Source organism: Polypterus senegalus, chromosome 10 (genome assembly GCF_016835505.1).
Source record: "Polypterus senegalus isolate Bchr_013 chromosome 10, ASM1683550v1, whole genome shotgun sequence".
NCBI classification, from domain to species: domain Eukaryota; kingdom Metazoa; phylum Chordata; class Cladistia; order Polypteriformes; family Polypteridae; genus Polypterus; species Polypterus senegalus.
The window spans coordinates 116,213,909-116,492,558 of record NC_053163.1 but is presented as its reverse complement, the minus strand read 5'-3'; the positions used below and the strand labels follow the sequence as shown (position 1 = coordinate 116,492,558).

Below are 278,650 nucleotides of genomic sequence, written 5' to 3'. Positions count from 1 at the left end.
TGCTACGTGCCCTCCGGGCTGATGTGCAGGTACTGGAGAGGAAGGCACTCGTGGCGCTAAAGGCATTTGGGATAATGAGACGGCGCGATGGTGGAATCTCCAGCTGGAGCGGTACGGCGGAGACAGTGAGTACAGCCAACTCCGTACAGCATGCAGGAGGGTCTGCTGAACATGGCTGTGATGCCAAAGATCAGCTTCGAGTAAGCAGCCCTCCGACAGGAGGTGCGGCGCCACAGGCTGAATGTTCGGCGAGGGGGGAGTCCGTGAGGACGCTGAGTGGACACGTCCGGGTGCTGGCCGCCCTCTGCGGGGGCAGAGGGAATCCCTGAGGCTGGCGGAGAGAGCACAGGCGGTGCCGGGCGGTTCCACCATCAAGAGGGACACAGAAGCCACGGAGAGGGTGCCGAACAGGCAAGTGCCGGGGTGCCGAATGGAGGGGGGAATGCTGCCAGTGCGTGGCACAGAAAGGGTGCCTAGGCAGCGGTTCTGCCCCATTGTGTTTCTCTATTGCAGGGACGGACCCCGGGCGAGCAGTAGGACCCCCTTCGTTGGGGACCTGCCCTCAGATGTCAGACCGTCTGTTGAGTGATCTCTCTGCTGGTGTGCGGGTGCCACCACGGCTGGAGGAGGCTGCAAGGGAGCAAACGACTCCGACCAAAGGGGCGCGGAGGCCTCGGAGGGGGCCCTGGGGTGCCAGTAAGAGGGGGGAGCGCAACCTGTGTGAGGCACAGGGGAGCACCCAGTGGTGGTGGTGCTTAGGCCGCGTCTCCGCCCCTATCCCTGCTTGGGGTGCGGGACTGGATCCCGGCTGTCCTGGAGTAGGACCCACTTCGGGGCTGTGCTGCCCTCATGGGACGGGTCGCTGTTCACCCCGAGTGGTCTTCGCTGGCTGTGGGGCACTGTCAGGGATGCCAGGGGCAACGACCCAGCCGGGACGCCGTGAGGGACCGGAAGAGGGTCAAAGCCCGCCCTGGATCACGTGGGGGCCACCTTCCTGGTTGCTCTGGGGGCCACGGGTACAGGGCATGGAAGCTCCACCCTGTAGGGGCCCATGGTCACCGCCAGGAGGCGCCCCAATGCCTTGGGGACCTGTTACCCCAGCACTTCCGCCACACCAGGAAGTGCTGGGGGGAAGATTTAGGACGGCACCCGGAGACCTGCCGGGAGGACAGCCGGCACTTCCGCCACACTGGGGCGTGTCCAAGGGAGGAATGCCGGGAACACCTAGGGCCTCATGTATAAACGGTGCGTACACACAGAAATGTTGCGTAAGAACTTTTCCACGTTCGAATCGCGATGTATAAAACCTACACTTGGCGTAAAGCCACACACTTTTCCACGGTACCTCATGCCTTGTCGTACGCAAGTTCTCCGCTCGGTTTTGCAAACTGGCGGCACCCAGCGTCAAAGCAGTGCTACTGTTCTTGTGTGATTACTCATTATTTTCATGACGCGGCTTTATAAATACACAGAAACTAACTGCATATTGTTTATTAGTGTAATGCATCTGATTGTTATTAACTCGTAACAATATAATGGTCCAGGGAACAGCCATAGTATTCCAAATGCCATTACTGCTTTAGCGTTGTTACTCTCACTTCTTCTTCTTCTTCTTTCAGCTCCTCCCGTTAGGAGTTGCCACAGTGGATCATCTTTTTCCATATTACTCTCACTGCACGACTCAGAGTATTTATATCACTGTATCTGAGTGTGAATCACAGCAGCAGCTGATCGGAAAGAGAATTATCGGTATACAGCTTTAAGGACACGCTGTCTCAGCCACTGCAAAACGTTTTAAAGCCTTTCCTGTACAGACCTCGCGGTTCAGAAACAGTTTCATCCCAAGAACTTTAAATGCACTCAATCAATTGCTCCTTGTAGAACGGTTTGTACTTATAAGTACAATCACCCCACTGTAAACTTGCACTACAGTTATAATATCTCACAACCTGAGCCACTTTATAAAGCGCGTATTTACATATGATGACGATATTTTTAAGGTGAAATGCAGCAAAATATGTTTGTTAAATTATACACATAAAACTTTAACTTCATTTAAATAATCTATATTCTTCACTGGGAGTGTCGTGAAGGATAGAATAATTAAACATGTACTACGAAGATATTTCAATGTTCTTTAAACGCTTTGAAGAATCGGCGCTAAGCTTACAGATGGCTTAACGCCTATTACAGAGCTGATTGTGTGGCGATCGGTTACTTGGGGAAAGAAAAGCACTGACTGCAGTGACGGCTACGCCAATATATATTGAATATAAAACAGAAAGAGAAAATAACAACACAGCTAAAAACGCAGCGACAAATTTCGACAATAAATTATTTCATCGAAGTGAAACACATGTTTAATAATGTGCTTTAACTCCTATCATCATAAAAATGATATCACGTATACATCTCAGTATTTTAGTTATTCAGAGAGCTGTAATATCACAAATGTAATGGATTCTGTGTCCAGTTGGAGGAAGAGAGCCAGTTTAAGAAGCAAGTAGTGATTCACACACATAGAGCACATACGAGTAGAAGATCAAATACAAAACAAAGCATTTAACGTGCTACTTTAATTACGATGTGATTTGAGAAACTGGTTAATTAAACGATTTTAAGATGAAGTTTATAATGTTCTACTAAATGACAAAATAAACTACGTGATTAAAGTGGAAATGTCGAGATTGAAGTTGACATTTCGTGCTTTTTCCCCACCTGTGCCTTTTTTCTCTGTACCCTAATAAACTTTCATATGACACTCAGACAGTGGGCTTACAACTCTTCTTTTCACGGCAACTTTGATATGTGACTTCTTTTTTATTTCCGGCACTGTGCGATTTTGTGAATGTGAGCTTTCAAGTTTCTCCAACACGCTATGTCACTCGATCAACTTCATTTTGTTGATTATACCACGGTTTATTTGAACAAATAGTATGTTTTTCCTTTGCCTCCACTTGGTATTCGCTGAAATTCTTATATTTTCCCCGTGCTTTTCCCATTGTCTTTTCACAGAAGGCTGCGCTTAAGGGCGATTTATATTGATTTGCATATTCAAATAGGCATAATTCTGGGAGGATTTGGGGCATTACATAATGCGCGTGCACGAGCGTAGTTTTCACGCTGATCGGGATTTATGTAACGGAAGAACGTGGAAGTTGGAGTACGCACAGATTCCTGCATCTGGATTTTTCTGTGCGTAAGCACATTTCGGCTTTTGTGCTTACGCCATGTTATAGTGTGAGTTCTACGCACGGCGTTATACATGAGGCCCCTGGTGCTCATCCGGGGATTGCATAAAAGGGGCCGTCTCCATTCATTCAGCACTGGAGTCGGGTGAAAGCAGGACGAGGCAAGAGAGGAGAGTGGAGGCGGCCTGAGAAGAAGGCATTGAGTGGCCAGGACTGTGTGTATTGGGGTTAGTTTGTGCACTTTTGGACTTTGATTTGTAAATATTGTAAATAACTACGTGTGGTGGTGATTCAACAACATGTCCGCCTATCTGTGTCCGAGTCGGCTCCACAATATATATATATATATATATATATATATATATATATATATTATAATATATGAAGATATGTACAGTATGTGTATATATATGTATATGTTACCGGCAAAGTTTGAAATCCGGCATTCTGTAGAATGCCTAGGCATTGTATATAATTCCCAAAACTAACCGGCAATGTATGAAACGATTCATATTTCACACATTTCCTAGGTACTCTATAGAATGCCGAATGAGAAACCGGCAAAGTATGAAATACATCTCCGATTCGTTTCGAATATCAAGTGGCAAGGCACGTGACTTTTAACACACGTCCTCAGGCTTAGAATTTGTCAGTTGCACTTTGCGTTTTGTTCGGGAGTGTCAAAATACGCAATTTTACTTAAATTTGTTCCACCAAAAATTAGTTTTTTTTACTGTGCTCCATGAAGGTGATTCGCGCAATATATTGGCAGTTGTAATGAGTGTGACAGAGGATGGTTTCTACCGACTTGAAACTTCTGAAGGAATTTTAAAACAAATATATGCGAGATCACAATTCACTTTATGCCCTAAGAACTTGCTTAGAATTGAAGATATTCCTGACCATGAAATCCCTCTCCGGTCAGTTGCAATTGCTCAGTCTAGTGGAAGTGGCAAAGGATTCGTCAAATGTATGTGTAAAACAAAGTGCCAAAATATGAAATGTCTTTGCGTGAAAAATGTAATTCAAAATGTCATTCAAGCCTATCATGTTGCAACAAGTAGGTTAATTTTAATTTCTTATTTTTTATATGAAAATTTTGTTTCCCTTAATAAGAAAGGCATAAATTTTGTTTTGTACAACTTTCATTTTTCTTTACGTATTTTGAATACATTTTTTTTAATGGCACTCATTCTTTCAGAATAACATTTGCATTTTTGAGGAATGCACGTCATTTATATAATAGCCTTATCAGGACCTTTTATCATACTTTGTCTAAATAGCATTTGGCATTCTATAGAATGCCTAGGTATTATATACAATTCCTAGGGAAAGTGTGTAAAAATTCTCATATTTCATACATTGCCTAAAAACACTGGGCATTATATACAATGCCTAGGTATTCTATAGAATGCCGGCTTTTCATACTTTGCCGGTAACATTATATATAGATATATTACTAATAATATAATATATAATATAATACTAAAATAGATATTGCAGGTTCATAAAAGATAAAAGAATGGAATTTCCAGGACTGGTGCTCACAATGCAGAGCAAGTCCTTCACCCTGAAAGTCTGAAACCAGATTCTTACACAGTAAAATATAGCAAAGCCTTTTGATAGGAGAATGTAATGATCCTGGCTAGGTTAAGGGCAGTAGGTAATGACTGAAATCAGAACGATGTTCCCGTGGTTTCTCTCTATTTAAAGTGGGAATTAAGGGCCCTGCCTTTTTTCTATATGTTGTTTTGGGCGGTTCATAATTATATAGAGAACAGGGCTTGTGGGATGTATTGTATGTTTTAAAGATGACAGAAAACAAAAGGACAAAGATGAACAGTATACTTCAAACTGGTCACTTCACCATAATGATAATCAAAACATTGGAGACGTTGAAAGATTTCCATATGCTTTCTGTAAGCTAAGTGGATGTTTTATAAAGTAATAGCAATATTTACACTCTATGGATTTGTGTTCAGGTGTCAGCAAGATCAGTATACTTTGGGGCTGGGAAGCATACTGATATGCCTGCATTATCCATTATGATAAAGAGATGCATGTTGGGTTAAGTTTTGGCACTACATGAATGAATGTGCCCTATTGTGTGTATGACCCTCCGAGAATTCCATCTGGGAGATTGTGACATGGTTTTGGTTCCAATCTCCCATTCTAAATTACTTGCAGCATTGGCAAGGACCTTATGAAATTAAGGAGAGGAAAGGGCTCTTCGATTATTTGGTGAAACAACCCAATTTTCGACCAAGCGAGTGGATTTATCAAGTGAATTTGCTGAAGCCATGGAAGGAGAAGGATCCTGATCCCACCTTCGCTCAACCCTGCTCATTCTTTGCTCGTACAGACCTTAATTTCAGTGGAGATTTAAATTAAATTCCCAACAGAGACGGAAGCTTGAAACAGGTTTCCTGTCTATCCTGGAGGTGGTGAGTGAAAAACCCTGAAGGACCTCTCCAATTGCACATGATATAGTGAAAGTGCCCGGGGTTATCATTAGAGAGCATCCCTATCGACTTCCTGAGGCAAAGAAAATAGAAGTGGAGTTTGAAATCAAGTTTATGCTTTAACTAGGAGTGATAGAGGAAAGTTATAGTCCCTGGTCCAGTCCGATTGTCTTGGTTAGTAAGCCTGACAGAAGTTGGAGGTTTTGCAATGACTTCCATAAACTTAAACTTCCAATTTGACGTTTATCCAATGCCTCAAGTGGATGACCTACTCAAAAGGCTTGTCCAAACAAAGTTTTTGACAACACTTGACATGACTAAAGGGTACTGGCAGATTCCTTTAACAGCCTCCGCTAAGGTCAAGACAACGTTTAGCACCTCTAGCGGACATTGGCAGTATCGTGTCCTTCCATTCGGGTTACACGGGGCTCCTGCGTCTTTCCAATGTCTGGTGGACAAAGTGCTCTGAACCTATAATGTGTATAGTGCTGCCTATCTAGATGACGTTGTCATCTATTCCAGCACGTGGAAGGATCACAAACAGCACGTGAAAGCGGTATTGCAGACGCTAGCAAAAGCTGGGCTTCGAATAATGAAAAAAGGGTTGAGGTACCGTCAAACCACAATGTTCAAAGGTAGAAGCCATTCTGAAATGGCCCCGTCTGCAAACCAAGTGGCAGGTCCAAGCATTTCTCAGATTGGTCTGGTACTACTGCCAGTTTGTACCTTGCTTTTCAGAGAGCGGCACCCTTGACTGATCTGACAAAGAAGAGGTCTCCCAACAATGTGATATGGACTGATAAGATGGATGCTGCATTCTGTGACTTGAAGCAGGCCCTTACTTCAACATCTATTTTGAAAGCACCCAATTTTTCTCTACCTTTCATTCTCCAGACAGACGCTTCAGACACAGGCCTGGGTGCGGTGCTGAGCCAGAGTGTCGATGGTGTTGAGCACCCCATTATGTTCCTGAGCCGGAAACTGCTGGATCTGGAGACTAGGTATGCAGTGGTGGAAAGAGAGACTCTGTCGATTAAATGGGCGATTACGCAGTTGAGGTACTACCTCCTGGGTTGTGAATTCACTCTGGTGACGGACCTTGCGCCACTACAGTGGATGGCCCTCCACAAGGAGTCGAATCCACGGGTCACTAGGTGGTTTCTTGATCTTCAACCATACAAGTTTTCGCTAGTTCATCATCTCTCAATGCCAACACCAAAGCTCTCTCTCGAGTGCCTTTGATGACGCCACTTCTGATTCCGACGGTTTTGATGATGTCACTTCTGGTTCCGGGCCTTTAAAGCCGGCATCTTACCTCCAGTCTGGCAGTTCTGTGTTGGACTCAGACTTTGGAAACATTTCTGTTCAATTATTTTAAAACGTTTGCAGCCCGGATATAATATACAGGTGGCTGCCTCAAACCTTTATAATGTCTGGAGTGTATTCCTTGTCACTGAGTCTTTTGAGAGCACATGTGTTGTAAAAGTGCATATCTCTAGGAAGCTAAAAAAGCAACTTTTTTATGAAATCCAGATATTTTAAAAGAAGCTCAGATATACCTCACCACACTACTCGTCTCCCTCTGTGGTTTACTCTAATATAGTGTATAAAGTGGATTTAAAAAGTATTCAGATTTCAGTTTCTGCACACTTTGTGTTGTAGATGTAATTTTAAATGGTTAAATGTGTAACTTCTGCCCATTAATCTGCACTGAATAACTTGACTGGTTTTCAAATGTATTAAAATTCAAACACTAAAATATCTCATTCATGTAAATACTCAAACCCTTTTCCTGTGGCGCTCCAGATTGTGGCCAGATGCATTTATTTGCTTTAATTATTCTCAAGATGTGTCCAGAATGTGATTGGAATCCACCTATGGCAAACTGAATTGAATGAACATTTAGAAAGACACACAACTGTATATTTAAGGTCCCACAATTCACACTACGTCAGGACCAAAATTAAAACAAGTGACCTTAGCTTTTTAAATATCTAAGGCATTGATTTTTATTGTGTACAGTGGAACTCTAGTGTGCACTCTTCACCAATACACACCAAGCCACCACTCGCCGTTATTTTATTTTACAATGCCACAGAAGAACTAAAACCGAATGTAATTGGGGATGACATGGTGGTGCAGTACTGGCACTGCTGCCTCATGGTTATGGGAACACGTCTCACTTTCCAGGTTCTCTTGCCAGTTCAAAGATGTGCAGGTTAGGTGAATTACAGTTGCTAAACTGGCCGTAGTGTGTGTATTCGCCCTGCAATAGACTGGGCACACTGTCTAGGTATTATTCCTGCCTTGTGCCTGCTGACTGCTAGGATAAGCTCCAGCTGCCACACAATCCACACCTGAATAAGTGGGTTAGAAAAATGTGGTAGGTGAAAAGTGTCACAGCCATGCTACGCTGTGGGTTAGCCATATGTAAAATCAGTGGCAAAGGTAATTGCAAATTTTTTCATTTAACTTGAGAATAAATAGTACACAGCCCACATCTGTTTCTATGTGGTGAAAACAGCAAATAGTAGAATCATTAAACTATAGCTGAGGAGTACAATGATGGAAGGCGTCAGACTAATGTTAGACCTAAGAATGTATGAAAATGTGACAATAAATGCACAGTTGTCTTTTGCTCAATGTTGACATGCTTCTGAGTTTTCATCAGAGCTTTAGGTGAATCAGAAGAATCCATGTAGCACTGAACTTGACTGTACATCTCTTGTCAGACTGTTGTTTCTGTGTGTGATTCAGTAAGTATGCTAGCACTGTATAGTAAAAATATTTTGAGTATGCATAAGAAATGCATGTGATGGGGGCTGGCGCACACTTCGAATCACATCTAGCCATACCTGTCTGATGGCAGATGCATACTCAAAGCATACGATTTCATGGCATACTCACTGCCTTACCACTGTATCAGACACCTGGCATATTTTTGTGGAGACCACCATTTGTTACAAGCCTTGGCAGTATCTAGCCTTTGATGAAGAAGAACTGGACATATTAGAGGAGGAAAATATGCAGACTGAACATATGGTGAGTGAGGCATATGACAAGTGCCAATTGGTAATGCACCTGTGGAAAACGTCAAAAACTCAAAAGCATTTAGTTTACTTTTATCATGAGTATGCCTCATAAATGCATAGGGCACATTTTCCTTAAATCAAAATCTTCCCAATTCAAAGTAGATGTCTTTGGTAAGTTTTGAGGAATTTTTCCTCGCATTCGGATCCCTATTTCTTCAACTAAATTTTATATTTTAAAATACAAGAACATGCTTTTTATAATAAAAATAATTCATTTACCAACTAATATATACCATGATTATAAAGAAAGGACTTTGATTTGAAATGTACTGATTTTATCCTTTATGCTGCAGGTCTCCAGGAAATCCAAGAGCACACACGTGGAACATGTAAAATCCACACAGTTGCAGGATCAGTGCATGCAGTTTTAAAAATTGTCATATCATGATTTAGCTTTTTTTTTTTTTAAATCAGGATATGGTAGGATTTAAAATGAATGTGTATATACCTTAAATCACAATTTATAAATGGGGTTGCTTGCTCTAAAAACCTCACAGTATCCATCCAGGTTGCAACCCGTGTATATAGTTCAGGGTTACTGACAGCTGGTTGTTTTCTTGGCAGCACTGAATTTAAGACAAGAACGAACTCTGGCTAGGGCACCAGTCCTTTCCCCTTGCTTATACTGGGTCAGGTTCCAGTAAACCTAATCTCTAAAGTCTTTTGAATATGGGAAAAAAAAGTGGATACACAACGTGTAGAGGCAGTGTCCTGCATGTAAATTCATGACACTAAAGCTGTGAAGCAGCAACAGAATCACTGCTTGAACAAAATTGTATCACTTTCAAAGAAGTAGATATTCTAACATTTTTGTCAACAGAAGTAAACACAGTTGTCAAAGTTGTAAAAGATGAAACTGAACATAAACATTTTAAAAGCCTCACTTTCCTCAGAAAAAAAAGTCCTACATGTAAAACAATATTCAGCTTAAAATAGATTTTTTTAAATAAATGAAATACACTTCAATACAATTTATTTTTAAGACAATTTCTTTTAAACAAGTTTTTTGGTTTCTTTTCTACACAAAACTTAAAAAAATGGGTCTTAATATAGTATTAAATGTAAAAAGACAACTAACATAACTGGGCATCACAGAGTGGTATACAGAGTTTCTCTTCTATTTGACAAAGGATTTACTGTACATAGCATTAATTAATAAGAGACACATAAAACACACACACACACGATACACACTGTACCACACTGAAGAGTCTATACATGGATATTCACAGCAACACTATAAGAGCCATGTTAGCTTTTCAGTCTATATATTTTTTGTTTTCTCTCAAGTATATTGCAGTCATTATTTCTTGTCAGTAATGGTAATGCAGGTAGTTTTTTTATATATACTGATAAAATGAAATACACCTGCTCAGTCAAGAAGTGGGTGATACCTATCATACAAAGAACAAACTTTAAAAGTAAAAAAAAATTTAAAATTAAAATTTTTAACATAATGTTATATATAAATATAATTATTTACATCTCGATTTTACAAGAAGGCCAACATTGCTAGCATTCTAACATTTGATGGAGATCCAACATGTCAAGTGGTTTAATCTTCGCCACTTCAAAAAACACCCTGTAAAACAAAAGCAAAAAAACACACACATATTAGCTAGAGGTAGTGATCGACAGTGGTTACATCAATTGCATCTTTTTCTCTTCACATTTTTCAGTGACCCACCAGATCATAAGACATCGATACATTTCACGATAATGGTGTCATAGAGATAGGTGAAATGTACCAGATGTATCATCCTTCTCATATTTTTACCCTTTTCCACTTGAAACAAAATTTGAAAACTAAACACACACTGTTGAAACCTTTTTAGTGTCATCGGCCTTAAATTCAGTGAAACACCATTTTGGGGGCGCAGACAAGTCATGATGATGGCATAATTTACATCAGGTTGGGAAGTACGGCACATTTGATTTCACTAAGATGAGATCTCCTCTGAGTCACCGGAGTCATGTGTTTAACACTAGAATTACCAGAGCCTTTGAAAAAACTTGTAGATCTGTCCCACCTTAAAATCGCTTCACACCTCTCCATCAGTGTCTTTTGTCCTTTAAATGCATTGATAAGCAGCAAGAAGCCTGCTATCACATCCCCCACCGGCGCACAGTTTTCTCAGCTCAAGTTGTTTAGAGTCAGAAGTCAAGCAAAATCACACTTTTTATAATACTATATCGTTATTTGGAACACATGCATTTCATGTGTGTTCCGTGTCTACAAGAATCTATGTGCAGTAAACGTATCGTTAAAACAGAAACGTTTATGCTTTAGTAATAATTGACAAAATGTAAACATGAAGTGTAAAATATGTTAAGCCTGATTTCCAAATATCAAATAAACAATTTCACAAAAGGTACAAACAACAAAACAAGTGCGCTTCTATTCAAGAATATAACTGCAGAAAAAGAACCCGCATTAGGGTGTGACATTGACACGCATTTACTACAACCACTTCAGTGGTGCAATGGTAATCAGCTGTTGACTGCTAATCAAAACTTCACGGGTTCGATCCCGGATGAGTCCGTTTTGAGAAGTGAACTGCTCTTATTCTCACTATTTTAGAATAAGAACATACATTTGATTTCAGTCTGTAACAACCGGTGTAAATGTATGATACTTGTAAAGGTTAGCTTTGTGTTTTTTTTTTTTTTTAAATTCAGTTTTATTCTCTCAGTTGCGTTCACGATCCTACCAACCGTCACTGTACTTTGTATAAAAGAGCCAGAACGAATTTTATTTACCTTGGTTTATTTACTTACTTCCAACAACGTAAAGTCACAAGTAGAGTGCAGAGCTATAGTGCATCTTTATGTGAAAACAGCAGTGTCAGATTGGGGGGTAAGATTGTGTACACAACACAGAATAAAACTGAACAAAAAAAAAACAAAAAACACACACAAAGCTAACCTTTACGAGCATCATACATTTACACTGGCTGTTACAGACTTAAATATAATGTATGGTTTTATTTTAAAATAGTAAGAATAAGACCAGTTCACTTCTCTAAATGGACTTGTCCAGGATCGAACCCGTGAAATTTTGATTACCAGTCAACAGCTGATTACCATTGCGCCACTGAAGTGGTTGTAGTAAATGCGTGTCAATGTCGCACCCTAATGCGGGTTCTTTTTCTGTAGTTATATTCTTGAACTAGCAGAATACCCGCGCTTCGCAGTGGATAAGTAGTGTGTTAAAGAAGGTACGAAAAAGAAAAGGAAAAATTTTAAAAATTATGTAACATGATTGTTAATGTAATTGTTTTGTCATTGATATGAGTGTTGTTCTCATATCTATATATCTATATATCTATATATATATATCTATATATCTATAATAATAAAAGGCAAAGCCCTCACTCACTCACTCACTCACTCATCACTAATTCTCCAACTTCCCGTGTGGGTGGAAGGCTGAAATTTGGCAGGTTCATTCCTTACAGCTTCCTTACAAAAGTTGGGCAGGTTTTATATCGAAATTCTACGCGTAATGGTCATAACTGGAAGCTGTTTTCTCCATTTACTGTAATGGAGATGAGCTTGAACGCCGTGGGCGGAGTTTCGTGTGACATCATCACGCCTCCCACGTAATCACGCAGTACGTAGAAAATCAGGAAGACTTCCAAAAAGCGCTGAAGAAAACATGCATTATATAATTGAGAAGGTAGCGAAACAATAAGAAGCGAGCGACATATACAACTATATTGATGAGTTCTGCTACTTCGGAAACAAAGCACGATGTAAACCTACACTTTAAATTAAGTTCATAGACAGGCTGCTGCTGGCGTTTGTAATTTAGTGCCTGCCCATATAAGGCCGTCCGTCAGCCAATAAAAATCCAATAGCAAACTCCCACTAAATATTCACGGGTTAAGGACTGTGCTTATGGAGAGGAAGATGAGATGGTCAGGGTGGTGTTTGACACAAACTCAGCTAAACTGCGAGAGAAAGTTTTAAGTGCCAGGACTAAGGTAACATTAAATACAGCCATGGACATAGCACGAGATGGCACCAGCACAACTGGGGAACTTCGCTGCATGTACACCGAGCGGCTCACGTGAACTGACGCAGTGCACAGATAAAAGGCAACAGTTCCAAAGAGCTGAACAAAACACAATTACACAATTGAAAAGGCAGCAAAAATATGAAGCGCCTGATACATACAGCATATTCATAAATGCTGCTACTGTGGAAACAAAGCACACGGTGGAAAAAGTCAATGTCCCGCTAAAGGAAGACAGTGTAAAAAAAAACCCGTGCATGCAGTGTGTCAGGTCTCAGATAAAGAAGAAGACGAGCTGTTTATTGATGCAGTAAGAAACTAATCGATGAATGAAACCTGTCATCTTTACAACGATTGACAAACACGGAATGTAACTTGAACACAACACATCTACAAATACAAACCTGATTGAAAGAAATAATGATAATCAAATCCTTGATGACAGCAACACTCAGTAACACTCACAAAACAAATACTGTATATTGACAGTCATGTTACGTTATTTTTAAAATGTTCCCTTTTCTTTTTCATAACTTCTACTTCTCCACTGCGATACGCTGGTATATATTTAAATGTATATATATACCCGATCTACAGTACATACTCGCATAGACAAGCCACACGCTGTGGCGAATTGTAGAGTCTTCGCCTCTAATGTGACATTCGAGGTTCGATTCCCGAGAGGGATGCACTACTGACTATGTACGCTATCTGATTCATTTTACCTTCGATCTCCTTGGTTTGGGACGTATGAAAAATATTCGTTAACGCAGAATCATGTTACGCTATTTTTAAAATGTTTCCCTTTATTAGCACAAGCACAGCTGAGAAGCTTCGATGCATGTCTCCATAACGCGTTAAAAATAACGCATTTAATCACACTTTCAATTCCAAGCAAACGGGAACTTTTGTCAATGCATGATTTCCTGGTACATCCATTACACTGATGCACACATCACAGCTACAAAAATGTTAGAGTCGGAATAAAGCGCGTTCCTACGACTGATCATTTCGACTTCCGAGCGAAGCCTTGATAAAAGCATGGTTTTGTGCACACTGAAAAGCAAGCAAAATTAGATGCATTACAGAAAGCAGACTTTGTGGCTCTTACTGGGGATCATTGGACTTCCGTGACCGTTAGTAATTCTAATTACATCTAATTACAAAATGTTCAATGATCACACTGTTTTAGCCTAATGTACAAAATAATTTTGGCTAAGGTTACTCAGAGTTTAAAGATTAAGTTGGTCAAATTACCTTTTATGTTTCTGACTTATTTTTTAAGAAGAAAACTGTACTTTATGTTGAAATTTTGGTTATTATTATTTAAAGACAATACTATTCTGAAAATCTACTTAAAGTACTTAAACTACCACTTTATTTTTAAGTCTGCCCAATTTTAACCAGGGATGATATTTTTGTTTCTGTTTTGAATTCAAATGCAGTTTAAAGGCTTTTTTTCAGAAATTAAAACAGCTTCAGTTTACAATATTCATGTACATGTCTATTATTTGATTCTGTCGCCCACTAAAACACTTTTAAATTAAAAAAAAAAACATTTGCGATTTGGGGCAAATTTACGTGTGCGATTACATACGATTAATCCTCTAATTAATTGGATTAATTTTTTTAATCGAGTCCCACCCCTAATATATATATATGTGGATATATATATATGTAGATTTGTATATATATGTGTATATACAGTATATATGTAGATATGTATATGTGTATATACAGTATGTATATATGTGTGTGTGTATATATATATATATATATATATATATGTATATATATGTGTATATATGTGTGTGTATATATATATATATATATATATATATATATATGCCAGCAACACTCATGACAATGACAAAACAATTACATTGTCAATCATGTTACGTTATTATTAAAATGTTTCCTTTTCTTTTACTTCTCGCTGCCAATCACAGGTATTTTGCTATATATATATATATATATATATATATATATATATATATATATATATATATATATATATACATATATATATATATACAGATATATATATATATATATATATATAAATGGATAGATATGACAACAACACTCAATATCAATGACAAAACAATTACATTAACAATCATCTTACGTTATTTTTAAAATGTTTGGTTTTCTTTTCATAACTTCTTTAACACACTACTTCTCTAAGCCGGTATTTTGCTAGTATACATATATACATAGATATATATATATATATATATATATATATATATATATATATATATATATATATATATATATATATATATATATATATATATATATATATACATATATCTCTATCTATCTATATATAGCAAAATACCCGCGCTTGGCAGCGGAGAAGTAGTGTGTTAAAGAAGGAAAGAGAAAGAAAAGGAAACATTTTGAAAATAACGTAACATGATTGTCAATGTAATTGTTTTGTGTATTTGGTGGCAGTGTCACAAAGTTATTTTCGCCTAGCTGCATCAGAAAATGTACCACCACGCCTGACACGCCTCCTTTTACTGTTTTCTCACAGCTTGGATTGCTGCTGTCATATATATACACACAGACACACAAATTATATATATGTGTGTGTGTGTATATATATATATATATATATATATATATATATATATAACACACACATACATACATATATATACACATACATATACTTGTGTGTATGTTTGTATGTGTCTATATGTGTGTGTATAGCTTTGGTCACTCAGTGCAAGGGAAAAATAATAAAATATAGTCTAAGTTATTAAACAGTAAAACATTAACGTTTTAAGGTACATTGAGCACTACTGGAGTGGTTGCGGGTAAACTACATTTTAAAGACTGTGTAACACAACAGGTAAGTAACTAACAGCAGCTAAAATGTATATGGATCATCTCTCGGTAGTAGATCCCTTTTGAAAGGCGCTACACGACGGCTGTGGTATAGAAATTACATTTTCTATGTGAACTTTCAAATTTGTGCCTCTGGTAATGTGCCTTACCGGCAATTAAAGAAAATTATTTTTGTGTCCTTTGCAATGTTGAGAGAAAGGCTTTGGTTTGGGATAAAAGGAAAAAAGGTGTAAAGAAAGGAAAGTTGCCTTTCCTTTTATATAGTATAGAGTGATGTGTTCGCTGACGTTATGATCGTCTTTTGGGGACAGTCGCGGTGGGTCTTGTGTAGACTGGTGAGACGTCACCGTCATTACAGTTTTTTTTACAGTTTATTTTTGTATAGCCCAAAATCACACAGGAAGTGCCGCAATGGGCTTTAACAGGCCCTGCCTTTTGACAGCCCCCCAGCCTTGACTCTCTGAGAAGACAAGGAAAAACTCCCAATAAAACCTTGTAGGAAAAATGGAAGAAACCTCGGGAAAGGCAGTTCAAAGAGAGACCCCTTTCCAGGTAGGTTGGGCGTGCAGTGGGTGTCAAAAGTAGGGGGTCAATACAATACAATATACACAACAGAACAATTCCTTAAGACAGCATAATAATAAAAATTATTATCATTAATCGGCTGTGATGGCACTGTCAGTCTTCCACTCCTGTGCGTATCTTCATAATCCGAGCTGAGGACCTCATAATCGTATACGTGCAAAAGAAAGTGTGAATCGCCTTAATATTATTTTGCTGTGGTGTAGAAAAGGGGTCCCATGTTTGCACTTGTCTGGGCTATAGCGCAGGGGGAGGAAGAAAAAAATTAAAAAGTGCTCACTTTGACTTAAGGGAGAAGCGCAGTCAGCGTCTCAAAGGCCAGCACAGCTATGCACGCGTGCTGGCTGCTCGACTTTTGCTGGGCAGGAGACCCCTTTTGTACACACGTTCATGATATCAAAAGTCTCAGCGTTCTTTGGAGGTAATTCATATATTATATATATAGCAAAATACCCGCTACCAGCGGAGAAGTAGTGTGTTAAAGAAGTAATGAAAAAGAAAAGGAAACCTTTTAATAATAACGTAACATGATTGACATTGTCATGAGTGTTGCTGTCATATATATGCCTGCCTAAATAAGTCACCCTCGCTTCGCTATTACTTTTTTACCGTTCATTTAATCATGGCTAGTGGCGGAAAACTTATAAAATGGAAGGAGGATGGCTTTACCAAAACAATTATTGATGGCGAATCGATTATTCATAAATCTTGAATTGGTGATGTTTTTCTGTGTTAACCTCATATTTTTTCATACTTCTTCTCAAACTAAGGTGGTGCGAAGGTAAAATGAATCGGGATGCGCTGATCAATGTAATCGGTGTACCAGGAATTCATGCATTGACAAAAGCTCCCTTTGCTTGTAATGCAAAGTGTGAATATATGCATTATTTTTTAACGCGTTATGGAGCACATGCATCGAAGCTTCTCAGCTGTGCTTGTGCTAAGAAAAGGAAAGATTTTAAAAATAACGTAACACGATTGTCAATGTAACCTTTTGTAAGTAGTGCCTGGAGGATTCAGTGTGGAGAAACTCTAGAGACAGAGTGTATATTAACTTGTGGATTTTTCAGTGAGTATTTGGTGGCAGTGTGACGGTTGCTTCGAAGACGGCGTTAGCCATGAGCTCAGCTCAGAACGAAATGAGATGAATGGGAGGGGTGATGATGACGTGACTCCCCCCGCCTTAACTGTCAATCCCCCACAAACACAGTCTCACGGAATTTGCATAAGCACACCCCTTCACCTACAATTTTAACTTAGTTACAAAGTGATCAAAACTCTCGTTTATATCCTGCGTCCTCTCATTAAACTTGTATCCCGCATTCCTGTGGGCATGTGAAACGCCAGCGTAGCCTGTCTATGAACTTAATTTAAAGTTTAGGTTTGCACCTTACTTTCTTTCCGAGGTAGCAGGACTCATGAATATGGTAGTATATGTCACTCGCTCGCTTATTGTTTTTCGCTGCCTTCTCAATTATATAATGCATGTTTTCTTAAGCGCTTTTTGGAGGTCTTCCTGGTTTTCTACGCACTGTGTTGACAGTCAGTTCACGCGATTACGTGGAAGGCGTGATGATGTCACACTAAACTCCCCCCATGTCTTTCCAGCTAAACTCTATTACAGTTAATGGAGAAAAATACCTTCCAGTTATGACCATTAAGTGTAGAATTTCGAAATGAAACCTGCCCAACTTTTGTAAGTAAGCTGTAAGGAATGAGCCTGCCAAATTTCAGCCTTCTACCTACACGGAAAGTTGGAGAATTAGTGATGAGTGAGTGAGTGAGTGAGTGAGGGCTTTGCCTTTTATTAGTATAGATAGAAGCGCACTTGTTCTGTTTGTACCTTTTGTGAAATTGTTTATTTGATATTTGGAAATCATGCGTAACATATTTTACACTTCATGTCTACATTTTGTCAATTATTACTAAAACATGAAAAACGTTTGTTTTAAACGATGCATTTACTGCACATAGATTCTTGTACACACGGAACACACATGAAATGCATGTGTTCCAAATAATGATACAGTATTTATAAAATGTGTGATTTTGCTTGACCTCTCACTCTAAACAACTCCAAGCAACTGACACGCAGGTAAACAGACTTGAGCTGAGAAAACAGCTTATCAACACATTTGAAGGACAAAAGACGCTGACGGAGAGGTGCGAAACGATTTAAGGTGGGACAGATCTACAAATTTTTTTGAAGGCTCTGGTAATTCTAGTGTTAAAATGCTGTGCCTGCTTTACCTTTCAGACCACTACATTATTTCTCATCAATTTGAGCCCTTTTTATATTCATCAGTTTCCTGTCTGGGATACCTTTAATTCACTTCTTAATACTCATTCAGAAACTGAAGATGAATTTGGATAGTAGTATGGGATTTTATAAGAATTTGGATGGTGACAGTGAACTCCATATTTCATCATTGTTACATACAGCAAACTGCTTGGACTTTTGCGGCATTTGTCACTTTAATTTTTTGATATACCTAAAATGATAAGTATGAGTTTGTTTAATCCATTTACCTCTATTGTTTTATACTGTAACTTTTTACCTACAAACAAAAATAACCCTAGAATGCTGGTTTAAACCTGCTTAATTCTTCAGGCACGAGTGTAAAGGGGGTATGAGGTTAACCAGTTATCATATCTTGTCAAGTTTCTAATAAGTATGTTTATTACATACGATATCCCTTGTATAAATGTGATAAAAGTGACCATCATAGTCCAGGCAACATTAATCCATAAGCTATTATCTCACATAGTTCATTGTCTTACAAAAGAAACTTTATTCTTTAGTAAAGCAAACAATTGTATTAAATGAAATGACAGAGGGCGGCACAGGTAGTGCTGCTGCCTCTCAGTTAGGAGACCTAGGTTCATTTCCCCGAGTCCTCCCTGCATGGAGTTTGCATGTTCTCCCTGTGTCTACGTGGGTTTCCTCCGGGTTCTCCGGTTTTCTCCCACAGTCCAAAGACATGCAGGTTAGGTGCATTGGCGAGTCTAAATTGTCCCTAGTGTGTTGCTTGTGCGCCTGGCACCCTGCCCGGGGTTTGTTTCCTGCCTTGCGTCCTATGTTGGCTGGGATTGGCTCCAGCAGACTCCCGTGACCCTGTAGTCAGGATATAGTGGGTTAGATGATAGATGGATGGATGAATGAAATGACAGAAGAGGCTTGAAGAAAGGAGGCAAACTTGTCAATTTTGTGAATGAAAAATGGTGCAACCATTACAATTAAACCACAGGTATGCAACCCAAATGCTGAACTGCTTACACCCAGAATTCTACACACAACACCCCATAATGACAACATGAAAAAAGTTTACTTGAGGTTTTTGCAAATTTATTAAAAGTAAAAAAATTGAGAAAGCACATGTGCATAAGTATTCACAGCCTTTGCCATGAAGCTCAAAATTGAGCTCAGGTGCATCCTGTTTCCCCTGATCATCCTTGAGATGTTTCTGCAGGTTAATTGGAAACCACCTGTGGTAAATTCAGTTGATTGGACATGATTTGGAAAAACACACACCTGTCTATATAAGGTCCCACAGTTGACAGTTCATGTCAGAGCACAAACCAAGCATGAAGTCAAAGGAATTGTCTGTAGACCTCCGAGACAGGATTGTCTCGAGGCACAAATCTTGGGAAGGTTACAGAAAAATTTCTGCTGCTTTGAAGGTCCCAATGAGCACAGTGGCCTCCATCATCTGTAAGTGGAAGAAGTTCGAAACCACCAGGACTCTTCCTAGAGCCGGCCATCTAAACTGAGCGATCGGGGGAGAAGGGCCTTAGTCAGGGAGGTGACCAAGAACCCAATTGTCACTCTGTCAGAGCTCCAGAGGTCCTCTGTGGAGAGAGGAGAACCTTCCAGAAGGACAACCATCTCTCCAGCAATCCACCAATCAGGCCTCTATGGTAGAGTGGCCAGACGGAAGCCACTCCTTAGTAAAAGGCACATGGCAGCCCGCCTGGAGTTTGCCAAAAGGCACCTGAAGGACTCCCAGACCATGAGAAACAAAATTCTCTGGTCTGATGAGACAAAGATTGAACTCTTTGGTGTGAATGCCAGCCGTCACGTTTGGAGGAAACCAGTCACTGCTCATCACCAGGCCAATACCATCCCTACAGTGAAGCATGGTGGTGGCAGCATCATGCTGTGGGGATGTTTTTCAGTGGCAGGAACTGGGAGACTAGCCAGGATAAAGGGAAATATGACTGCAGCAATGTACAGAGACATCCTGGATGAAAACCTGCCCCAGAGCGCTCTTGACCTCAGACTGGGGCGATGGTTCATCTTTCAGCAGGACAACGACCCTAAGCACACAGCCAAGATATCAAAGGAGTGGCTTCAGGACAACTCTGTGAATGTCCTTGAGTGGCCCAGCCAGAGCCCAGACTTGAATCCGATTGAACATCTCTGGAGAGATCTTAAAATGGCTGTGCACCGACGCTTCCCATCCAACCTGATGGAGCTTGAGACGTGCTGCAAAGAGGAATGGGTGAAACTGGCCAAGGATAGGTGTGCCAAGCTTATGGCATTATATTCAAAAAGACTTGAGGCTATAATTGCTGCCAAAAGGTTCATCGACAAACTTGCTGCCAAAAGGTTCATCGACAAACTATTGAGCAAAGGCTGTGAATACTTATTATGTAAATGTGATTTCTGTTTTTTTTAAATAAATTTGCAAAAACCTCAAGTGAACTTTTTTCACAATGTCATTATGGGGTGTTGTGTGTAGAATTCTGAGGAAAAAAATGAATGTAATCCATTTTGGAATATGGCTGTAACACAACAAAATGTGGAAAAAGTGAAGCGCTGTGAATACTTTCCGGATGCACTGTGCGTCAGTGGAGTTTTCACATATCATTGTCTTGGTGGTTTTTATTTTACCAGTGCCTTCAACACCATTCTGTTTCATTGACTGGGGAAAAAAATCTCATTTTTGAATCTTTATGCCCCATGCCCTCCTGGATTATGGACTACCTGACCAACAAACTGTAGTTTGTGAGGCCGAGGGACTGTGTGTCAGAAATGGTGGTGTGCAATACTGGAGCACCTTGGGAAACTGTCCTGTTATCCCTCCTGTTCAAATGACTACACAACATGCTTCAAGCACAATACCAGTGCTTGCCATCTACAGAAATTTTTAGATGACTTCTCCATCATTATAATGTAGACAGGTTGTGAAGGATTTCATCTTGTGGTGTAGGGACAACAACCTGCAACTCAAAAATCAACAAGACAGAAAGAGCTGTTGGTGGGTTTTAGGTGTGTCAAGGAGCCTCCGAGGCCAGTCACCATTCATGGGGAGGATGTAGAAGTGGTGCAGAGCTACAGGCACCTGGAGTTCACTTAAACCAACAAACTGGACTGGTGTGACAACACATTGGCACTGTATAAGAAGGGCCAGAGCAGACTGTACTTCCTTAGGAGACTCTGGTGTTTTGGTGAATGCAACAAGCTGGTGGAAATATTCTACTATTCCATAGTAGCCAGTGAGTTGCTTTATGTTACAGTCTCCTGAGGAAGCAACTTGAGCTCAAAAGAAGCAAAATGCTCGGCTAAACTTGTCAAGAGCTCGATCAAAGAGCAAATCCTGGACACAGTGGAAACCGTTTTGGAAAAAGGGATCATGGCAAAATTGGACGCCATCATGAAAAATTCCCTCCAGAAGGTGCTTTCTTGGAGAATTTTAGACATTGGATCATTCTACCACAATGTGCTAAGAAGTGCATCTGGGTTCTTTTCTGACAACTGCTATCAGGGAATCCAGTGCTTATTCCTGATGCATGTGTTAAGTTAATTTTGAAATATCCACACAATATACATTTATTTATCTATTGATTGACTGTATTATTTGTTCAGCGAGTATGTATCCTTGTTTCTTATGTTTCTGCAGTTGTATGCATCTGAATCTTCCTGTGGGATTATTAATCTAATCTTAATACGTATATATTTAACTCAGCAAATAATTAAAATTGAAGGACAACACAACAGGAATTGAACAAAAGAAATAGTAATAATGTATGGTTTACCATCATTATCATAATTATAACTAAATACATCTAAAGTATCTTTTCACAATAAAACAGTAAAGTTATAATCCAGGTCTAGTTGTGACCCTCACACCAAAGTCTATGAAGGATCATTAACTCCTTACTGGACACAAAGTATACAAATCTCAAGACATTTAACTACCCTCTTACAGTAAATATATAATACATGTGTGTTAATAACAATAGATTTTTTTCTCTCTTTAACTAAAACTTAACATAGCAAACAGATAATTAAATAATTAAATGAGCCATCGAGTGTTAAGCAGTGGTTTAGCCACAGCATTGTTTTGGATAACATGATCTTTTAAAATATAGTTAATCCTCAAAATTTCTGAGGGATTTGGTTTCTTAGATCTGCATGACTTACTACAAAACATGAAAATGTGAACTTTAAAGATATCAATTGCAAACATTCTTCACTAACTTCCACTCTTATACAAAAAAATGTACTTAAGTAAAAGTATAAGTATTACTGCATAGGTGAAAAATATTTCGATAAAGGTATCTTACATTGAAACTACTCAAGTAAAAAAACAATGTAATTTAAATATCCTTTAATATCCATGCCGTACATTGGAAAGTATATACAGAATATGCCTAGCAATAGAAAAGATTTATCAAAAGATACATATGATTAAGTACACAGTAAATGGAGTACCATACTTTATACGGCAATTACATTTCAAATGATTTTAGCCTGTCTGTGAAATACAATAAAACATTTGTTAGAAAATCTAAAAGCACACAGCAGCCTTACTGATTTCAACTTATAATTCTTATTGAACATTTTTAGCAAAAGGGGTCCATTATCAATTGCAAAGCTCATTGCACTCTCCTCCTGCATATCATTTTATCTTTGCGACTGCACACTTATCAGGAGTTGTGTGTATCCATATTATTTTAGCAAAAATACAATTTACTTAGGTGAGTTTCACTTTTGTTTTTTTAAATTACCAACTCCCTGTACAGTTCATTTTTTTACAGATGTGCTAATATTTTACATTCAAAGGCATAGTTACTTGGTAGCTATATTTTAGAATGCTGAGGTTGAAGTTCTCAGAAAATTAAAATTGATATTTAATGTTAACATTCAATTTATGGATTTTTCTACATGAAGAATCCACTGCATCCACTGAACAATTTTTTTCAGATAAAGGTAATATGACACTCCCCCTTCCAGATTATTTGTGATACCCTACCCCTGACCATTCCCAATTGCCTCTGGAGCATAGGCTGTTTATATAAAAACTCTTTTCATGACTCTCACTGTCAACAGATAAGAGAACACCTTAGAAAAGGCAGTACCAAAAATCTGAAATAAACATTACCTCTAAATTAATTTTGCTCTATTCAGTATACACACATACCCACCAAGAAGTTTCTAAAACAGGAACATTTATTGGTTTCATGTTTATTAGGGTGTCATTTGTGAGCACCAATAACAGTGAAAGTGAACCCTTCAAAACAAAGGATCTACTATACTAATGTTATCTTAAAACATTAAAGCGTGAATCCTTTTTTGCCACCTTAAAATCACGTACCAGTCAGTATTCAGATGGTAAACCTACACCATTAGCGAAGTATGACGTGTCCGATATAAACAGGGGAAAACATCCCAACACCCTGGTGGCAGACAGTCAAAACCAGCTTGAATTGATGTGCTAGAGATAAAGCACTCAGCTATAAATCAGTTACCTGTGTGAGTATTTGCTTCGGACAGCCTTTAACTTTTCATCTGTTGAATACGTGACCAAAAAATTTAGCCTCTTCACTAGAGCAAGAAGGTCAGACACAGTGTACCCCGTATGATACTGCAGAGTGGGCGTCTGAAACAAAAAATAAAATATTAATTTAAACTTTCCTCCTTTTTCACTGTAAAAAAATAGCTTCTGTTTGATAGAGACACATTGCTTTAAACATCTAATAAAATCATGTGTGTCATTTATTTCTTCTGGATAAAGCAATCAGGTCAGAAGGAAAAAAATCCATGTATGTGCTTATCATTAAGAAAAAATATCATTAACATATTTTGTCCATCCATCCATCCATTTTCTAACCCGCTGAATCCGAATACAGGGTCACGGGGGTCTGCCGGAGCCAATCCCAGCTAACACAGGGCACAAGGCAGGAACCAATCCTGGGCAAGGTGCCAACCCACCACAGGACACACAAACACACCCACACACCAAGCACACACTAGGGCCAATTTAGAATCGCCAATCCACCTAACCTGCATGTCTTTGGATTGTGGGAGGAAACCGAGCACCCGGAGGAAACCCACGCAGACACGGGAGAACATGCAAACTCCACGCAGGGAGGACCCGGGAAGCGAACCCGGGTCTCCTAACTGCGAGGCAGCAGCGCTACCACTGCGCCACCGTGCCGCCCTCATTAATATATTTTGTGTACAGTATAATTCTGTTAAGCTGCAGAGCAGGTAGAGTAACAATGATAGCAGAGTCATTCAAGCTGAACCTTTGTTCACGAGTGTAAAGGGTAAGAGGAACACAGTTGGACTACTTAAATGTTTTGTATAGATACTCATTATAAACTTTAACGCATTACTTTTGCTTTTCTTTGTTTGGAAAAACTGCATATCACTGACCAGCATTTGTCATTAAAGCCCATATATATATATAAACATCAATGAAACTGACCAGAAACACACCAAATCTGAACATTTTTTGTTCTATAAATATGCTTAGTCCTTCACAGGTTGTGAAGTAAATAACGTCCATCTCTAACATAAGGCCCTGATGTCCCACTGTATGTATGTGTGGAAGATGTAGGAATTCCCCCCAGTGTAACAAAGGATGTAATCATGGGGGGATATCAGCATATGGTTTATAATGAATGGTATCATCAACTATCCGATTTATCTTTGTATGTGCGCATTCTGACATTTGCTGTCCAGAAAATGAAAAATACTGCTTAAAACCAAGATAATTCAGAATATTTCCATTTACACAAACTCTTTAAAAGTGTGTTATCACAAAAACAGCTTCTAACGTCTGACTTGTCAGTGGACCACTCTCTTAATTTTGTAATATTTATTATTGTAAGATTTTATATTTGCATTAGCTAAAAACTATTACTGAAGAGTAATATTTTAACAGATGTATTATATAATAATACAAGGGAAATCAGAAATAAGGCAATTATTTCCCATTTATTTTGTTTACTATGATGAATGCAACAGGATATCAAGGATCTCAGGTTCAAGAGTAAAAGAGAAAAGGATCAGGAACAAAACAATACTTTCTGGCCCCTTTAGAAGTGTTCAAAAACTGTTATTAGTGCACCTGCTGATTGAAAAAAAATCTTTTTTCAACATAAACAGATAAAACTATGATCAGTTGTTAAACAAGCATACATCTAAAGTGAAAATTTAAATTCTGATTGCTTGGTGCATCTCTTTTTTTTTTTGGAAAAAATAAGGAGTGTGTTCAGCATCTCACCCAGCCTCCAATCTTCTTCATTGCCATAGCTAAGAGCAAGCAGGCGGCAGCCAATTGGGAAGCTCTCTCAGAGACAAAATCCAGCTCTTGGAGAGTCAGCTCACATATATAGCGGGCCAAGGTTAAGGTTTCCATGGAGGTCTGTGCACACTAGAAACAGTACAAAAAAAAATCAGAAAAAATGAAAAATTGAATCTCTATTATTAACATTTTTTTCTAGACAATGGTAATACAATCAATAATAATTTTTGAGCGTAACTTTTTCAGGCTGGCGCCCTGCCCGGGATTTGTTTCCTGCCTTGTGCCCTGTGTTGGCTGGGACTGGCTCCAGCAGACACCAGCCCCCGTGACCCTGTAGTTAGGATAGAACGGATTGGATAATGGATGGATGGATGGACCATTTCAAGATGCGATTGCCAGGAATAAGCTACAAGTTAAGAGGAACTAGTTTCTTTGAGCCAACGAATATAGAGTTTTAATATATGTTTAGAGACAACCATGAGTGAAATTTGCTTAAAATGGGTTACACTTCTAAACCAATTCATTGCCTTATGAAGGTGGTGCTCACAGTAGGGGTGGTGATTTTGAACTGCAAAGAATAATAGTAATGTGACCTGATTCGACAAAGTGCAACTTTTGAATATGGTGAACAGTCTACTGCTGAAGTCTCCTAAATATAACCCTATTAAACATATAAATGTTTGTTGGACGTGCAGAGAGCACATTACACATGTTGTAAGTGCCAACCAGGATTAGCTGGCATCCCGGCCATGATGAATAGGAGACCCTTACCCAGACAGGAGGACAAGATATGGGAACTTTGGAGGGGTTGGGATTCTCCTAAAACTGGATATTTTCATCCTTAATTCTCTTGATCACAGCATTCCTGGACCACGGTAGCCGTGGGACTAAGCGGGCATGATGGGAATTGTAGTGCTGAGAGTCAGCCCTGCTGGGTCCAATGCAAGTCACTAAGGTGTGCTGCAGGGATTTGAGATCCCTACTTTTCAGAACTTCCGCCAAACCTGGAAATGCTTCCTTTGGGCTATGCCCTGGCACAGAAGTACTCTTGAATATGACAGAAAAGGAAGCCACCCAGCCTCCTTCAGCGAATCAGAGCTAGGAGGAAGAAGGGCAACACTCGCTGGAGACAATACTGAAGTAGGAATGAGAAAAAAGAAGACCATTGTGTTTATTGGCTGCTTGTGGGACTTGTAAAAAAAACCTGTTGTGAGGTATTTTGTAATAAACACCTCTAACTTGAACCTGTGATCGTCTGTGTGTTAGTTGTTTCCGAGGTTGGAGCCTCAGTGGCGTCTCTATCCGTCACAGTGTTAAAAATAAAACAACCTGTTACGAGGGAAACGAGGGACCGTCAAAACTTTAGTACACAAAGAATTACGAGCTGTGCTGGGCTAAATGGCTAGTTTGCATTAAATCTTTTTATGCTCTAATGCAATTCCAGAAGATGGAACTCTACAGTACCTTGGCATATCTCCGTAGGAAACGGTACGCAATTGGAATGTTGATATCAAATTTAAGTATACGTAAAATGTTCATTTCCATGTTGATTAGCTCCTCTCTTTTATATGCATCATCACAGATGTACAGGAAGTCATCCACGCACGGTGGGCAGCGTTCCTACAATAATGAGGAAAGAGAATTGGTCAGGCTTCCTATCTGTTATAAACTCTTTTCTTTCAACAGTCAGTTAGCATTCATTTATAAGTTTACATACAAAGGGCCTTATGTATAAACAGTGCGTATGCACAAAAATGTTGTGTACACCCGTTTCCCATCCTCACTTCGAGATGTATAAAAACTAAACTTGGCTTAAAGTCATGCACACTTTCATGGCAGCCTCACACCTGTCATATGCACTTTTCTGCACGGTTTTGCAAATGGGTGGCATCCAGAGACAAAGAAGTACTACTGTTTGTGTTTTTTTCTCCCATTTTTTCCATTTGCATCTATTGTTAAAATTTTTGAAATACACCAAAATTAATTGCATATCATTTATAAATTTAATTCACTTGATTGTAATCATTCTGTAATAGTATAATGGTGCACGGAATGGCCAATTTATTCCATCTCCTATTGCTGCTTTAACATTATTAGAAGACATCACAAACAGAAGGTACAAGTAGTATAAACAGATGTACTACTTGGGAGGGAAGTTAATGAAAAGGGCCTTACCTCGAACTTTGAAGCAAGCAGCATTGAAGTTGAGCCAATCAGCTGCAAACTTTCTCGCATGCAGATAACTTCTGATAAATAGTGATCAACAAGCTTCACAGAGAGATACAGAGTTTCATGGTTCAGCTCAAAATTCTCCTAAAGGAAAAAAGCACACCATCCATATTAATGGTCATTACACAGAATATTTCATGGCATAAGCTTAAAATACAAGGCTACATATAAATAATATTTAATTTGCTAACCCAGAAAAAAATACTCTGCCATGACTAAAACTTAAAATTGCTTACAACAGTGTTTCTTAAAATGGGGGCTACGGCTGTGATACATGGCAGGCCACCTTATATGATGATGATAATCAGTGTTGTACAAGTTCACAAGAACTAGCTCAAAGTTCAGTTCACACAGATTAAAATGAATAAATTCACGTTCATAGTTCATTTCAATTTCGAACTAGTTCATGTTCAGTTCATTTTGTATAATTTAAGGAGAATAAATGACCCATGAGTTTACTTTTTTCAATTTTGCATGCCTTATATTAGGATATTACAGTATTTTTGAATGAAATACAATTATGAAGACTATTTAAATACACTTTATTGAGTTATACCCAGCAACAAATACGTAAAACCATATATGCCGATATACACCCGGTTAAAAAAGAAATTAAATTGATGCAAGTATACATATAAATTACCACTCTATTTCCAGCTGTGTGGCACAAATGGTGACTGTGGAACCAGTGTGTAGGTGAACTAACCTATTACTCTGCCAATCAAAATCACTTGACATATTGCATGTCCAACGGGGAAAAATATAAAGTGGCCTTGCAAAGTACAAGGTTTTCCTAAAAGCGAAAGCGGAGTTTCACCGCATCCTCGTGCCAGCAGGGGTGCAGCGTAAACACAAGCAGGCAGACATAGACAGTGCCTATTTGATTTTCCATTATTTTTTCCCAAATACAGTGGGACCTTGAGATACGAGTGCCCCAAAATATGAGTTTTTTGAGATACAAGCCGTCACTAGGTCGATTTTTTTCCTTGAGTTATGAGCCAAAATTCGAAGTACCAGCCATCAAAGAGCTTGTCACCGCACATTCCAAGGAACTGACAACAATGAGTTGATGGAACTACAGACACAGCAACATACAAAGGTTCTGCAGGAGATCAGTATCGCAGAGGAGGTTATCTCTTCAAGTGAGATAAAGGAAGTGTTGGCAATGTGGGAAAAAGTTTCGAAATTTATTGAAAAGAAACACCCTAAAAAAGTGGCAACTGGTCATGCAGCAGTGCTATCTAATAACACTCGCCTAACTCATTTCAGAAACATTCTAAAGGGGAGGAAGAAACAAAGCTCCTTGGACAGGTTTCTATTGAAAACGAATGAATGAAAGTGACGAAAGCGTGGCAAAAAAGAAAAAAAAAAAAAACTAGTGAAGAAGAAAATTAAGTTAAGCAAAAGTGAAATGAAAGAAAAAACATTACAATACGCTAATCGGCTTCACCAACATCTGTTTATTTCTTTAGATTCTCTTTTATGTATTAGCTTTTATTTTGATTGTATTCAATATTTGTTCATTATAAATACATTTTTCTTATGTTGAAAACTTAACAAAAAATTGAGGTGTCTTTTGGGGGCTTGCACAAATTAATCTCATTTCAATTGATTTGATACACGAGCATTATGACTTACGAGCTCGGTCACGGAATGAATTAAACTCGTATCTCAAGGTACCACTGTACAAATAAACGGCAAAAAAATCATATGAAATAAATATTCATAAAAATCCACTGTTTGTACTTATCTGAATACCGTATTCAGATTCAGCTCCACCCCTACATTACAGGGTGAGGACCTAAACCAGATCCAGAATATCACATAAAACTGAACTGGCTCATGTTCAGATTCTTCTGCTTGCAAATACATTATGTTAAGTTAACCGTTCTTAGAAAAATGAGATGTTCAATTAACGCACTTTTGTGAACTAGTTCATGCACAACACTGATGATAATTATATATAGTTTGGCTTTGCGAGTACTCATTCTCTGCACTGATTGCTATAAAGACGTAATTTAGGGAATGTTTGCATGTGAAGGATGATCTCAGAGTCTGCCTATCATCCATCACCTCCAGAATTGAGAAACTTTGCAGTCAGAGACAAGTACACCAATCTCACTAATGTACCAGGTACGTGATCATTGAAAGTATAAGCAAATATGTGATGTAATGCAGTTCTAAATCTCAACAATCTGAAAAGGTGTTTCATTTTCAAGAGTTTTATGCATTTTGGTGAAAATAAATTTGTCTGTTGTTTCCCTGTAGTGGGGGGTCCATAATTGTTTTTTCTTCCTTTAAAGGGGTCCCTGGTCTGAAAAAAATTTGATAACTTCTGGCTAAGAATGCCATATATCAAACAGGAGTCACCTTCCTGTCAATTTTGTGTAAAATGTCTTTATTACATTTTTACGTTACTAGCTACTTCACAACTACTCCAAAGCAGTCTCTGAAAAGCTCAGTTGCACATGTGTAAACACGAAGGGTTAAAAGGCCTTTCTAAGCAACTCAAAAAGAGGCTAGTACCACCAGGCACAAATAAAACTTTCACAAATGCCAAAAAGAAAGATTTTCTAAAGAAGAAATAGCAATAATCATATTATGGAAAAATTGTATTATGACTGCTAAAGCCAAACTAAGACTTCTCCAGTGATTTTCCATAGTATTCTTCATTTACACTATCTGTGTGAGTTGGGGGCAAGTGTAGTACACGCCTGTGAACACTAGAGCTATTGGAATGAACTTCACTAAACAAATATAATTTGAATTTACAAAAGGGTTTGTTAAAACAGAAAGATGAAATTTGAATGTCACAGAACAATTATTCATTTTACCTGCACTCATTTTAGAATCACACTGCTATAGATGCGCTATGCAAAGCTGCAGTATTTTACTGATCTGTTTTTGGACTTCATATCCACGATCAGCCTCTTCGTAATTTTGAGTGGTTAGCTTGTCATCTTTATTAGTACAACGCACAGCTAGACCCCTTTACACTGTTTTTTTCCTGTCCTACTGCTCTGCACTTTGATACACAGAACAGTTTTCCTAAACTTGTCTCCTGTGCTCTAAAAGTATTGTTTTGCCTTTGATCCTGTTCCAGCCGCTCTTAACCTCGAAATCCCTAGCTGTTCTTTAATGCTAAGACCTTCTCATTAAAGCAATTGACAAATAACTCGTAATTCAAATTTTCATTACAACACATTAAAATCCCCAGCTTAAAAAAAAAACACACAACTTGTTACCCAACATGCCTTGTACCACAATTATTTTCCATCTTATGTAGCAGCTGCCTTGAATGCCTAAAACAATGAGGTGTAATAAATAAAAGTGGCTTGAAAATTTTTAAAGCATTGTTGTATTTGTCATGGAGAAAAAAAAGTAGACAAATTGTTCAGACACTGACTTGTTACTGCAACAATCCCGTTTTTCTGGGCGAGTCCAGAGGTGTGGACTTGCTTGTTATTTTGAATATCAAAATATTAACTGTAACTTGCCACTGCCCATTGGACACAACCAAAAATAAACTAGTCCACATTCAATCTGCCTACCTTTTGCCAGCCTTTTTATTTTGCTCGCTGTTCTCACCGTGAGCCTCATGTATACTGTGTGTAAGCACAAAATTGTTGCATTCTCTTTTTCCCCACGCACACTTCGAGATGTATAAAAACTAAGCTCTGTTTAAAGTCGACCACATTTTCACAGTATCCTTGGACCATGGTTATGCACTTTTCTATTCGATTTTGTAAACTGGCTGGACCTGGCGTCAAAATAGTGCCACAGTTTCTGTATCATTTCCCTTCTTTTTCATATTCGCATCCATGACGTAGGATTTATCAAATAAACTGAAATTAAATCACATATCATTTACAAATTTAAGGCACTACTGTTTGTGTTTTTCCCTTTTTTCCATTTGCATCAATGATTCAGATTTTATGAAATACATAAAAATTAATTTCACATCGTTTACAAATTTAATTCACTTGATTGTAATCATTCTGTAACAATATAATGGTGAATGGAATGGCCAAACTATTCTATATACCATAGCTGCTCTAGCTGTTAGAAGAAATGGATGAATTAGAGGAGAGCGTGAATTTATAGATGATGATTTTCAAGAGCTATCCTCTTAGAGCAGTGTGCTGAATTGGCACCAGCTTTATAAAGGCAGACTTTGAGAAATTCTGCTCTACCTCCTGCTTTGCAAGTTCAGTCCACTCTCAGGTTTTTAGCCACAGGAGCTTTTTCAGGTTGAACTTGCTGACCAATTTGGTATTTCAAAATCATCATGTCATGCCAGCTGTATGAATGGAATTACCCGCTTGTCATCCTGAAATACAAGATTTCCTTACGCTGTGGTTGAACTGCAAAACATGAACCACCAAAAGAGTGAGCTGGCACTACATCATCTATAGCAGGAGAGCCTATAAAAAAGGCAACTCTGCACTGTCACACATGCTTTTTTTCCCCCTCCCAAATAGTGTGACAAAGGCAAATCTTAAAGATAGCGAGTCACCTCAAAGAGCCATGTAAAGAGCAGAGAACCTATCCATTGTGGCACTCAGCCACAGAAAATGAATTTGCTTATGTAATTAGAAAGCATTTCCACTCTATTAATGTGCTGCACTATAGTCCGCAGAAAGTGTGTCACATTGTGCAAGCATGTAACTTGCTACATAATGTGACACACAACTGTGGCTTGCCTGTAACTGAAGAGATGCAGTATGATGAACCTGATCGACCAAATGAGACAACGTTACAACTTAGTTTGAATGAATGGACTCACATTACCTAGAAAACAGTCACCAGAGTTGCTGGGCTGGGCTGGTAGATTGGCCTGTCAAAATACTATGAGCTGAGCTCATAATAGTTTTGAAACTGTGTTGAGAAATCATGAGGCAGTTGTTTAATTCTACTCATGTAACCTGAAATTCCTCAAGGTGATGAGATCCAGAAACTGCAGTCATTATGCTGGACATACCCCAGTGCAGAGGCACCACTTAAAAGAGAATACTGTACTATTTGATGCATACATTTTTCTCAAATCTGCTTGATACAAAGAAGAAGATGCAATTTGACAAATTAAAGAGTTTCCAACACACGTGGCTTTTTGTAGGGCATAAGGAAAATAGTGATCAAAGCAGATTTACTAAAACAGCAACATCTGCTCATTTACATGCAAATTTAAGTAAAAAAAAAAATGCAAAAATGAGTAACTAAAGCTCACCTGAACCTCCACCATCCAGTCCACCAAGATGGCTCTCATCTCTTTGTTCAGATCTTGTTGTTTATTTATGTAGCTCTCAATGCCAAACTTCAACTGGAGAGGAAAAAAAAAAAATCCATCCACTTTCTTAACCAGCTTATCTGGGTTTGGGGGATGAATCTAGAGACAATTCCAAACATAGGGCACAAGGCAGCTATAATCCCCAGACATGTTGCCAGTACATCAGTAAAAACACACATACACACACACACACGCTAGGGCCAATCTTAACAGTGCCACTTGACTTGAGCTACATGTGACTAGACTGTGAGAGGAAACCACAGCACCCTCATGGTGACAGGGAGAACATGCAAACTCATGCAGGGTTCACTCAGGACATACGGTATATACAGTGCATCCAGAAAGTATTCACAGCGCATCACTTTTTCCACATTTTGTTATGTTACAGCCTTATTCCAAAATGGATTAAATTAATTTTTTTCCTCAGAATTCTACACACAACACCCCATAATGACAACGAGAAAAAAGTTTGCTTGAAGTTTTTGAAAATGTATTAAAAATAAAAAAATAAAAACTGAGAAATCACACGTACATAAGTATTCACAGTCTTTGCTCAATACTTTGTCGATGCACCTTTGGCAGCAATTACAGCCTCAAGTCTTTTTGAATATGATGCCACAAGCTTGGCACATCTATCCTTGGCCAGTTTCGCTTATTCCTCTTTGCAGTACCTCTCAAACTCCATCAGGTTGGATGGGAAGCATCGGTGCACAGCCATTTTAAGATCTCTCCAGAGATGTTCAAATCAGATTCAAGTCTGGGCCACTCAAGGACATTCACAGAGCTGTCCTGAAGCCACTCCTTTGATATCTTGGCTGTGTGCTTAGGGTCGTTGTCCTGCTGAAAGATGAACCGTCACCCCAGTCTGAGGTCAAGAGCGCTCTGGAGCAGGTTTTCATTCAGGATGTGTCTGTACATTGCTGCATTCATCCTTATCCTGACTAGTCTCCCAGTTCCTGCCACTAAAAAACATCCCCACAGCATGATGCTGCCACCACCATGCTTCACTGTAGGGATGGTATTGGCCTGGTGATGAGCGGTGCCTGGTTTCCTCCAAACGGGACGTCTGGCATTCACACCAAAGAGTTCAATCTTTGTCTCATCAGACTAGAGAATTTTGTTTCTCATGGTCTGAGAGTCCTTCAGGTGCCTTTTGGCAAACTCCAGGCAGGCTGCCATGTGCCTTTTACTAAGGAGTGGCTTCCATCTGGCCACTCTACCATACAGGCCTGATTGGTGGATTGCTGCAGAGATGGTTGTCCTTCTGGAAGGTTCTCCTCTCTCCACAGAGGACCTCTGGAACTCTGACAGAGTGACCATCGGGCTCTTGCTAACCTCCTTGACTAAGGCCCTCCTCCCCCGATCGCTCAGTTTAGATGGCCGGCCAGCTCTAGGAAGAGTCCTGGGGCCTCATGTATAAACGGTGCATACGCACAGAAATGTTGCGTAAGAACTTTTCCACGCTCAAATCGCGATGTATAAAACCTACACTTGGCATAAAGCCACGCACTTTTCCACGGTACCTCATACCTTGTCGTACGCAAGTTCTCCGCTCGGTTTTGCAGACTGGCGGCACCCAGCGTCAAAGCAGTGCTACCGTTCCTGTGTGGTTACACCTTATTTTCCTGATGCGGCTTTATAAATACAGTAATCCCTCGCTATATCGCGCTTCGACTTTTGCGGCTTCACTCTATCGCGGATTTTAAATGTAAGCACATCTAAATATATATCACGGATTTTTCGCTGGTTCGCCGCTTTCTGTGGACAATGGGACTTTTAATTTAGGTTACATGCTTCCTCAGTTTGATTGCCCAGTTGATTTCATACAAGGGACGCTATTGGCGGATGGCTTAGAAGCTACCCAATCAGAGCATGTATTACATATTACACAACTAAAACTCCTCAATTCTATAAGATATGCTTCCCGTGTGGCACTTGTTTTGTTTGCTTCTCTCTGTCTCTCTCACTCTCTCTGCCTGACGGAGGGGGTGTGAGCAGAGGGGGCTGTTTACACAGTGGCTGTTTGCCTAGAAGATAGGACGCTCCTCTACAAAATGCCGCTTTATCGCGGTGCTTCTGTATACTTAAAGCACGTATTTTTTGATTTTTTGCTTTTCTTAGCGAGCGCTCTCTCTGACATTATCTGCTCTTCACGGTGCTCCTTTGAAGATAAGATATGTTTGCATTCTTTTAATTGTGAGAAAGAACTGCCATCTCTGTCTTGTAATGAAGCACAGTTTAAACGTTTGACTAAAGGGTGTTATTTCATGTCTAGAGGGCTCTAATAATGTTAACAGTGTGGGAGAGTTTATAAGGGCTTAAAATATATAAAAATAACAATACAAACATATGGTTTCTACTTTGCGGATTTTTCACCTATCGCGGGGGGGTCTGGAACGCAACCCCCGCGATCGAGGAGGGATTACTGTATTTAGAAGGTCGTAAACAGGTTTTCTATGCTCTAACTGCGAAAATATTCGATTTATAAATAAAGAATCCTACTTCGCGGAAATTCATTTATCGCGGCAGAGTCTGGAACGGATTAACCGCGATAAACGAGGGTTGACTGTACACTAATAAACAATATGCGGTTAGTTTCAGTGTAACGCATCTGATTGTAATTAACTTGTAACATATAATGGTCCAGGGAATAGCCATAGTATTCCAAATACCATAACTGCTTTAGCGTTGTTACCCTCACTGCACCTTCTTCTTTTAGCTCCTCCCGTTAGGAGTTGCCACAGCGGATCATCTTTTTCCATATTACTCTCACTGCACCACTCAGAGTATTTATATCACTATATCTGAGTGTGAATCACAGCAGCAGCTGATCGGAACGAGAATTATCGGTATACAGCTTCAAGGACACGCTGTCTCAGCCACAGCAAAACGTTTCAAATCCTTTCCTGTACGGACCTCGCGGTTCAGAAACAGTTACATCCCAAGAACTTTAAATGCACTTAATCAATTGCTCCTTGTAGAACTGTTTGTACTTATAAGTACAACACCCCACTTTAAACTTGCACTACAGTTATAATATCGCACAACCTGAGCCACTTTATTAAGCGCATATTTACATATGATGACGATATCATTTTTAAGGTGAAATGCAGTAAAATATGTTTATTATATTATACAGATAAAACTTTAACTTCATTTAAATAATCTATATTCTTCACTGGGACTGTCAAGGATAGAATAATTAAACATGTACTAAGAAGATATTTCAATGTTCCTTAAACATTTTGAAGAATCGGCGCTCTAAGCTTACAGATGGCTTAACGTCTATTACAGAGCTGATTGCGTGGTGATTGGGTATTTGGGGAAAGAAAAGCAAGGACTGCAGTGGCAGCTACGCCAATATATATTGAATATAAAGCAGAAAGAGAAAATAACACAGCTAAAAATGCAGCGACAAATTTCGGCAAAAGTTAAATGCTTGTGTCATGAGCACGAGGCGGCTATGCAGTGTCTGCAACAGATGTGGCCATCCACCGTGCATAAGCTACCTTACTGACATTGGCGGGCGAAGGAGCCACCGATTCTTCCTCTGCCCAGTGCCACCACAAGCCTAGAGCCGCCCCTGAGTACTACTGCAATAAATTATTTCATCGAAGGTCGCACACAATCACTGCGCCGTGAAACTCATGTTTAATAACGTGCTTTAACTCCTATCATCATAAAAATGATATCATGATACATCTCAGTATTTTAGTTATTCAGAGAGCTGTAATATCACGAATGTAATGAATTCTGTGTCCAGTTGGAGGAAGAGAGCCAGTTTAAGAAGCAAGTAGTGATTCACACACATAGAAGATCAAATACAAAACAAAGCTACTTTAATTACGAATTGATTTGAGAAACTGGTTAATTAAACAATTTTAAGATGAAGTTTATGATGTTCTACTTTAATGACAAAATAAACTACGTGATTAAAGTGGAAATGTCGAGATTGAAGTTGACATTTTGTGCTTTTTTCCCCCCACTGTGTGCCTTTTTTTCTGTGTACCCTAATAAGCTTTCATATGACACTCAGGCAGTGGGCTACAACTCGCCTTTTCACGGCGACTTTGATATGTGACTTCTTTTTTATTTCCGGCACTGTGCGATTTTGTGAACGTGAGCTTTCAAGATTCTCCAACACGCTATGTCTCTCGATCAACTTCCTTTTGTTGATTATACCACGGTTTATTTGAACAAATAGTATGTTTTTCCTTTGCCTCCACTTGGTATTCGCTGAAATTCTTATATTTCCCCCGTGCTTTTCCCATTGTCTTTTCACAGAAGGCTGAGCATATGGGCGATTTATATTCATTTGCATATTCAAAGAGGCATAATTCTGGGAGGAGTTGGGGCGTTACATAAAGCGCGTGCACAAGCGTTACTTTTCACGCTGATCGGGATTTATGTAGCAGAAGAACGTGGAAGTTGGAGTACGCACAGATTCCTGCATCTGGATTTTTCTGTGCGCAAGCACATTTCGGCTTTTGTGCTTACGCCATGTTATAGTGCGAGTTCTACGCACGGCGTTATACATGAGGCCCCTGGTGATTTCAAACTTCTTCCACTTATGGATGATGGAGGCCACTGTGCTCATTGGGACCTTCAAAGCAGCAGAAATTCTGTAACCTTCCCCAGATTTGTGCCTCAAGACAATCCTGTCTCAGAGGTCTACAGACAAGTCCTTTGACTTCATGCTTGGTTTGTGCTCTGACATGAACTGTCAACTGTGGGACCTTATATAGACAGGTGTGTGCCTTTCCAAATCATGTCCAATCAACTGAATTTACCACAGGTGGACTCCAATTACAGGGGAAACAGGATGCACCTGAGCTCAGTTTTGAGCTTCATGGCAAAGGCTGTGAATACTCATGTACATGCTTTCTCAATTTTTTTTTTATTTTTAATAAATTTGCAAAAACCTCAAGTAAACTTTTTTCACATTCTCATTATGGGGTGTTGTGCATAGAATTTTGAGGAAAAAAATTAATTTAATCCATTTTGAAATTAAGCTGTAACAACAAAATGTGGAAAAAGTGATGCGCTGTGAATACTTTCCGGATGCACTGTACATACACAATATATAGAATGCAAAAAATGCACATTTCCATATTGTTATGTGAATTAAAGGAATTACTCCAATCAGTTACTCAGTTGTACTCTTAAAAAAAGCAAAAAACACATATATTTTTTTGCTAAAAATCTAAGAGTTACTTCCAAATAAGTCAGTATACAACATAAACAAGAATGGCATTTCCATAGAACCTTTGAATTGAAACTTTTTTTTTTTTTTCTTTTCTGCCCATGGACATTTTTTTTCAAATCTTTTGCAGTTATACAGCACTGGTCACCATTGCATTCTATTCTAGATGTCTATTATGTACACAGTTTTTTCCCTCTTGTTCTGCATGAAAACATGATTCAAAAGGTTTCTTAATCCTCAGTTACAAACTACATAGAGGAAGTAACAAAAGAATTTTGGGGTAGAACGTGCCTTTAAAGTGGATGTAGCTTTTTATTATCTGAAGTTCACCATGTACTAAAGTTCACTTCCAAATGTCCAATTCTACCACTGGGTGGGGCAATGTATACAAATGTAAGTGATTTTATTTATTTATTTATTTTTTTTTAAGTTCCATAAGTTTCTTCAAGTAACCACATACAGTACGTTTGAAAAAGCATTTGCCATTCATGTGAAAAAGTTGACAAAAAGGTTCCGAGAACAGAAAAAGTCCATCTATTGCTTTACCAAGCCTTGTCAATTATATTTCAAAACCAACCAAGTAACCAAGTTAGGGCCATAGGGATGTGGAGACCATAGAAAAAGTGTCAGATCCAAAGTGGGAAACAATATGAAATACAGAGAGAAAATTAGTTTATATATTTGTTTTAGGTGTCAGAAGGAATCATGCAATCAGCAGTCATACAATTCTGAAGCACATAATGATAAAAACAAATTGTTGTAGTACAGTAGGCATGTGTGAGACATAATTTACAGCATAAAGCAGAACATGTTTTGAAATACCCAATCAGGTGATGATTAAATTAACATTAGAAAACAATGTAAACATTACACATAGTACTGCTGTATTATTTTACCTCTCTCTCCTTGAGATAGTCAAAGATATCTTTTGCATACTCTGAACTCATGAATGGGTCACCACTACTTTCTTTATCAACATCATAGGGATCTGAAACCTGCAAAAAAGAAAACATTTAGGTAATGCTGGGTTTTGGTTTGGAGCATGCACTGATACAGCATGTTACTGCACCCACCACATGACAAACCATCTCAGGATCCATGAGCACATGCAACAGGTGACACCTCAGGACCACACAGTTTCGAAGTGAAGAGTGGACTTCAAGATACACAACTGGATTCTATAGAATGTTATGTTTAGCAGATTGGAGATTCACTCTTAACACTGACCGAAATGCACAATTTTATTAAATGTAAATATATATGCTTTAAAATCAGACTGTGAGGGGTCTAATTTTTTAAAGGTACCCCCTACAACCCTGTTGCAACTTTAGATTTTGAAATGAAGATCTACCTCTCACCCTCGTTCATTTGTGAAAAGTCCCATCTTCAATTCAGAAGCACTGTACTGTAGGAATATATTTCCTGTTGATGTACACTGATTTTTCAGAAGTTACTATTAAATAATACTTTAGCAAAAATGCATGTGTTTTGCACATTTTGAGCATACACTGGATGACAGACATGTGGATTATGCGACACAGGTAACGAAGACTTTTCTTTTTCTCATGGACGTTTTTCACAATTTTTGCCACTACATAGCACTGGTCACCCCATTGAGTTTTATTATATGATACACTTTTTCCTCCCATTCAGCATGAGAATATGTGATTAAAAATGTTTCATTCCTATCACTACAATCTACAAGGGGTGCAAAACAAAACAAACAAAAAAAAAAACTTCTGGGTGGAATATTCCTTTAAGCAGACAAACATGGTCACAGAGTTTTGACTCTGATATTGTAACACAAAGACAAAACATACTGCAGAAAAATGGTGTTGAAAGGAATACTTAATAAAAGCAAAGCATACAAATGGTCTTCACATGATAGTCACTCCCCACTGCAGTGAAGCCTAATGTTTTAGAAGCTTACCAATTCAAATCCTTCTCCTGTGACCTGCGCAGGAGACCTAATCTGCCCGATTTCTGTACTTATTTTAAGGACAAGTAAAGAAACCATATAAAATAAACATTTGTAATTAGAAATAAATGTAATGGATTTGGTACTGTTATTGATGCTTATGGAGCCCTATTATGTCAAGATGATAGCTATAACTCATCAAATCAAAAGAACTGGCATAATAAGATGAAAAAGGGAAAAGCTACAAACAGACACAGCTCAGTTGATATCCACTTACACATACAATTGATCTTATTTTTTGCTACCGTGTTAAGCCAGAGGTGTCAAACTTCTGCACAGGTGCAGTGGCAACAGGTTTCAATGTAATTAAAAGCCAGTCATTGTTGCTAATAAGGTTTAACTCTATTTCACTCAGAACTCTTAACTAATTTGTTTTAAAGATTCACAATGAAGCCCTGTCCACACTACTATGTTTTCATTTAAAAATACAAATGATAGTATACATTTTAGCCTTTCATTCACAATACACTGGTGTTTTTAACACAGGAAAATGAATGGAAAACGAATACTTTTGCAATTGCTTTTCAGAGCTGCATACTTCTAAAAACTGCTGCTCAGCGTTTCAGTGTGGAGAGGCGAGAACATAGACTTTACTTGTGCTCTGATGTTTATTACATTGCCCTACCTTAATTGTCTCATTATTCAACTAGTTTTCTTCTGTGAAGAGCAACCATATTCCAGCATAGCGAGGATAGAAGAGTTGTTTTCCATGATGCATGTTGTATTGCTTTCCTGTATGCATCTGAATTGCATTTTGTACGGTTTAAATGACACATACTTGAACAAAAGGCAAATAATTTAATTAAAATAAAAAATGTATGGAAAAAAAAATCAAGAGGTGGTTTAATGATAACAATCCAAAGCAAGTATGGAAGGGACTAAAAACAATTATAGGACTGGGCCCTAAAAAGAGTGTGAGTTTTCCAGCTGACAAAGACCACAAGCTTTTAGCAGATGAACTGAATAACTTTTTTGCCAGATTTGAAACAAGTGATTTCAGCACCCAAAATACAGAAATAAAGGAGATACTTTAGAAAAAGACCAGAAATTCTGCTGTGATGGGGTTCAGGTTAACTGAAGTGGAGAAAGGCTTGTGGCAGTTTAAAACAAACAGTGTAGTGGGACCAGACAGCATATCAGGTGGGCTCTTAAAGCCTTGCTTTAAGCAGCTCTCTCCAGTTTTTCATTTGCTTTACAACTGGTCTCTGACCTGTGGTATTGTACCTAATCTGTGGAAACAATCAATCATTACCCCTTGTAAGAGCCATTTCCTGGTTATAGAAATTCATAAATATTTCACAAGATGACAATGCGTAATCTATGGGAGGTTCCTAAAACCCCTATAAGTAGAATTCTATGGGTATATTCTTGCCATTTCTAATAGTTCTGACTAAACATTATTCTTTAGTTAGTTAGTGACCAGCCTTGCCATGTGTAAGGTGTAGAGGGCATATGGTTTTACTGTGCCTCTTGTGTCCGGGCCTACGGGCCTTTTGAGCGTGTGAATTAACTTGTAAAACAACACTTATTTAAGTGCATAGCCGTATGTTTAAAGCATACAGAAGAAGCTAAGAATCTTTAAGTATATAAGAAGAAGTAAAGAACTTTTAAATACAGCAATAACTAAAGTTTCTCAAGAAGAGCTAAGTTTAGAGAAGATATATTTACCTTTTTTTTGCCTTTTATTCTACATGTGACTGAGAGATTTCTTTCGGCACGCGTTTTACCCATGTTCGATCTCACCTTATACTTCGGCAACTACACCCCTGTATCCAAGGTTTCTAGGCCAAGCTGTTTAAATGATTACAGACCAGTGGAACTTAACTCTATCCCGATGAAATGCTTTGAACATCTGATGCAAAACCTTGCAATGATAGAGACAAAGTCTTTTCAAGAAAACAATCACTTTGCTTACTGTGCAAACAAAAGTGTGGAAGATGCTCTGCTTGTTATCTTATATCAAAGCTGTAACACCTTTCTTGATCAGCCTGGTTCATATGTCAGAGCAGTATTTTTGGATTTTTCTTCATTGTTCAATACCTTACAGCCTCATATACTGATTGAGAAATTGAACAGTATGAATGTAAACTCATTTATTACACTATGGATTCAGGGCTTTCTTTTAAATCGTTCACAGACAGTTAAAGTACAGGACACTTTTTCAATAGTCATTCATTCAAACACATGATCGGTCGAGCCCTGGGTTAACAATGACCACCACCAGTACTGTTAGCGAACAGGGTGCTGTCGGAAATTGGGCTACTGTTGGCCAAAGAAGAAGAATGCTGGCAGTACGACTGTCAAGGGGAGAGAGTTAGCAGATATGATGGAGAGAAGGAGGGTTGATATATTGTGTGTGCAAGAGACTAAATGGAAGGGGAGTAATGCCAGGTGGATTGGAGGAGGATTTAAATTGTTCTAGCATGGTGTGGATAGGAGGAGAAATGGGGTAGGGGTTATTCTGAAGGAATAGCATGTCAAGAGTGTTTTGTAGGTGAAAAGAATGTCAAGATAGGGCTGCAACTAATGATTACTTTGGTAGTCGACTAATCGTTCAATTTATTTTTCAATTAGTCACAATTATTTCATGCCTGACTATTTTGATGTCTGTGACCTGTAGTTGCACATCCTGTTCTAGGCTCCAGTGCATGTCTTACCTCATCTGCTCATGTCTGTCAACCTGTGAATGTCACCCTGATGTCTCTGCATTAAACACGATAAAAATTTAATAATGATCAAATTAAAATAACCAGTGAAACATATGAATTTGAAAATAATCAGATGTTTTTATATTAGCGTGACCATCACAATAAAAAAGAAATACATTAAACAATACAAACTAAAGTGCACATAGTCTTTAAACAAAAAAAGTGTATTTAACTTAACCAAAAAATACATTGTTAAAACTGAAACGTTTTTCATATTTTAGTAATAAAGGCAAAAATGTAAACATAAACTATATAATGTGTAAAGCCTGAAGTGCAAAGATCAAATAAACACTTTCACAAAAGTTTCAAGGACGATACAATACCTTCTGTGGTGCAGCGGTAGGAATTGCTGACTTATAATAAAGAGTCCCCCTGTTCGATCCTCACTGCCTTGTATATTTACCGTTTTGAGTAGTGAGTTGCTGTTATTGTTAATATTATATAACAAACATATATATTTGATTTGCTTCTGTAGTACTTGTAAAAGTTACCTTTTTTTCCCACTTTTATTCTCTCAGTCATGATCATGATACATACTGCCGCCCCCCAGTGATCTGACGCTGTTACTTTTTATCTGAAACTGGGAATAACTGTAGATGTGAGTGGTGTTTTCATACAATCCAACTGGAAATTCTTTGATCAGGATGGATAAAAGCTGACACACAAAAGCTGGCGAATCTGCCTTATTCGTATCTCATTGTCACTTGATTTTTTTTTTTATGCAGTTTTATTGCGTGTTCCTGCTTACACTAAAATAGTATGCGCCTTATGGCCTGTGATGTCAAAGCCACACTGACAAAAAGGCAGAGGCATAGGTAAATATGATATTTGGAATTATTCATTTTATGACCTTATAGTACATTTCAGAAAACACTGTGGCATGGATGCAACATTATTCATATTCATTTGTGTACCTTCTTGCGGTTGTAATCATTGACCGCATTTCCCCCCCACCCCCACCCGATCTTGCCCAGTCTGCACAGGACTCCAGGACATGCTGAGGAAAGAACGTTCCTCTGCAAGGTTCTCAGTGGACCCCGTACATGCCTTGCACAGTATATGTGCTTTGATTGCCGCCAGGTTAAGCTTGATATAGCACAAGCAACTGGCCACCATACAGATTAGCAATGATGAATACATTTAGTATTTTGCACTCCAGCGGCAAACTATTCCAACAGTACATCGTAGATGCGCATGTTAAAACAGAGGGCGTGCGTCTCAACTATCTCAGATTAGATCAACAAGATTTGCGTGTGGAACAAAACAAAGGACTGTCAGATGCACTGCAAGCAATCGCTGAAAATAACAACGTATGTGTAGGCAAAATGATCATATTACCTTCCACATTTCCAGGAAGTCCAAGATACATGCAACAAAACTAGCAGGATGCCATGGCCATAGTACGTAAATTCAGACAGCCTCATTTATTTATCACTTTCACATGTAATCCTGCTTGGCCGAAAATTCTACATGCACTGTCGGATACCCAAAGACCGGAGCACAGACCTGATATTGTAGTACAAGTCTTTTGGATTAAGCTGCAGGAATTACTTAAGAGACATTCTACAACAACATCTTTTTGAGGTTGGTATTGATTATATTTACATAATCGGATTTCAGAAGTGCATCCTTCCTCATACCCACATGCTGTTTACTCTTCACAATAATTCTAACAACTAGTCTTCTGCCACGGTCAGTTGTACGTGGCTTTTTCTAGGGTTAGATCTTTCGACTCATTATCTGTCGTCACCACCAAAACACCTATTCACAACTGCGTCTTTCAAGAAGTATTTATTTCTTCTTGATTTCTGAATTCCTTTCTCACCGTTTTTCCGTTCCTATTCTTACACCACGGTGGGCTTCAGCTAGTCCTTAATTCATTCCATTAATTTTCCTGTGATGCATGTTAAGCTTACTGGCCTATAGTTGCTTGGATCTGCCTTATCACCCTTTTTATATAATAGGATAATATTTGCCATTTTCCAGTCCTTCAGAATGTATCCAGTGCACAGTGACTTCCTAAAAATGTGTCAAGGGTTTATATATGTACTCACTAGCCTCCTTAAGAACTCAAGGGTAAATACTATCTGGTCCTGGTGATTTGTTTGATTTCAGTTTATTTAATCTGAGCAGTACTTTTCCCTCTACAATTTCCAAATCCCTCAGTACCTCCTTAGTAGTCGCGTTTACCTCTGGGAGGTTTATCCACTTGCTCACTTGTGAACACCTCAGATAAATGTAAGTTTAGGGCATCCACTATTTCATTGTCTGCATCTTATAATTCCCCTTTACTATTTCCGGTGCACTTGACCTACTCCTTGACTGTTCTTTTACTACTAAAATACTGAAAGAATCTCTTGGGGTCCTCTTTTGCCTCATCTGCTATATTCCTCTCCAACAGTCTTTTAGTCTCTCCAATATCCTTCTTAATGGTTGCTCTTATGTTATCATATGCTCTATGATTCACTTTGCAGTTATTATAATGTATTATATGCCTTATAAAGCAGTTTTTTCCTTTGCAACTTCTTTTTTAAAATCTTTATTAATCCACTGTGGAGTTTTTTAAAAAAAAATCAATTAATTCCAAATTTAGGTATGTATGTATGTATGTATGTAAGTAAGTCAACCAGATAAGCAGAACAGATAAAAGGGATAAACAGGAAAGAGTTTGCTTATTAGAGAGAAAACCCATAGCTAATACTGCCCCAACCTCCACCACAACTTAATGTATTATGCACTCTGAGACAATAATTTGAACCTTACTTCAGTAAAGATCACTTTTTCAACTTACCTGCTCTACATTGCACTGCACGTCTTCCACGATGGGTTCTTTCACTGGCAATTTCTCAACAGCTTCAGTGAGTTTTTGCTCAGGTGGGTCACTTGGTGGAATCGCTTTGCTTGATGCTTTATTCAAAGACCTAAAACACAAACATATACTTTATTGAAATATTAGATTCCACTAGTCTTGTGACATTAGGGCTACAGGGCAGATTCCCAGCTTGAACTCATTGCTCTGATGTTTCTTGGGAACAGAAAAAAATAGTTTTGAAAATTGTACATATAGTTATAAAACTATGCTAGTCTGTAATAAAAGAAAATTAGCCCTACGTGGATCAATTGTGGCATCATGATGTGCTCAATCACAAACAGTGATCTGCTAGACAAATTACCCATTGTTCATACACAATACAAGTGTATATATAAAAGTTTATCATGTTTAGTCCATTTGTCTGGCTCTCAGTGAAAGCAAACAAGTAGGTCTTCTCTATGACCCCTGATGCATGGATAAAGATGCACAGTAAGACAGGATGCACTCAGCAGCCCCTGGTATTGAATCCTGTGTGAAGTTAAGAAATATTTAGATTGAACATTTGCTAATCTGTAAATGAACTATGCAATTATTAGGGTTATAATGAAATAACAAACCACACATTAATTGGATCAGACTTCTGTACTTCTATAAGTGCATCAGTTTGGATGCTATTTTGAAGAGAAAATAACGGTAGACTTGTCTGATTACCAGGTAGCAGGTCCTAGTGATATCTTTTTAAAAGTAATATTTTCATTACTTGTGGTATTACCCCTAGTAAATAGTGTACACAATTTTATTCACAAAATTAAATTAATAAAACACAGTGTTTCATGTAAGAGTTATATATTTATTTAATGAAATAAAATATTGCTGACACTTAATATTTTATTCATTATCCACTCAATGTTTTTAACATATGCCATTAGTACTGATTAAATCTAAAACCTTCCAAGACATGAAATTAAACACTTGAATGAATAAATCTGCACTATAATTATTGTGCATTCTGCACTAACAACAGAAGTTAGAACTACTACAAATATTTTACATGCAACACATATATTTGGAAATGCAGATTTTGTGTCTTTGTTAACCAAATATTGTAATGTTTTAAAAGGAGTGATGATGTCATTGGGGAAGCAGGTGAGACAGAAACTTTAATTCAGTTGCAAACTCTCTGCCATGAATGTCCTCTTACAAAAACTCAACAAGTTTGTTGCAGGTTTGAGTCATATTATCTCCACTGTTTATGTCTAAGAAAATACCTAAAAGATGGTTGAATTTACACAAAAGAACAACATTCTTCTGTGTCTGAGATGAGGTTTCTACTTTGGAGACAAAGAACAAAAGCCCTCCCTGCAAGAAACGTTCACTCACACATAAGAACAAACACAACTGCACCAGGAACAAACGCGAAAGATTGCACCGTTTGGATGCAGCAACAGATTGGCCGTCATCCTGTCAGTGAATCTGCAACAAGCATGACCTTCAATGAAACAGAGCTTACAGAGGTCTTTTACACACGAAACAACATTAAGTGTGTCACCCACATTAATTTTTGGTGACTGTTGAGCTAAACTTGTATGGTAAATTGCCTTTAACATAGTGTTACAAATAAAATAAATGTCTTGATTGTTTTAACAAAGTTTGTTTACTTTGGACAGAGTTTCAGCATAACATGTAAGCTCTTCGATAACATCAAACATTGCATCCCTAAGCTCCAGTAGTTGCTTCAGCACTAATTTTGTGGCATTGGTGCACATACTTCACCTTGTCCCATACCGCGATTTCAAAGTAAATGTTTAGTTTTGCTTTACTGAAAGACAAATAGCCCACTAAGACCAGAAAAGACTTTAATGAAAAATCAGGAGGAAGTTAGTGGTACTTCTTTCATGACAATGAGTTTGGTCATACAAATACCTTACATAATCACTTGGAGGAAGACTCACCTGAAAATCTAATGCTAACAGACTGGTCCTCCTCAATCCCCCTTTAAATTAAAACACCACTAAACACTACTAAAGAGTTATTAGTTACTTAGTCAGTGTGCCATCTTGTGGTGGCTATGTCTATTACATACAGTAAGCACACAGACATTTTTTTTTTTAATATGTGCAAAAGCCAGTACATAAATCCCTCGCTATATCGCGCTTTGACTTTCGCGGCTTCACTCTATCGCGGATTTTATATGAAAGCATAACTAAATATATAACGCGGATTTTTTGCTGCTTCGCGGGTTCTGCGGACAATGTGTCTTTTTACTTCCTGTACATGCTTCCTCAGTTGGTTTGCCCAGTTGATTTCATACAAGGGACGCTATTGGCGGATGACTGAGAAGCTAACCAATCAGAGCAGCTGAATGCAGTGTTAACCAGGAAGTCTTGTCGCGCTCATTCAGCATCAACGTGTTTCGCTGTGAAAGATTTGTGCTCTTTTGTGTTTATCTTTGTGCATAGTCAAGCCCTTCATTATGGCTCCAAAACGATCTGCTACTGCTTCAGGGGCCGTGCCTAAGCGCCAACGGAAGATTTTAACGATTGCCGAAAAGGTAAACGTTTTGGATTTGTTGAAGGCTACGATTCTTTTTATTTAAAAAGGAGGAAAGGAATATAAGATCTACGGCCGCAGTGTCTTTTTAACCAGGGTGCAAAACGAGTTGTAAGTGGATGTAATAAGGCAGTAGTCTGGATGGAATCTGCTTTAGGGATTTGGATTGAAGACTGCCAGAAGAAGAACAACGGCAGTGCTACACAATCGCCTGAAGTGGCTCCTTTAGAAAAGCTGTAACGCTCTCGTTTGTTGTGCAATAAAATTAAACTCATTGTTATCGGACAAGTCATCGTGTCATTGTTGGTGAGTAACCATAATTAATTTTCTACTTACACTACTTAGTACATGTACGTACGTTTAGTGTCACTGTACACACATTTACTGTATACTATTTTTCTTGCATTGTACGTATTTATTGCTGGTGGCCTGTCTATCGTAATGGCTGTAACATATGTGATATCGGAGTCACTTAATATCTTAAAAATAATATTTAGGTTTTACTGTATATAAACAGTGTGTTTATATACATAATTTCAATGAATCTTACCTAATATCTAAGAGAATACAAAGGGATTATGCTGTATAACTCTCGGGAATATTTATAAACAGTGTGGGAGAGTTTATAAGGGCTTAAAATATATAAAAACTAGCCAAATACCGAGAAGTAGTGTGTTAAAGAAGTTACGAAAAACAAAAGGAAACATTTTAAAAATAATGTTAGATGATTGTTGATGTAATTGTTTTGTCACTGATATGAGTGTTGCTGTCATATATATATATATATATATATATATATATATATATATATATATATATATATATATATATATATATATATATATATATATATATATATATATATATATATATATATATATATATATATATATATATATATATATATATATATATATATATATATATATATATATATATATATATATATATATATATATATATATATATTATATGTGTATATATATATATATGTGTGTGGGTGGAAGGCTGAAATTTGGCAGGTTGATTCCTTACAGCTTCCTTACAAAAGTTGGACAGGTTTTATATCGAAATTCTACGCGTAATGGTCATAACTGGAAGCAGTTTTTCTCCATTTACTGTAATGGAGATGAGCTTCAACGCCGTGGGCGGAGTTTCGTGTGACATCATCACGCCTCCCACGTAATCACGCAGTACATAGAAAACCAGGAAGACCTCAACAAAGCGCTCACGAAAACATGCATTATATAATTGAGAAGGCAGCGAAACAATAAGAAGCGAGTTCTGCTACTTGAAACAAAGCACGATGTAAACCTACACTTTAAATTAAGTTCATAGACAGGCTGCGCTGGCGTTTGTAATTTAGTGCCTGCCCATATAAGGCCATCCGTCAGCGGCAATCCAATAGCAAACTGCCACGGGTAAATATTCACGGGTGAAGGACTGTGCTTATGGAGAGGAAGATGAGATGGTCAGGGTGGTGTTTGACACAAACTCAGCGAAACTGCCAGAGAAAGTTTTAAGTGCCAGGACTAAGGTAACATTAAATAAAGCTATGGACATAGCACGAGATGGCACCAGCACAGCTGGGAACCTTCGATGCAAGTACACCGAGTGGCTCACGTGAACTGATGCAGTGCACAGATAAAAGCAACAGTTCCAAAGAGCTGAACAAAACCGAATTACACAATTGAAAAGGCAGCAAAAAATATGAAGCGTCTGATAAGCATATTCATAAATGCAGCTACTGTGGAAACAAAGCACACGGTGGAAAAAGTCAATGTCCGCTAAAGGAAGACAGCGTAAAAAAAACCCGTGCATGCAGTTTGTCACATCACAGATAAAAAGGAAGACGAGCTGTTTATTGATGCAGTAAGGAACTAATCGATGAATGAAACCTCTTATCTTTACAGCGATTGACAAACACGGAATGTAACTTGAACACATCGCACAAATACGAGCCTGATTGAAAGAAATAATGATAATCAAATCCTTGATGACAGCAACATTCAATAACACTCACAAAACAATTACTGTATATTGACAATCATGTTACGTTATTTTTAAAATGTTCCCTTTTCTTTTTCATAACTTCTACTTCTCCACTGCGATACACGGGTATATATATATAAATGTATATCTATAGCCCGATCTACAATACATACTTTAGCATAGACAAGCGGTGGCAATTGTAGAGTCTTAAGCCTCTAACCGACATTGAGGTTCGATTCCCGAGAGGGATGTACTGACTATGTACGCGCTACCGATTCATTTTACCTTCCCATCTCCTTGGTTTGGGACGTATGAAAAATATTAGGTTAACGCAGAATCATGTTACGTTATTTTTAAAATTTTCCCTTTCTTAGCACAAGCACAGTTGAGAAGCTTCGATGCATGTACTCCATAACGCGTTAAAAAATAACGCATTTAATCACACTTTCAATTCCAAGCAAGCGGGAACTTTTGTCAATGCATGATTTCCTGGTACATCCATTACACTGATGCACACATCACAGCTACAAAAATGTTAGAGTCGGAATAAAGCGCGTCCTACGACTGATCATTTCGACTACCCGAGTAAGCCTTGATAAAAGCATGGTTTTGTGCACACTGAAAAGCAAGCAAAATTAGATGCATTACAGAAAGCGGACTTTGTGGCTCTTACTGGGGATCATTGGACTTCCGTGACCGTTAGTAATTCTAAATACATCTAATTACAAAATGTTCAATGATCACACTGTTTTAGCCTAATGTACAAAATAATTTTGGCTAATGTTACTCAGAGTTTAAAGAGTAAGCTGGTCAAATTACCTTTTATGTTTCTGACTTATTTTTTAAGAAGAAAAACTGCACTTTATGGTGAAATTTTGGTTATTATTATTTAAAGACAATACTATTCTGAAAATGTACTTAAAGTACTTAAACTACCACTTTATTTTTAAGTCTGCCCAATTTTAACCAGGGATGATATTTTTGTTTCTGTTTTGAATTCAAATGCAGTTTAAAAGCTTTTTTTCAGAAATTAAAACAGCTTCAGTTTACAATATTCATGTCCATGTCTATTATTTGATTCTGTAAGCCCACTAAAACCGTTTTAAATAAAAAAAAAACATTTGCGATTTGGGGCAAATTTACGTGTCGATTACATACGATTAATCAAGATTAATTCTTACACAGCCTCTAATTAATTGGATTAATTTTTTAATCGAGTCCCACCTAATATATATATGTAGATATATATATGTAGATTTGTATATATATGTGTATATACAGTATATATGTAGATATGTATATGTTGTATATACAGTATGTATATATATGTGTGTGTATATATACAGTATGTGTATATATATGTATATGTATATATATGTATGTGTGTATATGTATATATATATATATGTATATATATATATATATATATATATATATATATATATATATGCCAGCAACACTCATGACAATTACAAAACAATTACATTGTCAATCATGTTACGCTATTATTAAAATGTTTCCTTTTCTTTTTACTTCTCGCTGCAATCGTAGCTTTTTTATATATATATATATATATATATATATATATATATATATATATATATATATATATATACATATATATATATATATATATATAGATATGACAACAACACTCATATCAATGACAAAACAATTACATTAACAATCATCTTACGTTATTTTTAAAATGTTTGCTTTTCTTTTTCATAACTTCTTTAACACACTACTTCTCCGCTGCGAAGCGCGGGTATTCTGCTAGTATATATATATACATACACACACACACACACACACAATGCCGCTGAATTGTTCGGTTGTCGCTTTCAAGTGTACCGAAATGGCCAAATATTTTACACCTTTCGACAACCGCCAATGCCTCTTAAACATCTTAGATTCACAGGTGACGATTTCAGTAGTGGACACTTTGATGTTTATGAATGTTTAAACCCTCAAAAGCTGGATGTGGTTTTATCGCTGAAACCGGTTGTGTGCTTACAACGCTTGACAGATGCCGAATGTCACTTCAATACAACAAATCCTGCAAATACTGTCATAATTGAAACAAACCATGAAACTCAAACCGATTATGACAGCAGCACTTCAAGCTGTGAGATTTGAGACAAGATTACTGTTCACATGGCCAACTTTAAGTTGCATGCTCAAGAGTAAGCCCAGCGCACAGCTTGGTCATTTTACAACCGGAGGGCCGAACTGACAACATGGTATACAAAGAGATCCTTAAATAATTATTGGCATATTTTCAGTTTAAAAAGGTTAAATTTTCTTCTTAATAAAAATTTTAATGCAGTACTTCACCGCTGCAAAGCGCGGGTATTTTGCTAGTATATATATATATCTATCCTTTGGGGTGTGAGCAGCTGTTGCTGGGGGTGCCAGAATCCATTAAGGAAGAAAAATTAAAAACATTATTTGTACAAAATCTTAATTTATCTATCCATTCCTAAATAATTAAATGGGCAGGATATTTCGTATCAGTGCAATACGCTGCTTGTTAAAACGGATGACTCCTAATCTTACGTGCACTTAGTGCTGCGTGGGTATTGTGAACTATTGTATTTGTTCAAGTTCTAGTTAAATTTTAAATATAAGTAATTTTTATTTGGTCGACAGAAATATGTTTAGTAGGAATGAAAGTTAAATATAATCATCATTGCCTAAATTTTTCTTCACCATAGAAATTTAAAAACTAAATCCAACTGCCTGATGGGCTCATCAGGCAGTACACACTCACTGCACCCACTCTCGCAAATCGAACATCAAACGTCAGCGCTAAAGGCGAAGCCTCTCATGTTGCGCTAGGCTGTGTGGTTCGTTTATTTGACAGTATGTAGATCGGGGTGTGTGTATATATATATATATATATATAGGAAAGCAATGTTGCCTCAAATCAATGGCAACCTTTTGTAGGGTGTGTCCCTGAGACTTATTAATTGTCATCGCGAAGCAGAGCCTTACTGGAAATTTGAGGCATTTCAATTGAAATGGGAGATCAGATGGTATAATGGTGATGCCAGGAATACATTCAGAGTGTGGCGCTCTGCTGTGTTTTTGTGTAGTTGCCTTCACACAGCCTCTTCGCTGCTTTATAAACGAACGCCATATAAAGCCATCACCTTGTCAATTGTGTAATGCGTTTTTTGAACAGGTTTGATGCATGGAAGTGATCACTCGTACTGCGTTCAGTAAGTTCACGTGAGCTGCTCTCTTGTGTGATGTTGCGATGTCCACGGCTTAATTTAATGTTAAGTAAGACCCGGCACTTAAAAGTTTCTGGCTGCACTCGTTGTAATATGACGAAGCTGCTGAGGTTACTTTTGAGAATGCAAGTATAGTTGTCCAGGAGAAAAGCAATCTTGCCTGAAATCAATGGCATCGTTTTGTAGGGTCTGTCCCTGAGACTTATTACTTGTCATCGCGCAGCAGAGCCTTACTGGAAATTGGAGGCATCTGAATTGAAATGTGAGATCAGAGGGGATTAAGGGGACGCGAGGAATACATTGAGTGTGGAGAAACTCTAGAGACAGGGTGTGTATTAACTTGTGGATTTTTCTGTGAGTATTTGGTGGCAGTGTGACGAAGTTGCTTCGGAAGACGGCGTTAACCGTGGAGCTCAGCTCAGAGCGAAATGAGGTGAATGGGAGGGGAGTTGATGACGTGACTCCCCCACCCGCCTTAACTGTCAATCCCCACAAACACAGTCTCGGAATTTGCATAAGCACAGCCCTTCACCTGCAATTTTAACTTAGTTACAAAGTGATCAAAACTCTCGTTTATATCCTGCGTCCTCTGGTTAAACTTGTATCCCGCATTACCGTGGGCATGACAAACACCAGCGGCAGCCTGTCTATGAACTTAATTTAAACTTTAAGTTTACACCGTGCTTTGTTTCTGAAGTAGCAGCACTCATGAATATGGTTGTAAATGTCAGTCGCTCGCTTCTTATTGTTTCGCTGCCTTCTCGATTATTTAATGCATGTTTTCTTTAGCGCTTTTTGGAGCTCTTCCTGGTTTTCTACGTACTGCGTTGATAGTCAGTTCACGTGATTACGTGGGAGGCGTGATGTCACACGAAACTCTGCCCCCCACAGCCATCCAGCTCAACCTCATTACAGTAAATGGAGAAAAGTAGCTTCTAGTTATGACCATTACGCGTAGAATTTCGAAATGAAATCTGCCCAACTTTTGTAAGTAAGCTGTAAGGAATGAGCCTGCCAAATTTCAGCCTTCTACCCACATGGGAACTTGGAGAATTAGTGATGAGTCAGTCAGTCAGTGAGTCAGTCAGGGCTTTGCCTTTTATTAGTATAGATAACCATACAAACATATGGTTTCTACTTCGCAGATTTTCACCTATTGCGGGGGGGTCTGGAACGCAACCCCCACGATCGAGGAGGGATTACCGTTAATCTCATTTTCAATCGTTTTTCAATTAGTCAGTGAAAACAGGCTGTATTGGTCAGAATCAGCACTGTTTTGGTAAATTCCTGGATAATGTGAAATACCTAAGAGATTTAACTTTTCTGTTTCATCCTGAATCACCTTGCAGTGGGTATTGTCTTTAAATAACTTTACAAGTTAAGGGTTTAGTGCAAATTCTATCTTGACACCAGGTTTGCAGTTACATAGAACGTCCTTACTTTCACCAAAATAACTAATCTAAATAAGTATACAATTACTTGATATCATCATAAGTTTTCATACTGGTCTGCAATCTGTCCCCTCAGTCATAACAGCTTTTATGAACCCACTTCCAGTCTCATCTGCACTGAACAAGAATCCTCCCAACAGCTTTACTACACAAGAAACCCAGCTAAGATGCCTACCTCTTTTATGCCTCTTCTCCCTTCCCCTCCAAACATTAACTTATTCATTCCAGCATTCTCTTCACCTTTCCTTCACCCTAATCAATATGATCTGAAAGTTTGAGGGAGTACACTAATGTAGTTCCAGATGAGAAGTTTAAGCTAATAGCGAGTGTAGATGGGTGCTTTAATTAAAGAGATGACTTACTTTTTCTGTACAACCACTTTATTTTCAGGCACAGGCTGTGGTGCGGCTTCCACCTTTTGTGCCTTTTTGGGCTGCTTCACTGCATTCTTCTTCACCTGAAGAAACTGTGCTTTGCTGGCCTGGTAAAATAAAGAAAGTTACAAGGATGACATTTGATATATGAAAGTTCATCCCAACATTTTTAGCCAATCAGAGATAAAAACCCAAATTGTCTTCCTTTATATTGACTATTCTACTATATGTAATAAGTCCCATCAGACCACAAAGGCATTCCTTTTACATGATGGATTGCAGTTTTCTCTTTATTCACAGACAGTACCTGCAGGTTATTTTATTTCATTAATCACACTATTAGATGTCATTAACACCTTGTAAAACACCCACTACACAACTTGTAAACTGGACAAATGAAGTATATTTCTTTTTTTCTTAACTTTTCTTTCATATCTCTTGAATAGCATATAAACTTATAGTTCTATTATTCAGTGTTACAGTCATTATGGATTATCTTTCTAGACAATTGAAAAGGACTACATTTGAGTATAGTTCAGTGATTACATGCAGCCTCGTTGCTTACATTGGTGATGTCTCCAAATGCGGATCTTTTCTTGGGTGCTCCTTGAGGAGAGGTTGATGAACGCTTTGTTTGACTGTTCTCTTCCTTTAAAATAAAAAGAATGTTTTGAAAACGCAAGAAGAAACAATAACTAGTTTGGCAAATGAAAATATTGCATCATAAGGTTGGTGTAGTGGATGTGCTACTACATACCAGTTCCAGCCTGGTCATTGTGTTGTGCTTGCATCTTTTCCCCATGTGTCTGTGAGTTTTCCTTTCACATCCCAATTATGTACAAGTTGGGTTAATTAGTGGCTCTATATTGTCAAAGGGTGAGTGTGGGCATTTGTGATAATGGGCCTTGTGGTGGAACGAACGGTGCCCTGTATAAGAAGAGTGTGCACAAGCATGCCTAACAAGACAAGGGATTCCCATAAATTGGATTAAGCAATGTTGGAAAATGGTTGGATGGATGATTTAAGTAAGGACAGTGTTTAAATGTGTCAACCATTCATCTGTTTTAAGTATTGTCACTGGGAGCCGGTATACCTTAATGCTGTGTTAAGATACCAGCCAAGGGGGGAAAAAAAAAAAAAAAACCTGCACAGGTTGCCTGTTAAAGTGAAAATGCCAGTGAAAATAAGAGTCATATTAATCCAGTTCCACAGACTGTCCTGGTAGGTGCTATTCATGGAACACATGGAAAATTAGGGTGTAGTTGGAAACAGAATCAATGCGGAGTGGGTCACCTAAAAGAAATGACTATCAGGAGAGTCATGTACTTTCGTACCCTTTGAACAAAATTTGACTTTCAAATAAACATAAGGCAGTATCACTTAACAAAACCAACTGTGAAATACACATTAGAAGTAGCTAATGACCTCTTTTTAACAGGGGATTGGGGAGAGAGATGTCTACAATTCTAAACACTTGCAGTGACTAAGCAGCAATTGTCAGGGAAAAGAGAACAAGAAAACACTGACTGTCAAGTAATGGCCAATAGATACCTTGTCAGCCTTGAGATTTTCCACATTTGTGGTGTTACAACTTATCTTGGGTATCTTGCTGGTTACTGCTCTTGGATTTCTAGACACTGGCATCTTCTGGGAGAAAAGAAAAGAAAAAAAGCAAGTGCTCAACAGAAATAATCATTTTTTGTTTAATACCGTACCTTTCCGTAATAATCACAATATATACATATGACACGGCAAGAAAGTTAATGAAAACTTTCCAATTATGCTCTAAAAATAGAAATAGAAAGAAACTAAACTTTTCTTTAGCTAGACCAGGGGTGGGCAATGTCAGTCCTGGAGAGTCATAGTGGCTGCAGGTTTTTGCTCCAACCCAGTTTCTTAATGAGAAGTCAATTATTACTGTTGAAGCACTTATTAAGTGACATTTTGATGCTTCATTTTAGTGGTCTCGTTTGTTAAGGTCCCCCTCCCTCTTAATTGCTTATTTCAATCATAAAACAGCTGCATTCAGTGTTTTAATGGCTCCTTATTTGCAAGAAGACGTAAATGACAAAGGAGCCAGCAGTTCTTCATCTAGCTTTTTTCCCCCATTTACATCTATGTGTGTTCATCATGCTCTGTTTGATTTAATAAAACACTTAATAGAAAAATATGACAGACTGAAAATGATCTGTTTTAGGCTTCAAATTATTTTGATGGTAACCTTGGAAAGGAAAAAAAAATCTATGATAAGAACTTTACATTGGGCAGACTAATGAGCCATAAGATTAAATATGGTCTGAGATGGACAAGGATTGGTTTCTAATTAAACAATTTGGTTGGAATGAAAACCTGTAGCAACTGTGGCTCTCCAAGACAGACATTGCCCACCCCTGACCATCTTCCAGAAGAATTCACAAAATATTCGTAGAAGTGGCATGGAGTGTAAGCTGTTCCCAGGAAATGGTAACAAGAAAGAGAGAGTTTGACAAAGACAATGATTAATAATGAAACGATAGTAAATCTTTAACTTCACACCTTACTGTGCTCAGAATACTGTATAAATGACCTAAAATGAGGCCCGACCATACTTTTTAGTGGCAATTTTAAAGTTGCATACTAAGGAAACTATTATGATGTATCTTACAGATATACTGTTGATTAAAAAAAAAAAAATAATCACTCATGTGCCATGGACTTTTAAGTTTTCAATGTCAGCATGTCAGGAAGGAAAAAAAAACAAGTAAACAATGCATCACTTTATAAGAAACAAAATGGAAAACAAATAATTTCTAAACACAATGCACTTGAATGAAAATGTAACAACTGTACAATTAAAGTTTTAAATTAATGCATACCAATCAATACAGCTAGGTTTTAACATTAGAGGTCTGTAATATTGCTATAAAATCCAGGGCTTAACATAAAATAATAATAATAGAAAATCATTTATTTCCATCAGACATTTACTCCTTCTCCTTTTCTAATTTGCAGAACTACTTTAAATTATTGCTCCCATGATTGAATGATTATTCATAAATAATTGGCTTGAACAAATCTGTCCTCCTCTTTCATGGAGTTTCCTCTTCTGAAAATTATGGCAAATTATACTCACCCCAATTTATGCCGACCTACCAGGCATCTTTAGTTTCCCCAAGTGAAGCAGCACTTTTACAGTTAATAGTGGGTGAACAAGAGTTTCCCACTAAAGTGTAAACATAAAAGCATAACATGCCCGAGCAGTGTGGATAGTACATGTGATCAAATTGAATGGGGCAAAGTTCTGCCACTTCCTTGTTTTACTTTGTGTGACTGTCAGTTCTACTCCCAGCCAATGTTTGTCTAGTGGTATCTTTAGGAGGCAGAGTTAAGCATTACTGCAAAATTCACAGTTGAAAGTGGCTCAGCAGCTCCCCATTAAAGTAAGCAACAGTAGTGGGATGGATGCCAAACCACAAACAGCGTTTTAATTCATTAAATGGTTTGCATATTCCAAGTTTATATTAAGTACTAATACAATTTAAATCAGATGTATATTTTGGGATATAACAAATCTGAAGTGAATTTTCAATAAAAAGATAACAGAAAAGACATATTTAATGTCCAGTCAGGTTAAATAAACTACAGTCTCTGGTGGGCAATGCACTGGAGGAAAAGGGGAGCCCTTAAAATAAAGAGGTCAACAGAACAAAAATACTTTTTGTTTCCTGCCAGAAGTGAAAAATATGCATCCTACACAGAATGCACAAAGGTCTCCTGGGGTCAGCAAATTTAATTATGATTTATTCATCAGTGGTGATCCGAGGAAAATATTTTTCACACTGAACATGAAGCAAAAATAAAACATCTATTTTGTGTGGTGTATTTTGAGGGCGTCTCAATGCTTGTAAGAATGATGGCCTAGTGACTTAAGAGTTGAGCTTAAAATGACAGGGGTGAAATTGGCAATAATCACATTTCTGACTTATCTAGGAGGTACATAATTGTCTATTATTAATTTTATGATTGCAATAACTTAACTATACAATAAAATATGCACCTAGTCCTGCCAACTGCACATACAGTATTCTGTTGACACACACTACTGTACAACCTCCATGTTGCAAAGAACTACTTAAAACATTGTTAATATGAAAATGTTAAGTGCTGGAGTAGATGAAAATTTAAAAACGTAGTGTTTAGTAATGTTTTACAATGAGGATAAGAAACATTTGTATGACTGTTTAATACAGTAAATAACTAATATACGTAAACTTTACAAATATTAATACAACATTCATCCTATTTTTAAAAATGTTAATCTGTGAAAAAAGCAGACATCATTCAAAAATGCAAAATATGGGAATAATATTAAACATGGAAATGTTTGTTTGGGGTTCTGCTGTATTAGAAATCAACTATAGTGCGTGTATGCAAAATTAAAGCAATAAAATCTAAAAGTAATGCAAGATTAAGACATTTACTTAAACACAGCCTAGCAGTTCTGTTGTACATGTAACATCATGACTATATAGCAAGCTCAAGTTCATTGTCATGTGTTGCTACCAGAGCCAGTCCTTGAGCAGTTGCATTCCTTTTGTTGGGAAAAAAAAAGTTATTTTAATAAAAGGTGCACTAATTTAAAGAGGCAGCATTGTAAGCATATGCGTTTCAGAATATATTCCTCATCGATATAATGAACTATTATGATAGGGTATGCTTCCATATTTCTACTCAATCACAAATCAGTTGTGGTTGCATAAATCACCATTTCTTTTCAGATCTGTTTTAATTTTTGGCCAATATTTTGAATAAAGTAAAAGCAGTGTAACTTCAGAAAACTAATTACAAGAATTAATTGGAGACTTGTCTTTTGATGAATCAAATGTAATGACTACCGTTATCTGATTTAACTGTGGACAGTCTGATGGAGATGGAACAGCATTATAGCATAAACAGTACCGTTAATAACTAGTACTAACTGTAGAATAGGAGCAGAGCATACAGAGATGTTTTCTTGTTCCACTGTAAAACAAAGCAGGTGAAGATCAATGGACTTCTGCCAGTTTCCTCTATTTCTCTGTCTTAGCAGCTCATTACCATTAGAACACCTGATTCGTTGGAATGCCTTTGCGTTCCATTCATATGCTAGTTAATGATGATGTCAACTTCACAGAAAGAACACTCCTGGGTAAGTATTGCTTTGTACAGGTCAATACTGGCAAAACGGTATTGCTTCCAATAGCATCTTCTGTTCAGATTAAAATTGCTCCTTTTTATTGACCCAGGCAAATTACCCCAATTGCATCAGTGACAACCGTGAAGTTGAAAGACAACAAGCTATACATTCAGTGTCACAGTTTACACCCAATAACATTTCCACAAGCCATATCTACAACTCCTCTAACTATATGAAAATAATAGTCGTGTCACATTGTCCTTACAATCATGCTGGTCTTTAGATCACAATGATTTAAAAAATAACACTGCTGGATTACTGGCTATGATCAAAAAGACAAAACGCTAATTTAATAAACAAAGGCTTATCACCATTCAGGATAAGAACATTAGAATTCTGGAACAGTGATCCCCATGGATAGTCTTTATTATGGAATAGTGCGATATAAAGAATACTTTTAATGGAAAACACTATATAAAGCCTGCAAGGCTTGAAGGATGTGGGAGTAAAACTGGAGTACATGGAAGTAAACCCAAGAAAATACTGCAAGGATGTGCTAACACCACAAGGACAAGTACAGGGATATATACCTCTGAAGCATCATTGCTATTCACAGTGTCAGTTTGCAGCACGTATAATATATACAGGTTGCCTTGACCAGTATGCCATGCTTCTACCATCTGCAGCAGTTATAGCGTCTAACAGTAATATTTCAAAATGCTTCACAACCAAAACAGTGTAGCAAGTATGCTGAAACAGCTTTCCACTTATACCTTGATAAGACTCTTTGGTGAAGCCCCCCAAAATGATGCACAATACCCAAGAAACGTGAAATAGGCACAATAACCTCTTTGAATTCCAGCATTTGGAAATGAAAATGTAATGTTGTTAAGCGTATTTAATTCTTGTTTAAATAATGGTCGGTCTATATTTGAGAAAGTTATAGCGTCACTGGCAAATTCCTTCAACAACAGACAATAGATTCATACTCAGCGTTTAGTTTCTTTGTGTTGGGTTCATTCAATGGGATGCGACCGCACGTCGCTAAAAATGCCGACAATACGGGGAGGCGTGGGTCTTCCAACACTGAATTTTTCAAACCCAAGACGAATCGTCCTCACTATATGATTACTCATTATGCTTTTATATCAACATTTGAACAGTTCACTCCGGCAACTAAGATGAAGCCATTATGAGCCGTTCACTCCGGTTCTTGCATAAGAAGAAATAAATGCCCCCTTCTTCTTAGGCGTCAGCCCCCCGGTGTTTATTTAAAGAGCCAATCTTTCAGCACTAGCGCACAGACAATTAAAAACTTATGCACATAAAATTTATTTAAAGAGCTAATCTTTCAGCACTAGCGGATAGAGAATTAAAAACTTATGCACACAAAAAACAATGTGCAAATTGAAACTTTTGTGAAATCTGGAACGAAATAATAGCAACTTTAATCCAACGATACTACGAGCACAAACGGAACATCCAAGAAGTTGTTAAAATAATATCTTCCTAATTTAGGTGCAGATTTAAAAGAGACTTAGAAGTAGACTTCTAGTGAGAAGGTATGGTATATACTACAAGGAGCAGAAATAACGTTCTTACCTTGAGTCTCAGATAGCGTTCACCCAAACAATATTCTTGACCGAACGTTTAGCTCTTTCGCATCGACTATAATAAGGTAAATATCCCTTTAAACACTTTCTTAGCACAGAATATAGAAGTACCAAACCCTTCTACGATTCGAATATTGCAGCCGTAGTACTGGATTGTGTTGCTTCATTGTAATTGGTCAACAACCGCTAGCTGTGATCCAATCAGGGAGTTGCTAGAATGCCGTTGCTATGGGCGTGACTCTTTGAAATTTCAAAATGTTGCATTAACCAATAAGACCGAGATCAGGATCACAACAGAAATGGCTACAAATGACACTGCCGGCGTGTAAACATGCTACCCGATGAGGTGGATGGAGTTAGGGCGTTAGTGACGTCGAATAATGGTGAACTTTAGGTATAGTCGCGCAGCAGTTGTCAAACTTGTGGGATTTTTTTTGCGAAGTAAAAGCGTGGGCGAACAGTCAGTAAAATATAGATTTGTACAAAGATACATTCTTGTTTAAAAGAACTTGAAAACGTCACTGTTTTGTTTACATATTTTCGATAAGGAGATCATATTCAGCCCCTACCATCCCCGCCGATCTTTCTTAAAATTAGTTGAGACTTAAAGTGATTTTTAACACCATTTCATAATATTAACCATTTACAAATTGCCCTGACGAGGCATTTCGGGGGTTATGCTTCAGCTCGCTCACTCCGTGATTCATTTAGACTTAAAATAAATAGGTAGATCCTAGAATGAACCTGAATTAATAGCTGTGTCTTTGGACTAACATCGTTCTCTAATGTGATGGACCAGTCCCCTAGTCCAAGGCTAGTTAATGCGCAGCAGATAGGACCCACCCCCGCAATCGGAACGGTATTGCGCGTGTTCAGTACTGTTGAATGGAGAGATTAAATGATACAGAGCACTGTTGTTCAGGTCCTTGTACTGTACAGTATTAAAAAAAGAGTTGTCCATGAAATTAAATCTTACATGCAACATATAGTTGAATTATAAATCAGGACTGCCAACACATGAAAGAACACTTTTATTTTTAATTTTTCACTTTGATGTAGAGCTATTCATTCCTGGTTATTGTTGCTCTGCTTTCCTGGATTTGAATCATGGCCTAATCACAGATTGCACAGAGGTCATATGCTGTGCTGTACTTGTTTCATTGAGTGTTTTTAACTGAAACACAGATTTACATCACAACCCAAAAATATGCACATTAGTGACACATCAGTGACTCTAAACTGGACTAGTACGGATATTTCTACATACCCTCGAATTGATTAGCACTTGTCCCATTCAGGGATGTTTCCTTCCATGCATACATAGGTGTAAATGGGCTATAAACCAGTGTTTTAAAGAAAAGTCAGAATTCCTGGAAAGTTCTGATACAGGTTATTGTTGATGGCTATCTACAGGACATACATATTTACCTGTCTTGCTAAAGAGTCACCTGCTTTGAATAGTCAGACTGCTTTGATTTAGTATCTCATCCAAATGTCATGAGAACCAATGTCTTTTCATTAATTTCTGCCAGCTGGCCAATCAACAATGAGGTTAATTTTGGAAAGAGACCGTTTTAGATAGTCTGAAGTTAACCTACAATTCTCATAGTTATAAATTGAGCATCCTTCATTGAGTATGTGACGTGAAAAATTCTGAAATTCTTTCTAGATTGTTCTTCACTACGAACGATGAGCTTATTTACTCTTCTTTGCATTTGCCCTTTTTGATAATTTTCTATATGAGTGAGCATTTATCTGAGTATTTGAGCTTGTCTTTTAAAAAAAAAAAAATTTATTTTCCTTCTTATGGTGCTGTAAAGTTGTAATGTGTTTCATGTTGGTAGGACATGTAGGTGAAAATTTTACTGCAAATTGTGATTGCATTCACTACACTTTTGGCACGCAGACTTATTCTCATAAACTGGACAAACCCAAACTCTCCTCTTTTAAGTCAGCGGGAAACCGATGTGTTATATTATTTGAAGTTGGAAAAAATAAAATACTCAGTTAGAGGATCCGTACAGACTTATTTCAAAACATGGCAGAATCTAATCAGTAATATTTTAAAATAAGTTCATAAAGCACAGAGAATTTATTAATTTAGGTATGTTTACAAGCCCTTAAATTTAATCTGTTCTGATCTGTTCTTCACTTAATTTTTCTCTTTGTAAAAACTTGATTGCTTTGTATGGATTGTAATAAAATTAATAAAAAAATAAAAAAAATTACTGCATTCTGTACATGTAACAATACTACTACTGCTACCCAAATTTCCTTTGAAACGTCTTTGTAGTCTCTCAAGGAAACAGTCTTATTAACAGTCTTTGGGAGATATATGAAAGGTTTATCTTGGGTGAAGTGTTAACACTCACTTTATTTCTACTGTCAAATTTGAACTAGATTTCCTCCCTTTATTTTAGACTGGGCACACAAAACCACCCTCTAATGATTTTCTAACTAATTGTACACGATTTGATAAACCTGAGGCAAACTGCAGCTGCATGCATCAGTTCCTTTAATCATAAGTTAATGAATGAATATGTGCTGTTTCTTTGAGAAAAGTAATGAGTTTTGTGAAAATTAAAACTAATTCCAATTCAGTAATAAACACATTTAGAATCTTCTTTCGGCTGCTCCTGTTAGGGGTTGCCACAGCAGATTATCTTCTTCCATATCTTTCTGTCCTCTGCATCTTGTTCTGTTACACCCATCACCTGCATGTCCTCTCTCACCACATCCATAAACCTTCGCTTAGGCCTTCCTCTTTTCCTCTTCCCTGGCAGCTGTATCCTTAGCACCTTTCTCCCAATATACCCAGCATCTCTCCTCTGCACATGCCCAAACCAACGCAATATCGCCTCTCTGACTTTGTCTCCCAACCATCTAACTTGAGCTGACCCTCTAATGTACTCATGTCTAATCCTATCCATCCTCGCACACCCAATGCAAATCTTATCATCTTTAACTCTACCACCTCCAGCTCTGTCTCATGCTTTCTGGTTAGTGCCATCATCTCCAACCCATATAACATAGCTGGTCTCACTACAGTCCTGTAGACCTTCCCTTTCACTCTTGCTAATACCCGTCTGTCACAAATTACTCCTGACAATCTTCTCCACCCATTCCACACTGCCTACACTCTCTTTTTCACCTGTCTTCCACAATCCCCATTACTCTGTACTGATGATCCCAAGTATTTAAACTCATCCACCTTCATCAACTCTACTCCCTGCATTCTCACCATTCCACTGACCTCCCTCTCATTTACACACATGTACACTGTATTCTGTCTTGTTCCTACTGACCTTCATTCCTCTCCTCTCTACAGCATATCTCCAACTTTCCAGGGTCTCCTCAACCGGCTCCCTAATATTGCTACAGATCACAATGTCATCAGCAAACATCATAGTCCATGGGGACTCCTCTCTAATCTCGTCTGTCAACCTGTCCATCACCATTGCAAATAAGAAAGGGCTCAGAGTCAATCCCTGATGTAATCCTGCCTCCAACTTGAATGCATCCGTCACTACTACCGCAGACCTCACCACTGTCACAATTCCCTCGTACATATCTTGTACAACACTTAGGTATCTTCTCTGCCAGTCCTGACTACCTCGTAGAATACCACTCGAGGCACCCTGTTATATGCTTTCTCCAGGTGCAATGTAACTCCTTCTGGCCTTCTCTGAACTTCTCCATCAACATCCTCAGAGCAAACATTGCATCTGTGGTGCTCTTTCTTGGCATGAAACCATACTGCTGCTCACTAATCATCACCTCACTTCTTAACCTAGCTTCCACTACTCTTTCCCATAATGTCATGCTGTGGCTCATCAATTTTATCCTCCTGTAATTACTGCAGTCCTGTACATCCCCCCTATTCTTAAATATCGGCACCAGTACACTTCTTCTCCACTCCTCAGACATCCTCTCACTTTCCAAGATTCCATTAAACAATCTGGTTAAAAACTCCACTACTATCTCTCCTAAACACCTCCATGCTTCCATAGGTATGTCATCTGGACCAACGGCCTTTCCATTTTTCATCCTCTTCAAAGCTGTCCTTACTTTCTCCTTGCTAATCCGTTGCGCTTCCTGATTCACTATCTCCACATCATCCAACCTCTTTTCTCTCTTGTTCTCTTCCTTCATCAGCCTCTCAAAGTACTCTTTCCATCTGCTCAACACACTCTCCTCGCTTGTGAGTACGTTTCCATCTTTATCCTTCATCACCCTAACCTGCTACACATCTTTTCCAGCTCGGTCCCTCAGTCTAGCCAGTCAGTACAGGTCCTTTTCTCCCTCCTTATTGCCCAACCTCTCATATAACTAATTCATCATACGCCTTTTCTTTAGCTTTCACCACCTCTCTCTTCACCTTGGGCCTTATCTCCTTGTACTCTTGTCTACTTTCTGCATCTCTCTGATTATCCCACTTCTTCTTTGCCATCCTCTTCCTCTGTATACTCTCCTGCATTTCCTCATTCCACCACCAGGTTTCCTTTTCCTCCTTCCTTTTTCCAGATGTCACGCCAAGCACCCTTCTTGCTGTCACCGTTACTACATCTGCTGTTGTTTCCCAGCTGTCTGGTAACTGTTCACTGCCACCCAGTGCCTGTCTCACCTCCTCTCTAAACTCCACTTTGCAGTCTTCCTTTTTTAACTTCCACCATTTGATCCTTGGCTCTGCCCGCACTCTTTTCCTCTTCCTGATCTCCAACATCATCCTACAGACCACCATCCTATGCTGCTTAACTACACTTTCCCCTGCCACCACTTTGCAGTCTTCAATCTTCTTCAGATGAACTCTTCTGCATAGGATGTAATCTACCTGTGCGCAGCTTCCTCCACTCTTGTACGTAACCCTATGTTCCTCCCTCTTCTTAAAATATGTATTCACTACAGCCATGTCTATCCTTTTGGCAAAATCCACTATCCTCTCCTTGACACCGTACCTACCCATCATCTCCTCGTCTCCACTGTTCCCTTCACCAACATGCTCATTGAAATCCGCTCCAATCACCATTTTCTGTCCCTTGGAAACGCTGTTCTTCACTTCATCCAACTCACTCCAAAAATCTTCTTTCTCACCCATTGCACAGCCAATATGCACTGACAACATTCATCATCATACCTCCAATATCCAGCTTCATAATCATTAATCTGCCTGACACTCTTTTCTCCTCCAAAACACTCTTGACATACTGTTCCTTCAGAATAACTCTTACCCCATTTCTCCACCCATCCACACCATGATAGAACAATTTGAATCCATCTCCAATCTACCTGGCCTTACTCCCCTTCCATTTAGTCTCTTGCACACACAATATATCAACCCTCCTTCTCTCCATCATATCTGCTAACTCTCTCCCCTTGCCAGTCATACTGACAGCATTCAAAGTTCCTACCCTCAGTTCCACTCCCTTTACTTTCCTCCCCTCCTCCTGTCTCTGGACATGTTTCCTTCCTCTTCTTCTCCTTCATCTTCAGCCAACAGTAGCCCAATTTCCAACAGCACCCTGTTGGCTAACAGTACTGGTGGCGGTCATTGTTTAAAAAATTTTACACCGGATGCCCTTCTTGACGTAAGCCTCCCCATTTATCTGGGCTTGGGACTGGCACAAAGAAACAAACTTCTTTGTGCATCTCCTGTGGCTGGGCTAATTAAACACATTTAGAATATCTCATAAAAATAAAAAAATTATATGAGTAGTTTCCATTTCACAATACAGCGATTTCCAGAATCAGTAAAGCCACATTATGTTTTCTTTAATAAAGGATACTAGTATGGTGCTTGCTGTGAAATGTGCTATGCAGTATGAAATATATGATTGCTTGACATCTAATTATTATTCAACCAGTAACGGCACACTGCACAATAACATGCAGTAAATACACTTGACTTGAGCATTCATAGTTCAGAGGATGATGCGCTTGCTGCTTCCTGAGCAGCTCTTCTTTTTTCTACCCTAGTGGCCTGCTTCTTCTCTTCTTTCGTCTGTATCTTTTCACAATTAAACAGATTAAGTCAGTGTTTGTGTTGCAATTGCTTAGTGATTTAAGATATGAAGAGGTAGGGGAAGTGACAGTGAAGGTGGTAAGGATGAGAACAACAATGATTCTACAATAAAATAAAATAAAATAAAAAGAGGAATAACCTTGGAGGTCAATCATTACCCTGAAAGCTGATAGTAGACTTCACGTAGTAGATTTGTACCAAATTTCAGGTCAATAGGTCAAACAGTTTGCAAGCTACAGGTGATTTAAAATCCTGGACAGACAAACGAACAGCCACAGTAGCATATTATATATGAAGACTGGCTTTCTAAGTCTTTACTCATTGAAGGAATTCCAGAGAGAAATGTACTCTTTGCTGATGGGTACCCAAGATTATTTTTCAACTTGTGGAAAAATGAGTCAAGATGATCATTATTATCCTGTAATAGCAAATTCATTTAATTATGTAGGTTACAAGTAAATATATACAGTAAGCCACAGAACAACTCCTCATCTATATACGTTATTCATGAAAATAACATTAATGGAATGGGATATTTGGCAAATCCAATTTGCTGGTGTGAGTGAAAGCATGTGGGGTGCTATAAAGGGCAGACATTCCTTCTAGTTTAGTTTTCCACCTTATGGTCAATACTGCCACAGTAGGCACTGGTAACTCTTGACACTAAACTGGATAACTGAGTTAGAAAAATTATAGATTCTGTTAATTCTTTTTACTTCTGGTAGATATAGTTAAATAAAATAAAAATTAATATGTATGTTAATACCATATGTAAATAACATTTCTCTGTTTAACATATTGGTTCATTGCATTTGTCTGTAATGAACCTGCATACCCCCAGGACTCGGTCCTGCCTTGCTCCAGTTCCCGGTGAGACAATCACCTAGTAATTGGACCTGTACTAGGAATGTCCTTTTCAAAATTTGGATGTGTGATTTACACATTTAAATGTAGTTTTAAAATTGTTAATAAACAGTGTATGAAACAAAGTAACAATCTTAATTTTAGTGAAATTATTAGTCCTGTATAGAGAAGATCACGCCTGTTCTGGCAGGATCAGGTACAGGCAAGGAGGAACTCTGTGCAGAGCCTAAGCCCATCACAGGACATACTTACTCATCCTCCTACACTGGAACTCATAAAGCCACCCATTTCAACCTTTGCACCACAGGTTATCTGCACAGCCACTTTTAAATGATATGTTTAGTAAGGAACCATCAAGCAGCATTGAAATAACTATTGGTTGAAAACAACATTCAGTCATTTGCAGCAGTCTGAAATAGAGACTGCAGTTTATGGCTCACTGCTGTTTATACTTTTCAGCCATTACTACAGTCCACTGTAATTCTATTCTTTTATTTGTGTTTTGTTTCTTCTGTACACTGCAACATATTTTGTCTGACGTCCTTGTAATGTTAAAAGCAGCTCTGGACCTACTGATATGGACTAAATTATGGCTTCTAAATTATGTAAGTAACAATTTGTTTTGATCTTGTTTCTCAATCATATTAATCCATGTTTAGGGTTGAAAGAGACTGGAGTCCATCCTGGCACCACAGGGTACAAAGCTAGAAATCAGCTCTGTTCAGGTCATCAGGTGCACATCCACAGCTATGCACACACTGTGCCATTTTGGAGTGACCAAGGAGTCTCATTTCCATATTTTAAGATGTAGGAAGAAAACCTACATTACATAGGGCTGTTCCAACAGGATTAAACTGATATAACTGCCACAGGTGTATCACCCTGGTGGCTTTTTAATTCCAGCATTTTATTGTAACCAATAGTGTGCAGGCAGGGAGATTCTTACGGTTGTGCAAGATGCTCCATCTCAAGTCAGCTGCCAGACTGACCATTGTTTAAAATGGAGTTCCCTGTTTAGATTAGACATACAGCTCTTCGCTTGTAATCTTCGCAACCTGACTGTACATTCTGACCCTGTTGTTTCCGAAAGGACAGCTACCTTTTGGAGCAATTCCTGAGCAATGGCACCCTCACACCGATCAATGTCTCTGCGCCCACATGTCTATTTTAAAAGATGTCCCCACCAGAAAATAATGAAAAATATAGTATTTCACATTTAAAAACTGTCATGTTAAAAGTCAACTTGAAGACAGCAATAACTACATGCTAATATATGCTAATTCCCTGCACAGTCCATTATAACTCTGCATATATTTGTTGGCATTTATATCCCAATGAAAGACAAAGGAGCATTCCTACCATCTTCATCATTGTTCAGTTGCAGACACCTTGGACTGCACTACGACTACTGGAACCTGCAGTTCTATGTCATGTATCCTTCTCAGCTTGGTTCCTCACTCTTTATTAGCACTGGTTAATGAAACATTACATAACTTATTGCACTGTTTATACTGTAATTGCACATTTTTCTTTAGACTTAAGGGAGTTAAACGTGGCAATAATAAGGGCAGTGTACCTGTGCTGCTCTGGCAAAATGATGAAAGGTTTCTCACACTCTTCCTTACAACCTTCTCTCATCAAATTCCTTCTTACTGCATCACCACGAAGCCAACTAAGGCTGCTTTTATACTAACAATTCTATGTGTGGCTGCCAACTTTTTTTTTTTCACATCACCTGGTTACACATTATTTAAATACAGACAATTACAAAGATGTTAAAACAGTAATTGAATATACAGTACAAAATAAATATCTGTGTGATCAACAGACCATAACAATACAGACATAGCGAGTACAAAGAAACTCCACACAGTCACTGATTGAGGTCTGAATGAAGTTTGCAGGTACTGCAAAAGGCAGCAAACTAATCACTGAGCCATAATGCTGGGCTTTTTATTACACATATTTACCCATTTCTAATGTCTTTGTCCATATGACCACTAGGGGGAATAACACTGCCCCAAATCCCAGACACAACCTCACAGTCACATGTCCCAGTTTGAATAAAAGATTTATTAAGCACCAATACCTCAACAAATGATTCTTTATATTGTTGCAGAAAAGCACCAAAACAATTTCTCTTGGTCTCTTTTCTCCTCTACTCCTCACAGGAAAGCCTTGTCCATCTTCCGCCCAACTCTAAATCACCTAGGTTAGGCAGAGTAACTCCTTTTATCTCAGACATCAGAATACTTCTGATGCTGGAGCCTAGCCCCACTGGAAGCATTTCTGGGTCAAATGGAAGTCCCTAAAAGCAAGGATTGCGAATCTCAGCAGCTCCCTCTGGCGGCCCCATGGAACCAAACGGGACTGCCTCTGGTCTGACTACAGGTCCCAGCATGCCCTGCAGATGTCCCTGTGGGAATCTTAACCCAGGGACGCTGCCATCCATTGTATCAGGGGAGACCAAAACCAAGTTGCATTGTCTCCCCTGCCCTTCCATTATATTGGCCTTCTGGTTGGGCATTTACCTGCCCCACACCAGCTGAGATATCATCACACTTTATATTATTGGCATTTTATGCTAACTTCCTGAAAAGAACATAAAATGTCTTGTTTTTTCTTTATCCTCCCTTTCCGGCCAGGTAATGGACTAGCACCCATCCTGGACAGAGTGCCAACTCATGGGTGTTGTCCATCACATCCAGTTCAGAATTGTTTGCTTAAACATAGGCTTTCTCAACAGTATCAGGCACATGGCAGGTTCCAAACCTAAGGTACCAGTACTTGCAGATTGGGAGTTCTGGTTTTAAATTCTTTCTCTCTCATTATCTTTATTGGTTTTGCAGGTTCTACCCATGTCCATGTGGGGTTTTCCCTCCAAACACTCCAGTTATTTTCCACCATTCAAATGACATATAGGATCAGTTACTTGGTAATTCAGGATTGGTCCGGAAATGAGTGTGTGTAGGTGTGTGAGATCCTAATGTAATGGAATGGGAATCTAGCATGGACCTTACCTCCCCACTTCCATCTTGAAAATGAACAGGTAACTCATAAACGAACAGTGTAAAATGACATGCCTCAAAAGAAGTGGCATTCTCTTGAAAGGTACCAGACAAGCCAGATGGACTCGTTAATTCAAAACTTTGTCAGAATTAACAAACACATCCCTCCATGTATTATAAAAAACTGAAGTGCAGGAGGAGGGAAGCATCATATAATCCGACAATAACATTAATGGCCTCCATTCCAATGTTCATTGCTTTTTTTGCTTTTAGTTGCTTTTATGACAACTGTGGTTGTAGAAGAGGAAATAAGCTCAAAAGAGAAAACCACAGACATCACTTCCGTCACCATTTTCAGAATCTCGCAAAGAAGTGGAGCTTTGTCTTGTTTTTATCCATTTTATGTTTTAAAAGGTAAGTAAAAACTGAAATAAATTTTTGAGGAATTATATGTATTATATCATGAAGCAAGAGTATTGTAAAAACTTTGATAAGAAACTGAGTTTGTCCAGATCTATGTTTGTGTGCACCGAAGGAGTACGTTTTTCACTCTAATTTTATGCCTGCGCTTGTCTTTCATACTCTTAAGTAAGATAACAGAGAATCACTGTTGGTTTCAATTGCTGTTGCACACAGATATTTTTTTTATGTAAATATTAATAAAATGTACAGATGTGTATATTCATATATCAAATGAAGTGGGCCTGTGATCACAGAGACAGATTGTAAACTAAGTACAATATATATTCTCTGACTGATGTCCTGAATCCTCCACCCTTCTGGTCTGATTTAATTTGACAGTCAGCTAGCTGATGATTGTAGCTTCCATCTTCTTGATTTCTAATTTAAAGTACAAAATCAATTCAGTGGCAAGCTAAATGCCAGAGGAAAAAATGAAAATATATCTTTAGCCTTTTAGGACCTATTTTAAATATTAATGATACTAATATTTCTTATACTACCACTACTACTACTTCTAATAATAATACTAATATAAGAACCTTTCAAGGTACCAAAGGGCACTGTACAACAGAAAAAAAACCAAAATAAAGCCATTTGAGTAAGAAAAAAGTATATTAGAAAAACATACATAAATACTTTATATGTATCAATATTTACAAACATACATACTGTATACCACTGATGTAACCATAAAATGTGTTTTAAAAAACGGCAGGAAGCTATCATATGAAATTACAGCTGTTAAGGCAATGCAAAAGCTTGCTTAAAAAGACATGTTTTTAGTTGTACCTCAAAAGATGTTAAAGTTGTAGATGTAAAAAGTAAAGTACTGTGCGAAGCTTTGAGAAAGGAACAGAGTAAAGATTAAGACTCAGAGGAACACTGAGAATGTGATGGCTTATATAAATGAAGGAGACTGCTGAGCTATTTAGAGATTAAGCAATGGAGAGACTTGAAAATAAGCAGAATAATAAGGTTGTGGACTGAAGATTGTGAGGACCAGAATATGACTTTCTGGACCAGTTAACTTAATCTGCGTACTTTTTGTAGATATGGGAGAAAACCAGTTTAACACAAGAAGACCTCACATGGATTACTGGGAGAAATTGCAGATTTACACAGTGACTAGTCAACAGAGCTAGCCATTGTGCCACTTTCCTGCAAATGGTTATTATTATTATTATTATAGGTGGATGCACATTTTTAATTTTTCTGTGCAATTTTCTCCTAGGTGTAATTGATGATTGTTTGTTGGCCTGTTGTGAGAGTGGATGGATCTGTAAGTGTGTTTTGTGATTTTCTGGAGACATGTTTAGGGTTGGCCTCCGTATTGTGCCCAGTGGTGCTCTGACCCTGAACTGGATATTTGGTCTAGAATGACTAATATTGTCCACCCAGTACTTTACAAAGCTGGTATAGAAAATAAATTAATAAATAATTTATTTGGGAGACAGTTTTAACCAAGGTGTTTTGCAAAATAAGTGAATTTGTAATATTTAGGATTATTTGTTCAATGCAGGGCGGCTTCCCGGGTCCTCCCTGCGTGGAGTTTGCATGTTCTCCCAATGTCTGCGCGGGTTTCCTCCGGGTGCTTCAGTTTTCTCCCACAGTCCAAAGACAAGCAGGTTAGTTGCATTGGCGATTCTAAATTGTCCCTGGAACGCGTGTGTGTGTGTGCGCACGCCCAGCAGTGGACTGGCGCCCTGGGGTTTGTTTCCTGCCTTGCGCCCTGTGTTGGCTGGGATTGGCTCCAGCAGACCCCTGTGACCCTGTTGTTAGGATATAGCGGGTTGGATGATGGATGTTTACATTTCACAGGGAGCAAGTGTTTCATTTTTTTTAAATAACTTTTTTTTATTTTCCACTGTTTTCAAGTAGTATTATGTAGATAAAAAAAAGTTGAAACCAAAAATGTCCTTAAACCCCAGCACTGCCAACCTCCATGAAAGCTAACTCCTTGAACTAACACCTAGGAAAGAGTGGATCTCCAATATTGCTCCTCTAACCCCGCTTTAAATCAAACAGTTTTAATCTTCAGAATGGCATGGTGGGATAAAGGACATATTTACTGTTGAAGCCCCAGTTCAATTCTCAAACACTGAACTGAAATGCCAGATTGAATGGCACCTCTAAAGTGGTTTGGTGTGACTAAGTCTGTGTGTACTGAACTGGCATCTCATCCAGGCCTGATTTCAGACTTACAGCTCATATTACACATTTATCAATACTTGTTTTAATAGGGATGGGAATGGAGTAGACATAATTATACCGTATTATTTAACTAAAGGGGGTATTATGCAAACTATTTATGCAGGGGTGAAATTATGTATGCAAGTGCATCACATTGTGCATTTTCACAGTTAATGTCACTGTTACAGCCATAGTGCCAACCCTTTCTAGTAGTATATGATACATGCATGGATACAATCAGATATTTATGAGTATCTTACTGAATCAAAGGTAAGTTGTTGAAAAGTTGGTGAAGAACAAGTCAAATTAAGCAAGTATCTCCAAAGTTTTCTAAAATAGTGACCTACAGAAGCATGTTCCATGAGCTTTACTAGTATGAGTGAATCCTTTGGAAGCCTGGCAAACTCAGGCAATAGGGGGCAGCAAAAGGTCATACATGTGTGTGTGCCAGATATTGCTTTAGAATAGTAAATTATTTATTATATGCTGCAATGAATGTATACTCAGGCAATACAGAGTTAAGATGAATACTGAAGATAAAGAAAAATATAGAATTATCTTTTTATTTCTACAATATACTCTTGTGGGCAAAAGTAGGTTTACACTTATATGTGTATGGGAAAAGACAGGCAGATTATGATTATTACAATAGCTTTATTAACTTGATAGCTTTTATAACTTTATTAACTCAAAAGAATATCACAATGACACAGTGCAGTTAGCTACAATCTTGTAATTGCTCAAATTGCTGGCCTTGCATACTCACAACTGTAAACCTACTTTGGTCCACTCTTAACATATTAGAATATTTTCATTGTTTGTGTTCTATTTTCATCTTAGCACTGGGATATCTGGCTGCCAAATGTTTATTGATAAGGTTTTTCCTATTACAGTATTGCATTGGCATACTTGAACTATAAATTTGTAGCAATACATTTTTTTCTTTCTATATTTACAGTATATGACATTGTAAGTGCTAAATCACACTTTGCACACTAGTAGACAGGGCAGAAGGTATAACTAAAAAACAGACCTACCAGTTGTGTTCGTTTATAAAGATTGAGATTTAACCAAAGATTAAGAGTTTGGTTTAATGTCCATACATGTGTTTGTGATTCTCAGAAGAATTGTGCAGGCAGAATTCATGTCAGCTGTAGTACAAATTAAACTGTTCTCCTTACCTCTCTTTACACCCTTTTATAACCCTGAAAGGGCTGACTCTGTAAGGGATAGTCTATTACGCCCCGGACTGTTTTTCCCCACTTGGGAGCAAACTCATCAGATGTCCTGAAATTCTAGTTTTCTGGTTCCTTCACGAGAAGAGACAAAGACTCTGAGTCATCTAGATGTCATTTTCTCTTTCCCAGGGTTTAATTTCCTGTGTAGCTAGAGCAAGCAGAGTGAACATTGACTATAGTTGAGTCTTTCTTGGCTAGAAACAGTGTTCAGAACTTATTTGTAGTATAATTTAGTTATTAATTTTTGAGGTTGAAAATGTGAGTTGCTTTGGCTTACACAGTCAACCACCTGTTTTTACAAGGTCTCAGAGAACTCAATTCAAGAACCAATGCTGCTTAAGAGACAACCATGTATATGAAAACACATTTTACTGATAATAAGTCAATAGAGAGTAGCCAATCAGACTACACAGTGTGTATTTGGACTGTGGAAGGAAACTCATACAATCACAGGGTGTTAAATTTACACAGAAGACATTCCATATTGGATTCAAGATGGGGTTCTAATTCCATAAGGTAACAGTTCTACCTCCTGCATTGCCAAAGTTATGTAGGTGGCATGTGAAATATTTATTTTGTGTTACGTTAATTTGCAATTTTATATTGGCATTGTAAAAGTCCACAATTGGCGCCACATGTAATACTATTTTACTTGCCTTTAGCTCTGTTTGGTCCTATAATGAAATAAACTGTTTTACAGATGAATGAATGAGAAAAAGTGAAATAAGGTTTGATTTAATAAATATATATATCTTTTTTTAAAACTAGATGTCCTTGCAGATTGATTGGCAAAACAGCCAAGTAAAACTTGGTAATTTAATAATCAGCCTTGAAGATTCCACCCCAGACTTTGAGCAGGTAAGATTTTATGGCATGTAATTATGGTCACAATTCAGAAAGTTTATATTAAACTAGACACAGAACAAGAAGTGTCATAAGAGAAGAAGTTAACTGCAGAATATAAAGACATCAGGTCATTGATCTCAAAGTTGCTTATGAGTTTTTGATTCAGTATGCAAAAACTGTGCTGAGGTTTCAGTACCTGCTGAGGTTGTTTTATACCATAATATGAGATGGCTTGTTTCACATACAGTATTACCAGCAAAAAAAACATTGTGTAACATTTCTGTTTGTTCAAACTTGTTAAGAAATTAACGCGCCACTACGTGCAGTGTTCTTTATAATTTTGAGAACTGTGATTAAGCCTCTCATGCACTGACATTTACTAAGGCTGGAAGGATGCCACAACTTAGGGCGTCTCACGTATTTCTTTCAGCTTTGGAATTGGTCAGGGAATTTTAATATGATTTTTAAACTATAGGAAGCACAGATGCATTTGCTTCTACAAAATGTTATTCATCAAAGATAAGAATTTTAGGATCCCAAAATCTCCTTCAGATGCTGGGTACTGTCTAAGTTTTTGAACCAGCCTTTATTTATTGTGCTGGGTAGCCAAGTGAACATAGAAGAGTACAAGAAGAAAACAGCCCAACTCGGCCCTAAGAAAAAGAGAAAAATGTGGTGTTTGACATTGCCAGATAACAGTGAAAGATGCTAACAGGGATGGTAAGCCCTGTTGTTGTACTGAATGCCCAAAAGTTCTATATACCATAGCATCCTGGAACAAGACAGTGAGATGTGGACTGAGTATGGGATGTTCTCTCAGAAAGTTAGAGAACAGACAACCCTGCAGCACTAGGATACTCTACCCTTCTGAAATAGGAAGAATGAAATCATGGAAACCAGGAACAAGAATAAAACAAGTTGACTTTCTGGCTATCACAGAGCAGTACCTAATTTGATGGGATGTGATCAAGGACTATGCTACTCTTTGAAGAGGAGCAGCAGCAGAAAGGTTATTCAAAATCATGTTTGTGTAAAGACAAGAAGATCCTCAAGTGTACTGGAAATGTAGAGGCTACTGGAATGAGCGAAAACCATCTCTAACTGTGGAGCTAATTCTGGAGCTTTCCTGAAATTGACCGGAGGTCAGTTTTTAAAGCTGATTTGGCCCAAAGATATATAGAGAGAGATAAATAAATAAATAGAGAGAGAGGGGCTATTTGTGGAGCTAAACAACACATTAGGTGAACCGAACAGTAAACTTGAGAGGAACAGAAAGAGATGGAAAGAGCAGGTGGTACAGAAAGTTAAAGCATGTTTTATGATAGAACAGTGCAGCAAACTAGATATTAGACAACTGCAAAAAAGTAAGCGTAAAAAATAAAAACTCAAACTAAAGTGCAAGGAAAAATAACAGGAAACAGGTTTTCTCAATCTATTATAGGTCAAAAGGCAAATAATAATTTCACATACATCTGTACCTGACATATATTGTTCAGTCTTTTTTAATGGTGCCATTCATTAATTCACTTCACTTATCTATGGTTTCTTAGATCAACCCTATCACTAAGTGAGGACTATCTCTAGGTGCTATTCATCTCTGGTTTTCATCTCCATACAAAGAGGAGAAACACATGCTTATGCAGCAGTGCAAAGTGGAACTCTCCTTCAGCTGAACAGGTGGACCTTTGAAATTCAGCATTGCATCTAGCGAATGTCATAGGCTCTTTATTTCAGTCTTGCTTAGTTCTAACCACCTTTTACCCTCTTCTGAACAATTGTGGACAAGTCCAGAAATGTCACTGACAAGAAATCGCATAGGTTCTCATCCCTCACCTTTGTACAGTACATATCTACAAGCAGAAGCTAGCTGTGAACGCCTGGTCCCCAAGTCAGTCATCTAGTTGAAGTAAAAACAATTTCATTTGCTCAGGCAAGCAAGTGGGCATCTTCTAAAGTAAAAAGAGGGAAATTAATTTATCAGATCATCTTTTTATTTTCATTAGTCAGGTAGTCCAGGTTTTGTGTGCTTTACATTTATTCATTTTTGTCTAGTGGTGTTGGATGCAAGTGGTTTTTGAATCCCAACAATGACTATGAAGTGTGCTTCTAGCCCTTTCAATGTGATCCCTATTGCAACCACTGATTTTTCTTTTCTGATGCAGTTTGTGCATGTTTAGCATGTGCTGTCATTAGTTTTTAGACTGTACCCCTGGAGACAGTCTTTGTGAGCATAGGAAAGTGCTAATTGTCAGACCTTTTTTATAGTTGACATACTGCTAATTGTCAATCAGCTCATTAATATGACTCACCAATCTCTATATATAATCTTCATTTGGATCTTGATCTTTGTTTGCCCACAAATGAATTAGAAGAAGAAGCACTAGATGGCAGTAGAGAGACAGCTAAAACTTAGGCATTGCATTAAGAATCTCCTCCAGGCTTATACTACTGAAGACTGTAATACACCAGTCACACCTCAAAACAGACATTCAAACTAAATAAATTGTTGTGCTTTAAATTAACTAATCTTTATATATAATCTTCATTTAGATCTTGATCTTTGTTTGTCCGCAAATTCCACGCATGCGTAGACCACCTTCCTGTTTAGTACGTTGTTATTACTCATGGATGTCAACAATGTGCCGGAATAACGAAAGGGTTGGTGGACAGTGTTACGCTGGTTAGCTCCTGAGGCCTGGTTAGAGAATGAGATTGCCGAAGATAAAAGGTACGTGTCTACGTAACATATGAATGAAAGAAAGACAGTGGGTAAAATGAATGACAACGTAACAGCACGTTCTGGAAATTATTATTGTTACGTTGTAGGTGGCGAGTGCTGCGCATCTCACAATTGTACCGTGCCTTGCTCACATGTCAGTGAAGTGATCCCTATTTATGCTTTAAAGAGCCTGGATACCTATGTGTCCCTCTTTTATAACCATTGCTCCGTGTATATTGCCTTACTCTTTGGATTGCCACAAAGCAACCTGCGAGATTGGAGAAAGATTGAGAAGACATCGTGAGAGGAAACGATAGCGTCATGAAAACGAGATGGACTGAAGCAGAAATGCTCCTACACCACCACATAATTACGATTCGGACAGTGATTCCGAGTAGGCCGTTCCTATCGAATCAATATCCAAGGGTTTTCTTTTGTAATTTTGTTTTCCTTATAAAAAATCATAATGCTGTGCAACGAAGGGCCCAGTTCTCGACTGGCAGCCGCATTTAAACAGGGAGCCCTTCACAGACAACTTTAACACGCGCAACGTAGTTGGACGCACATGGCTAGTTCAAGTTATATTTGTTATTGTAATTTAGTTCCTTGAAAGTTTAACTCCTTTCTTATGTGGTGTTTTCTTTGTTTTGTCCACCTATGTAAATATAATTTATTTGCATTAAATAAATTCCCATGCAGTGGCTTAAGGAGAAAAGCTTCAGGAGCCTTAATTATTATTGTATAAACTGTTGGAAGAATTAACTAAATTGACAATAGTTTCTGGTTTATTTGGTAAATCGTAAAATGTAAGTCTTTTTTAAACATGGCGTTCCTTGCAGCTAGTGTAAAATATGATGAAAATCATAACTGAAAGAATTTTATTCATCTTTTTATAAATATCAACTATTTTAGATACATTAATAACTAATTGTATTCAAACTTGATTATCCCTTATACATCCATTGAAGGGCCAACTCTTATTCATATGGGAACAATTTTGATTCTTCAAATAACTAACACACATAGTTTTGGAATGTGAAAGCAAAACAGCAGTAACCGGAGGTCAGTACATGCAGACAGAGGGAGAACATGGCAGTTCCTTATAGACAGTGCTTGAGCTGAGATTCAAATCCAAGACTTTATAGGTCTGCAAAGTAATGCTGTGCCACTTAACAATTCATATTGTAATAAGTTAAATGGCTTTCAGTTTCTCATCTCTGCCTGTATTGTCCTGCTCAGGGTTACAGGGAGTCTGTTTGTATGCTAGGAGAAAGAGTGAAAGAAGTAAAATGTCTGAACCATAAAAGCTTATTTACTTCCATAATAAACAAATCAGCATATTTAAATGTATTCTTGCTCTATTTTTTACAGAAACAGCTTATTTACTTCCATAATAAACAAATCAGCATATTTAAATGTATTCTTCCTCTATTTTTTACAGAATCTGGGAGTTCTGAGTCTAAACACACAATCATACTTCATTCCCAGCTGTACCAGGGCACAGGTTTTCATCTTCCTTGAGAACTACACAAAAGAATTGAGCAATGTCATTCATATGGCAATGAAAAGCAAAGCTACAGCATCCCAGACATATTCTGAGGAGTCAACTCCTAGTTATGTTCACAAAAGAACAATTTTCAGCTATGCAATGTGCCTTGTGAAGAAAATAATAACAGAAGTTAAACAAGAATTTAAATCAAAAGAAGGGGATAGCATATTACATGGGAGTAGTAGGCAGCCATTAATGCAGTGCCAGCCTGTTTCTACAGGTAAGACAGATGGAATCCACACAGCAATGAGTTTTCACAAACAACCGTTGAAATTGTTTGTGGATAGTCTTCACAAATACTGTGATCCAGGCCTGCTGGACTTCGCTACACAGCTTATATCTGTTGCACTTCAGGAGGCAAAGGAAGAAGTTAGAGCTTCCAAAAGTGAGAGCAGAAGATTTTCATCACTACACACAGCTGTACCACCTTTACACCATCCTGATTTCCTCTGCAAGAATGGCTTCCATTCTAGTCCTAACTGTACACTTCTCAGTAAGTCTGAGATTAAAAACTGCATGGCCTCTGGCACAAGTCAAAATAAAAGTTCAAGTATCTCTGAAGTTGTCTTTGATCACAAGAGTTCAGGTGACTATTTTGAAGGGTCCCACTTTACCCCACTTGAACATGAGGCAGGCAGTGCATGTAGCAGTTTTCCCAGTGAACTTGTGCAGGATTTCCACCCTTCTCCTCCTCCACCAACACCCAAAGATGACACAGAAGAGGGGCCCACTAGATGTGAAGCACCAAATGAGTTTATGGAAAAACTGGTTCAGTCTTTAATTGGTAAATATTCTGAAAGTGTGGCATCAATCAATGCCCGAAACAGAGAAGCAATGAAGAATCACTCAAGTGGCCAAGTGGATAGTATAGAACTCTATGCAGATCAACTGGTGAAGGAGCAGCTTAAATTGGTTTTGTGTAGTGGCACAGCTGAAGCAACAGAAGGTGCACACTGCCACAAGACAGGCTGCAAACATAATTTTCTGTCACAAACAAATAGAGCTGTGAAAGTGAAGTCTGCTGCTGCACCAAAAATGAATCACGCACCCCAAAGCTCTTCACTGAGCCTTCCCAGCACGATGAGTCAGGGTTCAGAAAAAAAGAAAGATCAATTGTCTGAAAAGAAAGCCTCAAGCAAAGACATAATGTATCATCACAAATATTTTATTAAAAACTTTGCTGCTTTTGCAGACAAGTGGGTGGAAGAATTAATCCAATCCTCATTTCAGATATTAAAGACATCATTGCCTTTCAGGCAGTGTCCAGAGTCAGCAAAGGTAGGAGGGAAAGCAGAGCCTTTCAGAGACTGTGGGCCATGCAAAGAGTTGCAAAGAGAGACACTGAAATCCAATAGAAATATGGAAAAAAGGAGCAGTTCTACTACCACACCAACTGTGGTCACCAAAACTGTTCCTGAATGCCAGACTTCACCACACCATGTCTGTCACACATATGGCAAAATGCTGACACAAAACATTCTGCGTGAAGCTTTCAGAGCACAGATGGTAGCTACTCCTTGTGATAATCAAAATGAGGTCATGCAAGATCTGTTTACCAAAGTCAATGATAAAGCTGAGAAAATGAGTGAGCAAATTTTGCAGGATGCTATTGTATCACTGGGGAAGCAAGAAAGTCAAAAACATTCAAGTGAAATGGAAGTTCAAATGTTAGAAGGCACAGACTCCAGCAGCCTCAGAGAGAAAAATGATGGAGGTACACAGTCTGTGCAGACATCATTAGAAGGAATTGGAAGATGTAAACTGGACAGTGCAATTAGACAGACTCAAGACTGTGTTAAGCTATTACCTAAAAAATTACCTGGACAATGCCATTCAGAGAATGGCCAAAGTGTTATTTACCAGTCATCTGTGTTCAAAGCACAGGAGTACAGAACTGACTCTTCCAGAATGTCCATTGTACCCTTGTCTATCATGGAAGACAAAGAATTTACAGAATCTGACACCAATAGAAGTGTCAAACCAGTGTTAATAAAGATGGACGTTAAGCATGACATTTTCACTCAAGAGCTCCAGGTTTTACTTCTCTGGGCATCTGCCTCACATCTGAATATACCAGCTGTATACTGCATCCTGTCAACTAAAGAATCTCAAAAACAGGTAAAGATGAGCTGGTGTTTCAATATGAACATTGTTTGAATAGTTGCTGTTGCATTTAGATTGATAGCATGAACACATTTACACCAAAAAGGTGTAATGGTTAAAATTTACTCTGTGCCAACTGCTTTACTTAATGCATCCAGCATACACTGAGATTAACATTGGGGATTTATTAATGTGACAAAAAGAAAGTATCCAAAAGATGACTAGCATTTCTGGACCACTGTGTATGGCTTTAGGATAAAGGAGTTGGGGATTTTTGCCCCAGCTCCCATCCACTGTGTGATGGTCTTAATTTCACCTCCTTATCTCTCTGAAGTTCTCTCTCTTTCTGTCTTGGTCTCATTTGCCAATGAGCCTATGACCTAATTTAATCTACCAACTCCAGGGTCACTCTGGCACTGGGAAGAATAGGTCTTTGAAACACTATTGTAGGGTGATGTCTAGACCAGCACTGGACTCAATCCTCCAAGGCTGGATTCTCCTGTAAAACTCTAGGGCCTCTTTTCCAAACTTGTTACACTAGGCAATGTTTAGGAACTATACCCTACTCTTTTGGTTAAATGAACCTGTACCAATTGTAACTTGGCATGAACATAATTCTACTAGTCCTTTGCTGCGATTGTCTGCTGACCCTATATTGTGTTTGAGAATTTTACTTGTCCTCTGTCTATGTCTCTCTCTCTTTCACTCTGTTAAATTTTCTTCTGGGACACCATTTGCATCTAGAGGATCAACGCCCTAATCTAACCACCCCAGAATAATGAAAAGTCTCATGTGTCCAATATCTTCTCCACACTCTTTTCTCTTGATATTGTATTGGCAACCATACAGTGTTTATTGGTATACTAGGGGGCTCCACCCCATGCTCGCTTCACTCGCCCACCTCAGGTTTGGTTTACTGGATATACAGGGTGGTCCAGATCTAATTACGCAGATCCAGATCATCTGGATGACTTTGATTTATGCGGGGACAATTCCAGTTCGGTGTGAAGATGATTATTCATTTCGTCAGTTTGCACACTTCTTGATGGTCCGGGATTTTCTATGTAATAAACTTAATAAGTTATAGCGTAATGAAAATTGCATAATTAGATCTGGACCACCCTATACAATTTAAAGAGATTGTTATTTTCATGGGAATTGTTACATATGCATTATTTTCACTTTTGCTTTAAAACTTTAGTAAAAACAGTACTTGTCCTTTAATTCCGACCCCGGGCATGGTTAAATCTTTCTCGCAGGATGTATAATGCTGCTTGTGTTGTGAAGGGGGGTGGCTGAACGCACACTAAGGAGATGCAGTTGGATCATCTGCTGGCTTGTTGCTGCTGGCGAGCTGCTTGATGCACTTTAGATCGATCATTTCAAAGCCAGTACAGTAGCTGTCCTTTGCCACTTTGGGTCTCTGCCGCTCACATTGTGAAGGGGGTGGGGGGCTGAACACAAGCTAAGGGAATTGGTTGGATCATCTGCTGGCTTCCTGCTGCTTCTGGCAAGCTGCGTGTTCTGCTTGTCGGTTGTTGTTGTTTTAAGAGCTGGGAGCACATGATGTCTGTCTGCCAAAAGCATTCCAACAACTGCTTGGTTAAATGTCCGTGAACTTGTTTTAAATGTTGTCTCACTGCCTTGTCTCGCGTGATGTTAAAGTGTTTCTCGTGGGACGTCAAATTCTCTTCTGAGAAGATCATATCTTGTCTCCTTAGTCTCCCTCCCAGGATTTTTTTTTATAATAAAGATAAGCCATTATGTGTGACTTCAAGCTGACCATTTGGGATCAGAGTAAGATTTAGAAAACCTATACCGATTAAATTAAGCCATGTTTAATCACATAGAAAATACATTGGGTAGAGTAGGACAAGTACTAACAGAAACACATTAAAATAGTCACTTCACACCCACATATAGGTCTACGTCATAGTGCTGGATCACTGCCCATACAAATGATCAAATGCCTTTCTCTCTCTCTTTAGGTTCATTTTATGTCTCACCTTCCAATTTTTTTAATAAATTCACTGATTTTTTAACTTTTCAACCCATTCTCATTTTTGTTATTTGTGAGCAAATACCCTGTTCATCCCAGCTCCAAGCTAAATGTGGATTGGAGTAGGCCATCTAGTGTTCTTCTCTTGGAAAACCCCTATGGAGGCTTTTGCTTCTACATAAAGCCTTGACACCACCAGATCACAGTATTCACTGGTGTCTCTGGTGATCTCCTTAGCTTTGAGCCCTAATAAAGCATTTTAAAATGACACCTGCTTCTGTGCCACCTGCTCTAACCAACACACAACAGGGCACTAGAGTCAGAGGTAGGGTGGACTTCAAACAGGTTTACAAGTTGAATAGATGTGGTCTGGCCTCCCTCGACAATCCCAATGCTACCTCCTATCGTCAGTGCCTCTTTGAGTGGAAACTCCAGTGTGATGCCTTCTTTGCTGATCTGAGGCAAACCAAAATACATTACACCTCTTCAATATGCACAATTATAGAGGATTTAAAATTTTTGTTTGGCCTGATTTTGGTGTTTTTCCTCAAATACATTCAACATTCACATAACTTGGATGATGTATTTCATGAAAGTGTATATTGTAATATTGACTAAGCCTATTAGAATGTTAGGGTGGCATCTCTATCAGTGATAACAGGAAGACAATCTGCACAAGTGATTGAGTTACTTGTATTTTTCTGGTCATGGCAAAGCTGTAAGTGCAAGGGATGGAATTTTATTCTCAGTATTCGAGATGTAGAAAGTGTATAACACTAGTTTCCCCTATGAGCTCTAATACACTTAACTTTCAGAAACCTTTTCTTATGTTGTTTGTTAAACAACTCTTCTGTGGCTAGCTTGTGATAACAAGTCCATGGTGGTATCTCTTCAGATTGGGGAATAGCTGGTAGTAACACAGAGGTGTCTGGAAAATAGGGTGGGTAAGACATCTCTTTGAATTTGATTTCACCTGTGTGCGAGGGACGATATATGATCTGCTTTTACAAAATAATACAAAAACTAAATCTTACTATATTGCATATAACTATATTGAATAAAATATGGAGACATCATACCTTCAACTAAATGCACCTAGTGTCCTTGAGTCATTTGTAGTGTTATTGCCCATATACTATATATTTGGTGGGCTTCTTAGGAAGTATATTTAGCTGATAACTTTATTTAAGGTATAAATTGCTATAACTGTTTACAGGTATTATTCACACTTGGAGAGCTAGGAGGCTTAAGTGACTTGTTTAGGGTCACACAATGAGACAAAGACAAGAACTGAACTGGCAGCCTTGTGGTTTAAGGGCCAATGTGTTAATTGCTACAGCATACAGTCTACACAACTGAGTGTAAGAAGAATCCATCTTTTTGATTGTTTCCAGCTTAATGCTTTACTCAGCCTCTGATTGTGACTGAAGTGAAAACACCACAGTAGTAGCTCAGGCTCAAGTTTAGGAAATCCTGCCTTAGACCCTGGGGTTTGGATTACTTTTTTTAATGAAAATTATGATTTTTTTTATTCTGCGCACCGAAGGAAGATGATTTCCCCCAGGATGTTCCCAAATGACCGAATGATCCCTGAATTTGACTATTGTAACATTCAGCCTGTTGTACTTTTACATCACTCGCTAGTAGCAACCATGTTGAGGTTTTTAGCAAAGCAGGTTAGGTCCCATATGTATCCCGCCTGTAGTATAATACTAAACACTTACTGGTATGGGCTATGGTGGGTTTTATGAGTAAAGTGAATCTCAGTTACTGATGAACATACCAGTGAGTGTGCTATTGACAATCTGCTTTAGGTAAAACCTCATGGCTGCTTTGTGATAAACCCATCCTTAGTTCATTCATTTAACTGACTTGAGCATTCACCATCTTGCTAACTGGCACAGTAATTTCTTCCAAGCCTAATAGTGAGTGAGGGATCACACAAATTACCTAAAATGTCCAGCACTACTTTTGACATAGTGTCAGTAACTCCTGTCATCTGCAATTTAATTTGATGTATAATTTCCATTTGTGGGAACTGGTTACATGTGTTAACAATTAGATCCTGCCTTGTTATCAGCTTTTATTATTATTATTATTATTATTATTATTATTATTATTATTATTATAGTTGTTGTTGTTATTACTAGCATGTAGGTGACTTGTAGTACAAGAATGCATAAAAGTTATGTCCTGATATTTTGTACAGTTGTCACACAGTCAGCTTAAATGGCCTGCTAAGGGTTACACAGTGAAGTCCAAGATTGAAACGTCAACCTTATGGTTTAAATTAAGTGAATTAGCCAGTACATTTGGGATATTAGTGCCATTCCCAGTATTCTGTATTGGACTACAGGGGTTAAAAAAATGGTTTCACCACTGGGTATTGACTTACACTGAAAAAAGATAGAGCTTCATAAAAGGAAGCCGGAAGAGTACACAAGAATGGTGACAACAAACAGCAAGTCATTGTCATTCCCATACTTACTATATCGCAGCTCACAGACAGGGTTACTTACAAGTGACCACAATTCTCAGTGCCTGTTGACTCATCTAGGGAAAAGAGTCTGCTATTTTCCTGCAAATATGTAGATCTAAATTTGGTGACTGTTCATTATTGGTGACTCTGAAAGACTGTGAACTGGGCAAGCTGCAAGTGTACAACTCAAGCCAAACTTAATGTCTTTATATCAGATTTTTTTAATATGTACGTTACAGTGCATCTCATAGTGAAGAGATAAACCTACCATAAAAATAAAAGAAGCGAAACAACCAATATGAAAAACCTGGGTTCAACAAAAAAGCATTATTGAATTGCTTGACCCACTTTCTTTGTATAAAATGCACACTCTTCCATTTTTTTTTTTAAGGCTGTTGCAGAAATAAATCACATGGAAGTTTAAATGTATGAGTAAGTGGCTCTTATCAAACAATGCTTTGCAAATGTTGAAGTCTTTTAAAAACTTTCAAATGATGCAGGATTACAAATTATTCTTACACATCATGTGACAGTACTGTATATTTATTGCTTGAGAGAGAGAATTATAAGGAAAATTAACTGGATAGTTTAGTAAGTTTTCAGACCCCATATACTGTATAGCCGTAAGGTGGTGTAATATTTAACACTGAGGCTTCATATGTCCAGTCTTAGACTGTGTGGGGTTTGAATGTTCTCCACTTGTCTGTATGATAATGTCCCTGGGTACTCCAATTTTTCTCCCATATCCCAAAGATATTCATGTCATTTTAATTGGCATCTCTAAACTGACTCCTGTTTGATTGTTGAGAGTGGATTAGCAGGGTCTGATAAAGAATAAATGGAGAAATCTGATCAAGTATAATTGGTTTCAGAGTCAAATGGATTATTAGGCACAAGATAAGAACCAACCCAGGACAGGATGCCCACACACACATACACACACCACTCTGCATTAACAATAATGTATGGGGTGTTCATAATTTTTGTGCATGTGTAATTAATGCATTGTTTTTCTGCTTCTCGTTTACTTCCAGATTTCATATGTTGTAAAGAATGTGCTGAAGAAGTCCTGGACTGTGAGTGACCTGCTGAAAAAAGTGCTCTCCTACTGTGACCTGAAGAAAGAGGCTTCCATCAAGGGTCAGCCTTTGACAGTGCATTTGTTTGAATGGATGCTTCATGACACAGAACTTCAAGAATCATGAAGATGTTTTTACCTTCTTCTTCAATCTTATAACTTTTCCACTCATCAGTAATTAATATTCAGTGAAGATTTTGTGGCCTTTTTAATGGAACCTGTCATCCATTGATTTTCTTATTCCCCTTTCTTGGGAGTGATTCATGAGAGCTGGAACCTATATAGACAACATCACACCTAAGAATCATCCATCTAGTTTGGGATCTGTTCAGTAGGATGGTGTAAAATGAACTGGTCCTCTTCTGGGTCAGCTGTACAACAGAAGACTATCAAGAAGGATATTTACTCCAATATGTAATTGTACAAACTCTAAATTCTAGATGAAAGACTTGGAAAACATTCATTCATAACCAGTTGGGTTAGTTAATTCTGAATGAAAAACGTGGAAACCTTCACAATGCCTTAGGAACCTCTCATCTAACTTTGAAGTAATAACATGTTGGAAACTAGACTGCTATTTAATAATTTCCACATGGTCCATGTCCATGGATGACAGTTCCACCTCAATTCACAGACCTATTTGTGTTTTGTATTAACCTTCTCCACAGAACACATGGAGTCTTCTTAAAGTCAGTTTAGTAATCTCAAGAATAACTTCGTTTTCCTATTCCTAGAAGAAGACACACTTAAAGTTCCCTATTTTCTTCAGTTCCCTGAAAAATATTTGCATACTGGACTTGTTTTGTTTCTTTTCTACCTGAAGATGCCGTGTGCAGGGTTTTCATATGTGTGGTTTCTCATGTCAAGTTGGGTCATTTTTGAAAGCTTTCTGCAGAAAAAAAAATAATTTGGCTTTATGAGGGTTTTTATTTGTGCCTTTTTCAAAGGAACCACCATTGACATGGACAGTGTCAAACTCCAAGAGTGGTGGGACTTCGATATCAGCAAAACAATCCCCAGACCAACAGTGTCATTCATTGGGCTGGTTTTCAGGTGTCATTGGGCTGGAAATATTTTCAGGAACTGGCTACCCTGGCTGTGTGATGATTTTGCTGGTTCAGTGGGACACAGTGGCTTATATCTATCTATAAGGCATTGGCTATAGCATAAGCTGGGAATATATATGAATCTGAAGAAGCAGGTCATTGAAGTATGGATTGTATTCAGCATGACCAAAGAATAGGGGTTTGACTCCATTTCAAAGTGTCGACAATGCAAATGTTAACTGCTTGGAAATTCTTTCCTGTTTAAATGTAAATGTTTATTCACGTATTATGCACAAGGATTCATTAATGACCCACTGGTTCATGCATTTTAACCTGGAGACAGGCATACTGCCAAGAACTTTGGTGGTCTGCAAGATGCAGTCATCTGGTGAAAGACATCTGGTTAAACAGATCTTGTAGTCTTTTAGCATAACTGGGAGCGTATGGTCATTAGTAACTTTAGGTCAGCCGCCACATTTTTTTTTTCTTAAAGAGCATGTCTTGTCAAGCATAACATGTCCATCCGTTACCAAATCAGCTCAGTTTATTATGTCAGGTCTGAGGAGATTGGAACCTATTCTGACAGCTTCAGAATGAGGGCAGATCAACATTTGAACAGAAGGAGTGCTGATGTACTGGAGATGCGTAAGAATAGGTTAGTCAAGAATTGTTTTAACTAGAGAATGGAGCAGCAGGGAGTTTTGGACAGGACAAGTTTAGAATTTCACATGAAAGGACAAATAGTAGTTTAATATTAAATACACAGAATAACTTAATTTCTAGTCCAAAGTTAAAGTGTCATTAAAGAATAAGTACAGTAATGTTGCATTGACGCTGGACAAGTGACATCATGACATGAGTCACCAAAAGAATGAACTGCATTACATCATCTATAGCAGAAGAGCCTATAAAAACAGCAACTCTGCCCTGTCTCACACACTTTTTCCAACTAGTACAGCAAAAGGCAAGTAGTCCTTTTAAAGATAGCGAGTCACCTTAAAGAGCCAAGTAAAGAGCAGCAAATCCATCCATTGTGTCACTCAGTCCTGACACTATAATATATTCATATTTGTTTGCCTTAATGTATGGAGTATTAAGAATAAAACCAATCAGCTGGAATTATTTGCTTAGCTGCACATAACTTTTATATAATAGGAATAACAGTAATGGGCATGAGTAATGCATAGAGGGGTACACATTATTTAGGAAAGACAGGCAATAAAAGCAAACTGTGGAAAAGATTTAAAGGTTTACAGTAAAAAAAAACATTCTCACCTCCAGGCAGTGCTGAGAATGAATTCAAAAAAGTGGATGAAATACAGTATTAGAATATGTCGTAAACAAATTAAACATACATTTGATAAAACATTTGAATATAAATCAAATGAAATTTTGCTCAGAGTCTACAATAGACTAGTTAAACCATATTTGGAACATCATGTAGAAATAAAGAGAAATTATTCAAAAAAGAGTCACAAAACATATTTCACACAGTCTCCTGGAAATTGGAACAAACTACTGTTCCATGCATTTGAAATGGAGAGCTTGAGGAGTTAAAAGCCATTATGTACAAACAGAAGAGCACCCAATGATGCTTCTCCACTAGTCTCAGTGAGCTGGCTAAGATGGCCTCCTCATTTATTTCCACAGGCATGTTTGCAAAGTTCTCTTTCTTCCTACACAGAACCCTTCAATGAGACTGTAATGACACCACTTCCGCTTTTATCATTACGTTGCAGATAAAAAGACTGTTGTAAATGTATTATTTTCTTGGACCACTTTTAAAGACGTGTTTAAATTTTTTGAATCAGTAAGGTGTTGTGCACCGGACTGTAGCCAAAGTAAAAACATTTAGCTAATTGGGGAACATGAGAGGTCTTCAGCATGACTTTATGATCTTTCATTTCTAACAAGAAAGTAGCCACAATTAAATAAACTGTAAAATGTCAACTGTGTGCAGAATTACAGTAATAGTACTGTGAAAAAAGGAAAAAAAATTAAGAATAGAAATGTTTAGATTTGATGGGATTAATGTAGAGGTTACATGACTATTTGCATCATTGCTTATAATAAAATAACAATAACTGGAACTGGGCAGTCAGCCTCATTCATTTCCCTAGTTTTAGGTCATGCTGGCTTCCATGAGGCTTCAATGACCTACTTAATTCAGAGCAGCTATTAATACACAACAGCTTTAAGGTAACTTCAGGAAAAGCCTGGGGTTAAAAATGTATATATTGATTTGTACTGTTAGACCAGTTCAGAGATTTGGAAGCAAAATGCTGCAACTGTACTGACAAATGGCATCAGCCTGGGAACAAGTAACCACCACTATAAGCAGACATTCCATTGTATAAATAAGTCGCTTCAGAGCCAGCTGCATGAAAGCCAATAAAACCATCAAGCCTGCAAAGTCTTAAAAGAATTTCAACAGCGAGTGGTCTTGGATAGCAAGTGACTTAAAAGAGTGATGTAAAGAATGAGAATCCACTATCACTCAGCACTGATGCTACATTGGTTTCAGCGGCGAGATAAGTAGAATACCTACAGACCAACTTAGCAAAACACCTAGTGCTGCAGAGAGGTAAAATGGACTTGTTAGGGTCTTTTGAGGAGTTGCCTCAATGCTGAGATCTGGGGTCAGAAATGTCATTTGCAGCATCAGTACAGGAAGAAAGACAGCTGAGTGACTACTACTCTGCAGTGTTACCACTGCTTCTCTATCTCCTAAAAGAGTGGTAGATTGAGTTGTCGCTGACTCCAGGGGCTTCATGTATAAACGGTGCGTACGCACAGAAATGTTGCGTAAGAACTTTTCCACGTTCAAATCGCGATGCATAAAACCTACACTTGGCGTAAAGCCACGCACTTTTCCACGGTACCTCATACCTTGTCGTATGCAAGTTCTCCGCTCAGTTTTGCAGACTGGCGGCACACAGCGTCAAAGCAATGCTACTGTTCCTGTGTGGTTACACCTTATTTTCCTGACGCGGCTTTATAAATACACGGAAACTAACCGCATATTGTTTATTAGTGTAATGCATCTGATTGTAATTAACTGGTAACAATATAATGGTCCAGGGAACAGCCATAGTATTCCAAATACGATAACTGCTTTAGAGTTGTTACTCTCACTGCACCTTCTTCTTCTTTCAGCTCCTCCCGTTAGGAGTTGCCCCAGCGAATCATCTTTTTCCATATTACTCTCACTGCACCACTCGGAGTAGTTATATCACTGTATCTGAGTGTGAATCACAGCAGCAGCTGATCGGAAAGAGAATGATCGGTATACAGCTTCAAGGACACGCTGTCTCAGCCACTGCAAAACGTTTCAAAGCCTTTCCTGTACGGACCTCCCGGTTCAGAAACAGTTTCATCCCAAGAACTATAAACGCACTCAATCAATTGCACCTTGTAGAACTGTTTGTACTTATAAGTACAATCACCCCACTGTAAACTTGCACTACAGTTATAATATCGCACAACCTGAGCCACTTTATAAAGCGCGTATTTACATATGATGACGATATCATTTTAAGGTGAAATGCAGCAAAATATGTTTATTATATTATACAGATAAAACTTTAACTTCATTTAAATAATCTATATTCTTCACTGGGAGTGTCGTGAAGGATAGAATAATTAAACATGTACTATGGAGATATTTCAATGTTCCTTAAACGTTTTGAAGAATCAGTGCTCCAAGCTTACAGATGGCTTAACTTCTATTACAGAGCTGATTATGTGGTAATTGGGTATTTGGGGAAAGAAAAGCAAGGACTGCAGTGGCGGCTACGCCAATATATATTGAATATAAAACAGAAAGAGAAAATAACAACACAGCTAAAAACGCAGCGACAAATTTCGTCAAAAGTTAAATGCTTGTGTCATGAGCACGAGGCGGCTATGCAGTGTCTGCAACGGACATGGCCATCCACCGTGCATAAGCTACCTTACTGATATTGGCGGGCAAGGAGCCACCGATTTTTCCTCTGCCCAGTACCACCACAAGCCTAGAGCCGCCCCAGAGTACTACTGCAATATATTATTTCATCGAAGGTCGCACACAATCACTGCGCCGTGAAACTCATGTTTAATAACGTGCTTTAACTCCTATCATCATGAAAATGATATCACGTATACATCTCAGTATTTTAGTTATTCAGATAGCTGTAATATCACGAATGTAATGGATTCTGTGTCCAGTTGGAGGAAGAGAGCCGGTTTAAGAAGCAAGTAGTGATTCACACACATAGAGCACATAGAAGATCAAATACAAAACAAAGCATTTAACATGCTAATTTAATTACGAATTGATTTGAGAAACTGATTAATTAAACGATTTTAAGATGAAGTTTATGATGTTCTACTTTAATGACAAAATAAACTACGTGATTAAAGTGGAAATGTCGAGATTGAAGTTGACATTTCGTGCTTTTTCTCCACTGTGTACCTTTTTTTCTCTGTACCCTAATAAGCTTTCATATGACACTCAGACAGTGGGCTACAACTCGGCTTTTCACGGCGACCTTGATATGTGACTTCTTTTTATTTCCGGCACTGTGCGATTTTGTGAGCGTGAGCTTTCAAGTTTCTCCAAACGCTATGTCACTCGATCAACTTCATTTTGTTGATTATACCACGGTTTATTTGACCAAATAGTATGTTTTTCCTTTGCCTCCACTTGGTATTCGCTGAATTTCTTATATTTTCCCCCGTGCTTTTCCCATTGTCTTTTCACAGAAGGCTGTGCTTAAGGGCGATTTATATTGATTTGCATTTTCAAAGAGGCGTAATTCTGGGAGGAGTTGGGGCGTTACATAAAGCGCGTGGACGAGCGTTACTTTTCACGCTGATCTGGATTTATGTAGCGGAAGAACGTGGAAGTTGGAGTACGCACAGATTCCTGCATCTGGATTTTTTTGTGCGTAAGCACATTTCGGCTTTTGTGCTTACGCCATGTTATAGTGCGAGTTCTACGCACGGTGTTATACATGAGGCCCCAGGAAAGTATTAGATTATCTCAGGCTTTAATCAATAAGTGCTTCAACAGCAATGATTGACTTCTTATTAAGAAACTCGGTTGAAGCAAAAACCTGCAGCCACTGCAGCTCTCCAGGACCGACATTGCCTACCCCTGCCCTATAGCATCGCTCTGTAGAACCACTCTGGCATCTTTAGTTTTAATAAGCGTAGTTAATGAATATTAGTTAAGGCAATGTGCTGGTTGAAGAGGTGGGCTCCTGTCATTTATACAAATTTCTTTTTATTCTGGGTCAGCCCAGTAGCCGAGTGGGGTTATCACGTCGCCTGTTTTCATTCGTCGCTTACCTTGACGCAATTATCCCCTTAGCTGAGTCAGGTGGAAGTCAACTTGTTCCCCGTAACATTAGCTGCAGTTAAGACCGGAACATGGCATGGAAGAAATACAAGTAGCTACAATCAGCACTGGAACGTTAAAACACTTGTGGGAATGACAGGCCATTATTTCAATTACAAACTCAAAAAATAACATCAAGGCGAGTTTTGGGGTCCCCAAAGTTCTACTCTCCCCCACGAGTTAATTGCCTCTGGTTCTTTGCGTAAAGAAAAAACGTTCTAATATTTATGCGAAGTGTGCTCTAAACGAGTTTTCAGCCGTGTCATTTTGTTCTTGTTGATTTTCCAACCGTGTCGTCCTGTTCTTGCTGAGATTACTTATTTTAATTTTAGTCGTTAGGCCACTCGTTAAGCGCTTTAACAGAGAACCAAAATTCTTGCATCCACTGCTTAACTCGTCATATTCACAATCGCCAGTAAATGATGTTGTATCAAAGTACCCACGCATGGATATACTTATCAATACACATATGTATGCCAATTTAACAATGGGGTTTTCCTGTCCTCCTAAACTTCCTCCCCCTGCCGATTCCCACTCCTCTAGGAGGCTAAAGGGTTAACAATTGACGAAGCTGAAACCTGGCGCTTTGAATGACTGCTTGGCAAGTTGGCCTGCATAGTCACAAAACACTGAGAGCCCTCCCCCACTCAACACTCGGTTCAGGGAAAAAAAGATTTCCAAGTAATCTGCGTCCTCCAAGTGAGAGAATCGGACACGCGAAGATCTGATGCTTGTGACTTCGGCAGCCCCATGGCTAATCGCGGGGATCAGGAGTATTTTAGATCTGCCAGCAACGACTCTACCACGTACATGATCATTCCGGCAGAGCAGCGTGCAGAGAAACCCACAAAGCTCTGGATTGCTATGGTGGTGACCGTGGTGATCGTATTGCAAATCGTGTCCACAGCCGGTCTCTTCGTTTACTTCACTACGACGATTTCGCAGGTATGGCAGAGACGGGCACAACGCGGGAGTTTGCTGGGGAACAAGCGGAGAGATTGGCTTCCCAACAGGCGCTTCACTTGGTAGTGTGCAGCAGTAGCGCCGTTAGGGGAAAAGCGCCAGGAAAATTAAAAACTCTGCATGCTGGGTTCGGGTTTCGTTCTGGCAGCATTAGCGGCTCATGCCAACCTCACGTCCGCGCAGGGCAGCAGGCACAGCCTGGAACCACAAACAAGTTGTAATTTAGTTTGGAGGACCTCTTGTGTTTCCTTTGGATGCCGATGAAAGATTCTCGTTTTCTTTTCCAAAAGCAACTGCTTAGTTAGCGAGACCCAAAAGCGAAAGGCTGGAATACTTTTAAGATACATAAAGTCAGTCTGAACGAGGTAATATTTTATGGCATCGAAATGTCCTACAAATAAATAAAATATATTAGTATTATGTACGCTAACGTAGCTGGTTGTTTGTAGTCTGGCGCGCCGAGTACGAGCGAAGTGCGTGATGTTTGTCTGCATCGCTAAGACTTGTAAAGTAGGCGATGGCGATGGACAGGTGCCTGCAGCTATCAGGGTCATATACTGGACATAGTGTGTAAATACTGGTGAAAGAATGAGACAGGCATTGAATGTTTTAATGTGTGTGTGTCCGAGTATATACCATATGTGTTGATTAAACAAATGTATAAATGAGCTAATTAAAACTTACAGTATATCAAAGACAAACTCAGGTATTCATACATACACACGCACATACAGAGGCATCTGGTTTATCTTAATTCTCTGTTTATATATGTTGAAGTTTCTGTAGCTTTTATATGTTCACTTTTGCGAATATATTTAATTGTATGGAATTACATTAGTACATGTTATTTATATTGTGCCTTTTGGGGCAGCTTAGCCATTAGCTAAACCAACAAGCTTGATGGACTGAATGGTCCTGTCTAGTCTGTTGAATTTTCTTTATCTTCTGATGTTCTAATGTTGCCATCCACAAAACAATTCACAAATATTCAGGAGAATCTAATAGGAATAAATTCATGATAAGCATTAAGGACCAAAAAAAAGAGGAAAGCCATGGACAAATAGCTACATTTGTGTATGCTTATATGTAGAAATATATTTTATATGTATAAGTAATAATTATTCTTTACATTTCTGTATTGCTTTTCACATTACTCAAATCACTTTTCATAGTGAGTGGGAAGCCACGTCAACCACCACTAATGTGTATTATCCGCCTGGATGATGTGATGGAAGCCATTTTATTTGTGCCAGTACACTCACCATGCATTAGCTATGACTTGGTGATGGTGTGAGAGGGATAGCCAGATAGAAACAGGAGATAATTGGGGGCCAGAATGACCAGGACATGGTGGGCAGTTTAGCCAGGATGTCGGGTTATACCCAGCAATTTACAAAGGAAGGATCTTTTATGACTACAGAGAGTCAGGACCTCAGTTTTACATCTCATCTGAGGGGCAGCACCATTTTTGACTGCACTGGGGCATTGGGGTCCACACACAGAGCACCGGGTAAGTGCCCTCTGCTGCTCTCACCAACACCTCTTCCTGCAGCAACTTAAGCTTTTCCTAGATGGCCTCCCATCCAAGTACTGGCTGGGCCTGAACAAGCTTAGCTTCAGGTGGATGACTTGGGCACGTGGTGTGGCTACTGGCATATAGATGATATATAAAAGTGCATTTTATTTATATCATACAAAATACAAAGTAACTTTCATCTTCAAAGCTCACACCAATTATATTTTCACTCACACGTGACTTGCAATTGCTATTATTTCATATCCTGTTTCATTTCACAATATAACAAAAACATACTTGTTGAAAAGCACTACTGTCCCCGTATTTTCTTTCCATAGCTGAAATCATCATCTTTCTAAAATATTGGACCAATTTCCATACATTGATCTTTGATCAAAGAGCAATTCCCAGTAAATGCCTTACTTCCTGTTCTCAAATATCCACAAAGCCTTCCATCTCTCCCAAGCAGCTGTAAATCTCCAATTCTCCGTATCTCTCTTCACTTTTCCAGACTCGTTTGTACCCAATGCACATCTCTGGTCACATTTCGCTTTATCAGAATACACGTGGTATCCCATAATCCTCTTCTTTGCCAGACTAACAATAAGCCGTATCAAAACGCTTCCACTGAATATGAATGCAGATGTTACAATATCTGTGTCTTAATGCTGCTTCTTCATGGATCGTGTGCCACGTGTGTGGATTTTTCGTATTCTCACCTCACTCCAGGTACTCCAGTTTTCCTCCCATATCAAAAAGATGTGTGTATTACACTGGTGCCAGTGGGAGTGGGCATGTAGGTGACGGACTGGCACCACCAGTTCAGGGTGATCTGCTTCCTTGTGTCCAGTGCTGGTGGGGTAGGCTCTGGAATTGGATTTACCAGGCCTAAGGATGTTTATTTGTATCTTTTTGCTTTATTTTCATAATTGAGGTTCATTCAGGGTGTGTTTAAATAATAGTTTACAGCAGAATCTTCAGCATAGTTTTTGAACTGCTAGAAAAGCCTGAAGGAGTCGTCTCATAACAAATTCAAGAATCTGAGGGGGTTGTGGTTAAGACATGACTCCATTTCTAGTGATGACTGGTTCAGCGGATTAGGACTGTGGAGTTAACTGGAAAAACGACTTTGAAAGTAACTTTTTTTATTTTAAAATGCGCTTGCAGGCTCTTAAGTTACTAAATTGCCTTTGTGCACATACATACTAAATGGATTAAGAGAAGCTGCCAACTTTGTAAGTAAACAGCGCTCTTCTCTTAAAGCAGATGGGGTCTGTAAGGAAGATTCTGCTGAGCCTCTGTGGGGTCTTTTCGGCAAGTAATCAAATGTCTTTGTGAATGGCGACATTGTCATCTTTATATTTAATGCAACAGCTGTAAAGAAATGCACATCTGTTCATGCTGATTTGAGTGAAAGCCACATAACTTTATATACATGGCAATGTGCGTGTGCCCCTTTTATCTCTTCAAATGCAATATCCTGCAAGAACGTTCAACATTTTTAAAATAATGTTTTTTGGTTACCAGCAAAACACGAGGCAGGGGTGAAAAAAGAGACAATAGAAAGACAGACAAAGTGAGTGCAGTGCTGCCTTTCCTAGACAGGCTTCATCGCGGATTGTCCCCACTGCTCCTGGTCCTTGTCATCTGCTCTCCATCCAACTCTTATTTTTTCTCACTCTCCAGACCCTGACCTCACTTTCTCCTTTTGGTGATCCTCCTCCTCCTCCTGACTCCATACTGCTTCATGCAGTGGCTGTGTGCAGCCTTTACATCCCATTCCTCATTCCAGGGTCACAATGGGATTTACTTGTGCGCTTAGATGTGCCCTTACAATTCCAGGGTTGCTATCATTCAGTGGCTCCTGGGCAGTCTACACACGGGGCCCTGAGGGGCTGCAGGACTGCTAGGCTTTGCCTGCTCTCCACAACCGAGCAGAAGGCTCTCACTTGACAGCCTTCCTCCCAGCAGGCCTCCATAGCCTCATTCTGTCGGACAGAGAGGGTGCACGACTTGGGTGTTGTGGCTCCACTTTCTTCTCACCTCTCATCCATCCATCTCTTTCTTCCTCTCACCAGCCCCTGGTCTCACTTCCTCCTTTAGGTGATCTATTTCCTGACTCCATACTCCTTCATACGGTGGTAATGTGTAGCCTTTAAACCTCATTCCTCATTCTAGGATCACAACAGGAATTACTTTTGGGCTCAGATGTGCCCTTACAATACTAGGGGTGCTTGCACTTCATACAGACATGACGGTCTTTGGCTGCTCTCTGGGCTGCGCAGAAGGCTCCCTCTTGGCAGCCTTGAGGGGGCGTGCTGGCCTCCTAGAAGTCCTCCATAGCCTCACTCTGTCGGGCAGAGAGTCAGACAGATGTTTTCCTGGGTTATGTGTTTTCTAGCATTCTGGCTTCTTTCCAGCGACCACAACCTCCTTCACTCCAATTCCACTGGGGGCACTACACACAAACCCTCCTGCCTATCCTGTGCTGGCTCTGTCCAGTCTTTCAGTGGCTCTTCTGTATTCTACCAACTTAGTGCCACCTGTGCCTCTGGCATCAATCCCCTACAACATACAGTATCTGGAGTAATTATCCATCCATCCATCCATTATCCAACCCTCTATATCCTAACTACAGGGTCACAGGGGTCTGCTGGAGCCAATCCTGGAGTAATTATATTCTTCTTATTATTACATTATAATTTAAAATAATGCATTCATTATACTTTTTATATTAGTTTACCTTATCATTTGATATTAAATCCCAGATCTTTGGCTCTTTGATCACACAGATCTAACACACATAAAGGATGACGTGTCATATTGACCTGTGAAGTGTTTTCCTGCTATCTCGTTGCATGTGGTCACTTGCTTTTTCTATCATGTTAACTGCTTTACATGTCTAAGAGTTTATTTATTGCCATTTCCCCCTTCCTTGTTCAGAAATTTACTGTAATTCATGTCATTCAGATTTTCTTTCACTTGAAGGAGGTTCTTCCTTATAATTGTGAATGCACTGCTGTTCATCAAAAATGGAGCTCACCTACTGGTATGTGGGAAAACACAACATACAGGGGTGGGCAAAAGTCGGTTTACAGTTGTTCATACGGAAAAAGACACTCGGGTTCTGATTACTACACTGAAGCTCACTTTAATAATAAGAAGATGACAGATAATACAATAATTAATAAATACGTAATAATGCAAGAATAAACTCTGTGAATCACGTGCGCACAACAGTAAACCTACGTTTGCGCACCCCTGTATATAAATGTAATGAAAAAAGAAATGCATCTTGAATGAAAAAGCTATAGTTATAGATTGTGTATGTTTAAGGAAGTCATTTGTTTCAGTTAAACAGCTTGTGTGGTTTAACTTCACAAATACATGAAAGTCAGGTACACTTTAACCCACCAAAGTGAGTGGTCAAGTCACCTGTGAAAGACCTTCTTTCAAAGAATAGGACACAGCAAGGTAAAGACCACACTTTGCCAGTTTTCTGTCCATTCTGTAATGCCTTGAACCTTTGGCCTGCTGCAGTACCAGACATAATGGATTAGGCCAAACCACCAGGCCTCAGCTGCGGATGAGAATCAAGTAGCTTGGCAGCACAGACAACCATTCAACTGTCTGGTAGCCTTTGAGTGACCATACCAGAGCAGGACTGACACATCTGAGATCATCTGTCAATACTGTTGCTGAAACTGCTGGCAATGGTGATAGGATAACAATGGGTGGGCTCCATGTTGCTGCCCTTAGAGTTGCAACCCCCGCTCAGAAATCCTAAACATTTGACTATACAGCAGAATACAGCGAGGCCACACACAGTGCTGTGGTCACAACTGTCCTGAAGAACAATGGTGTGCTGGTGATGTTTCAGCCAGCCCAATCCTCTGACCTTAACCCAACAGAGCACCTTCAGGATGCCCTGGATCATAACATCCAGATGTGACCTTCTGCCAATGGCCATCAATTTCATCAGGCCCTTCTGTAGGCATTGGACAACATCCCACAGCCTCCAGACCTATTGGCTTTGTGTAGCAGTAGTTGAGTTGTCACACGTACAGAGTAAAGGAAAATATTAGTTACTTATACATTCAACCAACACACAACACTCTCTCATGTGCCAGAGGCATCAAACAGTGGTGACTGCAAGAGGTGGTCGGTCACACAAGGTACTTTCTGTGACTTGTATTCACCTTTAATTTATTATGGAAATATGATTGTGTTTTACTGCTGAGCTTTGAATCCAATTAAAGTTTTGAATAGTGGCAAATTCATTTTGTCATTGGTTGTGGCAACTGACAGTTATTTGAATTATTTAAAATTACTTTTGTGGAAGCTGGCCCAGACACAGACAGGCAGACACGTTCATGTCACTCACAACACGTTTATTATACAATATTTACAAGTCAAAGTGCCACACACAACCCCAAAGTCCCCAAAAGTCCTGGCCACAACACAGTGCCTCTTTCCTTCTTCAGGCCGCCTCCTCCAGAGACCTCGTCCACCACACTCTCGACTCCAGCCATTCAATGAAGGGAGGCGGCCCCTTTTATAGCACCCGGGTGTGCTCCAGGTGGGTTCTGGCAACCTCCCACCGACACGCCCCAGTGTGGCAGAAGTGCCGGCTGCATCCCCAGAAGCACTCTGGGTGTCCCCTCTCTTCTCCCCCCCAGCACTTCCGGGTGTGGCAGAAGTGCTGAGGTTCAGGGCTCCAAAGGGATAGGGGCGCCCCCTGGCAGTGACCACGGGCCCCTACAGGGTGGAGCCTCAAAGCTCTGTACCCGTGGCCCCCAAAGGTACCAGGGTGGTCGCCCCCACATGGTCTGGGGAAGGCGCAAGCCCTCCTCCGGTCCACCTGGGTGTCCCCCATCCGGGTACCACACTTTGCAATGTCTTTAATGCCACGTGTATTTTTTAATTGGCATTGCCATTTGATGTGTTGTCATCCTGGTAACAATCTGGCCGTGCTGACATGTAACATCACCTATGCAGCTCCAGAAAAGGGTCGCCATTACATTTCCACACTATTGAAGGCTGCCGAGATATTAAAGTCGTTACTTTTCTGATTCTTTGCGTAAAGAACTCTGGACTGCATTCTGACTCTGATTTTTGGTTCTGAAGAGGGTTAAGTTACTTCTGGTTTGGATCTTTGTTTTTCTTTTGCCTTTTGTCTTGTCTTCTGATCCCTTATGCCGTTTCCTGTGCCTTTACCTTGTGAAGCACCACAGTACTGCAAGGCAATTGTTATTAATGTGCACAGGTATTGTTTTTCCTTATTGTTTCTGCTGTTATACTGTTTTGTATTCTGATTATTCTCATTTTGTATTGTTATATCAGCAACGAAGGAGGAAATGGTGATCCAAAAACAATTATGTTGTCTTTCCCATTAGTAAGTGTTACCTGGTAGGTGACCACCTAATAATCAGATTGCGATTCAAACTTAAAAAAGAATGTAATAGTGCAGTCTTCACTCTGCCAAACAAGTGAACCAGCTGCTGTGGCGCAGCATTGGGGGCATCGCCATGGGTGCTGACATCCAAGGTTCAATCTGCGTGAGGGGATGCAAAAGTACGTACACCTGACGAGCCCCAGTAAGGGCGAAATATGTGTTGTGTACTCTTTGTATTGTTTGGCAGGTGTTCTATCAAATATCTATGAGCCGCTTTTTGCAACGGAGAGTACGTAGTGGATGTTTGGTGACTGGCTGACCACTTAATAATCAGATTGCGATTCAGAATTAAAAAAATAATATATATATATATATATTCTATATCTATATTTATAAAATATAAAGCTGCATTTTCTTTATAAAAAAAAGAAATTGTTTTGTTGAATCTGCCCAATCATTCATTCATAGGCTCATATGGAAGGTCAATCTAGCCAAGGTCAGCTGTCCCAAAGTGGAGATCACAGCAGACAAGGGTCACTCTCTAATCATAGAACTGTGTTCATTTATTTCCCTTGGAGGTACGATGTAGCTGCACTAATCCTTCTGCCAAAGTGCCATCTTAAAACAAAAGCTACATTGTATGTGAAATGTGGCCACGTTTTAAGGTTGCTTCATACTACGCGGCTTTTCGAGTGACTTTAAGTCGCAGACTTTATTTATATAATTTTAGCAATTTAGAGGCAGTCATAGCACATCGCTGTGACTCAGTCCAACCAGTCTGTGACTCATCCTGACAAAATCAAACAGGCATGTTCGGTGTGTGCAAGAGTTGAGAACCATTAAGGAATCGCTTAGAAGTGCAATGCATATAATGCAGCTACGCAGAATGAGGAATTGTGGGTGTTTTGGAGCAAGCAGATGAAAGGAAGTCTCTTCTATCTCATGTCTTGAGTTTGTCGTACCATGAAGGGAATAGATAAAAGGTCTGGGATTGTTGGCTCACTGTACCATAAAAGCTTCTGTAAAGCAGCATCGCTGTTAGACAGCACGTTCCTGATATCAGAATGCAATGGGCTTGCAGTACTTTGAGAACTGTGCTGGAGAGTCATCACAGAGTTGTGTAATTTGTCATCCCTTGCAATTTCTAGTTGTGTAATCTGACATCCTCAGGTGATGAGATCAGCAACTGCAGTCGTTAACTTTGACTTCCCCTTCAACTAGAAATGATATAATGTGTCGCTGGATTTATTCTTTAGACTAAAGCCCCTGTCGCACTGTATGACTTTTCCAAACATGATTGATGTTGTCTTAAGTCATATATGCAGGCTTGTGTGGGTGTTAGACTTGACAACCATTGAGAACCCAGCCAGAGGCACAATACATATGATGCGGTTTAGAGGAAAGCAGGAACACAGGTATTCTGGATCTCACAAACAGAACAGTGGCTCAACTGTCGGATATTTCATATTTGTTGTACCACAACAGAAATGAAAAAAGAAAATATCGGACAAAGGTTGGTGTGGAAGATGCAATCATCTATCTGCCTAATACCTTTCCTTCCCACCTGGACAAAGCTGGCAGCACCATAATGATCATGTTTTTTGATTGCTCCAGAGCCTCCAATACCATCCAGCCATCATTGTTAAGGGGTGAGTTCTGGGGTATGCAGGTGAAGGTGCCTGAGGTGTGCCAGACACTGGACTGTCTGTCAGGCAGACTGCAGTTTGTGAGACTCAAGGATTGTGTGAGCAACACTGGCGTACCACAAGGAACAGTTCTGTCTCCTTTTCTCTTCACTGTGTACGCCTCTGATTATAAATATAACACCAAGTCTTGTAACTTGCAGAATTTCTCAGAGGATTCCGCCCTAATGGTGTATATATATATATATATATATATATATATATGTGGTGTTAGACAGATTATTGAAGCCAGTTTGAAGGCCGTGTTTCTTGGTGCAGAAATATTTGTCCACTCAGTGACTCTGCTCCGCTGGGCCCCCAAGCAAGGCCCATAGCCTGCAATTGCTCCATCCTGAGTATGACGTTAATCTGCATCCAGCCCTGCAAGTAGGCCCTCCAACCTGCAGGGAAAAACCTTGGGGTTGGTAGCAGAATTGGCACTCCAGCCTCCATAAAAAACCTCACATTGTTCTACTCCATCTGAACTAGTGTGGTGCTGAGGTGTCACCCATTGCATGGCTGCTCTTGGGTCCTAATCTGGGATCCTAACCTCTCCTCTCCTCTCTCTCTCAGCAACTTAACAGCAAAAGCAAGGAACCGCTTATTGACTTTCATCTCACCAAACAGCCTCCAATGTAAGCAGCTACTCAAGGAGTAGTCCTGGAGGTGGTGCACTGCTACAGATACTTGGGTTCCACATTGGTGACCGGCTCGACTGGTCTAATAACACAGAGGACATTGCATTCCTTTAATGTGGGAAGTGGCATCCTCCACATCTTCTATAACTCTGTGATGGCCAGTATGATTTTCTGCACTGTGGTGTGCTGGGCTGCTAGCGTCACTTCAAGAGTAGCACATCCAATCGACACGCATATTAAGAAGGCAGGCTCAATTATGGGATGCACTCTGGACCCATTGGAGGTAGCAGTGGTGGAGAGAATGAAAACAAAACTAAAGGCCATTATGAACGGTTCTGCACATCCTCTCTAAGACACTTGCATGGAGACTCCTAGCAATTGAATTATTCAGCATGTCAAGAAACGCTACTGGTGTTCCTTCATACCTACGACAATATGCCTAAAAAATGTCTCTCTGTGACTGATTTGTATCTTTAGCAAGGACGTAAAGTAATAATATGCTAAAAAATGAAGTGAGAGGACAGTAACCAAACAGTCACATAGCCAGAGCTAAAATGTAAGGGAAAATGAAAGTCAGAACCAAAAAAGAATTCTAACAAACAATGAAAAGCTTGAATTTTAGGTTGAGCCAACAAATTGGATAAACCAAGAAAACTAAGAGTTTGATCTTTAAACTGTTGTAATGAAGCAGCACACAAAATGGCAAAATGGTCTGTAGCTTCATAAAACAACCATAAAACAGGTCAGGGCCCTTCCAAACATGCCCACAAAAAGCTTTGCCAAATGCAGCCTGACCTGCCAACTTCAATGGCAGGCTTCAGGCCTGCCTAGGCCCCAAAAGTGAGGAACAGGCTTTTGAAGTTCAGTTTACTTTAAATATCCCAAAATGTATCAAAAAGCCTCTGAAGGGAAAGAAATACCATAAAAAAATACTTTGATTTGAGAATCAAGCCCAAAAAGAATTTTATAAAATATGAATTTAATTACGTAAACTAGTGTTTCCCAATCATTTTTCTGGAGTGGCACACTTTTTATAACCAAAAACATCCCAAGGCACAGCAGTGTTTTACTAGCCACAAACACATTTTATCTCATACACGTGTTCATCTGTCTGGAGGGGCAAGTCTATCGAAGAAGCTAGTTAAAAAGCAGCTCCAGGATCAGCGATCGCAGACACAGCACTTAGTGAGCACTTGGCTGGCACCTCCCAGCTGCTTCGTCCCTTTGCCCATCCCTCTCTGCCTCAGAGGCAACTCATACGCCCACTATTCAACAGCCCTGCGAGACTCGCTGGCCACCACACCGTCAAACAGATGGACTGTAGCCAGGAGACGTGTCCGAAGTGCTCTAACATAGCAATTGCACAGCTGCTTTTATGCCAGCTTCTCCTGGTAGTCCTGTCCTCCTCAGACAGGTCTCGACCACCTGCGGAGCTTTTCCCTCTCAGATTCAGAGCCAAGTGCGCTACACTATTATTTCCATGGCACACCTGGATAATTTTCATGGCACACTGGTTGAAACATTCTGATATAAACAAAAGAAGAACAAAAATAGCAAAATAAGGCAAAGGTATTTACCTAAAAGGCAATCCAAGGTGAACAAGTCAAATCTGTAAATCAAGAGCTAAACCCAATGACCACTGAAGGATCTGCACTTAGCTTACAAAGATAAAGGCTGGGGGCGGATCTTCAGTAGTGACATCATGGTGGCCCCGCCTCTTGGGGGCCACATACACAAAACAAATGGAAGATAAGAGAACATAGCACAGTACATAATAAAAATTATAGAACAATATTAAAAAAGCACATAAGTACTATAAACATATGGAATATATCATTTAAGTTAAACAAAGAATGTACAAAAAAGAAAGATAAGCCAGGGAACAAACACCAGCTGTAACATGACATACACTGCTTGATCTATGACAGCATGCCGTCCGTGTTCTTGATGTCACCACTAACAACTGCATAGCAACTATCAACACTAAAGTCCCAAAATGGCAGTGCCCATAATAAAATAAGACGGTGCTGTGGGCTTACACGGAAGTAATATACAGTATCTAAATATATTCATTGATGCTAATATAAATCTGACTACTAGATTCCTGGATTTCATAAACCTCAGAAAAGATGTCTAAATGGTTTTTAGAGCTCCATCAGCTTTACACTGAGAGCCAAATCATGACATCTACTAGTCTTTTTAAGTCGTCTTCTTGTCTCCTTATTTGAAAGTCCATCGTTTAAAGACCTTTTATTCCTGCCTTCTTCCTAACATCCAGTCATAACAGCTGCAGCTTGAGGACCATCTGAATGGTTTCCTGTCAGTTGCACACTAACCAGTGTTTAAGTTTTGTGTAATAGCCACACAATGAAAAGGGGCAGAACAGCAACTTGAATGTCAACTGTCTAGTACACTAAGCTCTTTTGGTTAGTTTACCGCCGAGTGATCATGTATCCCTTAAAGAAGTGATTTTAAACATGGCCTGGTTCTGTTTTAGTCAGTAGATTCTTCCAAATTCTTAAGACTTTCCATATAAAGAAGTGTGAAAAAGAATAAGAGGCCTCAGGACATGGCACTGCCGACTGTCCTTTTTCTCCACTGGTACCCCCCAGATCTGAACCCCTACTGCCATCACAATGTTCAGGAGTGCTGACCCTAAAGTCAAACCAGTCTGGCAGAAGACACACTCGTTAAGAACAATTAGCCTAATGTTGGTGGACTATGACAGGGAGACCAAATGAACATGTAGCGTCCATGCAGACTCCACACAGAAGGAGTCCCAGTGTGCATATTGTGAGGGAGCAGAATTGTAAGGTTGGATATGAGTTTGGAGTGTTGAGAGTATTTTGAAAAGATTAATAGTAGCTGATGAGTCCAAACGGCTTGTAATGAGTCAGTGATGCAGAAATAAAGAGCTCATGGGCTGCAGGTCACAAGCGGCTCTGCTTGAGCCACACAAAATACTTCTGAGGTCACATCTGCTGTGCTGTGTTCAGGTTTGGTCTCTATATTGTAAAAAGTATATAAAAGTGTGGGAGACTCTCAAGAGAAGAACAGCTAGACAACACAAGGACCATTCCTCCTGAGTTAGCCGAGTCACGCCCGGTGTGAGTCGTCATCTGACTTGTTTGGCATTCCTCTCACATCACAATCCACTTCTGTGCTGATTACTCTGATTACTCACACTCTGTTTGTGTGGTCAATTTAGGCCTCATCCACACTAATACATTTTCGTTTAAAAATAAAAAAGAATTTTTGACCACAAAGTAAGTAAAAACAGAGACTAATGAGACGTTGGTCTCTGTTTTCACCTTTTGTTAACACTACCCCAGCGTTTTCAACCTCCTAAAACAAAGACTTCTCAAAAAGTTCTCTCCAGAGCCGTATACTTTTGAAGACATCGTGTTTCAGTGTGCCGATTCTGCAGGTTAGGTGCATTGGCGATTCTAAATTGTCCCTAGTGTGTGCTTGGTGTGTTATTGTGTGTATGTATGTGCCCTGCGGTGGGTTGGCGCCCTGCCCGGGGTTTGTTTCCTGTCTTGCGCCCTGTGCTGGCTGGGATTGGCTCCAGCAGACCCCCGTGACCCTGTAGTTAGGATATAGCGGGTTGGATAATGGATGGATTCTAACTGCTCTCTGATTTGTTTGTGCTTATCACCTGACCCTTCTCTGTTTGGATATTGCTCATTACAATGTCTCATTCCATGATTGGTCATTTTCAATGGAGGAAAACCATATTCAAACACGGCAGAGTTACTTTCCGTGGTGTTTTTTATGCTGATTACTTGAATTCATCTAAATTGCGTTTTTGTACGATTTGAATGCTGCATACATGTGCAAAATGCATAGATCAGTTTTGTGACTTACCCCATTTCTAGCAGCGTTACCATTCTAGTGAAAAATTCAGAGCCCCGTGAAAATCAGTTGACAGCCTCAAACCAATGTTCACGCAGTCATTCATGTTCCACCGCTTATCTGAAGCCGGGTTGCGGGGGCAACAATCTTAGCAGTGAGGCCCAACCGTCCTTTTCCCCAGTCACACTTGCCAACTCATACGGTGGGATCCCAAGGCATTCCCAGGCCATCTGAGAGATCCTATATGATCCTTCCAGCGAGCCTTGGGTCTTCCCGGGGGTCTCCTCCCAGCTGGTCGTGCCTGTAAATCTTCCACAGGGAGGCATGTGTATCAGATGTCCGAAGCACCTCAATTGGCTCCTCTCGATGCGGAGGGTCAGCGGCTCTACTCCGATCTTCTCCCAGATGTCGGCACTTCTCACCCTGCCTCTAAGGGAGAGCCCAGGCACTCTTGAGGGGAAAGCTATAATTATCATTTATTACTTAAACTTCATCCATTCAGTAAGCAGGAGAGATTGATGCCGTAAAACTACTAATAAGGTGTTTAACGACATGGAGGGCTGTGGAATGCAGCCGAGCTCACAAGACTACAGGACAGAGACGCCATGGCACAATGCAGTCAGACGATGATAAAGCCACATGCACATTTATTTGTTTATTTAATTTTCTTTATTGAGTTAGTTTTACAAATGCTGTTTGGTTCAAGATGTGCTGATTTGTGTACTGCTTATAATCCGTCTTCTCACGAATGAACACAGGGATGATCACTTCTCATGCCCAGTGTAGGTGAAGGTCTCCGTCATATGCGTTTTCAATGATTTTAGTGTGGAGGAAGATAAAATGGTGTGGCACAATAGCATGGGAGAATCTTTATGCAATCCTTATTGAAAATAACATAACATTGTCAAACCTATTTAATCTAATTTGGGAGCATATGGCAGGTCTGATGGTTACGGTGCAAAGTTTGAACTGATCAGAGCAACAGTCCATTGATGGGCCAACTCATTTATAGAGGGGCCAAGATGGAATTGATAAATGGATTTATCTAACATTTGTTTTTGGAGATGGGGAAGAAAAACTAACATGGACACAGGAAGAACATGCAGACTTCACACTGGCAATGTCAGGGTGCGGCCTGTGTGAGGTGGCACCTCTACTCCCTGTGCCATCCATCCATCCATTTTCTAACCCGCTGAATCCGAATACAGGGTCACGGGGGTCTGCTGGAGCCAATCCCAGCCAACACAGGGCACAAGGCAGGAACCAATCCTGGGCAGGGTGCCAACGCACCGCAGACTCCCTGTGCCGCTCCTGTTTATTATTCTCTTTATATTTTACTTTAAAGTTTACCGTCATGCCATGCAAGAGGAAAGTGTGTGCTCAGGTGCTTTATACATTCAGTGTAGAATTCCATTTTAAATAACATTCTTTATCTATGCAGAGCCTGAAATCCTTGAGTCTGATCATGAAGGGTTGATGCAAACGCATCAGTGCACTGAGTGAGCGCAGCGCAGGCACAGAAAATGCCGTGTGGCAGCTGAAGCCCAAGAGTGTCCATTTTGGCACGCAGTAGACGCAGCCCACTCATTCAGAGAGAATGCCAGCCGAGTTTGGTTTCCTCTTTGGCACACAGGTTGATCCTTTTTACATTTCTTTTTTTCTAAACACATTGGCGGAGGGCTCGACAGGCCAATCTGATAGAGTGACAAATGTAAACAGGGCGTGGGGCCTGCTCTTTTATTTGTGATTTAATGAGTTCCAGCACTCCTCTGTGTTTCTCCGATTGGTTATGTCAGCAGACCTTTGTGTCCTCTGTTTCTTATTAGCTGCGCCATTCTAACAATTAGCTGAATTTCTTGTGGTGTTGTGTCATCAGGGCCAGTTTCTGCTTATTGTAGGTTACAGTTACCTCTTCTGAGTTTGCAAAATAAATCTCAGTGGTTTTCTTGTTACTGGCTGAGACTTTGCACTCGTTTTCGGTATTAAACTTGTCGTGTGTGTTCATGTGTAAGGCAATGCTGGCTTTAAGGCCCACCATGTTATGTTCACTTTAGCCCCGGGCAGAAGAAGTGTCTCAGCTTTAGTCGACTTCTAGTCGTGGGGTATGTCAAATTTGCTGACTTTGCTCGCTGATCTCAGCGCTGGACCACGTCAGTTTAAACCGTGTTCACCCCTTCTTGAGGGTCTCTGACTCGCTAAGATTAGGTAAATGAACACTACAACTGAAAAGTCACATGATGTGACGTAGCCTTCAGGGCACTGGTTCACAAACTCCGTCCTGGGGACCCCCTGGGGCTGCAAGTTTTTGAACCCCCCCCCCATTTCACAATAAGTGATAATAATTCATCTCATTTAGTATGGTGGTCTTTTTTTCTCTTCTCTTATTCTGCATTCAGAGAAGCACAGCAGTATGATTTTTACCTTATAAGACATTTAGAATATTTCTATTTTTTACTATAGCTTTAAATGTTTCAATCTTTTTTGTTTTCCTATTATTGTTCCTATTGTAGTTTGCGCCCTTCATTGTATCCTAATAGTCACAACTAAAAACAAGCAAAGCAGACACCCAGGAAGAACAACACTAGATGATGAAAGGCTGCAACTGTTAATTAGTCAATAACAGAAAGGCAGGATGAACATAAATAAAAGGTAACAAAAACCAAAATTATCCACATATAACTGCTTAACTTTTATTAAAACATATTATATATTTTTCACTGACCCACAACAAGCTTGTAGTCCATTTAAAAACAAACATTGGTTGGAACAAAAACCTGCAGACCCAGGGGGTCCCCAGGACTGAGTTTGGGAACCACTGCTTTATGGAAACATGAAGAAGGAGAAGTGGGACAAAGTGAATGTCAATTATAAATACAAGATGGGAGACACTTTGCTACAGGAAGCAACCTCTGAAAAGGATTTTAAGGGTTTGTTGACTCAGCATTTTCATCATCTAAGGAATGTACAGAAGCAAATAAAACGACAAATAAAATGGTTGGCTGTTTGATAAAAAGCATTGCATATAAATCAAGGGAAGTTATGCTCAAACAATATGATACACTATTGAGATCAACATCTGGAGTATTGTATGCAGTTCTGTTCATCACAGTACAAGAAAGACATAGCAGCACATGAAGCTGTGCAGAGGAAAACAACCAAGTGCATCCCAGGACTTAAGGACATGGCCTACTCTGACAGATTCAGAGAATTAAACCTGTTGAGTCTCGAGCAGAGGAGGCAGCATGGAGACCTCATCCAGGTATTGAAAATCTTCAGAAGCATTGATAAAGTAGATCCAGCAACATTCTTTTGGCTTAATGGTGAATCACATACTTTGAGGACATCACTAGAAATTAAGGGGAAGTGCATTTAAGACTGAAGACAGGAAGTACTTCTTTACGCAAAGAGTTGTGGGACTATTGAGACATGGAATGAAGCAGAAACTTTGACCACCTTTAAGAAGAATCTGGACGAGATATTGGGCCAGCTTAGCTTTTCGCTAAATAAGCCAGCCTGATGGACTGAATGGTCTCCTCTCGTTCCTCACATTTCTTATGTTTGTAGGACACAGCAGATGAGAGGTGTGCTAGACTTTTGACCTCACCGATATTACAGTTTCTTCTGCATTTCTGACACACATAAAAACTTTGGGCAGAGCTTTGGAAACTCTGTTGTAATTTGCTGAAATGTGACCCAGCTGCAGATAAACATTTGCTTTGTCCATTGTCCAATGTCATTTTCATACCATGACTTGTTTTTGGGTTTACTACTAACAGATGCAGCCTGGTGTTTTAACATTCTGGCACATCTGCTTGTTTATATCTGAAAGGAAAAAAACAATCCGAGACGCTGTTAATTTGAAACTTTGCATGGCTGTGCAGTGCGTCCCAGAGGATTGCCTTTGATCCAGGATGAAGCAATAAGAGAGCTCATCTCTTACTCATTAACAAGGCTCACGTAAAGAAGTGCTCTCTAAGAAATCAGAAGAGACATCTACTGCTCGTTGGACAAAGAGGTCCGTGTTTTGACCAATAACGGAACAGATCACCTCTGTCATTGGCAGCTGTTTTATTTATTTCTGTTTATGATTCTTGTGTCAGAATTGGATGCTGAGGCCAAGTGTTCATCCATTACACCCAAATGGGCTGTCGCCTGCTGCCAAATCATCATTCCGGAGCACTGACAAAACACTCCATACAAAGATGGACTTGCTAGTTACATTCTCAAATCTGCTTAGGCCATTTGCGGGAGCAGGAACACATTCTGGCAGCTCTGAGCCCACACACACAAACACACCTACAAAGGAGCCATCTTGCATTTGCTAAGTAACTGAAGTATCAGAAGGAAAACCCACAGAGACACGAAGAGAATGTGTAAATCGAAAGAGAGAGAATGACCTGGTGCAGAATTTGAGCCATGAACACTGCATCAGTGAAGCAGCAACGGACTAACCACCACACCGCACTGTTCTGATGGACCAATTCAAATAGAAACGATTGATCTGTCCATAAGGTGAATATAAGCAGCCCGAGGTGCACAACAGGAGCAAACCCAGATGAGATGCCAGCTATCGCAAACCACGTGCTCGTCCTAATCCACATGAAGCTAAAATACCGTATGGTTACCTAGTAATCCAACGTGTACATTTTAGAGATGAATTATTAATACCAAGAAGAAAAGAGTGAATGACAAGAGCAAGCAAACCCAAGAGAGGCAGTAAGCAGTCAGGGCTACTGAGTCCAGCAGGGAGTGACAAGCTCCACACACAAACCAAGTGCACCATGGGAAGGAAGTTCCACTCAATGCTACAGTGGAGACAGAACAGCCCCAAGAATGTCAATGTTACAAAATGTGCACATGGTGGAGCATTCAGTTACCTTTCACTGGCTTACTTAACTGTTTTGAAAGTTGGAGTATTTTTAATATTTGCTTGCTAACTTCATCAAAGATAGATTTTGTTTATCATATTCAGAAATAAAAGTGAGATTAGCATCTAATTCTGTGTATTAGGAGAGTAAAATATCTAAAAACCAAACCCAATTAGGCTAGTGGTGACTGAAATAGCTGTTATTGACACCAGATGTAAAAATTGAATTGACTGACGCGCTGTGGTTGGTTGTTCATTGAGGGTGGTTGATTATGACTAGGTGTTGTCCACATTTCTTGAACATAACATTTCTGAAAGAAGTACTCTATGGAGAGATAAACTGTCTGTTGAAATCTTAACCTAAAATTTTAGGCTGAATCAAGTTGACCCCCATGGGTAGCAGAACATTGTGGTGTTTTGCTCATAAATTATAGTGTCAGAGAAATGCCAAGCCATTATAATGTTACCACCTGCAGATACTGGGGCTGTGTTCGGTGTAACGCTGCGTACGTGTTTTTTCACTTGATGCATAACTGACATGCTCATTTCTACATGAATATTGAAGTTAAGTAACTTTTTGCTGTCCGTGCTTACTACATGTGTTGCTCTTCTGGTGGTGAAGTTCATTTAACTTAACCAGTGCAACTTCAAACAGCAGTAGAAGTGAGCTGATGTTACTGAGGTTCATGACGCCTGCTGATGATGGGGGCAAGTGCTGAAGTGCTGACTCTGCTGCTATTTCATGTTTTGGTACCAGTAATGGCTATCAGATGTGTAAAAGAGGAAAGAAAATGTACAAAATATACAAGTTGAAATAACCAGGGCTGTGGAGTCGGTAGATAAATCCTTCGACTCAGACTCTGACTCCTTAGTTTCTGGTAGTTCTGATTCCGACTCCTCTGTATTTAATTTGCTAATTTATTTTCCATGTTGATTGAAGGAAGGCAACATACACGTCATTTAACCACAGAACTACTGGCTAGGAAGCAGACTCTCTACTGTGCAGGCCAGTTAAACAAAAAACAAGAACCCCTGAACACACATCAGGCCATAGCACACACGTTCACCTACACCATTACACTTGTTGACACTCAGATGAACTTGTTAAACACATTATATCTGAAATAAATGAAAACACTTTTTGTAACGTACTATAATCCAGATTACAGTATGTGAATGTCGGGTTGTAGAATAGCTCAGATCACCTTCACACTAGTAGTAACACAACTATACACTGGGCTTTATTCTTACATCAGAGAAGTACTTCATTAAGACTATTGTTTGTGAAATGGGACATTTGTACTTGCTATATTTTTTTTCATTACGATCTCCATTCAGAGGAGCAGCTACAGCAACAGACTGCTATCACCGTCCTGCTCCACTGACAGACTGAGGAGATCGCTCCTCCACCACACTATGCGACTCTTATTGCACCCGGGGGGTAAACGTTAACATTATACAAAGTTGCTGTCTGTTATACCTTCATTGTTATCACTCTGTAATTTAACATTGTTCTTTATCAGTATGCTGCTGCTGGAGCATGTGAATTTCCCCTTGAGATTAATAAAGTATCTATCTACTTAAATTTATTAGGAGTCGGAGTCGGTACATTTTAGACTCCAGGTACCCAAAATTGCCTCTGACTCCGACTCCACAGCCCTGGAAATAACCGCTCTCAAGGTGACTATGAAAGAGTAAATTCATCAGTAATTGAGGTTGCACAAAAAGTTTCCTCTGTTTTAAGTAACACAATTTCAACAATTCTCCAGTGCTTTTTAAATGAGAATTTTTCATTTTTCAAAAATGTGTACAGCGCATTCTATTTGTGATATCGCAATGAAAACTGAACTTTACTGACAGACTTCCTTAAGGAGTGACTTTACCAGATTTCAATGAAATTGGTCCACAGGGAGCCATGTTATTTCAAGTGGACAGACAGACAAATCTAACAACGATAGTACATGGTTTTTCCCTTTTTTATGATGCAAATAAAAACCAATCACAACGCAATTAAGTTTATATTGAGCGTATATTAAAAAAATCCTTCAGCATACAATCCACATCAGGCGAAGCACATTTGAAATTTGTCAGAATGAGTGCCGCTGCAGTGGTTAGGCCGCTTGCTGTCTCCTTTCTCTTCTCTCTATTCTGTTAGCTGAATGGTACTGCGGTTCTTAGCGTCTTTAGGAAGTTTGTAAGATTATGGAGAGCAGCCATTCAAAAGTCTCTGAGTTAACTAGATCAGCAGTTGTGGTGTTCTGGCTTGTCTGGGGTCCTGCAGTTGTGGGATTCCTAATGGCAGGCTGTGGTGAAGCTTTTTTTAGCTTTAAGATTCCAGTAGTCAGTGTTTAACTAGGAGTTTCTTCCCTTTTTGTTAGATATCTCTGGAAACAAAGCACATCCTCTGCATTTCTCCTGGCAGAGCTCAAGAAATATTTTTTAGAGATTGATTCAGCAGAAACGTGAAAACAAAAAGCGAAAATGTATTAAATGTACAGTATATAAAAAAGAAACCTAACAGTAAGCACAAATTAAATGCAACATATATTATATTTGCAATAATAATATCTCATGAGGAGGGTTATGTATGTGAGTGGCAAGCTTATTGAATACGCAGCCCACAATGACATGTGGAGTACTGACTTTACTTCATGGCTGCCTACAGTACCAAAGCCAGATAATCGGAGCTGTCAGGCTGCAGCACTAACCACTACGCCACCAAATTAGTGATTTAATTTAAAACACAAGAATTAGGAACAGACTGTACTCTGTCTCGGCCTCTTTATCAATTCACCCCATTACTGCCAAACCATCTGAGAGTCAATTTTGATTGAATCCAATCAGTCAGAAGGCACCACAGGGCATCACATCCAGCAGTCGACCGACATGAGTTCTCTTGGTATTTTTTCATTTCCTTATAGCCAGTGGTGATTATTTTGTTGTTTGTGTCTTGTTCTGTGTTCATTTTTTCCTTTAATGGCAGTGCAGTAATTAACTTTTGTAATTTTAATTGTTTAGATAACCCAGCAGCTGTAATAAGAATGTAGAGCTTCGGTTTCCACCTGCGTGATTTTTCTTTCGCTTCTTGTAAAATATTATAGCAGCTTTATCAAGTGACCGCACCCAACCTCCCCCAAGTTTCACTGCTCGGCCGTCACCTGCAGCCATTTTGAATCAGGAGGACTTGTTCTGCATACAAGCATCTTATTCTCAGGCCGTACCCAGCTGTGCTGTCAGTTTGGAATCCCAGTTATTCTCACTTTCTGTATTCCTTTTTACCTTCCTCCATTACTTCATCCTGTTGCTGTTTGTTGACCGATCCCAGCAGACTTTCCATCTGTGTCTCCAGTACGTCGTCACCTGCTCCTGTCCTGATTCTTCTTGATCAGCTGCTATTCTGGTGATTTTGTTCTGTTATCTGCCTATCTTGTGCTTTTGCTATTGTAGATTTGTGAATATCACTAGACAATGTCTTGGTCACCTCAAGGCCTTTTCATTGTTTTATATTTGGTTGACACCTTTGTCCAAGGTGATTTACAAGATTCAGAAACGTTACAATATACAGTGCATCCGGAAAGTTTTCACAGCGCATCACTTTTTCCACATTTTGTTATATTACAGCCTTATTCCACAATGGATTAAATTCATTTTTTTCCTCAGAATTCTACACACAACACCACATAATGACGTGAAAAAACTTTACTTGAGATTTTTGCAAAATAAAAACACTGAGAAATCACATGTACATAAGTATTCACAGCCTTTGCTCAATACTTTGTCGATGCACCCTTGGCAGCAATTACAGCCTCAAGTCTTTTTGAATATGATGCCGCAAGCTTGGCACACCTATCCTTGGCCAGTTTCGCCCATTCCTCTTTGCAGCAGCTCTCAAGCTCCATCAGGTTGGATGGGAAGCGTCTGTGCACAGCCATTTTAAGATCTCTCCAGAGATGTTCAATTGGATTCAAGTCTGGGCTCTGGCTGGGCCACTCAAGAACATTCACAGAGTTGTCCTGAAGCCACTCCTTTGATATCTTGGCTGTGTGCTTAGGGTCGTTGTCCTGCTGAAAGATGAACCATCGCCCCAGTCTGAGGTCAAGAGCACTCTGGAGCAGGTTTTCATCCAGGATGTCTCTGTACATTGCTGCAGTCATCTTTCCCTTTATCCTGACTAGTCTTCCAGTTCCTGCCGCTGAAAAACATCCACACAGCATGATGCTGCCACCACCATGCTTCACTGTAGGGATGGTATTGGCCTGGTGATGAGCGGTGCCTGGTTTCCTCCAAACGTAACGCCTGGCATTCACACCAAAGAGTTCAATCTTTGTCTCATCAGACCAGAGAATTTTGTTTCTCATGGTCTGAGAGTCCTTCAGGTGCCTTTTGGCAAACTCCAGGTGGGCTGCCATGTGCCTTTTACTAAGGAGTGGCTTCCATCTGGCCACCCTACCATACAGGCCTGATTGGTGGATTGCTGCAAAGATGGTTGTCCTTCTGGAAGGTTCTCCTCTCTCCACAGAGGACCTCTGGAGCTCTGATAGAGTGACCATCGGGTTCTTGGTCACCTCCCTGACTAAGGCCCTTCTCCCCTGATCGCTCAGTTTAGATGGCCGGCCAGCTCTAGGAAGAGTCCTGGTGGTTTCGAACTTCTTCCACTTACAGATGATGGAGGCCACTGTGCTCATTGGGACCTTCAAAGCAGCAGAAATTCTTCTGTAACCTTCCCCAGATTTGTGCCTCGAGACAATCCTGTCTCGAAGGTCTACAGACAATTCCTTTGACTTCATGTTTGGTTTGTGCTCTGACATGAACTGTCAACTGTGGGACCTTATATAGACAGGTGTGTGCGTCTTTACAAATCATGTCCAATCAACTGAATTTACCACAGGTGGACTCCAATTAAGCTGCAGAAACATCTCAAGGATGATCAGGGGAAACAGGATGCACCTGAGCTCAATTTTGAGCTTCATGGCAAAGGCTGTGAATACTTATGTACATGTGCTTTCTCAATTTTTTTATTTTTAATAAATTTGCAAAAACCTCAAGTAAACTTTTTCACGTTGTCATTATGGGGTGTTGTGTGTAGAATTCTGAGGAAAAAATGAATTAAATCCATTTTGGAATAAGGCTGTAACATAACAAAATGTGGCAAAAGTGATGCGCTGTGAATACTTTCCGGATGCACTGTATAACATAATATTTGGTAACACTTTAGTTTAAGTACATCAAAAATGCACCGATTACTCACAGACTCTTATGTAACAAGACCTTGACGTAACTCCTGTGGGTCTTCATAACACTTACAAAGCATCAGTAAAGTGTTTATTCGTCGTCTGCAATGTGACTGACTGGCAAACGTCACTTTGGAGTGGTCTGAGGGGGCCTAACTGGGACACATTTCTCTTTATAAGTCCAGTGAATTCTTCAATTTAACAAGTAACTCTACCCTTCATGTCAATATGGTGAATAGTATTATAAGTGTTAGGAAGACCAAAAGAAGTCTCTGTTGAGGTCTTGCTACATATGAGTAATTGATGTATTTTTGCAGTGCCTTATCCAAAGTGTTACCATTTTTATTTCAATTTTTGGCAGGTTAAGCGATTTGTTCAGGGTCACAGAGTGTGGCAAAGCCAGGAACTGAATTTACAAAATTTTCTTAATGTTCTGAGATGTATTGTCATGTGCAGCCATAGCTTACTTATTTCATTTAAATACAATGCACTTTTTTATTCAATTTCCATTTATGCAAATCAACTTTACAGGCTCATCTTTGGGGTGGGAGTGGAAGGTGAAGTAAACTTGAAAAAAGCGACCACAGAGACCCTCACCAGACTGGGGTTTACACCACTACTGCCCCCCTGGGCCTAAGCGGCAGCCATATAATCTTCACTTCAGAAGTGGTAATCCACCTGAAGCTAAGCCTGTTCAGGCCCACTCAGTGCTTGGATGGGAGACCATCTAGGAAAAGCTTGGGTTGATGCTGGAAAAGGTGTTGGTGAGGCCAGCAGGGGGCGCTTGTCCTGTGGTCTGAACGTGGATCTCAATGCCCCAGTGCAGTGACGGGGACAGGGTTAGTTAAAAATGGCGGCATCACTCAGATGAGACATAAAACTGAGGTCCTGACTCTCCATAGTCATTAAAGATCCCTGGCGCATCCTTCATAAAGAGCAGGGTGTACCCTGATGTCCTGGCTAAATTGCCCACCATGGCCTAGTCATTTTAGCCCCCCGATCATCCCCTTGCCCTAATTGGCTATCTCTCTCTCTCTCTCTCTCTCTCTGTCACCACATTACCATCTAACAGCTAAGGTGTGGTGACAGTTCTGGTGCCAAAATGGTTGCCATTGCATCATGCAGGCAGATGCAACCCATTAGTGGTGGCTGAAATGGCTCCCCACTCACTCTGAAAAGCACTCTGAAGTGAAGAAAACAATATATAAATGTAAAGAAGTATTCTTATTAAGCCTTCTCTTTTATTTTCTACGTAACACACGGCTTTCCTCGAGGTAGCCACTTTGCCTCATGTATTTATGTACGGTTATTGTCTTCGACCAGCAGATTAAAGGTCCATTCCTCATATCTTTAGCTGTGCTTCCCGAGGCTGTGATCATTCAGTCCGATGCCGTACCTCTGCTCAGAATGCCTTGCCGTTCAGCCTACAAAGCAGGTCTTCTTTTTATTGCCAGTTCAAAATCCTATGAAAGTGTACAGTAAGTATTGCCTTTCACCTTTAGACTTGTTTTCATGTTACTAGAAACAGCCAGTCAGCAAGAAATGAAAGCTACGCACAACTCCAAATTTTTCGAAAGCCAATTTCCACTTTGCCTAAGCGCAGAATGATAAGCTTAATCTCGATTGTTCAAAACAACGACACTCCCTTTGGCACGGACTAGTGCAGCAGGCTGCTTCTACCGCTCAAGTGTGATTTCCCAGACCAGGGAATTCTTCCTCTGCAGTTAATGTTTTCCAGATGCACGAGAGAGCTGAACTGACATTTTCGACTTGTAGTAGTGTATGCATTAATATAATGCTTTGGCATGCTGTGTTTTAGAAGGCTCAATGGACTTTGCAATGCTCCTTTCTGGGGAATCACAGCTGTGCTTTGGAGTAACTTGATACGTTTAGTTTGCCTCATGTTCAAGAATGTAGTGAAAATTCATGCGTACCTTGGATGGAATGAGGCATTTCTTGCGTCACTACTCTATCTGGTGTCCAAGTTCATCCATGATTTGGCGTTGTTTTGTGTTTTCTTGAAAAAGCCTGCATGTGTAGTAATTTGCCCCAAGTGGATAGACCTGTAGGGACGACAGCACAAAATTCTTCTCATTGCCTGGTTGTCCCTTTTAATTTTTGTCTTGGGTTGATCACAGTTTCGACGACTGGGAACACTGGCTACAGTTTCACTCGTCGTTTCCCCCCTGCTGCTTTGCATTTTGATTTGGAGGTGATTCACCTTCAGGTCTTTGGTCTTGGCTGGACGCACTTTCTGTCATCATGAAGCCTTGTATAGTTCAATCCGCTGAAGGTTCAGTCATTGCTTGGCCAACATTCTCTGTGCTCTGATGGATTCCGTGTAGATTAAGATGTAGGATTAGTCCTACCTTGTTTTGACTAGACTGGACTGGATGCAGCGTCCCTCTTTCTTTAACAATTGATGCAGTTCCTGTGTTTATCTGGTGCTGCATGGACTTTCTATTATCCTCTAGGATACACATGGTCTCCCTCAATCACAGTGTAAGACTGTCTGTGGTGCCAGTCACCAACCCAAGTCTAACTCAAGTTGCAGGTCATTCCTCTTGGCTGGACACAGCCGGTCAGTTTCCATTTTTTGCACTGACTACTTGTTACCCAGACTATACAGTACACAGTTGTAGCTTGAATTCCCATTTCAGTGACAGTCCATGACTAGATGTGGTTCCAATCCTTACCTGAGATTGTCGGTGTTACAAACTGGACTGATGTTTTTCGTGTCAATTTCTAGAACTGGATCTTCTCCTTTTTTGCCGTGGACTGGTTGCAGGTTTGGTCATTGTCCAGGGTGGACCAAATTTCACATGCTACAGTGGGATGCAAAAGTTTGGGCAACCTTGTTAATGGTCATTATTTTCCTGTATAAATCGTTGGTTGTTATGATGAAAAATGTCAGTTAAATAGATCATATAGGAGACACACATAGTGATATTTGAGAAGTGAAATGAAGTTTATTGGATTTACATAAAGTGTGCAATAATTGTTCAAACAAAATCAGGCAGCTGCATAAATTTGGGCACCACAAAAAAGAAATGAAATCAATATTTAGTAGATCCGCCTTTTGCAGAAATTACAGCCTCTAAACGCTTCCTGTAGGTTCCAATGAGAGTCTGGATTGTGGTTGAAGGTATTTTGGACCATTCCTCTTTACAAAACATCTCTAGTTCATTCAGGTTTGATGGCTTCCGAGCATGGACAGCTCTCTTTAACTCACACCACAGATTTTCAATTATATTCAGGTCTGGGGACTGAGATGGCCATTCCAGAACGTTGTACTTGTTCCTCTGCATGAATGCCTTAGTGGATTTTGAGCAGTGTTTGGTCGTTGTCTTGTTGAAAGATCCAGCCCGCGCAGCTTCAGCTTTGTCACTGATTCCTGGACATTGGTCTCCAGAATCTGCTGATACTGAGTGGAATCCATGCGTCCCTCAACTTTGACAAGATTCCCAGTCCCTGCACTGGCCACACAGCCCACAGCATGATGGAACCACCACCATATTTTACTGTAGGTAGCAGGTGTTTTCTTGGAATGCTGTGTTCTTTTTCCTCCATGCATAACGCCCTTGTTTTGCCCAAATAACTCAATTTTAGTTTCATCAGTCCACAGCACCTTATTCCAAAATGAAGCTGGCTTGTCCAAATGTGCTTGAGCAGACCTCAAGCGGCTCTGTTTGTGCTGTGGGCGAGAAAAGGCTTCCTCTGCATCACTCTCGCATACAGCATCTCCTTGTGTAAAGTGTGCCGAATGGTTGAACGATGCACAGTGACTCCATCTGCTGCAAGATGATGTTGTAGGTCTTTGGTGCTGGTCTGTGGGTTGACTCTGACTGTTCTCACCATTCGTCGCTTCTGTCTATCCGAAATCTTTCTTGGTCTGCCACTTCGAGCCTTAACTTGAACTGAGCCTGTGGTCTTCCATTTCCTCAATATGTTCCTAACTGTGGAAACAGACAGCTTAAATCTCCGGGACAGCTTTCTGTATCCTTCCCCTAAACCATGATGGTGAACAATCTTTGTCTTCAGGTCATTTGAGAGTTGTTTTGTGACCCCCATGTTGCTACTCTTCAGAGAAAATTAAAGGAGGAGGGAAACTTACATTTGACCCCTTTAAATACTCTTTCTCATTATAGGATTCACCTGTGTATGTAGGTCAGGGGTCACTGAGCTTACCAAGCCAATTTGAGTTCCAATAATTAGTTCTAAAAGTTTTGGAATCAATAAAATGACAAAGGTGCCCAAATTTATGCACCTGCCTGATTTTGTTTGAACAATTATTGCACACTTTCTGTAAATCCAATAAACTTCATTTCACTTCTCAAATATCACTGTGTGTGTCTCCTATATGATATATAACTGACATTTTTATCGTAACAACCAACGATTTATACAGGAAAATAATGACTATTAACAAGGTTGCCCAAACGTTTGCATCCCACTGTACTTTAAACTTTGTTCAGCTCCAGCCCTTGTCCAAGGCTAGATGTGACTCCTGTCATCACTTGATGTGTCAGTCTTGCGTACCTTGATTTTTTTGTTTTTTTCATTTCTTTTCCAACAGTTGACCTTTATTTAAACTCATTGTCCAGAAATGGATGAGGTCGATTAGTGCACACAGATTCTGCTGTTGTCCACAACTAAAGGGCTTGCAGCTGTGGAAGGAAATCTCTAGTCCTGAGCAGAGAAGGCTGCATGTGGATCTAATGTTGGCCTTCAGAGTTCTCAAAGGCTTCCAGAAAGTTGATCCTCCAGCCATTTCTTTACTCAAACAGTGAATCATGCAATCAAGAACACCACTGGAAATTAAGGGAAAGTGCATTTAAGATTGAAGCCATGAAGCACGTCTTAACACAAAGAGATGTGGCAACTGGAAACAAACCGCTAAGTCATGCAGCCACATGAACCGATGAAACAGCTGCTAGTTGCTAGTAAATGGGACTGGTGATAGGACTGATGGCCTCCTCTCACTTATCAGACTCTCGCCCTCTTTGCTGTTGTCATCTGAGTTCAGGTCATGGCCTATGGACCGTAACAGAATTTAAGTTAATTAAATTACCTGCAAAAATGGCAAATGCTAAGTTATAAATGAAAGATGATGCATAAGCAAAGACGTATTGGATTAATCGAGCAATCGATGGAGTCTTTAGTGTATAAATTGGGAACACAATGAGAAAGTGCTTTACAAGCATGGAACATGAACCATGGGAGTGACGGAATTTCATGGTGAGCTATCAAGAAACAGCTGAGCACAAAATGAACAATGAAAATAGATGACAGTAATATGCAATCAGTTATGGAGTAATGAGATCTCCAGCTCCTAGACATTGCATGCTATCAGCATTGATGTTTACGGTGAATGGCATAGGCTGGCCAGGATTGCTTTTAAAATCTGGGGTTACCTTTTACGGACTCGTCACAATACCACCACTACTATTACTACTTTCTCATAATTTGTTGTCATTTCAGCTGTTCTCCAGGGTGGGCTGCAATTTCAGTTACCTTCTGTGATTACATAATGAGCCTCCCCTTTGTTGACAGGTCAAAAGCCAAGGAGTGTCGGAAGAGCTGAAGTGCTTGAAGTTCCTCAACACCATTGAACGAGACACCACAGGCCAATACAACTCGGATGACTTGAAGGAGCTGTTTGGCAGTGAACCATGCATGAAGCTGGCTGATGGCATCAGGTCCTACGTATCAAAGGTCAGTAGACGGACTAACTATCCACATACTCCATCTGCAGGCCTTTGTTTCTTTAAAATGCCTGCATAATTAGCTGTGCCCCACCTTTGGTTTCCAAAGTGGCCATCAGTGCTCATTTCTTTAGCTAGTAGGTGGTGGTGCTCTCCTTCAGTCAGTCCTCAGGCTTATTAATACAGTATGTCCTGTAAATGAAATCAACGCCAATGAGATTCATTGAGAGCTGATAATGGTTAGGAACCTGGGTAGGGTTGGGGCTGTGTCAGGTATTAGTGAGTCTGAACAAAACAGGGATGGAAAAGGTGGAAAGGGTGCCACTGATGTATTGGCATCTGCAAAGTTAAAATGAATACAATTAGTGAAACTGAGGAAAAACACAAATTTGATGCTTGTGCCAATGAGGAAGCAAGAGAGCCCCCCGATGAGAGCATATTGTAGGCCATCACCGAAATATACACACAAGACAAGACGTGTATGAGTTAGGGGCTCCAGCGAAGAATACGGTAACAAAATGAAGTTTTTACGCTGCACATTTAAAGCTTATATTAGCATTCATTATCTCTGGCCTTCGATTACTGCCCAAATCTGTGCCAAGAGTTACTTATCTTTCAATCTCAGTCTACATATTTGCAGCTCATGCGCCGAATCTCCTTCTGTGTACTTGAAGATTGGGTTACACATGAAGACATCTGACACTGCTTAGTGGATCGTGTTACATATTTACAGAATTTAAGAAACTGTCTAACTTGATTTGTGAGCTTCTTTTTGGTTTTGTTAGCTACAAACACATAAATGAATCTAAATATGAGCACTATATTAATGACGTTTAAGATTAAAATAATACATAAAAAATCTGATGTGTCCAGCACATCACTTTCCCTAAACTGGTGATTTTAGCAGTAAAATATTGTAGGACATGACTTTTATTTTGGGGAGTGATATGGAAGATTATTCTCTTATCCCAATGGTGTTGGAATTGGGGCACTCATGTGGGCATTAAGATGCAAAATTGAAGAAACCAAAACAAGCCATTTGGCTCACAATAGGCTATATTATGCAATTTAAATAAATCATCTCACTAAATCACCTCAGAGCTTGACCCCCATCACAGCATTTCCCTCTACATGGGCATGTTCCTTTGATAGGACTTATAGGGTCTCAACTGAAGGGTTCAGAGAAGCAGATGTCGGGAGAAACCAGGGACATCTTGTGTCTGTTCACTTCCTCCACAGCTCAGAAATCACTGACACCCACCTGACTGAAGACCACATGGAAGGCTCCACCGGTTTGTTGTAGAAGTCTTTGTCGGTAGCATGCTGCCTCACCCACCATTAAATGGAACATCTACATTGGGAGTCCAACACATTGACATTAAAGAAACCGAGAATTGAAGAAGGACAGATAGATGGAGAGAAGGTTGGCAGCATGCACTGATACAGCACATTGCCACACCCACCACACAACAAACCACCTCAGGACCCCAAATTAGGACCCGAGTGCAGCTGTGCAACGGGTGACACCTCAGCACCACACTAACTCAGATGGGATGGAACAGTGGCTGGAGTGCCAATCCTGCCAAAACTCCCCTAATTTGCCCTTGCAAGTTGGAGGAGACCTGCTGGCAGGACATGATGCAGGTTAACGTCATACACGTGACGGAGCAGTTGCAGGTTAAGGGCCTGATGGAGTGGAATCACTTCTGGGGTTTATGGGATTTGAATCAGCAACCTTCCGATTACCGGCACAGATACCTAGCCTCAGAGCCTCCACTCCGCCCAGAGATAGATAGACAGATAGATAATGAAAGGCACTATATCGTTAGATAGACAGGACTTTATTTGTCCCAAGGGGACAATTTGGCTTTTTATAAAAGCAATTTCAATAAATAAATAGATAACTAATTTATATCCACACACAATATGGTCTGAATGCACACCAGAATGATTGAAAATGAAAAAGAAGTAAAAACTTCTGCCATGGCAGTCCCAGTCCCAGTCCCAGTGTGGCATTATACAGACGTATTGCTGTTGGTATAAAGGAGCCCCAGTAGTGTTTCCTCACAAACTTCTACTGAATAATTCATTGGCTGAAAGCCCTCAGTGTTAGTGAGACAGAGAGAGGATGTGCAGCTTTGTTCATAATGGCTCTCAGTTTTGAGTCTTTGGATTACAATGAAATATTTAGATTTATTTTTCTCAGTTACATCTAAAATGAATAAAAGGCCATTTTTTAACCTGCTTAGTGCTGAACAGGGTCTATCCCAGTCAGTGCAGGGAACAAGGCGGGAACAAACCCAGGACAGGATGCCAGTCCATCGCAGGGCGAACACACTTGCACACCCCAAGGCCATAATAGCTTCGCCAGTTCACCTAACCAGCATGATTTTGGACTGTAGGAGGAAACCGGAGCACTGAGAAGAAGCCCACGCAGACACAGGGAGAACATGCAGACTCCACGCAGGGAGGACTCTGGACACAAACCCTGGTCTCCTTACTGCGAGGCAGCAATGCAATGCTACCATCGTGCAAGCCCATAAATCAAAGTGTCAACGGCAAATACCTTGTGTATAAGAATCAATAAGTTAAAAGGTGAACTTGATTAACAATAACGTCAGATGACTGGCAGTACAGTCCACACTGCATCATAAGCACAATTCCAAGATCCAGTTCAGAAACGCGACACAATAGACCTCAGTAATACACCATAAGGAGTCGGTTCATCTGTGAAGTTTCTCTTCATTGCAGTGTCGTTGTTGCGAGTCAAAGTCCGGTCACTGAGGTCAAATGCCCGAGGAGTCCATAGCAGCTGACACTCTTCACCCTTCTCCTGAAGTCTACAATGGGTCCTTCTGTCCCAGATCATTGCATTGAATGAGCACCACAGAGAGTGGATTTCCAAACCAAAGGAAACGTCTCCTATCATTTTATCCTTTCTGATTTCACACTCAGTAATGGTAGGCAGTGAAATCTTCATCAGGCTTTGTTAAAACAAAATGCCGCCTTTCCCCCCCTTTGAGAGGCCAGTAGCCCTTTGTCTCTGTGGGAATCGAAGTGCTGCAAGTTGCCCTCTGTGTGTCCAAATCCGAGGGTAGCCATCAGAAGTGGACACCACACATGCTGTTTGCTCGTCTGGGACAAGACACAAAGTGACCAAAGTTTAGAACAGGGTGTAATGGCGGAGTAGCACATCATTACAGATTACGTGAAGATAGCACAGAGATGGAAGAGAGTCCATTTTAAATGCATTAGTAAACGTGCGTCATCAGCCCAGATTTGTAAGTTGGGGTCAATTGAAATCCACGCAGAGAAATATTCAGGGAGTGCTCTGTTTTCTGTTCTTTGGAACATTTGCCCTTTTTTTCCCTTTTCAATGTAACCTTTATTTCATTAAATGTGATGATGCTCCCCTTCGGGTGACCAGAGGGCTTCATAATAAAAAGACATTTCAAGTTAAGAAGGGTTTTAGATTAAATCATTAATAAAAGGGCACACTGGTGTTCTCAAGGGTAAATTGGGGGACATTTTCATGTCATGACTCCCAGAGAGCGGAGGCAGACAAGGCCAAGAAACACAAACGGGGGGAATGTTCCTCCGAGGCCCAGTTCTTTACGACTGACTCCTTTGTCCGATTGTCATAGGATCAGCACTGAGTGCAAACGAGGAAGGAAGTAAAAAAAAAAAGGAGAGGGATTTAATTTTTATGTGCCCACAGGACTTTGAGCAGGTCATAGCATTCCTTGTGTATTAACATGTCTGGATGTCACAGATGTTTTAGATAAAACACCAGGGTGCTCATTTTGAATTTCCATGTCTGGTTCCTGGCACTTGGTAAAAGTCTTTTGTTATTTTGTTTGCTTCCTCAAATTTCTTATTAAAAACTTTGCGAGAGTGCCAGGACCCGGAGGTGGGCAGATATTACGGCAGCTTCACCGGGAGCAGCACCCGGGATGAACTCGGGGACCAGAAAGGTCAGCACAGTGGCTGACTGCCTGCTATGGGCAGAGGGTCCCCCCGTACACCAGTATGGATGCCCACAGGACAGCATGGGAGTTGTGGTCCTATGGCCCTGCCCTGTCGGGTTCTGTGGGGGCTGCCAGGTAGAGCACTTGGATTGTGATGATAGAAGAACTGCGGTGGTCCTACCTGAACCGGAACTGCTTCTCCTGGATCTGGAGATACAAAAGAACCCTCCACTCAAGTTGGAGTCGGGTAGGGAGGAAGGACAAAGCTTGTCTGGTAGGAGTGGAGGTGGAGAAGAAGGAAGAGAGTTGTGCTGTTTTTTGAACAAAAGAAGGAACTGCTTAAAATTAAAAGCACTTTTGCTGAACTGGGGCAATTGTTGTGGTACAATTGTGTCTGGGGGCTCAGTGGTGCCCCCTACAGGCCTCACTGACACCCAATAACTAAGCTTCATTTATGTGCTTTTTTTTTTTTCTTCAGGTGACTGAAAATATTATCAGAAAGCAAGCACTTCAAGGTAAGACAGCTTTAAGATGGCTCTCGATATCAGGTATGGATGTGCAACAAACGGCCGGCTTACCTCAGTTATGGATGAGTGCCTGAACCTGAGAGAACGGAGATACCTCTGAGTGTTGGTGGTGTCATAATGAAGGGGCTGAGATTTAAGAGAGGTGAATAAAACCGGAGTGTCAAAGGCCAGCCGTTCAATCCTGTCCTCCAAAATAACATCAAGTCGAGTTTTCAATGTCCCAAAAGTCCTACTGTATACCACACTTATTCCATGTGTTTATGGATAGGACTTTATTTGACCCCAGTGGAAAATTTGGCTTTTTAGAGAAGCTCTTTAAATAAGAAATACATCAATAAATATATACTGTATATACATACACACTGTGGTCTAAACACACAACAGAACGACAAAAAGGTTGAAAATTTAAAAGGAAAGAAAACTTGGTGGTCACAGTCACGGTGAGGTATCATGCAGGTATATTGCTGTTGGTGTGAAGGAGCCTCAGAAGCGTTTCCTCACACGTCTGCTCAGAGTCGCCCCTTCCTACCTGCTGATCTCACACTGAGCGTGCGGCCCGTGATCACAGGACTGACCCCTGTTGGGGGTTTGCAGACCTCTGACATTCAGCCAATCGGATTGCACGTTTTTCTCAAGTGGTTTACTTGACTTGAGTCAGATGACTCTTCTCATAACCCTAATTTTAACCATAGTGTACCTCCTCAACAGAGCATTGCTTTGGGGGTCTGCAGCTTGACTCTGTTGGGGTCTTTGCTGTTTCATGAATCGTCAAATTAACGCCGTTGGCAGCCACCTGTTGTAATTATTATCATATCTATCTATCTAATAGTGTCTCATATCTAATAGTGTCTCTCATATTTATCTATCTAATAGCGTCTCTCATATCTATCTATCTATCTATCTATCTAATAGCGTCTCTCATATCTATCTGTCTATCTATCTGTCTGTCTATCTATCTATCTATCTCTCTGTCTATCTACAGTTAAGACAGTATCTATGGTACATGTAGATAAAGTTTGTTGAGCAATCTGGCGGTAGCGTTTAGGATATAAAATGACAATAAGCCAGTGTTTTGTGTTCTTCATCACAGAAGTGCGATTGATTGTTAAGAATGAGAAACACCAATGGCGTGCAGCCCATGCTCAGCTGCCCCCCCCCCAGACTGACCTCGCATGCACACAGATGCTGGCTGCTTGCTGAATGGGCCAATGCAGTTGCCAGCCTGAGGCTGATGTTTCAGCTAATGAGGTGATCAGTCAGGTTTGGTTTGCTCTGCTCTCACATGTATCTTCCTCCTCGTTCTTGTAAAGACTGTCTTTATTGACTACTATAACAGCAAGGACTGCGTCTGTTGTTTTTCTTTGCTTAGAGTTTACCATCTGCTCATCCATTTGAGTTTCTTTCCTCAGATCTCTCTAAAGTTATGCTCGTTTTATTTGGATATCTGTGTCAATGGCTGGCTGCACTCTAACAAAGGATGTGCTTCTTCTCCTGACATGCTCAGCTGTGAGCTGCATGGCCCTGTTCAGAGTTAACTAGAAACAACACTCATTAAGACAAAGCTGATTCTCTGATGAGACATGGCGGGCTGCTGGATGTGCCAAGCACTTCAGCTCCTCATTTCCGTTGCCAGCCTCTGCTCTGCTCCGTGGCCCATTTCATTCCGAGTGACTCACAGCCTGTAGTTAATTGTTTGAGCAGGCGTCGTTCGTCCTCAAGGAGACTAGCGTCATGTCACTCTTCTCATGCAGTGACTCAGGAGCCGTAACCACTGTGTCAGTGCACCACCTTATTTTATGTGCAGTTTCTAAGTAATTAGATCTGAAGGGTCAAACTACTGTACAATTGTAATGAAAGTACAAAATATTTATTGATTAGGCAGTAGATGCCACTTCAGAATGAGACATAGGAAACAGTAACACTGAGGAAGGAAGAGGAGATGCCAGTGCAGGCATGAAGTGGAATACCAGTTTACACTGGGGGTTTGGTTAATGACGGAAATCGCCGAACTGCAGCAGCTTTTCTAAAGTGTCTAGTGCAACTCGGCCACAATGCATTATTTAACGTTCACGTGAGCCAAAGCACGCGTGACATGACGTGGCACAGCTGCCTCGGTGACACACACACAGATGGCCCATTGATTAAGTGACGTGAAATGTCAGCTGCAGCTGTGCACATCCTGGGGTCTCCCGGCATGCCTTCTCATATTTAGAGTTCAGCGTAGCTCACTGGGGTTTTTCTTTTTGGCTTGCTATTCTGCGAGGAATTTTAATCTTTCAGATTATGGAATGGTCAGAGGTATAATCAGCATCATAAAAAACATAAGGAATTTGACAAATGAGACGAGGCCGTTCAGTCCATCAAGCCCGTTCGTTTAGCGCATAGCTAAGCTGTCCCAACATCCCATCCAGATTCTTCTTAAAAGTGTTGTCAAGGTTTCAGTTTCAACTCCATGTCTCATAGTTTGTTCCAGTAGTCCCACAGCTGTTTACGTAAAGAAGTGCTTCCTGGCTTCAGTCCTAAATGCACTTCCCCTTAATTTCCACGTCACGTGTGTTAAATTTCATTGGCTTCTTGGGCATTCTTGAAGCACTTCCATCTTGTGATATTCTTTTATTGTCGTAATCTCCTAATTTTAATGGAGTGATGCAGAGAGCTGGTGGTACTGAGCATGAGGCATGAGCCAACAGTGGTCTGACGTCTGGTCCATGGCAGGACACACTGGACACCTCTGTCTGTCCAACTTTGGGATGTCGGAGGTACTCAGACCACCTGACCTACGGTACAGAAGGACTGTACAAGCGCCACAGGGGCAGAGAATTGACTGCAATTTGAACCCGGACTCCAACAGTTGTGAGGCCCACCACTTCTTCACCCATCAGTCATCAGATGCTATGACCAGACAAGGGCCGATGCGCAGTCTTAGTATCACCTATAAGCAGTCACATGAGGTTTCTGTATGTCACTTACCTCATGTGGATTATAGAGATGGATTGAAATGAATTTGAAACTTGAGTTTGGGTGACATCAACTTAAGACATCTTACATTGACAAGAAAATGAAAGCAAAAAAGGTCAAATTAAAAATAACAGGGCAAAACAGAGTAGGTTCTGCACCGTGGCTTTTTCTGGTGGTCCTACTTCAGCTGGCACATCAGGTTGGTGTGATCCTGACAAACAGAAGTAACCTGTTATGTGAACCCCAAGACTGAGGATGGAATAAATGAACCAGGAAGTTATTAGGCTCCATAATCATTTTGTAGATGAAAGAATAAAAGAGCGGTCAACATGAACGAATGAACATGAAAGGATGGCCAGAACTCCAGCTAGGGTCAACACAACAGTGAGACTTTCTAAGGAACTAGCAACAAAGTACAAAACAAAAGATTACATTCAAGGTCAGGAGTGAGTCAAGCTCAATGCATATTTTACAAGAATTCAAAATGCCTCTTTAACAAGAAGCCAGATCTGCTAATTACAGTGCATCCGGAAAGTATTCACAGTGCATCACTTTTTCCACATTTTGTTATATTACAGCCTTATTCCAAAATGGATTAAATTCATTTTTTTCCTCAAAATTCTACACACAACACCCCATAATGACAACATGAAAAAAGTTTACTTGAGGTTTTTGCAAATTTATTAAAAAATAAAAAACTGAGAAATCACATGTACATAAGTATTCACAGCCTTTGCTCAATACTTTGTCGATGCACCCTTGGCAGCAATTACAGCCTCAAGTCTTTTTGAATATGATGCCACAAGCTTGGCACACCTATCCTTGGCCAGTTTCGCCCATTCCTCTTTGCAGCACCTCTCAAGCTCCATCAGGTTGGATGAGAAGCGTCGGTGCACAGCCATTTTAAGATCTCTCCAGAGATGTTCAAATCAGATTCAAGTCTGGGCTCTGGCTGGGCCACTCAAGGACATTCACAGAGTTGTCCTGAAGCCACTCCTTTGATATCTTGGCTGTGTGCTTAGGGTCGTTGTCCTGCTGAAAGATGAACCGTCACCCCAGTCTGAGGTCCAGAGCACTCTGGAGCAGGTTTTCATCTAGGATGTCTCTGTACATTGCTGCAGTCATCTTTCCCTTTATCCTGACTAGTCTCCCAGTTCCTGCCGCTGAAAAACATCCCCACAGCGTGATGCTGCCACCACCATGCTTCACTGTAGGGATGGTATTGGCCTGGTGATGAGCGGTGCCTGGTTTCCTCCAAACGTGACGCCTGGCATTCACACCAAAGAGTTCAATCTTTGTCTCATCAGAACAGAGAATTTTGTTTCTCATGGTCTGAGAGTCCTTCAGGTGCCTTTTGGCAAACTCCAGGCGGGCTGCCATGTGGCCTTTTACTAAGGAGTGGCTTCCGTCTGGCCACTTGACCATACAGGCCTGATTGGTGGATTGCTGCAGTGATGGTTGTCCTTCTGGAAGGTTCTCCTCTCTCCACAGAGGACCTCTGGAGCTCTGACAGAGTGACCATCGGGTTCTTGGTCACTTCCCTGACTAAGGCCCTTCTCCCCTGATCGCTCAGTTTAGATGGCCGGCCAGCTCTAGGAAGAGTCCTGATGGTTTAGAACTTCTTCCACTTACGGATAATGGAAGCCACTGTGCTCATTGGAATTTTCAAAGCAGCAGAAAGTTTTCTGTAACCTTCCCCAGATTTGTGCCTCAAGACAATCCTGTCTCAGAGGTCTACAGACAATTCCTTTGACTTCATGCTTGGTTTGTGCTCTGACATGAACTGTCAACTGTGGGACCTTATATAGACAGGTGTGTGCCTTTCCAAATCATGTCCAATCAACTGAATTTACCACAGGTGGACTCCAATTAAGCTGCAGAAACATCTCAAGGATGATCAGGGGAAACAGGATGCACCTGAGCTCAATTTTGAGCTTCATGGCAAAGGCTGTGAATACTTATGTACATGTGCTTTCTCAATTTTTTCATGTTGTCATTATGGGGTGTTGTGTGTAGAATTCTGAGGAAAAAATGAATTTCATCCATTTTGGAATAAGGCTGTAACATAACAAAATGTGGAAAAAGTGATGCACTGTGAATATTTTCCGGATGCACTGTAAACATGTGTTCAGCGGGTTTGCCTCTTTCCACATTTTTTTCGTTCACAAGGTTGCCTGGAGTCCATCAAATTAATAAGTGATTTTAACAACACTCCCTGTTTAATCACCATGGGCCAGTTAGTTCACAGCCACGCCAGCCATTATCACCAGCTAGAAGAGATTTAGCTACACTCACCGCACCCTTTTACTGTCTTTTATAACAGCACAGCCCTTATTAAATTCAAATTCTGAAAAGGTGACTTTCCTCCCACAAAAATAAGGCTACAGTCTGTACGCAGACCCCACACCAGTGACTCACACGCAGCGCAGCAGCAAAATGGAGTTGGAATTGTAACCAGAATAACAAGCTGTGAGCCGTAAGAGGGAGGTCGAGAAACAAATAAATAAGGCAGAATAAGCGTATCAAAAGTCGAGGTCAAGTAGTGGTGCAGAAATTGTGTGTTACTGATATTCAGTACAGTGGAACCTCGGGTCATAATTCGTTCCAAAACTCTGGTCGCAACCCAATTTGGTCGTGACCTGAAGTAATTTCCCCCATAGGATTGTATGTTAATACAATGAATCCGTTCCGGACCGTACAAGCTGTATGTAAATATATATATTTTTTAAGATTTTTAAGTACAAATATAGTTAATTATACCATTGAATGCACAGCGTAATAGTAAACTAAATGTAAAAACATTGAGTAACACTAAGAAAACCTCGAACAGAGAAAACTAACACTGCAGTCTCTTTAAAAACAAGCCCAGTGCATTTTTAACTGCCTTCTTTCTCTCGCTCTCTCTCTCTCGCTCTCTCACTCACTCTCTCTCTCTCTCTCTCTCACTCTCTCCTGCTCTCTCACTCTCTCGCTGCACAGCGAATGCATAGCGAATGCACAGGGAGAGACTGAACACGTGCAGAAATCATTGGTGCGTACAAACCGGAAGGGAAACTGGCTGGTTCGTCACCCTAGTGTGTGGTCATGAACAGATGCAAAAGTTTGGTGAACTTTTTGGTCGTACCCCATTTGTTTGTGGTCCGAGACGTTCGTGACCCGAGGTTCCACTGTATTGTTTATTATTTATTCAGGATTGTTCATTATATTGTTACATTGTTATTATATTTATTTCTATATTATAGATTATTATTTATTATAATATTCTCCAAATAGTTAAGGAGTGGTGTAGTTTTTGGACCATTTTGGCTGCCATTCTAAGTTCCCACACTCTCCACCATTTTACTAATCAGTTGTTGGGTCCACTTCCTGCATTTTAGAGGTGTGGCCTCCGAGGTCATGACCTGTGCCACGGGTTTAAAGGTCAGCTGCCGGTGCTCTTCCTGATCATATCTGCAGATTCAGATCCTTGCCTAACCTGCCACTAAATTCCTTCTCACGATTGCTTTTCCGGTTTTGACATTTTTTGCTCTGAATTTTGGCCTCACTTTTACCGCATGCACTTGTATTCACCTCTCGGCTTTGACCTTTTTGTAGTTCATTAACTTGAACATTTCAAAATAATACAGAGGAGTACAAGCTCTAAGGCTTTGGGCGACTTGGACATCCAGAATGTGCACAACACTGATCTTCGTACCTTCAATCCACTGATGTCACCCACCACACACTTTCAATGGCCTAGCAAACCTCAACAAAGAAGCCTCAAAATGGAGGTGTCTATAAGAAAAACAGCATGTCAAGGGACATCTTTAAAAATGTATTAAGCACAAAGACATATTTAACCATGAGATTTCTTGACCTCTAAAGCCTCTAAAATGAAGTCACAAAAAACAAAACCCTTGATGCTGAGAGACACTTGCAGACCCCGATATGTGGGCCCACTCTGACTTCAGCTAACAACGGGTTCAAGTCTGTGCTCAGAAACACAATGCACTGCCTCTCACTTGTGTGTGTTTTGTCTCATATTTTTACCCGACTAAGTTAGGTCATTTCACATTAAGTCTGGCTCTCTTGTGTTTTCTATGAATGTCTACTTTATACTCTGATCTTCAAGGATTTCTTATTTTTGCTCTTTTAAACTGCGTCTATATTTGATCCTAAATGGCCATTGTGGCTGAAGGTTTTTGTTCCGACCCGACTGCTTAACTAGAAACCATTCCCTGCCCATAACTGATCTTATTTAATTGTATGGCTTGTTTGTGTTTTTGTTCTGCCATGTCAGGTCACTCACATTTCGTAGATTTTCTTCCTTTCTAAGAGTATTATCCAAATGACTTGTTCCTTGAAGTGAATGAGTAATTCTCAGTCCTGCACTTTTTCCTCTTCAATTTTCTTCTAAATATTTTATTTATTTCCTTGGCGTTAACCCCGAGTGTGACTTGGGTTTGGAATTCTAAGTAAATACAGTGAAGCCCGAGTCGGACTTGGGGTGACATGCAGTGATGCGCTTTATAGTGAATAACTCTTGGGACAGCATTCATCTGCTATCTAGTGGCCGAAATAGCATCAAGCTGCAAAAAATGTGAATATTTCTATACAGTAAAACCGTGGATTGCGAGTAACTTGGTCTGCGAGTGTTTTGCGAGACGAGCTAAAATTTTTAATAAATTTTGACTTGATAAACAAGCGCGGTATTGCAATACAAGTAGCCCGTATACACTTTGCCTGCCGAGCGTCACGTGATCACAACTGAGCTGATGGTTCTTCTCTCTCCGCGGGATCATGGGTAATCGTCTCTCATGCTCAGTCTCAGTCGGCTTGCCTTACTCATATGATCAACATCCGTACGAGCGTATACTGTTTACTATAGCATTGTGACCACGTGTGTGTGTGTAAAGCAGTTTCTTATTTTGTGTGCGAGCGATGAATCTGTTTAATGACAACGCAATGTCACATTTCGGCGTAATCCTCAAAAGGAGGCAAGAGCAACTGTCTTTGGATCGGCTCCTTGTTAAAAGTCGCCAAAAAAGAAAAAGATTCCAGTGAGCCAACAGTTAGCAGGGATTCTGTTAGCTAGAGTGAAATCGTCCAACACAATAACCCTCCTCCCCTCCTCTCTCGTCTAACTCACACCAGCCACGATTGTTTCCAATGGTAAAATGCCGGTTAATTTGTTTTATGTATTTTTACTTTATCTTTTGTATTAATCATTTTTATATGAATATTTTTGGGTTGTAGAACGAATCATCTGAGGTTCCATTATTTCTTATGGGGCAATTCACTTTGATATACGAGTGCTTTGGATTACAAGCACGTTTCCAGAACGAATTATGCTCGCAAACAAAGGCACCACTGTACTGTCGGACACTTTATGGTAGGTTATCAATACTCATGAGTGGGGCAGAGCCTCCAATAAAAAAACACAATGGCAAACAAAAAGGCGTAAAGCCAGTTGGAAAACCAACAACCGATAGTGAGGACAGTGTGAACTGAAAGTGAAATGATGCTGTGTGCAACTGAACCGTCGCGAAAAGCCTGGTGAATTTGGTCACCTGAAGTTTCACGGTGGTGCAAAAGTAGCTGTGTGACAAAAAGGCAAAATGATTGTGATCAAGTGCAATGACGAGCAAGTCGTCGATCCCAAACACAGTTTACAATGGACTTGTGCTGTTTATCAAGCCTAATGCATGATTAAGAAAGTACTTTTCATTATTTTATTAATTACGTGTCAGTTGTGTAGAGTAGGTGGTTAATTGAGATCATTAATTACTCTGGTAGGGCTTGAGGTCACTGTGCTGTTGTAATCAGGGGGTCCCGTTAGCACTCCAGTGATGGATAAACCCTGAAATTCAGTTAGACTTTACAAGCCGAGAACTTGGTGTTTGCATTTCAGAGCCAAGTTACGCTAAATCTTTGTGAATTTCCACAGTCTCTAAAATGAACTTGAGGTCTAACTGGACACTTCTTCTGTCCAATTTGATAAAAGAGTTTTAAATGAAGTTGCACGTTGAGCTGCTATGTCCTCCATCAGTGCTCCTTGTCACAGCAAGACGAGTACAGTAAGACTGTAAAGGCCATGCCACATTAGATGACTTTTCAGCGATTTTCAGTCATGGCCTTTCTGTCCATAATCTTAGCGAGTCAGAGGCCGTCAGTGTTCCACTCTCATGAAGACAGCTATGCAATGTGACAATTCAGTTTAAGTAGTCCACGACTCGCTCCGAGACTTCATCTTTAGTCTTAGTGGTGGGCTGTGAGTGCATGAGACCCGACATGGAATGAGCACTCATCTGGATGTACAATGCATAAAATGCAGCAGTGACGAATAAAGAACACGCACTTGCTTCAGGCCTCACAAACAGAACAAAGAGAAGCTCATTTGTCTGACATGTTGTATCTTTTATATTACGTGACAGAATGGTAAAAGTAAAAAAAAATGGTCAAGATGGGGCTGAACTTGCTGCACTCATCAACCTTCCTACCGAGTCGGCTCCGTCAGGCAGCACACTATCGGCAAGAATGACGCATGAAATCATGAAACGTGACATCAGTTTTAAAGATCTGAGTGTTATGATCATCTGCTTTATTCATTTTTTGTGAGCCACCCTTTGCCTTTCATTAAAACGTCCGCTTGTAGAATGAAGCTTAATTATAGATTGCTTTTCACAATCTTAAACATTTTCCCGGTTCTCCTGTGTCACCGATCTGTTGAGAATATTCTATTGACGTCTGTTATGCGATTGATGGACAAGACCAACCAGATGTGAGCAGCACATGACGTCACCGTCTCAGAGGTATAAAGATCAGGGTTATAAACTTCGCACTTGTCCAAGACGGCAGATACGACTTGAAAACACTCAGTAGTATGCTCTTCTGTACTTGTTTTTTAGTTAGCAATTTCCAGCATCTGTTTTCTTGAGTTTTCTTTTTGTTTTAGTTGTTCGAGGTTAGACATCATTAACTTTTTAGCGTTGAACATGGCCTGGCTTTTTCACTCCATTTTGTCTCCTGATCTTGCATTCAAAAATATATCTGCCAGTTCCCTTGGGTGGCAAAAGATTGAGAGGGTCATGTCAAGTGTCCATCTGCTTTATAATTAGAATCGACAGGAAGTCTTCAGGTGGCGGCTTTTAAATGAGCACCAGGACCTCGAAGACTGTTCAGAAGTGGACAGGAAGCCATAGCTGATACGTCAAGACCACCGGTCACGGTGCTGAGCAGTTGTAGCTTCTGGTTTGTGTCACCTCTCTGACAGCCCCATCGGTGCACAGCCTTACTTACATCCTTCTTGAAGGACTTTGTGCTGAGGGTCTCTGAGGGAAGCACAAAACCCTGATTTTGAACGGAGTGCCTGCTTGCATGCCTTTGTAAAGCTCTTGCCCAAGGGTCCTCAATTTTGGATTTTCTTGCAGAGGCGAGGAACATACCAAGGACTTTCAACACATCAGGGGTTCAGTTCACAAGCGAAGCAACGCAAAGACCATCTGCTCATCTGGCTTTGAGGGACGCGGCCCACGCCAATCACGGTAAGAAAACTTCAGAGCCGTCTGAAAGTGTTTAAAATAGTGTCCACCATTCCTTTTACAGGTAACTGTGGCCTTGGTGAGCAGGCATGGGGTCCTCCAAACTCAAGTGCCACTCCTTAGTCCACTTTTATGGCTTTCTTTCATTTTGAGCCAAAGCATGCTTGATTTTACTGCACTGACAATTTATATTTTCTTATTTTTCTGTGAATATTCAGTGGGATGTAAAAAAAAAAACAAACAAAGGGGAAGCACTCACTAGAAAAAATAAAGCTCTTTATAAAACATGAATGAGTGGAGATGCAAGGCTGCTCTACCAGCCCATTCTACAAAATCACAGCAGTCGTCATCTGCCAGGAAAGGAGGGCCGCGTGGGAACTGCAAGTCTACAGACAGTTAGGGAGGAGCGTTTAAAGGGAATGAGGAGAAACAAAACAATGAGGGTTAAGGTCAAGACTACAAAGAGGAGACACTCACTTCTACAGTCAGGGTGTATGCGGCAAAATGACTGCAGAGCAGAAAGTCTCTTCTTCTATATGGTGCCCTCTACGAGGAAAACCTGCGTGGTAAACTATTACAAGGCAAGATGGTAGCTCCCTTGAGCCGTAGCTGCTTTTTATTTATACAGTGCCTTTTACAGTGAACACTAGTGATGAGTGAAATCACAAAAATATTCCAGAACTTCCAAAAAGTCCGCAAAATATCTTGAAGTCAACGGGGAAGGAGGACTATAATGGTGTGAAAGTATTCCAACTGTTGTAAAAGCGAGCCCAGCCACAGACAGACGCGACATCAATGTCCACAGCACATGGTTTATTTCACACAGACTCGCATACCATTGCTCAGTCCTTCGTCTCTCTTCGGCCGCCTCCACTCCTCCCTCGCAAGCTCCGTCTTCCTCCTGCCGACTCCGGCTCCTCGAAGGGAGTGAGGTGGCTCCTTTTATCATGTCCCAGATGTGCTTGATAATGGTCTTCCGGCAGCACTTCCCGGTGTGGGCTCAGGAACCCTCCAGGCAGCCCCTTGGTTGGGCCACGAACCCCCACGGGATTGAGCATGCAAGTTGCGTATCCATGGCACTTGATGGGAATCGGGGGGCTGCCCTCTTATGTCCAGGGAAGATATTGCCCCCTTCCCGGTCCATCCCTGATCCAGGCATCCCCGTGGGGTAAGGAAGGTCCCTGGCCACCTGCCACACTGTCCATAAGGCCTAAGGAAGCGTCTGCCAGCTATGCTGGTCCGATTATTGTGTCGAAAATGTTGCTTGAGCTGTGAGGCAGCAGTGCTAAGCATCACACCACCATGACTCGAATAACTAGAGATGTTGACGGAACAATAATAACAAATAAAATACAACAAATGGCCACAAAGCAACAATAAGTAAAAGTATACACTCAAGTATATCCAAGTGCAGCTGTGCAACAGGTGACACCTCAGCACCACACTGGAACAGTGTGATGTCTTTTTTACGGTAGCTGGAGTGCCAATCCTGCCACCAACTCCCTAGTTTTCCCTGCATGTTGGAGGACCTGATTGCAGGACTAGATGCAGATTAACGTCATACCAGGACAGAACAGAGAATGGTCCAAAAAGGGGAAAATACCCAAAGAACGGCAGTTCTCTGGGCAAAAATACGTTGTTGAAATCCGAGTTTAGACTAGAATGGCCAGACTGGTTTGAGCTGATAGAAAGGCAACAGTAACTCAAATAACCACTCGTTACAAATGAGTTATGCAGAAGAGCATCTCTGAACGCACAACATGTTGAGCCTTGAAGCAGATGGGCTACAGCAACAGGAAACCACACCGGGTGACACTCCTGTTGGCTAAGAACAGTCAACTGAGGCTACAGTTCACAGGGGCTCACCAAAATTAGTTGCCTGGTCTGATGAGTCTCAATTTCTGCTGCAATATTCGGAGAGTAGGGTCAGAATTTGGCATCAACAACAGGAAAGCATGGATCCATACTGCTTGTATCATGGTTGAATGGTTCAGGCTGGTAGTGGTATTCTTTTGGCACACTTTAGTACCAACTGAGCATTGTTTAAATACCACAGCCTACTTGAGTATTGTTGCTGACGGTGTCCATCCCTTTACGAGTACAGTTTACAAGTCTTCTGATGACTACTGCCAGCAGGATAACACGCCGTGTTGCAAAGCTCAGATTAGCTCAAAATGGTTTCTTAAACATGTCAATGAGTTTACTGTACTCAAATGGCATCCACAGTCACCACATCTCAATCCAGTAGAGCACTTTTGGGAAGTGGTGGAACAGGAGATTGGCATCATGGATGTGCAAGTGACAAATGTGCAACAACTGTGTGATGCTGCCATGTCAATATGGACAAACAACCTGAGGAATGCTTCCAGTACCTTGTTGAATCTATGCCATGAAGAATTATGGATGTTCTGATGATAAAAGAGGGTCCAACCCAGTACTAGTCTATACTAATAAAAGGCAAAGCCCTCACTGACTGATGGACTCATCACTAATTCTCCAACTTCCCGTGTAGGTAGAAGGCTGAAATTTGGCAGGCCCATTCCTTACAGCAACTTACAAAAGTTAGGCAGGTTTCATTTCGAAATTCTACGTATAACGGTCATAACTGGAACCTACTTACGTACATATATACGGCCATAGCCTGCAGCTTGGTTGCCGTGTGAGGCGGAGTTGCGTCCCTCATCGTCACGCCTCTCACGTAGTTGGCTGCCTGCCTATATTGCGTCCCCCATACCCACGCCTCCCACGTAATTGAGTGCCTGCCCATATAAGGCCGTCTGTCAGCAGCAATCCAATAGAGACGCTGCCGCTAAATATTCGCAGGCAGATCCACAACTTAATACCGGGAATGCCTGTTAAACATCTTAGATTCACGAGTACCGATTTGGGTAGTGAACACTTCGATGAATGAAACCTGTTATCTTTACAACGGTTGACAAACACGGAATGTAACTTGAACACAACACATCCTCCAAATACGAACCTGATTGAAAGAAATAATGATAATCAAATCCTTGAGTACAGCAACACTCATAACAATGACAAAACAATTACATTGACAATCATGTTACATTATTATTAAAATGTTTCCTTTTCTTTTTCATTACTTCTTTAACACACTACTTCTCGCTCGTAGGCGGTATTTTGCTAGTATATATATATATATATATATATATATATATATATATATATACACAGTATATATATATATATACACACACACACAGTGTATTATTGTGATCAGTGCGCTCCAGTCTTGGGGCACACATTGGCCATACCACATAGCAGTGGCATCGGACTGACTCTTTCCATTATTTGAAATGTTGGCTCCAGGCCACGATTAGAATGTCTTTTCTTTGTTTCTGCTCCATTTGTGCACATACTTTGCACATTTTTCTTCCATCAAGAAGATAGACTTGCCTTGTAGTAATAGGTCTTTCATTAATATTATTATTTCACACGGTCCCCTGTGTTTTCTAACGAGTTGAGAGGACTAGAGGGCTCCTTTGAGGTTAGTTTTGACTCATAGCTGCGGCACATGGCTAATTATGCAAGCAAGCATAATTAGTGCTGCCGATGTTTTTGTAAATGATTAGACGAGAGCTATGGCTTGAACAGGCCTTGCCACCTTAGACACTTTATGTCACTGGTTCCCTTTTGTCATCTGCAGGTGGACCCCATCCATCCCAGACGCAGAGTGGTGACCTACAGCAGTCCTGCCGGCACACCATTCACACCTGGAGCGCCCACAGTTTTGGGTCTCACATGCACAACATGACCCTGAAGGACGGGCGGCTTAAGGTGCCCCGGGACGGCCGCTACTACCTTTACTCGCAAATCTACTTCCGTTACCCTTTGGAGACCATCCACGATCATCCGGAGCTGGCCATCAGTCACCAGCTGGTCCAGTGTCTGTACAAGAAGACATCTTATTTGGAGCCAATCCTCCTCCTCAAGGGTGTGGCCACAAAGTGCTGGGCGGACGATGCGGAGTACGCCCTTCATTCCATCTACCAAGGTGGCCTGTTTGAGCTCAGGGAAGGAGATGAGGTCTTTGTGTCGGTGTCGTCCATGCCTATTGTGTATCCTGATGAAACGTCAAGCTACTTTGGAGCATTCAGGCTGGATTTGTGACTGTGAAGACCACCGCTTTGAGTCATCTCATGACTGTGTGCCAGGAGGCTGATTAATCGTCTTGCCTCAGATGGCTGATTCGCCTCGTCTGGTGTAGTCATCTTTTTTCAATGTAGCATTCTAACAATATGAAGGAAAGATAGCAATAACCACTACATTACTCTTTTCAAACCAACTTTGATTAAGGGGTATTTCCTTGGTCCAGATGCCCCGTCCGCCTCCTTTGTTTATTGTAGAACAAAGACTTGCTGTAGAAATCTGAGCCATGCATTTGCTTTATCACTCACATTTATGGTGTTAAGGATACAAAACAAGAAAGCAAATCTCTTTTTAGTTTCTTGGTGATGGAGCTCCGCTGTTTTGTTTGACTGCATCTCAAATTCCATAGTGGACAATGGGCACCACCCACAGGGGAAAAAAAAAACACCCAGCATGGCATCAATAGGAATGCAAAAGTAAACGTTTGTGTGATCTTCAATGGGGAAACTGAACATGCCTACTCAGATATCACCGTACCGTCGTGAATTGAGGTCACGGGGTGCTGAAGGATTGCTCAGTGACATAATAAGGGGCCGCTGCTCAATGCCAGTTTGATTTGTTGGTGCAATGGTAGCCTTCACTCGTGTCTCCAATGTGGTAAAAAAACAAAATGTGCACTCTGTGCCACGCATCGCCCCTTTTCTTGGCACCATCACTGTATTTCGACATCTGACCCACAGGCAGATGTGGTGACTTGGTGAGGGTCTCACACCGAGCCCTGGGTAAACACCTTGGCCACAAGAGGGCAGCACTGCCTGAAAGAGCAAGCTGTTGAGACCCACTGTCCGTTCTTTGCCTAGTTGGACTGCCAGTGGTGTCTTCAAGGCCACAGTCCACCCTGAATGGGAAGCTCACAGCATAACCACCCGACGCCTTGACACTTGTGGCACAGCCAGGCCCACTTTGGAGGGGCGGTGTTTTCTGAGCTTTGCACGTCAGCCTCAGGGCCTACGGCTCTTCTGATGATAAAAATAGAAAATGTTTGACGACACACCACAGTTTAGATGCACGCCTGGCCCCAAGCTTTGTGTTTTTGTTGGTGGATTAAAACTGGAAAGTGCATGGAGCTGAAACATGAGACGTGAGGAGAAGAGGAGACTTTTATGAAACTGTGTGGCAGAGGGATAATCCTTCAACCTGTATGCAGCAAACACAAATGAAATTACTTAAAAGGAGCCGCCGGGTATGGAAATGGCAGTCAGATTGGCTTACGGTGGGTGTGAAATTAGAGAAGCAGTAGGAGTCTCTGTTAGCGTTTCAGTGACCAACACAGGGCCTACCAGCCAAGAGAAAAGGACCAACCCCAGCGATAGTCAGGGCAAGGCGGGCACCACCCATCTGTCAGTCCATCACTAGGCAGAGTTAGCAGGGCCACACTGCACGTCTGTGGGGTTACAAGGATGGTGGACCCTGCAGGACAGCAGCAATCGCCACTCGGCCACCATGTCACCTCGACAGGAACATTGATGGCAGAAACGCAGCGCTAAGGTCTGCCCGGCCCTAGGCTGTGAACACAAATACGTATAACGTGGCATCTGCTCCAGAATCGCCGTTTTATTGTCATTTCATACTTGAGCTCATTCCACGGCTGAGGATCATCCTGTCTGTCAATTGCAATCTAACATTAGATTTGTTAAAAATAAAATGTAGAAACAGAAGGACATTTTTATTATAGCTATTACTGTCCTGTCTCCGGTTACGCCTGTGGCCCTGACCCACTCGGTGACCCGGGGCAGACTGAGGGTACGAAATTTGAAATCACGGCTACACGCGCGCAGGCCTGTTTAGTCCAATTCAGAGTCGTGGGGCTTCTTAAATAAAATGAAACAACACGCCGAGGAGCACGACGGCAGTAATGAGGCCCCTCGCTGTCCAGGTTCAGCATCTTGTCCACTCAGATACTTTATGATATTTTATTTTATTGCCGGCTCTTTCTCGCTCTGCCCTTGAATTTCTCCCCAATTTCCGGTTGGTTGCAAGGTAAATCTACAAATTTTATTCTACGATGGCAGGCCCCCCAATCTATCCTCCCAGCTGCCTTTTCTGGATTTGGGGTCCTGCTGTGGCCATCGCCCACCTCTGTAGTCAAAGGCCTGCCATGTGTGTCTCTGGGTGGGCTGCGTGCCCAGGAACAGACTTTTTAGAAAGAGAGTTGCAAACTGCAACAGAGTTGTGAATTAATTCACAGTGAAAGTACTGTACATGAAAGTAGAAATGCTGTACAAACGTCAACTTTCTTTAATAAAACTTTGTTTAATAAAATGTGCAAATATGTCTTTTTTTTAATGTGGTGTCCAATAATCATTCATGGAGATGGAGACTCTCATGGAGAGTTGCTGATCCCACTTTTAGGACTTTAGAGAACTGGAATTGGAGTTCATCATGGGACCAGACCCTGGAAGGGACGCCGTGTGACATACCCACTGTCCCAAATTAGCGACGGCCATTCACTAAACTGACTCCGAGTCGTTTGATTCATGTTTAAGATAGCATGCTGGTGCATACAGTCCGATCACATCACAAATATAAAACGTAATAATTTAATATATATATATATATACATACTAGCCACTTTGCGTCTCTGCCGCTCACGTTGTGTAGAGTCGCTCCTCCGAAACCCCCTCTTAAACGGTGATACAATCGGGAACAATTAGTTTTTTTTACCTCCTCTTTGCTCGATCAGCGGCTGGCTTGCTGCGGTCACCGTGCTGTGTAATCTGCATCTCGTGCGGAGCTTCGAACATTTAAAAGCCTGTACAGCAGCGGGTCTACTCTTTGTCTTTTATTTCCGGCCCTGGGCCTGGTTAAAACTCTTGGCACAAAGTCTCATCTTGTGGGACGTGAGTTCTTGATATTTTTTAGTTTAGAATTTAAAAACTGAAGAAGAATCTGAAAATCTAACAACATCACATTAAAGTTTGATACATTTTTAAAAGAATGATACCAAACAAATATATGTAGATCTTAAAATAAGCCCAATTTATAGCATGACAAAAAATGACATTGTTGCACAAAATCGCTGCACTTTTAGGCTTTGGATTTTATAAATATAGAGCAGATATAGAGAGATATATAAAGACTTACAAGGCCTAACGTGTTGGTACCTTCCAGCTCATTGAAAACGTGCTGTATGCCTCCGTCAAAGTGATTATATGAAAATCAGTCGTCCCACGTATACCTGCCTGACTTTGACATGGCATTGAGTAAACCAAAGCAAGTGTGAAGAGAGATCAAGCATTGCTTATTCTATAGATATTTTAAAATGGCCTAGACACATTTGTTGGTATGCCTGGAAAAGATCACAAATAACTGGATTTGAGTGATTTTTTCAAACTATCCATATTCTTTAATTAGCATCACTCATGTCTCAAATCGTACAATCAGTCATTCAGCCTGTTTAAATGGAGAAAAGCAGTCAGTCTGCTGTTTGCCGTCATTGTGTGTCCCACACTGAACGTGGACCAGAGAAAGTGAAGGAGAGAGTTGTCTGAGGAGATCAGAAAGAAAATCATAGACAAACATGTTAAAGGCAAAGGAAGCATCTCCAAGCAGCTTGATGTACCTGTGACAACTGCTTCAATATTATTAAGACGTTTAAGGTCCATGGGACTGTCTCCAACCATCCCAGACATGGCCAAAAAAGGAAAATCAACCCTAGAATGGGCAGAAGGATAATGAGAATAGTAGAAAAAAAGTCAAGGACAACTTCCAAAGAGATAACCCGAACTGCCAAGATGAAGATCCATCAGTGGCAGATCACACCATTCGTCACTTTTTGAGTGGCAGTGGGTTCAAAGGAAGAGGACCCAGGAGGATTTCACTATTGAAAGATAAACTTAACAAAAGCCAGACTGGAATAAAATGCACATTGACAGGTCACAATGCGTCTTGGAGAATGTGCTTTGGACAGGGGAGACAAAACTGGAGCTTTGGTGGCATATCACATCAGCTCTATGTCCACAGATGACAAAAGTAAGCTTTCAAAGAAATTAACACCATACTTTACTGTGAAACATGGAGGAGGCTTGGCTATGTTTGGGGCTGCTTTGCTGCGTCTGGCATGGGGTGCCTTGAGTCTGTGCAGCGAACAATGAAATCTCAAGACTGTCAAGACATTCTGGAGCATAATGTACTGCCCGGTGTCAGAAAGCTCTGTCTCAGTTGCAGGTCATGGATCCTCCAAACCACACAGCTAAAAGCACCCAGGAATGGCTAAGAACAAAACATTGGGCTATTCTGAAGTGGCCCCCAATGAGCCCTGACTTGACTCCTATCGAAGATCTATGGAAAGAACTGAAACATGCAGTCCGTAGAAGACCCCCTTCAAATCTGACACAGCTGGACCAGTTTGCTTAGGTCAAGTGGGCCAAACTACCTGTGGACTGGTACAGAAGTCTCACTGAGAGCCCCAGGAATCACTTCTTTGCAGTGATTGCTTCTAAAGGTTGGGCAGCAAAATATTAGCTCAAGAGGCCCATCATTTTTGTCCAAGCAATTTGTATTTGTTTTATTATTTGAAATATTCTGTTCAATCAAAACTCTAAAGCAAAGTCTGATTTTTGTTAAATACGAAATAAACAATAAACTTCAAGCAACACACAACACAATTTTAATTTGCTTTGCGTTCGTCGCACTTTGTGGAGGTGGTCACCGCTGTGCCCCTCGCTATCAGTCCATGGCAGCGGTTTGACACTCGACGCCTACACATCCCAAGTAGTTGATGTTTCTTAATCCCATTTCTGTTGTTAAAAATGTTAACGGCGTCCAGGGTTGTAGATTTAAACTAAGGGCTCAGTGTTGGTTGGGCTTAACGTTATTATAATATGGCAGATTTTCATGTAAGTTATGAAGCTTGACTGAGAGGCCATCGCTTATGGAAGCAACTTGGAAGCTCTGCAGCTTAAAATCTTTAACAACCAATGATAAGAACAAACATGAGAAAGGAGATATGATTATTATTAATAAGAATACATTTTACTTATATAGCACCTCTATAAAAGAGGAAAGAGCAAAAGCACCCATAAGGAAGGTGTGAATGCCAGCAGGTGATTTCAGAACACACTTAAAGTACCCGTTTGTCACTAAAAAACGTCGTTGTCATCATCGTCACACTTCTGCCTCTCACAGTGGATTTGTGAATCTATGAAGGTCTCTGCGCTGGTGTCCAGAGAAGAGTAAACTGCGAGGGGCTCGGGTGACACGGTGCTGCTCCCTACTCTGGCGACTGGCGACGTGTTGTATGCCGATTAGCAACTGCAAGGACTCCGGACACGGGACCCCAGAAACCATCAGCAGCTGTTCCTTCCAGGCCATCTTTCACGGAGTGACCGGTGAGTCTGAAGACCCCCCCGGTCTGCTGCAGGGTGGGGGGATCGGGGCATAATTACTGGACCCCAGCATCTGAACCAGTCATATTCTGCTGTCAAATGTCACACGTGCACCTGAAGCCCACCTTCCTGGCTCTAACGAGGTAAGCGATAGGACTCTGGGATAAAAGGGGGCTTTGGTGCTAACTGCATCCCATCGCAGTTTCGACAAGACGACCACCAAGAGCGCCTAACTCCACCCACATCACCAAGAGCTGGCCCCACCCCTTCTGCCTCAGATGGCATAAGAACAGGCGTTCAGTTGAAGCTGCACCTTCGCCGAGGGCAGAGCTCCTGTGGACGGACACTTCGGCGAGGCTGAACTGAGCCCACTCTGGCCTGTGCCTGGTTTGGTTATTTTTTGCTTTATCAATTAAATGGGGTGCCCCAACCTTCCCTTTGGTGGTCTTGATCTGTTCTTTGGCCACACGGTCATCATGTCTACGCTGCTGAGCCTCAGAATGGAGGGCTTCTTCCCAGAGTGCTCATGGCGATAACTCCAGGTCTTCAGCGGCACCGATTCTTGACATCTGTCCATGCTTGGCCTGCTCACATGTCTATTAAGCACACGTTTACCCTCATCACTTTGGCGCGGGTGTTTCCCTTGTGATTATTTTTGGAACAATCAGGTTGGACCTGTGAGGTCGCATGCGTGAATTGTTTTTGACTTGTCATTTTTGGGCAGAGTTGAAATATGCGGTCCAACTTGTTCAGTTTTGAACAGAAGCTTTTACAAAAATAGCGGCAAAGGTCAACATCTGACACAAGAAACTGGTTCATCTGGTCAAGGTACTCTCTAAAATTATGTTAACTTAATTTTTGCTGTGGCTAATTTTAGATAAATGTCAGCTTGAATTGCATTTTCAGGAAATGTGGTCTGTTTCCTGCTCTGGGAGCCCATCAGACAGCAAACATTGGTGACGTTCACCCCACTTGCCCTTCCGTTTACATCATTTATTCTTCCTGGTCTCTCATTCACAGTGGAATTTTCTCCCAGCGGCAGACGCACTTCTAGGCACTCACCAGTTGATAAGAAGGTGAGCTGCAAATGGCCAGTCTGGTCACCTCTCTGAATCTGCGGAGGAGCCAACAGTCGCAAATGGGCTCTCAACAACAGAGTTTAATTGTAGCCCCCAAAACCTAGGAGGCTGGTCACATAACACCCCAGCATCACGTAATGGCTACAAACCCAGTCACAAAATGCCTGGTTGCACGATGGTTAAGATTAGGGCTGCGCCCTGCGTGATGTTATGTCATGACTATTGTGGGCTCCAGTTAGAGGCCCCCAGAATGAAACCGCCATTCAACGGGCTGCATCTCACTATCGCCTCCGAGATGTGTGAACGCTTCCCCCATTTCAGACTGTCGCGCTCCGTCTTCTTTAGGCTTCACCTTGCCAATCATTTCTACTCCACCCAGTTAAGGGTGTTGAGCCTGGCGAGCATCAACAGGCCAAAGCTGGGAGTCAGCCCTGGAGGTCTTGAGGCCAGAGTCAGGACATCGGCTTGCACCCGTCACCACATAACTTGAGCGACTGGGAGGGGACGTGGAGTGACGGGAGAAACTCCGGTGAGCACTGGCAGTGATCTTAGAGATTTTCCCAGCTGCCTAAACACTCGATCTTGAACAGTCAGTTACAGCAGATAACCATTCGCTTTAATTGAATCCTGAAAATGATCACACAATTCCCAGAATTAACAAACTGCATTCCTGATGTTTGTGTCATATCACAGATCGGTTGCACCATCTGAGCAGATCTTCAAGCACAAATCCCATTGTCAAACGTTCACCTCCATTAACCAAGAGAGTCCAGCTGCAGGCAAGACCGTCTGAAGCCTCAGATTCAGCGACCCGAGACATGCGGAGGCCCGTAAGATGACACCCCTGTCAGCGGCACCTCTTTGACTCCGCCCACTTTCCAACAGCCACTCCCCTGTTTCGCCGGTGGACTGAGGCCTGCAGCAGGGCTTCTCAGACTCGGTCCTGGGGGCCCAAATGTGGCTGCAGGTTTTTGTCCCATCGAGATTCCTGATAACACTGAGCTCATTTAATTAGCTGCTATTATTTTTCTTTTATTCTATATTCAGAAAAGCACAGCAGTATGATTTTTACAGTTATAAGACATTTAGAAATATTTCTGCTTTTGCTATAGATTTAAATGCTTAACTCTCTTTTGTTGATTTCATTATATGTTGCCCTTTCTCTGTGTAGTTTTTCCCCTTCGTTGTATCTTATCAATGACAATTAAAAATGAGCAGCGCAGACACACTGGCAAACACCAAAGGCTGCAGCTACTTTAGCATCAGACTCACTAATTAATAAATAATGGATTAATTAAACAATTCAAACACCTGGAGAAGATGAATGAAAATCAAAAGGAAAATATTGTTAAAAAGAAAAAAAAAATACAGTATTCCCATATAACTGATTGGTACATTTGAATATTTTTTTCAAACCAAACTTCGTTTTCTAATTTCAAGTATGCGAAGCACCGCATGGGAAGCATATCGTATATCATTGAGGAGTTTTAGTTAATACGTAATATGTGCTCTGATTGGGTAGCTTCTCAGCCGTCCGCCAATAGCGTCCCTTGTATGAAATCAACTGGGCAAACCAACTGAGGAAGCGTGTAACCTAAATTAAAAGACGCATTGTCTGCAGAACCCGCGAAGCAGCGAAAAATCTGTGCTATCTATTTAGATATGCTTTACATTTAAAATCCACAACAGAGTGAAGCCGCGAAAGTCAAAGCGCGATATAGCGAGGGATTACTGAATATACACACACACACGTGTATGTACATTTTGAGCTGATGGTTTACTTTTGGGCTGATGAGCGAGATGTTACAATGTGGTGCTTAAATGTCTGAGGTAATGAGGGCACTTGCAGTGAAACGTGTTTAAGCACTTGAGGAAAACATTAATGCAGATTAGGCACAATTTTGTGCATTTTATTTTGTTCTTCGCCCAATGATTCAATTTCTGTGGTTCGTTTTTTGATTTGATTGGACACCTCGTGTCACATGACAGATATGTGGCCATAGTATGTATGATCTTGCGGTGGATACGCGTCTAAGAAAACAACTCTCGTTAGCATTGGTTAGTTTGATGTCAAGCAGGCCTAGTGCTAGTCGTGGGTTTCTGGTCTTGACTTCATTTTGCCCCCAACTTCTGATTCTTGTCTTGCCCAATGGTTTCCGCTTACAGTTTGTGATCTCACAGCTTTGACCCCTTGCTTTGTTTGGACTAATTCTCGTTTTTTTTTTTTTTACCACCTCCCGGACTCATTTTCGTCCTCACAATGAACCTCAGACATACCTTGTGTTCCAACAAATGGAGAAAATCTAACAGGAGTGCCCACAGTCCTGATGCCCATGCCTACCCGTTTGTCCATTTTATGAGGGGTGATATTGGGAGTCAAGAGGAAAGCCAGGCAGTGAGTTTACAGCAAGTCATTGGCGGTCCCCCGTGACACTCCCAGAATAAATACAAATATTGCCATCTGCCACGCTGGCCATGGTTGGTTCTTTTCTTGCTGGGAGAGGCTCTCATCCTGAAATGGATTTAATTGAGTAGAAAATGGATGGAGGAAAGGTAATATTAACCCTCTGTCCTTTTTCTTGCTTTCGCTTCTCCAGCAGTAGAAGGCGCAGTGTCACAAGTACCGAGCGCACTAAATGTATTCAAGTACAGAACAGAAAACCTCAATCCACTTACCTGATGTGCTCCTCACGCTGCAGTCACTTCTTCACTTGTGGTCCCGTTGCTGAAACCCCGGAGGAAACAACCCTGAAACACTCTGAAATCTTGGGATATCAGGAACATGGAAATGATAAAGGATTTAATTACATCGATGTGCAAACAAATGTAACCACCATGGAACCGTGCCATATCAGACATGTTTGACACGACATGCAGACTTAACTAGCTGGGCCCCCCATCCAAGACAGGCTCAAATGTTAGTAATCAACAAAGACCTCTGCGTACTCGGCGTTAACTTTTGCAGTTCACCATCTATTATGTATGTATGTCTATGTATGTGGGTAGCATGTTTCATTCCAACAGATGGCACATCACAAACATTGGCATTGCTTTAACAAATCCCATAGCAAATAGAATGTAACAGAGACCTGAAACTGGATGGACACACAATACACACTCGCACCTCAGTAAACCGATTCCTCGCCGTCTGACAGTTACTCTTTGTTGGCTGCCTGTTATATTTCAGCCAGGATGCCCCCCGGCCGGGGTTGAGATTCATGTTTTATGTCACTTCTGTTCATCCTTTACTTTTTTGTTCATGTTAAATGTGCCTTTGGTTGATTATGTGCGTTATTCTTTGTTTCCGATTTTTTTTTTTGTGAATGCAAGCTGCCTGTGTTATTTTCCATGTATTTTGTGGGTGGTCCCCCAAGAGGCGGGGCCACCTGCCAATCAATGCCAGGAATGGCCCTTTGCCCTATAAATCCAAAGGGTCTCCCAAAGTTCCTGGCAGTTCATTTCGAATGCGCTGAGGAGTGGCGAGTTGTACTGCGTTTTATGATTTTCATGTGCTTGTGATGTGATTTACTGGATTTTTGACTTGTTGCCTTCCCTGGTGTCAGTCCTGGAAGTGCCACAATGTTGATTAATTTAATGAGCTGGGCTTTGGGATGTGGGAGGAAGCCAGAATACCAGGAGACAATGCTCATGGGTACAGGAGAATATGAAAAGTCCACATAGAGAGTAGCAGGCCACATTCATGAGATACAGTTTAGGGGAGCTTAGTGCTGTGAGAGGCAAGTGGGCTGCTCAAAGGAGAACCACATCCTGAAGTGAAGGAATTAAAAGGATTCCTACAAAGCGTAGTTGTAATAAATTTACAGTTCACTTCTTAGATGTGCTGCCCATCAATGTAGACCTCAGGATTAACGTTGGCTGCGCAGCAACTATTGGAAAAGTATTTTGTAAGGCATTTAGTAATATAATGCACTGCACTGCATGTGTCATTCCAACAGATGGCACATCACAAACATTTAACAGGCATTGCTACAACTGTTTGTGATGGGCCATCCTTTGGAATGACAGAGACATAGCTTATTATTCTTTTGGTTTTTTTTTTTTTTAAGCTGGTTGCTTAAGGTGGCACATCACTTACCAGCCCAGTCACTACCTGTGTGCCATTAGCCAGTTGTCCCAATGTCCAGATGGGTTTTTCCAGTTACTCTAGTGGTCTCCCACATTCTAACTGCCTTCAGGTTAACTTCTTGCTCTGTTCCAGATACTAGTTGGAGGTCACAGGGTAAGAGGCAGGAACCCACCCTAGGGAGGCCGTCATTCCCAATTGAACTAGCAAGTCTTTGGGATGTGAAGGAAGCCGGACAATGAAGATTTTTGAATATTGATCACAAAAACGACATTTACATTTCTATATCCTATTTGATTGCAAGTGCTTATTTTTGTGCTTTCCTCTCAAATTGTAAGTAGACATATAAAGTACAGCTGGGACATCGGAGGTGATGTAAAAGTGGTGGCACCTCTACGAGGAAGGCAGCTCGGATATACCACGTACTGCGACTGGGGTGGCCACTCTTTTAGAGTAATGAGAGCCTTTGGCATGGCTGTCCCATTCTCATTACACTAAAAAGATCTGAGCACTCAAACGTTTGGCTCCCGGGCAGAAAAACATTGCATATAAACCACTTGTCGACTCAACAAAGATGTTTTGCCTCCTCTTTATAAAAAAAAACAAACATTTAAACAGATTAAAATTTTTGAAGGATTTTGATGTTTGAGACCGATGTTTCCACAAACAACTGATGCCAAGAATTTGGAAGACTTTTTTTATTGGTCCACAAATTGGACACATCATCAAAGGCCAGAGGTTCAGAGATCTGCTAGTGGGGTTGGAGGAAATCACACGGCAGCCATTCAAGGAGGTTGTGGAGAACTGTCTTAGCAACTACTGAGCACCAAACTACATGCAGATGGTCGACAACATGCTGCTTCAAGCATACAAAACGATGAAGTCCATCATGTCAGTAAAGATTCACGTTCTGAATTCACACATTCTCTGCTACTCTAGGGGCAGTTGGTAACAAACATGGTGAATGGTTTCACCAGGACATTTTAACGATAGAAATGTGGTATCAGGGCCCATGGAACGCACCAGTGATGGCCAACCATTGTTGGACAGTGAAATGAGAAGCAGGAGATGCCGAGTACAAACGAAAACAAGCAGCTCAACTGTTGGAAGGCATCATTAAGCAATTAAACACAAAAAACTCAATAAAAGCTCATTTCATTTTTCTCCAAATTTCTATGTAATAGGGTCAATCTGAAATTATATTTGGGTTCATCTTGAAGTTTTGTTTAAAATCACTAAAAAGTTTTTCCTGGTGAAATCAGAGCTGTAGGAGAAAACCCCCCACCAAAGAAGAATAAGAAACAGACAGACAGGGATGGACCCACCCGGTCAGGGTCTGCCCAAGTCTGCTCATGAGCGAGTGATGAGCCAACCTTACAGGGACTCGTGCTCAAGTCCACAGAGCTTACTTACAGAACAACACACAAGCAGGACGGGCCCATGAACCTGCCCAGGCTCTCCTGCATTTTTTCTTGGACTCTGTGTTTCACTGCCCCCCCACTTCAGGACTCCATCATCTTCACCGCTTTAAAGGAAAAGAAGTTCACTGAAATTGTCAAGTTTATTTTGGCTCCACAACTCCATCTAGTCACCAGGAAATCGACGACTTCCTTGTCATAAATGCATTTTGGGCGTGTCGTTCTGCAACAGGCAATCAGCAGCTCTTCCTGCAGCAAACACATCTGGTGACTTCTTTCAAGTTTAAGGTTCACAATGGCCATTAAGGGCACTCCGCTCTCAACAGGGATCAGAAAACATACATGCTGCAGCATCTTTTGGCGTAAGGAACGAGGTAATGAAAAAAGGTCAGCATGGTGGTGCAGAGCTTAGTGCGGCTATCTCCCAGCTCCAGAGCCCTGCAGTCGAATTTACCACAGGAGTGAAGCGGAGATGTTTTCCTCATGTCTGTCGGCTCGTTTTGTGGTCCTCCAGATCTCCTTCCACATCCAAAAGATGTACATTTTTGATCCAAGACTGTTGACTTTTAGACCAGCCTGGTGTGGGTGATCTTGCAAAAATGTCTGCTGTGTGGTTGTGCAGCCCAGACAGACAAGAGGCCCTTAGAACTTTGAAGTGTGCTTAGAGGGTTCACTGAAAGACGGACTTTAAACAGAAACAGGGACTTTCTGCCATTAAGGCACTGTAGAAACGTGGCAGGCATATGCAGCACCTTTATGTGTTATAACATGGCTTTGGGGCGACAGTTGTCCAACCACTGTGTTTCGACAGTCAAAGTCTCAAATGTTTAGTATCCCTGCCTATTATTTATTCTGCAGAGTCTGGTCTGTGAGGTCCACTGCCTCATCCCACTTTATAAATGGGATGACAATTGGCTGTCATCGATGGGCAAAGCCACTATCGCCTCAACAGGGCCTGCCATCCATTTTTTGACCTGCTCCTCCAGGTCAAGGATGTGAAGTGCTGGGGTCCGTGCACCAGTGGCATTAGGTACAAAGCAGAAGTCACCCCAGACAGGGTGCCAGTCCATCACAGGGCACGTGAGCAGATACACTCACTCACGCCACACTCAGCCAGTTATCATTAAAGATATGCGTCATTATTTTAGACCCTTTATAATCCAATTCAAATTTAAACATTTCTCAATAAAAGAAGAAAAGGCTTAAATTTACCTTTAAAGTCTTTCTTTAACTTACTGAAAAAATATCTTCTTGTTCTATATTAAGTTGGACTTAATCCAAATTTCATTAAAAAAAACCCCAAAAAACTGCCTAGTGATTCTTTTCTTTCATATTTACATACTGGACATCCATCCATATTCCTAACCCACTAACATAGGGCAGCTAGAGGCTATCCCAGCACTCACCTGGACAACACATGGACAAGTGCCTCCATAGGGCTAACACACACACACACACACACACACGTCGGGTCATAATTTAGCACTGCCAATCCACCTAACCTGCAAGTGTTTGGACTGTGGTAGGAAACTCACAAGGCCACTCCGAGAACATGCAAACTCCATACAGTGAGCACCTGGGACATGAACCCCAACCTCCTTGTTACAAGGCAGCAGTGTTACCACCGTGCCACCCACATACTGGCTAAGCTGTGTACTTTTACTATACAGAACAATTCAATTTCAAACACACCCGATTCTAGTGCCACATATTAGCTGATAGGTGCCTGGGTGCTACAGGGGCTTGTAACAGTGTGTCTGGGTCAGGTTTCATTGTGCCAAGTATGTGAACAAGGGGATGGAGAGATGTTTTGAGCATCAACAGCAAGTTATTAGAATTTTGAAAATTCATGTTCATGCTGGTGCAGAAGAAACATCACTGCCAGGGTAACTAACACAAGAGGCCGAGAATGAAATTTCACCTGGAAAGATCATAAATGTCTACAGAACCCTAGAGGGGAGTCAAAAAAAAAAAGAGAGGGTAAGGCTGTGATAGGCTTGTAAGACAATTAAAAATATCTGAGGACAATAGAGGGCAAAACATGGCTGAGGGTGGTGAGGAGAAGATGTCCTTTTTTAGGCAGGTGGCATGGGGGCTAACTAGGAGATATGGCCTTTACGCAGCTGAAAGCTCAGGGGTGTGAAGACGACATGGGCTACATGGAGATCTTGGGCTCCTCATAAGTTGCCTAGATTTAACCCCTGGGCTTGGCTGGAAATGACCTAACAAAGACTTTCAAAGCTGTCAACAAGGAAAAGCCCTTTTAGTGCAGAGTTGGAACAAGAGCTCTCAGGCATGTGAAAGAATGGGCACAGTGGTGGTAAGTGAGGGAAGGACTGCACAGAGGAACTTTCAAGAAACCAAGCGAGTGAATGTGTCACCCTACTTGATAGGCAGGGATAGCACCAATGAAGGCAGGCTCAAGGGTTTTTTTAGAACATTAAAACAATCGGGACAAGAACAGGTCATTTAGTACAATAAAGCTCGCCAGTCCTATCCACTTAATTCTTCTAAAACAACATCAAGCCGAGTTTGAAAGTCCCTAATGTCTTACTGTCTACCACACCACTTGGTAGCTTATTCCAAGTGCCTATGGTTCTCTGTGTAAAGAAAAACTTCCTAATGTTTGTGCAAAATTTATCCATAACACGTCCCCAACTGAGTCCACATGTTCTTGATGAACTCATTTTAAAATGACAGTCTCGATCCACTGTACTAATTCCCTTCATAATTTTAAACACTTCAATCATGTCACCTCTTAATCTTCTTTTGCTTAAACTGTATAGGCTCAGTTCTTTTAATCTTTCCTCATAATTCAACCCCTGTAGACCTGGAATCAGCCTAGTCGCTCTTCTCTGGACCTTTTCTAGCGCTGCTATGTCCTTTTTGTAGCCTGGAGACCAAAACTGCACACAGTACTCAAGATGAGACCTCACCAGTGCATTATAAAGGTTGAGCAGAACCTCCTTGGACTTGTACTCCACACATCAAGGCGCTATATAAACCTGACATTCTGTTTGCCTTCTTAATGGCTTCTGAACACTGTCTGGCAGCTGATAGTGTCGACTCCTCCATAAACTCCTAAATCCTTCTCATAAGGTGTACTCTCAATTTTCTGACCTCCCATTGTGTATTCAAACCTAACATTTTTATTTCCTATGTGGAATACTTTACATTTTAATGACATTAAATTTCATCTGCCCAAGCCTGTATGCTATCCATGTCCTTCTGTAATTATATAACGGATTCCAAATTATCTGCTGATCCACCTACAGTATCTTGTTATCATCTGCAAACTTAACCAGCTTGTTATTTATATTCCTATCTAAATCATTTATATATATTAAAAATAGCAGCGGCCCCAGCACTGACCCCTGTGGAACACCCCTCTTAACATCGGCCAGTTCTAATGAGGTTCATCGCACCATCACCCTCTACTTCCTGTGTCTGAGCCAATTCTGCACCCATCTAAAAACATCACCCTGAACTCCCATTTCTTCTAACTTGATGCCCAACCTCTCATGTGGCACCTTATGAAATGCTTTCTGAAAGTCCAGATAAATAATATCATAAGCTCCACTTTGATCGTATCCTTTTGGTGCCTCCTCATAGAATTCCAGCATGTTAGTAAAACACGACCTCCCTCTTCTGAAGCCATGCTGACTGTTCAATAAAACTCCTGTCCTTGCCATGTGCTGCTCAATCTTGTCTTTAATTTCTTCCATTAATTTTCCTGTGATACACTTTAAGCTTGCTGGCCTACTATAGTTGCTTGGATCTGCCCTGTCACCCTTTTTATAAAATGGGATGATATTTGCCATTTCCCAGTCCTTCGGAATCTCCCCAGTGAGCAGTGACTTCCTGAATATGTGCGTCAAATTTTTATATACAGCTAGGTCCATAAATATTTGGACAGAGACAACTTTTTTCTAATTTTGGTTCTGTACATCACCACAATGAATTTTAAATGAAACAACTCAGATGCAGTTGAAGTGCAGACTTTCAGCTTTAATTCAGTGGGTTGAACAAAAAGATTGCATAAAAATGTGAGGCAACTAAAGCATGGACCTAACTGTATGTACTTGCTAGCCTCCTTAAAATGGTCCTGGTGATTTGTTTGATTTCAGCCTGTTTAATCTGAGCAGCACTTCTCCCTCTACAATTTCTAAATCACTCAAACTCTCCTTAGTAGCTTCATTTACCTCTGGGAGGTTTTCCACTTCCTCACATGTGAAGACCTCAGAAAAAAATGCAAGTTTAGTGTCCACTATTTCATTGTCTGTATCTTTTAATTCCCCTTTACTATTTCTGATGCACTTGACCTCCCTCTTAACTGTTCTTTTACTATTAAAATACTGAAAGAATCTCTTAGGGTCTTCTTTCGTCTTATCTGCTATATTCCTCTCCAACTGTCTTTTAGCCTCCCTGATATCCTTCTTAATGGCCACCCTCATGTTTTCATACGCCGTACGACTTACTTTGGAGTTATTAGTCTTATACGCTTTATGCAGCTGTTTCTTTCTTTTTAACTCTTTATTAACCCACTGTATAAATTTTATTTCCTATTAATTTCCTATTTATAAGATCTGTTTGCATTAGGAAGGCTTAAACATATATACTGTAGATTTACAAAACTCTTTCAGATATTTTTCAAACAAAGTACTATTACATAAGAAACATTTTATGAAAATGACAAAAGAATGATTTTGATTGTCATGCATTTGACCCAAGGTATGTGAGAAATCTGGAATTGTGTGGTCCCACCAGTTTGCTTTCTCTATGTTTTTTCCCAATTTACTAGAGTTTTCCTTTGTTCTGCTTTGTTCCATCACCGTTCACACTATTTGCCGTATTTGATATGTACATATTTTATTGATTTCAGTCGTGTCTTTTAGGAGAATGGCTATACAACATTAAACTGAACTGTGATGATTAAAATAGTCTTTTTTTTATTCCATATTTTATGAGTCCAGTTAATTTTTTCCCATGATATGATGCGATTTCCAGTTGATAATATGTACATTATTTTCTGCAAAAGCATTCCATTTACACTGTACATATATATCTGCTATATACAGCCTCTTCATTCTAGACACTCATTTAGGACAGTGTTTAAGGAAAAAAATCTATGTTATTTAATACTGGCGACCCAGGTGCCAAGTCTGGCATACCATGTCTGAAGTGTGAGGTGGCATTTATTAAACAAATCCAAGTAACCCAGTTTAAATAAATTGGAAAAATAATCAGTTTACTTAAGATTAGTGTGGCAATTAATGCAGAAACTGTTCCTTACAGTAAAACAAATCCATGGCACAAAGTGTCCATGTATAATCACAGAAGACCAAAACTCAAGTGTCAAGGTCACGTCACTGCCACTCACCAAGAATACTTTATAAAGGACTGGACAGCATCTCATCTTTGTAGTACAAAATGCACCAGAGAACTACACATGCCTCTGGTCAAGAGAGATTTCGGCAGCTGAAGTAGTGCAAGTGCTCAGATCTCTTCGTCCAAATAGACAAAACAAAAGCACTTCATGGGAGTGTCTTCTTGGCGAGCCTGCAGTCATTTCAAAGTCTCCCAAACACAGACAGGAAGCCACTTCAATTGAAGAGGATAGAGTCTGGATCCTGGTTTCCCATCTGAGCCATGTGCTTCAAAATATCTTTTTTGGTAATAATGCCTAGAAGGCGACTGGAACAGAAGAAACAGACAGGAGGTTATTTACAGCAGACATTTCTCAGAATTGCTATTTTTCAAATTATGCAGAAGGTAGGCCTCATTCAAATCCCCCAGAATGCACACTTCCTGGAACAGCAAGCTGATTTCTAAACTACATTTTTTTACTGTTTATTTTTCTATTTAGACAGCTTCAATCCAGACAATACAGTATATGCAAAAGATTTTGAATAAAACTGTATAAGTCTGTGTTGGAAGAACATTTCAGCTTTGTTCCAATGTGGGCTGGATGACTTTAAATGTGTGTGTTCATAAGTGTGCGGGATGGATGGATGGATAGATAGAAAAAAAATGTACTCAAGGAAAAGTTCATTTCTATTAAATAGAGCTACGGCCTCTTATCCGCAGGGAGAAGGATTCTGTTACCATCCTAGCCACTGTCTGGGTGCAGTTTGCATGTTCTCTCCATGTGTGCTTCCTTCCATTTGCCGCAATTTAAAAAAAAAAAAAGCCACAACGTGTGTCCGTGTAAGGGTCATTCAATACATGGTCTCTGACTGCTCGATGACTTCCCTAGATGTTTTAATAGAAACTGAAAGGCTGAATGGATAAAAGAAAACCCCTCCACAAAAACAGCAGATCATGTCTGACTAATGATCCATCACTCCAATTGAATGATATCAAGAAGTGATTAGGCACAAACTTTCAGTCATTGGTGAATATTGTGGTGTTCGCTTTCTGCTATTGGTCGCATTAGACTTATGATTGAGACTTCTTTGGCCTCTGTATTCAAATAAAAACAAAGAAGCAACTCTTACTGCTTCACTTGGTCACTTTACTCTTCCAAGATGTTCCTCGCCTGCTTTTTTCATTGTCCACTCAATACACTGTACATTTACATTTAGTTATTTGGCCGACTCCTTTATCCAAAGCGACTTGCAACATTTACGATGCAACTGGTTACATTTCTTTTTGATTTTCCAATTGGAGCACAAGTAGGTCATGTGACTTGCTCATGGTCACACAGTGTTTAGTAGTGGGACTCTAACCCACCACCTCAGATCTCTTTTCTTGTACGTAATGCCCAGTGATTTCACACCAGCTGTACACTGATACAGTGACCAAAACTTTTGAACTGTCATACAGTCTGAACGTTAAACACCGGGGGTCTCATTTACAAAAGTCTACATGCATCACCTAACAAGGCTCCGGAGAGAGGCGACATGTTGCATGCTGCATTTTTGTGTCTTTATTTTCGTTATTGTCACTGCTTGTACTGCCTGTTCGCTTTTTTTTTTTTTTTAAAAAAGTATGACCGTACAACTCTGGTAAACATCGGAGCAAAAAAGGCTACTTTTGAAGTTATCGACCAGGGGCTGCTCGCCACAATAACTCGAGACCAAGGTGGCGGACGCAACCCACCTGACCACGCCTGGAGGACGCGGGGGAGAAAACGTGGCCGGTGTGCCAGGATCCAAGCGAGGACGAAATGCAGAGGACTGCGACTTCCATTGTCTAGCATTTTCCTGGCCAATGCCCAGTCTCTGGACAACAAACTAGACAATTTCCGTGGTAAACACTGTTTTCAGCGAGATCTGCGTGACTGTTGTGTTTTCTGCCTCACAGAAACATGGCTCACCGCCTGCACACCGGATTCAGCTGTCCAGCCAAACGGCTTCTCTATCCACCATGCTGATCGGTTGGTCTACTCCGGGGAAAAAGAGAGGTGGCGGGGTATGCTTCCTCATCAACAACGCATGGTGTACGGAAGTGGAAGTCATTTCACAAAGCTGTTCACCGGACCTGGAGTGTCTGATCATCAAGTGCTGGCCGTTTTACCTGCCTAGGGAGTTTACAGCTGTACACATGGCGGCTGTTTACATCCCCCCGCAAGCAAACACAAGCACTGCACATAAGGAACTGTACAGCCTCTTTACGGACTGTGAAAACACACACCCCGAAGGTCTGGTTATCTTCATGGGGGACTTCAACAAAGCAAGCTTCAGGTCTGTTTACCCCAAATACTACCAACACGTCTCCTGTCCCACCAGGGGTGCTAATGCGTTGGACCACTGCTACACCGCACACAAAAACACATATCGCTCGCTCCCGCGGCTGAACTTCGGGCAGTCAGACCACCGCAAATGGAGTGCTTTGAGAGGCTGCTGTTGGAACACATCAAGGACATCATCCCTGACAGTCTGGACCCCCTCCAGTTTGCCTACCGTTGCGACAAGTCCACGGAGGATGCCATCTCCATAACAATTCACACCACCCTGTCTCATCTGGAGAACAAGAACTGTTTTGCCAGGCTGCTGTTTGTGGACTACAGCTCTGCATTTAACACAGTCATTCCATCCCAGCTCATTGCTAAACACCTGGATCTGGGACTTAGGTCTTCACTGTGCAACTGGGTACTGGACTTCCTCACCAGCAGACCTCAGCAAGTGTGTATTGGTGGAAAAACCTCCACCATCATCACCATCAACACTGGCAGCGCGCTGAGCCCCCTGCTTTACTCTCTCTACACCCATGACTGCGTAGCTAAGTACAGCTCTAACACCATCCTCAAATGTGCGGACAATACCACTGTAATAGGTCTGATCAGCGAGGGCAAAGAGACGGCCTACACGGTGGAGGTCAGACTCTTAGCAGAATGGTGTCAGAACAACAACCTAACTCTCAACGTTAGCAAAACTAAGGAGATGATTGTGGATTTCCGCAAACAGGCAACAGAGCACAGCCCCATCTACATCGGAGGAAAGGCTATGGAGCAGGTCAGCAGCTTTAGGTCCCTCGGAGTTACCCTCACTGATGACCTTAAATGGTGAAGTCACACTGAAGCAGTAGTCAAGAAAGTCCAACAACGTCTCCACTTCCTCAGGTGACTGAGTAAAGCCCGGATGTCCCCCACAACCCTGTGCAGATTCTACAGGTGTACTCTGGAATGCATCCTGGTACAGCAACTGCTCAGTTCAGGACTGCAGAGCTCTCCAGCATGTGGTGAACACAGCACAGCAGATCACGGGCACACAGCTCCCTGCGATTCATGACATCCACACTACACGCTGTCTCAGGAAAGTGAACCGTATCAGGCGGGACCCCAGTCACCTTGCACTGTCACTTTTCACCCTTCTCCCATCTGGGAAGCGACTACAATTCATTCAGACGTGCACCTCCAGGTTCAGGAACAGTTTCTACCCAACTACAATCAGACTCACGAGCAATCAGTAGCCTTGTGTCACCTCCAATGCTATCTGCACATATACTTCTGCCACTGTTTCTATTTATTCCTAGGATTCTGATTTATTTACTTATTTATATTCATTTATTTATTGTGTGTGGGTTTTTTTGGTCTTTGTCTATGTTCACTTTCTGCATGGTACTCGTACTTGTACACATGACAAAGAATTGAAATTGTATTGGAGTATGAAAATATGCTTATGCAAAAAAAAAAAAAACAAAAAAAACATGAATATATGTATGACCAAATAAAAATCTGATTTGTAAAGCCTGGAGTATGCCCATTTCTATGTAATGTACCCTTTACAAACCACAATCATCTTGTGAACGTGCATATGTTAACACGCCTCATATCCCGGCTGATCACTAACCTGAAACAACCATACACTGTATGGACTATACTAATCAACCTCATATATACAGTGGTGTGAAAAACTATTTGCCCCCTTCCTGATTTCTTATTCTTTTGCATGTTTGTCAAACAAAATGTTTCTGATCATCAAACACATTTAACCATTAGTCAAATATAACACAAGTAAACACAAAATGCAGTTTTTAAATGATGGTTTTTATTATTTAGGGAGAAAAAAAAAATCAAACCTACATGGCCCTGTGTGAAAATGTAATTGCCCCCTCGTTAAAAAATAACCTAACTGTGATGTATCACACCTGAGTTCAATTTCCGTAGCCACCCCCAGGCCTGATTACTGCCACACCTGTTTCAATCAAGAAATCACTTAAATAGGAGCTGCCTGACACAGAGAAGTAGACCAAAAGCACCTCAAAAGCTAGACATCATGCCAAGATACAAAGAAATTCAGGAACAAATGAGAACAGACGTAATTGAGATCTAGCAGTCTGGTAAAGGTTATAAAGCCATTTCTAAAGCTTTGGGACTCCAGCGAACCACAGTGAGAGCCATTATCCACAAATGGCAAAAACATGGAACAGTGGTGAACCTTCCCAGGAGTGGCCGGCGGACCAAAATTACCCCAAGAGTGCAGAGACGACTCATCCGAGAGGTCACAAAAGACTCCAGGACAACGTCTAAAGAACTGCAGGCCTCACTTGCCTCAATTAAGGTCAGTGTTCACAACTCCACCATAAGAAAGAGACTGGGCAAAAACGGCCTGCATGGCAGATTTCCAAGATGCAAACCACTGTTAAGCAAAAGAACATTAGGGCTCGTCTCAATTTTGCTAAGAAACATCTCAATGATTGCCAAGACTTTTGGGAAAATACCTTGTGGACTGATGAGACAAAAGTTGAACTTTTGGAAGGCAAATGTCCCGTTACATCTGGCGTAAAAGGAACACAGCATTTCAGAAAAAGAACATCATACCAACAGTAAAATATGGTGGTGGTAGTGTGATGGTCTGGGGTTGTTTTGCTGCTTCAGGACCTGGAAGGCTTGCTGTGATAGATGGAACCATGAATTCTACTGTCTACCAAAAAATCCTGAAGGAGAATGTCCGGACATCTGTTCGTCAACTCAAGCTGAAGCGATCTTGGGTGCTGCAACAGGACAATGACCCAAAACACACCAGCAAATCCACCTCTGAATGGCTGAAGAAAAACAAAATGAAGACTTTGGAGTGGCCTAGTCAAAGTCCTGACCTGAATCCAATTGAGATGCTATGGCATGACCTTAAAAAGGCGGTTCATGCTAGAAAACTCTCAAATAAAGCTGAATTACAACAATTCTGCAAAGATGAGTGGGCCAAAATTCCTCCAGAGCGCTGTAAAAGACTCATTGCAAGTTATCGCAAACGCTTGATTGCAGTTATTGCTGCTAAGGGTGGCCCAACCAGTTATTAGGTTCAGGGGCAATTACTTTTTCACACAGGGCCATGTAGGTTTGGATTTTTTCTCCCTAAATAATAAAACCATCATTTAAAAACTGCATTTTGTGTTTACTTGTGTTATATTTGACTAATGGTTAAATGTGTTTGATGATCAGAAACATTTTGTGTGACAAACATGCAAAAGAATAAGAAATCAGGAAGGGGGCAAATAGTTTTTCACACCACTGTATGCATTAATGATGTTGCAGACCTTCATTGGCTGGTACAGCAGCCTACCACCAGATACATCCAGACACTGCCACATTCATCTTGCTGGGATTTTATAAATCCTATGGTGTGCTTCACATGGCATTAAAAGCAAAGTGTCAGGGAAAGGCATGAGGTCTAAGTGGGTATGTAATGACATGATTGCTCTTACAATAAATAGTATAGGCCATATGAGACATTTAGGGTTCAGCCAGTTACTTGACCAACAAGGTAGCCACCATGCACAGCAGCACTATGAGCAAACCTTCTGCCTAGGTTACTTTGCCCTGAAATAAACTAATTATGGGTTGAGACGCGCCACCAAGCCAAGTTGTTGGTCAATCTCACCTTAGCATTGCAGATGATTTGTGTTCTAATGGAATTTCATTGCACAAGGTTAACAAATGCATCAAGATTCTCTGTAGCCAGTCCACAATGTATATACCATACTTATCTAATATATACTTAAAGAACAGGTCCTACCCATTGTGGGTGACGAGGCACTGCCGAAGGCCCAGCTTCCGGAAGATGTCTACCACAATCTCCATGGGCGTGTGGTCTGTTACTGTGAAAGGACTCAGATCCATGATGCTACGCAGCTTTAGCGGGGTGATGCTGTTCGGAGGGTGAGGTGGTGTGTGCTCAGTGAAGTAAATGACTGAGGTACTTACAATCCCATCCTGCCTTTTCCGGGCATTTTCTAAGAAATCAAAGAACAGTTCAGATAAATAAGTCAGTCAATTTGTTGAAAGATGTGTGACTCCAGTATTAGCTGCATTCACATGGAAAGAAATAATAAAAACAAATTTGAAAACTTAATATTAGATATGGACTTTCTTTTTCACCTCCATGCCTCCTTTATTCCCCCTACCTACTTTAAACACAAGATACAAGCAAAAATGGACACTAAGCACTAATACAGTTTCCATTTGCACCTGTGTGAAAGCATGGCACACTGTTATCTGTTTCATTCCCCAATTTAATAACCTCTATGAATATAAATGAATAAAATTGTCATTAATACGATGATCTGTTGGGAGAGTACTTAAACTACTTCCATACTTACTGATTTTATTTAGTTGCTCCATACAGGAATGGCATAGTGCTGTGTTTATTAGCACTGCTCCATGGTAGATTTAGTTTGTCGAAAGCCTACTGTAATACTTTAAATGCTTATTATAAAATCCCCATGTATTAAAAACTAGCCCTTACTATTCTGTAATAAAGGATTTATATACATTAAAAACTGTGAAAAAATTGAAGTGCATAATTCAATTGCACATATGAATTTTCTAAAGAGTACACGGAATTTATGGATATAAATACTTTCTGAAAATTATGTTAACAGTGGGTGTTCCTATACTTCTAGCAGCACTGCAACATTGGACTAATAACAAATAAAAGACTCAAAACTCCAGGACCTCTACAGTCCATCAACAACAGGATGGACATTCTCTCTCTCCAAGCCAACTGTCCTTGGCAACCCTCCACAAATCTAATTGTTCCAAATTTTTCCCTCTCCCCTTTCCTCCAAGGTCATAGGTTCGGTTACTGGCACAGACACACTCTGAACAAGTCTCCGTTAATCCATTAATTTTCTGAACCTGATTTTTTGGTTATAGAGTTGCAGTGAGCTGGAGTCTATCATGGCAGGATATTCATGCACTCTCTCAAACTGAAGCCAATCTGGGGGTTGGTATTCCAGTTTTCTTTCGATATTCCAAAGTTGCACAGGTGATGTTGACTGCAAAGTCTAAATGGAACCAGTGTGAGTGAGAGCTGGCAAGTGTGCCCTGTGATAGTCTGGTGCCAGCCAGAGACAAAGCAGATATAGTGAATGGAAAGATCTTTGGGCCAATATGGCAGTACAGTGACCAGCTCTACTATCTTACAACTTCCACAGCTCTCTGGTTCAAATCTAAGTTTTGTGACGGAGTAGAATTTGCTCATTGATCCAGTATCTGTGTAGGCATTTTCTGGGGACTCACGCTTCCTCCAACATTCTAAACACAGGCCAATTAGGTTGCTTCATGACTCTAAACTGCCCTTATGAGGATGTATGTGAGGAAGTATGTCCTGTGTAGGCCTAAAGCCGCCCTGTGTAAAGCTGGTTTTTTATAAGCTACCCACAACCCTATATTGGAATATGCAAATTCAAAAAATGAATGAATGACAGTTTGGGCTATTAATGTAGTAATAGTTTCATCAGGTTGCAATCAGCATTAGGAGGATGATGTCTTGAAAATCTAACTGCTCTGCCACGCATTGTTCTCTCTTCATGGCTTGAACCAACAATTAGCTGTGAACTGAACAGGCTTAATACAGTATTGGAACTGTAAATGCTGTAATGCATGAGAATTTGTGCAAATATTTCGTATAAAAAAGTAAATTTTATACTTTATAACAGAACATCCTCAAACCTCCTTAATCCAAGTCGTGGTTGCAGCTGGACAAAAAGGAGGAAACAACTCTGGACAGTATGCAAGCCCATTTCAGGCCACACCTACACTTGGGGCAATTTGAAATGTCAAATAATCCAACATGCATCCTTGGAAAGGTGGGAGAAAAGCTGGTGCTCCTGGAGGAAAACCCATAGAGACCCAGTTAAAATGTGCAAATTCCACATTGACAGTGTCAGGGTGTGGGATTTAAACACAGGGTGTTGGACGAGTAATGTGTCCGTGCTACCACTGTGCCACCACACCATGCCCAAATAAGTTAAAGAGCAAAAGAAAAAAAATAACAAAGCAAGTAATTCAGTGCCAACCGCAAATTAAACAAGAAATAGAGTGAACCTGTATTTCTGGACCACAACTGTACTGTAACTCTAACTGTAGCATATTCATTAAAAAAATAATAATTTGTAAAACCTGTTAAAATTATTAAAAAGTTGAGTGATAGTCATAAAAGAGGGCAGTTACAGTAGTCTCTTTTAATGATCTAGCATTTTACAAGAGAAAATTAACATTGTGTCTGAGCAGAAGGCCAAAGATGCTTCACTTTGACATTATGTCATTAAGGAGTAGCCTTCTGAAGATAACAGCAAAACATCAGAAATACCCATAGGAACTGCAAAGATGGCTAAATCCTAGGGTGAGGTTTAGACTGGCAAATGACTAATCTAGATAAATGACAAAGAACATGAAGAGGAGACTAAAGTAACAAGTGACTCTGTATTTATATGGTGGCCAGGTTGGGAGAGATGCACATCTGTCACAAAAACATTACATGTAGAATATTAAACATTGCCTTTTATGATGAACAGCTTCCCAAAGTGCTTCAAAGACACGTACATATGAACAAGACCACACCTACAGCACACCATGTGAGAAATCAAACAAGACTAGTTGGATTTCAAACGACAACCTCATTGTCTCAAATTTAGTTACCTGTCTAACTCATGCTAACTAAAATTACTTCCCGGTTGAACTCTGATACTATTGCTTTGGATCCTGCCTGGTGTTAAAAGTAACAAACAACAGGGCAACACTTGGTCATAAATCCATTCTGAAGTGCCTTACCAATTGAAATGATGATATCTCTTCTTAGCACAAAGCCGACCAGTCTCTGCGACTCCCTGGACACTACCACAGGGAATCCACTGTAGGTGGTCTCACTGATGAGCGTCTCCATGTCTTCCACTGTCATTCCTTCTTGAGTAAGGACAGTGACTGGTGGATCATTCCTGCGGGGTCGCATCACATCCATAGCTAATGTCTTATGTCGGAACTCCTCTTTCGTATCCAGGAAAGGGTACCCGTTGAGTCGGATGTGAGCATCATAGATTCCTTCTCTTCCAATTGCATCTGCCACCCATTTGCTGGTCATGGCTGCAGCCATCAGTGGCACAATGTATTCTAAGCCACCCGTTAGCTCAAACATGATAACAACTAATGACACAGTCATTCTAGTCACCCCACCTGAAAAAAGCAAAACACAAGATGGTTAAAGGGATAATTCTCACTGCATTCAAATCAATCTCCTCCCAGAGTCCCAAAACACCTGATCAGGTTGGCTGGCAGCATAAAATCAGTGTGCCCTGTGATGACCTGGGGCCTCATGTATAAATGGTGTGTACAAACAAAAATGCTGCATACACCCATTTTCACAGTCGCATTGCAATGTATAAAAACTAAACTTGGCGTAAAGCCACACACATTCTCACACCAGCCTTACCCTTTGCCTATGCAAGTTTCCACTTGGTTTTGCAAACTTGCGGCACCAAGCGTCAATCAATCATTTGTACTATATGTACATGTATATTGTAATTATGCTTTTATATTGTACATTTTTCATTTTTTTTATCGTATTATTATAATAATTTTATCATTGTATAGGAAAATAAGTTTGTGGAGGATATGCACATTGAATCTCACCGTACCATACAATAACAAAAAAGGAATTCAACTCAGTTCAATAGTATTTATAGATGATGTCTGCTTTCTAAGTTGATTTAGATTTCCAAGAACTATCTTCTTGGAGTTCTTGATATCATTTTTAAGATGAAATGCATTCAAGTATGTATATTGCAACAGTAGTGATGAGCAGGAGCCCCATCCAGGGATTCTTCCTGCTTCATGCTGTATGCTTGCTGGGACTGGATGGATAGATGGATGGAATAATTAAACATGTACTTCAAAGATATTTCAATGTTCCTTAAAAGTTTTGAAGAATTGGCGTTCTAAGCTTACAGATGGCTTGATATTTATTAAAGAGGTTATCGTGTGGCAATTGGTTACGTGGAGAAAGAAAAGGAAGGACAGGAACTGGGAGTTGGTATGTTTGAAAGACAGTAGACAAAGTACTGCTGCAATAAATTATTTCATCAAGAGACGCGAACGTCCCAGCAAGCATCTTGGAGGCAGAAACAATCTCTGGACAGGGCACCAGCTCATCGCTACCACTGCACCCCCATGTTTATATACATGTTTTAATTCATTTCATCATGAAGATGGTATCAAGTATATAACTTAGTATTTAAATTGTTCAGAGAGCTGCAGTATGATGAATGTAATGTATTCTGTGTCCTGTCGACGTATTGTGATTCATACAAATAGAGCACATAAACGAACACATACTATACTACGATGGGATCTGAGAAACTCTAGTAAATTGAAGAAGATTTTAAGATTTAGTTTATGATATTCTACTTTAATGACAAAATAAACTACAAGATTAAAGTGGACATTTCAACCTTTTTTCCCCCCCACTGTGTCCCTATTTTTTTTCCTTTTTTCTCTGTAATATGTTTCTGTATGACACTCAAACAGTGGGTTACGTCTTGCCTTTTCATGTTGACTTTGATATCTGACCTTTTTTTTTTTTTTTATTTTGGGCACTGTACGAATTTCTAAATTTTAACTTCCGAGTTTCTCCGCAACTCTGTATCACTCTATCAACTTCCATTTGTTGTTTATACCACTGCTTAAGCCAAAAAATAGTACTTGCCTCCACTTTGCATTCGCTGAAATTCTTTTTTTTTTTTTTTTAAATGTGCTTTTGCCATTGTTTTTTAACTAAACACTGAATGGGGAAGGTGATATTTATATTGATTTGCACATTAAAATATGTAAAATTCTGGGAGGACATGGGATGGGACAGCAGGCGCATGAATGTGCGTTACTTTTCACGCTGACTGGGCTTTATGGAGCTGAAGTGCGTGGAAGTAGGCTTATGCACGGTTTTGTGCATCGAACCTTTCCACTTTTGTCTGTATACCATGTTTTAGTGTGAGTTTTACGCACGGAGCTCAGTGTCCCATCCAGTGGTGATGTAAAAAAATATGGTCAGGCTCACTACAACCCTGTGCTGAAAAAATGCCATATTATATGGAACATTTTTAATAATAAGTGCCACTATTTTAGTGTGATCTGATGATTTTTCAGAGGAGTTAAAAGGTAAATTGCTATAACAAGATGTCTGTGATGAGTAGATGCTACACTTGGGTAAGTTCCTGCCTTTCATGCAAAGCTTCTGGTATAATTTCTGAAGTGATCCTAAAATGGAACTACTGTAGATGATTTTAATGAACAATATAATAAACAACAGGATAACAGTTACGATTAGAGCTTGGTTTCTTTATTTTTTTAGCTTTATTAATTTGCCATTCATCACAAGGACATTTTTTATTTTATGTACCCAAAGTGGCTCACCATCTTCATCAGTAAGTTACTGCAAGGCCTTGAGAAATCTTAATCAATCCAATAACTGAATCAATCAGAATTAATTCTTGGAACTTCAAAGCAGCCCCTTATCACAATCGTTAGAACTGGACAACAACTCATAGAACATGACTGTGATGTGTCTGGGGGTCAGACTGTTGAAACTGGCAATCTGGAGGAGAGGTCCACTTTAAATCATAAAGGGTCAATTTTTTCATGTGTCTTCATATCACATTCCACCCTGAAACTCGGCACTGCTGCTGTACCTTCACAAGCAAACTCTTTACCTGAGTTTCATCTTGGAATTTTATCATTCGCCTAACAAAAGGATACACTGTAGTAGTGCCCCCGCAAGTCTAAATGGCTTCTAAATAGTTTACTTATTGAGGAAAAGAAAAGGCCCAGAATACCATGAATCATGAGTAATATGACGCACTGATGTCTGGCTAATGAAGTCATCCTGTGGTTTCTAAAATGCGTCAAGCATTGTTTGCAAATGGTGAATCATAACAAAAGGAAATAGTTTCAATTATAATACTGTTTGTTAAATCTGTTAATAAAAATGTGGGTTACATTAAAATATATATAAATTAGTATTTATAAAACTGTATTTTGAATATTGGCTGTGTCTTAAAAACTCATTGTACTTTGCATTTTGCAACAAAATAAAATGTACATTATAGTATTATGTCCATGACCAATTTTATTATTTTATATTTTAAAACACTTTCAGAAAATGCTCATTGTCAAAGTCTAGTTTCACAGTCTGCCCTGCCACCCCATAAAGAATAACCCATACACACAGGAGAAGGCACGCAGAGCTCCGATACCTCTGAATATGCTCCTCTCTCTTTCTGGAAGAAGGCCAGAAGCATCAAGACAAATAGAGCTACTCTAAGGGGTATGACCTTTTCATCTTCCAGTGATTGCAGTGTAAAGAAGTCACAGGACAGCAGAAAGGTAGTTCACTTCTAACCCCAACAAACCAAGAAACCCCACCTGCACATGGCCAATAGCATACAGTGCTTCAAGAACACCAAGTGAGGTGCTAAATCTGTTAATTAAGGCTTAAGCAGCCTGTTCAAAATAAAGAACAGATACCAAACTATTTTATTGAAAATCTAATAACTGGAAAGTGTAATGAATGAATCTGCAAAAAAATAGAAATAACTATCCTTTTAAAATTTGTGCAAAAGTTTAAAAATGTATTCTAATGAATCCATATGAATGGGATGGAAAGCTCAAATTGCCTCCTTAGCCAAAAATGTTGATTTTTTTTTTTTTCAAACAAGAATAAATGTTTTTACGTGTAACACAAATATTTAAATATCAAAACATCAACATAAATGTAGTAGTAAAGGTACAGTACAGGCCAAAAGTTTGGACACACCTCCTCATTCAATGTGTTTTCTTTATTTTCATGACCATTTACATTGGTAGATTCTCACTGAAGGCATCAAAACTATGAATGAACACATGTGGAGTTATGTACATAAGAAAAAAAAGGTGAAATAACAGAAAACATGTTTTATATTCTAGTTTCTTCATAATAGCCACCCTTTGATCTGATTACTGCTTTGCACACTCTTGGCATTCTCTCGATGAGCTTCAACAGGTAGTCAGTCACCTGAAATGGTTTTCACTTCACAGGTGTGCCTTATCAGGGTTATTTAGTGGAATTTCTTGCTTTATCAATGGGGTTGGGACCAGCAGTTGTGTTGTGTAGAAGTCAGGTTAGTTGGACGATCATTTATTTTTGACCCCAAACACACCTCCAGGCTGTGTAAGGGCTATTTGACCAAGAAGAAGAGTGATGGAGTGCTGTAAATGGTCATGAAAATAAAGAAAACACATTGAATGAGGAGGTGTCTAAACCTTTGGCCTGTACTGTATGTGTAGTGTCCACAGCTGTACTGATGCAGATTTAGTACACATCCTTAGTGTGAAAGTATCTTGAAACAGTCAACACCACACTGCCTGATGTTGCAATCAGGACAATCCAAGTGTGCTTCTTTGTACACTTTTCCATAAATTTTTTTTTCTGTTGCTCGAGAATGAGAGGGTTGAATGACGGTGTCTGATCCGCACAACTGATGTGCCCCTTGTGTTATTTCAGGCTACCACAGTAAAAGGCTTAGCGACTTCCACATTTCTCCTGACATGAACGACACTTGCCGCTTTGTGAACAGTGCTTAGGGGGCTAACATGTTTCTTGTCTTTTTACTTGATCACAGTCAGCCTTTATTTACCAGGCATATCACAACAGTATGCATCATTTTCACTATCCGTGTCAACATGCGATTACCAATTCACATTTTCGTCACTATTGTATGATTCAACTTGTGTCAGTTTCAGTTGATTCTAAAGCTGACTTCTTGTTTATACACCACTGTTTGGGCCGAAGGCTCATGAATATTTATGTGTTTCCTTACAGAGGCAAAACGCATAGAAATATATTCATAATTGTTTGCAGCATACTATTTTATGCACTAGATGGCAGTGCAGTACTGTCTGGACATTTACTTTGATTTAACACTGTAAAGAGGCCAATTACAGGTCACCCTGAGTCTGTAACTATAGTTACACAGAATTCCGAACCCGAGTAACACCTGGGATTAACGCCAAGTAGGTTAAGGAACTGGTGTTTTGAAAGACTGAGTGCCCCCTTCTGGTCACACCAAACATGCATTGTTCTGACTGGGGACAAAGCATTTTACCATCTAAATCAAAGTTCAAATGAGAAGAACAAAACTAGAAGTATTTATGTAAAACCTAGCAGAAGTACCTGGTGCTACCAGGAGTGGGGGACACCAGGTAAATTGTAGACTATATTTCACGTTCTCCACCTGTACAAATGGGGATTATGTGCAAAATATGGTCCAGTTCAATAGTTTGGATATGTATACAGGACAAACACACATTAAGCTTTATATTTAAATATATGATAAACCATTATTTGGTTAGTTTTTATAAATTTAGATTAAAAAATCTATCCATTTTCATCACCCGCTTCTCCAGGGCTGGCTTGCAGGAAAGCTGGATCCCCTCTCAGCAATCACAGGGCATAAGGCAAGAACAATCCCTGGTCAGGGTGCCAATCAATTGCAGGTTGAAAACACACACAAAACACACATCACCGTCCATTTAGCATTACAAATACATCTAATCAACATGTATTTCGACTGTGGGAAGAATCAAGGGTACTTGGTAGAAACTCAAATGCACATGGAGAGGCAGAGCTAAGCCTATCCTGGCAGCTACATGCTCAATGCAATAATTAAACTTGGACTGGGCACCAGTTAATCAGAGGGCATAACCAGGCATGTGGACACACACAAAATCTCAAAATGAAGTTTTAGAACTGCAAATTAATCCAACACAAAAAACACACAAGAAGAAGGAGCAAACTTCACACGGTGAATGGGCTGACAATGGTCTCTCCTTGAGCTACAAAGCAGGATTGGTAGCCATTATTTGGACTATAATTTTACAGTAAAATGATACTTTTTATTTTTTTTTAAACATAAAAGCAGGACATGATTGACACAACATTAGTGTCAACAATCTGTAAGAAACTAATAAATGAATGGAAGAAGCTATTTGCTTGGACACACTTATTGGCTGTAAATACTACCCATTATAAAAACATTGCACAACTACAAACCCAAGAAAACCCATAGGTTTCGGTTTCTTCACAAACTGCGGTCAGCCAATCCATTTTATCAGTCTATGTCCACAAAAAAGGTCACATGAAGGCTTAAACATTAATGGAAGTATAATGGTTTGAAATGAAGCAATATTTGAGAATTAAGGATTAGAGCAAAAGCATAAGCAATGAGCTCAGTCACCACAACTTGAAGACCCACGCAGTGTCATGGCAGTAACTAACCATATATTATAGTATATTGGGGTATGAATTACTTTTTATAATTTAGCTGCTTGTTAGTATAAGATGAGTAGACGTGACCACCATTCAATCTGATGAATACTATATAATTTGGGGAAAAAAAATACAACAGGGAGCTTGCAACAACTTTAAACTTTTAGACTTTAATGTTCTTACTTTTGATAGTTTTACAAATTACAGATACAATTTCCTCTAATAATATTTCTGCATTAAATTAGCTGGATATGGTTTGATTCCTGCTTTGAATTCAATATTGCAGAACAAGTAGTAGTCTATGTAGGGTGAAAAATGGACCTGTGGTTTATTTAAATCCTAACAGCAGTGCCCTTTTTTATTACTTTAAATGCAAGACACTGATAACACTGTTTAAATTAGACTGACAAGTAAGCACTCATCATCAGGGTACATTATTCAGTGTACAAAGATTGAACCGGTGAGAAAAAGGGAAAGTGGCTACATTTTGCTTCACTGACAAAATATTTTTACTTCCTTAGTTACCACCTTTTTTTGCTACATCTGTACTGACCATTCAGTAGAGTGGCAGTAGTTCTTGTCTAGTAAAACAGTGGATCATATGGATTTAAAACTATTGGGGTCTATTCCCCCCTATTTCTGGCAGGTGACCATTCATTTTCTTTTATATTTCAAGCCAAAGGGAATAGCCTAATAATAAAATACTATTACCTAAGAGCACCCAAGCCACAGGGAATGCACAAACCAGTGTGTTTCTCTGTGCCGGTCCCAAGCCTGGATAAATGGGGATGGTTACGTCAGGAAGGGCATCCGGTGTAAAATTTTGCCAAATCAATATGTGAACAACAATACAAATTTCCATACCAGATCGATCGAGCCCTGGGTTAACAACGACCACCACCAGTACTGTTAGCCAACAGGGTGCTGGCAGAAATTGGGCTACTGCTGGCTGAAGAAGAAGAGGGGGGAGATGTGTCCGGAGGCAGGAGGAGAGGAGGAAAGTAAAGAGAGTGGAACTAAGGGTAGGAACTTTGAATGTTGGCAGTATGACTGGTAAGGGGAGAGAGTTAGGAGATATGAAGGAGACAAGGAAGGCTGATATATTGTGTGTGCAAGAGACTAAATGGAAGTGGAGAAAGCCCAGGTGGATCGGAGGTGGATTCAAATTGTTCTATCATGGTGTGGATGGTAGGAGAAATGGAGTAGGGGTTATTCTGAAGGAACAGTATGTCAAGAGTGTATTGGAGGTGAAAAGGGTGTCAGACAGAGTAATGATTATGAAGCTGGAAATTGGAGGTGTGATGATAAATGTTAGTGCATATGCACCACACGTTGGGTGTGCAATGGGTGAGCAAAAAGGTTTTTGGAGTGAGTTAGATGAAGTGATGAACAGTGTACCCAAGGGACAGAAAGTGGTGATTGGAGTGGATTTCAATGGTCATGTTGATGAAGGGAACAGTGGAGACGAGGAAGTGATGGGTAGGTATGATGACAAGGAGAGGACTGAAGAAGGTCAGAGGATAGTGGATTTTGCCAAAAAGAGGGAGGAACATAGGGATATGTACAAGAGTGGAGGAAGACGCACACAGGTAGATTACATCCTATGCAGAAGAGCTGATCTGAAGGAGAGTGAAGACTGCAAAGTGGTGAAGGGGAAAGTTTAGTTAAGCAGCATAGGATGGTGGTCTGTAGGATGACGTTGGAGATCAAGAAGAGGAAGAGAGTGAGGGCTGAATCAAGGATCAAATGGTGGAAGTTGAAAAAGGAAGACTGCAAGGTTGAGTTTAGGGAGGAGGGGAGACAGGCACTGGACGGCAGTGAAGAGTTACCAGACAGCTGGGAAACAACAGCAGATGTAGTAAGGGGGACAGCAAAAAGGGTGCTTGGTGTGACATCTGGAACGAGGAAGGAGGAAAATGAAACCTGGTGGTGGAATGAGGAAATACAGGAGAGTATACAGAGGAAAAGGATGGTAAAGAAGAAGTGGGATAGTCAGAGAAATGCAGAAAGTAGACAAGAGTACAAGGAGATAAGGCACAAGGTGAAGAGAGAGGTGGCGAAGGCTAAAGAAAAGGCGTATGATGAGTTTTACGAGAGGTTGGACACTAAGGAGGGAGAAAAGGACCTGTACCAACTGGCTAAACAGAGGGACCGGGCTGGGAAAGATGTGCAGCAGGTTAGGGTGATAAAGGATAAAGATGGGGACATACTCACAAGTGAGGAGAGTGTGTTGAGCAGATGGAAAGAGTACTTTGAGAGGCTGATGAAGGAAGAGAACGAGAGAGAGAGAGAGAGACGGTTGGATGATGTGGAGATCATCAGGAAGTGCAACAGATTAGCAAGTTGGAAGCAAGGACAGCTATGAAAAGGACGAAAAATAGAAAGGCCGTTGGTCCAGATGACATACTTGTGGAAGCATGGAGGTGTTTAGGAGAGACGGCAGTGGCGTTTTTAACAAGATTGTTTAATGGAATCTTGGAAAGTGAGAGGATGCCTGAGGAGTGGAGAAGTAGTGTACAGGTGCCGATATTTAAGAATAAGGGGGATATGCAGGACTGCAGTAATTACAGGGGGATAAAATTGATGAGCCACAGCATGACATTATGGGAAAGAGTAGTGGAAGCTAGGTTAAGAAATGAGGTGATGATTAGTGATCAGCAGTATGGTTTCATTCCAAGAAAGAGCACCACAGATGCAGTTTGCTCTGAGGATGTTGATAGAGAAGTTTAGAGAAGGCCAGAAGGAGTTGCATTGCGTCTTTGTGGACCTGGAGAAAGCATATAACAGGGTGCCTCGAGAGGAGCTGTGGTATTGCATGAGGAAGTTGGGAGTGACAGAGAAGTACATAACAGTTGTACAGTAAATGTATGAGGGAAGTGTGACAGTGGTGAGGTCTGCATTAGGAGTGATGGATGCATTCAAGTTGGAGGTGGGATTACATCAGGGATCGGCTCTGAGCCCTTTCTTATTTGCAATGGTGATGGATAGGACAAGATTAGACAGGAGTCCCCGTGGACTATGATGTTTGCTGATGACATTGTGATCTGTAGCGATAGTAGGGAGCAGGTTTAGGAGAACCTGGAGAGGTGGCGATATGCTCTAGAGAGGAGAGGAATGAAGGTGAAAAAAAGAGTGCGGGCAGGGTGGAGAAGAGTGTCAGGAGTAATTTGTGACAGACAGGTATCAGCAAGAGTGAAAGGGAAGGTCTACAGGATGGTAGTGAGACCAGCTATGTTATATGGGTTGGAGATGGTGGCACTGACCAGAAAGCAGGAGACAGAGCTGGAGATGGCAGAGTTAAAGATGCTAAGATTTGCACTGGGTGTGACGAAGATGGACAGGATTAGAAATGAGAACAGTAGAGGGTCAGCTCAAGTTGGATGGTTGGGAGACAAAGTCAGAGAGGCGAGATTGCATTGGTTTGGACATGTGCAGAGGAGAGATGTTGGGTATATTGGGAGAAGGATGGTAAGGATAGTGCTGCCAGGGAAGAGGAAAGATGGAGGCCTAAGCAAAGGTTTATGGATGGGGTAAGAGAGGACATGCAGGTGATGGGTTTAACAGAACAAGATGCAGAGGACAGAAAGATATGGAAGAAGATGATCTGCTGTGGCGACCCCTAATGGGAGCGGCTGAAAGAAGAAGACGACCTAAGAGCACCCAAGAAAACCATTACAGCACTATGTAGGAAGCAAAACTTTAACTTTCTATACTTTTGAATGATTTTAACTGATAAGTTTTTCATTAAATAAAGCTTCACTGTGATATTGGGGAAAAAAAAAAAAAAGTATTTGACACATGGCGAGACTTACCTAAACAAGCAGCTGCACCCACCATTGCATACAAGCCTGGAGTGATACAGTCTGCCCCTGGGCCACACCAGCCTTTAAAGATGACCCAGTCATGGTGGTAAAAGGCCAGTTGCTCCATACCAATTCCAAGAAGTCTTCCTGCAATTGCACCTACTGCCATGCTGGGGATGAAGAGACCAGATGGAACCTGTGGAGAAATGTTAAACTAGATCATGAGCCAAATCATTTAGATCAGATTTATATATAATTTTAACACTGTACCACCTGACCCTTATATTCTGTATCTCTTGTCAACAACAAGGTGGACGAACAATGGAATCATGTGACATGCTGTAAGTGTGTAATAAGACAAAAATCATAATATGTCGTGTTTATTTTATAGAGTTGGAATAAGCATCTAGTCAGAAAACGACATTACTAAAGTAGCATGTCTCAAAATGGCAATTTAAGGTGTGTCATGGGAGTAGTGCTGCATTTAAGCAGGGTTAAATGCACAGACTACTTGCTATAGGTGACTGCCAGTAGGAAAGGTTGGTATTGATGACAATAAAGAAGCATGCCTCACTGTTGGAATGCACTGTTCCTCTTCAAATGATCACTTACATCACCATATATACACAATATATTGAGGGCAACTTGCACTGTTTATTAGTCAACGGTACTTCAGGACAGACATTCACTTTCTAGTCTTCAGCATGCATCTCGCAGAGACTTTCCTTTCTATGACTGCTCTTCCCTGTGGAACTCATCCGACATGCCTGATTCCTTGTTACACTACACGTCAGTTAAAGGAAACAATTACAGATGACTGCAGCATCCTGATAAAATTAATATGACACTTCAATTTCATCACAGAAAATGCAGATAGAAGATTGAAAGAGAGATTACTTTATTATCCTTAGAGTTAGGTGTTGGCAACTAATTTCACCAAAAAAATGAAAATACTGTAAATGCCAATATGACAATAAAACGGGGCAAGGAAACTGGATGTTAGAATTGTGCAGAGAAATGAAATATTTCAATTAAAAGGAACATTACCTTCATACCAAAGGTAAAGACAGTGATAAAAATCTTGAAAATCAGAGCAAGCGTGAGCTGCCATATGGCTTGGTACAGGTTCTTCCCAGCAGCACGATCAGGGAGGTCATCGGCTGGTTTTGTGCTGTTCAATTCAGTGACATAATCACAAAGCTTTGAAGAGTCTAACAAACTGCAGTCATTGAACAGTTCTGAAATGAGCTCGCTGGTGCTTGTACGTGTGTATTCATTGGGGAAGGCAATGACAGCGGTGATGGCTGTGATAACAAGCACTTCCAGCACCGGATAATGGCCCAGCTTGGTAGTCTTTCTGCGATGGCACCACTTAATGTTGGCTCTAATGAAGAATGCTCCCCAAAGCCCACCAAATATGCCAAGAAGAATGAATGGAATAAGTTCAAGGAGGTGCCAAGGACTGTGGAACTCAACATAAAACAGTACAAGCCGGCTGTTTCCAAATGGGTTGATGGAGCGTAGAGTGAATGCTGCCACAAGGGCCGCAAAGAAGGATCTCCAGAGTGTCTTCAGTGGGAAATAATAGCTCACCTGAAATTCAAATGCAAAAGGAAATGGAAAAAACAGAAATCATATTTACATTAACATGTCAAGGGCAAAGAATTTTTTTTGTCGCTATATTTGATATGGACAAATGACAGGAAAATGCACAATTCAGAATAAGCAGATTTTCTCACAGAAGTGTGCTGCATACCAGCAACAGTACAGTTAAGGCAGAAACCTTCCCTGAAAAGAAAAAGACTAAAGGATAGGCTAAAATGCTAGACCTTGTCCAAATAATTTCTTAGGATTCTTATTATCATCAAATGTTTGCACATTCAATGCATTTTTGGCACTTTAATCATTAATTATGTAAAGATCCTAGTGTAGGTTTCTGATAGGTAAAGCACTGACTAGACAAAACATATTAACTGATTTATTAAAGAGAACATTCCACCCAAATATGATTTTTTTTGTTATTAACCTCATGTTGTTTGTAGTAATGGCAGAAGAAAAGGTTTAAATCTCATGTTTTTATAGGTTGCCCAAAGCAATACATACAATTTAAAGTCAAGAAAGATGTGCGAGTTAAATCTCATTCAAGCTTTTCATTTTCTCTCCCTAGCCGCTATTCTTTATTGTAGTTAGCCAATAAAAGGTGTCATTTTGGCTTAACTTCTAACTATTGCCCATTAAATAAACACTTATTACATTTGAAAGGTGCAAGCATTACCATGCTATAGGAAATGAGTAAGAGATTATTCCAAAATAAATCTAAAAAGAAAAATGTATCAGTTAAGAAAGGAACTTGACACTGAGGCTATTTCTACTAGATAAAAAAAATCCCCATTGGCTGGTGATGCACATATTATGGCAATGTGTTAGAGCGACACAGAGGCTGAGTTCTGTGAAGCTGCACATGCCCTGCTATTCATTTTACAAACATTAATTACCCTGCAGCAATGTGTGCCAGCATACACTGGGCTAACTACTAAGTCTCTTTATAACCAAGTCACATCTGATAAACTAAGTCAACTTTTTACACGACTAGTAAATGAGCTGTCAAGGTGGTCATTCCGCAGCAGAAGTGTCCTGAAGCTATCATGATCTGATTATGTGTGGTTACAACCTGATCAAGGTAAGCAGAATGCACTGCCCTCTGGTGGTAGTTTTGAGTGCAACACACAATACAGCCCTAAACATTTGCAAAGCCAACCAGCCTGATTTACCAGGTAGATACTCTGTTTTCAGGGCAAGGGTTTATATACTTATAACGAAAGACAATGCCAATTATGCAACTTCCTTATGGACTGAACTAAAATCTCTATAGTTTTTAACCCCCCCCCGGGATTAGGCCCCATCCCAGTATGGGTGATACTTTATCATTAGGTTTCTGCTATTCCTTTCATTTTTTCCTAATCCAAATGTATCTTAAAAAATAGTATAAAGTTTAAATCAGGTGTGAGCAATATTTAAAGCATACAATGTCAGGTAGCTGCAATTACAGAATATGCACCTTCCTAACTCACAATGCACTTGCGTAGGCCATGGATGGATGGATGGCTTGTTCCCAGTTAAGACTGCTCTTGGATTTCACTGTTTTTTGGAAAACTGGCTGGCTTGAAATGGAATACCTGTTTTAAGCCTCATATTTCAAGAGAGGCAAATCTTAGTGATGACTTCAATTGAGCAACATACTCCCTGCTACTTACATCTACTTACTTTTTTTGTTACTCTGATTAAACCCAATTTGTAGTTTTATGGGACATTAGATAGTATCTAGGCAGGTTTTTTTTTATGAAATTGGACTTACTTCTTCAAGGCTGAACAGAACACCACCAATTGGAGCACCAAAAGCAACAGAGACTCCTGCTGCCGCGGCTGCTGATAACACCTAGAAAGTAACAAAAAAAAAAAAAACTTAAGAGGGCAGCCTTTTCACCTTTTGCTTCCCTCAGGATTTTCCCAAACAAATAAAAGAGAAACTATAAAAAAATGTACATAAATGAAAAGGATGAATGAATGATTGGTAATAAAATTGAAGAAATTATAAAATCCTAATATCTAAATAAATGATTCTAAAATCAGTATAAATCCTACTCGGGAGCATTTCTGGTGAATTTTTCAGATAAAACAGCACTTTGTCTTGTTCATTTCAAATATGCATTGTCTATTTTACATTGCTATTTCTCAATTCTTCATTAAGTCACATCATCACCTTACTTGAATTCTTTCTCACCTCTCACATGCTACAAAGAATCCTTCTTCTCTTTCTTACTTGATTTGATCTTCTTCATTTCTTGTAGTGTTGTCAAAAACAATGAAAGTATTGATGGTATTGATTCCATTATATAAAAAACAGCTGTAATATTCATTTTTCTCGATATTGATTTTACAAACCTCACTCTCTATGCACTCTCTGTTCCACACGTTGTTACGACAATGGCCACCTCAGTGGTGTCAAACGTTTCTCTGTCACATTTAATTAACAAAGAGTGCAACAGTGTCATGAAACACTTTGGCTTTGTGCCAAATGAAGATGGTAAACCCAAAGATTCATGCAAACCTGTAAGCAAGTTGTTCTACTGCACAATACAGACCAAGGTTGGAAAACTATCAATTTAGCCAAATATTTAAAAGACCGGCAGGCAACGCAGTACGGAGAGTTTCATGAGGTAGTTGCTATATTTTTAATTAAGGAAATAGAAATATATGTATGTGCCTGTTGCTTTTGAAGTAAAGATAGGACGTGCATTTTTTACATATTGTTTGTTAATCATTTCTCAGATTAAACAACAATCTGCAATTATTTTTACTTGCCAGTTGCATTCAGTTCCACACAGCCTTCTGATGTTGTGTAGACTGGCATTGTAAACGTCTGGAGTAGTGCAATTGTTAAAAATCTTTCAGTTTTCTTTTCAGTGAACCTGGCCATTCAGACGGCATGCTGCATGAACACAGCCCGGTGAACAGGCACCGATAGCAGCCACATCATGCAGCGAGAGACGTAAAAATAAATAAATAAATAAATAAATAAATATTCAGCCTTGGGCTAAAACAGAAAAAAAAAATCCCTCAAAGAGATAAAATACAATGCTATGTAATAATTTATATTCTCTAATATTTTAAGAGAGTTTTAGATATTTAATAGTTTTGAACGTGATTACAAAGGCTATATGTTATTTAATATTCTTTGCTCTTTTTTTTTTAGGTAACTAATTTTCTTAAAATAAACTTGTTGCAAACATAACACAACTAAATGGTATGTCCTATTATCAGAAAGGAGAGGAGAAAAGTTCTTCATAATCAGAGCCTATATTATTAAGAGATTAAACAAGGCAGTTGCAGAATACATATGCAGGGACCAAGTACCTGCATATACTGCTGAAAAACCTGGATTTCAGCAGCATGTGCAACAACTCAACAACATATATGGTCTTCCTTTAGAAAATTTCATATTCTCTGAAATCCCTGCACTTTATGAGGAAATAAAAACTAAAATTATTAATAGTCTTACACAGAAGACTCACTTTTCAACCACAGCTGATCTGTAGACCACCGGGTCTGCCTCAACATACATGGCAACAACTCTCCAGTTTATTACAGTCCTGGACAGTGCAAAGCTGGAGTTTGGGCTGTGTTGGGCTTAACTCGGAGCACACAGGTGAAAGCTTAGTGGAGGTTATTCAGGATGCATGGCAGCTGGATATGACAAAAATGGTTGGGATCACAACGGACAACGCCTCATCAAACAAAAACAGCATTTCAAGAAGATCTTTTTATGGATGCACTGCTTTTGGCACAATTTGCACCTTGCAGTTCACAAGGGTGTCTGCAGCCATTTCAGGGATAAGAAAATCTCTGTCTGCTTTAAATAGATCTCCAAAAACATGCAGACAGTTGAAAATGAAACAAAAGGACTTACAGATACCCAAACACAAACCAACTCATGATGAGCCAGCCATATGGAGTGAGATCACTGTCAAAAATGACTCATATAAATTTAAGTCAAATTTACATCTCACACGTGTTAATTACACTTGCGCTTCTGAAAGTTACACTCATTTCAGAAAATTATGATACAATTCTCAAGCATGAACAACTGTCAAAAATGCATTATTGGTCGCACAAGGCATTCTCTATTGAAGAAGAAACAATCGATTTTTGTTACTACGCATGTGCCACAAAGATGGAGTTATTTTTGACAGCGATCATACTTCACACTTAGCCCTCTTACAATGGCTCTGAAGGTCAAAAACAAAATAAAACCAAAACAATAAAATTAAACAATGTCAACAAGCAATTAACAATAAAACGTGAGAGTGTGAAAATAACAAAAAGTGAGAGCAGGAAATGAACACCGCCCTCCAAGCAGTACGTTTTAAACCTTACAAAACATCTTAACAGAGTGTCCAGATGTTTGTTATACGAGTATAGAAAAGCGAGATGTCGTGGAAGGCTCCCACCCTTCAGATTTCGGCACACTTGGTCACAGATTTGGGGTTGGGAAGTACAGAATTATATTTCCCCCACCCCTGTACCACTAAGAGAGAATATGAATACAAAAACAAAACTACAAAACAGATGTAAAAGATAGGAGGCTTTGTACAATGTAAACTTCTGAAGCACTGCTTTTAAGTTAGTTAGTTTGATGCTCACGATTTTGCTGTGGAAGCACGGAGTCAGATTAACAACCAAGTGTGGAGAATGCTCTGCCTTTATAATGGAGGAATATTTAGGACAAAAATAAGCAAAATAAATCAAGACAGTAAATACATAATAACCTTAAATATAGGAGTTTGCATGTTCTCCCTGTGTCTGTGGTAATTTCCTTTCCATTCCAAAGACATGCAGGTTAGGTGCATTGGCGGTACTAAACTGGACCGTGTGTGTGTTCGCCTGGTGATGGACTGGCTCCCTATGCAGGCTGGGATAGGCTCCGGCAGGCCCCCATGGTACTGTTCAGGACTAAATGGGTTTGAAAATGACTGACTGACATAAGGTAATAAGGCATATTTCATAACCCATTTAATTATTAATACTTTCATTTCATTTTTGTTTATTAGTATCTCATTTCATAATAGTTTTATTTATTTTAATTTTATCTGCATATTTACCCATTCATCTATCCATTTTCTAAACCCACTTTATCCTGAGCAGAGGCAGAGTGACAGAGAAGCAGGAGCCTATCCCAGGAAGCAGAAAGCACTTTTCTTTTCTTCTTGTCAATAAAATAATCACACAAATCCCATTCATCATATTACAGTGTGCCAACGTTGCCAGTCAGTATGACCAATGTATTCATGTACTCGCAATTTTCAAAAGCACAAGAATGATTGACACGTGTGAAATGTAAATTTGATTTAAATTATTACAAGTTATTTTTGACAGCGACCTTAATTCATAGTGCACACCCACTGGGATTAATCAAAATAAAAAATATATCAAAATAAATCATTTGCAACGAGTGCAGAATGCAGCTGCTAGAATCCTAACTGGGAAAAGAAAATCCGAACGCATTTCTCCAGTTTTGATGTCACTACACTGGTTGCCTGTGTCATTCAGGATTGACTTTAAAATACTGCTTATGGTTTATAAAGCCTTAAATAATCTCGCTCCATCTTATATATCGGAATGCCTGACACATTATATTCCAAATCGTAACCTTAGATCTTCAAATGAGTGCCTCCTTATAATTCCAAAAGCTAAACTTAAAAGAAGTGGTGAGGCGGCCTTCTGCTGTTATGCACCTAAAATCTGGAATAGCCTGCCAATAGGAATTCGCCAGGCTAGTACAGTAGAGCACTTTAAAACACTGCTGAGAACACATTACTTTAACATGGCCTTTTTATAACTTCACTTTAACTTAATACTGATACTCTGTATGTTCAATTCTTCATAATAACTATTCACAGTGGCTCTAAAATCCATACTGACCCCTACTCTCTCTTCTGTTTCTTTTTCCAGTTTCTTTGTGGTGGCGGCCTGCGCCACCACCACCTACCCAAAGCATCATGATGCACCAACATTGATGGACTGAAAGCCAGAAGTCTACGTGACCATCATCATCAGGTCCTTCCATGAAAACCCTAAATACAAAGAGGACTGTTTGACTTATGTTAGGTAGATTGCCCAGAGGGGACTGGGCGGTCTCTTGGTCTGGAACCCCTACAGATTTTATTTTTTTCTCCAGCCTTTGGAATTTTTTGTTTTTTCTGTCCACCCTGGCCATCGGACCTTACTCTTATTCTATGTTAATTAATGTTGACTTATGTTTATTTTTTATTGTGTCTTCTATTTCTCTATTCATTTTGTAAAGCACTTTGAGCTACATTTTTTTGTATGAATATGTGCTATATAAATAAATGTTGATTGATTGATTGATTGATTGATTGATATGCAACAAGCTGCCTGTTCAGTTCAAGCAGACAACAGAAAAAGAAGGCACCTCATGCCAAAAGAGGCCTTAAAAGAGATTTTAAGTCCATTAAGCTCTTTCATTAATGCCCTCAGTGGTGTGAAACACACCAACCCTCTCCTCTGTTCTATCACTAACGTGGAAGATTTTGATCAGGGTGAAAGCATCTTGAGAGCAACTTGATGAAAATACAAAAAAAATGACATAAGACAAAAAAATAAGGACCATTGTCTGCAGCTGGTTCTTAACACGTCAACATTTCTTGACCCAGGGTTTAAAGACAGTTTTTCTGTTTTAAAAAAGGAAGTCAAGCATATGGTAAATGACAGTGATCATTTGTTCAAGCGGAAGTCCAAATGCATCCAACACCCTCTTCAAACACCACACAACAATCAAAGAAAAGCAAAACTGATCTGAAAGGACCGTAAAACATACGTGGGAAAAGAAGAGCCAAAGTCGGCAGTCTCACTACACAAACTACCTCATCTGAAACTGCATCTCACAAATGAGTTCACAGTTTATGAGAAGATGCCATAAATAAGTGCAGAAGAAAATCCACCGGCATGGTGGAAAACAAACAAGGAAAAAAAATCTTGAACAGTTTACAAGAAAGAGGTTTGTACATTGCCGCTTCGAGCTATGCTTCAGAGCATTTGTAGCCCAAAAAGGGCACAGCTCTAGATGAGCATGTTGAAACGCTAGTCTTCTTTGCAAAAAAATCTGGAAGCATCACAGTTTGTAATTTGCACTGTTTGCTTTTGTAATGCATATCATTAAAGTGTGCTATTGATTTGTGGTTTTTTAGTTGCTGTATTTCATAAGAATTGCACTATTGTTAATTTAGTTATTTATTGTTCAAAGTTATTTACTGTTCAATAAACTGTTGTACATTACTGTTCATTTTATTTAAAAGTCTATTTGGTGCGTATATTTTCTACCTCAGCAGGAATTACAAAAGGTTGTAAAGTTTTTATTTTGCAATAAAAATATTTTTGAGTTACACTATACAGGGGTCCTCGGGTTACGACACAGTTCCGTTCCTATAACAGTGATGTAACCCGAATTTTGGTGTAAATCGAAACACACTCTAGCCTAAGTCACTTACCTATCCTAACACATTTGCAAAATCATAATCTAGAATATAAAAACACAACTAAGCCAAAGAAAAAGGAAAAGGACCTAAATATACTGTACTGTAGTAACAGAAAAAAATGACAAAAAATGAGTAAAAAAAATTCCTTACCTTTTATTCCTTCTGATCTCATTACAATGTCTAATTTCACTTCAATCGTGACGGCTTTACTCTTCTTCAAAGCACTACCATCTGAAGACTCTGACATTCGTTTAGGAGCCATGAAAAGGGCCACAAAGTTGCCAAACAAAGCAACACAAACAAAACACTTCCACCGTGCGCAACCAAATTAATTCACTAACTCCCTCACTCACACACCATGTTACTGCGTATTCTTCTGCTGCGAGCAACCAAACTAGTGTGCCCAAGTACAACGCTAACGGTGTAAGCCGAAACATTCGCATGTCAATTTTTTTTTTTTTTTTTAAGTTTTTATGGGAGTGAGTGTTGTAAACTCGAAACGTTGCATGTCGAGATGTCGTAACCCGAGGACCCCTGTACTCTGTCAAGTATCAAAAATGGTATTGAATTTCAATACTTTCCTTGGCATCATATCAAAGTTTGAAATTTTGGTATCATGACAACACTGATTTGTTGTCAGGAAGCACTGCACATGGATCCAACTACTTACTAAACTTCACTTTGTTTTTTATGACATCACTACTCATCTAATATCTTTCTCATTGTGTTTCATCTGACTCTGCATTGCTCGGACATTTTTTCCAACTACCGTTTCTTATGTCTTAATCCACACCTTTATTGTTTTCATTTCTCACTCAATTTTTCCTGAAGATTCTTTTATTAGTATAAACACGCTGTCACTAAGCCAAAATGAAACGTTTTAAAACGGACACTGACCTTCTAATCAGTGAATGGTACACAAGTAAAAATAATCATTTAATAAATTGCTAGTTTAAGCAGTGTTGTGATCTCAGTGCTCTTGTGTTATAAAGAGCAGCACTTGGTGCAAACCAATCAAATACATGTGTAGAGATATCTGTTCAGAGGTTGCACTGATAGGACTGCATTAAGAACGTTCATTACTCACAGAACATTTTAACTGAACCTACGGTTATAAACAAGGAAGGTGTTGCCTGCATTAATTCCTCACAAGACAAGCACAGGAGTCAACAAATAAATAGTGATGAATTAACGATAGCATGTAAAATATAAAATGGACAATTAACCAACTTACAATTATACAAATATCAATGACATTTCAACAGTGAACATGGAACAAAGGCAGATTTTGTAGTTGCATTTCTAAAATTCTGCACCTTGAGCTTCATAGAAAGGTTCAGGCTTTGAGTAAGACACGTATGGAAAAAAACTCCACAGTACAAGTATATGCATTTTAAAGGTTTGAGAGAAATTTAAAGTAAAAACAGTACAAAACAAATTAAAGAGAAAAAATAATAATACAAACAAGAAAGGAAAACTCCCTGTTTATGAGGTTTCTGTTTAAGGCTTGCATATTTGGTCAAGTTCCTTTACATCATCACATACATACATACAAACACAGCATATGGTCAGAAAACTGCATATCTTGGTGTCTTTTTATTTGCAAGCAACCAATCTAACCAGTCTAAAACTCTGTTTTCCTATCTAATTCTTTCTGCTGTGACATTGCAGATAAACCTGAGAGAGTTCCACTACATGTTAGCTCACAGGGGTTAAGTGAATCTGCCATTATTTATTTAACAACAAGTGATTAACATTTTATCTATAAAAGCAAGTACGTATGTGACATTAACATTAACTTTTTAGGACTGGCTAATACAGATATAATGAGATGTCATTTAAAACAGCATTTAAGGACAAAGTCTGCCTTAAATTATAGGTAATGGCTGTTATACTTCTGTACCACATGTTAAAGAGCACATGGAAAAGCATACAATCCAAGTGACTGTTGTACTTGATAATGTTTCCAACCCATCTGAGACAAAGGATTGAGCATTTATTTTTTTTTTTTTTAAAGTGGCTAATTATTTTTCTAACAATAGAAGGCACTGTCTTTGCCACCTCTAAAGTTACACTTTCAGAATAATTGTCATACCAGAATCAGGTACATCCTTCCTCATTTGCAATTATAATAAATGCAAAATACTTCTAAACACCTACTGAAGCAGAGGTACAGACAAGCCTTCATAATTTCAGCTGTGTGGGCCAACTTAGACTGTTCAGGATAAGATTGTCCAAAAATATGAAAATGGCTCACCCCTCTGTTCCACACCCACACTGAAATAAATGCCAGGTTTTCCCCACTCTGTTTCTTGATGCAATTAGCTTACTCGTTTTGCTAACATTTATAGTGAAGCTGTTCTCATGGCACCACAAAGATTTCACCTCCTTTCTATAGGCCGACTCCCTAGCCTGAGTGATCAGGCTGACCAAGGCAGTATCATAGTATTGTCAGCAAACTAGTCACACACTCATGACTGAGAAGGCAACTAAGGACACAGACCTGTTTCTTTTTCTTTTTTGTGATGGGGTAGGGGAATTACCTACTATTTGATCCAGCAGTAAGCAGGCAAACGGAGAATGCTGTTCAGATGATTGCTTTCATAAATAACCAAAAAAATGAAGAGTTGAAAGAATGATATTGAAAACAAAAGCAGATGTATGACCCAAGTACTAGTAGCCCTGATTGACTCTATAAAACTCACCTCTCTTCGTTTAGCTTCATTCTTTCTGTACTTTGTGAAGAAATGACATAGAATGTTTCCACAGCAACACGCTACATGCACCAATGGCCCTTCTTTTCCCAGGCTTAATCCTGAAGACACAGCAAGAACTAAAGTAACCGTCTTAATCAGTAGGGTCCACTTTCCTAAGTAGCCCCGGATGATGAAGCCACCCAATATGGTCTTAATCTGTGAAGTAAGAGGACAAAGATACAAAGGGAAAATTAAAACACAGTCTAGTAACATGTTATTATGTTGCTGTTTAATACTCTCTACATCTTTGTATACACATTAGGCAGAAGTAACATGTTGCATCTTTTATTGTTCAGTGTTTGGGGAGTCATGTTGGCAACAAGATAAAAATAAACTATAGGCAAAAAAGCAGACTGATGCATGCCACACACCTATACTCCTTCACATTTGGTTACTTTAGAGCCACCAAAAGCACTTCTATGGTCTGCAGAAAGAACTGAACATCAGAGAAAATTAATGTAAAATGTGACAAGATGCATGAGGATTCCAGTCAGAGAGCACCATAGTCTAGAAATGAATTCCAAAGTACTGTGCAGCAGGAACCTGCTGGGCACTTGTAGTATATGGTGCCAAATAATGTTTAAATTTTATCTTGGCATACTGTATCCAGTACATTTATCTATCTATCTATCTATCTATCAATCAAATAACGGAATTGCCACAGGGCACTTTATTTAACAATAGGTAAAAAAAAAGGAACACTAAAAACAGAAGGGACTTAACAGAATAATACACACTTTCAGAAAATTAAACTATTTTATAAATGTCACACAATAAATCTGGACAGCAAGACAACTGAGCAGTTAGCACTCCTTCATAACTGCAGTAAGCTGACTCCGACTTCTGGTTAAGTCACCCTCGGTATGGAAACTGTATGTTCTCCAAGGGTGCCCGTGTCTTTACTTCAAACATGCAGATGTCCCAGTTTGAGAGAGCAGGAGTACATGTGTAAGTGTGGTATACAAGGAAATCACTTTGTGACCAGAATGGCACTTAGTTACACTAAAACTAGAAGGCTGCTATAAAACTAACTGAATGTTTAATTTATCTTTTAAAACAGATTATTAAGTAAAATGAAACAAATTAAAGAAATGGTATGCATAAGAAAACATTTCCAAATGATGAATCACTCCCCTAAACAAGTCTTGCATTGCCAGGCGGCATTTTTAAGTTAATTCTTTTAACAGCAATTATTAGACAATATTCACCTAATCCTGAAAATGACACAATTTTATTTAAGCATTACTACAAACCAACACAACATTACTCTCCTAAATGTCAAACCACTTTTTTCTGACACTTTTGAAATCTGCTCTGAATATAAAATAACATTCTCACAAGTCATGGTAGTATGATGGCACCGCTGTTAGTACTACAACCTCACATTTCCAGGAGATGGGTTCCAAATTCTGACCCAGACTCCAACTATGTGCAGTTTTTGCAATTCCCTCCATGTCTCCATGGGTTTTTCTCCAGGATACCCCCTTACATAATGACAGGACTCAGGATTCAAACCCAAAATGCTACATCCATGACACAGTAGCAACTAGCAGTTGAGAAAAGGTATTGCTCAAATCTCAAAGATGTGCCCATTCTAAAATGGCCTGGTATGAGTGAGAGTGAATGTGCATGTCCTCTGATGAGCTGGCACTTTTGTCAAAGGTTTGGATTCTGCCTTTACCCCATGTGACTGGGAATGGCTCTTGCTGCCTGTGGCCTCAAAACATCGATTTTGTGGATTTACACAGTGGAGGGATGAATTAACTAGACAGAAAACTGCCTTTTAAATTTGTGTTCGTCCTTTTCCTTATAATTTTCCACCTTATTGTTGGATGCTTAAGATCTCTCAATACCCACTATGTACTTCATCAGGAATGTGTCTAATGAGGGACATATCTCAGCCATCGTCAGAGATTTCATCAGAGTTCTGCATCTGCTGCTATAGACAGTTTTTTTTTAAAATTATTATTGCAATTATTATGGAACAAAATGAGTCAAAAAAAATAAAATAAAATAAATAAAAGCTCCTTACTTACCTCTGGGATACCAGAGCCACAGGCATATGGTGCAAATGACCGGACAAGGGATACTGCCAGAAGTGAAAAGAGAAGAGCCCAGAAGATATATATCATATAGTTAAGGAAGTAGGCCAAACCACCCTGCAAGAGATTCAAAGATACAATACAATGACTTAAATATGTACAATACAAAGATACTTTACACAGCACACCAACAAAAATGTTAAAGTTTACGATTAGAGCAGCTATTAAAAAGCATTCACACTTTACTTTGGACTTTATGATGTGGAATCTTAATATATTTAATTGGAATATTTTCCCTTACTGATCAACAACAAACATCATTTGAACAGAAAGATCAGCCAATGCAAGTCACAGGATTTGTAAATGTGTGTTTGCTCTATAGTTCCGTCAATTCTAGAAGATTCTAAAGACATACAAGTCAAAATGTCCAGTGATGCCAACATAAAGTGAAAATATTCACTGTAAATTAAAATCAAGAGAACTGTGTGCTTCTAAAACTTTAGTTTTGGCTCAGTGAGGCACTTCTTCACTTTGAGCCTTGTTTAGTGAACTACTGCTTTGCCTTAACCACTGCTTACTCAGCAAAAAGGACACACCTTTGCTTTCTTTCTTTTCAAACCATTTGGCAATATTTAACCACAAATCCTGCACAGCATGTCAATTATTACATTAACGGGTCATGTGTGCATATAAAATCAGTGTACATTAAACCAGATTATCATTTATTATTCAGCATTACACAGTGACAACAGCAAAGTGTACTTTGAGTGTCTTTTGTAAGTCAAGTCACATTTTTGTCTGCATATAATGGCTGGGCATTGCACCTGGATTTCCTGTGACATTGTAAACCTAATCAATTGTCCCACAGCTAAGGTACAGGAGGGCATGGACTTGAATGAAAAATCTGCTTCATTCCACACTCTTCTACTGTATAATAATTTTAAACACACAGGTTGACCTTTTTTAAAATGCTAAATATGTTAGGCTAGAAATGCCTAACTGTCTGATAAAGATGGTATAACGTATGTAAATATTTACCACTAACATTTAAAAACTGAAAGTTCATCCTTCTAAGGATACTACAGAAGTAACATAAAAGAGTTTTATCAATACTAAGTAACGCACATAACATAACAAATCCAACAACATCACTGTGGTGCAATGGTCAGCACTGCTGCCACAAGGAACCAGCATCCTGGGTTCAAAAGCTGTGAGTGATCCAGTTTGTAATGGAGTTTTCATGTTCTCCCATGCTTTTGTTGGTTTCACCCCAGTTCCCCAATCCCAACAGCACTCGCAGTTTAAGTAACAGTACATTCTAATGGCACCCTGCCATTCTAAATTGAATTAAGTGGGTCTGTAAATGTGTGTATATATTAAAGTGAATTTGCTTGTCCAAATACGCTTTATTCTATTAATTTCATCATACTAATTTTGGCCCAGAAATCTGGAAACAAATTCCCTAAACCTGCCTAACTCACAAAGCCCCACCCATAGATTTTCTATGATTTGAGGTGATCTTCCATAATTTGTTTATAAGCTCATTCTTGGTTTGTTGTCCATTGTTAAGGTAAATGGAACTCTGTCTTTAGGACTACAAAGAGGTGGTCTGAATATAGTGAGAATGGTGGTGCAAAAAACAGATGAACTATCATAAACTCCCCTAAATTGTCTTGATGGGACAAACACTAATATTATTTGACAATGCTAGGAAAGAGTTTCCATGGTTGCAAAAATGGTTCAAATGCAAAAACACTAATCAGAAGTAGTGATTTACTGCTATGCTAGATTAAATTAGAAGCCCACTGTAAAAGTCTAAAAAGTACATCTGGCCATGTCTGTTTATTTGTAAAAGTGAAGTAATTAAAAGCCTTAGGCAGCCAAACCATGGGTCATTGATAGGGGACCAGAATTCATTATTTTTTGATAACAATAGGTTCATAAAGGTCAGAAGTGTCACATGTACAGAGTACTAGGTGTGACAGTTTAATTCCAAGAATTAATCTGTATTAAAATATATGTGCATCATTTTCAGAATTGAATTGTCACATCTTGGACTGTGAAATTACTACTTGCTATTTTATTGTTAGTTCAGGAAGAATACTGCAAGTTAAAAATACAATTTTATTTCCTTGGTCAAGGAAAAATAATGCCCTGGTCTGATTAGGGAAGTGGCACCTACAGCATGTTTTGCGGCAGGTTTAAGAATAAAGTTCAGTGTTTGTGAGAGCATACATCCTTTAAAAATTTATGACATATTGCAAGATAATTACCAATATATAAATGTGCAAAAAAATGAGACAAACAAAAGCAGAATATCATAGAAGATGTTGATTTTTTAATTAGTTTAGAGGTTTTTTGGAGTTCCTTGATTTTACAAGCTTTATCTTTTGTATTTTTACCATGACATCGCAGTCTGCTCACCTAAACTGTTTGGCTGCAACTTTAGGTTCTGTTGTCTTCAAATCAGTAAAAAGGTTGTTCACAGTCATAAGATGGTATACAGTAACAAATATGAGAAAGCAGGTGTTTATGTAACTATGTGCTAACTACTTACACTATTCATTTATCTCGTTATAGATAAGCAATTTTAAAAACAAAGCATTTAATGATGTTCTCCTATGCAGCATGGATTGATATGTGAAAAACTTTCTTTACAATGAAGGACTGGTACTGGTATTCGAAGAACGCAACAGTTTCTGCCTTGTACATGATGCTGCCGTAACAGAATTTGTCCACCACTGACCCAGCACTGGAATAAATGGGTATTATGAAAGATAAACAATAAATTAAAACTCAAGTTTTGTCTTTTACATTTTCAAAAATACAGTAGAACCTTGGAACATAAATGTCTCCAGACTCAATTCAGAACACAAACAATTTGTTAGATTTTTATTTATACCACCAGCCTTGAACAAAAACTCAGAACACAAACATTCTGCTACAACTTCAAGCCAGAGTCAAACAGGAGTAAGAAACTAATTGGAGCAAAATTCGGCAGCCAAGTATTCTGTCTTAACTGAATTATAAACTCCATGAAATGCCCAAACCTTGTCTGAAAATTAACATTTGAATTACTATGTTTCTGTTAATGGATGGGATGGGAAGAAAGGGGTGGTACTGAAATCTATAAAGCTATATCCATTTCTACAGCACTGGGAAGAGTACACTGAAAAACAGCTATTAGCTGCAGTAAAGTTTCCTCTTACTATAAAGCAAGCAGAAATGTTACTGATGAAGCCAGAGGGGAGTAACATAGCAAGTGTATCTAATGTACACATGCACATGGTTAGTGGTCACAAAGCTGGCTTCCTTAATTGATGCACTCAGGTTACCGTCCTTTTAAATATTTTTTTTATAATACAGATCAGTAATTATTACTGGTTTGGTTTATAATGATTGACTATTTGTTCTTTTTTTTTTTTTTAATAACTAGCAGATGCAGGCCCCCCCACTGCCACCACAACCAAGATCCTAACCAGGCTCCTACCAGTTTGTTCATTTTAAATGTATGATGTAAACAAATGCTTTATCCTCAGTAAAACATGTTTTATGTTTGTGCAACAAGATTTAAACTGAAACATGGAATGTGTGAACAATTACACGGATAGCTATAAAGAATACAGAGTGCTATGGAAAGAAAATGTATATTTGAACCATCTTGAAATTAGACAACTTACATCAGTTTTCCCACTAATTAGTTCAGCCCAGCTTCTCCACTGTGGACACTTATCTCTTTCTTCAAATGTGATCTCAGTGGACTTCCAACAACAATGTTCATGATTAAACCAAAAACCTTCAAGACATACTCCCTCTTTTAAGTCAGTCATCCAGTGAGCAGAAATATCTATTAAACCTGCTATGGAGCCTAGGAAAAAGAGGAAGAAAAAAAAGGAAGACAACAAAAGAGACTATATTTATAACATCAACAATAGTACATGAAAAATAGTACTTTAACTAAAAGTATTCTATAGGAGAGATATTCTGAAGAATTTACTGCCTTTCAAACCAATATTATTCTACAGCACATTTTGACTTGGGGTGCAAAGTACAGAATTCATGAAATTTAGTTTCTTTAAATAAAAGGAAATGAAGCATCTAGTCTTAAACACCAGTGTTATCAAATGGTTTGAAACGTTAATAGTATTTGCTCCAAGTTAAAACAATTTTGATGAAAGCAGCTGATGCAGAAAATGGTTGAATGAGTGATAAGCTGACCTGTAAAACCAGTCATGGTTGGCTCTTTGTAGAAACTCCTATCGAGTTCACTAATACGTAGGACATTTACAACATGGAATATTTTCAGTATGAAGGTCACTAGAGGTTCATTCCTACCTGGATAGGCCAGAGAAAGCACATTCATGTTTATTTCAGTTGAATTTAAAAGAAATGATCTGACAAATTCTTTGTGAACATGCTCAGTTTGGGATGCTATGGGTGGCATCATTGCTTTATGCAAATGATGCTGTGCTCTTTGCCTCATTTGACTTTGACCTACTGCACAAACCTGGGAGATTCACTGCTAAGTGTGAAACAACTGGGATGAGGACCAGCACCTCCAAATCTGAGGTCATGTTTCTCTATCAAAAAAAAAAGAGAGTGTATTGCTTTCTCCAGGAGAGGGGGTTTGGAACAACTGCCATTAGTGAAAGAGTTCAAGTATCTTGGGATCTTGTTCATGAGTGATGGAAAAAAGGAATCAACAACTGGATTGGAGCAGAAGTAGTGGTCCTGTGGTGGTGAAGTGGAAGTTGAGTCTAAAGATAACTTTCAGTTTTCCTTGTGCAATCTGAATCCCTGTCCTCATCAGCTATTGGTAATGATTGAAAGAATGAGATTGTGAGGACAAGTGGCAGAAATCTGGCTTAGTACAGGGTGGCTGGGCTAACACTCCATAATAGGATTAGAAGCTCAGTGTTATGGGAGGGTCTCAGAGCAGATTCCTTGCTTTTCCGGTCTCCTGTCCTGTTTCAGTGGGCGTAGTTTGGGCATGTTGTAAAAATGCCCCTTGTTTGGTCCCCCAAGGGCTGCTCCAGGAATATCACAGTGGTTAGTGACCATGCAGAAGACCCAGGATATGAAGGATGGATAGAATCTTTCAGTTGGTTTGGGAAATCTGTGCAAATTCCCCAGGAACAGCTGGGATTTGCAGCTGGGGACATGGAATTCTGGACCGACATGCTTGGCTTGCGGCCATTGCAATCCTTACCAGGAAAAGTGGTTTCAAAAAATAAGACGAGAACAACAACTATTGCAGTGGCAAACAAGACTGATGGACTTGCAAATCTGGATGATATATGCAGCAGGCTGCTCTTAGGAAAATAAACATAATCATGAACACTGTGCCAGACCTCTGTTTGAATTGCAAATGGAACTTTTAAAATTTGTCAAGTATACTTTGAAGTTCTTGGTATTATTGAACAGAGCGTTTTTTTTAATTAAAGTGGTGATTCTGTTGTACTGATCAGTTTATATACTTGAAACTGTAATCACTGGAGAACTAGCACATCATTCTTTAATATGTTCATCTTGAAGAAAAAAAAATATTTGAGTGATACATTATATTTAGATGCAATAAGAGTCTACTTTAAAATGGTATAATTGTATTATTCATTTTAATTATACTAGTTAAATATGGCAGAGTAGTGGTTAGTGCTGCTGCTTCACAGCTCCAAGGCTGGGTTCAAATCTGAGCTTAGTCACAGTCTGTGAGGAGTTTGCATGCATGCAATCCTCATGTCTTTTCAGGGCTTTATTAATGATTTCATGGAGTCGCATCAAAATGTGCATTAAGTTAACTGGAGATTCCCCCAATTCTAGCTGAGCAGAAGTACTGGGACAAACGAATGACACTGTTCAGGCGTTAGCTTAATTATCAGCACATAAAAGAGCTTGAAATATGTAGGGCTTGTTGTAGTCATTGGAGTTTGCATTGAGGGTCTGATGTTGACATCAAAGGTTCATAACAAAACGAAAACTAGAAAATTGATTATGAGAGAAAAGCAAGCAATTCTGAAAATGAGATTAAAGCAAATAGCAACCTGAACCAGTGAATGAAAAACAACTGGCTATTCCAAAATTAGCAGTAAGGAATATTTTGAAAATAAGAAAATCAGTGGTGGTAAGAGCAATTGGCAATCAGCAGGCTATCCCTGAAAGACCACAGCAGCCGATGATAGAAGTATTGATAGAGCTGTGAAAAGAAACCTAAAACCAACATCCAAAGAAATAAAAAATGGTTTATGGGTGCCAGGGTGAATGTGTCAGTATTCAACATACAAGATGCAAACCGCTCATCTTCACAAAGAACAGAAAGGCCAGCCTAGAACTCACTAAGGAGTACAAAGATGAGCCTAAAGGGTTCTACATCAAGACAAATGAGATGGTAAATGGCCTGCTACTTTACCAGTATGATGGGAATGGAAAAGTGTGAAAAGCATACTAGTTAGTGAAGCATGGGGAAAACAGTGTCATGGTTTGGCATGCACAGCAGCTTTCAGAACTAGCTCACTGCTCTTTATCAGTGATGTAAAGGTTGATGGTAGGAGTAGTAGATGAGTACAGAAACATTTTCTCAAATCCAACCAAATGCCTCCAAACTCATTGGAAGGTGGTTCATAATACAGCAAGACAGGACCTGAAAGACAGTGCCCGCCTAACCAAGCACAAGCACTTTTTTTACTTTTTAGAAAGAAGTAGAAAATAATGAGGTGGCAAAGTCAGTCTCTGAATTTAAACCCAATGGAAAATGCATTTCACCAAATGAAGAGGAAACAAAAAAGTCTGGAAAACTCCAAAATAAGTATCAACTCAATAAGTCTGCCATAAAGGCTTGGCAAAGCATGCTAAATTGAATTAAGAGTCTGTGATGTCAATGGCTAACACACTTAGGGCATTTATTGCAACATAAACAATGTATATAAAAGGTCTACACACCCTTGCCAAAATGGCAGGTTTTGAAATCAAGAAAAATCCTGTCAGAATGTATTCCATCTTTATTGCAAAATTACAATCTAGACAAAGAAGGAGAAAACAAATCAGAAACTGTTCAGTCAAAAAGAAAAAAAAAAAAAGAAGTCATACAAAGACCTGGTTGCATTTGTGTACATAGACTTTATATCCACTGTATAGGGGATGTAAACAAATACTATAACCAACTTTATTTTGCTTCAGATTAATTTGTCCCAATACTTCTGCTCAGCTGGATCTGAGGAATTAATATTTTTTCAATATTGTTTGTTGTATGTAAAATATTGCCTAAAAATAAAAAGCTGACATTGTGTACTTTTGTCTAATAATTCACCTTAAATACAGATTAAAAAAATATTAATTCATTGTTGCTTCTCACTGTATTTTAGCTATACTACATTTGTGATAATTAAAAGAATTTTTAGCTTATAGGTGGACCTCTGCTTTTTAAGAAGACTGACATGAATGTATATTTTGTTTATTCATTGATGGATACTTTATTGAATAGATGGTCGTAAAACTACAGTATATGTACGGTCACCCTTGAACACTAATCTGCAAATGTTATTTTCCTGTTTTACTCTAGTCTCAGCAGCACATAATTCCTCAGTGCAAAGTTCATGTACTATAGCTTTTAGTAGTGCTTTTTTTTCCCCAACCTGCAAAACAGTAACAGACATTTCCTGAGCATGGGATGATGAGACTAAATAGTAGTAAATCTTACCCGCTAGGAGGCCTATTAGTAGCATTAGCAGCCAGCCGGTGAAAGCATCACTGATGCTCTGTATAAGTGCCCATGTGGATTCTTTGCTTTTACTTGCAATCTAGGCCAAAGCAAATAAATTAAGTCATTAAAACAGCCTTCTTTACCGTGGTACTTGGGTTGAGTCCTCAAGTTCCACCTTAAAAGCCTAAATGCTCTCTTTTCAGCTTGTTTAGGCTTTACATGGCTTGATCATCTACCATAGTCTCATTTTCATACTTTTTTTTCACCTTTTAAATACTGGTCTCCAAACACAATCAGAGGCTAGAATGCGTGCTACATATTGCATGCTATACAGAAATATTCACTTTTGTTACGTGTTTTTCCATATGTACCAACTGTACAGTAATGGTTGCCCGAAAAGTATTACAACTTAACATAAAACGAACAAAACAAAACCAGAAATGTCCTAATTTCATCAGCTGCTTCATGCAACAATCAGTTTTCTACTGCATGTGCAGATGGCCCTTAAAATAGTGTTGCACAGTAATGGATTGTTACTGCATTTCTAAACTCGTGGAAGGATCCAATAACAAACTTTCACAGGCAATTAAAAAATGATAAAAACACACTTAGGTCGCTGGACTTTACAAATTGTGGGTTCTGTGAAAGAACAAGTGAAGCTATTTGATGCACCTCATTGTGGCTGGTCAACCGCAGCATTCACTTTAAGAAATGGATACATGCAATTGTTTCTCTCTGGTGCAAAAAAATGAAGATTATAGTAAGCTAAAAATTAATAATAAATTACTAGCATTAAAAAAGAAAGCTGAAAAATGTTACAGAGCAAGTCACATACCATATATAAAACATATGCATTGCTGAATAAAGAAAGGCACTATAAACTGCAAACACTAAGCACTCATTTGCCCAAGTACTCACCTCTCTATGTCTGTCCCGATCCCTTGACTTCTCTCGGACCCAATCAATTGTATTGAAGTCTTCATAGGTTCCCACCCCTGGGACGGGCTCATCAAGGAAATCCATCATCTTGCTGGCTTCTTTTGCACCAATACCATTATGCGTAGAATGGCCTAAAGAGGAAAAAAATAAAAGAATTAATCACAGGGCTAACCCTCATTGTTTTTATGTTTAATATATTTTAGCATTTTTCCCCTCATTTATCATGTGTGTTTATGTTCTCTTGGGAATGCTGGATTCCTCTCTAGTCTAATGGCAAGCTGGTACAGTAAATTGAGTGTGAATATACAACACCATATCCTTTGTAGGTTTGTGCCGTACTCATCAAATGCAAGGACAGACAGCGCCCAACCGTCCTGAAGTGGATAACTTTTTGGTAAATTGCCCATAATGTTAGTGAGGATTTAAAATTAACTTTTCAGTTTTGGAACAAACTAAAATTATATCCAGCATGTTGGAACAATACGACGACACATAGTTTATGAGCCAAAGCAGTGAAATGCACGTTTGATTTATTTTGAACTCTACTGTTTTGGTGTGGGGACATTTTTGCCTGCTTCTATCAATGCATTACATGGATAGAGAGATTATTTTTACTTCACTATCCACATTTGGTGGTTGTTTTGCACCCAATGCTGTCAGAATGTGTACAGGCTTCCTGTGATCCTGAATGGAGCTAAGATAGATAAAAGGTAAGGATGGTAATATTTCTATATTGATTCCTGCTTGTGCCCAATGCTGCCGACATACAGTGAACAAAGTATTGAAAGTGAAGCTTTTTTCAGTAAATATTTTTCTAACGGGTCTATTTACACGAAATTCTCAGCAGAAATTTGCATTAACTCAATAAATCCACAAATATAAAGAAGTCACTACATTAAAGGCCATAAATAAGTTATGTGTAATAAAGCGAAAGGACACAAACAATTAATGAACAAAGATATGAACTGTTGTATGGAGGCGCAGAAATTGGTGTTGCCACTTCAGATCACTGGAGTTCTGGTTCAACTTCAAAAATAGGTGCCTTCCACATGAACACTGCACAAAGTCCCCGTGCTCTTGCAGGTCATTTCCATATATTCTGGCTTGCTTTATTGTCTGAAGACATGCTTTCAGGTCATGGGAGGTCTGTAAGCTGACCTTGGATGACTGGATGTGTTTGATTGTATCCTGGAATTGAGAGGCATTACATCAAAAATGTGCTATTGCCATGGATCCACTGCAATTAAAACAGACTATAGACTTGAAAGGAATAAATGATAAGCTTATAGACATATTATTGTCATGTGTTATATAATATAATTTCATAATCAAGTAAGTAAAATAATGGGTATTTAATGACAAGAAAAATAATTAATAAATATGGGCAGATAAAAGAAGAATAAAGTTAGAATGCTAGAGGTGTACACACACAAACTTTTATTCTTTTTGAGAACCCCAAAAAATTAAAGCAACATATAGGACAGGCCAATTTCCTAGATACCACTTGAGCAACACCACATAAATTGGCAAGGGTTCTCCTACAAACTCACAGCACGCATGCATGATACTGTCCCACTGCAAAACTCTGATCATCTACACAGAATAAAAAAGCAAAACTGCAAATATATTAACAATAGGTCCATGTCAGATGAATTCCAAATGTAAAGCTACCAATCTATGTAAACTTGCATATTATCAAAAAATAAATCAAGTTAATTTTCTCTAGCAGCTCACATCAGGCCCATAAGGCCACCCTTTTTCAGTTTATATGTTTTTCTTCCACTCAAGAAATCCCGACTAGTCTAACCAACAGCATCTGATTTCATGAACTGTCAAACAAATGTGCAGCTTCAAGTTACATTAAGAATGTAAGAGAGACCACCAGTGTTTAGAAAGCCATGATAACAGAGCAGCTACTTAAATTGCATAAAAAAATCTGAAAAAGAGAAGCAAAGAGTGCAGCGCTGCCTGCCACTCACATACCGGAGTATTTCTTCTCATCGCCCAGCATTCCAATAGCTGACTCATTACTCTCGCTGTGTAAGGCCAAGGTTCTCAAGTAGCACCCCTCCCCCCTTACCTTGCATATTGTTGTTACGCTGACCCCCAGTCATTACACATTTTCTTCTCTGCTAAAATGCGCTGAATTAGTTATTAAGCTCCGGACGATAAAAACCATCTGGACTGACTTGTGTTCCGAGTCCAGTGCCCCCTGTTCCACATGTGTCTAAAATTCATTAGATGCCTCACTCGCCGCTCCTCACCTGCTCTCTGCTTGTGATGTTCTAAGGGTCAGCCCTGCAGTGGATGACATCACAGCACACACTAGACTCCATTAGTAACTGGCTGTTAGTTCAGTTAGTCAGGGGCTGACAAAGTTTTATTCACAATTATATCAACCTTTATTTTTAAAGTACTGTATCCTTTTTCAAGGTAATACTATATGAAACAGCTTTCTAAATAAAGAACACTATATTTTTAAATGTTTAGTAGGGATGGGAATCGAGTGGGTGGTCATGCAATCTCCAAACTCGCTGTACAGAAATTGTAAAGTGATAACAAAAAAGCTCTTTTCTGTGTAAAATGTCAGAACTGTGGATCACCATAAAAGATGCTAAATAAAATAAACATTGATTTCTTTTGGTTCTAGATTAGGTATTCCTGCTGTATCACTGGCCAGGAGACATGGGTCTCTGAGTCCTGACCCAACTTCTCTGGGTAATCCAATTTCCTTCCACATTCCAACTTTTAACTTTTTAACTGAAACCATACGAGCGGGTTTGTGTGTGTCCTATACTGTAAGGGGTACAGCAAGAACAAGCACCTATTGATGAATTAGTGAATGGATAGATGGATTTAGGGCAGCATGGTGTCGCAGTGGGTAGCGCTGCTGCCTTGCAGTTAGGAGACCCGGGTTTGCTTCCCAGATCCTCCCTGCGTGGAGTTTGCATGTTCTACCCGTGTCTGCGTGGGTTTCCTCTGGGTACTCCGGTTTCCTCCCACAGTTAGGTGCAGGTTAGGTGCATTTGTGTTTCTAAATTGTCCCAATTGTGTGCTTGGTATGTGTGTGTGCCCGCCCTGTGGCAGGCTGGCGCATTGTCCAGGGTTTGTTCCTGCCTTGCGCCCTGAGGTTGGCTGGTTTCAGCAGACCCCCATGACCCTGTAGTTAGGATATAGTGGGTTGGATAATGGATGGATGGATGGATTTACAGCAGGAGATTAAAGTGGTGTTGTGGTTGGTTTAACTGCCTCACTGCTGGAGGGAACTGGGTTCTAGTTCCATCCTCCTCTCACTATTGAGTTAAGAGTTTATAGCTTATCCCAGTGTTTTTGTTGGCTTCCTCCAGGTACTCTGGAGATCTTCGCAGCTTCCAGCTGTCAGCTGGTGAATGTAAAATGGCACAGTACAAGAGAGTGACAGCTATGCATCCCCTTGAAAGCCAGTTCTTGACCCTGACCATCAAAATCCCAAATCAATTTGAAAATTTGGACAACACCGGCATAGTGACCTATTGATTACCAATATTGTGTCCCTGCTCCATGGACAGGAGTACACTTCCCTGTGTCTATGTGGGCTTTCTCCAGGTGGTTCAGTGTCTTCCTAATTGTTCTTGTTAGGTTAATGGTCGAATCCGACAAAGAGTGAGCAACTCAGGGTACAAAAGTGAGCATGACTTGCAATGGAGTGACTGCAGCGAGCTGTGTTGCACTCAGGGAGGATTATAGCTGTCAATAATGGTGTTATTGAAAAAAAGGTTTGGAATCTGAAGAGTTGGTTGATGGATAGCATTTGGTCTGTTGATTTTTTTTAATATAAACAAGAATATAAGCAACTGTTAATATCCTGTTGTGTATATCCTGGTATAAAAGCACAAGATGGCACTACAGGCCCAGGGAGAAGGAATCAAACAAGGAAAACATAATGCATGCAGGCAGGATACAGTAACTACTGTGGACTATGGCCGGACATTCATCCCGGCCAATACCCCCAAGCCGCCAGAGGGAGCCATCCCTGTGACATCAAGATGCCCCAAATTCCAGCATGGGCATCATGGACTTTCCTGTACAGCCCTGCTGGATAACGTCAGGCCCACCAGGAGAGGCTGCAGGGAGGCTCGGAGACCTCCAAGTCACCTCTAACCCGGAAGTACATCTTAATTACAGTGACAGAAGAAATGACGTACTTCCAGGATGAAAAGAAGATTTTGGATCTGACCCAGAAGTGCTAGGAAGTCACATGGACTGCTGGTTCAGAAGCACTTCTGGGTTATGGATTATAAAAGGACGATGGGAAATCCCAGACATGGAGCTGAGCTGGGTGGAAGGATGGCAGCGTGTCTGGGAGTGGAGGATTGTTTATTGAGTAGTAATTGTATTTTTTAATGAGTATTGTGGAGAGGAGGGTGCTTTGTGCACTGTGTAATATTAATAAAGTCAATATTTAGACTTTTACCTGGTGTCTGGCGACTGATCTGAAGGTTCAAGGGGACGACAGCGCCCCCTATCTGTCACACTACAAAGTAACCTAAAAATGTCTGCTGCTTCACATGACCAACTAGACAATATCACCTATTTCTAAATGTTTCAACTTGCAGCAAACAGTCACATCCACAGTCCTTGGAAAGATATCCAAGTAAACTTTCTTGTGGTTACTTATTTGAAAAGCTTATGATGACAAATGAACAAATTACATACAACTGCAATTAAACTGAACAAATCACCTACCAGTCACATTCAAGTCTCCCTATCCTTACTAAAGTAAGTTTTTTTAAAAACAGTGCATGGAAAAATAATGCAAATCAGACCAGTGACTAAAATGGCCTACTTATTAAAAATCTTCTTGACAATTTTGCTGAGGGATCATGGTTAGCTAACTGTAAGACACGAGACCGGGTTCACATTATTCAAGATATTTAAAGCTAAAGGCTGTCACTTCAAAAGCCAGCCCCAATTGTTCAGACTTAAGTGGCTGCATACCGTCAGCTCATAAAAGAACATCAGCTAAATCTGGCTCCTGAGCCTGTTACTGAGGGCACTACCCCAGGTTCATGGCATCTCATTTCATTCATAAACTCACTTAATTCAATTCAGGGTAGTGGGACCACAACTCACCCTGGCAGCTCTATCCACAAGGCAGGACACAGCCCTGAATAGGGAGCTAGACCAGGGAATGGCCCTTTCCTAGCACAGTCCCAAAGAAATGTGCTAATTTTGCTGTTAGCTATTTATGATGGCTCCTCTGCCTTCAAGGATAATGCTGCTAGTCACAATCATCTCTGGAGACCATATGCGGCAATCAGTGAGGCTGTTGATCACATCTGGACCTCTTTAAGTACTATTCCACGTTACCAAACAGCTCCTATTTCGTTTACTTTAATGCTGTATATTTTGACTTCCCACTGCCTCCTTTCATTAGCTTTGTTCTCTGCATTCGAAATGCATTTTGTTCTAGTGTGCTTTATGCACTGCTCTCTGCAAAAGGTACAAAAGGTACTGATCACTTATTATGTAGAAGCCACTGAGCTGTGACCAACCTTCCCCATATTCCACAAACACCATAAAGCTCTTACACAGCAAGAATATTTTTTATATCTACTGCAACAGAGCATAACGTACATTTTTTTCATAATGGAACAGCATAAGAACTGACTCTGTGCCAATCAGCAGGGCTAAGTGAACTGTTACGCTCCACAGGAGAAAGCATTTAAAATGCTGTTTACAGACTACATAGAAGCTTTTTTCTTAAAAAAACGTATGCCTTGAAGCAAAAATTTAAGCCATTTGCAGTAAACAACATAATATACTACATCTGTCTGTGTGTATATATATAAACATATATACAAAGTTTTCATTTAGCATTCTTTAGTCATGCGAGTCAACTAGTATATTCAGTTTATTATTTGAAAATTCCAGTTATGATGAATTTTGCTCTATTTATTTTTAAAGGTAAACTGCTTAAGGCTATTTTTTAACCCACTGCTTGAGCTGCACACACTGCACCATAAGCCGGTTTTCACAATGGTGCCTGACCAGACTGCAATCTACTCCACAGTTTCAGATTACAGGAAAATTACAAAAATAAAAGCTGTAACTGAATTCATTGTTGTTTCCAATCTGTGGTTAACAATGTAACACTGAGGTAGTGTTCTACAGATTTTCTTTGTGTTCATATGGTCTTACTAAAAAGTAGCTGCCATGTACCATTAAATGGCCACCCTGTGTCAGGATGGTACAGCTGTATGTGTGTCCAGTAGGCCGCACAATTGCACCCCATTTATGAGGAATGTTGCGTCTTTCTCTCTCACACTGAAAAAGAAGATAGAGGAAATGACATGATGATTATGAGCTGTCAATTCATTTTTTATATACCGCTAACAGCTTTCCTGGCAAGGGTCACAGTGGCTGCAGGTTAAACAGGTCAGCCAAGATTTCCCTGTCCTCAGCTATAGATTCCAGATTCCAAGAGAATTCCCAGGAATTTCCAAACCAGCTTAGATATATAATCCCTCCAGCATGTCCCGGAGTTGCCACAGGGTCTCTGCCCAGTGAGATGTGCACAGAAAAAGCTCTGGGGGAACTGCCCAGGGGGATTCCTTTTGACATTCCCAAAACAGCTCAGCTGGCCCCCTCAATCCTGAGTAGCAGCAACTCTACTCTAAGGCTCTCGAATCCATGTGCTTCTCACCCTAAAATGGAGTGTCAGACGAGCCACCCTGTGAAGAGATCTCATTTCTACGGCTTGTACTTGTGATTTCATTTTTTTCTCATTACCCACATCTTATAATCATAAGTTGACAACAAGGATGTAGACTGACGGAAAACAGAGAATTTCGTCTGTAGACTCTGCTCCCTTGTCACCACCAGTACAGCATCCACAAAAGATTCTGAGATAGTTGAACTCCTTAACTGGAGAAAGCAGGCTCCTCTTCTCTGACAGAGAACCATGACCGCAGACTTGGAGGTACTGATCATCATCCCAGCTGCTTCACTCCTGGGAACGAATCACTTCAGTGCATGCCAAAGGTCACGGTCAGATGAGGCAGAGGGGACATCATCATACTACCCCTAGTCTCACCAACTGGACACCTGCACTTTGATATGTTAACCATGTAAACCACAAACAGGACTGGTGACAGGATGCAGCCTTGAATGAGCTGGACTGTACTCAGACACAGCTCTCATTGCAGCATGCACCTGGTGGTCGTCAGGCAACTCACATAGCCTGATCGGGCTCAGCCTGAAATGATGATGTGGGGCCGTCTGGTGGGCTCAAAAGCTGCAAGACGAGGGGTGAGAGTTGGGTACGATGCCAGTGTAGTAGGTGCGAAAGACTCAGACAGACCAGACTCTGGCAATGGATAGCTGAATTCTATGGATTGGTTATTGCTCTCTTAAACTGAAAATATATCAGGTCAAACTGGATTATCACAAAGCAGTGCAGACATTTAGCGAACAACATCTAAATACTGTCTGTCTACTCTCTCTATATATTGTATATACTTTTTTTTGTCATGCTTTAAAAATCGGGCTTAGTTTAAAACCTATATAAACTGCTCAAAAAAATTAAAGGAACACTTTGAAAACACATCAGATCTCAATGGGAAAAAGAAATACTCCTGGATATCTATACTGATATAGACTGGGTAATGTGTTAGGAACGAAAGGATGCCACATCGTTTGATGGAAATGAAAATGATCAACCTACAGAGCCCTGAATTCAAAGACACCCCAAAAATCAGAGTGAAAAAATTATGTGGCACGCTAGTCCATTTTGCCAAAATTTAATTGCAGCAACTCAAATTGTACGTAGCACTTTGTATGGCCCCTGTGTTCTTGTATACATGCCTGACAACATCGGTGCATGCTTCTAATGAGATGACAGATGGTGTTGTGGGGGATCTCCTCCCAGATCTGGACCAAGGCATCACTGAGCTCTTGGACAGTCTGAGGTGCAACCTGGTGGCATTGGATGGACCAAAACATAATGTCCCAGAGGTGTTCTATTGGATTTAGGTCAGGAAAGTGTGGTGGCCAGTCAATGGTATCAATTCCTTCATCCTCCAGGAACTGCCTGCATACTCTCACCACATGAGGCCAGGAATTGTCGTGCACCAGGAGCCACTGTACCAGCATAGGGTCTGACAATGGGTCCAAGGATTTCTTCCTGATACCTAATGGCAGCCAAGGTGCCTTTGTCAAGCCTGTAGCGGTCTGTGTGACCCTCCATGGATATGCCTCCCCAGACAATCATTAACCCACCACCAAACTGCTCTTGCTGAATGATGTTACAGGCAGCATAATGTTCTCCATGGCTTCTCCAGACCCTTTCACTTCTGTCACGTGCTCAGGGTGAACCTGCTCTCATCTGTAAAGCACAGGGCACCAGTGGTGCATCTGCCAATTCTGGTATTCTATGGCTAATGCCAATCGAGCTGCATGCTGCTGGGCAGTGAGCTCAGGGCCCATTAGAGGACATGGGGCCCTTGGGTCACCCTCATGAAGTCTTTCTGGTTGTTTGGTCAGAGACATTCACACCAGTGGCCTGCTGGAGGTCATTTTGTAGGGCTCTGGCAGTGCTCATCCTGTTCCTCCTTGCCCAAAGGAGCAGATACTGGTCCTGCTGATGGGTTATGGACCTTCTATGGCCCTCTCCAGCTCTCCTAGAGTAACTGCTTGTCTCCTAGAATCTCCTCCATGCCCTTGAGACTGTGCAGGGAGGCACAGCAAACCTTCTGGCAATGACACGTATTGATGTGCCATCCTGGAGAAGTTGGGACTACCTGTGCAACCTCTCTAGGGTCCAGGTATCGCCTCATGCTACCAGTAGTGACACTGACTGTAGCCAAATGCAAAACTAGTGAAGAAACAGTCAGAAAAGATGAGGAGGGAAAAATGTCAGTGGCATCTACCTGTTAAACCATTCCTGTTTTGGGGTCATCTCATTGTTGCCCTCTAGTGCATCTGTTGTTAATTTCATTAACACCACAGCAGCTGAAACTGATTAACAACCCCCTCTGCTACTTAACTGACCAGATTAATATCCCATAAGTTTCATTGACTTTATGCTATACTCGGATTAAAAAGTGTTCCTTTAATTCTTTTGAGCAGTGTATTATATTATATTATATATATATATATATATATCAAATCAAATCAAATTTTAATAATGAGGCCAGTGCAATGCAAGTCCTGTTGGATGTTGGACTTTTTAGATGATGGTTTGGAAGAGCCAGTTGTCTATGAGGGCTACATCTGCAAGAGATGCCAGCTGATCCAGCACCTCGAGCTCAGGGTCGCTGAACTGGAGGAGGAGTTGGCTGACCTGCGTTGTAATAGAGAATTGGCGGACTTGGCCCAGGTGTCCTTTAGAGATAGTGTGCACCCCTAAGGTGGCGCTGAGGAGATTCCAGACCAGACAGGTAGGAATAGGTGGGTCACGGTCGCAAGGCGTAAGGTAAAGGGTGCACACTGTCCGGGGGCATCAACCCCAGAATTAGAAGTGTCTAACCGTTATCATGTCCTGGCGGAGCTGGACGGTGACTCTGATAATTCTGAGGTGGTAGGCAGGGTTGAGGAGCCCCAACGGGCCACCTCAAAACCAGTTCCCAAAAAGAGAGAGGTAGTGATAGTTGGGGACTCAATCATTAGGGGGATTGAAGCGCAGGTGTGCTCCAGAGAGAGAGAGTCTCGGACGGTGTGTTGCCTTCCGGGAGCACAGGTGGGAGACCTCCTGGAAGGGTGGATAGGCTCTTGGCCAGAGCGGGTGGATCCAGTTGTCATTGTCCACGTTGGAACAAATGACATACATAAGGGTAGTCTGTCAGTTCTGCGATCCAAATTCAAAGAGTTAGGTACCAAGCTGAGGAGCAGAACTGACAAGGTAGTCTTCTCCGAAGTTCTGCCTGTGCCACGCGCCAGTCCAGGTAAGATTGAGGAGATTAGAAGGCTTAACGCGTGGCTCAAATCTTGGTGCAGGGTAGAAGGGTATAGGTTTATGGGGCATTGGGACTCCTTTTGGAACAGATGGGACCTGTTCCGCCGTGACGGGTTACATCTGAACCGGAGGGGCACCAATGTATTGGGGAGGCGTATGTGTAGGCTAGTCGAGGATTGTTTAAACTAGGGAATGGGGGGGCAGGGAGTTTAGGACAGGCCAGATTTAGATCTATACATGGAAGAACAAACAATGGTGTAGAAATAAAAATGCATAGTAATGTAAATTTTAAGCAAACACGTAAAGATAGAAGGATTAACACATTAAAAATAGCTTGCCTTAATGCTAGAAGTATCAAAAATAAGGTAAGTGAGTTGGAGTTGTATGTAGCAGAGCACAATTATGATATTATAGCAATAACGGAAACCTGGCTAAATAACAAAGATGGGGATGAGTGTAACATAGAGGGATACACATTTTTAGGAAGGATAGACAGAACAGAAAAGGAGGTGGGGTTGCTGTTTATGCCAAACAGGAATTAAATGTAAGTCATCTTCAGTTGGATGATGAGCCCCATCTTAGTGAGGACATGTGGCTTCGCCTGGAAAATATTAGGGAAAAAGGTCTCATTTTAGGAGTGTGTTATAGACCACCCAATTCAGACAGTAATTTCAACACACATCTTTTAGTAATATCAAAAGGCAAGTTTACAGGGGATATTATAGTCATGGGGACTTTAATTATCCAAATATTAACTGGGATAACCTTACAGATGGAGGAGCACAAGAGCAGGAGTTTTAGAAGTAATCAGCGACTGTTTTTAACACAGCATGTTAAAGCACCAACAAGGGGTGAAGCCTATCTGGATTTAGTATTCTGTAATAATCAGGATAGAATTGAGGGTGTAGAGGTGATTGAACCACTAGGGTCAAGTGACCATAATGTAATACAATTCTCAGTATTTTGTAAGAGTACAGATGCAAAGACTAAAATTGTTAAGTTGAACTTTAGTAGGGCTAATTTTGAGCAGATGCACAAAGTCTAAGTAGGATAGACTGGGATAAGCTTTTAAATGTGGAGACAGTCGAGGAGCAGTGGAACAGGTTTAAAATGTTTTACATGTAATGCAGGACAGATACATACCTAAATTTGGAAGTAATAGGAAACTAAAAAATCTCCACGATGGATTAATAAAGATTTAAAAAGAAGTTGCAAAGGAAAAACTGCTGTATAAGGCATATAAGACTAATGACTGCAAAGAGAACCGTGCGCGTATGAGAAAATGAGGGCAACCATTAAGAAGGATATCAGAGAGGCTAAAAGACAGTTGGAGAGGAATATAGCAGATAAGGCGAAAGAAGACCCCAAGAGATTCTTTCAGTATTTTAGTAGTAAAAGAACAGTTAAGGAGGAGGTCAAGTTCATCAGGAATAGTAAAGGGAATTAAAAGATACAGACAATGAAATAGCAGATGCCCTAAACTTACATTTTTCTGAGGTGTTTACAAGTGAGCAAGTGGATAACCTGCCAGAGGTAAACACAACTACTAAGGAGGTACTGAGGGATTTGGAAATTGTAGAGGGAGAAGTGCTGCTCAGATTAAATAAGATGAAATCAAACAAATCACCAGGCCCAGATAATATTTATCCTCGTGTTCTTAAGGAGGCTAGTGAGTACATATATAAACCCTTGACACATATTTTTAGGAAGTCACTGTGCACTGGAGAGATTCCAAAGGACTGGAAAATGGCAAATATCATCCCATTATATAAAAAGGGTGACAGGGCAGATCCAAGCAACTATAGGCCAGTAAGCTTAACAAGCATCACAGGAAAATTAATGGAAGGAATTATTAAGGATAAGATTGAGCAACACATGACAAGGACAGGAGTTATTCTGAACAGTCAGCATGGGTTCAGAAGGGGGAGGTCGTGTTTTACTAACATGTTGGAATTCTATGAGGAGGCAACAAAAGGATACGATCAAAGTGGAGCTTATGATATTATTTATCTGGACTTTCAGAAAGCATTTGATAAGGTGCCACATGAGAGGTTGGGCATCAAGTTAAAAGAAGTGGGAATTCAGGGTGATGTTTTTAGATGGGTGCAGAATTGGCTCAGACACAGGAAGCAGAGGGTGATGGTGCGAGGAACCTCATCAGAACTGGCGATGTTAAGAGTGGTGTTCCACAGGGGTCAGTGCTAGGGCCGCTGCTATTTTTAATATATATAAATGATTTAGATAGGAATATAAGTAACAAGCTGGTTAAGTTTGCAGATGATACCAAGATAGGTGGATTAGCAGATAATTTGGAATCCGTTATATCATTACAGAAGGACTTGGATAGCATACAGGCTTGGGCAGATTTGTGGCAGATGAAATTTAATGTCAGTAAATGTAAAGTATTACACATAGGAAGTAAAAATATTAGGTTTGAATACACAATGGGCGGTCGAAAAATCGAGAGTACACCTTATGAGAAGGATTTAGGAGTCATAGTGGACTCCAAGCTATCAACTTCCAAACAGTGTTCAGAAGCCATTAAGAAGGCTAACAGAATGTTAGGTTATATAGCACGATCTGTGGAGTACAAGTCCAAGGAGGTTATGCTCAACCTTTATAATGCACTGGTGAGGCCTCATCTTGAGTACTGTGTGCAGTTTTGGTCTCCAGGCTACAAAAGGACATAGCAGCACTAGAAAAGGTCCAGAGAAGAGCGACTAGGCTGATTCCAGGTCTACAGGGGTTGAATTATGAGGAAAGATTAAAAGAGCTGAGCCTTTACAGTTTAAGCAAAAGAAGATTAAGAGGTGACATGATTGAAGTGTTTAAAATTATGAAGGGAATTAGTACAGTGGATCGAGACTTGTATTTTAAAATGAGCTCATCAAGAACACGGGGACATAGTTGGAAACTTGTTAAGGGTAAATTTCGCACAAACATTAGGAAGTTTTTCTTTACACAAAGAACGATAGACACTTGGAATAAGTTACCAAGTAGTGTGGTAGACAGTAAGACGTTAGGGACTTTCAAAACTCGACTTGATGTTTTCTTGGAGGAAGCAAGTGGATAGGACTGGCGAGCTTTGTTGGGCTGAATGGCCTGTTCTCGTCTAGATTGTTCTAATTCTAATTCTAATTCTAATATATATTTGGCATCACTCGTTCCAGAATTTATCGAACTTTAATGAGATGTTGTTAGATTTTCAGATGCTTATTCTCTTTTTAAATTATACTACTAAAAGAACTTGCCTCCTGCGAGACAGGACATTGTGCCAAAAGATTAGACCAGGGCCGGAAATAAAACAAAAGAGTAGGACAGTTGCTGTACAGGCTTTTAAATGTTTGAAGCACTGTGTGAGATGCAAATCACGTGGCACGGCAGCAAGCCAGGAGCTGATCGAGCAAAGACTAGACAAGAGTGGCAGAGACGTTAAGTTGCTAGAGAGCAAAGCGAGTGGGGGGAACCCCCTAGTAAGTATATGAATTTAGTACAATTGATTACTTAGGGAAAGTGAAGTGGCTCGTACAGAGTTACAATGTGAGACAATGGAAGGGACTCAGCCTGCGGCCTCATGGCTTCCAGTTTAATGCCTTAGCCCCCAGGCTATACTTCATGCATGTGATACTGATGTATTCAGTTCTGTGTAAAGTGAACACTAATAAGCAATCGTCAAGAACAACTAATAAGCACTTTAAAAAATGGCTTTCCAGAATTCCATATTTCTGCAGCAGTCCACAACCAATTATAAATGTGCAACTCACAATACTGGGTTTCAAACCTCATCTCAAATCATAAGCAGAGTGTACAGGTTTTTGGGGGTATTCTTTTATTTCTACATGACAAAGAAATGTATCAGGTTAATTGTCAAATGTGTTTCTGTAATAGGTCAACAAGTCCATAACTCTTAAAAATGCTGTTATAAAGTATATCATCACTATCACTTCTGGTTTGAAGGCCATTTACTCAACTGGCTACCCCTCAGACCCTTATTATCCACTCTCCATGGCTGTAACTATCCTTTGGGATGAGACCTATTCTTTTCACATCAAGTGAAACCACTTCCAACCATATCTTCCTTGGCCTCATCCACTCCACCTTCATCGTTGTGCACCACTTCATTCAATTATCCTCTACCTTTTGCTCCCCATGCAAAGATCATAGACTGTTTATCCACAACAGAACACCTGCTGCCTCCACACAGCGCCTTTATCTTAACTCACCTCTCACCCCACCACCTAACTGATTATTCTGATCTCTGTCCATTTTTAGCTTTATGCCCCCCCCTTAATTAACCAAGTCTCCCTCCAATATAACATACTACACACACTGCTATCATTTACTTTTCCTTTCAATGCATGAGTGACTCCTTTAGAAGTCAGAATGGGGGGAAAATGGCTGCTGGATTTTCTTCCACATGCCTCTCACTCTTTCCATTACAGCTGTGCATGTGCTTCTGAAGAGCTCAACATAAAATTAAACTGAGCTACACCATTTCCATTGCCTGCAAGTCTGATCGGTCACATGTTGGGGGCTTAATATGGCTGTATCACAGCTTGAATACCTCAGGTTCCATTCCTTGCCTGGTCACTATCCATATGGAGTCTACTCATTTGCTTTAAGTAGATTTTCTCACTGCATCCCAAAGATTCAAATGCTTAGTTTAATTGGCCTGATCAGCAGGAACACATGCATATGTGCCCTGCAATGAACTGGAGTCTCTTCCACAAATGTCTGCTGCATTTTACCACCACTGCAGGTAAAATTATGCAGCACGAAATTTACAAAACTGATGGATGGATGAATATCAGCACGATATACACCAAAATGAGTAGCAAAGCAAAATATGATGAAACATTTCTTTACAAAGCATAAAGTTGACTTTGATCTAGATGTGTGTCTACTGCTTCCTCAAACAACCATCAAAAATAATTCTGGTTTTGATATTTACTGTCACATTACAGGCATTTGATGTGCCCTGTGGTAGCAACTTACTCTGAACAAGTTACAAAGAAAACATCATGATTTTTAAATGTAGCACTTACTTGCTAAAAACAAATAACAAACATTTCTATTCTGTGGAGGAAGTAAATTAAACGTCATTTGGCATATTAAGTTCAGGAAAATCAGGTTTTTGAAAGACTCGGTTTTCAAAAGTGGCTGAAGTTTGCATCAAACTACATTTTTTGCCTTTGGTAAGCAGGAATAAAAACTAGCATATATAATAAATAATTTGCATATTTTAGGTATTACCCTCTTTCAAAACCACATAGTCAAAGCTGCCAGTCAAGAATAAATGCTGTGGTTTTTGAGCTTATTCTGTAGGATTCTGTGCCATCTGGACCTCAAAATGTCAATAACTGCTGTTGCAATAATCCCACTACACATGAAATTAGTGGACTAAAAAAATTAACAAGTTTGCATATATAATGTGTTTTAAAACTGACTTTAGTTCCTTAAAATTGACAGCTCTGTGATTCAGATATCAAATGCAATCAGTATGGAGTTTAAGGCTAGCACAAGGTCTTTACATTTCCAAGGTTTTATTGGTAGGTTGTGCTGAAGGATTTTAGACATGACTTAGAAGCTATAACACCTGCACTGTAGAATGGGTAATTCACTTGAGACTAAGCATATTTGAGCCAGGCCAGTACCTGCATGGGAGACCGGCTAAGAAGCTTGGGTTGGTACAGCATGAGGAGTTAGTGAGGCTATTGGGAGAACTCAACCTCTAGTATTATGTGTGTGGATCCCAATGCCACAGTGCAGTGACTTGGACATTGTGTTGTAAAAAGTGGTGGCATCCTTTCAAATAAGACATAAAACCGAGGTGCTGAATCTGTGGCCACAAACAAAATCCTACTCAAAAAGATTAGGGTGTTTTCCAATGTCATGGTTAAATCCCCCACCATGGTCTGGTCATCCAGGACCAGTAATCATCCCCTGTCTCTAACTGACTAACACTCTCTCTCTCGCCATCACCACCTAATAGCGAATGTGTGGGGAGCATACTAGCACAAGAATGGCTGCTGTCCCATCATGCAGGTGGATGCTACACATTGGTGGTGGTTGAAGTGGCTCTTCAATGTCTATGTAAAGAGATTTGAGTAGTTAGAAAAGTGCGATGTAAAATTTAAGTACTACTGTCATTACTATAATTAGAAGCAGCTGCTTTTCATCTGCCAACCTTCTCTATCAGCTCACTTCCTGGAAGCCCAGAGCTGAAATAAAAAAAGTTGGGGTATTTTATATATAATAAAAAAAAAAAAAAAAAAAAAGCAAAAGAGATACAAGAGTAACAAATGACAAGTCTGCTGATGTGCACCCACTTCAAATTTAGGCATTTTTATTTATTTTCACAAGAAACCACCACAGACTCAAATTATTTTTTCTTTTAAATACAAAAATCAGTAAATTCTTAATTCACTTGTTATTTTTATTACATGTTCTATTTACATCATATTAAAAAATTAACTCAGACTTTCAAACACATATTGAGACAGTAACATTCAATACTTCAAATCATCACACTGCTTTTAAGTATTGGTTTGCTGGGAAAAAAATGACTTATCTTGGAAAGAGTGCATGTGCAATTCCTCTGTTTATTAAAATTAAAGAATTCCTTCATTTTCCACAATTGAAAAGATCAGGTTGTCTGACCCCAGTTTTATTACTTTGGGGTCCAATTCATTTGAGAGGAGTCAAAAGATAAAACACGTTTAAAGGAAACCCCACTGTAAAATGTACTTTAGACCTCCATTCATTTATCCATTTTTAGAAGTCACTCACAGTTTATAGGTTTTCATATTTGCATGGGCTAACCGACATGCAGCACGTCACCACTCTCTGGGACCGGTATTGGTGAGCAGAACTACTTCACCTTAAAACCACAGTCATAGCCTTACCTTAAATATCTCAAAATACATTTGTCATAACCTAGCCACAACAAATTACTGTACATGCACCAAATGTGATATGCTTTCTGTTATTTTTGCACCTTCAATAATGGTTTAGATGAAACTGTATACTATAAATGACCTCTACAGGCCATATACGGATAGTTTATGTATTGTATTAAACTCCTTCCAGCTTCCTCTAATTACAGCTGGGTGATCCATGACACAAGCTCAGCATACTTCACTTCCCAGTCAGAATGTAAGACCAACCGGGCATTGCCCTTTATTATGGCACACAGGAATGTAAGGCAATTGCATTTTTGTACACAAGACAAAAAATATGTTAGCTGATATGGAATTTTTTTTCTTATAAATACTGTACATACTTGTATTTTATGCATTTTTTGTTGGTATTGAAAGACTGCCACTGTTTTGAGGAAGCATGCAAGTAAGAATTTCATTGTACTGAGTACACATGACAATAAACCTAAACTTAAATGACGGTGACACTTTAAGACTAAAATTTATCTAGCAATGAAAATATTAGGGGAGAAGAAGTGGCCAAGATCTCACCTCTAAACACTAACATACAGGCCAGTTTACTTGTTACAAGCAACCTTCATTTACTTGATTGATGCAAAAAGCCAAGCAAACACCTAATGGAATGCTAGGCTTCAAGCATGACTTAGGCCAAAAAGACATAAAAACTGGAGTTCTGCTCTACTATCCAAAATGTCCCAACTGCAGAAACAAGGTATGCAGCTGTCCCTGCTGAAAATGGTCAGCTGATCTTGGATATTCTGTGGTCGATTTAAATCTGAAGGAAGAGTCCTTCCATTTCTAAACTTGCAAAGAAACATCAACTGAACTGAATGGCCTTCCAAATACATAAGGACCAATATTAAAATGCTCAAATCTGATTGGACCAGTAACTTTGGACTGAATCTGGCCCACAAGACACCAATATCTGATATCGCAGAAATCCTTATTATCATTATTGCAGTAGCTAATGAATTCATAATATCTAAACTAAAAGTTATTAAGTGTACTTTCTAGTTAAGGGAATGGCTGTAAAGAAATGCAGTAATATACCAATTCTGAGGCAATCTTTTGTCTGAAAACAGCTTTTCATTCTCAAATTCAAAAGACAGAGGAAAGTACTCACTCATTTCGGTTCAATTTGCAAACTGCTCTAGCCCAAGCACTACAAGGTCTAACACTAACTGCAGCAGCGAAGAATAGTATCGCCAAGTGTATGATAATAAAGAGAACTGAAAATGATCACTTAAGTAGATAAATTAGGAAAGCAGAGAAATGCACAAATGTGAAAGTGGTACACATCCTTTTCAGCCTGCTTAAATAGTATCTGACTTGGAGAAAGCGCAGTGAGCTAAACATACGAACTAAAGGTAAACCGTACAGCATAGAAGATGACAGGGAACTCCTAGAATAAGAAAAAAGCAAGATAGCACTGGAACACTCAAATTTATGCATGCACCCATTCATTTAAAGAAGCCACTAACTGTAATTTAATATCAGGACTACCACCACTCTTCCAGTAGCCTTTGCATGGCAGGCAGGAGCCACCCCTGGGGCCAGTTCATTACAGAGTATGCTCATTTATACAGGATTAATTGATTAACATTGAATACCATTTAAAATTATATGGTTGTACGCACTGGATGGATGGATGGTTCAGTATCACTAGATAGAGAGTATGCTAACAAATAACTTTTCCAAAGCTCACAAAACAAAAACTATTAACACAAAACAACATACCCCATCCAATACACACAACATTTACTAAAAAAAAGTAGAAAACTTCTAACTTTGCTTAGCTAAAGAGAATGCCGCACAGTCAAAGTGAGATGTGGTGCAGGTGCATTGCCACAGGTATGAATGAGACCAAGGACCATTTCCAGATGCACGTCTGCCGAAAACTTCTTGGCTGAAAGTCCTCAGTTTATGTTATACAGGTTGTGCAGCATTGCTCATAATGGCTATCAGTTTCTCTCTATTATGAAAAAAAATCTTGGAAGGAGACGAGACGTGATTTTCTTGGAGAAACACTTCTACATCCCGTGAGACGAGTCCACGCCAAGGGCTGGAAATAAAGGACAAAGAATAGATGGCAAAGTAGAATGCCGTAAAGAATTAAAAAATGTTGGCGTGGTAAACATGCAGAGCAGGCTAGAGATAATGGAAGTATGAAAATTAGAAAGTCTCAAAAAAAGGATAGGAAAGATCGCATTGGCGCAAACAGAAATTATTACTCGGGGAAATAACGGAACAGCGAAAAGAGATTGAATATATTGTTCGGATTTAAACTTTAAGTTGGAGACTTGTAGATCATCTAATTCATGTTGCCAGCGAGAATTAAAAGATTCCAAAAACGCTGAGGCGGAATGAAGTCCCGTGAGACGGAGACTTTTAACATGAGATTCTTTCAAGTCACGCCTTACTTACAACTGTTTTCAAACAAGACCACGGTCATCTAACCTCAGTCGTGTGAATGCTTTTGGCAGAAACATTCCTGTGCTCGCAGTTCTTATAAATTTTATCAGGAGAACGACTAAGCGAAAAAGAAAGAGCATGGACAAGCATTTGAAAAAGTCATTTTATTTATTAGAGAGACAGAAACGATATCTACTCACAGGCAGTTATATGTTACATTGTGATGATGCAAGTCCAAACATGGAATCAAAATTCAATGCGATCTTGAAGAAAAGTTAATTCCAAATATCGTTTTTAATTAAAGTTTTAAAGTAAAAGTCAAAACAATACATATGTAACAAATCCCATGAAAATAGCAATCTCTTAAAATTGTATATCCGGTTAACCAAAACCAGGGGTGGGCGAGCGAAGCAAGCAGGGGGCACAGCCCCCTAATTTTCTTAATCATCTTCTCTACTACCACTTCCAGGCAGTCAAGAGTGCATCCCATAGTAGAGCCTGCCTTCTGAATCACCTTTCTAATTCGCTAGTCCTCTCTTCAAGTGATGTTACCAGCTCAATACACCACAGTATACAAAAAATTGTACTGGCCATCACAGAGTTATCCCTCCATTTGTTAAAACTGCATATTCATTAAAAGGCTCAGAGAACCAGAGCATACCCTGGCTATATTTAGTATAAGGTAGGAGCCAGCTGTGGACAGGACTGAATGTCAATCACAGTTAGTGTTGTTTGTCCCCACCCAAACAAGGAGTGACTGGGTCAGAATTTAAACTGAAGCGGTAAGGCAACAACCCCAAACCTGTTATACAAAATTGTGAGGTACATTTATATAAAGTAAGGAAGACAGTTTGAGTCAGCTAATCATTGAACTGGAGAGTGGTGGCATGTTACGTGCTGATTTGTATGTGTAAGAAAGAATTTCACTGTACTCTGTATACATGACAAAAAAATCAATCTGTAAAATTTCCACTCTTCTGCTAATAAACCCACTTTATAAAAAAAAAAAAAAAATCAAACAAGACAGTTAGGGGTAGTGAAAGCCACTGCGGGAACAGAAAAGTGATTAACAACCAAACTATGCCACCTTAATTTCTTTTCACTAAATGTCACTAATGGCACACATGAGTATTTGAGTGGTAGCTAAACAATTAAAAAAAAATGATGTACTTAAATTAAAAAAAAATATAAGTGTTTTTTTAATACATTTCCCCATCTAGAAGTGTGGTGGCCACTGTGCAACCATGAATGTCAAACATAAGGATCTCTATGGGAATGGCTTTGAGCAATGCATGCACTCTGGTTATTTGGTGAAAGGCTAGTCTTATTCAGATTTTTTATATGCCATATGAGGTACTTGTGGTTAGCAGCTCCAGCATGTAAGAAGTGGGTTTAAATGCCTATACAGATTTCCACCATAATTTGCATTTCCACCAAGAGTAAACAAGGATGCAATGTCAGCATTACAACTGCAAACTCCATATCTGCAATAGTAAACGACATGAAGAGTAAATCCTGCTGTACTGATTAAGAGACACTGGGAGGAGATAGCAGTGGGCTGGACATTTAATGTATAGCTTATGTGAAAATTCATTGTTTTGGCTAGGCTTTAGCCGACTTTTGCAACATTAACTAAATTGTCAAATATCAAACCTTGAACGGCTTTTAAAGAGAAACTGACACTGAGAAATGCAATTTGATGTAAATATGTTGTTATTTGTGAGATGTGGACATACACTGTCAGGAGTACTGCTGAACATGGAGCTCAAAAGCTAAAAATAACGCCATCTCTCAAAAACCAGCACTATGGTTGGAGTCCTAAAAAAGTTGGCCAGCAAACTCCAAAAGGGAAAAGTGACAAAATTACCATTGAAACAGAGAGATAAGGTAAGAGACAGAGAATTTTGTTTGAGAAAACAGTACCCCATCATTCTTCCTCTGTTTTCTTTTAAACAGAAGAGCAGAAATCATAATGTCCAACTTTAGGAAGAAAATAAAAAAAAGACCTTTCAAGATTGAAAGCACCAATCTCAGAAATATAAGCATCTTGACTATTTTGGGCATTGAAGCTGTTAAATACAATGGTGGATGGGAAGCTCAAAGGCAAGACTTTTAGCCTAAAGGACAATTGAGTTTGTAGCTGTGGCCAGGTTTTTGAAGAATGCTTTATTTTGAAAAGAAAACAAAATGGGATGAACAAGGTCAGTGGTTTTTATTTTAGTTTTGATGAATATTCAGTGATACTTTCTTACATCTCTTGTGAATTTTTCGAATTAATAAAATGATAAAGCACACAGATAACCCCATCGCTGTTTGCCATCAAGGAGTGTGGTGTGGTCGTAACACAGACACTGAAACACTGCAAATCGAAAACACAATCCAAGAACTCGATAAAGAACAAATAACTGCTTATCACTTCAGACCTTGAAAAAGAAAGGCATGATGGTTGGCTTTAATGCCTACCTTCTGAAGCAGCATTTTCCAGTGGAGGCACATCATCTGTCACAGAAAAATCCAAAGTGGCTCCAGCTATCTCCACCATGTCCTCATCACTGGTCCCACTCCGTGTGCTGTTGAAGCTTTCTCTGCGGTAGCCATGATTATACATTCTTGCCAGTTAATTGCCTGCAATTAATCAAACAATAGAAATGACAAGCCTATGTAACTGCAAAACATGCCAACTGGGATGCTTTTCAGTCTTTATAAAATGGTTTGGGATAGAACTTGTTATGAAAAGCACAATGTTAAAAGAAAAGCTCAAACTTTTGTGCTCTTTACTGCTGCCAAAATTTTACTAGACTTAATCTTATTAGGATATCTCCACACCCACAGGAATTCATTAATTACCCACAATTTTAGGACAACTCGTTTTTTTTTTTTTTTGTGGAATCAAGTATAGTGCAAAATTTTAATGATGCAGATTGAGTCTGGCAAAAACTTCTACACGTTCCTACAAAGAGGGATGATGATGATGATGGGGTTTGCGCTATCCCCCAATAGGAAAGCAGGTTTAACACCCCTGGTATCATTTTTGAAAGAAAATGCTTGATGCTGTGACGCAAAAATTACCTACTGGAAAATAGTCAAGTCAAAGTAAGATGTGTAGTTCGGGGTTATTATCAAATATCATGTGCTGCTAAAAAGTGCTTGGTTATATTTGCCATGAAACAGATACATGGCTTAGGATCTAAAATATTTTGATATCATCATTTTCACTTTACTTATCCTAAGGAACACTGCAGTGTCAACAAGCTGTGCTATGATGATTAGATCACCCCATCTTCAGCAACTTCCTCCAATACCTCCTGGGGAATTTCCAAATGCTCCCTGACCAAAAGACATGTATAGTCCATCTAGCAAAGTGTATGTCTGCTCCTGGGTCTCCTGCCAGTGGACACCCCCTGCAGAAGGTGTCAAGGGAATCCTAAATAAATGCCCAAACCATCACAACCTATATGCACAATTTGCTTCCACTCAATCTGGAAAATAAAAAGCTTCTAATCCACGGTCCTCTCATATTGCCTGAGCTTCACACCCGGTCATGATGAATAAGTGAAGTAATTTGGTACAGGAAGTTCATTTTGGCGGCTTACTTCCTCACTTCATTCTTTAACCCATTGCCCAGACAAGGGTAGGGGTGCAGACTGACTGATAAATCAAACGTTTCAGCCAGGGGACTTGATTCCCACTTCACCTGAACAAACTAATAACTGCACCAATCTCATAATCATCTCTTTTCACACTTGACAAACAAGACCCAAAGGTACTTGAACTTGCACACTTGGGGCAGCTGCTCAGCCCGTATTTGTCACTATTTTCCCTTGAGGATTTGGTGGTGCTGATTCTCATCAGCAACCGAATCACACTCCTCTGTGAAATTTTCCTGTAGGGTCCAGAGATCACAGTTCGATAAAGCAAATGGACAACATAATTTGCAAACAGGAGTGATGCAGGCCTTTGGTATCCTTGGCTACAGGTTGATATCCTTTCCAATAATTCAATGATCCTTAAAACGTTTTTGTATGCAGATGTGTACACCAGATAGGGTTACCCGTGGCAAAATGGCTTAAGAGGAACATTACTGTATATAATGTAGGTCTCAAATTCAATGTTACATATTTTCAGTATGTGTGAATAATTCACCGTCAGGTGTATCTGAAGTAAAACAATGCTATTAAGAGGCAGGATTTTTGTTACAGGATATTTTTTTGAAGGGTAACATTCAGAGAACTTCATAAGCTGCCTCTATTTCCATTCTATTAGAGAAGCACAGAGTAGCTACCATTTTCATAACATGTATCCAAATTCATTTAGGCAGATACAGAAGGATGGCTCACTTCGAGGAGTCTGTTGCTGCCCATTTTTAAATACAGAAATGCAAACTTACTATGTTGTAATACTTGGTTAATTAAATTAATTTATTAGGAAGTGGGGCAGCAACAGGGTCAGTTTATTGTTCTTATATCAGTGGGTTGGTGCTGATATTGGAGTAACTTAACATTTATCTACGCAGAACTCCACTCCACATTGCACCAGCATCTTACTAATAAGGGTGGGGTACTAGTGGGTTTTACAGATTACTTTCAGTCCCCTGCAATCCTGAAAATATAATATTGCAATATTTTTAAACATAATATAAGACACTATCAATACACTGGGAGTACATAGCCGATTTTATTTTTAATTATTTGTGCCATGTGTAGGTATTGGAATCGATTAAACAATGCTTTTTTTGAAACTTTAGGAACTTTAGGAGTTAGGAATGTACTTTACCAACAGGCACTTTGACATTTTAAGTGATGGCATACTACAAACTTTAGTACAACTGCACAGATTTGTATATCTGTCACTGACTTAGAACACACAATATTGGCTGGCCGATATAGAAGGAATGAGTAACAGTGGTACAGATGTTGACGTGCCCTGTGATGGACTAGCGTTCCCATCCAGGGTTTGTTCCAGTATCTTAGCAAACCTCAGCTCCCTGTAACCCTGGTAAAAGAGACAGGACCATCCTAAATTGGGCCCTCATGAAATATGCCTTTGACAGATGAACACTGTGTAAGAAAATGTGGGGCTTTCAAAGCTACCACACCTCATCTTAAGACATCACTCATTATAAACTGGATTTAGACATCCTATGGCAGCACAGTCATTTCATTTACCTGTTCCGTTTAACCATGGAAAAAAATAATGAAAAGGTAATGGGACTACTCCTGTAAGGGCAGTGAAATGATCCGTGGGATGTAAACAGAAACTCAGTTGAGTGGAACTCATTGACCTCCCACATGACTCCATAAAAGAGAGAGAGATTGGGTCAAAAGTCCAGGAAGGGTGGGCAGTCTTACCACAGTACCAGAGAGCAACTCAACTTCAAATATCACAGTAAGGCACACTGCAATAAAGAAGACAGTTTACAATAAAGCCATTTACACAGAGATGTTACCCAATACATTTTACAGCAAATTCTTTAAAGTTGTATTTGGGTTCTACAGCAAATTTGCTTTAAAATCACTTTTGGAAATACAGTATTACTCACTATGACAAATGCCATCAGGAGAGATGATATATTAAAAAAAATAAAGAAACATTAAAGCTTTGTTGGCACGATAGGCAAACAATTGCCTGCTTTGTGGTATTTTCAAATGCCCATTATAATAATTTGCCTAATGTGTATATGCACCCCCCCCCATAAAGAACTGGAGACCAGGAATAGTTCCTGCTTTGCACCACTGCTACTGCAAGATACACCAAACCACTATGTACTGGATATAAAAAAAGTGAAGAAGATGAAAGGTTTAAGATGTACACAGAAGCAAACTCAGCTTTAACTTCCCATAATTTATGCCACCCACGTTGGAGTTTCAGGTTTCTGTTGCCATTTGAGTTTACAAAACAAACATCACTACCTTGTTCTTTGTAAAGTACTCACCCATCCATTTGTCACTGAGGCTTTCCTGGCAATGCCGGGCATAAAGCTGGAAACAACCCTTTATACACATGCCCTGATTTATTATCCATTTCATGTGTGCTAAAGGCAAATACTTTGCTCATGTATCAATTTAGTTACTTACAGCCACTAGCGACCAATTGATTAATGCTTTGCCAGGCTTTCCAGTCAATGGTTACGCCTTTCAATTCTGGGAATTCTTTTTTCAGTACCTTCCCTGTTAGCAATAGCAGGGGGCACACAAATGATAGCGCCATATTAACACTAGGTGGCAGCACCTAACCACAAACATTTATGACACATTACTGTAAAACATTTATTTGTGTTCATTATTAATGGAGTAAGCAGGAATACAAATTAGAGAGAATGAACACAAACTTTAATGGCAAAGCTTTTAAAAAAATGACATCTTTATGAAGCCTTCCAAATATGCTAAGTCATGCAGCCAGACACTTATGCAAGCAAAAACAGGAAAGATTACAAACTAAGCAAGAACATCCGTAGATAAGATGTTTAACAAGTTGGTTTGCTATAAACTGATGACCCCAGTATAACTTAACACACACAAATAAAATAACTGTAGCAAGGATTTAAAAATGAGTAAGATAAGCAGAAAACAACACTGAATCTGTAGCCAGCTGACATGCAGGTATACTGAACTCCTTAAAGTTCTGAAGAGTACCAAATGCAACCCAATAGAAGAATCAGAATATCTTTATTGTCATTGTAACAAGTACAATGAAATTAGGTGCAGTCCCTGCAGTGTGAAAATATAAATAAATATAATTACGAAAGGATAAGAATAAATAAGGTAGAACACAAACATTCAACATAAGACCTTAATTGCACAAGACACACTATTGCACAAGATGTCATCTATTGCACTGCTGCATTGAAGGCGATTAGGTGGCATTCGATGCCCTAACAGCAACAGGGTAGAAACTGTAATTCGGTCTATTATTAGTCTTTGTTTTGATGATACCAGTGGGTAATGATGTACAAAGGATCTTTGTTCACGTGAGCTCATATAGGATGAATATAAATAAATGGCACACGTTAGAACATGATATCACTTTCAGAAACAAGTCTCAATAACATATGAACTACTTCTGCGGAGTTCTCTTAAAAGATGCAAGGATGAAAAGGACACCAAAATTACATTATCTTTAGACATTTTGGTAGTGGAGTATGGTATATGGCCTTTTATACATTAAAATATGCCAGATTTAAAACAATCGCAAATGTTTACCAAAAACACTTTTTAGGACATAACCGTTCCACAAGTTGTTCACTATGTGAGTGGTCCATGCAACAGACGTGCCAAGATGTTTAGTTCCTGCTTTATTATTCCTCAAATAACACACTGCACACTTTTGCAATGACAGTGAGTGTTACAGGAAAAAGTAAGGAGTGTTTATGCATGACAGGCTAGATTAACAGCAGATGGGGCAGCACTCAATTGCGGGATATTTTGCACTGGACTCTACCAAGCAAAATCCTATCCTTGTAAAAGCAAAGCGTCATCTATAAGCCTCTTGCTCTTGCAAAGCAGGACAACAGCCGTTAAGTGCATCTTTGATTGTAAAAGCACCCCCTACCCTTTTAAAATATGTTAAGTCTAAAAAAAGGACAAAGCTTTACAGTTCATGTTAAGAAGCCGGAATTAAAAAAGATACAAAATGCCCTTCCTTAATATTTATGCTTTCCACACCAATGGTATACAGTTTGCCAACATCAGATCTATGCCCTCTGTATTTTACTCCCATACCTGACATTAAGCATGGGCTTTTGGTCCCATTCTCTGCCTGTACCTGGAGTGCTGTGGACATCTTCTTATCCATATCTTTGGGCACGTATGCATAAGAATACTCATATGAAAATTCTGAAACACACGGCGTTCCAAAGATTTTGGAAATCCGTAGTGAAAATTAGGAGGTTTGTGGAGCTTTGAAAGATGTCTCAACTAGAAGTTCTTGTAGGTGCAGACAAGAATTAGTTAGGAGGAGTTAACTCCTGGCAAGGAGACTAAACACACACCACCCTCATTTTTAATATTTCTAGAATATCATTCTTGCTAAGTGTACAGAATATAATTAAAATTTTTATTTGCATCTGCTTAATAGCATGCAATGCAAAACACATCAACACTCTTCAGTGCCATGACTAGTGAGCTTAACTGCCTTACCTTGAAACCTTGGCTTTCCTTACTTGAAAGATCTCACAAAATGTCAAAGTGTCCTGCTTTTGCCAGGACTCCATCCCTGGCTTTATGATTGATTGTTTTGCTGTTTTTGTTAATTATGCAATTTTATTTATTAAATTTAGGGCATAAATAGTAAGTGTGCATTATATTGTTAATAAATATAGGGTCTTTGCCTCTGTACCCTGCAGAGGGTGTCTTGACTTCGAGTGTCTTATACAGTCAGTGAAAATTACAATTTGACCGGCATGTCTAAACTTTTCAATACCACTGTATGCATTATATGCTGCTTTTGTTCTTTACTGTGTTGCTTTGTGTTCTGCCTATCATATCTGTAAACATACAAAGCATTGTGGGCTTGAAAGGACTCAATACTTAAAAAAACAAAACTACAAAAAGTTTGTGCACGTCGCCATTGAACAAACCTGCTAGGAATAAGTGAGCACTGCTTGTCCCATGCTGACAAGACAAATCCTGTTTAGTCTTCTGCTATTGTTATTTGCCTGGCAAAGGCAAATTACATCGAGATGTCCACCAGATAAAATCTTCCTTTAAATAAATTTCAATCAAGTAGCACTAATTTGCATTAGGACAATAGATCACTGCTTCTTTCCCAGCTCAGTCTTACTAACTTTTCATGATGACCATAGAATAAGCAATGCATTTATCTTTAGGCTGACCTCACTGATACAATTAGTTCAGAACAAGGAAGACAACACGTTTAAAACTTTTTAATGGGGCAAATGTATCAGAAAAACAAATTGCTAATGGTGGAATGAGACTGCTTAACAGGACAATTAAGCACATATTTAATTATTTTGGTAACAATTCAGAAACATGTACAGCCTAAAATCTACCATTTTAACCAGATGTGCACACCCTCTCCCAAGAAATACAAAATGTACTAGAGATGCTTTTTAAAAAAAAAAAAAAAAGTATGTTTAAATAGCAACAGAAAAATGAAATTAAGGACTTCCACTCCATACCTGACTGATTAATACGAATTCTAGTTTAATGACACAACAAAACTGAAGGGATGACTTGCCATGTCTTCTCTTTGAGAGCAACAGGAATACACCCATCAAAATCGTGCAATAATGCAGTTGTGATCTGACAAAACTTCCCAGAGTCAGGGAAGCAGCAGCTTTCATGTGCAATTCAGCACAGACGCCACAAACATTGATGACTTCTCTATATTTATACTCTTAGAGTGTCTTGTTTTGTCGGAACTACACAGCTAAGTTATGATTATTATTATTTGACATTACAGACTGGATAAACAAACTGGTCTCCTGTAATATAGACTGTGCAGCATATAAGCAAGAACAAAAATCTAACATACTGTACTATAGTGTAAAAATCCAAGCTTCTGTCAAATACTGTACAGGGGGCGGGATGGGGGGAAAAAAAACACACTACAGGTAGTGCCCAGGTTACGGACATCCGACCTATGACTTACAAACGAGGCCGCAGCTGCGACGCATGCGCCTCAGTAACTGCCGCTCCGTCATCTTCGGTCTGGGGATGCTGCAAGTGGTGGCTGGAGGGGGCTGATTTCGCTGCTCACGCAGTGTAGTGTCCCTCGGGCAGCTCCTGGCGGCAAGCAGTGACCTGTGGTCCATAGTCACCGGCGCCACAGCTATCGCTCGTCTGTAGGACGATGGCTCGCTGCCCGCTCACTACGCTGCCGCAGCTACTGCTCCTGACTGGACGCAGGCTGGATGGAGCCGATTGGGGTGTTTCACTGCTCGCCCAGCACACACGGCTGGTAATGCTGCAAGCGGTGACCCAGTTTTGGTTGAATGGAAGCCATTGAGGGTGAACGGGGCAGCGGAGGTAGCATTGTAGTGTGCCTCAGATGGCTGGCTGTTGAATTGGGGTTGGGCGATTCACTACCCGCATTTGGCTACACCGTGTTTGTTCTCGGTGGGCAGACGCTGCAGGCACTGTAGTGGAGGTGACTGTGAAGTGGGCTGGTGATGAACCCCTCGTCGATGCCCCCAATCATTCTCAATAGCAAGCCTGCTTGTACTGTTACGCACATAGCAGGAAGTTGTCTCTTGTCAGTACATCAGACGTGTTGACGACTGGTGCCTTCCTGCTGTGATAGCGTGTACTATAGCGCTGTGCAGAAGATCTCATCTTAACCTTTTGTCTTCACCCTTCAAGAATGTCTCTGAAACACAAATCTGATGCAAGTGTTGGTGAAACAGTAAAGAAGAGAAAAACCATCACCATTGAAAATAAAGTAGAAATAATAAAAAGGTCAGAGAGGGGTGAAACTCCATTCATTGACAGAGCACTTGGTTACAGTCGGTCAACAATAGCATTTATTAAAATAATGTACCTGTTCGACTTACATACAAATTCAACTTAAGTACAAACCTACAGTCCCTATCTCGTACGTAACCCGGGGACTGCTGTATAGCATTTGTAAACAAGTTCTGTCTGATATTGCACAAAGATATCAGAAAAAAAATCAATCAATTGTAAAATTCTACAGAGTAAATTTACAAGTTGTGTGACACAAACACCAGTCTGTCCACAGCATCTGGCTTCAGAGCAACCCAGTTACATGTTACAACTTTTCCTCCAGTGCTGAAAGACCTCTCAGAAAGGCTGCTTGAGACAGGGATATATACAGGTACTTTATTTGGGGAAAAGTACTTCTTGTGTTTTACACCAGTCAAGTGGATTTATATCACTGTCCACTTTAGGTGTCATCAAGTAGCTCTTGATCTCTTTTTCAATGGCAGTGTGCAAAGGCTCACCTTCTCCGAATTCCTGAATTTGTTTTAAAATAGCTGCTAAAAGACTTTTTTTCTTTTTACAGCAATAAGGGCAGATGGAGCGAGACAAGGAGGCAGGGATCAGTGCGAGTGTTTTAAGTACTGAAGAAGAAAAAAAAAAAGTGCTTTGGAATCGAGGACCCCCAACCAAGAAGGCTTGTGAATTTAAAACGTGCCCAATAGGTATATGCTTCTTACAGAAATAAAAATGATTCAGTCGAAAGTATTACATCATTTCTTCAAATGGAGTAATAGTTCATACAAATTTTTTTTTTCCCCCAATTTCAATTCACAGATGGTGAAACAAGTTAGCTGCTGAGCTGTCTATAACGGCAAACAATTTCCGACAGTTTGTAGATTGCCTTATTTTAAGCAACATCAGTCTTTTCAAAGCCAAACGACCTCCAGACAAGCGAGAATGATCCACGTCTACCAATTAAATTGAACAATGTAGATTGCAAGGGTTTTTTTTTTTTATTCCCTGGCGCTGTTTGCTCACTCAATTTTAGGCAGCTATGCTAGCTTCACTTGATGCGCATGTGTTCAGTCAGCGCACCACGTCCATCCTATTAGGTTACATGAGACAGTGAACGAGACGACCCTCAAGGCGCTTTTTTTTCTTTTTACTGTTTTTTGCAAACAGAGTGACATACTCAATAATTTCAGTTCATATACCAAACAATCAAGATACTATCATAGATTATACATATCACACACTCCTAGCCCTGTAACATTCCAAAAAAAGTTGGGACAGTAAAGGATTCACCACTTGTAATGTCTCTAGTCCTTCTCACAACACTTAAAAAGACGTTTTCTCATGGAGGATACCAAATGATGACGCTTTTCAGGTGTTCATTTTGTCCCATTCTTCCTACAAACAAATCTAAGGTATGCACCAGTATGGGGCTGTTGTCACATTTTTTCATTTCAAAACTCTCCACTCTTTCTCTGCTGGGGGACAGGTCAGGAGTGCAGGCAGGCCAGTCCAGTATCTGTACCCTTTTCTTCTGCAGCCATGCCTTTGTAATGTGTGCAGAAAGTGGTTTTGCGTTGTCTTGTTGAAAAATGCATGGACGTCCCTGGAAATGATGTCGTCTTGAAGGCAGCATATGTTGCTCTAACATCTCAGTGTAATTTCTGCATTAATGCTGCCATCACAGAAGTATAAATTACCATGGCCAAGGTTGCTGACACAATCCCATACCATTACAGACCCTGGCTTTTGGACTTGTTGCTGGTAATATTATGGATGGTCCTTTTCTTCTTTGGTCCAGAGCACACAGTGTCTTCCAAAAAAAAGATCTGGAATACTGATTTGTATGACCACAATACATGTTTCCACTGTGTGATGGTCCATCCCAGATGCCTCAGCGCCAAGAGAAGTGGACATCATTTCTGGACATTGTGAACATAAGGCTTCTTTTTGCACAGTAAAGTTTTAAGTGGAATTTGTGAATGTAGCTCTGTATTATAGTGCTTGACAAAGGTTTGCTAAAGTAATCTCTTGCCCATGTGGTTATATCAGCTAGTGATGAGTGACAATTCTTGATGTAGTGCTGTCTGAGGTATCAGAGATCACGGGTGCTCAGCTTAGGCTTGCGTCCTTGCCCTTTAACGCAATGAAATTCCTCAGGATCTCGCAAATTGTTTAATGATATTATGCATTATACAGGGAGAAATATACAAAACCCTTCCTATCTTTCTTTGAGAAAAAACATTGTTTCTAAATATTTCAATAATTTTCTCAAGCATTTGTTGACAAACTGGAGGTCCTCTGCCCATCTTTGCTCCTCAAAGACTCAGCCTTTGGTGGATACCAAATCATCATTACAATAACCTGTTGACATCACATCATTACTTAAGTATTTTACCTCATTACTGGCCTTAAGTTGCCCCCGTCCCAACTTTTTTGGAATGTGTGTTGCAGGCCAGAATGTATATTGACAAAAGAAATTGAGCTGACCAGACAAAACATGAAATATAATGGGTTCACAATGTCTGTGATAAAATAAAAGTCAAGGCAAATTTAAGAATCACCGCATTTTGTATTTGCATTTTCCATCATGTGCCAACTTTTTCTGATTTAGGATTGTATATACAATCAGGTACAATAAAGACTGCCATAAATAAAATTACAATAGAACTCTGTCTTGCAGGAGATTTTGCATGCAGTGGAAAAATCCCACACAGTGACAGTTCCCTCATAATAAATCCAAAATACATTACACATGGTTTTACCATACGGATTACTGGTCATAATACATTAAGAGCTTCAGAAATAAAAATAACCTCAAACACACTGTATTTGAGTATAGCAGTGTGACTTTGTGGATGAATTAGGATCTCCATGATACAAGACAAAGCATTTCAAACAAGGAACATACAGCTAGAGAAAGAACAGAGTATGTAGTTACACAACAAATAAATCGCTGTTAGCCAGGCACGTTTTACACACAAGACCACCCACTGGCAAGTGAGACATTAAGGTAACATGTGAGGACTGAATCATGTTGATTCTTGTGCCTCCACATGATGCGGTAAATTAAATAAGAGTAAATGCAAAGAAGGCTTCTGTGTCACCATTTCCAGTGCCATGGTGGGAGAGGCAAAATGAAAATATGGGACAAGTACATCGGGCTCTTTTTGGCACCACCATGTCTCTACACTCTGGTGCTTGAAGATGGAATGAAGAGTAGGGGAAGTGCACACGTTGCTGTTGTCTCTATCACTGAATGCCTAAGCAAGTGACTCAAAACCAGAGAACAAAAGGCTCTTATTGCAGCATAAAAACAAAAAAAACTAATTTTAATTAGACAGACAGACATTGGATTTTATATATTATATATTAGTAAACCTTCAAAATAATGTACAGTTAAAGTCTCAACAGCATTCTTAGCATTTCTGGAGCTTAGTAATGTCATGAAATCGAAGTTCAGAACACGACTGACAGACGAACATTTAAATGACTCCATAAGAGTGAACCTCAGTGGCTACACTCCACCATACGCCTGCCCCTCTTCTTGACTCCATGCAGTGCCAGTCATCTGACTAACTAAAAAACACATCACACATGCAACTGGACATGTGAATAAAGTGAAACAGTGACATGGAACACTAAGACAAATGAATAAGGAATACCTGTGTATTTGGAATTGCACTGTTTTGTTTTGACAGCATTCATGTTTTAATTAAATTGTGTGAGATACACTAGAAAATGCATACAGACATACAAAATGCAGTTGCAGGTGAACTAAATATTTTTTGTGATGTTTTAATGCAAAATGTGAGTTGTGGACACAGCCATTTTGTAAATGTTCAGGCAAAACAAGCATATTCTGTTTGTCTGGGTTGAAATAAACTGTGAGAATAAACGAATAAAGAGTAAAGTTGCTCTCGGCCATTTTCATTTTGTAAAATTAGCTCTTTGGGAGAAAAAAGGTTGGCGAACCCCTACTCTATTATTAAAAACATTAATTTCTTTCCTTTTTACGAGACACAATTTTTTTTGAAGAGAGACAGAGAGACACTTTCACGTCCCACAAGACGGTCAAGTCACGTCATACTTACAACCATTTTCAAACAAGACCACGGCCATCTAACCTCTCAGTCGTTGAAATGCTTTTGGCAGACACACTTCCTGTACTCTCGGCTATTATAAAAAGTTTATACGTTCTAGATGACACATCAACGACTATGCGAAGAAAAAGCAGCGAGTCGAAAAGAGACCCCAAAGCGCTGGAGAGAAAAAGAATGCAAAAAAGAACCAAAATAATCTGTGTGTATATTCAGAGAGATTTAACCACGCCCAGGGCTGGAAAAAAGACAAAGTAGAACATCATAAAGAATTCAAAAACGCTTGGGCGATACACATGCAGAGCAAGTTAGAGATAATGGAAATAGAAAAATTTGAAAGTCTCAAAAAAATCATAGTAAAGATTGCATTAGCGCAAATAAACGGAAAATATTACTCAGTGAAATAACGGAACAGCGAAAAGAGATTGAATAGTGTTTGAGGATGTCTAGGGGAGAAAAGAGACAAGGCAGTGAGACAAAAGGACAGCTGCTGTACAGGCTTTTAAATGTTTGAAGCGCCGTACGAAATGCAGATCATGCGGGACGGAAAGGAGCAAACCGGCAGCTGATCGAGCAAAGAGGAGGTTAAAAAAAAAAAAACGTACTTGCTTCCCATTGTATCACCGTTTAAGAGGGGTTTCGGAGGAGCATCTTGTTGGGGTGCATTCAGCCCCCCCTCTTCACAATGGCGTTTAGCGCTGGCAGGGGACAAAGCCCCCTAGTATGTTTAAAAAAAAAAACCCACAATGCACTTGATAAATACATGTTATACACCACGGTTTCTTCAATTCAGAGAGAAACATAAGACAAGAATTGGGGAGGCACAAGAATAGATGCGATTTAATAATAATAATAATACTTTACACTACTCAAAGTGCTCTCCACACAGAAAGAACCCAGGAAGCACACCATAATCATCTTACTGCAAAGCAGCAGCACTACCACGACACCATCTACGTGCTTTACAAAATATAACAAATGATAGATTTTGGGTAACACATCGATGCAGTAGATAATGTAACTGATTGTTAAGTTTAAGCTCTTGAGCCAGTTGCAGTCAGTTTGGTGCCCCCATACTTGAGTGGAGATGTTCCGCGTTTCTTCCTACAGTATCCCACAAGTATGTACAGCAGATTGGACTGCTGACTCTATAGAGGTGTGAAGCATGTGAGGTGAGTACCAGCACCCTACCCTGGACGACTTCTACCCCGACATCTGATGGTGCTGGGACTGGATTTAAGTCGCCACAGTTTTGTAATATGTAAGTTTGGACCATGAATCTATAAAAACTTAAGAGATATATTCAGTTTATAAACTATTCATGTGATCAAAAAAATAAATTTAGTGAGCATGTGCAAAAGCAAAGCAAGATGCCTACTAGAGGCAGCATAAACTCAAACTACAGTAACCAAAACAGATTGATAAAGTTCCACCTCTTTCCCTGTAGGTGTTGCAGCCATTTTCTTCATTCATCCAAATTGTCTGGTTCCCCTTAGAATATTGGGAATATCTCAGCATAATAAGTATTTATGGTCAGACCTGACACCAGACACCTATAGTTGCCTTTTATGACATGCAAGGGGGATATCCACCTTATTCTAACCATGCCAGTTCAGAGGATAATTGAATAAAAAAATTCTACATAATAATATTACACAGTAATACAAAGTTATTTCACAATGAACAAAGACAGGCTCTGTAAGAGTCAGACTGAGCCAAAAGTAATCCTGTTCCCGGACTCCTTAGTCACTGGACAAGACTGCTTTCCTAAAAATAACACATGTCCAGCTCACTTTTTTCATTATTCACATAACTAAATATAAAACAAATCCACCCACTATCTTGAAACTTTATTTTGTAGTATAGTGCTTCAGGGAGCTGAACTCTACCCTGGCAGCATTGGACACAGAGCAGCAACCAACTCTGGAAAGGGTAACAACGGACAGCAGGACACAGACTCTCATAGCAGTGCAGTTTAGTGTCACCAATAAACCTAACAGTCTTTATTTTAGGCCAGTCCTCCAAATCAAACAACTGCCACTCATCAATCCTTACACATTTACTTCATTACTTAATCATATCAAAATGTGTTACATTTTATGTGTCTCTAAAAGCAACTGCCGTGAATTAAGAGATAAGAAAGACATACTCAAGCACAAAATGCTCACTATCTCTAAAGTCTGATTTTGGCACACTGAGAAGGGTAGTAGTCATCTTAGGGGGAGAGGAATGAAAATCCGCCACTAAGCAAATTCACCTCCTCTGGCCTTGTTACTCAAGAACAAAAAGTACACAACAAACTGCATTCTCAGGAATATGCCAGAGAAACACACAGTTGAGGGGTGCGTGATGGGCAAAAATGGGGAGTGGACCTGGACGCCATTCACAGAGCAACACATTTCAAGGTTAAAAGTGGGCAACACACCTCTCCATACTGGCTCTTTGGACTGTGGGTGCTGAGCACAAGGAAAGATTCCTGCTTGGAAATCTGCAATGGCTGCAGGCACTATGAGAAAATGACAAGGTTACCTGCTGTGTCGCCGGGTTGTATACTTAGTCTTGTCACCTCTACAGAGTTCTGTGAAATTCTTGCATGTTAAACCAACATACAACACCTCTGTACTCTCCAGCGCCATGATAAACAACACTTCATTTTAATTGACAGAAAACACGAATCGGTTTAACAGACGGATCAATGTATAATCGTCATTGAAAAGGGCGAGCCTCAATCGTTCATGGGCTTAATGTTATCTTGCTGAAGAATTATTAGGAACATACCCTACTTAAGTGTTCTACTTAGTCACATGAAAGAGACAACGCACGAAAGAATCTAAGCGTAACACTAATAATTATAAAGCTAATTAAAAAAAACCTCCAAGTCAGGCCACTGGGTTCGGGCTATATGTTGCTACTTTCCAAGTTACCAGATGTATCTCTACTACAACATCTCCATGTAATAAAACTTCGGACTGCACGGTCGCAGTTTGGGGTCACCAGCTAACCAAACTCGCATTACTGGAATGCGGGAATAACGTCGGAGTAGTTGGATAAAAGAACGACGCAGATTCTAGGAGTGTGTATGTAATAAACAGCTTAAATGTGTTTAACAGTTTAAATATACAATAAAAACGCGGGCACTACATTTCATTTCTTTTTTTCTGATAGCAACAGCGCAATTAACACATCCTTTTCTCTTTCTACTGGGGACGAAATCGGCCCTAAATCAGGAAGCCTACATCGTATACAAGAGGAAATGACTTTACTCTTAAGTCCTAAAGCTTATCACTATTAGACTTTTTCCAGGAAGGATGGAGGTCTTTCACGTGAAAAACAAATCAGCTGGAGGTTTGACGTGCCCGGTTTCGCAATGTTCATCGGGTACAAACCCAAAAAATGCAAAATAACATTGTTTTGTTTGCACTGTCTAATTTGTTGGGTCATGAGAGTTCCACAATGAGCAAATCCGTCAGCGCTCATTACAGCTGCCCCATGCCCCGTCCGGCCAAAACCGATCGCTCACAGAGATAACCCGCGATCAAGCTGGAGGAAGCCCGGTCGTCCTGCACGGTTATTTTTCTGCCGGTTAAGCCAGACCACTGAACCGGTTAACATTAAGTTTCATCCAGAACACCTTCTACTATGTTTTCTAGAATGTGTTTAACTTAAAAGGATGCTTACCGTCCTGGCCTGTGTCAGCAGCGGGGTTTTAACTGGGGAGCTGTGACGAGTGTGTCTTGTGACAGGGGTCTTAATTGCGCTTTTATCTTAGAACTCCGTCGTCTCCCGTCCACGCGTGCCCCGCTGGCTCCCGCGGATGAACACGACCTCGACTCTTCATACCACTGGCTGCGACCGCAGCAAACCGTCAGGGATGCCTCTTTCACACAAATACGCTCGCTTCAGTCTGAGTGAGCAATAGTAGCAAAAGGGGGAAAAAAAAATCGAGCCTTTCAGCGACTGCTCTCAAATTAGCTCAGCTGTCTGTTTGGACGACAAGTCGATTGCGGAGCTACGGATGGCAACGTAATGTGAATCAGCGGAGAGGAAGTGGAAGTACGCAATGTCTGACTACAAGAAGGAGCGGTGGGGACTACAAATGAACGCAGAAACGGGTATCTAGCACAGAAATGTGTTTTCGGCAAACTATTTTCAATATATGTTTTAGTTTCTAATGAAATATCTCGACTTTATATACATTGATATGGACACGCAAATAAACCTTGTTACCTATTCGAATTATATTTCTGTATTCTGTCAGAGTTCCTGAAATTGTGTTTAATCAAAACTAATTTATAAGACTAGGTGTATGGCCACAATTAAATGCATTGTTAAGATAATGCATACAATAGAAAATAATCGGTAAATAAGGATTAGCTCCTGAGTAAATAAAAGCAGACGCATTTCAAAAGCTACGTTAGCATGGTTAAGTGTGTAATAAAGTTGTAAAATATCTGAGCTATCAAGTTAAACAAACAATGAAGCAAGCCTCATGATAAAGTAATAGAGATCCGGAACTTTATCAATCCGTTGTACAAGGGGGATGACAATGGCTGCAGTACAGACACTGGGGCATTGCTGGATACATTCATAGGTACACTCACACTTTTATAATTTTATAATAATTCATTACATTAATATGGCACTTTTGTAACCTACTCAAAGTGCTTTACATAGACAGTGGAGAACTACTTCAACCACCACCAATGTGTTGCATCTACCCGGATGATGCAATGGAGGCCATTCATGCACCAATATCCTCACCACAAGGCTGTTCGGGAGTGAGACTTAGCTAGTAAGGGACAGGGGATGATTAGGGGCCACAATGGACAAGGCCATCATGTTAATTTAGCCAGGACCTCAGGATACACCCTACTCTTTTTGAAAGATTGCTGGGGATAGTATGACTACTGAGAGCCAGGACCTTAGTTTTACATCTTATCTGAAGGACGACTTTGTCACGCTAGGCCATTTTAGAGTCGCAAGTCAACCTATGAAGGTTTTCTTTAAAAAAAAAAATAGTACAATTTCTATACTTTAGTCAAAATTAACAGGAAATGTAACATAGGCAACAATGAAAATTCAATCAGTGTTCAGTACTGTCCAAAGATCTGTATATTTAAGAAGCTTTGAACTCATCTCTGCAAAGTGGTCTAAATTAATTATAAATATGAAATACAAAATAATTACATAAGTATTCACCTCCTCCAAGTCAATATCTAATAGATGCACCATTGGCAGCCATTACAGCCTTGAGTCTGCATCACTAGGTCACCGTCAGTTTTGCACATCTTGAAACACTGCTGTTGTTTCCCCTTCTTATTTGCAAAACTGCTCAAGCTCTGTCAGGTTACATGGAGAGTGTGTGTGAACAGCCTTTTTTAAGTCCAGCCGCCAATTCTCAGGTGGACTGAGAACTGGACTCTGCCTTGGCCGCTCCATGACATTCACATTACTGTTTTTAAGCCATTCACGGGTAGCTTTGGCTATATACAGTGCATCCGGAAAGTATTCACAGCGCATCACTTTTTCCACATTTTGTTATGTTACAGCCTTATTCCAAAATGGATTAAATTCATTTTTTTCCTCAGAATTCTACACACAACACCCCATAATGACAACGTGAAAAAAGTTCACTTGAGGTTTTTACAGATATATTAAAAATAAAAAAACTGAGAAATCACATGTACATAAGTATTCACACCCTTTGCACAATATTTTGTCGATGCACCTTTGGCAGCAGTTACAGCCTCAAGTCTTTTTGAATATGATGCCACAAGCTTGGCACACCTATCCTTGGCCAGTTTCGCCCATTCCTCTTTTCAGCACCTCTCAAGCTCCATCAGGTTGGATGGGAAGCGTCAGTACACAGCCATTTTAAGATCTCTCCAGAGATGTTCAATCAGATTCAAGTCTGCGCTCTGGCTGGGCCACTCAAGGACATTCACAGAGTTGTCCTGAAGCCACTCCTTTGATATCTTGGCTGTGTGCTAAGGGTCGTTGTCCTGCTGAAAGATGAACCGTCACCCCAGTCTGAGGTCAAGAGCGCTCTGGAGCAGGTTTTCATCCAGGATGTCTCTGTACATTGCTGCCGTCATCTTTCCCTTTATCCTGACTAGTCTCCCAGTTCCTGCCACTGAAAAACATCCCCACAACATGATGCTGCCACCACCATGCTTCATTGTAGGGATGGTATTGTCCTGGTGATGAGCGGTGCCTGGTTTTCTCTAAACGTGACACCTGGCATTCACACCAAAGAGTTCAATCTTTGTCTCATCAGAACAGAGAATTTTGTTTTTCATGGTCTGAGAGTCCTTCAGGTGCCTTTTGGCAAACTCCAGGCGGGCTGCCATGTGCCTTTTACTAAGGAGTGGCTTCCGTCTGGCCACTCTACCATACAGGCCTGATTGGTGGATTGCTGCAGAGATGATTGTCCTTCTGGAAGGTTCTTCTCTCTCCACAGAGGACCTCTGGAGCTCTGACAGAGTAACCATCGGGTTCTTGCTAACCTCCTTGACTAAGGCCCTTCTCCCGCGATCGCTCAGTTTAGATGGCCGGCCAGCTCTAGGAAGAGTCTTGCTGGTTTAGAACTTCTTCCACTTACGGATGATGGAGACCACTGTGCTCATTGGGACCTTCAAAGCAGCAGAAAGTTTTCTGTAACCTTCCCCAGATTTGTGCCTCAAGACAATCCTGTCTCGGAGGTCTACAGACAATTCCTTTGACTTCATGCTTGGTTTGTGCTCTGACATGAACTGTCAACTGTGGGACCTTATATAGACAGGTGTGTGCTTTTCCAAATCATGTCCAATCAACTGAATTTACCACAGGTGGACTCCAATTAAGCTGCAGAAACATCTCAAGGATGATCAGGGGAAACAGGATGCACCTGAGCTCAATTTTGAGCTTCATGGCAAAGGCTGTGAATACTTATGTACATGTGATTTCTCAATTTTGTTATTTTTAATAAATTTGCAAAAATTTCAAGTAACTTTTTTCACGTTGTCATTATGGGGTGTTGTATGTAGAATTCTGAGGGAAAAAAATGAATTTAATCCATTTTGGAATAAGGCTGTAACATAACAAAATGTGGAAAAAGTGATGCGCTGTGAATACTTTCCGGATGCACTGTATATAGCCAAAGCTACCCGTGAATGGCTTAAAAACAGTAATGTGAATGTCATGGAGCGGCCAAGGCAGAGTCCAGTTCTCAGTCCACCTGAGAATTGGCGGCTGGACTTAAAAAAGGCTGTTCACACACACTCTCCATGTAACCTGACAGAGCTTGAGCAGTTTTGCAAATAAGAAGGGGAAACAACAGCAGTGTTTCAAGATGTGCAAAACTGACGGTGACCTAGTGATGCAGACTCAAGGCTGTAATGGCTGCCAATGGTGCATCTATTAGATATTGACTTGGAGGAGGTGAATACTTATGTAATTATTTTGTGTTTCATATTTATAATTAATTTAGACCACTTTGCAGAGATGAGTTCAAAGCTTCTTAAATATACAGATCTTTGGACAGTACTGAACACTGATTGAATTTTCATTGTTGCCTATGTTACATTTCCTGTTAATTTTAACAAAATGTGAAAAAAGTGATGCGCTGTGAATACTTTCCGGATGCACTGTATCTGGGGTTGTTGTCATGCTGAATAACATATCTTCTACCAAGGTACAGTTTTCTTGTAGAATACATCAGGTTTTCCTTCAGGATTTCTTTGTATTTTGCTGCTCTTATTTTACTTTCTACATGCCTTCTAGCGTCATTTGCAGAGAAGCTTCCCCACAGTGTAATGCTTCCACTACCATGTTTCAAAATTGGGATCAGGTCAGGTCAGGTTGGGGAGCATGCACTGGTACAGCACGTTGCCGCACCCACCACATGACGAAACAACTCGGGATCCTGGTTGGCAACCCTCCAAGCAAACATGTGGTCCAGTTCCTTCCTCCGGAAATGACCCTCTTCTATCTGCCATAGCCAGGTGTTATGTGGGTGTCCCCTTGACCTGGTCCAGCCACTTGGGTCCTCAGCAATGAGGATCCTGTGAGTGGATCTCCCTCAGGGAACCATGCCACAAGGCCATAGTACCATAACTGATGCTCTCTCACAATGCAGATAATGTACCTCATTCAGGACTGGATGAGCAACTGCTCATTCAACACAAAGTCAAACCAGTGGTGACCAAGGATTCTCTTAAGAGACACAGTACCAAAAGAGTCCAGTCTTTGTGTCAGGTCACTGGATAGTGTCCATGTCTCGCAACCATATAGCAAGGCAGGAGGCACCACAAGACTTTCGTCCTTTTGCATAGATATCAGGATTACCACACACTCCTTTCCAGTGACCTCATGACCCCACCCCCCCATCTATTGACTTCATAGGAAGACTCACCGGAGACCTGAACGTCACTGCTGAGGTAAGTAAACCTCTCGACAAGGTCGACACTCTCTCCACAGACAGATACACTGCTAATGGTTGTGCCCAAGAGGTCATTAAAGGCCTGGATCTTGGTTTTTACTCAGGACACTCGCAAGCCCAGACATTCAGACTGCTTGCTCAGTCTATCGATCAGCCCCAATCAGAGCCTCCATTGACTCTGAGAAGATCACAGCATTGTCAGCAAAGTCAAGATCAGTGAATCTTTCTTCACCAACAGATGGCCCACAGCCGCTGCACCCCACAATCTTGCCCAACACCCAGTCCATGCAAGCATTGAACAGAGTAGTCTGATAGTCTGATTATTATGAGATTGCTATTATTATAATAATGAGAAGAATAAGATTGGGATTATGTGGTTTTTAAAAATGTGCAGTGTTCTATAATAGCTTTTATATGATGGCCAAAGAGCTACATTTTGGTCTCCTCGGATCATGAACTGTTCTTCCATCTGACTTAAAAGTCTCCCATGTGCCTGCTAGCAAACTCTAGCTAAGGTGCTATTTGTATTTTGTACAGTGACTTTCTCTTTGCAAGTCTCCCATAAAGGTGTCACTAGAGAAGCACCCAGGTAAGAGCTGTTGTTGGCAAGGTCTCTTCAATCTCTTCCACTGTAGCTGTAACTCCTTCAGAGTTTTCATAGGTCTCTTGGTGACCTTCCTCACTGGCCTTCTTGTATGATCACACCATTTTTGTGGACAGCTTCCTCAAGGCAGATTTATGGCAATGCCATCCACGTTCCATTTCTTAATGACTGATTTAATAGAATAGAAAATCTTTTTTGTCACTTTAAAAAAAATTTTACAATTAAATTATGAGTGCCACTTCAGCTGGGTACAAAAAAGCAAACAACAATACTTCTGTGAAAATAAACAACAACACATAATACAAGAATAACAACATAAAAATAACAAAATATAAAAAAAGTTATTTCAGTATTGCACATTTAGCCCCGTTTATAGAAGCAGTATAATGTACATAAAATATATATAAAAAAATGAAACCAATAGTTTTCAATCACCTTTTCATGGATTTCCTTGAAGTGTTCTTTTGTCTTCATTGTGTAGGTGAGACCACAGATAAGGTGTATTTATACAACAAATAACTGACACCCCAGACAGGTGGTCTTGAATGAAATAATTCTGGGACTTCTAAAATCAATTGTCCTGTCCAAGATACCACCCAGGCTTCAGTCTTCCATCCCTTCCATTGCTTAGTAGTGCTATGTGTGTGGCCTGTCAAATCACTTCTGCTGCTGGTATATTAATACATAATGAGAAATAAAATATATTTTGACAAAAAAAAGAACGTCATCTGTCAAGGCATTTTAGAGATTTGGGGTATTTAGTTCTTCTGTTATGGGGGGATTACCCATAAATTATCAAAATGTCCTTTCTTAGCAGAAACCTACTGCCCTAGATGTACCATTGTGCCCAATTTCAGCTTTTTACCTAATTGAGAAATAGTGTTTTTGTTGATGAGTGACTGAGTGAATGAGTCTGTCATCATTGTATTATGTATAGTGTGAAAATAATCAGCCTTGTCACACAGCAAAAAGTTTGGGGCAGCCACCCGTATACTTAATCCATACCTGCAAAAGGGCAAATACAAGCAAAGTTGTGAACAGGTTTGAGTCCAAAACAGAACTGAATAAATGTGGAGCTTGTCTTACTTTTATAGTAGGTTGGCGGAAGTGATGTCATCTGGGGGTTGGAACCAGAAGTGAGTTATTGGGGTCGGAACCAGCAGTGAGGTTCTTGTGGCCAGAACTGGAAGTGACATCATTGAACCAATCCCAGGCAGAATTTCCCATATGTGATCTGCAGGAATATCAGAGGAAAGATTAGTGCACCCCGCCATCCCCTGGCCTGGCATGGAATTACCTTTGATTGGTCCCTCTAGCTGTCTCCCCATGTACGCGTGTGTGATGGGCGTAACGGGCCGAGAGGTTGTGACTCTGGGAAAGGATATCGGCAATGGCTTGTAGAACCACCCCAGTGATAAATGACCAAAAACTTGTATGGCTGTAGGTCCAAAAACCACCTTGTGACTCGCCGATTCGAATCCCTGTGTAAGGCCATCCACTGTAAAGGTGCATAGTCCATCACCAGGGTGAACTCACGGCCCAAAAGGTAGTACCTCAGCTGAGTGATTACCCATTTGATTGCCAAGGCCTCCTGCTCCACGGTCACATACCTGGTCTCCCGGTCCAGAGGTTTTTGGCTTAGGAACACGACAGGATTTTCAACACCATCGATGCTTTTGCTCAGCACGGCTCCCAAGCGTCTGTTTGGAGAATTAAAAGCAAAAAAAAGTTAGGGGCTTTCAAAACTGGAGCTGCAAGGGCCTTTTTTAAGCGGCCCCTTTTCCCGGGAGCCCATAATAAGTCCTGCATGTGTTCCCTTTCCAGCCTGGCTCTCGCCCGTAGGCCCCTTGACCACATGCCCAGTGGTCTAGGGTAGACCCCTGGGTCAAAGCTCCCCCCAGGTCCTCCTTACCCACAATGGCCATCTCCAACTGGACAACTCGGGAATGGTACTCTCCCACTTGGTTCATTAAAGACTGGAAGTCTTGATGGTATGACAAGGGTCTCTATGGGTTCAGCTCCTGGTTCCATGAGGAGGCCTTCATCCTGCCAACTATGCTAATGTGAAACTAATCAGCCTTGACACACAGAAAAAGGTTTGGGGCAGCCACCTATATACCCCACTGTCTCCTGGCCTGGTGTGGAATTACCTTTGTTTGGTCCCGCTAGCTGTCACCCATGCACACATGAGTGACAATACAAAGTGTTTTAGCAGTGCTGTATTCTGGGAGGCATGCAAGTAGCATAAAGAATTCTATGAAAAATTAGCAAATGTAAAGCGAATGTTTAAAACAAGTGTTATAATCTATTAGAATGTTTGGTTTAAGTTCAGATAAACTTGTATGATGTTTAATAAGGGCTTAGGGCTTTGTTGTTTAAATTGTAACTCATAATTATCTTAAAATAACCTCAGGTCAGCGGGTACAGTGGTGCTTGAAAGTTTGTGAACCCTTTAGAATTTTCTATATTTCTGCATAAATATGACCTAAAACATCATCAGATTTTCACTCAAGTCCTAAAAGTAGATAAAGAGAAACCAGTTAAACAAATGAGACAAAAATATTATACTTGGTCATTTATTTATTAAGGAAAATGATTGAATATTACATATTTGTGAGTGGCAAAAGTATGTGAACCTTTGCTTTCAGTATCTGGTGTGACCCCCCTTTGCAGCAATAACTGCAACTAAACGTTTCCGTAACTTTTGATCATTCCTGCACACCAGCTTGGAGGAATTTTAGCCCATTCCTCCGTACAGAACAGCTTCAACTCTGGGATGTTGGTGGGTTTCCTCACATTAACTGCTCACTTCAGGTCCTTCCACAACATTTCGATTGGATTAAGGTCAGGACTTTGACTTGGCCATTCCAAAACATTAACTTTATTCTTCTTTAACCATTCTTTGGTAGAATGACTTGTGTGCTTAGGGTCGTTGTCTTGCTGCATGACCCACCTTCTCTTGAGATTCAGTTCATGGACAGATGTCCTGACATTTTCCTTTAGAATTCTCTGATATAATTCAGAATTCATTGTTCCATCAATGAAGGCAAGCCATCCTGGCCCAGATGCAGCAAAACAGGCCCAAACCATGATACTACCACCACCATGTTTCACAGATGGGATAAGGTTCTTATGCTGGAATGCAGTGTTTTCCTTTCTCCAAACATAACACTTTTCATTTAAACCAAAAAGTTCTATTTTGGTCTCATCCGTCCACAAAACATTCTTCCAATAGCCTTCTGGTTTGTCCACGTGATCTTTAGCAAACTGCAGACAAGCAGCAATTTTTTTGGAGAGCAGTGGCTTTCTCCTTGCAACCCTGCCATGCACACCATTGTTGTTCAGTGTTCTCCTGATGGTGGACTCATGAACATGAACATTAGCCAATGTGAGAGAGGCCTTCAGTTGCTTAGAAGTTACCCTGGGGTCCTTTGTGACCTCGCCACTATTACATGCCTTGCTCTTGGAGTGATCTTTGTTGGTCGACCACTCCTGGGAGGGTAACAATGGTCTTGAATTTCCTCCATTTGTACACAATCTGTCTGACTGTGGATTGGTGGAGTCCAAACTCTTTAGAGATGGTTTTGTAACCTTTTCCAGCCTGATGAGCATCAACAACTCTTTTTCTGAGGTCCTCAGAAATCTCCTTTGTTCGTGCCATGATACACTTCCACAAACATGTGTTGTGAAGAGCAGACTTTGATAGATCCTGTTCTTTAAATAACACAGGGTGCCCACTCACACCTGATTGTCATCCCATTGATTGAAAACACCTGACTCGAATTTCACCTTCAAACTAACTGCTAATCCTAGAGGTTCACATACTTTTGCCACTCACAAATATGTAATATTCGATCATTTTCCTCAATAAATAAATGACCAAGTATAATATTTTTGTCTCATTTGTTTAACTGGTTTCTCTTTATCTACTTTTAGGACTTGAGTGAAAATCTGATGATGTTTTAGGTCATATTTATGCAGAAATATAGAAAATTCTAAAGGGTTCACAAACTTTCAAGCACCACTGTACCAAGACCAAGTGAAATTCTCAGTTTTTTTTATTTTTGATTGATATCGCTTACTAAAAATGGTGATCAAGCCACAACATATTGTTTTTATAATTTCCAGTATTTTTCATATGTTTTATTTGTTTATTTTTAATAATATTTCATCAGTATGAAGTTTAGTTTCTTAGTGTGGTCAGATGTTCTGTTATGTACTTTGCGGGTGGAGCCCCTAAGAGGCAGGTCCACCATGATGTCACCACTGAAGGACCACCCACAGTTTTTATTTTTAAAGGCTCAGAGCCAATCCTTCAGTGGTCCAATGAAGTTCATTTGAGTGAGACGCAAAGCATTTGTTTTAGGGTCTGATTGAACCTCTCCACTAGACCATCGGTTTGAGGATGATACACCGATGTTTTAAGTGCTTTATTTTCAGTAATTTGGCCGTGTCCCTGAATGTCTCAGAGGTAAAAGGTGTCCCTTAATCCATGGGGATTTCTTTAGGGATGTTGACTCGCATGTAGACCCCAATCAACTCCCGTGAGATAACTTTAGTGGTCACTGAACGCAATGGAACAGCCTCAGGATATCAGGTTGCATAATCAACCAGGACCATTATATACTTATGTCCCCTAGCCGAAGGCTCCAAGGGTCCCCTTAGGTCGACCCCAATGCATTCAAAGGGAACATCAATAAAGGGTAAAGGAACTAGAGGAGCTCAGTCCTTCCTAGGAATCTGCCCCAGTTGACATTCCAGACAGGACATACAAAAGCAGGGAACCTCCTTGTTTATTCCTAGCCAAAAAAAATCTTAGCTTAATATGCTTAATTTTATTGGGTGGCCCAGGTGGGCTTCCAGGAGGTGTGTATGTGGTAGTTCCCATACTTGTCATCGGTAAGTCTGTGGAACTAACAACAGGGACGGTACCTCCCCCTCGTGTTCAGTGACCCGATAAAGAAGGTCATGATTTAACACAAAGTGAGGACCTGGCATGTTGAGTGCAATGGGCATCTACTAAGACATTTGCATTCTTCAACAAATTTAAGGGAGTCATCATTCCACTGCTCCCTTTTAAGAGAGGCCAGAGTCTGCTTAAATTGGAAGTGCACCTGTATGAGAGGATCGGAGGCGACCACAAAGGGTGTGTTTTCTGCCTGGGTAGTCAAGGAGGCTGAAGATGACATATCACCGTGTGACATCCTGGGAGTTTCCATGTCATCACTAGAGGCTGAGCTCTGTCCCTCCTCCGGCTGTGAACATGGCATGGAAGCAGCTGAAGATGCAGTTTCAGCGTCCATTACAAAGCCCAGTAGTCGTTTATAAGTCATGATGGTTTGCCCGCTTTTACTATCAAACCAGTCTCTACTCTGTTACTGGGAATGTTGGGTGTTCAGTTACAGCTACCGTCAGCTTTTTTACCATTTCCTCATTGCTGACATAGCAGGAAGCAAATCTATAATGACGAATGTCCCCGTGTACACAGGTTAGGCTTGCCTTGATTTTTAGCCACTGTTGCGGTATTACCAAATGGCAACAACAACGGAAATGTTACTGCCAGAATCACAAAGTTGGCACTTTAAATCTGTGTAGAACTATCACTCCTGTATGAGGAAAGGCCAGGGGATTAGTTAAAGCACACCAACCCTCCCTCCATGTTTCCCCGCAGACCCCTTTCTCACCACGTGGAAACTGATGCCGTGTGGCAACAAGGCTCAGATGTAGAGACACAGACCCGTTGGGGTTCACACAGGTCCCGTACTGGTTGACCCAAGTAAGTCTCCACTCTGATTTCATCTATGATCTCTATGTTTTTAATTGGTTGTCCCCAGGCTGGCTGGGCAAGATTGTCAGGACGGGTTCTGAGCAGGAAGGCACATGCTAGTTGTTCTACAAATGTCAGGTGTTACTTTGATCTGGCCATAGCCAACACCCGACTTTGGTCCATAGGCAGTATGCCTATGGAGCAGCTGGCAATTGAGAGTTAAACTTCCATTGAAATAGTTTCCTCGCCTGCTGACCTGTGGCATTCCCACCTTTAGCAAAGGGTTTTTCCTTTGTGGGATTTAGCAGAGCGGCCCCTTTTCCCGGGAGCCCATAATAAGTCCTGCATGTGTTCCCTTTCCAGCCTGGCTCTCGCCCGTAGGCCCCTTGACCACATGCCCAGTGGTCTAGGGTAGACCCCTGGGTCAAAGCTCCCCCCAGGTCCTCCTTACCCACAATGGCCATCTCCAACTGGACAACTCGGGAATGGTACTCTCCCACTTGGTTCATTAAAGACTGGAAGTCTTGATGGTATGACAAGGGTCTCTATGGGTTCAGCTCCTGGTTCCATGAGGAGGCCTTCATCCTGCCAACTATGCTAATGTGAAACTAATCAGCCTTGACACACAGAAAAAGGTTTGGGGCAGCCACCTATATACCCCACTGTCTCCTGGCCTGGTGTGGAATTACCTTTGTTTGGTCCCGCTAGCTGTCACCCATGCACACATGAGTGACAATACAAAGTGTTTTAGCAGTGCTGTATTCTGGGAGGCATGCAAGTAGCATAAAGAATTCTATGAAAAATTAGCAAATGTAAAGCGAATGTTTAAAACAAGTGTTATAATCTATTAGAATGTTTGGTTTAAGTTCAGATAAACTTGTATGATGTTTAATAAGGGCTTAGGGCTTTGTTGTTTAAATTGTAACTCATAATTATCTTAAAATAACCTCAGGTCAGCGGGTACAGTGGTGCTTGAAAGTTTGTGAACCCTTTAGAATTTTCTATATTTCTGCATAAATATGACCTATAACATCATCAGATTTTCACTCAAGTCCTAAAAGTAGATAAAGAGAAACCAGTTAAACAAATGAGACAAAAATATTATACTTGGTCATTTATTTATTAAGGAAAATGATTGAATATTACATATTTGTGAGTGGCAAAAGTATGTGAACCTTTGCTTTCAGTATCTGGTGTAACCCCACTTTGTAGCAATAACTGCAACTAAACGTTTCCGGTAACTTTTGATCGTTCCTGCACACCAGCTTGGAGGAATTTTAGCCCATTCCTCCGTACAGAACAGCTTCAACTCTGGGATGTTGGTGGGTTTCCTCACATTAACTGCTCACTTCAGGTCCTTCCACAACATTTCGATTGGATTAAGGTCAGGACTTTGACTTGGCCATTCCAAAACATTAACTTTATTCTTCTTTAACCATTCTTTGGTAGAATGACTTGTGTGCTTAGGGTCATTGTCTTGCTGCATGACCCACCTTCTCTTGAGATTCAGTTCATGGACAGATGTCCTGACATTTTCCTTTAGAATTCTCTGATATAATTCAGAATTCATTGTTCCATCAATGAAGGCAAGCCATCCTGGCCCAGATGCAGCAAAACAGGCCCAAACCATGATACTACCACCACCATGTTTCACAGATGGGATAAGGTTCTTATGCTGGAATGCAGTGTTTTCCTTTCTCCAAACATAACACTTTTCATTTAAACCAAAAAGTTCTATTTTGGTCTCATCCGTCCTCAAAACATTCTTCCAATAGCCTTCTGGTTTGTCCACGTGATCTTCAGCAAACTGCAGACAAGCAGCAATTTTTTTTTGGAGAGCAGTGGCTTTCTCCTTGCAACCCTGCCATGCACACCATTGTTGTTCAGTGTTCTCCTGATGGTGGACTCATGAACATGAACATTAGCCAATGTGAGAGAGGCCTTCAGTTGCTTAGAAGTTACCCTGGGGTCCTTTGTGACCTCGCCGACTATTACATGCCTTGCTCTTGGAGTGATCTTTGTTGGTCGACCACTCCTGGGGAGGGTAACAATGGTCTTGAATTTCCTCCATTTGTACACAATCTGTCTGACTGTGGATTGGTGGAGTCCAAACTCTTTAGAGATGGTTTTGTAACCTTTTCCAGCCTGATGAGCATCAACAACTCTTTTTGAGGTCCTCAGAAATCTCCTTTGTTCGTGCCATGATACACTTCCACAAACATGTGTTGTGAAGAGCAGACTTTGATAGATCCTGTTCTTTAAATAACACAGGGTGCCCACTCACACCTGATTGTCATCCCATTGATTGAAAACACCTGACTCGAATTTCACCTTCAAACTAACTGCTAATCCTAGAGGTTCACATACTTTTGCCACTCACAAATATGTAATATTCGATCATTTTCCTCAATAAATAAATGACCAAGTATAATATTTTTGTCTCATTTGTTTAACTGGTTTCTCTTTATCTACTTTTAGGACTTGAGTGAAAATCTGATGATATTTTAGGTCATATTTATGCAGAAATATAGAAAATTCTAAAGGGTTCACAAACTTTCAAGCACCACTGTACCAAGACCAAGTGAAATTCTCAGTTTTTTTTATTTTTGATTGATATCGCTTACTAAAAATGGTGATCAAGCCACAACATATTGTTTTTATAATTTCCAGTATTTTTCATATGTTTTATTTGTTTATTTTTTAATAATATTTCATCAGTATGAAGTTTAGTTTCTTAGTGTGGTCAGATGTTCTGTTATGTACTTTGCGGGTGGAGCCCCTAAGAGGCAGGTCCACCATGATGTCACCACTGAAGGACCACCCACAGTTTTTATTTTTAAAGGCTCAGAGCCAATCCTTCAGTGGTCCAATGAAGTTCATTTGAGTGAATTACAGCGAGTATTGGACTTTCTGTTTATAGAGATTTATTTTTTCTGTTCTTGGTTTTTGATATTTGTATTTTGCATTGGGACTTGTTCACTTGGATTGTCTTTTAGGCAACTCCTTTGTGCCTTTTTTGCCATTTTTGTTCATCTTGTTATTTCCTAGTAAATCTTTGTGTTTATAAAGAATTTCCATCAGCTTTGTCCTTCTAAGCCAAAGGTTTTAATGGTTCCTTTCCCTAGAAGTGCATTTTTTGTGCATATTATAGTTTTGGGACATTTTCTTCGGAGACTGCGTTATTTTAATGTGGAAAGTAACACTTTTATAACTCTGTGATAGCCATTACGATTTTTCTACTCTATGGTTGGTAACATCACTTCAGGAGAGGCCCTCCAAATCAACAAGCTAAAGAAAAGAGCAAGCTCAGTTATGAGACACACTCTAGACCCCCTGGAGGTAAAACAAAGGAGAGAATTAAAACAAAACTGAGTGTCATTGTGAACAATGCTGCACATCCTCTCTGTGACACACTAACACAGAACTTTCAGTCAACAAATTATTCAGCAGAAATGTGTCAAGAAACGCAGTGGGGGCTCCTGTAAGCCAACAGCAATACACCTGCATAACGCCTCACTGTGACTGAGACTGCCCACTCAGATCTTTTCTTTCTTTTGAATATTTCTTGCTTTATAGTAATTCCAGTGTTTGTTCAAACCAAAGTCTGCATGTATATTTATTTATTTACTTACTTGTCTACCTGTTTTTGTATTTATTTCTTTAAAGAGCTTCTATCTTCTTCTTCTTTCAGCTGCTCCTGTTAGGGGTTGCCACAGCAGATCATCTTCTTCCATATCTTTCTGTCCTCTGCATCTTTTTCTGTCACACCCATCACCTGCATGTCCTCTCTCACCACATCTATAAACCTTCTCTTATGCCTGACAGCTCTATCTTTAACATCCTTCTCCCAATATACTCAGCATCTCCTCCTCTGCACATGTCCAAACCAATGCAATCTCACCTCTCTGACTTTGTCTCCCAACCGTCCAACCTAAGCTGACCCTCTAATGTACTCATTTCTAATTCTTTCCATTTTCGTCACGCCCAATGCAAATCTTAGCATCTTTAACTCTGCTACCTCCAGCTCTGTCTCATGCTTTCTGGTCAGTGCCACCGTCTCCAACCCATATAACATAGCTGGTCTCACTACCGTCCTGTAGACCTTCCCTTTCACTCTTGCTGATACCCGTCTGTCACAAATTACTCCTGACACTCTTCTCCACCCATTCCACCCTGCCTGCACTCTCTTTTTCACTTCTCTTCCACAATCCCCATTACCCTGTACTGTTGATCCCAAGTATTTCAACTCATCCACCTTTGCCAACTCTACTCCCTGCTTCCTCACCATTCCACTGACCTCCCTCTCATTTACACACATGTATTCTGTCTCGTTCCTACTGACCTTCATTCCTCTCCTCTCAGTGCATATCTTCTACTCTCCAGGGTCTCCTCAACCTGCTCCCTACTATCCTTTAAAGAGCTTCTATAAAAAGCTAAATTTCCCCTTGGGACAAATAATTATCATCTCTCTATCGATCTAAAATCTTCTTTAGTGTTGCGGCCCAAAGACTCTCATCTTTCTTGCAGAATAACTTCATTGACACCTCAGTGCAGAAGTCCAGGATAGGTGGCTTTTCAGGATGTTCAGAACACGCTAACATCATTTGGCACCAGGTATATACAGCCAAAAAGGAAAAGAAAGATCTTTATGTGGTGTTTCTTGACCTTGCCAATGTTCTTTTATGTCCCAGAGGACATAACAAAGCTGATCAAAGCCTACTTCCAGGATTTCCAGTTCTGCATCACAACATGGGACAGTACCACCGCCTGGCAGCAGCTTGAGTTCGGCATAATGGCGAGTTGTACCATCTCTCCTCTGGCCTTCACAATGGTGAGGGAGCTCATTATTTGAACATCACGGTGGGTGGTTGGAGGGGAACGTCAAAAACATCCATCAAACTCCTGCTGGATTAACTCCAAAAAAACATGAAATGGGCACGAATGGAGATAAAACCTAGCAAATCCCGCAGCATCTCCATTGTCAAAGGCCAAGTTTACCAATGAAAGGTTCTGCATAAATGGCGAGCCAAAACCATTAATCCTGGAGAAGCCCATCAAAAGCCTTGAACTTTGGTACACTGCAGACTTTAAAGACCTTGGACAAGTGGAACAACTCATGTAGGACACAATTAGTGGCCTTAAAATTGACAGCAGTGCTTTCTCTGGAAAACTGAAGCTGTGGTGCTTCCAGTTTGGTTTGCTGCCCCGTCTCATGTGGCCAATGACCATCTACGAGGTCACACTATCCCATATCAAATGGCTGGAGAGACTGGTGAGCGCACAAGTGAGGAAGTGGCTTGGATTTCCAAGACGCCTCAGCAGCACAGGCCTGTATAGAAGTTGAGCCCACTCTCTGCCTATATCAAGCCTGGTGGAGGAATATAAATGTGACAGGGGAAGACTAGATATGACAATCAAAGAGTCCCGTGGCTCCTTCATAAGAAATGATGCGCCAGTCCTAGCAACAGGAAGGAAATGGGATGCAGCTTTGACAGTGGCAGAAGCAAAGGCCACTGCCAGACACCAGTTTGTCAGAGGGGGACTTGGTTTGGGACTAGCAACACCTATATGGCAAAAGGCTACACCAAATGAACACCGGCATCTGGTGGTGGTGGAGGTGCACTGCACAGAGGAAGCAGCCAGATGTGCCAGAGAAGTCTCCCAAGCTCAGCAAGGCTGCTGGATGAGGTGGGATGGCATAGTGCAACGTAAAATCACATGGAGCAAGCTGTGGAACATGGAAATAAACAGGCTGTTTCATCATTGGAGCCACATATGATGTGCTGCCCTTTCCAACAAACCTACATCTTTGGTGAGGAGCGGATTCAGCTTGTCACCAGTATGCGGCCTGGGCAACCCACAAACACAACACATCCTGGGGGTTTGTAACAATAGCTTAACGTAAGGAAGATACACATGGTGTCATAACCAAGTACTGAGGTGCTTGGTCTCGGCACTAGACAACAAGAGAGTGTCAACCAACACCATCCACCTAATTGCCCAGGCTACCTTCCCGCAACTAACATCTTTCATCCTGGAAGGGGAGAAACAGCAGACCAAGCCCTCACCTTCTGACTCATGTCTGCTGAGTCCTTCCAGGGAATGGGAAATGCATGTCGGCCTAAATCAGAGACTCGCCTTCCCATCTGAAATCACAGCCACCAATCTGCGCCCAGTCTTGTTCCTATGGCCTAACTCCGATGTCTCTTCATCGTTGAGCTGACAGTCCTTTGGGAGGATACTATCAATGAGGCATATTTAAGAAAAAAAGGTGTGGTATGCCAATCTTGAGGCAGAAGAGTGAGGCTGGAAGGTGAACGTGTGTCCAGTAGAGGTGGGCTGCAGGGGCTTTGTAGGGCCAGATAAGACCCTTGAGGACCACAACTATGCTTCGGCTCCAGATCCAGCAGTTGTCAACCTATTGCTTGATGAAAACATGTCTCTCAGAGAGGAGATCCTCCAGCTGAGGACATAAATCGAGACCCTTACAATGGAGCAATGGTTTGGCATTCACCCTTTTGCTGGCTCATTTGCTGTTTTATAAGGTAAGATGTCCGCCACACTCATGTTTTTATGTATTGAAGCATTGGCGCCGAGCACCATAATGGCTGGATACTCTGCTGTTTACATGGCTCTTTGAGGTGGCTTGCTATCCTTAAAAAGGACTGCTTGCCTTTTACCACACTAGTTGCGACAGTGCAGAATTGCCATTTTATAGGCGCTTCTGCTATTGCAGATGCATTGCCACCTCATTCTTTTTGTGATTCATCCCTGGGTGAAATAACTTGTCCAATGCCATTGCAGTATTCACCTGTCCCCGAATAAAGTTTAATGACTAATTATTGAAATTATTTTTTTATGTTTTCTTAAGAAGTCTAATGCAATCACATATTTGTCCCATGTAAGTCTATAGAAGACACGTCTGGATCTTACCTTCGTAATTGTGAAGGTAGCCTGAAACATATAGTTTGAAGGTCTTCTCCATTTTAGCTCCTGACATTTGGCACAATGTTTGAATAATGTGACTTACATCATTTACCATAAGTCTGGTACGACTTGAAGCGATTGGGTGAAAAACACCATTGCCGGTCTATTTTGATATCGGCGCCAGAAGTGCAGCTGGCAGACGCGAAATCCAGAAGAGAGTGTGCATAGCCTAATATGCAGATTGTATTCTATTTGTACCTGGGTGCATATTTATTTTATTGTTTAATGCTCCATGTTAATTCTTGCCTCATTATGCTATGATCGAGATTTCGCAGTTACCAACAACACACACGCAGGGTGACTACGGTAGAAGCACACTGGCACTGGCACCCTCAGCCCCAAAGAAGGCACTCGAAGTCTCAGGACAAACGGCAGAATCAAGATTTATTGTACTGTACAACTCACTTAAGATGGGAAGAATGAGCAGCCATGGGCATCTCTACATTTATTACAGTTCTTACCACACATGTCATTATTCATCCTCATCTGACTCCTAACATTCCCAGCAAGCGTTGTCCGCCTCCTCCCGACTCTGGCTCGCCTGCTGGGTTCCCAGCAGTCCTTTAAATAGTCCTTGACCTGGAAGTGTTTCTGCCCTTCCGACCATGTGACTTATTAATATTTCCAGATATAATGAAGAACTGGCTTTTTCTTCAGCTCGGAAGTACTTTGAGGCTTTCGTCCTCATGACTATTTCGTACTTCCGGGCTATTGGAAAGGATGAGTCCTCAGGCAATTCGGATATTAGCATTGCACCGCTGTTCTGCTTCCCCCAATCATTCTTCTCTCGATTATAGGGCTCGAGTTTACTTGGCACCTACTACTGAGTACTTGCGGGGCCATTTCACTCTGTGTCCCCCTTTCCTTATACGGTACCAGTTGAACTCACCTGTACTGGCGAATTCCTTACTTGGGGAAGCTCCTGACCAAAACGCTGCAGGTACTCTTCTACGCATCTCAGAAATGCCTTGGCTGTCGCTCCCAGCTCCTCGATTATCTTCTTAATTGAAGACAGTACCTGGAAAAAGCTTTGTACAAGCTGGATTAGCCTTTCCAGCTCCCAAACCTCGATATCGTTACCTCAATCTCCCGGAGGCAGATTCAGGCAACCATTAAGCCCGCCTCCCAGCCGTGAGCCAGCGAACATGCCCATTTCTTGTGCATGCGCCATTGGGTCTTGGGTTGGCATCTGGGTAATTGAGTTCTGGGGTGTGGCTGACTGCAATCTGCCTTTTTAAATTTGGTGCTGGACCCATCAGTCATCCCCTGGACCTTGTTATCTTCATATGTGGTAGGCGGTGCTTTGCTTGCCTCCCCCTTCCCCTTCTGGGAGTCCGAGTCCATCTGATAGTCGAAGACCTCACAGGCAGGACGATGTTGACCTTCTCCTCCCCAGAATTCCATAGGGCAGGTCACGTGTACTGTTTCGGTGAATGGGTGAGCATGCTCATCATTACCTGGAAGTTGGTCAAGATGGCCTTCTTTATCTCGGGAATCGTTTTCAGATTCTCACCAGTCCTCCGGGGCTTCTTCGTCTGTGAGGGGCTTGCGGCCCCTTGCATCACAGCGCTGTCTGTTGGGTTAGCGTTTATGTCATTTTTAAAAGGTTTCTGATGGCCAGAATCCTGCTGCCCACGCCCAATGTGAACGCTAGAGGTCGCTGTAGCCCCTTTAAACCCAACAGACAGATGCACAGGGCACAGATTAAAAGCACGAAGAAGTATTTTTTTTATTCTTTTCCTCTCCAATACTGCTCCCCAAGCACCACAGCCACAGTACACAGGCAAGTAAATAATCACAAATCTCTCTCTCTCTCTCTCTCTCTCTCTCTCCTCAACACCTCCCAGCAAGCGTTGTCTACTACCTCCTGACTCTGGCTCGGCTGCTGTGTTCCCAGCAGTCCTTTAAATAGTCCTTGACCTGGAAGTGCTTCTGTCTTCTCGATCACATGACTTGCTAGTACTTCTGGGTCTAATGAAGAACTGGCTTTTTCTTCAGCTTGTACTTCTGGGCTATAGGGAAAGGATGAGCCCCCAGGTCGTTTGACAGCTCCCATTGGCGGCACCCACAGCACCCAACAGGGCTGAGAAACTGAACTCCAAGTCTCAGGATGCCCTGCGGGAATCCGGGGCACCGTTGCACTCCAGGGGAACTGCCATCTAGCGTTTTGGGGGTGGCAGTGTCTAAAAGTAACTGCCTCCCCCCATTCTTCCAACCTCAGAGCGTCTCGGCTGGGGTGAGCTGCCGACCGTCTATGAGAGTAGGCATAAGTCTTTTAAATTAACTCTTAGTAAAAGATATGCTTAGTAAAATATAGTGTCTACTTTTGTCATGTGCTTGTAATACTTTTCTAATATGCAGAGATTACCAGTTTCAAGACATTTTTCTATACTACCACAACACACAAAATGCCACACGTAATGCACAGTGTTTCATGTCAGCCCTGTGCCTGATCACATTCAGATCTCGTGGGAACCGCTCCAGGGTTCGCTTGGTACCACACCAAGACCACCCTTTTCCAAAGGATCTCAATACGGTTACTTTGATCTGCACCAGAGTGTGACTGGTGTGTTCACTTCTACCTCACCGAATCAGACTTTTACAGATTGACTGGTCCAAACGAACTAGGTGTGAAAACGCCTTTAGAGTCAAGAATTAAAAGGACATAAGCCTCGGAGATATTAAAGTCATCTGAAACTATACTTTGATAACTATTTCTAACGGCTTGACGGTAGTTGGTTTTTGTTTCTTTTTTTCCCCATACACACGCACATATCCTACACTCCTACGTTTGTTTCTTGCTTCTGTTGTTTTTAGTTAGAGAGCCATATGGCCCTGGGGAGAAGCCTATTTCTGGAGCGGTCTTTAAAGTAACCCTCCTCCCTGATTTGCTGCATGTAATGAGTGTCTGTCATCAGCCGGGATCATTTCCAGTTTTTTCTTTATCACCTTCTGGCAAACACTCATCAAGTCACTACAAGTCTAATAATTTTAGGATGTTTTTTTTTTGTGAAGCTTTTTTTTTTTTTTTTTAATTTTGATTTACTACCAGGCCATGCAGTGGAACTGACCAGATAACACTGTGACATCATCATCATTTCTTCTTATAGTGAGTGGAGAGCCTTCTTAACGTATGGGCAAAATGGGCACTGGCCAGGGGGGCACGATGTCTCTGATGCCTATGTATTTTTCTGTTTTGTTATCAAAACTTTGGTCCCAATGCACTACTTTGTTCGGGGGTCTATGATGCTGTTAAGACGGCCCTTCAACCACCTGGATGATGCAAGGTCAGCCATTTTTCCGCCAGCATGCTCACCACACATGAGCTGTTAGGTGGTGAAGTTGTGAGAGAGATAAGTCAATTAGAGTCATTGACTGGGCCATGGAGGGCAATTTAGCCCGGACATCAGGAAAGACCCTGCTCTTTACAGAAGATGCCCAAGGATCTTTCATAAGCAGAGAGTCAGGACCTCAATGTCGGTGCCATTTCTATAGTACAGTGTCTCTGTCACTGCACTGGGATCCACTGGGAAAGCGCCCCTGTTGGCCTCACCAGCAACAACCCAAGCAAGCTCTCCCTGGGTGGTCTCCCATTCAAGCACTGGCTTAGCTTCAGGTAGATGACATCTTCTGAAGTATATGTGGTATGCAGCCAATGCCATCCCTCGCTGCCCGTGAACAGTCTGTTCTGAACTGGGTTAGAATATTTTTATTTTCAAGAAAGAGGATGCCTGAGGAGTGGAGAAGAAGTGTACTGGTGCCGATTTTTAAGAACGGGGGGATATGCAGGACTGTAGTAACTACAGGGGGATAAAATTGACGAACCATAGCATGAAGTTATGGGAAAGAGTAGTTGAAGCTAGGTTAAGAAGTGAGGTGATGGTTTCATGCCAAGAAAGAGCACCACAGATGCAATGTTTGCTCTGAGGATGTTGATGGAGAAGTTTAGAGAAGGCCAGAAGGAGTTGCATTGCGTCTTTGTGGACCTGGATAAAGCATATGACAGGGTGCCTTGAGAGGAGCTGTGGTATTGTATGAGGAAGTCAGGAGTGGCAGAGAAGTACGTAAGAGTTGTCTGCGGTAGAAGTGACGGATGCATTCAAGTTGGAGTTGGGATCACATCAGGGATCGGCTCTGAACCCTTTCTTATTTGTAATGGTGTTGGACAGGTTGACAGAGAAGATTAGACAGGTGTCCCCGTGGACTATGATGTTTGCTGATGACATTGTGATCTGTAGTGAGAGTAGGGAGCAGGTTGAGGAGACCCTGGAGAGGTGGAGATATGCTCTTGAGAGGAGAGGAATGAAGGTCAGTAGGAACAAGACAGAATACATGTGTGTGAATGAGAGGGAGGTCAGTGGAATGGTGAGGAAGCAGGGAGTAGAGTTGATGAAGGTGGATGAGTTTAAATACTTGGGATCAACAGTACAGAGTAATGGGGATTGTGGAAGAGAAGTGAAAAAGAGAGTGCAGTCAGGGTGGAATGAGTGGAAAAGAGTGTCAGGAGTAATTTTTGACAGACGGGTATCGGCAAGAGTGAAAGGGAAGGTCTACAGGACTGTAGTGAGACCAGCTATGTTATATGGGTTGGAGATGGTGGCGCTGACCAGAAAGCAGGAGACAGAGCTGGAGGCGCCAGAGTTAAAGATGCTAAGATTTGCACTGGGCGTGACAAGGATGCACAGGATTAGACATGAGTACATTAGAGGGTCAGCTTAGGTTGGACGGTTGGGAGACAAAGTCAGAGAGGTGAGATTGCATTGGTTTGGACATGTGCAGAGGAGAGATGCTGGGTATATTGGGAGAAGGATGCTAAGGATACAGCTGCCAGGGAAGAGGAAAAGAGGAAGGCCTAAGCGAAGGTTTATGGATGTGGTGAGAGAGGACATGCAGGTGATGGGTGTAACAGAACAAGATGCAGAGGACAGAAAGATATAGTAGAAGATGATCCACTCCCCTAACGGGAGCAGCCGAAAGAAGGAGTGTATATTATTATTACTGTCTGCCAGCACAATATTCTTATCTCTGCGGTAGAGACTGCCAGTAAAGGGGTCCTGGTCAGTTCTACTTTTCGGCCCGTTATGGAGGAGATAACATGGTCATCCGTTTAGGAGTTAAAATTTAATGCTACAGTAGTATCAAAGGTTGTACTACTAAATGGACAAACAAGAAGAAATTGTGTAGTTTGAACTGAAAGAATCAAAGGCCAAATCTCAAAAGAACAAAACTGTTGTGTAAAGACGTGGAGTGGGCTGTTCATGCATGACAGCCAGCACCTGTGAAGCCCCTCTCTTAGCTTGAATGGGCAACAAGAAGTCTACAAAGCAGAAGTGAGAGACTGATTAGGAACAATAGGAAATATTTGGCAGCTATCATGGCCGCTGAAGGCTGTGTCAACACTCGCTGAATTTCAGGGCTTGCTCACTTCTGCTCCTGGCCTAGTTGTCAGTCACCTACGTCTTTTGCGGTTGTATATTTAAAAAGAAAAAAAAGAAAAAGTGCGGCCCCTGTGGAAAACACCCAAAGAAAGCAGGCACCTCTTCACCTAATGGCCACAGACCTGTGGCACTTACATCTCACATCATGAAGAGCTTTGAGGGGCTGGTCCCAGACCATGTGAATTCTCTTGTGGTAGACCACCTGGACCAACTGCGGTTTGCCTGTCAGACAAATAATGGAGTGGAAGATTATCTCTCTGCTCCACAAGGCTTATTCTCACCTGGACAAACCTGGCAGCATTGTGAGGATTATGTTTTTTGACTTCTCCACTGCCTTCATTACCATCCAGCCATCCCTGAAAAGGGGTAAACTCAGAGACAGGCATGTGGATGAGCCAATGGTGTCTTGGATAACTGACTGTCTGTTAGGCAGACCATCGCTTGTGAGACTTAAGGCCTAGGCTTCTGATACGGATGTGAGCAACACTGGAGCACCACAAGGGACAGTCCTTTCTCCTTTTCTTATCACTCTGTAAACCTGACTATAAATATAACAGCAGGTCATTCTCAGAAGTGTCTGCACTTAGGCAGTCTCTGGCTGTTTTCTGTGTGTTTTACCAAATCTGTACCTTTATATGTACTAGTTCTGTATTTAGTAGTTAGTATAATCTAGATTTGCATTTTACCTGAGAATCTGTGAAAGTGTGGAGTGCTATACACAGATAACTGATATTGATAAGGGGGATGAGACGGGGGACTTTGTTTCTTGGTGCAAAGAGAATTGTCTGCATCTTAACATCAGCAAAACTAGGGAACTGTTTACTGACCGTCACCGCACCAAACGGCCTCTGTGCCTGCTCACTATTCAAGGAGTGGATGTAGATTTGGTGCACTGCTACAGTAACTAGGGGGTCCACGTCAATGACAGGGTGGACTGGTCTCATAACACAGGAACTACATAAGGGCAGAGCAGACTCTGTGCTGCTTTTGTGGGTAGTGACATCCTTCACATCTTCTGTAACTCTGTAATGGCCTGTGTGATTTTCTGTACTGTGGTGTGGTGGGCTGGTAACATCACTTCAAGAGAAGCCCACCAAATCAACAGGTGAATTAAAAGGGCAAACTCAGTTATAGGACACACTCTGGACCACTTGAAGTTCATAGCAAAGGACAGAACTAAACCAAAACTGAGTGCCATTATGAACAAAGCTACACATCCTCTCTCTGACACTGAGGACTTTCAGCCAATGAATCATTCAGCTGGTGTGTCAAGAAACACTATGGGGGCTCCTTAATACCAACAGCAATACACCTGACTGAGACTGGGACTGCCAAGGCTGACGTTTTCTTTGTTTTATGTCATTTTGGTGTGTTTAGATCATTGTGTGTTTGGGTTTATTTATTTATTGAGTTCTGTAAAAGCCAAATTCACCAGGGGACAAATAAAGTTACATCTATTGATTCCACTGAACAATAAACAGAATTTAAAGAAAGAAACATTTTCATTCATTAAATGACTAGGTTTGATTAAGCAAGTATTTTATAAAAAAAACAACTTACAAAGAAAGACAAACAGACAGATTGGCAAGTTCTCGAGCAGTTCCAGGACCATTATTCTTATTATATCATATTTATTAATGTTTTTGCACCAAACAATTGCTCCTTTTAAACCCGAGTATTTCCTTCTGTTCATGTAGCTAAACTGTTACTAGTTATACACAATAACCTCCTTATTGGGACTGTTTGGCATTTCAATCTCCTTATGTCTCTTTAGCACGTTTTTATATTAATGGTCTCCACGTGCTTTTCTTTGCAGGGAAATGAGACTTTGGATAACGCTCATCTTTTTGATAGCAAGACAGAGGGACTTGACAGAACAACAAATGTGCCACCTGGGGTACAGCGACTGCCTCTCTGTGTCTGTGATGGTTTTCATCCCTCATCCCAAAGACCTGCCCAGTAGGTTCATTGGCAGTTTTAAACTGGAGTGCTGTCAATGATTGTGTGCTGGCTCAGCTCGGTCCCTTGCCTGCGGACGGCTTCACCATGCGGCCAATTCTGCCAGGACAGGCATCTGCTCTCAACAGGCTAGAAAATGGATGAGACAAAGCACTGCATGGACATAACAGTAAGTAGACGATGCAGTAATCCTACAATGCAACAGAGCTGACTTTACAGTCATTCTTAATGTTCCTTGCAATTGGATCCAACAATCAGTTGATATTTATTTCATGTAGCGCTTCTCACAATGAATACTCGTTTCAGCGGACAACAGAAAGCAAGTTACAGTGCATCCAGAAAGTATTCACAGCGCATCACTTTTGCCACATTTTATGTTACAGCCTTATTCCAAAATGGATTAAATTCATTTTTTTCCTCAGAATTCTACACACAACACCCCATAATGACAACGTGAAAAAAGTTTACTTGAAATTTTTGCAAATTTATTAAAAATAAAAACATCGAGAAAGCACATGTACACAAGTATTCACAGCCTTTGCCATGAAGCTCAAAATTGAGCTCAGGTGCATCCTGTTTCCCCTGATCATCCTTGAGATGTTTCTGCAGCTTAATTGGAGTCCACCTGTGGTAAATTCAGTTGATTGGACATGATTTGGAAAGGCACACCCCTGTCTATAGAAGGTCCCAAAGTTGACAGTTCATGTCAGAGCACAAACCAAGCATGAAGTCAAAGGAATTGTCTGTAGACCTTCGAGACAGGATTGTCTAGAGGCAGAAATCTGGTGTAGGTTACAGAAAACTTTCTGCTGCTTTGAAGGTCCCAATGAGCACAGTGGTCTCCATCATCCGTAAGTGGAAGAAGTTCAAAACCACCGGGACTCTTCCTAGAACTGGCCTGCCATCTAAACTGAGCAATCGCGGGAGAAGAGCCTTAGTCAGGGAGGTGACCAAGAACCCGATGGTCACTCTGTCAGAGCTCCAGAGGTCCTCTGTGGAAAGAGGAGAACCTTCCAGAAGGACAACCATCTCTGCAGCAATCCACCAATCAGGCCTGTATGGTAGAGTGGCCAGATGGAAGCCACTCCTTAGTAAAAGGCACATGGCAGCCCGCCTGGAGTTTGCCAAAAGGCACCTGAAGGACTCTCAGACCATGAGAAACAAAATTCTCTGGTCTGATGAGACAAAGATTGAACTCTTTGGTGTGAATGCCAGACGTGACATTTGGTGGAAACCAGGCACCGCTCATCACCAAGCCAATACCGTTCCTACAGTGAAGCATGGTGGTGGCAGCATCATGATGTGGGGACGTTTTTCAGTGGCAGGAACTGGGAGACTAGTCAGGATAAAGGGAAAGATGACAGCAGCAATGTACAGAGACATCCTGGATAAAAACCTGCTCCAGAGCGCTCTTGACTTCAGACTGGGGCGACGGTTCATCTTTCAGCAGGACAACGACCCTAAGCACACAGCCAAGATATCAAAGGAGTGGCTTCAGGACAACTCTGTGAATGTCCTTGAGTGACCCAGCCAGAGCCCAGACTTGAATCTGATTGAACATCTCTGGAGAGATCTTAAAATGGCTGTGCACCGATGCTTCCCATCCAACCTGATGGAGCTTGAGAGGTGCTGCAAAGAGGAATGGGCGAAACTGGCCAAGGATAGGTGTGCCAAGCTTGTGGCATCATATTCAAAAAGACTTGAGGCTGTAATTGCTGCCAAAGGTGCATAGACAAAGTATTGAGCAAAGGCTGTGAATACTTATGTACATTTGATTTCTCCATTTCTTTATTTTGCAAAAATCTCAAGTAAACTTTTTTCACGTCATTATGTGGTGTTGTGTGTAGAATTCTGAGGAAAAAAATGAATTTAATCTATTTTGGAATAAGGCTGTAACATAACAAAATGTGGAAAAAGTGATGCGCTGTGAATACTTTCTGGATGCACTGTATATTATATCCAAAAATAGTAATTACAAGTATAGTGCAAAATAAGATTACTAAAGAGCTAAAATGCTCTAATCTGGTTTTGGTAAGGTTTACTAGCTGCCCAAAAAAATTCCCAAATTAGGATAATTTTAGTGACCTGTATTTAGGTTAAATCATGGTTTCTCTGTGTGCAAGAAATCTCCTTAAATCCTGCTGTATGGGTGGTATGTTGTCACTCTGGTAGCGCTACTGCCATGCAACAAGGGGTCTGGGATTCAAGTCCGAGGTGCACCCTGCATGGGTTTCCTCCCACAGTCTAAAAACCTACAGGTTAGGGGGATTGAGGAAGCTGAATTGGCATTGAAGTGTGTGTACCCTGCCCAGGGATTGTTCCTGCCTTGAGCCGATGCATTCTGGGATAGGCTCCAGCTTCCCCATCACCCTGCTCTAAATAAGTAGGCTTACAATGTAAGGGTGGGTGAATGGGTCACCTTTTAAAAACTGTAAGGATATCCCTGTCCCACTACGCTTAGAATCCATCCAAATACTGAAGCCATGTAACCCAATTTATAGTGTAGGGTGGCCAGAGCCAACCTCAGCAACAGGAAGGCGCACCAGTCCACTTCAGGGCACACTAACTTAGATGTGCTATTACCTCAGTTGTGATGTGACAGTGAAAAGCACAGGTACACCTAAATGTTCTTGATTTACTGGGCTGTCACTTTCATTCTCATAGTTTTATTAAATAATGAGTTTGCGGTTTAGGTAGTGTAACAAGCCAGACTAATGTGAACAGTGCTATACCAATTGGTAGTGTCTTCCAACAGGTAGATCAGCTGCAACCTCCCCCTTTCCTTACTTCCATGTATTATATCAATACAAATATAAAGAGAAATGTAAAAATGTGCCTGTCATGGGTATAAGGCAAGCTCTGGCGCCCTCTGCAGGGCTACATTATCTCCTACATTTAGTCATTTATTTTCAGCACTATTCTACTGGTCATGTTTGATGCTCTATGTAAATATTCATTACTTCGTCCCCGTTTTATTTTATACCAGTTTGGCAATAATGACCATACTCACAGTTAATATAAATAAAACTCTCAGTGTACTCTCATTTATAATACCTTCTATTTCCACCCAAGTAAACATTAAAAAGCCACATTATTTACTAACAATCATGCTTTATTGAGCAAGAAACTTTTTTTTAGAAAGAAAAAAAAAAAAGCAAATTTAAACTCAGATTGTAAGCATCATTTATATTGCAATAACAGTTGTACATATTTACATTTTCTACAACTTTGTAATACAAAAAGGTAACACTAATAAAATTAATTTTAAATACAACTTTGGCATTTGTATGTATTGCTATATAGGAATGTGTAATATTACCTTTGGATTTTCTTGAACCAGACATTTTAAAATACTACATTATATTGCATAATATATATATATATATATATATATATATATATATATATATATATATATATATATATATATAATGGAGGCTTCTGCACTTCTAAAAATCAAAACAGTAATATGAATATGCCATTATACTTGTAAAATGTGCAATTTTAATTGGAATGTAAGGGAGGGTCATCAAATGACTTCAGCTGGAAAAATCCAAAACAAAGCAGTTATATATAAAAAGCCTTGATTGTCTATAAATTGTTTTTTTTTTTTAATTACCTAGTTGTGCTTGGTATACAAGCAATATAAAAAGGAGAAAAACTCTAAAATGGTTCCCTGACGAGGTCAGACAACAACATAACATATATAAATAAAAGAGTCAATTCAATTAAAAAACATAGAAATTGTTCATTGGTGTCACTAGCTGTATGTTAGATGCTATTCAAGGACTAACATGGCGGTCAGCTTTTATTATCTGGGTTGCAGTTCCTTATGTGAGTTGTCAAATTAGCACAACATATCATATCCCTTTATAGTGTTTTCCAGAATAGTAACTGCTCGGAATGTTACATATGAAATATTCTACACATTTAAAACATGACAGAGACGGGGTACCAGTGGCAGCATGTTTTATTTCTACTCTGCTTTTATTTAAAGCCTAATTTTGTTTCCTTTTTGCGATTTCATCATTGAGAATACTAAGCTGTATGCCTTTTCCTCTTTTTAAGTCAGATCTGTCTTTCTGTCTATCTTCTAAATCGGTTTATTCTAATACAGAGTCACAGGAAGCTAAACCTTGCAAGGCATCAGTCCAAGTAGTGTTATGCTTAAAAAGTGTGTGTGTGTGTGTGTGTGTGTGTATATATATATTTTTTCCCCCAGAAAAATCACAACTGTATTTTGGGTACTGACTGACTTCTGCTGATCAATAAAACGTGTTACATTACTTTTTTTCCCCAACATAGCATCACATATATAGCCAGTGTCAATGTGACTAACCAAGTGACAACACTGAGCAGTAGGTTTGCTCAAAATGATGGAAATCAACAGTCACTTCCAAACAGACAGAAAATATGACCTACTGTTGTGGTGCATTAAAAATATGGGCAAATGTCTTTCACTGCCTGGAGTTTCTGACAAGAAAGAAATGTAAGTAAATGTATTATACAAAGCAAGAAAGTCACTTAAACATGAATGAGCCACTGAATAAAAACTGGCTTCAATAAAAACTTTCAGCCACTTCAAGAATTAGATTTCTCTCCCTTGCTTTAGAACACCTAAAACATTTAACACACATTTAAATTGTAGCTCACTTGGCTAAGTCACTTTTCTGATAGTATGGGAAATTTCCTTAACTGAAAATTGAAGAAAATTCTACTCAAGAATCTTCAACTCTTGAAACATGAAAGCACCATGGAGAACACAAAGGATATTTACAATATTGTGTTTAATGTTATTGTAAAAGAATTTCGTAAAATTTGCCATGCTATGTAAACTGATGAGCCACTTATTTTTTTTTCCTTGCAGGTAAATCAGGAAAAAAAGCAAAGTGCCATTTTAAAGGATAAGTTTTGTATTCTTCAGTTTATAATTATTTCCTCACATAGTATATGCATTTGCCATGCAAAATTGTACTCTGAAGTTAAAATATTTTCAATAAATTTAAAATAATATCTTGCCCTCACTGGTGCTTTACAAGACTAATGTGCCACTTTACACCATCTGGAAAATAAAACCTTAAAAACACAGATGAACTGGCAAAAGTATGGATATAAGAAAACATGCCTTCCATGTTTCTAACACGTCTGTGACAACAAAAGGGATCTGGAAATAATCATTTTATTGTATATTCCTGGTACTATTTTTCTTGTGGTAAGAATATGTTTTCTATTTACTTGAGCGAGTTCTCACATAAATAAATAACCAACAATGTGGCACAAAAAGAATACTGTGATTGGGTCATTCAAAAGGAAATGACAGCCCCTTGGTGGTGGTGAAAGATTACTGTGAAAGAAGACAAACGCTGAGATGGGGTGGGCAACTGGTCTTCTTTTAAAATGGCTCAATCTCATAATATTGGTATTTTCTTGTTCAAAAATGACAAACTATACTACTATGTGTGTGTAATCACAAGAAGTGGATCAATAATCGACAACTGTCTTACACATATTTGATAAGTTGTTAAGCTCTTATTTTCCAGTAATGTCCCGTTAGTCTCCATTGTAAAATACCAGTGCCAGCAAGATATTTTTGAAAATTTATTGCAAACACTTAACTAGAACACAATTTTCTGTGGCAAATGCATATACAGCATGTTTGTGAAGAAACAATGTTTATCTGAAAAATACTAAAACGTATCCCTTAAGCTTTGGATGAATATTATTCCCTCGATTTTCTGGTAAATATGTTGAGTTGCTATACGAACAAATAAGAGATAATATAAGTAGCAAAAAAACTTCTACGCACTAGAAGTATTATAGCAAAAGAGGTTATATATATATATATATATATATATATATATATATATATATATATATATATATATATATATATATAAATAAAAAACAGTCAATTAAATGGCAAAATGCAGTAAAGTGCTCTGGAAATGTTATTTTACTAACAATCATTCATTACAAAAACAAGAAGCTATACTTTCACAAAAGAATCTTGACTGAGGTTATTACTGAAATGTTATTTTAATAATCGGACTCTTGTTTTCTATAACATGCTGCCAGTTGGTGTAAGAATTCCTGCTGCAATGAATGCTTAACTTCTGAGAAACAATATATGAGCATGACATTATGCCAAATGTGTATTCCAGAGAATCGCTTCAGCTTTAACTTATTTAGTTTATAAGTGTAAACATTTAATAATTCAAAAATAAACCAGAGAACTATTGTGTGGCACATTTAACTATTGCCAAATAAAAGCCTACTTTAGTATGTTTATGTGGCAAGTGACTGCAGGGATTGAAAACTCTAATGAACAAAATAGGCACCGGTTTAAAAAAAAAAAAAAAAAGGGGAAAAAAAAGCCACTCTTTAGCCAAACTAGTAACAGAAAATAAATTACAACTGATGATATCAGAGCAATAAACAAACAAGCAACACTGTTATTAATTTACTTTAAAACATTTGCATGTTAAATTATAGTTCCACAGAATAATATGAATATATTTCAAAATTAACACAATTAAAATTACAAAAAACACAGAATTATTTTCTGTACAAAGGTACCTACATGTCTGCAGTATTTTAGTAATTATTCAGCTGCATCTTCATTTTTCCAAGAAAACATTCCATCATGGTCAGTTTTGTTTAACTAGTAAAATATTCAAAATAAATGTAAAAGATTATGTAGTTTATAACAGCCTTTTCATTCTAAGCATACAAGAAGTACTTGGAATATTCACTTTGGCTAGTAAGTGATCTAAGAGAACCGTAATAGTGTACTATGAAGGCACATTTGTACTACAATAAATACATCAGCAGCACCAAAGAAGTTAAAGATGTCATCTTAATTATTATACTTTAAAATAACTGGTATCTTTGGCACAACAAACAAAGACCCTTTTTATTACTAAGCTATTTTCAACACAATAATTAAAATTTGCTGCATATACTTATTAGTAATTTAACTTATCAAGAAATGTTAAATATGGGCTTAATTTAACTAAATTGTCACAGTGGCAGCAGCAACAGCCTTTGCCAGGTTTATTTGTGTGCCAGCTGGAACATGGAGGGTGTAACAGTTATAAGAGAACAGAGGTATAGATCAGTACTTACATGTCAGCCAGAAAATGTAACTTCAAATAATAAAGACGAGATGTTAGGGGAAATTAACAGACTGTTCTAGGATACAGACCACAACACTAAAACACACTCTATGACAACTGCACTTACGAGGCATCTGGAAAAGTGCAATTTTAGGTTTTATATTTATTGGGGACTGAGTGCTCTGTGCAAAACAAAAGGTAGTAACATTATTTTAAATGTAGCCAATATCTTAAGAAACAGAATGCCAGATTAATGTGCGAGATATATTTTTGATATAGCTGTCTTTATGTAAATTACAGAATACAGAAACAGCATATTACTTTTAGTTTTAAATATAAATAAAAATAATTTGAATGAGTTCTGGGCACATACAGTATATTATGCCAAATGGAATCTTTACACAGAACATTAAAAAATGTTGAATATTGTAAAGCACAGTTATAAAAACAAATGTTGCAAAGAATGCTTCTTTTGGTTAGTATGCAGACTGTAACAAACAGAGACAGACTAATAGTCCTACCTTTATCTACAAGGTCAGGGAGAAAAACAGAAAAATAATGGAATGACGGCGCTTGGGTCTGCTGCATAGAAACATCAACAAAACAACACTGCAAAAGCACAGAAGCCTGTAAATACTGTTTACAACCTGAACATAAAAGTACTGCGGTTTCTGAATACCATAATGTAAGAACTGAGACTCTGATTTTCAACCTTTTCATTAGGTGCAGCTCAGTAGAGTGGGCATGGATTAGCCAGAAGGGTATGTAGAGGCCCTGACCGTGTCCAATGTCTAGCTGCCAAAGCTACCTATATCGATTTCTACACTTATAATGATATCTGGAAGCATTCAGTAGAAATACAGAAAACAGAAGGATTTTGCTGTGGTTTTATTTGGATTACAAGTCTTAAATTAATAAAAAACCTAACAAAAGATATAATCCAGTATTAAATCTGAATTAGTGTTATAACCACCTGGTGTCTGTCCCTGATATGTATTTATAAAACCTAATATTCCAGTATATGTATATTTCAAAGCGGTTTTGCAAGTTTCAGCAACAGTTGCGTTTTAGATCATTTTCAAATATTTTAAAGTGTCTAGAAACAGGTATGAACCTCTGTAAATGAGATTAACACAAAACTCCAGTTTTTACATTTAGAAACCAGCATGTGTAGATATGAGATACTGCATATATTTCCAGAGAAAACAAATTCAGTAGTGTCTTAATCCCAGTCCAATGCCCATGCTTTCCTGCAGGCACCTGAGCTGCTCTTCACCCAATTTAATCTTATCCTCCAGTTCCCTCTGTTCAATGAGTAGAGCCGTCTTCATTTTGACAAAGTGCTTGTAGTCCTGAAGCTGCTCTTTGCTGAGATAGCGTGAAAGCACTTCATAAACCATCCTCTCTCTTTTGTCTACATGTTCTTTTAGCTCCTTGGCTTCCCGCAGTTGTTCTGAAAGCTGTTTCTTCTTTTCCATCAAGGCCAGCTGAATAAAGCAGATCAAATCAACACGTACAATTAAGTTCATAATAACTTAATAAATTACTTTTGAATACCATCTAAGGTATATTTATTTATAAATGCAAGATCACAAAACATTACAGAAAACCAAACGTCAATCAGAATAAGCACTAAAGCTATGTTTTGCACAGATATATTGTAGATGAAACACAATACAATGGAGGACATATGAAGACTCAAGACTCTCAATGCATCATAAAACATGTATGTATTTATTAAATTTTGCTCAAAATAATCCTCTTATTTTTAGCCGACACTATTCTCATATTGGTTGTATTAAATGGGCTTATTTTGGAATAGTGGTAGGGAGGAGGTTCTGCCTTGAAACAGGTTTTGGCATGTAAGTAAATCAGTACAGTTTTCCTTTTTTGTCAGTTATTCCAGCTTCTTTATATGTGATCTAAAAATTACTTCCTGGAATGGCTGTTGTTCAGACACTCCAGTTTACACCATAATAAAACTGATGTTGCTCTCCCTCAGGAATCTTACCTAAAGAAACAAGATGTAGGAAGGTGTTCAAATAAACACTACCAGCTGGCTACATCTTTTCTTCATCTAATAAACCCTGTGGCACTGTCATCTTGATAAGATGAAAGCTTCATTTTAAAATGCTCGACAGGGATACTGATGATTGGATCCGTATGCACATCCACTCTATTTTTACATTTTATTCCTCCTCACTAAATACATTGCTTAACTTTTCCGGCTTTAAATTTTGTCTTTGCATCAATACTAAATCTGTTTTAGATCGCAATATGGATTGCTTCAGTACCTCATTATCCTTCAGCAAATTAGCAGTTAACAAGGCCCTGCAGTAGTTCTATGTCAATCTCTAGCTAGGTGACTGCTTTTACTTGCTTAAACCTTTTTCCAGGTAATTTATCTCATTTCCCCAAGCACCATAAATCTATCTCTTTTCTCTTGAATAGGATATATCCTTATTTTACATAATTTAAAAAACAAATTACTTGATGCCACTATTGTGCCATCAGCTATTTCTGTTCATAGCTCTAATAATGAAAAACTTTGCTTTAATTCCCAATGCACGCCCCAAAGTGACACTTTAATACAACCCTACTAAATAACTTGCAGGTTTGCACCAAACTGAAAACCATGTTACAGTGATTTATTTCAAATCAATTGCAACTCGGGTTACAGGCCATTCTTTTTTTTTTTTAGGAAGCTATCAAAGCTATCAAGAGAACTACTGCTCCAAGTCTGTCTTTCTCCCTCTAAATAATTTATTTAAACCAGCATATCTTCCCCAAACACCAACACTATGTTACATTTTTGTTATTTAGACATCAAACTCTTCCACAACTTAAACTCCATAGTATCCCCCAAGTTATCAGCTTGAAAGAAATACAGTAAATAATTCTGTGAATTTCTTTTTCAGATCAGCCAGCCAGCATTAAAATGAACTTTACCTTGTGTATCAATTTCAGTAACACCCTAACTCCTCTCTTGCCTTACTTATTATTCTGTCCCAAAATGAAATCTTTAGTTTTGCATAAAAAGTAACTGCGTCAGATCTGGGGCGCGGGGTGGGGGGCATTGGACATTATATCGTGATTGTGACTGAGAAAATAAGAGTGAAAAAAAAAAAGGCGCTAACTTTTACAAGTCCTATAAATTTACACCGGCTGTTACAGACAGAAATTAAATGTATTTTTTTATTGTATAGTAGTAACAATAAGAGCAGCTCACTACTCAAAGCAGTAAATTTGCAGGGGAGCTGGTTTCGAACTCACGACCTTTGGATTATAAGTCGACAGCTCTAAATGCTACACCACGGAAGCGGTCATATTGTAGTTGCCCTTTTTATGGAAGTGTTTATTTGATATTTGGCCATCAGCCTTTACATGTTATATAGTTAATGTGTACATTTTGTCATTTATTATTAAAACATGAAAAACGTTTGTTTTAATGATTTGTTTACATAGATTGTTTAGACTCAAAAATGCACATCAAGTTATTTCCCCTTACAATTCTGAGTAGCTCACTCCCAGATAATCAATCAAGGCAGCAACTGGGAGAACTTCTTGGCTTTTCTGAGGCGGGGGGGGTGGGTGGGTTTGGTGGGGGTTATATAAGGCTGCTTGGGCTTATCGACACATTTAGAAGACAGTTAGAAGAAGACATTTAGAAGAAGAGGCTGATGGAGAGGTGCGAAGGGATTTAAGGTGGGCTGGAATTACGAGTTTTTTCATTGGCTCTGGTAATTCTAGTGTTAAACCTGCCTAGAACATCAAAATCCTTCTGTGAAAACATTCTGTGGAAAAAGGAAACCAAAGTATAGTTCTTTGGTAATATACACTTGCAACTTGCTTATAGATTACAAAATGAAGCTTACAGAGAAAAGCACACATTACTGACAGTTAGACAATGGTTTCATAATGTTACAGGGCTGCTTCTGCCGCCGGGGCTTCATGTCTTGAATATATTAAGGCAATCATGAAATTAGCAGCTGGCAAATTTTAGTAAATTTCCAGCTATTTTTTTTAAGATATTTTAGATGATACACCTAACTTGGAAGGATGCCATTCATATTGACCACAATTGTATACTCTACTATATTATCACTAACCTGTTCAGTATGGCTGGCCTCCAAACTCAGATTGTTTAATGCATTCTCCACTCTTGCAAGACGACCAGACAGGGACAACAGCAGGCTGACCACTTTGTCTAAGTCCCCAATGAACATTCGGAATTTGTCTACTTCATTTGGCTTGCACACAGCTTGAACCAGAGACTCCACGTCTTCTCCTAGAGTGCAATTCACACCTATATCCTCCAGAAGGCTTTTTTGTGCTTCATGCAGAACTGATAGTTTCCTGCTCAAGCTTTCAATCAACTGTTGCTGTGGAAGCAAAACACTTAGTTAGGATCACACAATTAAAAATTTATAAAAACTGTTAAAGAATATTGACATTCAACTCAACATCCATTTTGAAAATCACAGAACTGCACCGAATGAAACTCAGGGTTCCAAAAACCAAGGGAGATCTTTAAAAGATTTTATACAACTTTTCTTCCTTTATAGGAAAGAAATTCAGCCAATTTGCATGCCCTAGTCAGTCCTGGAGGGCCGCAGTGGCTGCAGGGTTTTTGTTCCAACCCAGTTGCTTAATTAAAAAACAATCCTGGTCAATAATTACATTTCATAGCTTGTTACTGCTTTAACTCTGCCATGTCAAGTCATTCTCATATCCTACATTTTTTTTCCTTTCTACAGATATCATCCAAATGATTTGAAGTCTAAAACAGATGAGTAATTCTCAGTGCTTCACTTTTTTCTCTTCACTTTCCTTCCATGTATTTAATTGGAATACACACAGGTGTAAATGGTGACAAGCTAAATGGAGAAATGCTGTTTTTTTTGTCATTTGCATCTTATTTCCAATAAGGAGCAATTTAAAAACAACACTACAGCTGTTTAAGACTAAAATAAGCAATTAGGGTTCAAAATCTTAACCAGTGAGACAACTAAAATGAAGCAGAAGTGTTACTTAAGCAAATA

General features: G+C 40.1%; 5 protein-coding genes across 11 annotated transcripts in view; 2 read left to right on the top strand and 3 right to left on the bottom strand.

The window, feature by feature from the left end:
- Positions 1-9,741: 9,741 nt before the first annotated feature.
- ccnb3 (cyclin B3) lies at positions 9,742-62,501 on the bottom strand. Of its 2 annotated transcripts, none has more exons than XM_039766387.1 (12): positions 62,324-62,501; positions 57,118-57,210; positions 56,132-56,215; positions 55,555-55,673; positions 45,940-46,069; positions 39,359-39,457; positions 33,200-33,292; positions 27,919-28,056; positions 27,208-27,363; positions 25,723-25,872; positions 23,960-24,090; positions 9,742-10,327 (listed from the first exon to the last, which is right to left on the bottom strand). In XM_039766387.1, the coding sequence occupies exons 2-12, from the start codon at positions 57,208-57,210 to the stop codon at positions 10,258-10,260; spliced, it is 1,263 nt and encodes a 420-aa protein (XP_039622321.1). In that variant the 5' UTR covers positions 62,324-62,501; the 3' UTR covers positions 9,742-10,257. The 2 variants fall into 2 exon arrangements, with proteins under 2 accessions (XP_039622321.1, XP_039622320.1); XM_039766386.1 differs by having other exon boundaries at positions 9,743-10,327; positions 57,118-57,213.
- Positions 62,502-72,567: 10,066 nt separating this feature from the next.
- LOC120537444 lies at positions 72,568-92,711 on the top strand. Its single transcript, XM_039766385.1, has 4 exons — positions 72,568-72,639; positions 76,884-76,973; positions 81,122-83,347; positions 88,845-92,711. The coding sequence occupies exons 2-4, from the start codon at positions 76,884-76,886 to the stop codon at positions 89,013-89,015; spliced, it is 2,487 nt and encodes an 828-aa protein (XP_039622319.1). The 5' UTR covers positions 72,568-72,639; the 3' UTR covers positions 89,016-92,711.
- A 3,236-nt stretch (positions 92,712-95,947) lies between these two features.
- Positions 95,948-146,575, top strand: tnfsf10l (TNF superfamily member 10, like). The gene is made up of 5 exons (XM_039766384.1): positions 95,948-96,259; positions 125,015-125,176; positions 129,613-129,649; positions 140,029-140,142; positions 143,810-146,575. Exons 1-5 carry the CDS (start codon positions 96,065-96,067, stop codon positions 144,271-144,273), a joined length of 972 nt encoding a protein of 323 aa, XP_039622318.1. The 5' UTR covers positions 95,948-96,064; the 3' UTR covers positions 144,274-146,575.
- Positions 146,576-161,144: 14,569 nt separating this feature from the next.
- On the bottom strand, positions 161,145-241,324 carry LOC120537442 (H(+)/Cl(-) exchange transporter 5). 5 transcript variants are annotated; one of them, XM_039766378.1, is made up of 13 exons: positions 240,998-241,324; positions 225,271-225,432; positions 203,503-203,654; positions 202,582-202,681; positions 198,569-198,756; positions 194,883-195,005; positions 192,796-193,002; positions 184,393-184,473; positions 182,085-182,630; positions 181,047-181,233; positions 170,715-171,113; positions 167,677-167,893; positions 161,145-161,914 (listed from the first exon to the last, which is right to left on the bottom strand). In XM_039766378.1, exons 2-13 carry the CDS (start codon positions 225,413-225,415, stop codon positions 161,824-161,826), a joined length of 2,436 nt encoding a protein of 811 aa, XP_039622312.1. In that variant the 5' UTR covers positions 225,416-225,432; positions 240,998-241,324; the 3' UTR covers positions 161,145-161,823. The 5 variants fall into 5 exon arrangements, with proteins under 5 accessions (XP_039622312.1, XP_039622313.1, XP_039622315.1 ...); XM_039766379.1 differs by lacking the exon at positions 240,998-241,324 and adding an exon at positions 228,740-228,856; XM_039766381.1 differs by lacking the exon at positions 225,271-225,432.
- A 33,157-nt stretch (positions 241,325-274,481) lies between these two features.
- shroom4 (shroom family member 4) overlaps positions 274,482-278,650 on the bottom strand; it is a 130,197-nt gene continuing 126,028 nt past the window's right edge. For both annotated transcript variants that reach the window (XM_039766376.1, XM_039766377.1), the window contains 2 exons: positions 277,718-277,990; positions 274,482-275,095 (listed from right to left, as the gene is read on the bottom strand). In XM_039766376.1, coding sequence (XP_039622310.1) covers positions 274,820-275,095; positions 277,718-277,990 — 549 coding nt within the window. In that variant the 3' untranslated portion in view covers positions 274,482-274,819. The remainder of the gene's footprint in view (positions 275,096-277,717; positions 277,991-278,650) is intronic.

Bases quoted from the DNA above. Each gene is read 5' to 3' on its own strand.
- LOC120537444 (XM_039766385.1), top strand. From the start codon at position 76,884: ATGTCCTTGCAGATTGATTGGCAAAACAGCCAAGTAAAACTTGGTAAT. The intron at 76,974-81,121 runs GTAAGATTTTAT...TATTTTTTACAG, and splicing joins CCACCCCAGACTTTGAGCAG to AATCTGGGAGTTCTGAGTCT. The intron at 83,348-88,844 runs GTAAAGATGAGC...GTTTACTTCCAG, and splicing joins CTAAAGAATCTCAAAAACAG to ATTTCATATGTTGTAAAGAA.
- tnfsf10l (XM_039766384.1), top strand. From the start codon at position 96,065: ATGGCTAATCGCGGGGATCAGGAGTATTTTAGATCTGCCAGCAACGAC. The intron at 125,177-129,612 runs GTCAGTAGACGG...TTTTTTCTTCAG, and splicing joins TCAGGTCCTACGTATCAAAG to GTGACTGAAAATATTATCAG. The intron at 129,650-140,028 runs GTAAGACAGCTT...ATTTTCTTGCAG, and splicing joins CAGAAAGCAAGCACTTCAAG to AGGCGAGGAACATACCAAGG.
- ccnb3 (XM_039766387.1), bottom strand. From the start codon at position 57,210: ATGCCAGTGTCTAGAAATCCAAGAGCAGTAACCAGCAAGATACCCAAG. The intron at 55,674-56,131 runs GTAAGCAACGAG...TTATTTTACCAG, and splicing joins CATTTGGAGACATCACCAAT to GCCAGCAAAGCACAGTTTCT. The intron at 46,070-55,554 runs GTAAGTCATCTC...TTTGTGTTTTAG, and splicing joins AAAGTGGTTGTACAGAAAAA to GTCTTTGAATAAAGCATCAA.
- LOC120537442 (XM_039766378.1), bottom strand. From the start codon at position 225,415: ATGTATAATCATGGCTACCGCAGAGAAAGCTTCAACAGCACACGGAGT. The intron at 203,655-225,270 runs GTAGGCATTAAA...TTTCCTCTTTAG, and splicing joins GGAAAATGCTGCTTCAGAAG to GCCATTCTACGCATAATGGT. The intron at 184,474-192,795 runs GTGAGTTTTATA...GTTACTTTCTAG, and splicing joins ATGAAGCTAAACGAAGAGAG to GTGTTATCAGCAGCCGCGGC.